This window comes from Pelodiscus sinensis, chromosome 6 (assembly GCF_049634645.1).
Source record: "Pelodiscus sinensis isolate JC-2024 chromosome 6, ASM4963464v1, whole genome shotgun sequence".
Taxonomy (NCBI): Eukaryota; Metazoa; Chordata; order Testudines; family Trionychidae; genus Pelodiscus; species Pelodiscus sinensis.
The window spans coordinates 109,074,170-109,359,962 of record NC_134716.1 but is presented as its reverse complement, the minus strand read 5'-3'; the positions used below and the strand labels follow the sequence as shown (position 1 = coordinate 109,359,962).

At 42.3% G+C, this 285,793-nt stretch overlaps 2 protein-coding genes across 4 annotated transcripts; both read right to left on the bottom strand.

The window, feature by feature from the left end:
* Window positions 1–12,708: 12,708 nt before the first annotated feature.
* LMAN1 (lectin, mannose binding 1) lies at window positions 12,709–42,457 on the bottom strand. The gene is made up of 13 exons (XM_014570235.2): window positions 42,156–42,457; window positions 35,040–35,194; window positions 34,854–34,961; window positions 31,157–31,218; window positions 30,175–30,274; window positions 27,405–27,528; window positions 25,894–25,952; window positions 25,041–25,173; window positions 23,121–23,314; window positions 22,924–22,994; window positions 17,547–17,700; window positions 16,100–16,221; window positions 12,709–15,568 (listed from the first exon to the last, which is right to left on the bottom strand). The coding sequence occupies exons 1-13, from the start codon at window positions 42,385–42,387 to the stop codon at window positions 15,532–15,534; spliced, it is 1,551 nt and encodes a 516-aa protein (XP_014425721.2). The 5' UTR covers window positions 42,388–42,457; the 3' UTR covers window positions 12,709–15,531.
* A 53,830-nt stretch (window positions 42,458–96,287) lies between these two features.
* Window positions 96,288–285,570, bottom strand: CCBE1 (collagen and calcium binding EGF domains 1). 3 transcript variants are annotated; one of them, XM_075932600.1, is made up of 11 exons: window positions 273,491–282,704; window positions 273,323–273,403; window positions 127,400–127,452; window positions 121,496–121,630; window positions 120,708–120,845; window positions 114,441–114,547; window positions 106,226–106,346; window positions 104,103–104,242; window positions 103,960–103,995; window positions 102,665–102,700; window positions 96,288–101,172 (listed from the first exon to the last, which is right to left on the bottom strand). In XM_075932600.1, exons 1-11 carry the CDS (start codon window positions 273,610–273,612, stop codon window positions 100,939–100,941), a joined length of 1,203 nt encoding a protein of 400 aa, XP_075788715.1. In that variant the 5' UTR covers window positions 273,613–282,704; the 3' UTR covers window positions 96,288–100,938. The 3 variants fall into 3 exon arrangements, with proteins under 3 accessions (XP_075788715.1, XP_075788716.1, XP_014425689.1); XM_075932601.1 differs by lacking the exons at window positions 273,323–273,403; window positions 273,491–282,704 and adding an exon at window positions 284,821–285,570; XM_014570203.3 differs by lacking the exons at window positions 273,323–273,403; window positions 273,491–282,704 and adding an exon at window positions 224,283–224,377.
* Window positions 285,571–285,793: the final 223 nt, after the last annotated feature.

The window sequence follows — 285,793 nt, the reverse complement described above, 5'->3', positions numbered from 1 at the left end:
TTCTTCTTCGAGTGATTGCTTATGTCCATTCCATGTAGGTGACTCCAAAGCAGAAACCCCAGGAGGCAGGGTTGGAGTTCTAACCTTCAGCTGAGCAGAGGACAGCCCTACCTAAGGCTGTGTCCTCACTAGCCTGATGGCCCAGTGTGTAATGATTAGCAAAGACCCCCATGGCAGCCCTGCAGATGTTCAGGATTGGGTCCTAAGCCATGAAGGCTGTGGAGGAGGTCTGGGCCCTAGTAGAGTGGGCCGTAAGGGGAGGAGCTGATACTCTCAACAGCACATGACACTCCTTGATACAGGACATAACCCACAAGGAGATCCTCTGCGCAGAGACCAGCTGCCCCTTCAGACATTCTGCAGTTGCTACAAAGAGCTTTGGAGACCTACGGAAGGACTTTGTTCTTTCTAAATAAAAGGCTAAGGCTGTCCTAACAGCCAACGTGTATAGCGCCTGTTCCTTGCCCAAACCAAGGTAAAAAAACAGGAGAAAAATGTCCCAACACACATGCAAATGAGGCACCACCTTTGGAAGTAAAGTGGAGTGGGGGCGTAACTGGACCCTGTCCTTGAAGAATACAGTATACAGGGAGGGTCAGATGTGAGAGCCTTCAGTTCGGACACGCGTCTGGCTGACGTAATATCCACCAGAAAGGACACCTTCTAGGAGAGGTGCAGCAGCGAACACATCACCAGGGGTTCAAAAGGGGGCACCATGAGGCTGGACAGAACTAAGCTTAGATCCCACAGGGGGATGGGGCTGAGTCACACGTGGGTAAAGTCTGTCCAAACCCCATAAAAATCTGTAGACCATGGGACACGCAAAGAGTGTTGTGTCCCTAGAGCCTAGGTGAAAGGTGGATATAGCTGCCAGGTGAACCCTGATCAATGAAGAGGACAGCCCCTGGACCCTGAGGTTGAGGAGGTAGTCCAGAACCAGCGGGATTAGGGTGTCCATCTGGGGGATACCCTTCTGAGCAGCTCAAATGGAGAAGCGCTTCCATTTAATCAGATAGGTGGCCATAGTGGAAGGTTTCCTACTACCCAACAGGACTTCCTGCACCCGCTCCGAGCACTGGAGCTCCGCGGCTCTCAGCCATGGAGCTTCCAGGCCATTAGGTGAAGGGACTGCAGGTTTGGGTGGTGAAGCCTGCCGAAGTCCTGAGTTACGAGGTCTGGGTGCAGGAGAGACTGATCGGCTTCTCGCACAACATGTTTAACAGGGACGTGAGCCAATGCTTTCTGGGCCAGCCTGTGCTATGAGAATGAAGGAGTCCCTGAAGTCACTTTCAGAAGCACCTTGTACACAGCGGAAATGGGGAGAACACGTAAAGCAGGCCCTCAGGCCAGGGGATAAGGAGAGCGTCTCCCAGGGACCCTCGATCCATCCCCATGAGGGAGCAGAACCTGGAGCACTTCCTGTTCTGCCATGTTGCAAAAAGGTCTGGGGAGGGGGAAACACTACCACCTGCGGAAGATGTGGAGAGCCACATCTCCCTGGAGGGACTATTCAGAGTTTTCTGGGTTCCACGCAGATAGGATGTGACCAAGTGAACCAGGTGAACATCACCCCAATGCAGAGTTTGCAGAGCCGGAGGGCTTCCTGGCACAGGAGAGGGGAATGCACCCCACTCTGCCTGTGGATATAGGCAACTGCCATTGTGTTGTTGGACAGGATGAGGATTCTACAAGCCAAATACACAGAGAGGCATTGCAATTACAATTCATCCACAAATTCAATTCCTCCACCAATAACCTCCTCAATTAAGAAAACGGATGGCTGGGACATTATCAACCTAACATTCAATGAAGGTGCCAACAGCTCTTTGTCTGTGTAGATTCTTGCGTTAGTACCATTCCTATCTAATTGCTATCCTTTGATTCTTATCTGCTTCTATTTAACTATCCAATCTTCAGGTGCTTATAGATTACCAGTTCTGCCTACTTGTTTTTCCCTTTGATATTTTCATACCTTCTACTCCTTGTTTCTCGCCCCCCTTCTTTTTTTCCCCTTTCCCCCCTCTCTCTTCTCCCCTATTTATTTTGGGTCTGCACATCCTAAACTCAAAACTCTAACATCTGAAGACGTGGGCTGTGCCCACGAAAGCTCATGATACCATCTACATGTTTTGTTAGTCTATAAAGTGCTACTGGACCATTTATTGTTTTTAAGTCAACACTTAACAGCTACTTAAACTATTTACAATTTACAACTGAGATAAGAACTAACACTAACAAACAAAACTGCAGATGGGTGAGAAGTGCTGGGAGCCCTTGCTAAGCAAGAGCAGAGCAGGTTCCAACAGACTGTCAAGAGCAAAAAGAAGGAACTTTCTGGTGGAGGGCTAGCAGTGGATATATACATATTTGCCAATATAGCAGCACCATTCCAGGGGGCTCCCCTGCTGGCCCCGCAGGTGCTGCTAAGGGAAAAAACTTCCGACAATGCACGCATGAAGCGCGCGCACACTTACATGGACACGAGCAATCAGTCGAAGAATAGTAAATAGTGGCTTACGTTTATGTAGCACCTTTACAGACAGGCATCACCATACCCATTACAGATGGGAAGTTGCTTCCGAAGAGGATCATAGCTGCATTTAAAGCAGGGGTGTCCAAACTTTTTTCAAAGAGGGCCAGATTTGAAGAAGTGAACATGCGTGAGGGCCGTCCCTGCACTCTCAGCCCCAAGGCGGAGGGCCCGCAGGGTCGGAGGCGGGCGGAGAGCGCAGGGCACGCCGGCCTCACGGCGGCCCGGAGGCAGGGCGAACCCGCAGCCGAGCGGGGCTGCGGACGTGCCCTACAGGGCAGGCTCTAGGACCGCGGAGGCCATGGGCGGCGGCGGCGGTGGCGCGGCTGGAAGCGGCGCGCTGGGCGCGCCAGTTCATAAGAGCGCCAGAGAGCCAGGAGAGGGGGAGGAAGCGGGGGCCGTATTAAATCGGAACACGGGCCGCAATTGGCCCGCGGGCCGGACTTTGGACATGCCTGATTTAAAGGGTAAACATCTTGATAGAATGCACTGTCCAGACAAATGCACATAGAGCTGAGGAATGGTCTTCATCCCCCCCTCTACAGCATGCTTCAGCTAGGTGGATGTTACTGCAGGGCATAGCAGAGGCAACAGTTTTACAGAATCTGGCATCAGTGGGCTCATAGCTGTAAATTTATCCCACTCCCGCAAAGTGTCCAGAGAGCTGCAGTGGAGTTTGCATTCAGAGTCCCCCTGCACAAGCTTTCTCTGGTCTGGCAGTTGGGCAGGGAATCAGGTACTCAAATACCAAGCTAACTGATACAGATTCCCCTGAATGGGGCATTTTATTTTTCAGGTGGGCAGGTGAAGAACTCTGAAGCAAAGAACCTGGGGTCTTCTAGTTTTGCTTTGAGTAGCTTACCAATACTTATCTGCATTGTGCTCTGTTATGGTCAACAACAAAAATCTTGCTATGCTGCTTCTGGAACAGCAGCCCTAGGAAATATTCCCTTTCACTTTGTTGTGAGGAACGAATAAGGCCTGTCCTTTGTTTATTAATATAAGTGTAACCCTTCTGCCAGGTAGCACCAGCAGCAACCAGGGCCGAGTTCAATACCTAGGGTTTCCTCTCCATCCATCCAACACAGAACTGGCTCGAGCCCCCACCCAGTAACCCCGGAAATTCACACAACATCCCTAGGCGCCTCTGGGAGGCAATGCTTTCCCACTTACAAGCACAGAGTCTGAGTATAGAAAAGACACCTTTAATAAAAGGGGGAGGGGAGTAATATGGTATTAATTTGGGAAAACACCACAAACACCATAACCAAAACCACGACTAAACATCCCAGCTCAGGTAGGTTGGGCAATGTCCTTTTCCTCTCAGGTTTTTATGTCCAGCAATGTAAATGTTCACATACCCAACCCTTCTTTGCACCCCACTCACAGTCGCTGCCCTTGGTCAGGGAAGACCGAGGGTTCAGAATTCTGTAGAGTTCATCCTCCATCCTGAGCGGGGGGAGGTATTCGACATCTTACTCACTCCGCTGGTCACTTGGCATCCACCTATTCACCGCTCTCTGGCAGCACTTTGCTGGCCGTTCAGCTCACCTCACTGCCGTTGCTCTGCTAGCTGCTCATTCCACCTCTTCATCACCATTCTGCTGCTGCTCATTGTGCTGCAGCTGCTTGTCGCATCTTCTGCTGGCTTGTAGTGAATTTGACTCTGGACCATACCTACTGATTTCAGCTCTTAGCCCAAAGCACAGTCCAGCCACAAGAGATTCCAGCATTCACTGGAGTAAGTTTAAAATAACAAGAGTCCTTATGGAGTCAGTTCTAATTTTATAATTGGAGCAGGGGGGAGAAACAGTTTGAACCAGTCTCACAGCTCACGCCTGGAGGGCATGCAGCCTGCTGATTCAGAGTCCTGCCCTCCCCTACTTAACTTCACAGAGGTTTGGCAGTGGAGCCCTTGTCCATCTGAGGTTCTTTACTCTGAAATGTCTCTCCTTTTGATCTGAGCTAAACACTGTCTGACTTTTCTGCATTCTCACAATAACTGCAAGCATTCCTGATCATATCTCACAATTCTTGCATTTAGTGTTAACACAATTTGTGACCCCCACAAGAGCCAGGTTGATTACAATGAGCAAAACACCATTGTATCAGCCAAATATCTAACACCTAAACAAAGCAGAGGCAAACTGTATTTACATAAACACACCCAGGATTTTTTTCCCATTCCAGCTGGCTGTAATGGAAGCATTGATTCATACCCTGCTTACATATATAAGATCATATTATGAAGGTCAAGACAAGAGACAGCCTCTCAGAAGCAGGTGTAGTAAGTTGAGGTCAGTAATGAGTCAGCAGGCCTAAATAGAGACCTGTAACATGAAAACAGCAACAGGCCTGCAATCTAGTGAGCAAGACTTTGGTTCAGTAACAGGAGCCAAGAAAGAGGCCCTATTGATAAATTGTGTGATTGTCTAAGTTAGGTCGAGCATGGAAGGACACAGGGAGGTACTGGGTACAGACTGTGAGCCAAAGGGGAATATTGGAACATCTTAAGAAGAAATATCTTGGTACAAAAACTCCCTAAAAACTAATGCACATATTGACCTAGGTTCGGGACCAGGTCGAGATTGACAGCATGAAGGATAGTAAGTAAGCTCCCCTTCCATAAGGTGAGGGGTGGTAACTAGGCAACAGAGGGTGGTAACCTGGTACGTAAAGAAATGATGTAAGTTGTTTGTACCTGTCTATAAAAGGACACGGCAGAGGGTGCTCTCCGGCCGACCTTGGGGGGGGGGGGGCGCGCACTAGGCGCCTGAACGGCAGGTGTCATTGCCTAAACTTACAGAGTGCACAGTAGCTTAACTTTGACTAACTGCTGTTAATATCTGTTATATGGCAATAGGCCTGCCCGATGTTGGTACCTTGTCAACACGGGCCATAGTGCCCAGTGGCGTAACATTGTACTGATCTCTGTTACCAACTGGTAGAGCTTCGTATTTGACAATAAACCTGCTCGATTGATTTCAAATCTTGCCTGCATCTGTCGTTTCTGGGGCCTCTCAGAGAGCTCTTGTGTTGACCCAAGTGCACGGGGTCTAACACTCTAGATAAAGGGAGTACCGATTGTTACGCACGTAGCCGAAAGTTTAACAACGGAGTAGAGGTCCTGTCAGGAGCGCGCCAGGACAACCCTGACCAGACGACGCTGACACTAACAGTCCAGACCACCGAAGGTACCGAGATACGAGAACACCGAGGTATGACAGCAGGCTAACACTCCTGCAAGTTATCTTCCTCTTAGGGGAAAAAGCATTTCTGAGCTGTGATACACAGTGATAGCAACTGAATTATGTACCGAGACATCTTGAGCCTAGAAGCTATGCAGTTAATGTTTCCTTCCCACCTGTGGCTTCTCTGCCACATCCATATTTAAAACCCAAAAGACACAGATTTCCTCCCATTTTTTCTCCTTCATACCTCTTTCTCGTTACTGTCCTTCTGCTCTCTATGGGTATGTCTAAACTACTGAGTTTTTTTTTTTAAAGTGTCTTTTTTTCAAAAAAAACTTCCCCTGCATCTAGACTGCCATCGTGTTCTTTTGAAATTTAATCGAAAACACAGCTTTTTTCGATATTGGTAAACCTACTTTTACCAGGAAGAATGCCTTATTTCAAAAGACCCTTTTCAAAAAAAGGCATTCTTGAATGCAAACAGCTTTTTCGAAAGAGAACGTCCAGATTGCCGTTCTTCAGTAGTTTTGTATCTTCAGTAGTTGCGTATTTTCAGTAGTTTGGTATTTTCTCCAAACTTTGCCATATCACCGTCTTCCCCCTTTTCCAGATCATTTAGGAATATTTTGACCAACACTGGCACTAGTAGTAGATTCTTGGGGAACACTCTCCTTTCTGAAAACTGACCATTCCTACCATTTCTTTCCTATTTTTTTTAACCAAATTACCGATCTATGAGAAGACCTTTCTTCTTATCCCTTGGCAGGTTACTTTGATTAAGAGACTTTGCTGAGAGATCTTGTCAAAGCTTTCTGAGAGTCCAAGTACACTACATCCATTGACTCATCCTTGTCCATGCAGTTGTTGACTGCCTCTAGATCAGGGTTTCCCAACTTATGGGTTGGGACCCAAATATGGGTCACCATTACATTTCAAAAGGGTCCCCAAGTGTGTCTGCCTCCTCTCCTCCTCTCATTTTTGAATTGCCCTGGGTCACCATGTCTTCCTGAATTGTCAAAATGGGTCCCCATCTGAAAAAAGGTTGCTCTAGATGGTGCTTCATCCTGCCAGTAGGGCAGGGGACTGGACTTGATCTCTCGAGGTCCCTTCCAGTTCTAGTATTCTGAGTCTATTAGTAAGGCATTATTTCCCTTTATAAAAGCAGTATTGACTCTTTTCCAATAAATTGTGTTAATCCAGCATACGATAATTCTATTCTGTAATTGCCAGGATTGCCTCTAGAGCAGGGGTCTCCAAACTTTTCAGCCCGAGGACCGCATTAACTATCAAACAGCAGTTCGGGGGCCGACTACACACTTGAGGTCCAAATAAAAAACAATCAAAACATGGATGTTGTTTTTAATTATTTATTTAATATTATTTTATTCAGTTATTATTTAATAACACATTGATACACTACACATGAACACCTGTATTAGTGTGAATGGTGAAATTGTTTCCTGGATGCCAAAATAGCAGACATTTCTGGCTTTAGATTTGTTGTCCCTAACATCAACAGTGACCTGAGATTATCATCGGACAAGTTTGTTCTCAAATTGTTCTTCACGTATTTCATTCTTGAAAATGTTTGTTCACACAGGTATGTTGTTCCAAAGATTGAAAGGTACCTTGATGCAAAAGTTTTGACATTAGGAAAGTCTTCCTTGGGCAAAAACTGGTAAAAACCCACCAGTCCTATTTTGAACTTGTCCCTAAGGAGGTCATTTGCTTGCAACTCAATGACTTCCAGCTGCAGTTCATCTGAGCAACTGGCCACATCTGCTTCAAATGGGTTTTGAAACAATCTCACTACTGCGTGCCTCTATTTTAATTCGGTAAAAACATAACGTCCACGTAAGCGGCGGCTGATCTTGGCAGGATACACGTAAATTTCCGTAATTTTTTTTCCGTAGACAAAAAGGTCTCCACGGGCCGGATGAGAGGGCCTCGCGGGCCGCATCCGGCCCGCGGGCCGTAGTTTGGAGACCCCTGCTCTAGAGCCTTTACAAGAAATTGGTCTCACATTAGCTATCTGTTAGTCATCTAGTCCTGGAATTGATTTAAGTAATAGGTTACAGACCATAGTAATTCTGTAATTTTAGTACTTGAGTTCTATTAAAATTCTTGGGTGAACAGCATCTGTTGTTGGTGCCTTATTACCATTTATTTTATCAATTTGCTCTCAAAGCTGATCTTTTGACACCTCAATCTGGGCAGTTTCACAGATTTGTCACCTAAAAGGAATGGCTCAGGTGTGGGAATTTCCCTTACATCAACGGAAGTGAAGATAAAAGCAAAGAATTCATTTAGCTTCTCAACAATGGCATTGTCTTTTGTGAGTGGTCCTTTAGCACCTAAATTGTCAGGGGGTACCACTGATTGTTTGGCAGGATTTCTGCTCCCGCTCTACTTACACGTTTTGCTGTTAGTTTGTGTCTTTTGCTATTTACTCTTCAAGTTCTTTTTTAGCCGGCCTAATTATACTTTTACACTTGACTCACCAGAGTTTATACTCCATTTTCCTCAGTAAGATTTGGCTTCCATTTTTTTAAAGAATGTCTTTTTTTGTCTGTAAGGGGACAGTTACACTTCAGAGCTATTGGGATACTGGAAAGATGCAGAAATAGCTATTGTGTGCCTGTTGAAGCAGCCCATTATTTCAAAATCTATTTTGAAATAACAGGTGGCTTATTCCGACATCTCAGTAACCCTTGTTCTACGAGGGTTAAGGGATATTTCGGAATTGCAAGTTATTTTGAAATTTGGCTATATGTAGACAACACCAAATTATGAAATAAACTATGCAATTTGCATAGCACAAATTGTGTAGCTTATTTCAAGCTAAGGGTGCTGTGTAGCTACACTTTGCCTGTTTTTACTGTTTAACCAGAGTTTAAAGCTAGAAAAAACCATTGGAATCATCTAGTCCAGTGGTTCTCAAACTTTTGTTCTCATGACCCAGCTGAAGAAAATTGTTGATGTCCATGAACCAACATAATTTATCTTTTGAGTAGCTTGTAGGGCGTGGGGTGGGGCTGAGGGATTTGGAGTGTGGAAAAGTGCTGTCCATTGAGGCAGGTGGCTGGGCTGTAAGTGCTGGTGTGAAAAGCTCAGGATGTGGGAAGGATTTCTGGGCTGAGGGTGCAAGACCTAGCATAGGGCCAGGGACGAGGGCTTCAAGGTTGGGTGTGGGAGCTCAGGACTGCAGCAGGGTATTAAGACACCTGTTTACCTCCAGCCATTCCCAGTCAATGCCACAGCAAAGTTGCCAAAGAATGGCTTAGTATCTGTCCTGACACTGTGCCCCAGAAGTGGCCAGCTCCCTAGGTAGAGGTGCATGCCTTTGTGGCTGTTGCCCGCAAGCACTGCCAGGAACCACATTTATATGGTGCCACACTTTTGGCATGATAGCATAAATTATATTTCTGGATGTGCAGGAATATCTGTTCTTGATCTTATAACTCACTTGGTTAGGTACATTGATGGTATCAGCAGAGTGACTATGTGGACAAAGATGGCAACAGGGTTTGTTACAAGGGAAGGTACCAGGGTTGGTATTAGTGTGGTATGTCCTGTGGTTGTTGGGAAGAATCATCTTGAGGTTAGGTGGTTGTCTATAGGAGACTATGGGTCTGTCTCCCAGAGCCTCTTGGAGTTTAGTATCCTGTTCCAGTATAGGCTGTAGTTTATTGATAATGTGCTGGCCAGGTTTAAGTTGGGGGCTGTAGGTGAGGACAAGTGGTGTTCTATTGTTGGTTTTCTTGGGTCTGTCTTGAAGTGTATGGTTTCTAGGTATTCATTTGGCTCTTTCAATTTGCTTTTTTATTTCTCCGGGTGGGTAGTTAAGGTTTATAAATGTTTGGTAGAGATCCTGAAGTTTCTGGTCTCTGTCAGTTGGATTAGAGCAGATGCGGTTGTATCGAAGGGCTTGGCTAGAGATGATGGATCGTATGGCGTGTTCTGGATGGGAGCTGGAGGCATGTAGGTAACTGTATGAGTCAGTGGGTTTGCTGTAGAGAGTGGTGTTTAATTTTCCATTGCTGATTTTCATGTGTGTTCATTTTTTAAAAACTGTATCGTTGTTAAGTCTTTAAAGTGCTACATAGTCTGGTGTAGCTGAAACAAAAAACAGGACTAACACGGCTACATTTCTATCACTATTTAACAAAATATCTAGTAAGCAAGAAGGCTGACTGGTTTAAGAAAGATCTGGATAAGAATTAGGCCCATTGTCATAGGGAAGCATTTTTCTGAAAATAAATGGTAATATGATTCAACTGAGGAAGTAATCTGACCATCTACTATCTAAAGTGGTTTACAGTCTTGTACTTTGCCTATATAATCTACTGTTTCCTGATCCATCCTTAAAAAGCCTTGATGCACTGGAAGATTTAGAGGTATTAGCTCACTAGCATTATTGCTTTTAACAAAAGTGTACCCAGACACTAAACTGGTAAATGCCACATAATGCTTGAAATAAAAGCATAGCAATAGGACATCCAACCCAGTAAAAGGCAAAAAGTAAGACCATTTCTGTCTGAAAGGAGCTTAGAGTCTAGACATAACACAACAGGAAAATCACTATTTGTGTGTATAAAATAGAGCTGGCTTGTCTATCTTTGTTCATGAAAATGGAGAAAATAAGCAAAATCATAATTAGTGCAAAATAAATTAGGTATAATGTTTAATAATCAGTAACAGATTTTCTTAAAATCTTTAAAACGACTTTGCTTTGAAAGTCTGGAGAGTCAAAGTGCTTATGAAAGTGTACTCAGTATTGTTTTAAAGTTCTATACTAACACATTTACCTGGCATTGCTCTGGTCCTTAATTATGTGTATGCACTTTCCCCTAGCTCTACTGACAGTGACAAAGTGAAACAGCTAGCAACGTCCTAGTATGAATGGGAGTCTAGGGAGCTTTAGCCCCTTCCACTCTTCCTAAAGGGAAGCTGGGGGGGGATGACAGGGTCAGGGCTAGGGCAGTCCTGAACAGAGGGGAATGCGCTCCCGGCCAACCCCTTTCACCTGCCTGGCGATTGTCTCTTTTCTGAATGGTTTTATCAGAAGAAATCCCATTCCAGGCACATACCACTACCCTGGCACAATCAAACCCTTACCTTGCTTTAAGCCAGGGATGAGAAATGTTTTTGGGGGTCAGCGGCCACTGACCCACAGAAAAAAAAAGTCACCCAAGAAAAAAACAAAAAACCCCAAACGCTTATTGATGTGGCCCCCCGACAGAAGCTAAAAGACTCTCCATATTCCCTGCACACACCAGAGCCTAGGGGTCCCCCCTGCAGTGGGACTGGAGCGCCAATGCAGGCTTCCCAATGCCGGGGGATGGATCCAGGGAAGCTGGTAGCCACATCCAGCCACCAGGCCCTAGGTTAACCACCCCTGCTTTAAGTTATGAGAAAAGGAATCTGAATTTGGTGGTCCTAGCTCTTACTGTTTAGGAGGAGTTCTTGAACAGACAAACTCTCTCAAATATATAATAGATAAAATTCTAAATCTGCAGCCCAGCGCTTTTGATAAGATTCAGTGGCTAAGGAGTGCAAGCTTTCATTTACATCTTCCCCTTCCCCTAGCCTTAAGGTTGTAAAGAATCTTCTCCTTAGGCCATGTCCACACAAGGAGCACTTTGCTAATATACTATGCTGGCAAAGGACTCCTAGTATGGACACAGTTATTCCAGCAAAGCTATTTGGATCAGAAAAACAAAACCATCCCCCACTAAGTGAAACACACTATGCTGGTAAAAGCACAGCTTTTATACTGGAGATTTTATGGTGGTAAAACTGCATTTATACTGGAGACTTCTGCCAGCACACTATACTGAACAAGGAACCACAGCTCTTCACATCCAAAAGTAGCTACTCACAGAAGCCTGTAATATAGACATAGCTTAAAATATTTGCTAGCCAGGGTGAACTTTGGAGCCATTTATACTTGGAAATGGTACCACTATAACTATGTTAGGATGGAATTTTTCATACCAGTGCAAGACACCACTACACCTGTATAAAACCATCTAACGGGGGTTCAGTGAGTCCCTCTTATACACAGGAATAGTTACAATGGTATAAAACTCATTTATACCAGCATAGCTACACTTGCAATAGGGAGGTTTGTACCATTTTATCCACAGCCACATAACTATACAGCTAGAGAGGAAGTAGGATTCTTTAGGGTAGAAGAGATCTTTGATTTTGGCAGAATGAAGCAGCTGAGAGATGTGAACTGTTTGAACATCTTTTAAAGAGATGTTTGTTGTGAAGCTTAATGAAAAAAACACTTCTAGGGCCAAAAACTGTCAACTTAAGATGCACAACTGTGTGTGATGTAAACATAGGCACAATAAACATAGGCACCCTGCACACCACTCCACATCATTCTCCTTACGTCATATCTTAAATGTGACAGACAAGCAACAAGAAACTCCAATCTCACTGATACTAATGTTATGGCAGTGAAGTTACACTGATTTAAGTGAATACAGAAATGCTTAGCTAATGCAGAAAAGCCATATTCAATCCTAAATTGTTGTTTAACTCTACTATTGTAATCAGTGGCAGATCGTAGTAGATTGCGAGTAGTCAGTTAAGATGTGTAGCTATAGCTAACAAAATAAAAAGGATATTAGTTCCTTTCCATAAAATGAATTTATACTGGAGTTAGTGTCGTTAATTTCCATTGCAAGCATTTTCCATTATTACACCAAGAGACAGAAAGCAGTGGAATTGCAGTCCCCAGGGCAACAAGCACTAAGTGTTTGATACAGTGAAATGCTGATCATGAGTGAGTTAAAGACACCGAGCCCCTAATTCCAGAAAGCATCCAATCTCTGTGAAGCAGCAACTGCAGTTGGAGAATTTTTAGTTTGCCTACCTATGAAATTCTGACATTATGCAACCTGGTACCATGATGAATAGATTACATTTTGAAGTGACTTCATCGACTGCTAAACCAAATTAAAAGAGGGGAAAAACGTTTACTAAAATATGTATCTTTATTCAAATAAGGTTTATGTACTTCACTTCCAAAACAGATGGTCAACCTTTTCAGTGTTACAGTAATTGATACACCAATACAAGTCAGTATCTCAAACAGGAAACAGTCAATTTAAAGAACAATGATTTTGCGTTTTGCTTGAAGGGCTTGGATAACTATTTAGTTACTGTACTCTTCACCATGGTGTTTAAATTCTCCTTCCATTTCCAAATTTAATTTGATAAGCCACCTATCATGCAATGCTCAAGTCTAAGACTCTGACCAGGCTGATTTGCCCCTCAAACTGTTAAAATTAGATTCCAAGTTCTCTCATCTCTGTACACCTCAATTGCTATTTGAGAAAAGCACGTGTATTTGCACACAACATTGCAACACTTAGTGGCACTTATGAAACAGTATTTTGGCTAACAAAGGTCTTACAAAAAACCTATAATTTAAAAGTCATGATAGGAATAAGAGTAAGGTCAGGTAATTACCAAGATGTTTTATAGTTTCCACCCCTTAACAAGTAGCAAGGATAGCTTATGAATTACTGTTTTCACCACTAGAATTAGTAGCTTAGAAAGATCATTCCCTTTTGAAAATTACATGTTTTGGTCCTTCTGTTTCCACAGAAGTTAATGGCAAAATGCCACTATATCCTATGGGATCAGGTTCATCAGCAGTATAAACACACTTTCATTTAACATGGCGTAGATGTAATTTTAGACAGTGAGCTAGTTCAAAAATTGCACACAGTGACCCCAGTGTTTTCCTCTTCCCAACAGAAGATACAATTCCCACTGGTTGCTTCAACATTTTAATTTTCAAATTGAAAAAAATAATCATTGAAAGTCACAAAATGGAGAAACAAGAATGTATTACTTAGAAGATGTTTAAGAGCTGTACATCATTTTACCAAATGTATTCTGGAAAGTTAGGGCCATGAGATCTATTCTTTCATCATAAGTAGTATCATGACAGATAAATAGTTTGAGAGAGAGGAGATTTTGTTTGACCAAGTACCAGCACCAGAGCAGAAAAAAATAATACTGTACATTGTTGGAAAGATAATGAACTACAAGAGTCTGATAAAACACTGTCATTTTCTTCATTAATTTAGTTTAACGCAAGGCATCTGTAAATACTTGTTGGTGTGAGAGAAGAGGGCAGTTTAATTGCTGCCGTGTGTTATTCTACTTTTTTAAAGACAAATTAATGTCAGAACCCTTTTATCTATCTAGTTTGGGACAGTAGTTTCTCCTATCGGTACAGCAAAAAAGCTTTCCCATAATTTAAGTAAATTTATAAACTATACCATTTACAGTGTATCACATTCTTCACTTATCCAAATAGATGTGGGAGGGATCTAATTACACTTCACTGGTATAGAATAGACATCCATATGTATAGGATAGTTTAATTTTTAAGTAACAAAAATATATTGCATAGATTTCTTCTCTCCAAAATCTCAGGCACAATACTAACAAATGCTTCTTCGTGACATTGAACTCGACAGCATGTGTTGCTTTCTCCAAAGGAGTCAAAATTGCATACATTAAGTTCTGGACAATTTCTGCAGGTATCAAGACAAACAAATTCTGTAATTAAAAATAAACCGTTCCAATGTCCATTTTTCAACATGTGCCTTGCAGAAATTTGGAAATAGTTTTAGCTCTGTAGGAGAGTTATTTGAGAACAGGTTACTATGGATATGTAAACAAAGTAGAGTGAATCCTTTTCTTATTACTAATTTGAGCATCTGTTCCATTCCCCCCTGTCCCCGAATGCAATGTTCACATAATAGACAATATTAAGCAATCTTCAAATCCAACAGACTGAACATTTAGTTAATTTACACAATACTGGTTCAATAATTGTTGCAGGACTTAACAGCAAAACATGGGTTGTGAGGAAGTAGTTAAGGTGCACACAAAAACTCCTGGTTTTCAATGTTTACTATGTAAAATATTAACTTGGTGCCCACTGTGGTATTTGTATTAGGTTCATGACATAACTTATAAAATAAAGGCATAGGGCAATCTAAATATGCCCTTATCTCAACTGAAGTTTAAAGAAATAGCCTCATTATTATTTTTGTTGGAAAGGTTCCATTAAATACTTCACAAAACTATGGTAAGTCATGAAACTACTATAATCCTAACACTCCTCACACAACTGCTTAAAAGACCTCTACATTATTAGAAGATATTTCTTTCTCCATTGTCTCAAAAGAGACAAGCCATTGTTTGCTTGTTCTTAATAGAAAGCCTTTGTTCTACACTTCAGCTGCTACTAGTCAGATTGTTATTAAGGCCTTTGTCTTTCAGGGTCCATACATGACACAGTTATTTCTACAAACTCCTGTGAAATTTAGATCTACAAGTCTCTAATTGCCAAACTGAAATCCAAATGGCAAACAGAATACTTATAACATTTTTTCTTCACTCCAAATTAGAGGAATGTAGTTTTTTTATTTAAAAGAAGTCTCGTGTGTCAGAATGCTTAAATGTATATTTCTGCCCCAATTCTTGATGATGGAAATTTATTGATAGCTCATGGTCAGTCCCAGTATTTACCAGAAACCATTAAAAAAACCCGAGGCCCACAGTTTTCAATTGTACTTGCGCCATTGCTCTAAGGTCTGTTTTTAACCACAATATTAACATTTTAAACAAGAACTTATTTTGTTTAGCAAAAATTCAATAATTTACAATATTGAAGCATTTTAAAGACTAGAATTTCCCTCATTTACAGACTTATGTAATATTCTGTGCATACATACTGCAAAAGCACATACACACAACAGGAATAGGTCATCAAAAGAACTTTTTGGCTGCTGCTTCTTGCTGACTCCTTAAGAAAAAAAAAAAAGGAATGCTCATAAAACTGATTTCATTAAGTAATAAAGCTACTGTTATGTAAGCACTATTTTCTTCCAATAAAGCTCAATAATATTGCAAGCATGACATTATCCAACTGGTTAAAAGAACATTCAACCAAAATGTAGGTTTTATAAAAAACAAAACCCATCCCCTTTTCTAAAATCCCACATTTTAGAAAAGCCCCAATTTATAGAAGTGTTTGAAGTGATGCATTGTGAGAAAGTTTAATAGTTAAAAAGAGCCTCATGCCATATTTGAGATTACCCATGTAGAACTGTGTTAAGGGTTATTACACTGAAGAGGAAGCTGACTATGATTTTCATGTGTCAGCCTGGAATAGAAAATAGATAGTGTGTGCTAATATATAAAAAAATATTTTAACAATCTAACATAATACAAGTTTGTTTTCAAAACAATGATTACTATGATCATGTCACTTAAACTTGTACTTAATATTACAAATTCCTAAAGACATCTATCAATCTTTTTAAGAGTAACTTACCTATACATGATATAACCAATGAATAACACTGTCTGAACGGCTACAAACATGAAGAAGTGAGTTGTAGATAGGCATGATGGAAATGGTGGCAATTCTGGACACTTTGGTTTCTCATTTGATGGCTAGAAAGCAAAAATTTGTTAAGATAATTGAGTCGGCATCTTTCTGCATTTTTAAAACTGCTATTTTAAAAAGAACAACGTTTTCAAAAGAAAGCTGTATATCCATGTTTACAGAAAGAACAGGAGAAAAGGAGGACTGTGTGGCAGGAGATTCAAGAGGTAACTTCATATTAATTTTTGTGTCTGAGACCTGAATGGACTGAAGGCTGGGAGTGCAAGGATGTATTTTTAGTTATATGACATGACAATTTTAAAAAATTGTTTCTTGCAGGACTCATAAGCCATTTGAGCTCAAGGATGAGAAGGGGCAAAATCTAATGTGGACTGTAGTTGGGGAAGTGTTGAATGCCTGAGCCGTATAAACACTCTCCATGTGAAAGCACATGGACATGCTTGGACGGGGGCAGCTGGGAAGTCCGCAGATGTTATTACTGAAACACATGCAGAAGTCAGTTATTTATCAACTCAGAAACTGGTGAGAATAAAAATCATGTGCCATTGTTAGAGGAACACAGCAGGTTGTGGGACAAAAAGTTGCTGACTTTTTCTTTCACTTTTCCAGAAGTTCCAGGCACTTTTGCTTTGTAAATACAAAAGTTAAATATAGTATGACCAAAAAATAACTGAGATGCATTCACACTCAGTTACATTAGATGGACAAATTGGAAGTTACTTGAATCAATGTTCCCAGCTTACAAGGAAAACACTCCATCATTAAAAAAAATAAACACACCAAGATTGAGTGATCCCACAGGTTATAAGTTTCAGGTTAATTAAAAGAATAATACTAATGCAACTAATAAGCAGTATTTGACAGCAACTGCCAAGAAACTTCTTACAGCTGGGGTTTTTAAAATTACTGCCACTCTTGCTTTGTAAGTATGATAAAAATGGTGTATGTGCCCTTATGCACATAATAAATCTTTATAATAAAAGGTTTTTGCTAATTATTATTAGTTATGACAATTACTGTCGGTGCTCTTCATACAATTTGAAAAAAATCTAGTGTTTAATTTGAGTGTGTAATTACAACAAACACAGAGAACTGTGCACACTCAGTTATATACACAACTGACTACTTACATGAATGAAAGAATTGTATGCACATTATAAATGTGATTCCTAATTAAGGAAGTGGTTAAATTTATGCCCTTTCATGCTTACCTTCTCAAAATACTGATCATATAGTTAAGGCAAAACAGTTTTAGTAGAGAAGCTTAATGAAAGATTGTTCAGTAAATTACATGCGGACTTTTCGCCAACATTTGACTAATAGCCATATGCTGAATTTTTGCAGTCATTCTTTATACAAGAATACGAATTACCATATTTCGCTGTACTAAATGCTCAATGTCCCTCTTTACTACATGAAGATGTTCTTTGATATCATTGAAGTGCTGAGTTGTTTCATAGACTCCTCCTGCAGACCCAGGGTGTTGAATTCCACTGACCAACCTCAGACTGTCAACCATGGAATTTCTGAAAACAAAAATACCGCTTGTTTCAGCATAAGACAATTTCATAAAGGTTCCTTCTTGAATACATGCTATATTTATAACCTATTAAGATTAGTTTCAATTTAACATTTTACAAACAAAAGTCGGACACTTTTTTTTTTTTTTTTTTACTGCTTCCATGAATCTGTGAAGAAGCACTTACTTTTCAAAGTAACCCTTTTAAAAATGTACTCAGAGAAAAATCTCAATTTTGATAGTTATAGTAAAAGGAACATCAGCTCTGTGATGAATATTCTTTTACTAAGCACCTGCTTTGGCTTATTTTTTGATGAAGTCCCAAACAAATGTTTTGAATCTCTGGATCTGACCAAGGCTTTAGGATAAACATGGTATAATGCCATCTTTTAAAGAAACTAAAAGCTGTTCCTCCCAAAAAATAATGCAGTCATGTAAGAAATAAAGAAGAGGCTTTAGGGATAAGAAAAGATTTAGGGTCATCCATGTTCCATGATTACCTTTCATATGAGAAACTCATTTCCATATATACTGCTGTAATACTTAATACTGTTTTCATATGAATTCATTTTGTTATTACAACAAATCAAATTAAATCCACAAAAAAGTTGAAACTCCATAACTGGTACTGTTGGAGATCTAAACTAATCAATGAATAGAACATGCATGTTCTTCTATCAATATGTTTGTATAATTATTCCCTATTGCTATGCTTCTTTTCAGATGCAAAGAGGATTATAGTCTACAGCTAAAACATTTATCATGTGAATGCTAATCCCTTCATTGTTAACGGAATAATCAAAATTTGTGTCTTGGATTTAATTTACTTTAAACTTTCCATTGTTTCAGACAAGACAGCTAGACAACTTTCTGTATGTTTTGAAGAGTTAGGGCTTTACAGTTTGGCTCAACTTCCGCCAATGTGTACAATTCCACACACCAGAAAGAACTGTTAAGCCATTTTCATACAAAATTCAGAACCTTATTACAATTTATTATTTCTGAAATTCTGTAAAAAAAAAAAAAATGTCAAAGTATAAGCATCCAAAATTTGAACAGAAATTGTCATCAGATTGCGTGTGGTAAAATAGTCATTTACAGACATTTACTTATAAAAAAATCTAATCCTTCCAAGCCTAAATAAGACTTTGAATGTGACACAAACTTTATATGTAAGTAAGATTAGTGAACTTTTTATCCAATGTCCCTGCTCCCCAGTTTTCTTTTATCATCACAATTAGAAGTAAATTTGTGGCCTTTGTTTGAATTACTTCTGTAAATCTTTGCTCTAAAACAGACTGCATATATTTAGGAAATAATGTTGCTTATTAATCTAAGCTATGGTGACCATTACCTAAGAATTGTTTTTTATAATTATATCTGTACAAATACACTTCAATGATTTTTACAATCATTTCAGTCTATTATATATAAAATGACTTTACAAGAGTGGATGTTCGACATCTAAAATCAACAACTGACTTCTAGCATGAAAAATACATGCTGGGATAAGATTAGAAAAGAAATTAACTATGATCCATTTTTGTTATTAAAACATGATATTAAGTTCTGTAAATAAATGTGGGCCATGTCAAATTTAAATTATGTTGTTCCTTCAAAAGACAACATGTTGATTGTTGCTATTGTCTATGCTGGCAAAGATTCTTCTGTAATCAGATGATTAAGAAATCTACAAATCTTGACAAGAAAATTACTTTGACAATAAGTCCTTTTCCTCCAGGGATGACCAGTAAAGCAGCAGTGGGCTGTTCATTTTTGTTATTTCCTTATCTATAGCATAAGACACTTCTTTAATCTAAGCAGAAAATATTAAGATGTTACGCAAATGCATACCTAGTAAGTAGTCACTGAAAGAACAGACTACCCAATGTTAACAAGAAAATTTAATTTGCCGGCTTGGCATAAAGATTGGTCAAGAATATTAAAATAAAAGCTTCCCTTGAAGAACAAGAGTGAAAATGTAAGTATTCTAATCTTCATTCTAGAAAAAACCTGACCTACTTAAATGAATTACAAGACTTCTCTGTTGAACTATTAATACTGGCAAAATATAATTGTGTATAATTCTAGCATAAAGTTGCTTGCAAAATTTTTACAAAAGATAAAGGTTTTAACTTCTGTGAATACAAAGTTAAAGTAATTACATTATACAATTGTGAAGCACTTGGAATACAACGTATAAACATGCCTTTCAGAAAATTCCCAATATTAAAATCAATTAATCTTATTAATACTTAAGCTAAAAGCTACTACCAAAGAACAACTTACAGCCGCCCCTGAGTTGCGAACGGTCGACTTATGACCATTCGCAGTTACGACCGAAGCTGTCGTAAATGGTGGACTCTGATTTATGAACACGATCCGCGCTTACGAACATTAACTCTATGGGGTCCGACTTACGAACGAACTGAGTTATGACCAATTGCTTGGTCCGTAACCAGTTCGTAAGTCGGGAAGAGGCTGTATGTGATAATTTCTGTTTGCAAAAGGTTGAAGTAAGAATAGATATGTGCCAATATGCAACTGAGAAGAGATTTTTAAATATACATTATTTTGGTCTCTCTCAATCTCACCTGTTGAAGTGGTCCCCTTTTTATAAATAGTTCTTGGAGTAGGGATTTGAACCAGGGTCCCTTATATCCCAGGTATGCTAACAGGCTACAGAGTAAGTCTCACTCTTTTCCCAGCCCAGAGACAATAGTAATTCATGACATTGAACAGACCCTAGACCAGTGAAAGACAGAACGACTGTAACACGGGTGTTAGATCACTCACTCAAGATGTAGGAGACCTAAGTTCAAGCCCCTACCTCACTTATTTAAAAAAAAAAATAAAAAGCAGAACTTCAACAGGGCAGACTGAGAAAGGTACATACCAAAATATGACATAAATCCAGTGGTTATGGCGCTGCCCCGGTTTGGGAGATCCAGTTTTAAAACCCTTCTCCACATCAGGCAAAGAGGGAGAAATAGAACCTGGGTCTCCCAAATCCCAAGTGAGCACCTTACTTGCTGGGATAAAAATTACGAAAAAGGTGGTTATTCTCCTGTCATTTTCTGAATCTAGTTCTCCATTTTTGACATCTTATTTTGAAATTTTTATGGCTTGATTTTTTTGGTTCACTGAAAACTATTAAGTCAAACTCACCATACAGTCACAAGTAGTTTTGGGTTGAACTCAACAGCATTTTTCAAAAAAATACCAATTTTCCAAGATCTTTTTGCCCTGCTCTCCCTCTAACATCATTTATTTTGCTATATAACACTCTTTGGTGTGCTAATTGATAAATTCATTTTATACAACAATTTGCCACATAAGTTTATCATTTTAGAAATGTATGTAAACAAGTTAAATGAATCCTCTGCATGTGTCTTTGGAACTGCTATACATGCTGAGTTGCACAATACATCTATTTTGAAGTGCAGTTACTGAAATACAAATATTTTTTCTAGCTGCAAGATTGTTAAACAGATCTTCCACCAAAATCCAGGAGATAAGAAACATGTTACTACAATGACATGACACATAAAGAACTCGATACATTTGAAGTTATAGTTAACAATTCTGTATTTAATGTGCAGCATGGCACCAGATACGGTATGGTAGAACACTATAGTTAGAGCAAATTACCATGGATAATATTTTCCTAACTTTTTGCATTGAAAGCATTAGATTTTTTCCTTATATAGGGTTTCTTTGTAATTTAGGCTAGAATTTTCAAAAGGGCCCCATACACAAAACTGGAGCCAGGTTTATATTACTTTATATTACTGATAGAAATTGGGACTGGATGAGAGGCTGTATAAATTGCTCTGTTCTATTCAATCCCTCTGAAGCATCTGGCCACTGCTGGAAGACATGATACTAGCCTATATAGACCACTGTTCTAACCCAGTATGACCATTCTTATGTTCTTAAATAGCAGCAATAAAAAATGATACAATATTAATAGTGTGAACAAAAAGTCTATTTGCAGAGGACACATCTACACAGCAGTGTTATTTCAGAACAACATCTGGTATTCTGAAATAACAATGCAAGCATCTATACAATTAGCCCATTATTTCAAAATAATTTTGAAACAACTGGTGGCTTATTTTGGTGTTTGTAAGTCTCATTGCATGAGAAATAACGCCTCTTCTGAATTAGCTATATTGGAATAGCAGTAGTGTAGACACTCCACTGCTACTATCTGAAAATAGCTCCTCTCTTTGGCCATTGAAAGTAATTACTCCTCTGTGCTTCCTGGGCTCTAAATCAAGTGTGTCCACATTAGGGAAGTCTGCCTCAGACTAATTTTCAGGCTTCCCTGTAGTGTAGACGTGCCATTTTGAAATAAGCTATTTCAGAATATTTCTTCTGGAATAGCTTATTCCAAAATAATCGTGCAGTGTAGACGTAGCCATAATGTTCAGAGCCAAAATGAAGAGGCTTATAGGATTGGAGCAATATCAACCAAATAAAAAGTTACCTGCATTTCAATAAACTTCTAATATAGAACTACCAATTAAACAAAATCTGTCTGAATTTCAACCTACTGTGATACAAACACAGTAATTTTAGGTGGCGACTAAAACATCAAAGAAAGTATATTGTCTTTCAGTTTATTTATAATGTGCATTTTATATCCATGGAAGAATACTGTATAATCACAGAAAGGATATGATTCCATAAGTTCACAAAGGCTCAATTATGGCAAAAGTTATTTGCCTGGGAAGCACAAATGCTATGAAAATACTTTTATAGCACTCCTCAAAAGTGATTTTCAATGTTTCCCTCCACAGTTTCTCAGTTATTGTGGCTCCTTTTCCTTAATGAGCCATGGAAGATGTTAACTCTTAAGAACAGAAGAGCCACAGGAAAAACAAGATTGTAAAACCAGAAAAAAATGATACTGGGATTCAGAGTACAGGAACCTGAAACCTTTTAAAAAAATTGACTAGACTATGCCATCTTACGATTTCCCTTTAACTTCATATTGTCAGAGTAACATCTGAAATCTTAATACTTTATTTACATGCAAAAAATATGTAAAGAGGTTTACCTAACTATTGTCTAAAAGTCCCTGAACATTCATGTACAATTTATTTCAGGTTTTGAGTTTGACCTGACCTACACAGGTTTAAAACAGAAAGAATTACAATCAAGTAAGATCTTTATAAAACCAGTGTAAGAGACCTGAATCAGACAATAAAGAACACACTCTTACTTCATTTCATTCACTTGTCTGAGTACCTCCTCTTGAGTTTTCACAATAGCATCAAGTTCTTGTTGGGAGACCTGAAAAACAAACCACAAAAAATGATCAATACCACAATATAGAGCAACATATGCAGAAAAAAGTAAAGTAATTATATGTTTGAATTCATGTCTACATATTAAATAGTGATGCACATTTGAATTCACCTGTCCTTGTTGGCCTGGAATACCAGCTCCTCTTTTGGTAATCTCTTCTGTTACTGCTGTGACATACCTCCTCTGCTCATCAAGAATCATGTCCAGTTGCCTATTAAGCTGTTTGATTTCAAGGTGAATTCGATTCTGCCCTTCAAAGACTTGTCTCAGTTCACGATCACTTACAGTTTCAAATAGATCATCCGCTAACCAAAGAAAAATAAGTTAATTATAGTTCCTCCGATAGTCAAACGTGTGCATGTACCTTCATATATCATAAACTTTCTCTTTTCACCTAACCCCCCAAAATACCTCAAGGTTATGAAAATTCTCTTTAATGCTTCAAGCACCTAGAGAACACAGCCTAGGATTAGAAACCCTTTGGTATTTAGTCACCATAAACAAAAACAAAAGAAAAACCCCATCAAAAACAGTCCCTGCTCCAGAAAGATCAAGCTGAGATTAGACAATATGCAAGGAGGGCAGGTAGTAATATGGATAGTCAAGTTCGCACAAACTAGTAGTCAGTGTTCTCAGTAGTCACCAGCCTAACCATTGTCAATGAAGGGCGATTTGAATGAATAATCATAAAAGTACATTTTAAAAAGGAAAAATGTAAGATAAAAAAAGATTGCTTTCTAAATTTTGACAGTTATTCTCAAGCACTGCAGGAATGGGAGAAAAGCAATCAAAGCCAGCATTCATGAGCAAAGGCTGAAGTAAACTGTGCAATAAAAAAAGTCTGTTTGAAAGGCAAGATGAGGCTAAAATGTTAAAGAGTATTAAAAGTGAAGACAAGAAGCTTGAGCTTGATACAGTGGACTGGGGCATTGGTGGAGGAATGCAAAGTGTGGGGCACGGTAGTCAGATAACTATATGAGGTCTGCTGCTGGGGTTAACATTTTAAAAACCCAGTGTTAAATAAGATTTGTGAATGAGCTAGTCTTAATTCAGGTAATTTATACTGAGATGCCTAAATACGGATTTAAGTCCCTTAGAGCTACAGGCATAGGATCCTTTAAGTATGAGTTTAGAACCCTACTGTTAGGTACTTATATTTAAATACCATGACACTAATAATTTGGTAATCCTATTTGTTAGAGCAGGGGTTCTCAAACTTCATTGCACCGCAACCCCCTTTGACAACAAAAAATTACTATACAACCTTGGGCTCAATCTTCGGTCCCCTGATCCTATCTGAGTTCTGCTGCCCCAGGCCAAAGCACTAGTGACCCCTTTATAATGGAGTTGTCACCCAATTTGGGGTTTTGACTCTCAGATTGATTACTATTGCACTAAAAGTATGGTATACAATATACTTAGACCATATATTTCAAATCTAATCCTTGGTTAACATGAGTTACTTTTATTTTTTAATATTTCAGTGATTGTTATTTCTGCAGAGTAAAAGTTAATAGGACTCAAATATCTGCTTGAAGTTAAACATATACAAAGGCTTTACCAAATAGGGATGGACTGTTGAATTACTGCATTAACCACCATGTCATCATAGATACAAAGGGGATCCACAGAAAACATTTGCCTGGCTCCTTACCTTCAGATCAGAAGAGATTAGTTCTCAATATATTTTCAAGAAACTGTCAAAAAAAATTTCCAGCCCTTTCAAAGGGCCACCTAACCACCCATCCCCACACAGGCACATAGACTTCAATTTGCTTGTTTCAGTTACCAGTGTATATCATACACGTCTGTTAATACTTCAGCAATCCCCTGGTAGAGAGAGGTTTCAAGAAATTCTGGATGAAGAAATTGACATACAGGGCACTAGGGGAGCTCAGGATTTATAAGGGACTAAGCTCCAGTCCTAAATATATTGGCACAGCTAATGTAATCACAAAACATGCATACCATCATCTTTGAGTTTAATTATGTGTTCTCCCTGACAACTAATAATTTGTTAATTGAACTTGCCTGGCTGCCCTTGCATATCAGGATGATCCTTCTGAAATTCTTCCTTCTTTTTATCCAGTTCTTGTTGAAAATGCTCAAACTCCTCTTGATATTTTTCTTTATCCTTCTCAGGAATTTCTGCATCTGGGGTAGGCTTTAAAACAAAACAATTTTATAAAAAAATGTATATATAAGTAGAAATGCTCACAATTTTCTGACCTCTTTCCAAGAAATCTCATCTCCCAGCAGCTTTTGTCAAGATTTGCTCACATTCTGAGGCAAAAACAAACAAGCTTCATGCTATAAGATCTACACTTATGGAAACACAGAATTCAGTGTCAAAGTTGATATTACAAGAGACAATACATCCCTATTGTGATTCCTACCACTTCAGTTTTTCCTACTGTGTTTGTGGGTTTTTGGTTTTTTTTTTAAATTAGAAACATCAGACTGTCTACTATGAGCAATCAACATTATGAAGAAATACTACAGCAATAAAGAGCCACATGAAGTAGAAAGTGAAACTGGTGAAGCATTTTCCAGGAAAGAGAAATAGTGCAAAATACATTTTTTAAATTTTCACTTTTAATATGATGACAAAAGGCGGTATATTTTGTTTTTAAAACTATGAAGTTTAATCCAGTGCCCTTTCAAAAAGTCTAATATAAGATTTCCATATTTTACTGCTCAAATATTACATTGTATAGTTTCATTTCTCCAAGATATTAGACTGTATACCCACATCAACATTTTGAAAGAAAAAAAAAATCAAAATGAGATGGGTCAGTGCCGACATTTTAATTGACTCCCAGCCACAAGATGAGCACATGGACATCTCTAAAATTAATGTTTTCTTGTGAATAAATATGCTTACTGCTTCTTTCCCAGGTTCAGTCAACTGGAAAGTCAGGAATGACAATACATCATGGTCATCTGAATAAAAAGGAAATATATCAAATTAGTCTGTATATACTAGTATTTAAATTATTACTACTAGTTACGAAATATTTTCCCTAACATTTTGGAATTTATTGTGGAAGTTTCTGATTTACTACAATACAATTCTAGCCTTTTATTTTTGACTGGGGGGGTTTCAACAGTGTACTCTCAGCTCTCATTAGTTGGTCACTTGGATTTGTAGCCTAGATGAATGACACATCAAAGACAGAGCAAGTAAGAAATGTCTTCTATACAGTATTTGAAAAAGTTATAAGGACAAATTAATGTGTTAGATAACTTTCCTTCCACTCTTCTGTGTCCTGCTGAGCCCCCATCTTGCCAACCCCCAAACCAAACATCCATATATTATGGGAAATACAGTCTGGATTAAAAATATTCTAATACTCCTTTGTTTTGTTTAGGATGAAACTGCCAAGTTGAAAATGGCAAGCCTAAAAGAAGAAACAGTGTTTGTTTTTAGGAAGATTTTTTTCTATGTGAAGTTAGTACATGTGAATGGTGTTCAATTAATACTCTGATACTGTAAAATTTATCCAAATGCAGTGTGGGCAGTGGGACTGCACAGTAGAGATGCTGAAATGCATGTTTTTGTGTAAATGAGTAACCACTGAATTTTTCAGTGTTTAAATATGGGGAGAGGGGGTGAAAGCAGGAGCTAGTGCTCACAAAGAGCTAGCTTTTAAGACAGCTCCCTGTGAGCACCTGCTTCTGTTCTCCCCTTCCCCTCCTCGCTGCTGCCTCTGTGTCAGCAGTTAACTGTGTACTCAGGTACATGTTAACATCCCTACTGCACAGGGAACAAGGAATGGAGGTGGCACAGGCAGAGCAGGTGCACAAGGTGGTGTCCTTGTCCATACAGTTAAAGGAGTCTCTGCTCTAGCCAGAAATAGGCCAAAGCATAAATGGTGGGTTGGGGGAAAGTCATGACTTCTGCATCTATATTATGTGGTCAGAAATTACAGTCAAGGCAGCTATAATAGTCCATTGGTTGGCAACATTCATTCCACTTCTCATGATTTCACATACATAAAACAAGCAGCAGAAACAGCAGTCATGAAAGGTTTTTCAGACTGTCCTGATAATCTGCAGTCTTTATCTGTAGGGACAGTAGGTCACCAACAAGCATTCCATGTAATGCTAATGATGGTGATGACTTTGCAGCTTGGCTAGTTGATCAATAGGCACTAGGGAGCAATCAGCAACTTATTTCATACAATCGAAACAGCTATGACGGCCAGCACAGTTTAGACTCTTACTTTCAAGCTGGCCACCATCATTCCATACCAACCCTGTTTCAACATTTAGTCACTTACAACTAGCCCAATTTTAACATAAGTGTCAGTTTCCAAGTAATAATTTATTGAAGCCTTATACATCACAGCTCATCAAATGGACCTCAAACTTAAACACAGTGAAAAATATTACCTGCAAGCCCCCCCGTTGCTGCAGATATTCCAAAGTACCCTTCTGATGGTAGTATCATATTTTCCACTGTAGCACAAAATTCATAGTCTTCTTTATCTGGGGTAAAGCCATTATTAATCATTACCTAGAAAGACACCAGTTTAATTAGCATAGAACTTACATAAAATAAAGAAAAATTCATTAGGTAAGTTAGAAGTAGGCTTTTAAAATCAGGTGTTAGCTAAAACTATGAGGTGTTTTGCTCTTAAAGTTCTATTAATGGATAACATCAAATGCATTATTTCTTTATTTTTTAAAATCTATAAGATTAGATGTTAAACATACAGTCTATGAAATAAAAGATCTTTTATACCAAAGGACACTAACAGTGAAAATAAGCAGTTAGAACTTAATTTTACAAAGGCTAGCAGTGGGGAAAAAAAAAAAAAAAAAAAAAAAAACGATATGAAGCTAGTTCCCCAATTCAGTGATATTCAGTTGTTCGGGAACCAAATTAGCAATCAACATTACCCAAAACAGTGACAGTATGGATAACTCATAGTTTTATTTACTATCTTTCTCTATGTATAAAAACATTTTTCCTGCCACACGACAGAATGATGTCATCAGGCTCTCTGGCTGCAAAAGGGGCCAGAGGAGGGGAATGGGGGTTGGTGAGCACAGCAAGCACAGGTCACAACCCCCTAGTAGTACTATAAATTCATATTTAAAGAGCGTAACAGTTGAAATATTTAGAGTCTGTGTGTGTAATCATTGTCACAGCAAAATGACTCAAGTATTATTTTATCAACTAAAATGGGTTAACATAGTAAAAGCATCTTCATTATTTTCCGTGTTGCAACGGGCTGCATGAGACAAATTAAAGAACTGCTTATGGCTCCCGAGTCTCAGTGTGAGTATCATTGGGGAAATACAAGTAATATCTACAGAATTCAGACAGCAATTCTATTCTACAAAATGTCAGTGGATTGCATTACACAAAATTTTCCACAAATGTAACAACTCTCTTTATGCTTTCAGGTGCCACTCGAGGGGTTGGCTTCCAAATTCTTGGTTATCTTAGCTTAGAGCTGCCTCCTTCCCCCAAAATGCACTGACTTGCTTGGGCTAGCCAGTGAGAGTGATAGGACATACTCAATTATGTGCTCCAGGAAAGATGCATCTTTTGAGGCTTCCTGGTGTTTACTTTTGGAGGACATCTTCAATTATTTTTTTATACCAAAGCAAAAAAAAGAAAAACGAGTTGAACATTTTCATTAGCTCATTTAACTACTCTGAAACTTAGCAACTGGGCACTATGACAGGGTATATCTGCCCCACACTGAAGAGCAGGGGGTTGCCTGGCCCAGCTGGCTGAAAAGGCCCCTCACTCCCACGGCACCACTAGGCATGCTCGAGAGAGAGGCGGGGTATAAAAGCCCAGGGAGCCACTCAGTCAGGGTGGACCACTAGAGGGGAAGGAGCTCAGGCCAAAGCTCCTGATCAGCCCCTGCAGCACCAGCTGCCACAGGAACAGCAACCCTGGCAGCAGCAGACACAGCAACAACCTCAGTCTGCCCTTCTGAGCAACAACCAAGAGCTGAACAACGCACCAGAAACAGTAGGAAGTGGTTCAGGGCGGAGGATTGTCTTCCGGGAGCTAGTGCGCTTCAGCAGGAATGTCCACTGAACAAGCAGTGAAATACCCCACTGCCAACGGGGCCCTGGGCTAGGACTCAGTGGAGTGAAAGGGCCCGGGTCCCCCTACCTGCTGATCCCATAATAATCCCGCTCTCCATCATTCTGGAGGCTTACCCTTGGACTAGGCCTCTGGGCCAGTGTTTCTCAACTTTTTATAAATAAAATACCGTTTAAAAAAAAATTATAAGCATTACCTACAGTTTTCAGACAATTTTTTTTCTACTACTGCAACACATTTGTTTAAACAACTTAATCATAGCCAGACAGATGATGACATTTTTGGGTGTAAAAAGTACAAAACAAAAACAAAAATTAAGTTTTCTCCAAATTTCAGTTGTGATGATGTACCTCCTCCCCCAGAATTCTCCCAAGTACCCCTAAGGGTACTCGTACCCCTGGTTGAGAAACTCTGCTCTGGGCCATAGTGACCCTGATAGAGGGAACTGTACTTTGGAACTAGGCCTGGAGGGCCGTATTTACTCGGATACAGGGAACTGTACTTTGGAACTGGGCCTATGGGGCCATAATTACTCAGAGAGGGAACTGTACTGTGGACTAGGCCGGCAGGGCCATATTTACTCTGGGTAGAAGGACATGAGAGGAACTGGGCCTACAAGCCATAATTGCCTGGAAAAAGGGGCACCGACCACGACTTCGGGTCATCTAGACCATCCAGGTTGTCCTGCCTCTCGACAGGCACATTTTATAGAATCTAGAATTAAGATTAAAATGTTTGTTCCAGTTTATTTCATAGATGCCTCATCCTAGTATCATTTCTGTATTCTCCATATGGAATGGATTCACTCCATCACAAAAAACTTAAAATGTCTTGGACATTTCTTTAGATCATAAAACATGAAAGCTGGAGCCCTGGAATGCAGAAGCAAGAATGTGTCAGGGCTATTAGAAGAGTTAGAGAAGCTTGCAGAGTGGCAGTCTGCATTACACTTCTCTGATTTGTCTGTGTCTCATTTTTATGAGTCCTACAGTTTGTTCCCTTTTCATTTTAAATAAGAGTTCAAGAAAATATACTTAATAGATCCAGAAGCTGAATAAAGTATTGTATTCTCAAGACTACCAGAGTACTTACTGTTAGTAGTTTCTGGTAATATGTAATCTTTACTCGGACAGGGTAGGGCTTGTTACGAAAATCTCTCTGACATGATGCCAATGCTTGTGTAGAACCATCACTTAAAAAAAAGAGAATCTGCTTACAGAGTTACATCTTTACTATGTACTAGCTAGGAAAAAAGGCATGAAAATTGCTTTATTTTAGTGGATTACAAATGTCAAGCAAATCTTTCCAAGAACAAAGGTCCTCTGAATATTTAAATTAATTTTAGCATTTCCAAAAGGTTTAGGATTAACAGCACTAGAAGTGAAATCCTTTGGCACACACCACAGGCAAGGTCAAAAGCAGTACAAGCTTCCCAATGAGCTTCAATATTGACCAAGAGTGTCCACCTACAGGAGCCTCTCCGCTCAGGAAGCTAACAAGGGCATCATCTGCGATGTGGATACTTGTCCATCAGGAATATGAATGAGACCACCAAATCATTTCACAGAGGTATCGCAGTTGTGAACTGGTAAGCAACTTGTTGTCACTGAAAATCTGTGAATTATAAGTGAAAGTTCTGCACCTCAATTTTTGGAGCCACTTTTTTCCAGAACACTTTGTGTTATATTGCAACATTCACCATGTTATTTAGAGGGAAGGGCACGCCTATGAATTTAGCAGAAGCAGCACAATAGCAGTTAAATAAGTCAAAGCTATTAAATGATACTGAAGAACAACAATAAAGTGTTCGATAGTTCTACTAAAATTCAAATCATTCTCCCTGATGGAAGAAAACAAATCTGCAGGAAAAGTGTATGAAGTCACCTAGTAGCAATCAATGCCTTTATATTATTCAAGCACACACCGAATGGCATGTGCATCCATTTAAGCCACAAGAAAAAAATATTTTTACCAGTTAAAATTAGGTGCCTTCAACCGTGTTTAAAAAGTCTGCAAACTTTTCAGCAAACACTACCATAGGTAATTCACATTAAAATAAAATTAATAGACTTACTTCTGATGGTCATATAGGAGTTTTCCATTATTGCCTACAACAATTACTGCTGGGTTGTTTTTCTGAAAGACAAACCATATGAACAGAGTTTCACAATTTAAAATGAAGTATTTTACAAATTAGAAACTCAATGTACAATATAATTAACAGCTTTCCCAAGAGCATGGTAGTAGGCCAAAAGGTCAGTATGCTAGCCAGATAGCCAAAATCTTAACGCTGATGCAGCTGTGGTGGGAGAGGAGTAGGAAAACTAAACAGTTTGATGAAATAGTAGGAGTCAGTCAACACAAAGAACAGCACCCTTCTTTTGTTCTGTAAGCAATGTTAGTGAAAAAAACCTATGGGAGGTCAGTTATGGGCATGAGATTTTCATATTTACTATTTATTCTTGCAATTTGCTAATTTAAAAATAACTAGGGTAGGGAGCAGTGCCCCCACTTGCATTCTTAACAACCCCCCTCTTTCCCTTCAAAGTACATATTATTCCACTTGTAGAGAATGCAAAGAATTATACAGAATTCAACATTTTTTGAGGAAGAGTAAGGAAATGCCCTTAAGTAAGAGGGAAAGAATTCTAAAATAGAAATATAAAATTGGAATTCACATTTTTCATTGTTCTTATATTGTATTTGGGAATTCTTTCATGTTAAATTCTCCAGCAGTTTTGGTTTATAAGCAATCTTTCAAAACAAGATCTAACTATAGATTCTAAATTATCTGATTTTATCCCTTCAGCGTGACAAAAAAAACAAAAACGTATCACGTATGTGAACACAATGAGCAATTATAGTTATTTTAAACATTTATTACTGTTTTTTAATGCTAGACATTCAATTATTTCAGTGTTTATCTGGACTTAGGCCATGTCTGCACTTTCATTCATAAAATTTTATTGCTCAGGGGATGAGAAAAAAAAAAAACACATCTGAATGACAATAGTTTTAATGATAAAAAACTCTGGTATGGACAGTGCTTTGTCATTAGGAGCCACTCTCCCATCAACTAAACTATTGCCCCTTGTTCGGGGTGGTTTAATTTTGTCATTGGGAGAGCTCTCTCCCAGTGATAAAGAGTAGCTACAGCGCTTACCTTGCAATTGTGCAGCTGCAGCAGGGCTGTTGTAAGGAGCATGGGGTAGACATAACCTAAATGTTTTAGTGACTTGAACAAGTTAAATGGTACTAATAAAGTATTTTAAAAGTAGCAATATTCAATGGGAACTGAATGGGTTTTAAATATTTACTCTTACTCTGAATTAAATTTACAAATTATTTGCATTTCAAAGGACAATGGTCAGTTCAGATTTTAAGTATCTTAGGAGAGCTGCTCACAATCTATCTTGAAGCATTCTGAGTTAATTAACTAGCAAGCTGATTTCTGTGCAAGGTGACGTCTAGAAGAAATAAGACGTGGACAAAGAGTGAAAAGATATAATACCTTGAAAAGAACTAAAGAAAGAGACAGTTTTGCTCCTTAAAAAAATCTTAACAGATTATGGGCAGAGCAGGGTTGCAATATTATCCCACAATAGTAATAAGGCTTATGATATTTGATGTTTTTTCCAAAGCTCTTGCTTTTAAAAATCATGAGAATCTCAGCTGTCATTTTTTTAAAAAGCAAAAGCTTCTTGGCACCATGTTTAGAGAAAATATGAAAAACAGAAGAATAACTGAAGAATCAAAAAACAGAAGGCAGTGAACTTTTATTAAAAAAAACCCTCTGTGACTTAAATCAATTTCATGATTCTGAGGGCATGACTCATAAGACTTTGGGGTTGGTGAAACTCTTACCTCCATTCCACTACCCATATGCAGAGTTGAGAGGCCAAAGCTATGTAAAGACAATCAGAAATATTTGGATCCAGTCAGAGAGAGAACTCCTCTGGCATAGGAACTGAGGACCCTCTCAGTGTAGAAGACATTTCAAGACATACTGCTGTGCAGATTTTGAGGAGCACTGCTTCCTATAGGCAGTGGCAGGATACCACAATTCAATCCTCCAAGGCCATCAAATTAGATGCCAGGGTCCACTCTGGCTCCTGAACCTTCCCAAAACTAGGGGAACAAAGGCACCCTTTCCCGTTGTACCTGCACTGAGAGTTCTGTGCTATATCTTTTACAGATACTACATTAAATCTCACCTATGAACTTTAAACTTCTGTGATGTGTATTAATAGCTGTTAATATATGTAAAGATATTTGACAGTATTTCAGAAGTGAAGAATTTATTCTAGTCTGTCTACTATGTAAAGTTCGGCTATCAGATCCATAAGAGTGATCTGCTTATTGGACTTACAAAAAACTGAATTAAATCCACAGTTTGACACTATTACAAAACGCCTTCAACAATGATACAAAGGTTTAGATTCCTAAAGCAACTCAGGTTACACCTCAGATTATGTATATTATAGGAGGTTAAAATGCCTTAATATTTAGATGTATCCCATTACTCAGGTCAGCTATGGAATCTTGATGCCCCAATACCTTTTTGTAATGCATTTAGTTCCCTATTTTTTTAAACCTGAAAAATAAGTGAGATATAAAGCTCATTATTCCTAGAGGCAAAGGTATGCTTGTCGGCTTATAAAAGCAGTAAGCACTTAGGAGTAAGCACTTAGGAGTTAAGAACTCACTTTCCAGATAGAATAAAGGCACCTAGAAGTAGACAGGGACAAGAAAGCTGGATAACATCCCTCTACCCATTCCACCAGCCAGGGAAGACAGAATTAAAACTGCCTGAATAGCAAGGGAGTTCCTGAGATGTTGAAGGTCCGTGCCATTCTGTGACAAAAAACACCACCCACCCACAAACACAACACCAAAACCAAAACCAAATCACCAAAGTTAATAGGAAATTTGGACTGAGACTGAACGGTCTCAGATTAAGAACAAAAAAATGACATCCTGTATTATTTAGTTCAAGTGCAGGGTAGCTGGAAGCTGAAGGATCTAAAATACAGAAGCAGTAGTCTCATGCAAAGCTTCAAAAACCATGTACAGGCCATCCTTGCTATAAGCCCAAGTTTTTTGGAACGTATAGGGAAACTACTTAAAGTGGGGATTTTTTTTTCCTGCAGCTGACTTCCATTTGTGTAAATTGGCTGGGTTTTTTTGCATGACTTAACAGCAGGGAATGGGAGGACTTATAACCCATCAGTTCCTACAAATATCAACGACTTTAGTGCAGAACGGATGCATACCAGGGTGACTTATACCAGAGACACTCTACTTCCTGATCTCCATAAATATACCAGTATTTCTCTCCTAATGCACAAACACATAGACCTAATAAGATTTTATATTAGTTAAACATGATAAAACTCCTTGTACCAATTCATGACTATCAAAGACATATTTCCTTCAAATCTAGCAAAGGAACTGGTCTCACTGAAGATCAATTACAGCAAGGTGGTTCATCTTTCAAAAAGGCTAAAGCCTGAAGCGTGGTTTTTTTTTTTTTTTTTAAATAAATCAATATAGCCTGGTCAAAAAGGAATCTTAGGAAACTGCATGAAAGAAAAGTTGTGAGCTTCACATTTTCTCTTCTTAAAAACCTGCATCTTGACAAAAAAACAAACAAAACTACTCCAATATAAAACCGCTAATTTTTCACAAAAAATATGCGCATGCATAAATACAAGATGGTAAAAGTGAAACTATTTTGGAACCATTATAATAAGAATTTGCTTTCAACTAACCTTTCCATCATTGTCAAAAGAGTCAAAGAAAATGCCAACACCATTCCAAGTATCAGCTGCTCCAAAAACAGGACCCTCTAAGCCTTGGCTTTCAGTAAACCAGATTGCCTTAAATTAAAAGTAATACATTAAGATCCACATTTATAAAACAAAATTGTGTTCAAAATTAAATAAAAATTCATTTACTAAGCCATCAGCTCCAATTCGGCCTCTTCCAGTCACTCGAAATGTCACCTCAACTTCCCAATACTGAAATATAGACTTATTTTTTGTCCATACTGATCCTCTCTGGCTTTTTAAAGATGGAGTTATTCGAATCTGATCTGCACTAGGTATGGCATCTGAAAGAGAAAAAAAATTAACAGAACATAAGGAAAGATGAACAGCATATTCTGAAATTATAAGGCAAATACTGGATTCAAAATTTTGTAATGAAAGGCAACTCCATACTTTATAGAGTAACTTACTCAAAGTTCATCTGAGAGAGTAATGTACAACTTGCGGGGAAAGTTGATCTAATGGATAAGGAACTAGACTAATTCTTCAGGAGAACAACTTCCAGTGTTCTGCTCTACTACAGACTTCCTATGAGACCATGGGCGAGTCAAATTTTTCCATGTCTATCTGTAAAATGGAGATAAAACTTTTGGGGAAAGGGAAAAGATGTTTTCGCTGTCTTGCCTATTCAGAATGCAACCTCTTTGGAGCAGAGACTCTCTCTTGCTAACTCCTTACTAGGAATGTTAAATGTAGTTTAATCAACTAATTGACTAGTAAATGGAATTTCCATCAACTAGTCGATTAGTCAACAATCGGGAGAGCCACAGCAGGGTTAACTCTTGGGACCAGGAGCTAACCCTGCTGTGGCTCTGCTTTTTAAATGTATTAAGAGTCAGATGGCTCTTAATACATGTAAAAAGCTAGTGTGCAGCAAGGGGCACCTGGCAAAAGCCAGAATAGCCGATTCCCAGCTCGCGCTAGTCCCCCTGCACGGAGACTATTTTAAAAAGCAGCACAATAGAGTCTCAAACTAAAGGTATACAGTAGAAGTCCATCTATATGACATTCCATTATCTGGCTCTCCATATTAACCCAACAGCCAGCACATTCAGGTCCAGAAGCAAGTGATCACTTGGGTGGCAGATGGTGGTGTGGGTGCAGCCTCACACCCTCCAATTCTCCAAATTATATGGTCTGGCCTTGGTCCCAATTAGATTGAATAAACATGATCCTACTATGCAACAAACCAAACAAACCATAATAGGACAAGACCAAAAAAAAAAAGTGCCAGATGTATAAAAGAAGCAGTTAGAGACCAAAAGACATCTTTTAAAAACTGGAGTGAAAAGCTACTGAGAAAAATACAAAGCCTTAAACTCTGGCAACCCAAGCATTATAAGGCAAGCTAAGAAAGAATTTGAACAGCAAATAGCTAAGAACACAAAAACTAACAGCAAAGAAACATTTAAGTACAACAAAGGCAGGAAACCCAACAGTCAGTGGGGTTACTAGGCAATTGAGGTACTAAAGGAGCATTCTTTGAAGATGAAGCTGTTATGGCAAAGGTATATTAATTGTTTGCATCAACGTGCACTGCATGGGATATAGATAAGATCCCTATATTCATATCTTTCTTTTTAGGTGACAATTCTGAACAACTTTCAATATTGAGGTGTCCATAGAGGAGGTTTTCAAATAAATTGATTAAATTATACAATACTAAGTCACCAAAATGAGATGGTATTTACTGAAGAGTTCTGAACCAACTCGAAATGAAATTGCTGAAGTACTGTGATATGTAACCCAATGCCTAAATCAGCCACTGTACCAGATGACTAGAAAGCAGCTAATGAAAAGTTATTTTAAAAAAGGCTCCTGAAGCAATCCTAGCAAATACAGACAAGTAAACCTAACCTCTGTACCAAATAGTTGAAATGAAATGAAAACCACAGAATTGTCAGACACATAGATGAATGCAATTTGAAGAGTCAACATGATTTTTGGAAAGGAAATTTATGCTTATTAGAATTCTTTGAGGGCATCATTAAGCATGTAGGATTGTATATCCAGTGGATATAGTGTACAAAGACTTTCAGAATGTCTTTGACAAGATCCTGCATCAAAGTTAACAGTCATGAGATATGAGGGAAGATCCTTTCATTGATCAATAACTGGTTAAAAGACAGGAAACAAAGGGTAGGAATAAATGGTCAGTTTTCAGACTCCCCATGCAGGCAGGGGCTGCTTCGGACACCAAAGCAATCCCTACCTTCAGGGCACCCAGGCCTGCCATGGCTAGAGGCTACAAGGAGAGATTAAAAGACTGGGAACATTCAGAGAGACTATTCAGAGGACACAATATAACGTATATTAAATCATGAATGACATGAAGAACATGAACAGGGAATTGTTATTTACTCCTTCACATAACACAAGAACCAGGGGTCACCAGATGAAATAAACAATGGGTTTAAAACAATATCGGGTTTAAAACAAAAAAAGTAGGTCATCACAAAAGCACAGAAAACCTATGAACTTGTTACCATAGAACAGAGTTTCTCAACCTATGGGTCAGGACCCAAATATGGGTCACCATTACATTTCAAAAGGGTCGCCAGGAGTCTCCCCAGGTGGCTCTTAAGGAGCTATTCACACTTTTTTTAAATTGCCCTGGGTCACCGAGTCTTCCTGCATTGTCAAAATGGGTCCCCATCTGGAAAAGATTGGGAACCACTGCCATAGAATGTTATGAAGGCCAAAAGTCACGCTGAGTTCAAAAAAAGAATTTGATAAGCTCAAGGACAGATGAATGAATGGCTATTAGCCAAGATGATCAGGGACACAACCCCATGTTCTGGGTGCCCCTTAACTTCAAGCTACCAAAAGCTGGAACTGAATTTCAGAAAATGGACTGCTTGAAAATGCCCTGTTCCATTCATTCCTTCTGCAGTTTCTAGCACTGGCTATTGTCAGAGACAAGACACCGGGGTAGATGGATCATTGGTCTGATCCACTATAGTCACTCTTCTGTAAAGTATCTGCCTTTAATTTCGTGTTTATGTATCAATGACGTAATAGTACAAAGAACACTTTTCTGATAACATTAAGCTGGAAAGGGCTTCATATCATATAGTAAATAAACTTGTTTGACAATGAAGTAATTTTACTTATAAAGCAATACTTTTATATTTAACCCATAATAAAGATATGGTTTTCATATTTTAACATGCACCTATATATTCATATAATACTTCCTAGTAAAAATATCTCTGAGCACTCTGAATATTAACAAGGCTTCTAAACATCCCCCTCAGACTCATGTTGTCCTAATTTTACAACTAACCTAAAGAGCATGTAAGGGACTTGTTCAAAGAAGAGGCCAAAGACTTGTTCCATAGAAGAGACAAAAAAACCCAAAACTCCAAATCCTGCTCTATAGTCAAAGAACTAAACATATACATGTGTTTGATATAGAAGACAAAATAGGAAATGGGAACATTATCAAGTGGTTATTGACACTTGGCTTTATTAACGGGCTTGGTACTGACCTTGAACAAGTCATGTCAAAATAATTAGCTGAGGAACCTGAACTAGTAGCTTGATTTTCAGCATACCTTTTAAGAGCCAAGCCACTTATTTAGATGACTAATTATAGATCAGTAGTTTTAGCCTTACCTCTGCCACAATTGTGAAGCAAGATTCTACTTGCCTAAAAGGTGCACTGTGAGGCTTAATTAAATAATAATACGTGGAAAGATAATCCATTAGCACCAAATTTCTGTTAGGCAATACATATGAGGAAAGCATATGTAAAGAGTAAGACAGCTGAAGTCACCAGCTACCCTTGTGAAATGGCATATGGAAATCCCAATTTGTTTATAGCCGTACTGACCAGACACCTAGTTAATAAGAAGAACATAAGAATGGCCATACTGGGTCAGACCAAAGGTCCATCTAGCCCAGTAGCCTGTCTGCCAACAGAGGCCAGCACCAAGTGCCCCGGAGGGGGTGGACTGAAGACAATGATCAAACGATTTGTCTCCTGCCATCCATCTCCAGCCTCTGACAAACAGAACCAAGGGACACCATTCCTACCCCCTGGCTAATAGCCTTTTATGGACCTAACCTCCATGAATTTATCTAGCTTCTCTTTAAACTCTGTTATAGTTCTAGACTTCACAGCCCCCTCTGGCAAGGAGTTCCACAGGTTGACTATGCGCTGTGTGAAGAAGTTTCGTTTATTAGTTTTAAACCTGCTACCCATTAATTTCATTTGGTGTCCTCTAGTCCTTAAATTATGGGAAATAATGAATAACTTTTCTTTATTCATCCTCTCCACACCACTCATGATTTTATATACCTCTGTCATATCCCCCCCTCAGTCTCCTCTTTTCCAAACTGAAAAGTCCCAGTCGCTTTAACCTCTCCTCATATGGGACCAGTTCCAAACCCCTAATCATTTTAGTTGCCCTTTTCTGAACCCTTTCCAAGGCCAAAATATCTTTTTTGAGGTGAGGAAACCACATCTGCACACAGTGCTCAAGATGTGGGCATACCAAAGTGTTATACAGGGGCAGTAAGATATTCTGGGTCTTATTTTCTATCCCTTTCTTAATCATTCCTAACATTCTATTTGCCTTTTTGACCGCCGCAGCACACTGTGTGGACGTTTTCAGAGAACTATCCATGATAACTCCAAGATCTCTTTCCTGATTTGTCGTAGCCAAATTAGCTCCCATCATACTATATGTATAGTTGGGGTTATTTTTTCCAATGTGCATTACTTTACACTTATCCACATTAAACTTAATTTGCTATTTTGTTGCCCAATCATTTAGTTTTGTGAGATCTTTTTGAAGTTCTTCACAGTCTGCTTCTGTCTTGACTATCTTGAACAGTTTAGTATCTTGAAAAGTTTCGTTCCAAGGATTTGACTATACTGCATCAGTCCCTCTCCTATTAAATTGTTTTACAAGACTTGATGTTCCACCCTGCCACAAATGGCACCATATTTACCAGAGCAACAGGGGAGGTGAGGTAATATCTTTTACTGAACCAACTTCTTCTGGTGAAAGACAGGCTTCTGAGCCTCCAAAGCTCTTCAGATCTGGGAAAGATATTTCAAGCACCATAATACAGTTATGAATTTAAGATCCTTCTAAATATGTTACATATGCAATTATCCTTTCCGCCGTACATTTAGCACCAATGCTGTGAGTACCTTTCCCAGATCCAAAGTAGGGATATCAATGTGTAGATGACTACACCATTAACTGGTAATCCTGGGTTTATCGGTTAATCCCGTCGACTACACGCATTCTCCCCCCCCACACACACTTGCTGCCTCAAGGGGGGGGGGGAGCTAGTGCCCACAGGGGAGCTGTCTCTCCACATGTGCTGGCTCCATGGACCTGTCTGACCCGCCTGTCCTGCCCCATCCCCCCTTGTTGCCTCCTTCAGAGGCAGCAGGGGGAGGGGGATAGGCAGGTGCCGCCGCCACTCCCCCCCCCCGCTTCCAGGGCTGCTGCCTATTTGAGAGTCAGCAGCCAGAGGGGGAAAGGGCAGGGCAGACTGCTGTGGAGCAGCCTCTGCCTGCGATGGGCCCGGGGCCCTCTATGGACAGAGGCTGCTCCCCAGCAGCAGCCTCTGTCCTTGGGGAGCTTGGACCCCCCTCCACAGCCAGGGCTTGCTACTGCAAAGCTGCCTTTGTTCACAGGGAGCTCAGGTGCCCCACGGGCAGGGGCTGCTGCTATCCCGCACTGCTGCCTCTGTATCAGAGGCGGCAGCAGCATGGGGAAGTAGGCCGGAGTCAGTGTGCATGGGGAGCTGATAGAGAGGTAACAGCACAGAGGTGGCAGGGAGCTCTCTGGGAGTGGGACCAGAGTGCACTGGCTGCAGACCCCATCCCTGGGGGATATCAAATGGTTGTGTCACCGCTAAAAATTGATGTGGTTACATGACTATTCAATTACATGCTATCGGACATCCCTAATCCAAAGAAGATCTCTGTATAGCTTGAAAGCGTCTCTCTCTCTCTCTCTCTACACAAGCTGGGCCAATAAGAAACACACCTTATCTTACCTGCCTTGTTTCACTAATAATCTGGGCCCAGTTGGGATACAGCATAAGAACGGCCATACTGAGTCAGACCAAAGGTCCATCTAGCCCAGTATCCTGTCTGCCAACAGTGGCCAATACCAGAGGCCCCACAGGGAGGGATCACAACAGGTAATCCACACATGATCCCTCCCCTGTCACCCACCTACAGAGAAACAGAGGCTAGGGACACGATTCCTACCCATCTGGTTAAATAGCCATTGATGGACCTAACCTTCATGAATCTATCTAGCTCTTTTTAGACCTGTGTTAAAGTTCTAACCTTTACCACATCCTCTGGCAAGGAGTTCCACAGGTTGATTCTGCACTGAGTGAAGAAAAACTTCCTTTTTGTTTTAAACCTGCTGCCTATTAATTTAATTTGGTGATCCCTAGTTCTTATATTGGGGGAAAAAGTACATAACTTTTCATCTGTTAGTCTATAAGGTGCCACAGGACTTCTAGTTGTTTATAACTTTTCCTTATTCACTTTTTCCATGCCAGTCATGCTTGCATAGACCTCTATCATATCCCCCTTTAGTCTCCTCTTTTCTAAGCTGAAAAGTCCAAGTCTTTTTAATCTCTCTTCGTATGGGACCCATTCCAAACCCCCTAATCATTTTTGTTGCCCTTTTCTGAACCTTTTCCAATGCCAACTACAATTACACAAGATACACATTGTAATGACATAGAGCTGAAGCTTCAGTGCAGTGATGAGAAAATATTTTTTAAACAGTCACGCCGCATTCTTCACCCGCTTTTACTGAGACTTCAAAACCCAGCTGTTCTACCAAACACAGCAAAGGGCAGCAGGGAGGGAGGGAGTGAGTGTATGGAAACATACCTCTTCCAGGGTCTGCACCGGTTGGCGGGAGCAGGGAGCCTTAGGCAGGGTGAATAAGCTCCATGTGTTTCCGTGGGGTATCCCCACACCCAGGGCCAGTAAGAATCATGTCCCCATAGAGCCTGGTGCCCCTGCACCTGGGCCGTGCCAAGGGGGACAGGTGTCTCCGAGGGCCACAGGGGACCAGTCACAGGGGGCTAGCCCAGGGAACTAGACCCCCCCGCAGCCGGAGGAGGTCGGCAGTGCGGAGGGCAGGGCCAAACGAGGCAGGCGCCCCCCCACCCGGCAGGAGCCGGCCCGGGGGCGGGCATGACACAGGTCACACCTGGCCCGGCGCGGGCGGCGGAGCGGCGCGTACTTACTGCCCGTGTGGACCCAGAAGGGCACGGAGCCGTCCCCCTGCACCAGGTGCGGCCCCTTGAAGCTGTACTTGTACTCGAAGCGGCGGTGCGGCTGCGCGCCGGCCGTGACCGCTCCCGCGGCCCCCAGGCTGCTGGCCTCGGCGGGGGAGAGCAAGCGGCAGCCCAGGCAAAACAGCGCAGCCCACAGCACGTTCCCCGCGGCCAGGCAGCCCCGCTCCATGGAGACCGCCATCTTGGGCTTTGCCACGGGGAGCCAAGCACGGCCAACAGGGCGCTGCCTGATTGGCTGCGAGGAGAAGGGGGCGGAGACCGCCGCCCGGCCAAAGGGCGCGCAGCGCGTGGCTACATGTCAGCGCGGCTCGGGGGCGGGGCCTCTCTGTCCTTGTCCCCGCCCCCTAGTTGCCCGCCCTCGGCTCCTGTCTCACTCACTCACTCATTCACGTTGCCTCCCCCCCCCCGCCCTCTGGGATGTCTCGTGCCCTCCGTGTTCCCCTGCGACCGCTCCTGCGGGGGCGGACCTGGACATGGGGAGCAGGCTGAACGGGGAGGTGGGCAGCAGGAGGAGCAGGAGGGGGCGGGGCAATTGCACCATGATGGGGTGCGCATCCAGGAGGCCCTCAAAGACATAGAATCATAGAATCATAGGACTGGAAGGGACCTCGAGAGGTCATCGAGTCCAGCCCCCCGCCCTCAAGGCAGGACCAAGCTCCGTCTACACCATCCCTGACAGATGTCTATCTAACCTGTTCTTAAATATCTCCAGAGAGGGAGATTCCACCACCCCCCTTGGCAATTTATTCCAATATTTGACCACCCTGACAGTTAGGAATTTTTTCCTAATGTCCAATCTAAACCTCCCCTGCTGCACTTTAAGCCCATTACTCCTTGTCCTGTCCTCAGAAACCAAGAGGAACAAATTTTCGCCTTCCTCCTTGTGACACCCTTTTAGATATTTGAAAACCGCTATCATGTCCCCCCTTAATCTTCTTTTTTCCAAACTAAACAAGCCCAGTTCATGAAGCCTGGCTTCATAGGTCATGTTCTCTAGACCTTTAATCATTCTTGTCGCTCTTCTCTGTACATGTTCTCACAGGCCCCGTTGTAGGGTCGCCTCGGTTTCCCTGGACAACTCCCTCTCTTCCCCTTCTCCCTCCCCTCCCCTTACCTCCCAATACACAATGTTTGGATTCACCCAAAAAACTTGTCGGTTTTTATTTACAAAGGGGGGAGAGAGAGTGGGGACCTTGAACTGGGAGGGGGAAAGGAGCTACTCCTGGGAGGGGTGGCCCCTGCGACCGCTCCTGCGGGGGAGGACCTGGACATGGGGGCAAGCCGCATTGGGGCAGGCTGAACGGGGAGGTGGGCAGGACGGGCAGGGTTAGGAGCAGGAGTGTCCATTGGAGGAGGGGCAGGGACAGGAGGAGGAGGGGCCATTGCAGGAGGAGCAGGAGGGGTCGGGGGCAGTGCTAGGGGAGGGATGGCGGGGGCATGAGGCAAGGCCATGCCATAATGAATGGCATGCGCTATGTGTGTGGAGAGGCTGGCAACAGAGTTTGCCATCAGCGCACAGTGTTCCTGGAAGGTGGCCCAGGCCTCCTGGCGCCACTGCAGGTCCGCCTCTGTGCGCCTGTGGATGGCAGCCTCTATGCGCTCGACGGCCTGCACATGGCACCGCAGGAGCTGGTCCCGGTGTTGGACGCGCTGCCTCCGTGGTTGGGCGGCTGAGGGTGCTGCTGCTGCCAGACTGGAGGGTCCCCCGCTCCTGGTTGGTCCCGCTGCAGGGAAGAGAAGAAAGGACGGGTCAGTCAGGCAGCCCAGCCACTGTCCCCACACCCCATGCCTTCCACCCCACCCCTGAGCCCAGGTGACACCACAGGGTAGTGTGGCTTGGGCCCCATCGGTTCCTCCCCTGCCTCCACCGTATTGTATGTTTGCATAGAGGACTGCCCCTGGAGTAGAGTCCTCCTCCATGTATTGGAACCCCCAGTCTGTGTCATAGGGGGTTGTGATGCTGCGGTTTTTCCAGGAGCAGCTGCCGGAGGGGGCCTGCTGAGTGGCACTGCTGGCTTCGTCCTCCGGCGCACTGCTGCTGCTGTCTCCCTCCCCCGTCGTGGTGGTCCTGGTGATCGGGGGGCGCACACAGGTGTCGGCTGTGACATCCGGGGCTTGTGGAGCTGGCTGTCCCAGGATGGTGTGGATGGTCATAGTGGGGGCAGGTGTCTGGTCCTGCTCCCCGGCCCTCGCTGGCCTGCACATAGCCCAGGCGAAGTTCTTTGACTTTAGCCTGGACCTGTTCCAGGTTCCAGGCTGGATGGCCCTGCTGGGCTAGCGCCTGGACTATGCGGCCAAAGATGTCGGCGTTGCGGCGCCGGGACCGGGTGTCGTGGAGGCTCTCTTCCTCCTCCCACAGGTCCAGGAGGGTCTCCAGCTCCTCCAAGGACCACGATGGGGCTCTTCTTTTGCAGCCCCTGGGGGCCTCCTTCTCTGGGGGTGCGGGTGGCTGAGTGCCCGGAGCTGCCATGCTGGGCTGTGAGGTGGCTGCTGGGCACGGCAGGGGCAATGCTGGCAAGCCTCAGGCCAGAGGTCTGAGGCAAGCAGCCTGCGGCTACTTTAAGAGCTCAGGTTACCAGGAAGTCCTGGGCGTCTACGGGGTCTCGCAGCGTCCAAACAGCTTTTTTCCGTTTAGCCTGCTTTTGCGCAAACGTCTTAGCTAGCTGTCTACACTTGCCCTTTTGCACAACAGTTTTTCGCAAAAAGGACATTTGCCCGAACGGGGAGCGTCAAAGCTTTTCCGGAAGAAGCACTGATTTCGGACAGTAGATTGTCAGTGCTTTTGCAGAAAATCAAGCGACCAGTGTAGAGAGCTGGCAAGTTTTTCCGGAAAAGCGGCTGATTTTCCGGAAAAAGTGGCCAGTCTAGACACAGCCGGAGAGGAGCAGGGCTCCGCAAAGGAAGGTGGAGGGATCCTGGAAAAGGGCGGACTCAAATGGGGGGCTATGAGGAGAGGGAAACGATGGAGGGGAGGGCCTGTTGGGGTAGATGAGCTGTCCAGCCTCACACAGTGTTCAGCAAAGTGGAGGGGCAGGGGTGTTGCCTGCTCAGTTGCATCACAAACACCCCCTGAAAAAGTCTCTCAAGGTTTCATTAAAGATCCAGAAAAGAAGGAAACAATATCACAGGCTTTGGAAAGCATCCAAACAGTAAATACGGCTTTTGTTTTAATGGCTCCCCGTGGGCCCTTTTCCTTTAGCTATAGAGGCAGGAACCCACCCACCCCTGCCTTTCACAGTCTTTTAGGCTGCATTTTAAAGATGGTAATATGTCCTTTTTGGGGGGAAAGGGAAAGAGTTAGTTGAGATGGGGGAGGGTGTTAGAGACAACCTGAAAGCCATAAGAAACACATACAAATGGAAAGAACAGCAAAGATAAAAAATGCACCTTCCATCTCCAGTGTTAACTCCATTGGCGGATGCCCTGACTCAAAGTGGTTTCTATTATATCCAGTGTTTACAGTTTGGTTCAATGGCTCTCAGCAACCCTACTTATAGACATTGTACCAGCATCCCTGGTTGCCAGCATAGAGTTGCCAGCTTTCTAACTGCAGACAGCCAAGCATCCGTAGGTCCTGCCCCCTCCCTCCATCCTTCCTCCAGCTGTCCTTCACTCTCTCCCATCCTCACTCATTTTGACCAGGCTCGATTCCGGGTGAGGTTCTGATGATGGGGAGGTAGACTCAGGGTGAGTTCTGGAGTAGGGCCAAGGATGAAGAGTTTGGAGGAGGGGGCTCCAGGCTGAGGAGTGGGGCCAATGGGTTTAGAATGTGGGAGGAGGCTCCAGACTGGGGCAGTGGGTTGAGCTGTGGAAGAGGATGAAAGTTGCAATTGGGGTTGCAGACTGTGCGGTGGGGCAGGGGGTAAGCGGTTTGGAGTGCAGGGCGGAGGGGGGTGAGCTCTGGGCAAAAAAGTAATTTAGTTAAAAATATATTTGAGAGAGTGAATTTGTCTGTTCATTCATTTGTCAAGAACTCCTCTTAAACGGTAAGAGGTAGGACCGCCAAATTTGGTATGCAGCTTCCACATTGCTGGCTGTTCCCTTTCGTCTGAAAGTGCACAGTTTGCTCCATTCCTTAATCTGGCTGGGGAGCACAGGGGGCAGATGAATGTGGACCTGCCCCAGCTGAGGGACAAGCATCTCTCCCCTGGATGTTCCTGCTGGAACTGCAGAGGCCATTGAGAGGTGGTTATCACCTGGCCCCAGCCTGCTGCAGTGAGAGAAGGCTGAGGTAGTCCTCTCTCCCAAGAAAAGCCTGCATTCAGAACCCCTCATCCCCAGCTCCATCCCAGAGCAATTATTTAAATGAAGAAAAACAAAAATTAGTTGAGTTAAGGACCCAAGCAACCCCAAGTAAATCTAGTAAAATCCTTTGTTATTGTAAAATCTTTGTAAACATTTTTAAAGTTGGTGAAAGTACATATACATATCTACTGTAATGGAGTTCACACAATGTAAATTAGTGTTCCCTTTTTTCTAAAATAAGTGAACAATGTTATGAACACACTAAACCTCTGTGACTGATTGTGAGGGTCTCGGGGTGCGATCACCCCCTCCCAGTCCGAGAGGGGGGGTCTGCGGACCCCTTCTGGTCCTCCTTTTGTCCTGTGTCGTCCCTGGGCCGCCGGTGTGGAGTCCGGGCCCCTGGGGTGCGATCACCCCCTCCCAGCCAGAAGGGGGGGTCAGCGAACCCCAGGCCGTGAGTACCCGCCGAGCGGGATGGGGGGGCCGGAGCCCCTAGCCTTAGGTCCTCCTCCCCCAGTCCGGGGTTCTAGTTTGGTCCCAGTCGGTTAGTGTGGCTGTCGGGTGCTGGACGCTCCCCGTGTGGAGGGAGGGGGACCCGGTCCCGCCCTCTCTCCGGGTCCCAGCCCGGGGCCCTGAGCGCCGGGGCCGCTAGCGCCCCGGCACGGTGGACGAGGGGGGTGGGGATTCTCCCCCCTGTGGCCCGTCCACCCACGGCCGCCACAAGCGCCCTGCCCCGGGCTCCTTCCTCCCTCCTGTTGGGTCTGCCGTCCGATCCCCGTCGCCCTGGCGCCTACCTTGACTCGGCGGTCTGTGGTGTCTCGTGTTCCGATGGCGTCCCAGGGGTGAGCTCTCCAGCCCTGGCACGCTCCTGGCCGTCCCGGTCTCTCCTGACTCGGCGCGGTGGGGTCCTCCTGCCGTCTGGCGAGGGGCTGAGTGCTCGCCAGGGGCAGTGGCTGTCCCGGAGGCCCCGGGACCAGCGCCGGGCCGGCAGCCGGGCTGTGTGGCGCTCACGCTCCGTCCTGCGGTGGGGGCTGCTCCTCCGCCGCCGCGAGGAGCCTGCGCCCCGCTTCTCCGGCGGCGGGCACTTTTAAACTGGCCCGCCGCGCCGGCCGCCGCCCGGGGCCCCGCCCCTTCCGGGCCCGCCCCCGCTGGCGGCCCTCGCCAGTTGCCGTGCGCCCCGGCCCCGCCTTCCCTGCGTGGGCCGGCGGGGGGGGGGGCCGCCCATCGGCTGCCGGCGCAAGCGCGGGGGAAGCGCCCCCGCCTGCCGCCCCCGGCGGCTAGAGTTGTGGGGTTGCTGGGGGGTCTGCGGCCGGCCGGCAGAGCCCCGCCGGTGAGGACTCCGCTCGCCCCGCCCCCGGGAGAGTGACGGCCGGCGGGGGCTCCGCTCCCCTCGCCCCTGGTCCGGGGCCGGCCCGTCACACACCCCCCCCCTTACCGAGGGGTCTCCCTCATCCCCCACGGGCTCGAACGCCCGCGAAAAGAAGTCAGCGTTTTGGTGTTTTTTTCCCGCTCGGTATTCTACGTCGAAGCGGTAGGGTTGTAATGCCATATACCAGCGCGTTAGGCGCGGGTTCGAGTTTTTCATGGAATTTAACCACACAAGCGGGGCATGATCCGTGATTAGTTTGAATTTATTGCCCCATAGATAATACCTTAGGGTCTCAATGGCCCATTTCACCGCCAACGCCTCTTTCTCGATTGTGGCGTAGTTCCTCTCCCGCGGTAGGAGTTTCCGGCTCAGGTAAAGGATCGGGTGTTCCTCTCCGTCATGGTCCTGGGCCAGTACTGCTCCTAAACCGCATTCGGATGCATCTGTGTATAAAGAGAATGGTCTTTCAAAGTCAGGCTGCCTCAACACTGGGGCTTGGACTAACCTGCGCTTTAGTTCGCGGAAGGCCTGGTCGGCTTGTGCCGTCCACTGGATCTTGTTGGGGTGCGCGTCCTTGGTTAGTTCAGTCAGAGGGGCTGCGATCGTGGCAAAGTCCGGCACAAATCGGCGATAATATCCCGCCAATCCCAGAAACCCTCGTACCTGCCTCTTCGTTGATGGTGGCGGGTAGTTCCGAAGGGCTTCCACCTTTCCCAACAGTGGTTTCAGTTGCCCTCCTCCCACGGTGTAACCGAGGTAGGACACCTCCCGTTGGGCGAAGTGGCACTTTCGGGGATTCGCTGTGAGGCCTGCCTCCTGCAGCGCTTGCATCACGGTTTCCAGATGCTGGAGGTGCTCTGGCCACGTCACGCTGTATACGGCGATGTCATCGATGTAAGCTGCTGCGTACCCCTTCATGGGCTCCAGTACCTGGTCCATGACCTGCTGGAAGGTCGCTGCTGCTCCGTGGAGTCCGAACGGCATCCGGCGAAACTGAAACAGCCCGAAGGGGGTGGCGAACGCGGTCTTCTTCCTATCCTGGGGTTCCAAGGGAATCTGCCAGTAGCCTTTCGATAGGTCTAGGGTGGTGATGTACTTAGCCCTCCCCAGGCCCTCCAGCAGCTCCTCCACCCGTGGCATGGGGTAAGCATCGAATTGCGAAATCCCATTAACCTTTCGAAAGTCAATGCAGAACCGCACGCTCCCGTCTCGCTTGGGGACCAAGACTATGGGGCTGCGCCACTCGCTCTGCGATTCTTCTACCACCCCCCATTGTTTCATGGTCTGCACCTCCTGCCGGACGGTGTCCCATACCTTTCGGGGGAGGGGTCTATGAGCCTCACGCACTACCTGTCCTGGTTCGGTATTGATACGGTGCACCCCTACCTTCGCTGTCCCCGGGGTCGCCGTCAGAACGTGGCGGAACCGGCGCAGGAGTTCTTCCATTTGCGTCCGTTGGTCCACCGTCAGCTCTGGCCCTATGGACGGGGTCTCTTCCTCCGCGTGGTCGGCTGGGGAGGGGCCGAGGTCTTTGTCGCGGTCCGCGGGCGCCACTAGGAGTCCTTCCCGGGCCACCCACTTTTTGAGCAGATTCACGTGGTAGATCTGCGTGGCCCTTCGTCTCCCGGTCAGCCGCACCTCATAATTCACGTCTCCTACCTTCCGGACGACCTCGTAGGGGCCCTGCCACGCCGCGAGGAGTTTGGACTCCTGGGTGGGCAGGAGCAACAACACTCGGTCGCCGGGCTCGAACTGGCGGTTCGCGGCCGTGCGGTTGTAGTAGTGGGCCTGTCGTGTCTGGGCCCTCAAGAGATTCCACTTTGCATAGGCGCCGAGACGCCGTAACTTCTCTCGGAGCTGCAAAATATACTGTACCGTGCCCTGGCACCGGGCCGACTGAGCCTCCCAGTCCTCCCTTAGGATGTCCAGGATCCCCCGGGGCTGCCGCCCATATAGTAGCTCGAATGGGGAAAATTCCGTGGAGGCTTGGGGTACCTCGCGGATGGCGAACATGAGGGCGGGCAACATCTGGTCCCAGTCCCTCGGGCTGTCCTGCACCACCCGCCGGAGCATGTCCTTTAAGGTGCGGTTGAATCGCTCTACTAGTCCGTCAGTCTGGGGGTGGTATACTGACGTCCGCAGGGTTTTAATGCGGAGGAGTGTGCACAGCTCCTTTATCAGCTGGGAAGTCACGTTTGTCCCCTGGTCCGTGAGAATAGCCTGCGGGAACCCCACCCTCGCAAAAATTTTAAGCAGTTCTGTCGCCAACGTGGGGGCCTTGACGTTGCGGAGCGGGACGGCCTCCGGGTACCGGGTGGCGTAGTCGACCACCACGAGGATGAACCGATGCCCCGCCCGGGAGGGCTCCAGTGGCCCTACTAGGTCCAGGGCCACCCGCTCGAAGGGGGTGCCCACTACCGGGAGGGGTACCAGGGGGGCCACCGGGACGGCGCCCGTTGCGACCTTCTGGCAGCTGGGGCACGAGGCGCAGAAGTCCCGTACCGCCCGGTAAACCCCTGGCCAATAGAATCGGCGGAGGACCCGCGCCAGCGTTTTTTCCCGGCCCAGGTGCCCCGCCCAGGGGTTTGTGTGCGCGAGGTCCAGGACCTCCCTCCGCCGGGTCTGGGGGACTACCAGCTGTCTCTGTTCCCCCTCCCCCGCCCCGCCTGTTACCAGACGGTATAGGCGGTCCTGGATTACCTGGAAGCGGGGGCCCTGCTGGCGTTCGTCCGTCTCGTCCGGATCACCGGCCCGTTCCCAGGCGTACCGTAGAGTCTCATCGGTCCGCTGCTCCTCCAAGAAGTCGGAGTCGTCGCTTCCGCCGCCCCGCGAGGGCGCCACTGGGCTAGGGGCGCGAGGGTGTACGTAGGCTTCCTTCGCGGGGGCCCGTCCGTCCGGCCGGTCCATCCCCTTCCGCAGGAGTCCCGGGAACCCCGGCCAATCTCTCCCTATCACCACGGGGAGTGGTAGGTTCGGGGCCTTCCCCACTCGCCAGACCCTGGCCATCTGCCCATCCGCCAAGTGGACCCACACTGTGGAATAGGTTCGCACGTCCCCGTGCACGCATTTCATCTGGGCGGTCTCGCCGGTGGGTGGGGCCTCCCGTACCAGCTCCTCCCGTACCAGGGTGAGCGCGGAGCCGGAGTCCACTAAGGCCTGCAGGGGTTTCAGCCCCAGCCAGACGGTCACTGTTGGTCGTGCCGGTCCCGTCTGTGGGTCCCCTGGGGTTGGTGTGGACAGGGTACAATCCATCATCGGGCAGTCGCGTTTCAAGTGCCCCTCTTGCCCGCATTGATAGCAGGCGGTCCGGCTCGGTGCCCTCCGGTCGCCGCCCCCTTGCTCTTCGTGGCCTTTTCTGCCCTCCCCGGGGGCCTCCCCCGGCCTCGCGGGCCAGATGGGAGCCAAGCGCCGCCCCCCGCCGGCGGGTGGCTTTGGGGCGCCTCTGGCCGGTGTCGGCCCTGTCCCGCGGGCCCGCGGTGCATCCCTCGTCGCGGGGCCGGGCATGGACTCCCGGCGCGCTCCGACCTCCCCGCCCTCCGCATCGAGGTGCGCCTCCGTCAGTGTGATGGCTGCCGCTAGAGTTCCCGGCTGGTGCCGGCGGACCCACTTCTGGGCACCCGGGGGAAGGAGGTGGACGTATTGCTCCAGGGCCACCATTTCGGCAACCTCGGTGCCCGTCCGTTGCTCCGGCTCCAGCCACCGCCAAGCCCACTCATGCAGGCGCTGTGCGAAGACTCGAGGTCGCTCCCCTGGTTTGAATCGCTCGTTACGGAATCTTTGGCGGTACGTGTCACTGTTAATCCCTAATTGGTCCAGGATGGCCTCTTTCACCCGGTTGTACTGCAGTGCCTCCCGGGCTGCTAGGCTCCGGTAGGCCATCTGGGCGGGCCCGGACAAGTACGGGGCCAACAGCGTCGCCCAATGGGCCTCCGGCCACCTCGCAGCCGTAGCCACCCTCTCAAAAGTTGTCAAATATGCCTCTGGGTCGTCCCCGGGCCCCATCTTGGTCAGGCGGAGGGGTAACGATCCCAGATCGCGGTTGCCGTCGTCGCTCGGCCACGCCGGCCCTCCCGCCGAGCTGGGCGGGGGAGCCCCGTGCATCCACTTCTCATGTTGGGCCGACAGCTCCTGCACCAGCAACCGTTGCTGATCCTGGAACTGGCTCGCCAGCTGCTGCATCATTTGGGACTGCTGTTGTTGCTGCTGCTGCTGGGTTTCCCTCACCCAGTCGAGTAGCTGCTGAGCATCCATGGTGGTATGCCTTTCCGTCTGCTCCCTAGGCGCAGAGGACACCCTACCGTAACCGCCTGTCACTTAGTGGGGGTCACACCCACATTCTCCACCACGTGTGAGGGTCTCGGGGTGCGATCACCCCCTCCCAGTCCGAGAGGGGGGGTCTGCGGACCCCTTCTGGTCCTCCTTTTGTCCTGTGTCGTCCCTGGGCCGCCGGTGTGGAGTCCAGGCCCCTGGGGTGCGATCACCCCCTCCCAGCCAGAAGGGGGGGTCAGCGAACCCCAGGCCGTGAGTACCCGCCGAGCGGGATGGGGGGGCCGGAGCCCCTAGCCTTAGGTCCTCCTCCCCCAGTCCGGGGTTCTAGTTTGGTCCCAGTCGGTTAGTGTGGCTGTCGGGTGCTGGACGCTCCCCGTGTGGAGGGAGGGGGACCCGGTCCCGCCCTCTCTCCGGGTCCCAGCCCGGGGCCCTGAGCGCCGGGGCCGCTAGCGCCCCGGCACGGTGGACGAGGGGGGTGGGGATTCTCCCCCCTGTGGCCCGTCCACCCACGGCCGCCACAAGCGCCCTGCCCCGGGCTCCTTCCTCCCTCCTGTTGGGTCTGCCGTCCGATCCCCGTCGCCCTGGCGCCTACCTTGACTCGGCGGTCTGTGGTGTCTCGTGTTCCGATGGCGTCCCAGGGGTGAGCTCTCCAGCCCTGGCACGCTCCTGGCCGTCCCGGTCTCTCCTGACTCGGCGCGGTGGGGTCCTCCTGCCGTCTGGCGAGGGGCTGAGTGCTCGCCAGGGGCAGTGGCTGTCCCGGAGGCCCCGGGACCAGCGCCGGGCCGGCAGCCGGGCTGTGTGGCGCTCACGCTCCGTCCTGCGGTGGGGGCTGCTCCTCCGCCGCCGCGAGGAGCCTGCGCCCCGCTTCTCCGGCGGCGGGCACTTTTAAACTGGCCCGCCGCGCCGGCCGCCGCCCGGGGCCCCGCCCCTTCCGGGCCCGCCCCCGCTGGCGGCCCTCGCCAGTTGCCGTGCGCCCCGGCCCCGCCTTCCCTGCGTGGGCCGGCGGGGGGGGGGGCCGCCCATCGGCTGCCGGCGCAAGCGCGGGGGAAGCGCCCCCGCCTGCCGCCCCCGGCGGCTAGAGTTGTGGGGTTGCTGGGGGGTCTGCGGCCGGCCGGCAGAGTCCCGCCGGTGAGGACTCCGCTCGCCCCGCCCCCGGGAGAGTGACGGCCGGCGGGGGCTCCGCTCCCCTCGCCCCTGGTCCGGGGCCGGCCCGTCACACTGATTAATTCAGAATAATGTTTTTTTTCAGTGAGTTAAATATACAGTAATCTGGAATGATTACTTTATGAAGGCTTAAGAGTACATTTAAAATATAAAGTCAGCTTAGAAATACTGATTACATAGATAAAACAAAGAAGAGCTGCATCATTTATTTCATAATATTTAATATTATATTCAGCAGGACAGTTGACTTGCCCTTACTATAAAGTTTTTGCAGATAAATTGCTGACAAACTTAAGAGTATATCAAAAAACCTGTGACTGACATTTTATTTCCAAATGTAGTGCTTTTAATTAGGTACCTTCTGCATAGCTAATCTTCACAAACATCGTTTGCCATGAAATGGAAAACATGCTAGATTTTTTTTTCTTTTAGAAAGGAGTTTCAGAAGAGTAGGGTTTTTTTGCTTTATTTGGGTTCAGGGATTTGGCTGAAAGGCAGGGGAGCCCACAGCCCCCACAGGCCTCTAGGCAAAGTAGTCAGCTCTCTGCGCCTCCTAGAGTGTGGCACTCCGAGCCCTCACAGCCACCCGGAGTGTGTGGCACAGGGCTCTGGCAGCAATGTAAAGGGCATGGGGCTCCAGGTGCTGCTGCTACCATGGCGCCTAGGAGCCCTGGGCCCCTTTGTTATCCAGGTCATGGGGCAACCGTTCCTTCCCCCTACTCTGTCAGTGGGTCAGACAGGAAGGAGGGATGGGGCCTGGGCAGGTCTTGGGGCTGAGCAGAGGTGAAGTATGTGGTGGGCTGGGGAGCTAACCTTCCCCAAGCTGTAGCTTCACCTACCACCAGTGTGGCCCAGTAGCAGTGGAAGCCCATCAATACTGGCGAACTAGGCGGTCGCCTAGGGCGCCAAGTTAAACGGCCGTTGAGGGCTTTGGAGACAGGGGATCTGATCGCACGTTTTGCCTAGGGCACCAGTTGCCGGCAGTTCATCTAGGGCTGCTCCTGCCACTCAGCACTGCAAAAACTGAATGCCTGGCAACCCTAGACAAACAGAGGCGCAGCACACAGTCTTATCAAGCAGTCTGAGACCTGGCAAACTTGTATCAGCTGTGAGCTGTTTAGTGCATTTGTTTTAGTTGCCTCTTTCAGGTCACTCCAAAAAGAGTGCTGGTTACAACAGCCTATTCTTTCCTTACTTTAGCCACAATTAGGCCTAGTTTCTGACTCATCAATTTTAGTTCATTGATTTCTAGGTCCCCCCTTTTCGTATTTACTAAGCATGAACCTACATCGTCCTTGAGTCCTGTCAGGAGGTCTTTTGGTTTGGACTAAATCCGGCTTTCTGATTCCCTTTTGTATCTTTCCTCATCAAGATGTGTTATTCTATGTTATTGTGACCTTTCATGAACTTTCACACACTTTTTACAGTTGAGCTCACAATTAAGGGAAATTTGTAGGCCCAGTTAACATAACAGTCCCATAGAGGGGAGCTAGAAGGGACCACATCTATAGGTGGGGTGGAGAATTTCCATGAAGGGGAAAGAGCTTTCTAGGGAGAGAGGAATGGCTTAGAGGGGAGGGGAGTGCCCCATGGGTAGAAGCACGAGACATAGATTTTAGTCAGTTTCACTTCTTTCCTTCTGTCTAAATGAACATGGGTAGAGCCCTGCACAGATACAAAATTTGTATCCACATTCACATCTGTATACACTAAAATGAGCTGTGGACATCTGCATCCACATCTGCAGAGGCAAATACCCGTGGATATAGAGCAGATATCTGCAGATTTGCAGGGCTCTACACACGGTTCTGCAGGCTGCTATGTCCCACAATAGGGATTCACCCTCTTGCTGAAAGCACCCTTGCTTTAATGTAGAAAGGCAGCACAGGGACACTGGTGACCATACCATGCACTGTTCCATTTTGAAATGACAGCAGTATTTCTAGCCCAGCTGGAAGAGGAAGATTCCTGTTTTCAGAAAGTGTCTTTATTTGTGTTAACTCTGTGAACTATGTGTTTGGATAAACAAGCCCAACCCTTTAGAAAAGAAAGTATATCACCCCATTTTACATTAAAGAATAAGTTATTTGCCCAGCTCACCCAGGCAGTCTGTGGTTGAACTAAGTCTAAGGTGAGACCTAAGCCAGGATGTTATCCACAAGGCCATCCTTTCTCCCTGTTACTAGCTTAGTTCTAGCAAAGATTGTACAGGGATTTTTTTTTTCATGAGAAACATGTAGTCCAACTCATACCTTAAACTCTCTTCTTAAGTATTCTATAACACAGTTTGATTACACAGTTCTCATACAAACCGCCCTATTCATATCAGTGAATGAAACCATGCTAGAACACTATAGTAACAAGCATGCTTCTTCTACACAACTATAGATGCTTCTCAGTCATGCGTGAACTGAGCTTTTCTGATTAACCTCATTTAGCAAGTGGGCATGGATGCTCAAACTCACGATGCTGTTTGTGATGTTACATCCTCTGGCTTGAAGTGGTTTCTATTTCCATCATATACTGTGTTTACAGTTTGGTTCAATGGCTTTCATCATCCCCACTATACAAATTGTTCCAGAACTCCTGCATATGGGTCGAAATAAGGAGTGTGTCAGATTTTTCAGAAGTCCTAAGCAACACTCTCTCACAACACACTCCACATCCCAATAGATAATGTCCAGTAATAAATTAATTCCCCCTTTAAATGTGGTCCAAGATGACTGCAAAATCCACTAACATTTTAGACAGAAAAAGAGCATTTATCATTTCTAAACAGTCTTTCCCTAATTTCCAGCTAGCAATCCTAGCTGGTCCCACTCCCTTGTCCTGTCTAGCCCCAAAATGAAGTATATTGTTTAATTTCAATTACAATGTTAATTATAGAAGACAAATGGATACCGGATCTCACACTGTAATTAATCTACCCGATATTTACTTAGCAAATTGCTCAGGCCAGATTAAGCTGTAGCTAGGGAAGCAGGACAAGGAAAGTGAGTGACAGAAGTATTATCATGGCACACTGCCTCCCATTGGGAGAGTTCTTCTTTCTTCTGAAAGAGATGCCTTCAGGGATCATGTAATTTGAATTCCCTGTGAATTTAGTGTCATCTTAGCTTGACCAGCTCTGGAAGAACATATTAACCTCCTCTTGTGATTTTCAAAAAACCATTCTAATTTAGCAAGTAATTAAGAGTCACATGTAGGATAAAGAGCTAGATAATCTTGGATTACGCACAGGAAGCTTTGTTTCCAAGGCAACCCCAGCGGAGGGGGTGTTAATGCCGAGGTCAGTCAGTTAATGAACTGGGAATGGTTACTGGCTACAAAACATGCGAGGGCCAGGGAAATGGAAATAACAATTATACTACCATTTAATGATTCAGTAATACAAAACAAATGCTTACAAAGCGGGTTACCTCAGAAAATATTGGAGACAAAGGTTGCAGTCAGAGCGAACATTCTGCTGGGTAAAGTCAAGAGAAATAGAAAACAGTGACGCTTGACAAGCCTCATATTTTTGAGATCCAATCACTTCAGTTGTCATTCACGGATTTCACTGCAGTCTGAGTGTGAAACTGTCAGTGTTTGCGTAAGCTGCTGTTTTCATACGCACTAAATGTTGGACCTTAATTTCTTCCTAACATTAGTCATGACGGAAGTTACTTTAACTCTATTGGACCAATATCAGCTTGATGGATTTAAGACACTGGGAGCAGGACACACAACCTCTACATGTTAAAGAGGCAGCATAATCTGACAGGCCTTGAGGTCTAATCTTACAAAAAGTCTCATGAGACAAGAATACAGTTAAACACTAAGAACAAGGAAGCTCAAAAGGCACATGGTAAATGTTAACTAAAAATAAATCAATACATGAAAACAATAATATTTAAAAATGGAATCTAATTCAGGAGAGACTGTTCATTACCATGTGGATACTTCTGATTATTCCATATGCTTGCTACCAATCTAGTGATTCTTTTATAAGTAGGCTGCCTTGGTGAACAGAAATATATGTTCACATGGTTCAGTGGGAACATCTTCACAGCATCCCACAGTTCTGCTTCTGTTTGAAACCTCTTGTACCAACCTCTTTCACAAAGTGGACAGTTCTACATCAAGAACCAAATTCAGTGCTAAGAAAGGCATTACTCCCATTGACTCATGTCTGCTTACTCCAGGAACCAGATATAACCCTGAGAAGCTAAAGAGCTGGTGAATTTTGCAGAACAGATGGTAAGAATTCCTTCATTATTCCATGTTTGGGGCCAACTTGGTAAAACCTGGGCACAAAATTCTGTGTTTTTATGCACAAACTGGATAACAGCAGAGGAAATATTGTATGCAGTGTATGGTGAGTGAGGCCAGCTTGCAAGAGTAAATATGGTTTATTGTTTGTATTGGGGTTTTCGGATTAAGTGTATGCATGATGTTCCACTATGGGATTGGCTCCACAGATCCCTACTAAGAGAATCATGTGCCACACCTCATCAATGCTTATGAATGTTCCAAGCATACCTACAATGCTCCATGTTTGAAGGGTGACTTATAACATTGTCCTTTACATGTAAATAGACTACTGAGACCTGGTGCATTCCTGTCTAGTGTTCCAATCATACTTCATCTTGGTTCTAATTATACAGACACTATCAGATCATATTTCTCCTCCAAACTATAGAATTTGTAAAAACAAGCTTTTATAAAACCTCGGTGCAATGAACCATGGCCATGCATACAAATACCAGTTATCAGCATGTTTAAATGCAGGCCCGTCAGCACTCTGACCCTGATCAGCAAAGCATTTAAGCACATATTTAATTTTACATCCATCCATGTTCAACAGAGCTCTTAAGCACTTGTTTGACTTCAATGGGACTTGAGGCCTATACTCAAAATTAAGCACATGTTTATTTATACTTATGAATAGAGATTGCCTTTGCTGATTCAAGCCTGTCTACAAGACCGTTAAGACAGAAGTACTTTACCTTTAAGTCAGATTCTCAGACTTCTCTAGCTCAGGAACTAAATTAGTGGTCAATATTACCCAAAAGAGCCACAGTAGTGTGAATTCATTGTTTCATTTCCCACATGTATAATTCAGTAAAATGTCTGATCAGGTATTATTTTATCAACTACAGTTAGTTAATACCAGAGTAAAAGCATCCTGATTGGTTAATACTTAAATCACATCGTGGTTTAGTATCATGCACTGCAAAGAGCCACAGGAGACACATTAAAGAGCCACTTGCAGCTCACGCACCTCACTGTGAGGGTCACTGCTGTAAGTAGCACATTGTTGCAGTGGAGGTAGGCTTGCCAATTTAATTGGATATATTTGTGGAGGTTTCATCACATGACATATTATTTAATTTCTGGAGACTCCAGCACAATCCTGGAGGACTGGAAACCAGGGTCAGCAAGTAGAATAGGCCAGGGGTGGCTCTGCCTCCACTGGCCCTCCTATGGCTGCTGGATCCTCATTTGTGGGAGTTTGGCAGCAAAGTTTTTACTTTATTATGCCCTAAGCAGGTTCTGGGGTGTCTGAGGAGATGGTATGTGCTATTCAGCTTCCTGGGTTTATCAGTAATCTCCCTGGATATTAGAGGGATTTCTGAGGAACCCAGGAAGTTGACTAGCAAGTACTATCTCCTCAGCTGCCCCTTCAAAAGGATCTTTGAAGAGCAGCTGAATTTGGGGAGGGGAAGGAGGTGCAGCTGCAGCTGGACCAGGGGTACTGCAAGCAAGCTGAGGGATAGTGGGGGCAGCACTCCTCTGGGGAGGGAACAGGTCTATGGCTGACCCAAATTTCTGTTGCTGGCTGGGATGGGGAGGCGATTGGGACTTTGGCCAGCCTGGGGAGGGTGCTCAGAGCTTCTCTGGGCACGGGTTGCTTGTGGCTCTGGCTGTGGAAGGTAGGGAGGGACAGTCTAGTGGTTCTAGCCATGGATGTGGGGAAAAGGGAGCACTGTCAGAAGGTGTAGAGATGAGGGCTAGAGTCCCCAAAAGGCTAGCCTCCACCTGTTACCCATGTTGACAACCCTAAGTCAGGATTCTGAGACCTATTGAATCAAACTGTAAATTCTATGTATGATGGAAACCACTTCAAGCCAGGGGGTCCAGCAGCATCCCAGAACCCCTAGTTCCAGCATCTGTGCCCATCCGCTAAATAAAGGGTACATCTATAAAAGGTTTCCATTATAGCTTGATGAAATTTTTTTCAATTGAACAGTTTTTTGTTAAAAAATGTGGTTTTGTCTGAGCCAAAATGTTTTATGAAGATGTTTCCATTTAGACTAAACTTTCAATGGGAAAATGTGAATTGTTTGTTTCAACGTTATAATGTAAATTCCTTTTGTTTGGACATTATCAATAATCATTTTAACACTATTATACTATATTTAATCTTTTAATAATATAAAAGTCTAAACAAAATTGACATTATTAAAACAAAACACTAATGAAAATGAAACATTGTAACATTGCTCAAATGAAAATATCCAATCGCTCCAAACTGATTTTTTTTTTCAAATTTTTGCGGTAAAGGAAAGTTCAGCTTTTTGTTCTGATTGAGAACAATTCTTTTCCCTGCAGAATTGCCTTCTGAACAAAAAATCTTATTTCTGATAAGCTCTAGCTTGCATGGAATATTTTTTTAAAAACTTCTAATGAAGCAGGCTTTTTAAAAAAAAGTAAATAACTATCCACTTGGAGTGTTCATAGTCATCTGACCATTTCTGACCATTATTTTCTGACTATTTCTGATGATTGCAATCTGATAGCAATTATAGAAGATATATTTCTCTGTTTATCTCAACAAGAGAACACGATTATTACAATTTGCTCTTTTAGCTTATCCATTTGCAAATGAAATTGCTGTCTCATAAAACAGCACAACGGTAATGTTATGAATTATGGAGCATTGAGAGTATAAATAATCTATTCTATTAGGTTTAAAATGTTTTCATAGTTCATCTGTATCACAAGTTATTTTCAGTAATCTGTTGAGAGGAAAGACTCTGCACGTGTTTTTTACCTTTTTTTTAAATTAAATCCCTACCATTTGCAATATTCAAATGAAGTCAGTGTCATCCTAGAATGTGTTTTAGCAGTTGTTAAACCAGGAAACATTTATCTTAAAGTCTGGGCCAAATTGTTGGAAAGTGTGCGCTCAGTTGGGGTGCATCATATAGGGCAATTGATTTCTGGATGCCATCTGACTCCACAGTGTAGCCCCCTGCACAAGTTTTGGAGGATGCAGCATATTTGCATTAGTTTGGGAGACTGTAGCCTACTAAGGCAGGTTGTGTTGCTTTCTGCACATACTGCACTGGGTAAATAAATATTCTTTTCTGTCAATATTTTTATTTTAATATATAAAAGAGAGAACATGCAAAAAACAAAAGTGCAGCTGGCAGTACGTGCTGCTCTGTGCCTGTAACAGTCTTCATTTATTCTTCACATTTCACAATGAACAGGATAACAATGTAACTGTAAGTAAATAGATTTCACAATAAGCTACAGAATGCACAAGATGTTAGAAGCAACTGATGAATTCAGATGCTCCCCAATGCTGCACAGATTTATAGGCAAACAGAAATCTTCACTCTAACCAGTCTGATTGAAAAAGAATCAAAAGTACATTTAAAAAACACAAGTGAATCAGCACAGAAGCTTGGGAAACCAGGAGTGATTGCATAATGGATCCAAGTAACTCATCAAAATTGGACTAATGCCAAGTTTCTGAAAATAATGTATTCTGTTTCCAATACTACAATGACATTATTTTGTTGATAAAAAATGGTGCCATGCCACATCCATTTAATGTGAATTGGATTGAATATTAGTCTGCCAGGCAGATACTATGCAAATCTAGAAATTGTTCCAAATTGTTTTGAGGTTCTATAAGATTAATTTATCTAGAGGTTGAACAAATATAATCAAACTGTTGACTGCTTAATTGTTAGATTCGAGGCTGCAAAGTAATTACTCACTAGGTTTATTTGTCTATTTATACAGTTTCAAAACCCCTATGCAGGCTGAACAGTCAATGGAGGCATTTAACTTACTCTGATTCTTGGTATTTCTTAATTCAACATTTGATTTGGGAGGTGTATCTGCCAAAAGTTTACAGAGGATAACAACTTAACAATGGAATTAATCAGAGTACTTCAAGTACTAAGCAGTGGCAAACCAGCAAACATCATTATGAATAAGCTTTGTAGCTTTCATACAAGTACAGTGAGGAGTATTCAATAAGCAAACACTTGACTTCTCAATTGACTTCAGTCTTTTCCTTCTCACCATTTTCCTTAAGGAAGCCCTACTACCAATGCCTGATGTTTCCATAGAAAAGGAAACAAAAGCCCTTCACTGTGCAGAAGTCTTTATGGGGAGGAAGATAAACTTCCTTTTTTAGGCTATATCTACACTGCACCGTAGCTCGGAATAAAATACACAATTTGAGCTACGCAACAGCTTATTTATTTTGAAATAAATCGCTATTCCAAAACATCTCTTACTCCTCGTGGAATGCTGTTTACAGTGATGTCAGAATAGCGAGTCCGAAATAACAGGCTTGCTGTGAAGACCTGAAATAGCTATTTCGGGATACTCTGGTATCCCAAAATAGTGTTGCAGTGTAGACATAGCCTTACATTCCTTCCTGTTCCTGTAAACAGCTGGCTTCAATTAACAAACCAGCCTGACTATGAGATGAAGGCCAGATGTAGCCTTTTTAGCTAGCAATGTAGGAGTGGTACAACACCTAATTTTTTGGGGAAACACAACCTACTCACAAAACAGGGTAAAGTCTTAGAGGTTGCCTAGCCATTAATAATTATTATTTAGAAAGAACCCAAGATCATTTATATTCTTCCTAAAATAATAGGTCAGCAAATCTAGTCATTTTGTTCCATATCTAAAATACTCTCTTTAAAATGTGGGCAAATAAACACAACATCTTATTAGGATCTATATGTCACAGAGATACTCTCTTTCAACTCTAGTTCCTTATTTCTTTCTCTCCTTTTTTTCTGGTTACAATACAGTTAGAGCTAAACTGCTATTTTATAAGACACCTCACTATCTTTTGCAGCTTTGGACAACCGTGTTCAGGTCAATTTTTATTAAAATGAACAACAGACCTCTTCGTGTTTACTTCAAGTAGGGTAAGCCAAAGTGATTTGAAAACATCTGAAATCCTTTGAACGTTTTAGGTTGGAAAGTGTAAACTCTTTTTAAGTAAATTACCTCGAAGTGTACCATGAAAAACATGGATGCATCCCAGGCTTTGAACTTTGACTTCTAGAATGCATCCATGAGAAGCATCAATTGCTCCCTTGGAGGAACTCATGTGATCCACTGTCTCACTAGAACCAACAGATTTTCTTCTTTCTTTTTGCTACAATCCCTTTCCTTTTCAATTACCAAGGATTCCTTATCCTCTCAGTTGCCAGATCTTTAGCCCCCTTATCTACCTAATATCTTGCCTCCCACAGCAACTAAACCTCTTTTGTCTTGCTTGCAATCAATCCCTAACTCCCACCTATCCCAAGATCTCTTTCATTTTCTTTCCTTTCTCTCAGGGATACTCATTATTTTTCCTTTTGCCAAGCCCTGTCTCAGATGCCACACACTCTCCTGCAGATGCTTCATCTCTTCTGTGCCTCAGCACAGCTGCCAGCGTCACAATACTGGATAATGGAAGGAGGAGTGCAGAAATCCACAGTATGGGTTTCCTATAATTCACTGTAGGAATTTCCCTCTCTTATGAGATTTGCTATATGGGATCAGACCATTGGTCTGTTCTGTCCCAGGAAATGGCCAATGATTGATGCTCAGAGGAAGATGAAAATACTAACCGTGCAATGCCATTGCTTTCCAGTGGTCTCCATCATACACAACCAATTACTGTACTTTGAACAGCGGAGAGATGTTCTTTAACATGGATTGTGATTAAAGTGACCCTGGAAGTACTAATTAATGAAACCCAGAAGTAAGAGTCCCAAGACGATAAGAAATCCTTCTACTGTGGGGAAAATTAGAGACCCATAATGCCACTGCATACTAGGCATTTGAGATATTTCTCGAGCCTTCATATATCTTTCCTTCAAACTCCCATGACTCTGGGCCATAGATGTGGCAGCCACAGGCACTGCAACCATCAAGGTGACACTCGATAGATGACAGGAGGAAAAGGGAAGGGGCCACATCCGATCAGGCTGCAAAGAACACAGTTTTTAAGCTCTGTCATTCTTGAAATTCACTTCCAGTTATTATTTTGCTCCTTTTTTCCCAGAAGGCAGAGAGAAACATGTGGGAGGTAAGGGTGAGAAAGAGCATGATCAGCTAAGAGGGAAATCTCAGACTTTCCAGTTACCTGTTGTTGGTCTACAAACAGAACAAGACATGTCCTGGACAACAGAGCATTTGTTAGTGGGTTAGTCATACTTCTGTGTGATGTGAAGGGGTTACTTCCTTCCAGGCTCATGGCTGTCCAGACAATTAGCTTGTATCCACTCCAGGTGTTCATCTGTTGACAAGAGAACGCCTGTTTGGATGCCAGCTGGAATTTGACCCTTCCACTATTCCTGGGCTCTATCTTGTTGCTGGTTAAAAGTCACTGAATCTGCACTCTCCACCTCCTGCTGCAGTGACTTCTCTTTAGCCACAGTGAGAATGGCTAGTTGGGGACTTGCTAGCCAAGGAGGAGAAGGTGAAGAGAACGAACAAATGGGTCCAAGAGAGAAAGAGGGGGCAAGAGTGAGGAAAGAAGAAGAAGGATGGACTTGGTGGAGACAGAAGGAATGGTCAAGCAAAGGTGAGGAAGTAGAAGCAAAGAAAATGGGGATGAATATAACAGAAGAATCTTGTCAATGAGCTTTATAGAAACCCTAGAATGTGTGTTGTATTGTACTACATATTCCAAAACAGCAAGCCACACGGAATGCTAACCTAAACCACCTCTCATGACAGGACACATATAGCAAGTCGTTTTCTCAGCATTGAACTCATGTTAACAACCAGTCCAAAGCTTTATGTGTCCTCAAGCTCTTAAAGTCCAATAAACACACCTGGTTGGAAACTGGGGAATTATAAGGAATGCACATAAGGAACTAAGTACTAGTTAGGATCCAGGGTGAGAGAGAAACAAGGAGAAAATGTCCATTGTGGTCTAGATTCTGCTCTCAGTAAATCCAGTCACACACACATGCCCACACAATTTACATTGGTGTAACTGATCCTGGAATCTGGATGCCAGAGTGCAAGGAGGAAACACATAGGAGCACGATGGAGAGAAGAAAAGGTTTTAAACTGAAGGTGTTTAAATTAATAGTTATTTTTTAAGTTCTTGTTTTTTAAAAAGGCTTCTCTAGTACTTGTGTGCATGGTCTTACCCATGTCTGCAGCAATCCTAATGTCAGCTGGGAGGACATGATTTGCTAGCTGGGAGGAGAAAAGGGTGTATTTCCTGATGCAGTCAGAGAAGTGATGAGACACTCTCAGACACACCAACTTTGCTGACTTTTCACCCTGTGGCTGAAACACCAGCTTTTCTGGTCTGTCATGCCAGACCGTGACCTGGGAACAGGGCTTCCTCCAGAATGTTGAGGATTAGAATGAAAGAAAATGGAGAGATTGTGTCCCAGGCAGAGGTGATAGTAAGCAAGTGCACTGAGCTGCGGCAAAGAGCTGGCTGAGCTGTGGCAAAGCCGGCAGGGAGCTATTTAAAGAGCTGTCAGATCCAGGTTGCAATAGGACAGTGTCAGTAAGAAATTTTAAGTTACTTTCACTGATGGTCCCAGGCCATCTTAGGACATTACATTAGTCTTGTTCCTATCTTAGCGAATATACCCAAGGTGAAATATTCGCTTGTGTGGATGGGCCAACCCCTGGAAACGTCTGGCCAGGCTGCATGCTGGGGTGTCCTCGCAGGCACATAAAAGGGAAGGAATACTGCCTCTAAAGCTGCCGAGAAACAGAAGATCTACAATAAGTCTGTTGATGCCATGTCAGGATTGCAATAGATAGGTCCCCACTGTCACTGTGGTCCCAGCCGTGAGGTGAAAAGCTGTTGTATTGCCTAGTTATGGTGCTGCCACCCCAGCTCAGTCCCCTCACTGCAGCTTGGTGTCATCAGCTCACCATCCAACCCACTCTGCAGGCTGGGGCACAGGGATATCCTGCAGGACAGAAGTCTTCATGGGCCTCATATCCCACCCTCAGCAGAAATGAGGCAGTTCTGTTGGGCTGGGCCCTTCATGGCTACAGGAAAAGGCTGCAGAATTTGGCTCTGAACTGTCTGTATGATAGAGAAACATCAAGGAATAACAGTGGATGGCTATTGTCCCTTGGGGTTCTTACAGAAGGGATGGCCCAGTGTTGGCTTGCTAACTTGGGATTTAATCAACCTGTGTTAAATTTTCTGCTTCATCAAAGTCTCCACTTTAAGAGTTTGTCTCTGTGCCTCAGTCCCTCATGTGTAAAATGATGAAACTAGAACTTCCCTACTTTACAAGAATGCTGTGAAGGTAAATGCATCAAAGATTCCTAGGCACTCATATACCACAGTCACGGGGGCCACAAAAGCATTTACAATAGATACATGTGACGTGAGGTCTCTCTTAGCCAACAAAGTGTTTAATAAAATAAAAGTGAAGAGTCATTAAAAAACAAACAAGCAAGCAGGCACCTACATTGCACCTGTAAAATGCGTGGACTTACAGACAAGTTGTGTGGTCCCATTTGAACATGCAAGCTGGAGTCTTGCACAAAATGGATGTGTGAGCGTGCAGTAGGTGGGTGCAGATACCTGAGTGCAACTCAGCCCCCCTTTTTTTCCTTCAAATATTTGATTCAAAAATATCATCCTCTAGCTTAGCTGCATGCCCACATTGTATTGGCAGCTGCCAAGCAGGTGGACAGCTCAGAGTAACTGAAGTCATTGAAGCATAAATTGATTTCAGTTTAGCTTTTTGTGAGTTTCATCAGTCTTACTCAACCTTGCGGTAACATTACTTTAATTTATGGGTGGGAGATATATGAAGTGGGTGTAGCAAGATTATTGTACCAGATTACAAAGCAATAGCTTTGAACAGATTAATTTTTCCAGCTGTGAGAATTTATTGCTCCATGACCCGCCTACCAATGTAGCAGGGAAAACAGTGTTTGAAGAAGAATTGAAGAATGGCGATCCTTCTTTTCACTTTAGAGCAGAATCAGTGGTTGTGTGTCCTGCTGATATTATTTAACCCACATTTAGTGAAAAGATGCAGCTGTTGCTTTATGCAAAGACTAATTATACTTCAGTTATTTTGAAAACTGACCCTGGAGTCAATATTTTTTTGATACAAATAAAACAGGTTCATTGGTGATTAATGAAAAGAACAGAGAGATTTGGATTTTATAGCCAAGATAGGAAGAATATCCTTTTCATAGTAATTGTCATCTCCTTTGCAGTACAGATAACCTGTGAGGAGTATGCTTTTTAACTGGCCACACCATTAAGAGGAGAAACCATTTTGATTTGAACAGAAAACTTCCTATAGCTGAAATTATAACCATTTTAAATGAACAGCTATAATAGAGGAATAGCCAGTGAAGTCTGACTGACACTCTATAATGATTTATCCTGGACTATTATAAACAGCGCTGAATTTTGCCTATCATGAAAAGTGCCTGGCTACGTCTAGATTGCATCCCTTTTTTATAAAAGGGATGCAAATTAGACGTATCGCAATTGCTAATGAAGCGGGGATTTAAATCTTCCCCGCTTCATTAGCATAAAAATGGCTGCCGCTTTTTTTCAGCATGGAGCTTTCCGTAAAAAAGCGCCAGTCTAGACGCGGATCTTTCAGAAAATAAAGCCTTTTCCGAAAGATCCCTTATCCCCCTTAAAAGAAGGCTTTATTTTCCGAAAGATCCGCATCTAGACTGGCGCTTTTTTCTGGCAAAGCTCCGTGCCAAAAAAAAGTGGCAGCCATTTTTATGCTAATGAAGCGGGGGAGATTTATATCCCTGCTTCATTAGCAATTGCGATACGTCTAATTTGCATCCCTTTTACGAAAAAGGGATGCAATCTAGATGTAGCCTCTTTGTTTACATGGGAGTTTGAGGAAAAAATAAACATTTAAAATTAAGTTCCATGATTCTTTTTTATTTCATTTTAAAATCACATTACAAATAATAACCTTCAAAATAATTCAGTAAAAAATAATAATTCAGATTTGGAGCCAAATCCTGAGCTGGAGTGACTAGTCAATTGTAGCTACATTGACTTCAGTTGTGCAACAATAATTTACACAAATTGTGGAGCTGGTCCTCACATTTTACAAGGCCAAATAGTAAGTTAGTTTCACCCAAGCCCCATTCCATGAGATCAGACACAGAATGTGGCCTACTGAAAAGTATTTGCTATAACATACCATTTTGAACTTTGACATGGTTATTAGCTACTCTACCATCAAGAGAAAGAGTGAAAAGTACTTGTCCTTGAGGAAGATGGGAGATGTTATTCTCCATCTGTCAATAACATGTTCTACAGCTCTTTTTAGCCTTTCCTATCTATTTGTTTATGCACAGAAAGGTAAAATGAATGATCAGCTATTTCAGTGTAGGCTTATTTATTTCATAAGATACAAAATGTATAATTAATTAGATGATATAGATTAGGTACCAATTAAACCTAAAAGAGACATGTTAAAATCCCACAACTACATTATAATCTTTCAACCTTTAATAGCCAATGTCCTTTTCATGTCAATATCAGACACTGGGTCATTTGACCCTTTCTAGGCCTGGTCTACACTAGACCAGGAAGGTTGGCCTAAGGTATGCAACTCCAACTATGCCAACGGGAGCAAACTCTCTCATTGGCTTCCCTTACACATCACAAAAGGAGATGTACCAGATGCTGGCAGGAGCTGCTCTCAGTGTTTGATTTAGCAGGTCTACACTAGATTCGCTAAATCAAATGCCAGAAGTTTGACCTCCGGAGTGTCAGTCTTCCAGTAAGCATACATGTGCCCTGAGAGCCTATTCAATTCAGCGAGAGGCTATGTTTCTTTTTCAAGATGCTCAATTCTAAATTGCTTGTGCACAGTATTTTGCAAGACAACACTTAGTATCTCACAGCATCATATTTGGGAGTTTCATTGTCAGAGCTAGAACAGTTTGTTTCCAACCACAAAAAAATACCCCAAACTATGGAGTAGCATATACTGTGTATATACTGAGTAGCATATACTGTGTATTTGAGATGACACATACATTCCGTACATTCAACTTCTTCTATTCTGTAACTTTAAAAAGAAAAAGAAAAGAAAAGGGTGGCTGATTTGGAGAAAGGCCCCATATCTGCCATAATTTAACCTTTACATTTAATAAAATTCCTGGATCCCAGGACATGGTCTATACCCTGATTATAACCCACCACCTCTTTATATTTAAAGTTGATTCCTCTTAGCTCTAACACTGACCTCATTTTTGTACAACTGCACATAAGGGGGAGCCAGAAAGAAGGTATGAGGAACCTGCCAGAGTTTCATTAGGAAATAATCTTTTTTGCACTCACTATGTTTTCTAAGCCTTCTCCAATATCTTTGATTTATTTTCTTCTGCACCAAAGATTTTCTCTTTCAATAATTGCCTTACTTTCGTTGCAATACTCCTTTGTCACTTTCTCTTTACATCATTCCTTGTACCTTTCCCTTGTACTTGCGCTTTGTAAATAGGCTTTACTGCCCTTCGAAAGGGCTTAATTATTTAACATTAGCCCAAGTGAATTTGTGCTGAACAAACATTTCCACAGTGATCAACATGAGGAAGTGCCAGAGTCATACTAGGGGGAAAGAAAGAAGGCAGAAGAGGAAAGGAACAGAGGTGTTGGTACACCTGCTTGTATCCAAGGTTGCTCTTTCCCCGCGGACCCTTAGTGATGGTTAATAAATCATTTTTATGCACAAGTTTTCACTAATATGCTTCGGTCACATGGGGACCAAAAATTTAGAAAGGGCCCGATTCAAAAACTCCCATTGATTTCAATGGCTTTGGGTCATTCCCATAGAGACAGAGGATACCTGAAACCTCGCTGTGGTTATAAGAACTGAAAAATGCTCTTGTCGTGGCAAGTGCAGTGCTAATAAATAGCATTTTGCCTTTATATGGTGACTTTCATTCCAGGATATCCAGTCTCTGTACAAACACTGAGCCCTAATGATAGGGCCAGAGAAATTAAACACGTGGGCCAAGGTTACCCAGAAAATTCATGGCAGAACCCAGATCTCCTGCTTTCCTCCCCATTTCTAAGCTTTAACCACAAAATAATCATTCCCCTTCAGAAAATGACAATCATTCCAGGTTAAAGTAGTATGTAATCCACCCTGCTCATTAGCCCTGGGGGAATACAAAGCACATGTACTAGCAGAAGCTGGGCATGAGTAAAGCTGGAGAGAATAGCATACATCTAAAGCATAAAGTTCAGATATGAGAAATGGACAGTGGCAGACCAGCACTGCACAGTTTGTGATTTGACACTTGTGGTAACCAGAACAGCTATTATTGCCATGGGAAACAAAGGAAACCAGAAGGATCTTTAGACAACACACACACACACACACACACACACACACACACACACACACACACACACACACACACACACACACACACACGTTAGCTGAAAACAATGTGGAGAACAGAAATCACTGCAATTGTGATTGAACAGAGCAAACACATCTGGAAATCACTGCAAAATTGGTAGTTGCATAACACATAAAAGTGCAATAAGCTTAGACTTGGACAGGTATTAGAGTAAGAGACAGACTGCAGATTTCTGGGTGCTACATGTTTTTTGGCTGAATACATTAATGTGTTTTGGACAGTGTTTGCTAGTTATCCTGTAAATGCAGCAGCCACACAACCCACATTTAGAGGAGTTAATTGTAACATGTTCATAAGGAAGTTCCTTTTTCTGAGTTAGTAGGAAATCCTTAATTTTCATGACAATGGAAAGAAAAGCAAGTGCTCCTGTACAAGACTCAAAGGCATCTGTAGGAAACTAACTTCCAATTTAGAATCTGAATAGGGGTTACAAATTACCTGGGATAAACATTTAGCCAGTATTTGATTGCTTGCAAACTAATTGATTTTACCAAGTGCACTTACATGAAAGAAAAAAAAAAGAATCTTTAATGTAGTTTCGCTTCAGCATAAATAAATTTCTGAATTATTTTAAAAATGCATGCTAAGTCTGCTCAATAGGTTCATTACATGTATTTTATATCTATAGTTTTAAATGTTGAGTCATCATTTTTGTCTAACATAGGGCTAGTTAAAAGAGAAACTTTAAAGGAATTAGAGCATTACCTGGAGGTTCTACCACAAAGTGGAGATACTCCCTCAACCATTTATTTCCATGCACTTTGCAAAATGTTGCTTGATTGTGATATGCAACACACACGGCAACTAGCAGAAATTTCTTTCATAGTATGTACGCTCAGTGTAAAAACAACGCTAAACACCGCTGCTGCTTTCATTTATCTCAAGTTTTTGTAATTACACTTTTGTGAACTTTGTTTGAAAAATTTTCATAAATATTGTTCTATTGCTAAACTATAAGCATGGTATGCTCTGATGTGCTCTGAGGAGCTCAGAGAACTTTAGAAACATTAAATTTCAAGCACATCTATGAAATGCAGTAAATATTGCTTATATTCATTTTACAGATTGGCTTAATAAAGCATGAGAGAAAGATCAAAAGCTTTTTTAACCAATGTTAATTGGAATCCATGGAAAGACTCCTCATTTTGGATCAGGTCCTAAATGAATTTCTCAAGAGCACAATAATTCCAGAATCCAGCAAACCCTAATCTTTTGCACTAATGCCACATATATTTATTTTTGCAGATACCTTGTATTTGTGTAAAATATTAATAATAATATGTAAGCCTATAGGTAGATAAAAATGAAATATCCACCAATTTTTTAAAACTGATTGTTTTAACAAAGATAAAGTTTTGTTGGGAGGGAGGGAGGTTGATTCTTAAATCCAAATTTGTATTGAAAATTTTAGCAACATGCTTAGTGAATCTATTAATCTATAATTGGATTCAAGTCAATCCAAATCATTCAAAGAATGGCTTTGTGAAGAGGAAAAATATTAATATGATAAAATATTAACAAAATATCAGATTTTTAAAAAAGACAACTGAACAATTATTTTAAAAAAGAAATGCACAGAAACCACTTTTTGATGAACATTTTTTCATTCAAACCATTTCAACAGCTGTGGTTGTTGGTTTTGCTGTGATCATAGGACTATTTCATAGAAAGCAAAGAACACGAATTCACTGATTAAAAAATACTTAGCAGGCATGTTAGACTCAGAATAACTAAGAGCATCCTCTTCTCTAAAGGGAAAAAGTTATGTGTATGCAAACATGTTTTCCAAATATTTATGTTTATCTCTCACTGACATGCTTCCAGCCTTCCCAATATCTCACAAGCAAAACCTGAACAAACAGTTATTGACTATACACATATTTTGGGCCCGATCTTGCAGCAAATAGCTCATGCAAATAGCTCCAATGATTCTTACTCACCACCTGACTGAACATTAGTCATGTTGACTGAAGGTTTTCTTCCTCTTTATCACCAGGTAAAAAGACCTTCTTAAAACTCACATCTTCCACAACATTTTCCAGCAATGATTTCTCCAATATTTTGAGTCAGACTTGTCACTGTGTTAGATTGTGTTTGAACTGTCTTGCCTGTGACTGATTTAGCACCCAGCTTCCCCAGACAAGCTGTCCCAGAGAATTAGTAGAAATGCATAAGAGTAAATGCTGTGGCATTGGTCTTTAAGATTATATGCTTCTTGGGAAAGACACTGGCTGTGTCTAGACTGGCAAGTTTTTCCGCAAAAGCAGCTGCTTTTACGGAAAAACTTGCCAGCTGTCTACACTGGCCGCTTGAATTTCCACAAGAACACTGACTTCCTACCGTAATAAATCAGTGCTTCTTGCAGAAATATTATGCTGTTCCCGTTCGGGCAAAAGTTCCTTTTGCGCAAAGCTTTTGCACAGAAGGGCCAGTGTAGACAGCTGAGATTTGTTTTGCGCAAAAAAGCCCCGATCGCGAAAATGGCGATTGGGGCTTTTTTTTGCGGAAAAGCGCATCTGGATTGGCACAGACGCTTTTCCGCAAAAAGTGCTTTTGCGGAAAAGCATCCGTGTCAATCTAGACACGCTTTCCCGCAAATGCTTTTAACAGAAAACTTTTCTGTTAAAAGCATTTGTGGAAAATCATGCCAGTCTAGACATAGCCACAGTGTCTTAGGGTACGTCTAGACTACAGGCTTTTGTCGACAGAAGTTTTGTCGACAGATATTGTCGACAAAGCTTCTGTTGACAAAGAGCGTCTAGACTACATTCAGTTCTGTCGACAAAGCAAGCTGCTTTGTCGACAAAACCCTGTAGTCTAGACACAACCCTAGATGCAATAACACCTTCTGTCAACAGAACTCTGTCGACAAAAGGCCTTATGCCTCGTAAAATGAGGTTTACCAGCATCGACAAAACTGTATAGTTTTAGTTTTGTCGACAAAAGTCCACTTTTGTCCACAAAACTCTGTAGTCTAGACACACCCTTATACATTGATATAGCTCCGAATACACTGACCATTCTTTATTATAATTTGTTTTGTGATAGTTCCCAGAGACCCCCATCAGGACAGGGAGCTATCCTGAGCAAGGCTCTGCACAAAATACATAGAAAATCACCCCAACACTTGGAATTTTAAGTTTAAATAAATAAGTACAGACCACATGTGAGTTCAAGAACATAAAGGCAACTAAGGTTTACAACATATGTGTGACCCAACAGCAGCATCTACCAAAGCCATGTTGGCATACAGGAAAGTGAAGGAGGCATAACTGAATGGAAGAGGCAACAGCCCTAATTCAGGTAGATGAGTGGGTTGTAGCGGCTTGGAGTGGTTTGCTGTTGAGGGTGCTTTTATGTAAGCCTATCAAGATAATAATGAGCTTACTGCACGTTTGGGAAGTTTAAAGGGTAGCTGGCTATTTGTTCACATTTATTGCAGGTTGCATCCTATCCTTTACAAAATTCAACTGCCCAAAGCTTTTTATGTAAAACTTACCCCAAGCCTAAAAAAACCCATACTTCTTGATGATTTTTTTTTTGCTAAACCCTCATTAACTCCACTCACGCTGTATTACTCTGTCTGCCACTGCTTAAGTAGTGCTTTTTTAAAAAAGCAACCAATTAGCACCTCATCAGCTCCAATTAGAGGAGACAAAAGCAGTGTAAAGATAACTCAATGAGAGGGGGTGGTACAACATCATGTAATCACTTAAGACAGCCTTGAGCATTCACTGTGCTAACTGTGCTGGGCCTATTCACCTTTTTTTCTTCCCTTTGGATGCATTTAAGACTGTTTTGCTGGGAAGACTGGCCTCCCAGGAGTCTCATAGTTCCCCATTCAGGGGCTACCTGTTTACAGCTCACAGAGCAGAAGGACCTAAACAATCCTATATTGTACGCTTAGTGCTTCCTTAAACTTAGGCCACAATAATGGCATGTTTTCAGTGGCTGGGCAGAGTAAGTTAAAGGCTGGCTTTATACTCATTAAGTGTTCTGGTTGTACTGTCTTCTAATTACATGGGAGGGCAACAATATATTTTTTTCAATGGGAGTTCTTTGGAGCAGTTAATTTGGTGCCTGTACTAAATGCCCCAAACATTAATTAGTGTGGAAGGAACCCTAATTTCCTCAGCAGCTTTCCTCTCCATTTACTCCCCTTGTTTTCACATAGGCTTGGATGAGCCTCTATAATGAAATTACCTCATTAATGCCTTTATTCTTGCACAGTAACTCATTCAAGATCTACCATTTAGCTTTAATTTAATGCTGTCAAAAGCAAAAGGTGCATTCATGGCTTTGATGAGTGAATTTTTTTCCTCTCTAAAGGGTGGACAGATTTAAATTATTAAGATGGCAAGTAGTGAGTTATAATTGGATACAAGCAGCACTTCAGTGAATATTAAATGCTTTCAAACCCTGGCCTATGTAGTCTGCTGACTATTAACTGTGTCCAGCAGGTTTTTCTGTGGTTTCTGAATTAACGGCATCTTAACGACTGTGAAGCAAATTAAGTTTAATTTTTGTTTATAAAGCTGGTGGAGATGCCTTTTATCCGCATGCCATTCAGGCCAGTTTTCTCCATTGTCCTAGCCTGACCTCATCCCTTGCTACTACTGGGAATCTGGGACTTCATCCCGTACTCCTTATACACACAATGCTCCCACAGTGCCCACTGGGAGACTTGCCTGAGTAAGGAGCATAGAATAGGACTGCTGAATTGCAATGATCACAGCTCTTGATGTTCCTGATAGGATAACCAAGCTGAATGACCTTTCAGATGGAATCCACCAGCCTGACAAACAAACCAGCCTGCATTTCCCCTTTAAAAGTTATGATCGTTAGCACTTATATAGTGTTTTCATTGATAAATCTCAAAGGATTTTACAGAGATGGATTAAGCAAAAAGTTAATACACTTAAAACTGCTGTACCCAAACAAGGCAACTCCACCAGAGAAGTAGATCACATCAAAAGCCATTTTATTACCCTGAGAGAACCTGCTTCAATATAGAGAAAAAAAGAGTCAACACCCCCCTTATGCACACTAACTGCACACTCTTTGTTTTCACTTATCACCCCACGCTGGAACTCATACAGGGTCTTATTGAACAATTATACCCCATACTTGATGGGGACCATATCCTTAAAGACATCTTTCCCAAATCTCCACTTCTGGCCTCCAGTTACCGCCCACCACAATCATCATTGGACTTCCCACAATTAAGGACACACCACCTCAAAGCAGCATCAGACCCTGCTAGAACCACACAACAAAACCTGCAGACATAGCCACACAGTTACAATGACCAGTGCCCCTCACTATGCACCTTTCAACATCCATGCATCCTACACATGCCTATCATAACATGCTGTGTACCTCACTCAGTGCTCTAAGTGCCCCAATAACAACAGTGTTGGTGAAGCCAGACAATGACTATGCTCTTGAATGAACGCACACAGAAAAATGATGAAAGACAAAAATATTGTATTATCGTGGATGAACACTTCACAAAACAATCACTTCATATCTGACCTCTCAGTTTTCCTCCTCAAAGGAAATCTTCAGAGAACCTAAACATCATGGACACAGTAAAAACATTGTTGTAATGAGCCATAAATACAATCTGTAACCCACTAACCCCTTTATTGTGTCCAGTGGCTTCAGAGGTATTAGCTGATCACTTCGCCTTGACCGGTCACTTGCAACAGCCTTTGCTTAACAGTCTATTTTGTGTCTAGCTGCAACACTCTGAGGCCTAGTCTACATTGCAAAGTGAGGCTGATATAAGCTGCTGTGCATTGACCTAGTTGTGCATATGTCTATACGTGTGTTTATTTCCCACCAATGTGTTTATTTCCTACCGTGTGTTTATTTCCCACCCGTTACCCCAACATAGTAACTCCACCTCCCCAAGCATTCTTGAGTCAGGGTAAATTTACGGAGATCAGTGCAGTGCAAATCATGATACTGTGTTGCCTCTAACAATCCTCTGAACACTGTCCCACTCTGCCTCACGCTGATTATAGTGGTCACAACTGTGAACTCGACAGTCCAGGGTTCATGTAGACTGTCAGCCAGCCCAACCCATGTCCAACCTTAAAACCTCTGCTTACTCAGCTCAATGAATGCACCTCTAGCTTTTCTTCATTGGTGTGTGCATCTGCCCAACTGACCATGCTGGCTGGATGCTTCAGACACATGCCGGCCTGCAGTAAAGAGGAAGATATTGAATCACCTGGTCTGTTGGGAACAGAGGCTGTGCAAATACAGCTATGGGCCAGTGATAGGAATGTCAGCATCGGAGAGCAGATTGCTCACGGAATGCAGGAGAAGGGGTATGACAAGGCTGAGCAGCAGTGCTACGTGTATTTTGTGCTACGTGTATTCCTACAAGCCTAGGAACTGCAGCAGGAAGACCAATGGTTAATTGGGAACCAAGCCGCAGACCGTCTGATTTTACAATGAGCTGCATGCTGAACATGGTGGAGACCCTGTCTCCACCCCACCCGCACAAACCACGATGCCCTGAGGAGTTCAAGTCACAGGCCCCTGTCATGGATATTGGGGGAGCGATGGACAAGAAAGAGGAGGCGACAGAATACAGAGGACATCAGAAAAATGTGGATTGTCCAAGGAGTCTGATGAAGGTATCTGCCAGGGGAGTATTCAACTTTGCAGTGGAATTAAGGAACTTGTTTAGTAAAACAGCAAATAGCTTAACATAGGTCCAGGAGCAACAGTGATTAGCGAAGTACATTGGGCTTGTGAGAATGATTTGCTGGAAGACTTACTCTCTTATGATCGATGATCTTGAGCTTCAACATACCAAATCATGCAACACACGTAAATGTAAAGGCTTACAATGTATATATTTTGAGAAGTGATCACACCTAGATTAGGACAGAGGGCTGAGGTTGCTAGATGATGCGAAAGCAGTAAATCTAAGCTACTTCTACTGATCATTACCGGTATGTGATATTTCCATGACTGAAAGTTTACAATCATGGAAGCCCATTCTGTATGGTCTTCTGTTAATTCCTTTGTGGATACATAGTCTTTTTTTTAAACACACAGAGGGCATATAGCCCAGCCAAGATATTTTTCCTTCCTGTGTTCTTCTGTCATCAATTTCCTTAGAAGTGCCTGTAAGGTCACTGAGCCTCTTTAGAATATGTCCTCTAAACAGAATGTTTCCCCCCCATAAGATCTGGAACTAGCATTTGCTAGTTCTAATAATCTCCAATACTTTTTTGTTGGCTATTCAGAATTCTTCTGTAATACCATAAATGAAAGGATAATTTCTTTATTATTGGTTGTTCATTTATTATCAGTTATGTCCATGTGTCACAGCCATAATTAGCAACAAAGCAAATGTTAAATTTTTGTGAGTTGGAATTTTGTCTTCAGATTTATGTCCCTTCTCTTCAGATGCTTATTCTTCCAGAATGTCTCTTTCACTCTTGTTGTTTTGGTGCTGACTTTCAGTATCCAATTTTCCATCTTCTATAATGATGCTTTCCAAGCCCGAAATTATTGTGAGCCAAAAAGAAACAGGAAGAGTGGAACAACCAAATAAATAAACACACATACAAATGACATTTTTGAGGAAATTTTCAATCATGTAAGATAATGAGGATGAAAAATTGGACAGATTCCCTTAAAATGAGGAAGAAAATACCTAGTAACAGGCTGAAGAAAAAATTCAGGATCAAGGTATAGGCCAGATGTCCATAAGGGAACAAGCAGAAGGGGTAAGGAAAAATGTGACTAGCCATGAGGCACTGTAGTGCTAACAGAAATAACAGTTTGCAAACTTGACTCTGGGTCTCATGATGGCCTCACGACTGATACTGTAGAATTGAAAATGTCATGCACAGATGAAAATCAAGCAGGAGCTGGAGCGGATCCAGTAATGTTGAACTGCAGGGCTATGTCTAGACTGGCCAGTTTTTCCGGAAAATCAGCCGCTTTTCTGGAAAAACTTGCCAGCTGTCTACACTGGCCTTTTGAATTTCCGCAAGAACACTGACTTCCTACTGTAAGAAATCAGTGCTTTTTGCGGAAATACTGTGCTGCTCCCATTCGGGAAAAAGTCCCCTTTGCGCAAAACTTTTGCACGAAAGGGCCAGTGTAGACAGCTGAGATTTGTTTTGCGCAAAAAAGTGCCAATCGTGAAAATGGCGATTGGGGCTTTTTTGTGCAAAAGCTCGTCTAGATTGGCCACAGATGCTTTTCCGCAAAAAGCGCCAATCTAGACACTCTTTTCCGAAAATGCTTTTAACGGAAAACTTTTCCATTAAAAGCATTTCCGGAAAATCATGCCCAGCAGAACAAACATATTTGGAAATAACCAGTTTTGAGTAAATCTCTGGAGCAGGGGCTATCTTTTTCTTCTGATTTTCCACATTGCCTAACACAATGGGGTTCTGGTCTGTAACTGGGGCTCCTAGGTACTACAGTAAGACAACTACAGAACTAAATTAAATACAAATAAAAAATAAAAAAAAATAAAACTAGGGTATACTCTGAAGAGCAGGACTTTGCAAACAATTTTTCCCAAAACAGTACCCTGCCCAGCCTTTTGGAGATAATGTAGCCCACTGTTTCTCAACCTTTCTTTATAAAGTCTCCTTAAAAAAATTATAAGTACCCCCAAGTACCTACTGTTCTCAGACACACAAAAATTTTTTCTACCATTGCAACACATTTGTTTGAACAACTTAATCATAGCAGGGCAGGCGATTAAATTTTCAGGTGTAAAAAGTACAAAAATAATAAAGTGCTGTAAAACTTAAAACAAAAATTCAGTGGTGTTGACATACCTACCAGACTTCTCTGGAGTACCCCTAAGGGTACTCGTACCACTGGTTGAGAAACACTGATGTAGCACATATAGGGGAGACAGGCAGTGTATTAGTTCCTCCCTCTGTTCATGGGTAGCCTCAAAAGAAGGCTATATCTAGACTGCAGGCTTCTTTCAGAAGAAGCTTTTCCAGAAGAGATCTTCCAAAAATACTTCTTCCGAAAGAGAGCATCCACACTGCCAAAGTGCATCGAAAAAGAGATCTGCTTTTTCAAAAGATAGTGTCCACACTGAATAGACGCTATCTTGCATTTAAGCTGTGATTACTATGGACGGAGTGTCCACCAGGGCACCTGGGCTTTTTCCTCTTTCCTCTTCTTTCAAAATAACTCCCTCTTCACCATCCACACATGCCTTTTTCTGAAAGAGCTCTTTCGGAAAAAGGCTTCTTCCTTGTCGAAAGAGATTTACCAGTGTGGGAAAAAAACCCTCTGTTCTTTTGATTTTTTTTCCAAAAGAACTCAATTGCAGTTGTGGACATAAGTGAAGTTTTTTCAGAAAAACAACCGTTTTTCTGAAAAAACTCTGTAGTGTAAACATAGCCAAAGAGACAGAGCTATAAGAAGATCATAGGCCAGGGATCAGCAACCTTTCGGAAGAGGCGTGCCAAGATTTAACTTATTCACTTCTATTTACAGGTCAGCATGCCCGTGATACTTTTTAAAGTCAATAATAGTCCTATTAACAGCAGCTTCATTAATAAATAAATGAAGATGCAGATCTTACCTTTTAGTGTGATCCTTGGCCTTGCTTTGCCTGGCTGAGATCTCCAATCTCAGGCTCATAGTTTGATACTTTAAGCAGCTCACAAGCCTCTGATCCTGGGTTCAGCAACCTACAGCATGCCAGAGTGGCCACCTGAGCAGCCATCCCCCAATGTGGCCATTGGCCTGTCCCCATCTTTAACCCACCTGCCAGCAGCTTCAGCCTTCCTCCCCATACACAGCAACCTATGTTGCTGTGGTTTCAACCCCTGACCCTGGCAGCAACCCACCCAGCTGCGGCTTCAACACCCTGCAGCAGCAACCCACCAGCCCAGAATGTGTTCTAGGCCTGAAATGCTGGCAGCAGCTGCCCCACACTGCAACCTCAGCCCCAATGTTAGCCAGCCTCCAACATTGCCCCAGAGGCCTGAGCAGCAACCCGCTCCCCCCAAGTGGCCCCGGTCCTGTCTCAGTTCCTAACCTACCCAGCCGTAGCTTCAACCACCTCACCCCCAGCAGCAACCCATCCAGCCACGGCTTCAGCACCCCCTGCCACCACATATGCTAGGCCCAAAACGCCAGTGCAGCCACCCCACAATGCGGCCTCAGCCCCAGTGGCAGCTGGTCTCCAACATGGCCCTGGCCGCCAGAGCAGCCACCTGAACAGCCACCCCCCAATGAGACCCCTGGCCGTTGCCATCCCCATCCCCACCAGTGGGAGCAGCCATGACACTCACCTTCCAGGCGCTGGAGGAAGTGAGTGCTGCTGCGGAGGTGGACGGGTTTAGATTAGAATTTTTTGTGCCTCACCACATAGGCGCACACATTAAGGCAGTGGTTCCCAACGCGGTGCCCGCGGGCGCCATGGCGCCTGCCAGGGCATTTGTGTGTGCTCGCCAAAACAACTGGGCTGACCCCTCCGCCCCCTGGCGCATGGCACATGCATGGTGCTGGCACCGGGCACAGGGTGCATGGGTGGCCCCTGCTCCATGCGCACAGCACGTGTGCGGTGCTGGCCCAGGGTGCGTGGGCGGCACCTATCCCCGGCACACGGCACATGCGTGGTGCCAGCCCTGGGCTTAGGGCGCGTGGGCGGCCCCCACCGCCAGGCGCACGGTGCATGTGTGGCCCCACCCCCGGAAGCACGGCGCATGAGCGGCCCTGCCTCTGGATGCCCGGCAGCCACAAAAGGTTGGGGACCACTGCATTAAGGGAACACTGGTGCAGGCTCCCAGCTGCATAGGGGAGAAGGGGCGGGCCTGAGCTCCCACCTTGCGTGCCAATGAAAATTGGCTCACGTGCCACTTGTAGCACACGTGACGTAGGTTGCTGACCCCTGTTGTCAGCTGTGGAGTGGGGAAATGATGCAAAGGAGGGTAACTTTATAGATGCAATCAGAGGAGAAAGTGACATGTATAAGAATGAATGATAAGAAACAAAGAGGACATTTTATGAACAGTGACACTGATCATTTAAAGGCCTCAAGGAATTAGAAAGAACATACATAGGAAAATCAGGTTAAATGCACAAAATGTTAGATGCAGTTCATTTGAGCAGAAAATGCAAAGGTCAGATGCAAAATGAATGGAAAAGAAAAAAATAGAAAAGAAAACGAAAGAAAAAGTCTGTGCAGAGATAATTTTGGTATCTTGGACTTATCTTGCTTTCCTGATGTTTTCCTGGTAAGCAAGATATCAATAGAATGCATATATTGAAGCTATGCATTATTACTTGAAAGAAGTGAAGAAAAATTGTCCTATAGAGCAGCTGCCTGGCAGGACCAATTCTCCTTGTTTCTGGAAGCTCCTGGTTTTTGGGGAGTGGTGGGGAATCACTCCTTTTCAGTTATAATTTTCAGTGTTTGGTTTCAGCCCAGAGGTGAATTTTTAGACCAAATTCCTTCACTATTTTTTGGAGTTATGGAAAAGTGGACAATAAAATAGAATGAATTTGATTTAAAAGGGGGAAACTAGTACCACTCCTTTTAGCTCAAATGTAACTCAACACCAGCTGACCTTTATAATTTGGAATTCTCCCAGAGGCTGGAGTCTCATTGAGGTCTAGGCAATCTCAGGTTATGTCTACACTGGCAGGTTCTTGCGCAAGAATATCTTGCACAAGGGTTCTTGTGCAAGAAGTCTTGCGAAAGAGCACGTCCACATTGCCATGTCTGAGATGTGCTTTTGCACAAGAGTGCCCATGGCAGTGTGGACGCTCTCTTGCACAAGAAAGCTCTGAAGGTCATTTTAGTCATAGGGCTTTCTTGCGCAAGAAACCCCTGCAGTGCATCCACACTGCCCTCTTACGCAAGAGCTGTTGCGCAAGAGAGCTTACACTTGTAAGAAAAGAGTGTAGCTCTTGCGCAAGAAGCCCTCTCTTACCACGCGGTACTGTAAATCTTCTTGCGCAAGTGAGGGTGGGCAGTGTGGACATTCTGTGGGTTCTTGCGCAGGAACGGCCGTACTCGCGCAAGAACCCACTAGTGTAGTCATAGCCTCATAGTTTCTTCTTTTCCCTTCCAAGAAAGTGTAAAAATAACAGTCAAAGTATTTACAAATTCAGAGCCTCCTCAACTGGGTGGTAGAAACTTTTGCAAATGCTAAGAGTGGCGATGCTATCTATGGCTATAAATTAGATGCTACATCTGTTTCATTCAGGTGCAGTAGATGGATAATTGAAACCAGTCTTCAGAAGAGACAGAACTCCATTCAGTATAATCACTAAGCACACTTGAGTACACTTCTGGTCTACCTCTGGGGAATGCTAGAGTAAAAGGTGTGTCTTTCAGCGTGAGAATAAAATGCCACATTTATCCCAATATCCTTCTCATTGGCTACGTCTACACTGGCCCCTTTTCCGGAAGGGGCATGTAAATTTCATGAGTCGTCGTAGGGAAATCCGCGGGGGATTTAAATATCCCCCGCGGCATTTAAATAAAAATGTCCGCCGCTTTTTTCCGGCTTTTAAAAAAGCCGGAAAAGAGCGTCTACACTGGCCCCGATCCTCCGGAAAAAGCGCCCTTTTCCGGAGGCTCTTATTCCTACTTTGAAGCGCCCTTTTCCGGAGGCTCTTATTCCTACTTCAAAGTAGGAATAAGAGCCTCCGGAAAAGGGCGCTTTTTCCGGAGGATCGGGGCCAGTGTAGACGCTCTTTTCCGGCTTTTTTAAAAGCCGGAAAAAAGCGGCGGACATTTTTATTTAAATGCCGCGGGGGATATTTAAATCCCCCGCGGATTTCCCTACGACGACTCATGAAATTTACATGCCCCTTCCGGAAAAGGGGCCAGTGTAGACGAGCCCACTGGGTGGTAAAATCAGAAGCTCAGAATATATTATAACAACAGGGATAGGCTCCACTTCACAATCTCAGAATGTTCCTGCTTGGATTTACTTAGCTTTTTCTTGTTTTCCTCTATGGAGGAGCCTCCTCTGAACCCATAATGCTAGAGAAAGTGCTAACTTGCAACTATCTGTTCCTATTTCTGTCTGTAATGTGACATGTCAGATATCCGAGATGCTTCACAGGGGACTATGCAGATGCCTTACTTATTGCATGTGGTTCATGCATTGATGAATTCCTACATATGACCAGTGTATATGTAGAATACTTGGTCAAGTGTTCAATTCATTTGGATCAAAAGAGCCAAGGCATAATCAAGCATTTAGATGAATGAGCAATTCACTTTGAATAGCACAAATATTTGGATTCAAGTGTATGTCAGCAATGATCAATTGAAATCTTAATAATGAAAGCCTGTGGGAACAAAATGGGTATAAAAGAGGGGAAAAGATTCTTTGTGGGGGTAAGTCATTACAGAATGACTCACTGGAGAGGTTTCCCCATTACAAACAAACAGGTTAGTTAGATTTTGAGCTTGAATGGAAAGGAATGGGATGGGATGCAGCTATCGCAATGATTCAATCTGGCCAAAGTACACAACCCACCTTAATATCCTGTCCTCTGCTTTGTTTTGTTTTACAAGTTTAGGATGAGATAAAAATGATAACCTCTTCATGTCAAAAGAATGTAAGGAAGTTGCAGGAACTGCTGGTACAACTGGGTAATTTTAACTAACCAAGAATTCACTGGTTGAACGGCACCCGGAACCTAGTTAGGAGAAGCAATTATTCTCACATACTAACTCACAACTCAGCTTTGTGAAATACATCTGCGTTAATGACAGCAGATGTAGGTGCTCCTGTGATTAAAAGTGCTCTCTGCACAGTTAGGGTTGATATTGTAATGACTCTCTGAAATGGATGACCCAGTGATTATGACCTTTACATTTTTAAAATGAGGAGGAAAATAGTTAATAGGCTGAAGGGTTAACATAAAAAATAAAAACTCAAACCATAGAGTTTTGGAATCTCATGAAAAACTTTGTTTTTGAGGCACAGAAAGTCTGAGTACCTCTGTTGTATTGTCCTTCTCTTCTCTGCCCAACATTCAACTATTTTTTTCAATTTAACTACAGTAGTTAGGCTCTATCTATCTAAGTACTCATATCATATTATCAAGCACTTACTTTATCTGCAAGTGTCATATTAGACATTTGATTGGCTGCTTCTGTTTTAATATTTACTTTTTGTGTCTTCTCTTGGTTGAAGACAAGGTTTAGCTCTCTTTTCCTGTGCATGCAAGATGGATTATTGAGATCACAGGAAAGCAAATCCCTAAGTACTAACTTTGATGCTGCTGCTTCAACAGTCAGGAGCAGCAACTGTACGGTTCACCCAATCAATCACTGGGCTGGAGCATATTCAGTGTAGATGGAATCTTTGGAGCATTAAGCTGCCATACTTCTAGTAAGTGTCAGTGATCACGTACAAACCAAGATTTTTTGGCAGCTTTTAAATTGGCCTAATTCAAGTGTCCATACCCTCCCCCGCCACTTCTGAACTACTACACTAGCCACCTAACTCCAGATATGTCAGGATCACTCTGAAGTCCCTGCTGGAAAGCATGGAAGCATTAAAGAGTTTCAACAAAATGGTTATAAGAATTTTAACGTGTGCCAAAAACAGTGTATCCAACAAATGACCCATTTTTTGCTGAAACTTTCCAAAACAATTCAGCCTGAGGCAGACACTAAGCATGGAAAATTTGAGATGAAATAATTGAAGTTTGGCAAAGTAATAAACAACTGATGACAAGGTCTTACAATGGCAAGTGTCAGGAAATCTTAATTAAAGACAGCGCTCCCTGCTTCCCTATAATGTGTAGCCCCTGATACATTACTGTGACCCTAGCTCCCTCCTATCTTCTCTTTGTGTGTTATTACTTGTAAGATGACTACCTTTAGAGTGTCATCTCTTTAGAGTAGGGACCACAATGCAGCTGGTACACTATTGCATAATAATAAATAATAATAATAATATAATTCCTTTTATGCCTTTGTTTTTGTACAGTCTGGAACTACTTGCACTGTAGCACTGTGTGTGGAATTGGAAACAGAGACTGAATAAATTATGGACAAATGTTGAAAGTTTCCTAATGATTCAACTGTGCCATCTGCTGGGGAGCCATGAAAATACAAGCGCTGTAAAATTGATTTTGAATACAGAAAGTAATCAGGAACTCTATGATGTTTTTTACAGTTATTTAGTTGATTCAACATGGTATGATTATTTTCACCCACTAATTTCTTCTTGTCATTTCATGTTCAGACAGATCTAGAGCTTTGGTCACCATATGCTTTCCCCATTATGCTCCCTGCTTGTGGAATCTCTTTGCTCTGGTGACTTCTGCAACGTCCCGGGGTTTTAAATTAGCTGACATTTTATTTAGTTAATTCCACATTAGTTCATCAAAAGCTTGATCCCATAATACCTCAAGTCAAATTTGCCAGGCTGCTCTGTTTTGCGCTGTTGGGAGGTGTTCAGCTCAGAGATACCTGCCCAAAGAGCACTCTATAAAAAGAAGTGACTGATTAATCATAGAAACTAGAGGCAGAGAAGTCTGCTAGGTCCATTTCTCTGTGTACAAATTTAGAAAGGCAACTGTCAATGAGAGTGCAAATATAATGATGCCTTCTGAGCTTCCTGCTCCCAAAGCTCCTGGATACATAGCCACACCCCAATAAGACTAACCCCAATCATTCTCTTTTACATAGCTGAGGTGAAGGGGTTATACAATTGCAGGACAGAATCAAACAGCAGTGTCTGGAAGCCAAGGACTTGAGAGATTCCTGCCAAATGGAAGGTCCTTCCAGGTAAAGGATAAGGTAACTGTTCAGGCTGAGGACACTTGCACAGCGGTTGTGAGTGTTGACTCCCTCCTGTGGATGGAGGATTGTGGCTAGAGCCTGTCAAACCATAGCCTGACAATGTATACAGAGAAAGAAAACAGACATAGGGTGAAGAGAGAGAGAGAGAGAGAGGGAGAGAGAGCGAGAGAGAGCAATGGATTCATGTCACACAATGTGCAGTTTTGATGCTCTTGATGTGAGTTCTTCTGAGTGACTGAAATAGACAGTGGAACATCCTTTGTGCATAGCCAGAAATTTTCCAATTAGCATCCCCCGTGATGCCAGGCACAGATGTTGATTGTGCTGTAGTTTATTATTCACAGTTCTTGCTTAGACATGTTTCTTTTAAAAATGTCCCCATTATCGACTCTGACACATGAACAGCAAAAAGTATCTTGCTGGAGTGAAATATCATTTCCTTCCCTCTCCACCGATCCATCCACCTAATCCAATCTCTGCACTGATTTACACTCACAGCTAGCCCAATCTAAAACCAGAGAAAGGGAAGTTTTCTTTCTTGTTACCTTCTTTCTGACTGGGGAACCCAATTCCAAACCAGTTTTTTCCACTGAAATTGATTTATGGGGCTCTGTCTGTGCCAAAGCGCAAGTTGTACCTTTCCTTGTTTTTTTAAAATGACATTCATTACATAAAACCAAATGGAACACTTCATTTGTCACATGTCTTTAATTTCCTGCCTGTCCCCAACATTTAAATCAGTTCTTGTGATACCATCTGGACTTCCTAAAATGTGCTCTCTGAGGTAACTTTAGTTGTGAAATATTGGGCAGTACATGACAGAGTTTTTCATTTTCTCTGGGAATGCATTTTACTCTTTTAAAAAATGTTCAAACAGTGTATCCCAAGGTTAAATAACTGCTTTTGATTTTATTACTTCTTGTCTGACAAGTCCCTGCTCATATGCAGTCTGTATTCCTTACTAGATGACCCCTAGCTCACAAAATCAGCCACCAAAACAGTAATTTATAGGATATTGCCCATAATCATAGTCTATAAGCAAGCCAACATGAAGAAGATTAATTTGATGAATGGGTGAAACACGCTATAAAGTGCATAGTGTTATGTTACAGGACAGATGGCAGAACTGTATATTAAAGCAAGACACATCAGAAATCAAAAGTATTGTCTATATTAGATTGTTTTTCCTAAAAATTCTCACAGTTGTTACCACCAGTCCAGTCCCACCAGTGGTACCTACAATAGGAATGGTAGTGTAAATTTGGCTGCCTGTTTTTAACTGCTCATGTTTTGATGCAACAAAAGGAATTTGGTGTTGTATGACACTGCACTTTACACAGCATCTGACTTAGGCACCTAGAAAATCATTGTAGTTCACAAAACCCCTGAGTTAGGCATCTAGGTTTCTCTCTCAAGATCGGGGAGAGAGAGGTGCTTTAAACTGACTAACAAAAGCCAACACACTAGGCAGTGAGCTGCCTAAGCTAATCAATAGGAGATGCTAACCAGAGGGGTATACTGTATAACAGTGGTTCCCAAACTTTTCAGCATCATGCTGCCTTTTTGATTTTTGAGAAACCCTCCCCTCTGCCCCCCCCACCCCCACTAGCAGCAAAACTTGTTGAGCAAAAAAAAATTGCCCCCCTGGAATTTCTTCATGCCCCCCAGTTTGGGAACCCATGCTGTATAGGGAGTCTTGGGCTCTAAGCCCAATACCCAAGTCTCCTCACTGCTTTCCCAAGATGTGGACCGCACACCCTTTTCCTGCCCCAGATTCCAGTCTTCTTCAGCCTCTTCTACAGTGTGAGAGAACCTGCAGTCAAATCCAAGGGAACTGACAAAGTCCCTGGAACACAACACAGAGTAACTCCTGGGATTGTGCCATTACTGAATCTGTGGTCTAGCTCCCATTTCTCCTGTTGAGTTCCTCTTGGGTCCACTCTCCTAGAGAATCGCTGGGTGTCTCCTGCCTGAATGTTTGCTCACGGTGGAAATCCCCCAATTAGCTTCAAAGAGCGAATGAGCTGCCTAATGCCTGGCACTTGCAATTTCTGGATGATTTTGGCCTGTCCAATGGAATCATCCCATCCAGCTTCAGTTTGTGCGCAGGCACACAAAATACTACAAACAGGGCCACTGATGGGAGGGGGAATGGTCAGTTGCCCCAGGCCCCAGTGATTTAAAAGGACCCAAGTCTCTGGGCTGCAGCCAGAGTCCCAAGCCCTTTAAGTCAAGGTAGTACTGAAGGTCTGGGTGGGGGAGGCATGGCGCAGTCTGGGCAGCTTTGAAGACTGGTTGCCCCTCTCCCCCCCCCTTATGGAGGGCCCAGAGCTGAACCCCTTCCATTGCCCAGAGCCCAGCAACATCTGTCACCAGCCCTGACCACAAACAAAATCATGAACCGTGTAATACATGAATGCAGGCCTGTACACAGGAATTTCTGTGGGGGGTATGTGCTTTTTTGGGGTAAATGTTGACTGCAAGGATGTGAACACCCTTCCCATGGTCCCCCAAGTAAGCATGCCCTGGCCGGCTGGGGGAAGGCGGGAGTGGTGCACTGCTCAAGAAAGCTGACAAGCTGTAGGTCAAACCAAATGAATTTGGGCCTTCAATTTTATTGGGAGCAGGATCTTCATTTACATTCCTAACACACCCTATGTCCTATACTGTAGAAGGGCAGAGAGAGAGGTTCTACGTCAGGGGTGTCCAAACTTTTTTCAAAGAGGGCCAGATTTTATGACGTGAACATGCGTGAGGGCCGACCATTTTGCCTGACATTCTTTGAACCATTAAAATTAAACGCAAATTAACTATTTTATGCACAGTTTATTGCAAACGGCATACTTTTCATTTCGTCACATGGATGACAAATCTAAACAGGTGTTAAATCACTCTGCCTTTCATATCTGAAGGCCAGATGAAAAAAAAATCCAGGAAGCTGAAATATATGTCAGGAACATTGTAAAGTACATTACGTATTATTGGTAATAAAGGTTGTCTGTCAACTTTTAAGTTCAAAAAATATGAACAGGAACATAACACCAAGTATACATGTTGTGTCCAAATATATTTATAACTGATTTAGACCAACTGACATTAACTGAGATTTTACAATGTATTCATCTCAATACATATGGATTCGTTGGGGGCCATAAAAGATAGATATTGCCAAATTACCTGTGGGGCCGTATTAAACCGGAACACGGGCTGCAATTGGCCCGTGGACCGGACTTTGGACATGCCTGTTCTACGTGGATTAGGAGTGAGACCCAAGGCATCAGGGCAGCTGTAACTTTAAAAGCACAGTCAGGAAGCTGACCTCTGCTACTGTGCTGCTACGTTTCTCCCAGAGGCTATGTCTAGACTACGGGGTGAGGTATCCCAGAAAACCGCCGCCACATCCAGGGAACACATCTGCTCTTCCGCTTTTTTTTGTGGAAGAGCAGACATGCTCATTCGGAAGCCCTGTCTTCCTCCTCCCACAAGGAAGAAGGGCTCTTCCAAAAGAGGGTTTTTTTCAGAAATTTAACCCAGTGTAGATGGGCTAAATTTCGGAAAAGCTTCTTCCGAAAAAACTATCAGAAAAAGGTACGCAAATTGTGGAGCACACCTTTTCCCCATAAAGCCCAGTAGTGTAGCCGTAGCATGAGAGGGGAAACAAAAACCACTTTCTGCCTCCCTCTGTGCCTTCCCACCCCTCCCTTTGCACACATGGCCAGTAGCCCACCCCCCTGAGTAACTGTTATCCCCTTGCTCTTCCTTGTGTGGGGGCAAAACCTCCACACAGGGGCTGGCAGCATCCCCCCTCCAGTCAAACCCCCATCTCCAATCATCCCCACCTGATTTTTCCCTTCCAGCCCCTCTTCTACCTCCCCCTAAATATACTTGACCCTCCCAGGCCAGTTCATTTTTTCCCCCTGCTCACACCCTGCCAATGCTCCTGCTGCAATTTGCCCGATTCTCTTTTTAATGCTTTTAAAGAGCCAGAAACAGCGTCTGGATCCATGTGCGTGCAGGAGCAACAGTAGTTTTCTGCGCATGCTCAATATACCCTGACTAGTGAATTCTGACACACAGTTGCTTGTGCCACTGCACTGGTGTAGGGGATGGGCTAACCCCTCCCCCCCACACGTTACTTGGAGGGTGCATTCACATCCTTTGCACCCCCTGAGTATGGGCCTGTGAAAGTCATCTCACCAGTGCAAAGACTGGGAGTAGTATTGTTTTTATTCTTTATAGCTGCTGAAGGATCCAGCCTGGCCCAGCTAGGCTAGATACTGTTTGCACACATAAGGAGACACTCTCTTCATTCTGTCTTCCATCTAGTTTATCACGTCAGCCTGTGTGAGAACCGCATGTTTTAATCTTCACAATTATTGTTGGCCCACCCAGATAAACAAAGTCCTGTGGTGGATGATGGATTGTTGGAACTTCATTAGCTCAGCAGGGACAGCACACAAATCCTTCGGCGCTCACAATTTGTGTCCCAGTCAGGGGGCTATACAAAACTCTCTGTGAGCTGCTGGCACTATGACTATCTGTATTTCTTTCTATGCCATGCAAACAACCTGTCCTGGGACTTTGGCATGATCATGTAACTCAGCCTGCATCGGTGCAGCTCCTTGAAACACAATGCAGAGGTGCAGAGGTGTGCCTGCAGCGTCGGCCCCAGGGTCAAGGCCTTCGTCATTGTGCTGGGTTGCTGGTGTGGTAATTTCCTCCAGACTCAGGATAGAAAGTGGATACAACCAGGATCACGTGACTAATATCACAAAAATTGTCTGCAAGCCCCTGGCCCATCTGTTACCACTTTTCAATCACATGAATGGACTCACTGGACACCTCCAAACGCATGCTGGGATTACACAAACAATGTTCCTGCCTCTAAGAGAGTACTGTTCAGCTGTGAGAAACAAAGGGTTAATAGAACAGAAGGGAGGCCTTATGAGGGAAGGCATGATTTACAGCAATAGGGTTGCACTGCTACCCAGCAAAGGCTAGTGCACAGTACAGTGTGAACATGTTTTATTATAGCAGCTCTGCTAAGTCCCTTGGTCTATACATCATAGTATTAGCTGTGCTGGGGAAGGTAATTGCTAAATGTCATGCTGACAGACAGCATCCCTTTCAGCATTAAGTAAGCGTGAACTAACGAAACAGTTCAAACCATAGCCTCTCTCTTCCCAAAGGGAAAAATGTTCTTTCTTGGTCATGGAAAACAAACAGCAATTGAAAGACAAAAATGCCCTTCCCCACAGCTTGAGGTTTCTTACTCAGGCCCCAGTGAACAAACAAACAAACAGCCTCACCCATTCTCTTCCTGGAGCAGCTGCTCTGATGGGCTCTCCCTGAAATACCTGTATGAGCCTAAGTGGCTGGTATTTCTGTGCGCCAGGGACAGCATAAAGTCTCTGCATCCTGCCATCTCACTGAGAAACTGAAGGGTGTGGGTAGACAAAAGACTTTCCCAAGGTCACCAGGGTTGAATTAACTCTTCTGGGGGGCCTGGGGCTACTCAGTTTTGTGGGAAAATCCACAAGGCTCCAGGGTGGGGCCAAAATGAGGGTTTAGTGTGCAGGAGGGAGCGAGCAGGTGTAGGGTCTGGGTTGGGAGTGGAGCCAAAATGAGGGTTTAGTGCACAGGAGGGGGCTGCCAGGGAGCTAGGTGCAGGAGCTGGGTGGGAGGGAGGGTCCAGGTGTGGGGTCTGGGTGGGAAGTAGGGTATGGGAGGGGACAGGGGATTGAGGTGCTTACCTGGCACAGCTCCTGGGAAAGAACAGGTGTCTCCATGTTGCCCTGCACTTGCAGGCACTGCCCCTGCTGCTCCCATTGGCTGCAGAACAGTGGGGGTGGAGCCTGTAGGCAAGTGCCACTAACAGCAATGCATGCAGCGCCAGCGGGGATGGGCAGAAGTGGAAAGGTAGTGCTCAGAGCTGCCAGCGAGAGCCACACAGGAGCTTTAGTGGCTACATCCCAGGGCTGCAGTTCTTTACACTCCTTTCATAATCCGCCCCTGAAGGTCAACCCAGGATTCTGACAGAGCATTCCTGACTGCCAGCCCTCCACTCTAACAACTGGATAATAAATATTCCCTCTGACATTTTTTTCCTGGTATTTTAAACTATGAGCTTCTCCTAACATAGCTCAATTTCTGCTACACCACAACAAAAGGCAAACTGCATTGGATAGGCCAAGTGTAAACAAAGAGACCATATGACTAATTATGTTTATTTTGCCATAAAGCAAATTAATTTACATTAAATGCTTTCATGAACCACGTGAGCTTTGTATAATGAGCATGACAAATCTTAGGATTTCAAGATGTTGATAGTTTAGTTAGCAGACCATAGAAGAAATCTGAAAATTGCTTTCATGTGGTTTTTGAATGGTGTTTAGAAGCCACTTCAGTGTAAAATGATTTCCAGCTGTTATTTCCTCTTTAAAAAATGTAAAACAAATTCAACTTGTGCAACTTCCACATTTCTAGATTTTTCAAAAGGGAAAGTACCAGCATCTGGTTTTCTCCATTTCTTTTATTATGTTGGTCAGTTCTGAAATATATTATTATGGTAAATGAACAGCAAATAAGGGGAAAACAGACTGTAACTGTGCCATCTACAACACTGGCAAGAATGCATTTAAGTGGCATGGCCAAGTTCTGCTATCATTTACACTCATGTATGTATATAGCTGAGAGCAGAAATAGACCCAACATGTAAATTGTCTTTGTTACTAAATAAAAATGTGATGCTTTCAGTCATTAAGGTGAGTCAGACCGAGTCCAGCGAACCAGATTAAATACTGTATTCCAGTGAAAAGAAATGGAAAAGGAAAAATAACCAAAAAAGTACTCCAGAATGTTGCTGACTGTACATTCAGTCAAGTTGTCTTTGCTGGTGTGTACTCTAGGAATAGTAACAAGTAGTTTAGATCCCTTGTTTTCATTTTCTGTACTTTGTGCATTATTTAAGCTATGTCTTTATCTATCAGGGTCAGTAGTAGCCATGTGGCTAAGTCTCAGAGCCACAGACATATGTTTTTGCAACCATATTTACAGTCACAATGCTATCAAACTATAGAAGCTCTTTCAGAAGCCCTGTCTTCCTCCTTCGATGAGGAAGAAGGACTCTTCTGAAAGAGGAGGTTTTTCCAAAATTTGGTCCAGTGTAGACAGGCCAAATTTTGGAAAAGCCTCTTCCAACAAAACTATCGGGAAAAGGTACACAAATTGCGGAGTGCAATTTGCATACCTTTTTCCAATAAAAGTCCATAGTCTAGACATAGCCTCTGCTGCTTAGATACTACAGAGCAAGGTTTTGTAGACATAAGCAAGAGACACCCTCCCCCACAATACTTTGCTTTGGGATAGTTTCAAAACTTAAGATTGGAATTCATGTACAAGAGTTAAGCTGGCAAAGATATAAAGCAGACTTCTGATAATCCGGCACCTTTGAGACCCAGGGGGTGCCGGATTATCAGATATGCCGGAGTATCAGGAGGTACTCCGGCGGGGGGCTGTGACGGGTCTGCTGGGACTCGCACTGCGACCGGTGGGGGGAAGCGTGAGGTGTTAGCGGGGAACAGCACAGCGAGGGGCGAACCCTCTGCTGTTTTGCAGGGAGGTGGGGGAAGCCCCGCGCAGCCGCTGGCGAAAGGGTGGGTGCAACTGGGGTGCTGCTGGGTTGGTCCCACAGTGCCGCCCCTCGCCTCGCCCCCTCTCGTCCACCGCCACTTGCAGCTCCAGATGGCCTGTAGCAGACAGATATGCTGGGCTCCCCCCGCCTCCCTGCAAAATGGTGGAGGGTTTGCCCCTCGCCGCGCTGTTCCCGCCAGCCACAGTGCGGGTCTTGGCAGACCCGTCACAGGGGTATAATCCCCTTCCCCTTTCCTCCCCTTCCCTTTCCCGGCCCGTGAGCATGCATGGGGCTCACAGGAGTTCCAATTGTCCGGCTGGCTGGAGCACTTCTAGGTTCCAGCTGGTGCTGGACTGTCAGGAGTGCCGGACCACTGGATGCCGGACAATTGGAGTTTTACTGTATATGCATAAAGAGCTCTCTTATTCTCCTTTCCAAGTTAATAAATCTGTATATAATTTATTATAGGATTGGGTGCAAGTGTTGTCTTTGGTGTGATCTGTAAGGTACAATTAACCTTGGGTAGGCAACTCGTTCTTTGGGACTGGGAGTAACCTGAATACTGCTGTGGTAGTTGGGGGTAAGGAATCTTCTACCACAAAGGCAAGCTTGTCTAGGTCTATATCTAGACTACAGGCTTCTTTCAGAAGAAGCTTTTTTCGGAAGAGATTTGCTGAAAAAACTTCCAAAAAAGAGAATCCACACTGCAAAAGTGTATCGAAAAAGCAATCTGCTTTTTCGAAAGACGGTCCAGATTGAATGGATGCTCTCTCGCATGTAAGCTGTGATTGCTATGGCCAGAACGGCCACCAGGGCACCTGTGCTTTTTCCTCTTCTTCCAAAAGAACTTCCTCTTCCCCGTCCACACATGCCTTTTTGTGAAAGAGCTCTTTCACAAAAAGGCTTCTTCCTCATAGAATGAGGATTACCAGTGCTGGAAAAACCCCTCTAATCTTTTGATTTTCTTTCAGAAGAATGCAATTACAGTGTGGACGTTTCTCAAGTTTTTTCGGAAAAATGGCTGTTTTTCCGACAAAACTCTGTAATGTAGACATATCCTAGGTACCTGAGGAGTTTATACTTAATAAATGATTGGTGAAATGTAAGTATAGAACTCATGGCCAATTTGGGTTTTGGGCCCTGTCTCTTTACAACTTGCCCTGAGATAGGTACTTATGCTCTTGAGCTACTACAGGGCAGCCTGATAGTGGGAAAAGTTTGGAAACTACTGTAAGACCCTTAATCACATATCTCCCCCTTTTGAAAATCAGCAGTATGGGATAGAGCTGTATCATACACCTGTTTCTTTGAAACTCCTGGTAGGTGGTTCTACTCTGACAATTCATTCAGTAAAAATGACTTCCTGAAGTTTCATGTTAATTGTCCTCTAGAATCTGACCAATTTACAAATAATAAGATGGTGGTGTGTTTTCCAGCCCCTCCTCGGTCAGTTAATGGAGAGTTAAGCTAAGTTTTCTTTCACTTACACTGGTGCATCCTCATTTTCTTCCTTTCTTGCATGATCACCTGTGTATTCCCTGTGGTTTCTCTGTGTTTGGACAGGTGAAACTGACTGGAATTCAGTAAATAGTTTGCCTGGTAGTACACTAAAAGCAGCACGGGTCATCTCACTCCATTATAAGTGTAGGCCCTGCAGGTATAGCCAAAATGAAAAGCAGTTGAATTTGTATTCGTTTTACTAACATCAAGTGCATATGCCTCTGACTATGTAAAAGAGACCAAGAAACTGAATAAGACAGTGTCAGAGTTACAGTCCCAATTTTTAGAAGTTAACCATACTCCATTGAGTTGAAATCAAGAGCTGAAAACACTATATGAGAGGAAGGTATTAATGATTTAGTACAATTAATGAACTCAAAGGAACAATATGTTGCCTTGGAGAATGTATGCAGGCGTGTGCGCACACGTGCACACACGTGCACACGCACACACACGCACACACACGCACACGTGCACATACGCACACACACACACTCATGTTGTCAACTAGCCACATATATGGAATAGCAACAAGAATTAAATTAAGTTTCCAAAGGATAGATTTCTGTATAGGGACAGCAGGCCCATTCAATCTGCTGGTAGAGAGAATTGTTATAAATGAATAGGTATTACATATTGTTGGGAAAAGCAGCTTTATATTGGGAATAATATTCATCAGGAGTCTAAACACTACTCAGGCATGAGCAGTAGGGCCGGGTAAAACTTTTCCATGAAAACTATTTTTAGATGAAAAAATAGTTTGTGTTTTGACCAAGTGAACATTTTCATGGAAGGTGTTTGCCTTCCATGTAAATGTTGACACTTTGTCAAAAAAGTGACTGCCTGAAAACCAAAAGGTTCTTCCTTTTTGGGACAAAACCACAAAATTTAGATTATGAAATACTGCCATAATGTCTCAGAAGAGCTGGGATGGCCATGATACATCTCCTCTGGTACATCATGGGAGATGTGGTTTGCCCATGTAGTCCAGTCCATGGTGGCAGCAGTGGGGAGACAAGGCGATGAGGCGGGAAGGCATGAGGCACCTGAACTACAACTCCCATAAGGCACTCTGGAGACATTTCTGATTTGAAATCTTCATCTTTGATCTTGAAAAATTTTGGCTCAAAAATTTAAGTTTTTGATTTTTCTTTTATGTCTAAGAGTAGAAATTTTTCACGGACTCCTCCCAAGTAGTTTCTGACAAGCTCTAATGAATAACATTGTGCACAATCTGAAAAGAGTTAGTAAAACTCTCTTTTGAGACAGAGGGGACCATGTAACTTACTCTGCTGCATGTGAAATATTAAACAGGAGACCAACTCATATTTCAGGAGGCTGATACTCCTTTGCAACTCTCAAGTCCCAGTCATTTGTTTTTACATCAAAACAAAATCTGGATAGTTTCAGGGAAAAGATTTGTAACAAAAACAACTACCAACAGCATAAGAAAAATATCTTTGTTATTAAGAATACATCATGTAATCATAATCATTTTTATACAAATTTTAGTATCCCATATACTTATTATAAATAACATGAGCAGTGTACAAAATGCATAACTAAAACAAAATTGTGTCTTGCCAAATTAAAAACAAATTCATGGACCTGATTCTCATCTTCCATTGACTCAATGGGGTTCTAATTTATTCACCATGAAATATGATCAGGAAGTGACAGGGTTAGAGGCTCTTTTACACTGCAGTATCAACAAGCTATTACTTGAATGCCACTTCAACTTCTTTTTTAGCTCCCCCCATTTTTCTGAGTTATCACAACTGTACTGGAAATTTTCAGGCAGATACTTTTTATTACTTTACTTTTCTAGCTTTCCAAGAATGGCTAAACTCATCTCAACTTTCTACACTGTGGGAAGGGTAAAAAATTTCATCCAATTTTGATTTTGTTAAACTAATGCCAACATATTACAGATAAGAATTCTCCCCATTCCTGTGCATGTCTGCAAATGTTTCAATTAAATATTTATTTTTAATATTAATAAAATAATGAACTCTTTACCTTAGTATTCTTCTCTTTTAAACTTATCACATTTTAAACTCATCAAAATAATATTTCTTTCTAATAAAGTTATACATGGTACTTAGCTAGATGAAACAAAGTTGTCATGTGCATGAGACTTAGTCAGGAAACTAGCCCGACTGTTGCTATGTCCATATGTTGGAATCTTGGGGGGGAGGGTAGGAGAGACAGGAGGGCTACGTCTACACTGGCATGAATTTCCGGAACTGGTTAAAACTGCTTAAACTATTCCGTTTTCAGTTTTTCCGGAAAAGGAGCGTCTACATTGGCAGGCTGCTTTTCCGGAAAAGCCCTTTTTCCGGAAAAGCGTCTGTGGCCAATGTAGACACACTTTTCCGGAAAAGAGCCCCGATCGCCATTTTCACGATCGGGGCTTTTTTCCGGAAAAGACTACTGGGCTGTCTACACTGGCCCTTTTCCGGAACAGTGTTCCGGAATAAGGACTTATGCCCGAGCGGGAGCAGAATAGTTTTTCCGGAATAGCGGCTGATTTTTGTACAGTAGAGCATTGTTGCTTTTCCGGAAATTCAAGGGCCAGTGTAGACAGCTCGCAGCTTATTCTAGAAAAGCAGCTGATTTTCCGGAATAAGTGGCCCAGTGTAGACACAGCCGAGTTGGTATTTTAAGAATTATAAAGGAGTAAGGAATTTACAATTAACCCCCCCCCCCCCAACTTGAATCTGGAATCTAATTATCTTACCTGGATTTGCAGTGCTTCTGATAGGTTGCAGAAAATACCTCTTACTTTACTTTTTTAACTGTGGATTTGCACACATATATATGATTATTTCTCTCGGAATCCTAAACTGACCAATTTCTGCTATAAGTCCTTTATTGTGAAAAATATCCTATGGTTAACTGAAAATATAAGAAGAAAGGTCCATCCAAAAGATTTCTGCTATGTAAGCACAGTTAAGGTTAAGATCATCCCAGAAAAGGTCACCTTGCCAGAGGAGCTCCTGCAATATGAAAATAGCAAATCTTGCAAAATAGCATCATCCATCATTCCTGGAGACCCAACCAAGGCACTCTTTGGAGTTGAGAATCCATGGATGTGGGGGGAAGGATACTAAGGCCCAGATTCAGGAAGGTACTTAAACATGTACCTGTATTTTGTAATCCCCATAGACATCAGTGGGACTACTTGGACACACGCTTAAAGTTAGGCATGTGCTTAAGCAACTTCCTGATTCAGGGACAGAATTCTCCCCTTGCACTCATCAGGGCAATCTGTCCCTTTGGGTGTCCCAACGTTTTATTTTGTTGTTTTCTCATAACTGAAAAAGTGCTGCCCAGAATTGAAACCAACACCTTGATTTAGATCACATTTTTGTTGGTGGCAAAGGGGAATCTTGATTGATTTCCAGAACTAATTTAACATCCTGCTCTTAAGTCTATGTTCTAAAAAAAACCTGTTGGTTATTAATGTATGTAGGATATCAACCTGATCCAGCAGATTAAGTGCATTACATAGTTGTATGGATGGGTTATATACATAATTTAAGAATGTGACATACATATAGTTGCCTGCATGAAATTAACTAAGTAGGCAATATAGAGCCCACTGAATACTGGTTTAGATCTTTTCCATTTAGCTGGCTCAAAGATTATTCCACTTTTGGACGCATCTTCCTTCCTAAAACTCAATCCCTGCTGATTGGTTCTCCATACCTGAAGCTCACAGAACTCTGTAGAGCACTGAAGCTCTGTAGGTTACTGTAAGTAACTCAATCTTTATCGATTATGTAGTCAGTTCCTTTTAATTTGGGTTACACACGTAAAATCAAGAAAACAGGAATGAAGAAAAAACATACTCACTATGACCTGCAGAAATATACCCACATGAAGGAACTGCAAAGGTATATGAGGAACTGACAAGACCCTCAAAGAAACATATAGAAAACGGGCAAATTTCATAAATGTCAGAAAGATTTCTGCAATGTCATGCAGCAGGGCTAATATTAGAATTTGAACAACACGATTGACATAGTATGGGTATATCTACACTGCAATTAGACAAATGCAACTGGCCTGTGAAGGCTGACTTGGGCTAACTGTGTGGTAGATTTTTGGGCTCAGGCTGCAGTCTGACTTCTGGGACTCTCCCACTGCATGATGTCCTAGATCTTGGGCACCAGCCTGAGCCTGATTATTGATATTGCAATTATATCCCCTTAACTTGAGCCTCATGAGTGTGAGTCAGCAGCTGGCATGGACCAGCTGTGGATTTTTAATTGCAGTCCAGGCAACATGGACAGTACTTCTGGTATAGAAATTATAGCAGTTGCCCTCCGGAAGAGAGACATGAAACAGGATAAAACAAAAACAAAACAACCAACCCTGGGATCTGGGAAAGATGCTGCCTGTATTGGTGTTCATATTTGATCTAGGTAGATCATAGAAGACCTGAAGATGAAGTAGCACAATGAGGGATTTTCTTTTGTATTTGTCACAGGGAAGAGGTCTTCTTAACACTGCTAGCACTGTAGTAAGAGGAACCATGCTAGATACACAAAAAAACTGTGTAGACTATAATGGTGGAAAGTGAATTTCAGGTTTAGTTATTTGAAAGGAGTGGTAATATACATTGTAGATGACTAGGGGTAAGCTAATTTGTTGATCCAACTTTTCGGTATAGAAAATTGTGAGGAATCACATCCCTATTCATTCTTCAATCCTGCTTTCAAACAATATTTTTTCCTCTGGCCTCTGGGTAGTGATATGACTTTCTCCAGAGTTCAACCATGCCATCCCAAGCACTATCTACAGCATTTGGTCACATGTGACCCTTTAGCCACTCCTATTCATTATATACTGAGTCAAAGAGTCATGTGACATATTACACTAAGAAGATTGCCCATTACCTTCGACTCATGCAGCTGACCCTTGTACTACAATCTGCAGAAACAAACTGGATGAAATTCTTTCACAAACAGTAGGCCTCATTCTGATCTCATGTATGTCAATGTATCATCATGGAATTTAGGCTCATTTTCATGAGTGCAAATGAGATCAAAATCAGACCCTTGTCTCATTCACATCAGTTCTTCCTCTTAGTAAGTTTCCTGCTCCTTTACCCATCCCCATATCACGTATAGAACATATTCTCTCATTGCTGAATGAGCCCACTGTTCATCCAATGTAAGCAGTCACATCTTTTCAGCAAGGGTGTGTCTAGACTACATGGCTCCGTCAATGGAGCCATGTAGATTTGTTTGTTTGGCAAAGGGAAATCAAGCCACGATTTAAATAACCGCGGCTTCATTTAAATTTAAATGGCTATCCCGCTCTGCCGATCAGCTGTTTGTCGGCAGATCGGGGCAGTCTGGACGTTCCCCTGTCGACATGAAAGCCCTTTATCGACCTCCCCAGTAAACCTCATCCTATGAGGCATAATGGGGAGGTCGATAAAGGGCTTACAGGTTGGCGCGGGAGCGTCCAGACTAGCGCGCTGAGACGACAAACAGCTGATAAGCTCAGCGCAGCAGCCATTTAAATTTAAATGAAGCCGTGATTATTTAAATCGCGGCTTCATTTCCCTCTGCTGATCAGCCTAATCTACATGGCTCCATCGAAGGAGCCATGTAGTTTAGACACACCCTTGCTGAAAAGATGTGACTGCTTACATTGGATGAACAGTGGGCTATTTCTAAGGGACAAGCAGGAGTCATTTTAGAACATACACGTCTCCCTGCTTTATCTTGGACCTCATTGTATGACACTTCAGACTGACACTTCAGACTGACACTTAGCCAATTAATTTCTAGTACAAGAATATCTATTTCCTCAAAGCACAAAAACAGACAAAGGCTGGAATGTATGTAACCACCACTAGTAGATGTCTCAGTAAATAGAGAAAGCTACAGTCAGAGCTGTCCCTAAGGTACAGTTAATTTTATCCTGGGCCCCGCACGCCTCTATGAAGGTCCCTGATTACAGCACATAAGGACAAGAAAAGAGAAAACTGGAAAATTATATATATATTACATCATCAGTGCATTTTTATACTATACAACTCTGAACATCTCTTCTTGCTGTATATAACCAGACCTAACTAATGATTGGCTGTTTTGTGCATCCTCGAGTCTTTGGGTGTAATCCTTTGCTTGTAGTCCTCTCCAGAGCCAAAGTCCACTGTGTCATGATAGTTTGTAAATTCCTGAGGTAACGGAAACTCCTCTGCTGATGAGTGAGTCCTGTGTCCAAACACTCGCTCCTGCAGCTCAGCAATGTCATTTCTGATGTCTGCCATCATCAGCAACAGAAAATCAAATGAGCCTGGTGGGCCCTGCAAATATGGCGTGTAATCATTATTAACACTCATTATTTACTGCTTTTATATTTTCCAGGCACTGCCCAAATATTAGCCTACTTATGCTCACTGGAGAACTTTGACAAAACACTGCTTGGGGTTGGCTGCCTGAAATAAACCAGCTCTCCTTCAATCAACCTGGAATAACTTAGAAAAGCAGCTACAAATAGAAAATACTTTGAGCAGACAGGGCTCCATCTTGCAAAGATGAATAGTTCTGTGACTAGAGAAATGCCTCTGACCCCCATTGGCGTCAGCTCTCATTATTTTAGAAGAGTAATCTGCACAAAGCAGAAATGAAGCATTGTTCAATGGAAATTCCTTTCCTCATGTTCCTTCTATTTTTTTAAAAAATAATTACTTAATCTTTATGAATGGAAAATTGATAATAAAAACAATCAATAGGAAAAACTAAATTTTAAAATGAATCCGAGTCGTAGGTCTGCAAGCAACCTCAAGAGGTCATCTAGTTCAGTCCCCTGCACTCACAGCAGGACCAAGCACCATCCAAATAATACCTTACAGGTGCTCTTCAAAATCTCCAAACATGGAGATTCCATTTCTCTACTGTAACCCATATGCTGTTTATCAATTAGTAAATACTTTTCCCAGCTGTAAAAATGTTTCCATCTGTTACTATCTATTTTACAAAACCCAGAATGTTTTTTTTACGTTCTCTTCACATGGATAAATGCATGGAAGCATCAGATCATCCATTTAAGAATCTGTTCTGTAGGAACAAGAGTCTGAAATGATTCAACATCCTCCAAATATTCATCCTTGTCCAGATAACCTGCCCCCATGCTACACCTCACTCAAATCCTCATTAAGCCCTATTTTGAGGATGTAAGGGATGACTATGAGACAGATTTGTAAAGATATTTAGGTAGCTAAAAATGCAGATAGGTGCCCAGCAAAATTTTTCAAAAAACACACCAGTGCCTAACTGCATTACTTGCTGCTGCAGAAGGCTGAATTTCACTGACCGAATAAGTATATGGAAACAAATACTCTGCATTGTGGCTCCATCTCTTCGTTTTTTAATCTTTGTTTGTTAATTGCACCAAATCCCAATCAATTCCTTCCTACAGACTGGTGTTCCCTTTAAGCAAAATATTTGCTGTCCCAATCAAGCAGCTGTTATTGCCATTTACTATTATTAAGATAACTAGTTCCATGGGTGATGTCTCAGGACAGTGCCTTCTAAAGACGTATAGTATACTCTGATGACATGATGGAGAAGCCCCATATCCACTGAAAATTACATCTTTAGTAGGTGCTATCCCAAGACATCTCCCCCGGAGGGTATGCAGTCAAATATTAAGGCTCAGTTAAACCTTTTGGTATAAACTACTGATACAGTAACAGAGACATAAATTGCTTTCTCTATAGATAGCTGGTGACACTGTTATCAGATCATGCCCTTTCTTTACTGTAGGAATCCTAGTTAGCCAGCAGTGATACTTACAGGTGGCCCTTTTGGTCCTGGTGCTCCTCTCTCCCCCTGTAACAAATAACATTTTAGTTAGCTGTGATTAAAGTAAAGAGAAAAATGACATGGATTTGCCTCAGGTGAGGCATTCACTCATCCCTTGGCAACTATAGACTTCACCTTAAATAAGGTGATGTAAGCTAAGAGGAACAGGAAGGACAGCTTTCACCTCAGCTACACACTGGGGCTTGAGTAAAGGAGGGCAGAACAAGGCTGCCATAAGAAAGTCCCTGGGTTGGGGCCCTCCTTTCCCCCTTACATTGCACCTTGCCACACTGGACCAGGGCCAGTATACACTGCAGCTTGCCCCTGAAGTGAGGGGCTAGACTTTGAGGCTGCAGTTGGTCACTGAGGCTCATGGACTGAGGACTCTCAACACCCCCAAAAGGGGAAAATGCAGTGGTGAGCATTGCCGGAGGGCCGTGTCCTAAAGTGGACCTCGTGCACCAAGAGAGTGATGTGTATTCAAAGCCAGAAAGTGGAGACAGGAGAGCAGAGTGATGATGAGTGAGACACCAACCACAAGATGGCACACTTCACGAACTGAGCATGATCAGAAGGAGGCGTTGTGGTGATGAGTTCATCCCTTTGCAGTCATACAGTCATAGAACTGTAGGGCTTATTGGGACCTCAAGAGTTCATCTAGTTCATCCTTTTGCCCTGAGGTAGGACCAAAGGTGTTTGGCTAACCTGTTCTTAAAAACCTCCAATGACCTGCCATGGTAACCTAATCATGAGCTTAATTATTTTTAGTTAGAAAGTTTTTCCTAATATCTAACCTCAATCTCCCTTGCTGCTAATTAAGCCCATTACTTCTTGTCCTACCCTCAGTGAACACAGAAGATAACTGGTCATTATCCTCTCTCAGGGGAATATGGAGAAGAAAAGGGCAGATGCTCAGCATAGAAGAGGGGAAAGCATTGTTTAAGAATCAGGGAACATACATGAAAGAACAAAACAGAGTGGGAGAAGGACACAAAGGGATCCATAGGTGGGGAGGATTCAGCAGTGCATAGGGAATGACAGAGACAGAGTAGGGGTGCAAACGTGTGGGTGGTCTTGAAAGTGAGGCTACAGAGTATGAACTTGATGTGGAAACAGAGAAAGAAGTAGAAGGGCTTTGAAGGGTGGGAAATGTGGTCAAAAATGTAGAGGGTGAGAACTCTCCGCATTTGAAATAAGCTGATCTGCATAGCAATCAGTGAGGCTGGTGATATATGCATACAGGGTGATATATGCATACAGGAAAAGACTAATACTTCCAACCTCACCTTGGTACCATGTCTCCCTGGTGCCCCTGGCGGACCCTGAAAGACAAAGGAACTGGTCTTTACAAGAATGAAAAGGCATGTGTGCACACACGGAGGGTGTGGGAACACACTGCACATTCTTGATAGGAAGATAAACTACTGACCATTGGGCCCCGTCGGCCCTGCTTAATATGTGATATGTCAGGCGATGGTCCAATGGGTCCCATTGATCCTCTAGGACCTGGATGGCCTGGAGATCCAGGTGAGCCAGGCAATCCTGGACTTCCTTTTGGTCCCGGGGCCCCTATAAATTAAAAAGTGACCCAGTGAAGGTTACTACCCAGTTAGAAACTTTCCATTAGTATATCAATGTAAGCGGCAAAGTATACAATTATCCTAATGGATTCCCCTTTTCCTTTCTCACTTTTCTGTAGGATAATACTTGACTGAATAGCTGCAGTAATTCCACAAAACCAAAACTCAGCACTAAGGCAGTCAGTAACAACATTAGTCACAGCAACAGCACCTTTCTTCACTTTCATCCCAGGAGCTCCCCATGCTTCACAAACATTAATTAAGGAAACCTCATGAAAAGAGCTAAACTGCAACTGCTATCAGACGGAAAGTCAGGGATATCAAGAATGGAAAATTAAGAGAAATGCAGAAATTTCTCAATACTAACACAATATAGAGTAGAAAGGCAATTTAAATTAAAGAAAACCCTCTTGTAAAAAAAAAGCATCAGGCAACTTGCAGCAATGGTATTTTTAAGGCTCATCACGGGAAACATAGAAATAATGACTTTTATGTTCAGTCCACTTTTACTGGTGATGTGTTGCATCTTTCTTCTACCTGATACATGAGCAGAAACATGTCTATTTCTATTCTGCTTCTTTTACTCATTGGCCAGGAGGTAGCTGTTGACTCAGTACAAAATATACTTGTAAAAGGTGAAGACAGACAAATAATATATATATAGGTCAAGAGAAACATTGCCTTTCTTTGCCTCTCACAAGTAGACATCATGTCTGAAACAAACAATGTTCAAATAATAAGTAACACTAAAGTGGTAACTGGCTGAATTGCTTTATCTCAGCTGATGATGCATTCTTCTTCGCAATGCTTGGACATGAAAGTAACAAGAAATGCAAGTCCAACTGTGAGTTGTAAAAAAGAACTAAAAATGTTAAGACTAGGATTTGCAACTGCCACTGATTTGTTGAAAATCCCAGTCTATTTGTTTACTAATCACACAGAGGATAGATTAGCAAAGATGGTTTTCAACTAGCAAAAGATAATTCTACAGTACCTTGGACAGCGCAGGTCATTGAGAAACTAGATGGAAGAAGTGTAGAGATTAGAGTTTAAGCATTGTTCAGAACGATTTCAAGAAGATAATAAACAGTGCATTGCAGTCAGAGTCGTAGCCAGAAGAAGGGAATAAAACGATACTGTCTTTGCACTGGTGAAATACTGTAGACTGAAAACACTCTCCACCAAGAAAATAGAGCACAGATCTCTTTTACTTAGAGAATAAAAGAGAGAGTAATGACAGGAATCAATTAAGTAGATATGAAATCAAACTAAGGATCAAAGCTAGAGCTCTGCAAAACTTCTTAATGAAACCCAGAACCAGATAAAATTATCTTGGGTTTGTTACTAATCCAAAATTTGACTGAAATTAATCAAAGTTAATGAACCTTTTAGCATATTTGACCTTAGCTTGAAGATGTCAGGGCTGAACTACAGTTTTATAAACTCTGTGGTTTCTCATGGTTTCAACCCCAAATGAGATAAAATGCAGTTTTAGTTGGTGTCAATGGAGTTTTGTTTTTGTTTTACAATTAATTTGAATCCAAAAATCAGCTCTAAATCAATTAATGAATACATGCATAAATATCATTAACAGGTTTGTTTGATCCCTTGCAAATTGAAAGCACATTTCCTATTGTTCTAATGAGAATGGGCTAAAGTAACAGGCATTTTTGAAATGAGGTGAGGACTGGTTCAGGCTGGGTTACAAAAATAAGAAATGGCGACTAAAATATGGGAGACCCCAAGAAGAAATGGAAAAAACATCTATAGGACTAGTATGCTTTTTGTTGTGAGGAAATGTTTGAGGAAGAGAATTTGGGAAAGATCGAGAAGGCACTGTCAGATTGTGATGTGATCGGCAGAGAAACCCAAATCTAAAAGAAAAACGTTGCACTCTTAGAATTATATTAAATTAAAAGCTTTTTGTTCATAATACTATTTTATATTTGATTTCTTCTGGTTTGCATCTTACCTGCAGGGCCTGGATGTCCTGGTTGCCCAGGGGGGCCTGGTATATATGCATTAGATGCAAGCACTTTTTCACCAGTGATTTGCTTGCTAAGGTCCGCAGCAATGTTTGGTAATAAAGCAACCTGAGTAGGGGGGAAAGAGAAAGGGTTGTAGATCCACAATAGTTCCACAGGTTCAATTACAATTCTTGTTAAGTTTTTCTGGAAACAAATATCAGAGGGGTAGCTGTGTTAGTCTGTATCTGCAAAAACAAAACAAAACAAAACTCAAGGAGTCCCATGGCACCTTAAAGACTGAGGGTATGTCTACACTACAAAGTTAATTCGAACTAACAGACGTTAGTTCGAATTAACTTTGATAGGCGCTACACATACAAACTGCTAGTTCAAACTTAATTCGAACTAGCGGAGCACTTAATTCGAACTAGGTAAACCTCATTCTACGAGGACTAACGCCTAGTTCAAATTAACTAGTTCAAATTAAGGGCTGTGTAGCCACTTAATTCGAACTAGTGGGAGGCTAGCCCTCCCCAGCTTTCCCTGGTGGCCACTCTGGGCACCACCAGGGAAACTCATCTGCCCCCCTTCCGGCCCCGGAGCCCTTAAAGGGGCATGGGCTGGCTATGGTGCCCGTGCCAGGTGCAAGCCTGCCAGCACCCAGCCAGCAGACCCTGCACCTGGCACGGCTTGAGCCAGCCACCCGCTGCCACCCAGCCCTCCACCGCTTCCCGGGACCAGGCTGGCGGCTCCCGGGAGCCTGCCCAGGTCCACAAGAGGCGGGTGCCCACCTGGTCTAGTGCAGACATCGTGGACCTCATCCATGACCTCCGCACTAGGCACAGGAAAGCGGGCGTCTAGGGCAGGAGAGCTGCCAGCCTGGCCACCCAGGAGCAGGTTGGCATGAAAATCAAGGGGGTCCACTGAGACCCCCGACCCTGAGCCCTGAGCTTAGAATGGCTGTCCTGGGTCAGACCAAAGGTCCATCTAGCCCAGTAGCCTGTCTGCCGACAGCGGCCAACCCTAGGAATCCTGGAGGGGATGGACCGAAGACAGTGACCAAGCCATTTGTCTCGTGCCATCCATCTCCAGCCTTCCACAAACAGAGGCCAGGGACACCATTCCTACCCCCTGGCTAATACCACTCCATGGACCCAACCTCCATGACTTTGTCTCACTTCTCTTTAAACTCTGTTCTAGTTCTAGCCTTCACAGCCTCCTGCAGCAAGGAGTTCCACAGGTTGACTATTTGCTTTGTGAAGAAGAACTTTCTGTTATTAGTTTGAAGCCTGCTACCCATTCATTTCATTTGGTGTCCTTTAGTCCTTCTATTATGGGAACTAATGAAGAACTTTTCTTTATGCACCCTCTCCACACCACTCATACTTTTATAGACCTCTATCATATCCCCCCTCCGTCTCCTCTTTTCTAAGCGGAGAAGTCCCAGTCTCTTTAGCCTCTCTTCATATGGGACCTGTTCCAAACCCCTGACCATTTTAATTGCCCTCCCCTCTCCCACCCTCTCTTTTCCCCTCTCCCACCTTCTTTTCCCAGTCTCCCCGAGTTTTGTTCAATAAAGAGAGTTTCTATTTTTGAACACGTGTCCTTTATTTTGTACATCAGGAAGGGGGGCTAGGAAGGGTAAGTGGAAGGAGGTGAGGGAGGAATGGGGTACGAGCCCCCGATGGGGAGGACTGGGCTGGCTCTGCGGGCTCTTTGGGGTGGAAACTCTCCTGAAGCCCCTTGATTGACCCCCCCCCCCTCCGGATGGCAGCCTGCGGCAAGTGCAGCCGGGCTGATGGCCAAGTGCTGTGATGTGCCGAGTGTGGGCACTCAGGGCACTCCAAACCAGGACTGCTTTGCAAGCGGGGAACCCCTGAGAACTGTGTGTCTGGGATGGGGGTTGGGTTCCTTTAAGCACAGCCCTCGGCTAGCCTGAGACAGCAGCTCTACACTCTAAATCCTAATCTGATGCCCTGCCGGCACTGCTTCCGGCCACCCTTAACCTCAGTTCAGGGTCCACTCAGTGTGGACATGCTAGTTTGAATAGCAAAACGCTAATTCGAACTAGTTTTTAAGTCTAGATGCACTAATTCGAATGATCTTAGTTCGAATTAACTAATTCGAACTAAGTTAGTTTGAATTAGTGCTGTAGTGTAGACATACCCTAACTGATTTATCTGGGCATAAGCTTTTGTGGGTAAAAACCTGATGCACTGGCATCTGACAAAGTGGATTGTACCCATGAACACATAAATCAGTTGGTCTTTAAGGTGCCACAGGATTCCTTGTTGTATCTGGCAACAATCTGAATGGAACTTTAAAGGTGCCAGTGAAGATGGAGTATTTATTACTGAGATTCTCACTATTATATTGTGGCAGTTCCCAAAGGCTCTATCAGGTTTGGGGTTCCCTTGTGCTAACAGCTATAAGGACACAACCCAAGACATAGTTCTCTGCTTCAAGGTACTTACAGTACAAGGCCTTAGTCCTGCAATGGACACCGAAAGGCAGTCGGGTATGGTAAGGTGCAAACTCACTGATAACTATAGGGCTCTGTATGGGCACTGTCATTTGCTCATGCGGTGGCCAGTGCAAGGTCAGGGTTTATTTTAGGACAACACCCAACAAGTGGGTGCAGCAATGATCCGGAAGGGCTGACAGAAGGGAGAGGGCTACTGCAATAAGTTCTGATGGCTACTCAGCCCGGCAATGGGCATTGCTTGATGGTCCCAAATCACTTGCAACATTAAAAAAAGTGAATAATTTAAAATATTCTCTATCAAACCATAACCCTGTTGAAGTGACTCCTCAGCTGGAGGGGGGTAGCACAGGTGGTGGCTCAGAGTACAAACCTGTCCAAAGGTCCGGGGCATGTACTTAGGCAGCTACTCTAAGCTGCCATGCCATCCCCTGCCTATATTGCTACTTTCAGCACTAGCTTGAACAGAACTAGCATGTGTTCTTCTCAGGAAGGGCCCTCCCAGACACACCCCATGAGTCAGCCTTCCAGTCCCCCAAACAGCTCATAGGGCTCAGAATGGCTGACCCCATCAGGCTTCAGAGCCTGTACAAGGGCCGTTTCCTAGTATTGCTGGAAGGAGGCTGTTGAGACTATTTGGGCCCTAAGGACTGATCAATTGAGCAGCCAGGGCATAGGTAGGCTTCCTCACTGCTGGTAGCCGCCACTGCTGCTGTTGAGTTTTTCCTTCCTGAAGGTGGATGGGGCCTTCTGAAAGGACCACTTCCTCCACCCCACCCATGAAATTCTGTGGAGGAGTCCAAATGATGTGGGGCTGCTGGAAGGGACAAGAAACTAGGGGGCAGAGGAGGCAGAGGAACTGAGTGGGAGAAGGAGGGCAACTGGGTAGCAGGTTTAAAACTAATAAAAGAAAGTTCTTCTTCACACAGCGTGTAGTCAACCTGTGGAACTCCTTGCCAGAGGAGGCTGTGAAGGCTACGACGATAATAGAGTTTAAAGAGAAGCTAGATAATTTCATGGAGGTTAGGTCCATAAAAGGCTATTAGCCAGGGGATAAAATGGTGTCCTTGGCCTCTGTTTGTCAGAGGCTGGAGAGGGATGGCAGGAGACAAATCACTTGATCATTGTCTTCGGTCCACCCTCTCTGGGGCACCTGGTGCTGGCCACTGTCGGCAGACAGGATACTGGGCTAGATGGACCTTTGGTCTGACCCAGTACAGCCGTTCTGATGTTCTTATGTAACTCAGTTAGACCCTTCTTCCTGCTCCTTGGATGGTTTTGTAGAGGTAGCACGCTCCTCTAACTTTCACCCACAGGTGTGGGAGATCCCAGAAGCAGGAAAGAGGAATTCTAGGTAATGATTCTGGCCCAAATGATCATTTATCCAATAGGGAGAGACCAATGGTATTTACTTTGAAAGGTGGGGAACAACGCAAATGGGGAGCATGTAAAAAAGTAATGACAAAATTTTTTAAACTGCATGAAGTCTCATGAGGAAATATCTCTCCTTCACTGCCTGCATTACATCTCTTCCTTTCCATCTTCCTCCATTGTTCTTTTAACCAAACGACTGTGGGATTTAACTCAGAAAAGTGCTTTGGATATGCTCAGCAGGAAAGTTGCTAAGCAAAACAAAGTTGGACTGTATGAGGAGATGTGCACTGCTTATCTCAAGTGCTGTCATCCTTGCCTAGATAATAACATTTAACAATGAAATGTTTTTAAAGATATTATGAAAACCTGCTGTCTCCCAAAAATTGTCCTATAGGAGACAACAATCATCTCTACTGATTTGCAGATAAGAAAGTTACTAGCTGAGAGTGACCATAAGTGGAGTTAGGAATTTTGCTCGGCCAAACAGAATTTAAGGATTATTTTATAGGTATGTGGGGCAAATTCATTTCTGGGGCAACTCTGCTGACCTCCTGGATGAATTTCACCCTTTGGTTATTTTCAGTGTTCCACAGCAGCTAGTTGCCAAATATGGCAGCTGGGCTGGCTGGTTGCCAAAGGCTTTTCTTTCACTGCAGAGCTAACGCAGGTTCCTTTATGGGTGTTGTCCCTAATCTAGCTCCTGTCTACACGCAAAACCTCTCAGTTGTGTGTGGTGGTGCTTTATACCTCAGCTACCTGGTCTGTTCTGGGGCACAGGCTAAAAATCAAGTGCTGCTTACACTCTGGGAATGGGGTGGTGTTCAGTGGTCAGGCGGGAAAGCTATTCCCAAGGAGTCCCAGAACAAGCGCAGATGCTGATAGGGCTCTGAAGCTCAGATGTCCAGCAGAGGTTCTGAGGGACCCTCACCAAAGACACTCTTTATGCTTTATTGGGCCCTTCGTACTTTTATTCTTTGCTTTAAATTAAAGTATTGGCACTTCCCTAATCAATTCATGTGTAGCTTGCAGGTGTGCCAGCTGTTTACCCAAGGGATCTCCAGAGCCAAAAGGATGAGTTGCCCCAGCTTGAGCTAAATAATAAGGCTCTGTGAGAGGAGGTCTGTAACTGAGCCCCAGCTTTAATGGACTAAGCATAAGAGTGACTCATAACACACACTGATTAGTGGGTTTTACAAGCTCCATTTCTTGACCCTGTGATCTCTCTTGGGCTATGTCTACACTCGCGGCTTCTTGCACGAGTAATATGCAAATGAGGCAAAGTGTGGAATATCGGTGAGCCTCACTTGCATACCTAATGAGCCACCATTTTTTTCAGAAGAGGCTCTTGCACAAGAAGGAGTGTCTACACTGCCCCTTCTTACAGAAGAAAAACCCTCTTGCGCAATGCCATTCTTCCTGAAAAGTAATAGGTGTAATGGCATTGTGCAAGAGGGTTTTTCTTGCGCAAGAAGGGGCAGTGTAGGTGCTCCTTCTTGCGCAAGAGCCTCTTTTGAAAAAAATGATGGCTCATTAGGTATGCAAATGAGGCTCAGCGATATTCCACGCTTAGCCTCATTTGCATATTAGTCACGCAAGAAGCCGTGCGTGTAGACATAGCCATAGTGTGTAAGCCGGGTCATGCTACCATTTGGCTAGGATGCATAAAAGAACCATCTAAATGCTCATGAAGCAACAGCAGTAACACTGTAAAATGAAATTCTTCTCTTTATGTGGGTATAAAACCAATGCCCCAGCACATTTTTGGGGCTACATGCTGCCAAAGATGCCATTTTTAGACTCAGAGATAGAACAAAGTCTTGTCTGCTTGCGATCATTAACATTTTCCAAGCACTTTTGGCAGGAGGGTTCTAGGTGTCTTAGAACTAATGTCTCTATATATTAAACTAGAAAGTAAAATTCTGTCAATCTCAAGTTTCACCTGGACTAAGCAGCTGTGTAGCATTTATAAGCACTGTTGAAAAGCATGGAATGCTTTACCCCATTGACGGCCACATCTGAGTGATGGATTAATTAATTTCCCCTTGATAGTTTTATTTCAGTTTGTGGCCTGGAGGTTACTTTGGCTCTTTCAGGATCCCAACTGCTATATAAATGCCACTCATTATAGTCATTACAATGACCAATTCTTCAGTTTATGTTCTGAACAGACAGGAATCAATATGTGTAACTGCAAAGGATTGACATGAATAGAATATAAAAACGTCTTCTGTTGCTCGGGTAAAATGAAATGACCTGTACTGTCAACAAGCCTGTTTATTAAGTAATTTATTAAGTAAAAAAATTCACATATCTGCAAAGCCAGCATACACACATGCCTCCCCAATGAGTCAGCTGGAACTGAGACACATGCACTAAACATGTCAAGTAATTGAGTCCCGGGTCTAGCTCATTATCTTTTATATCTCCGAGCCAGAAACTGCCTATCGTACACATTGTTGCCAAACCATGTGTTTTTAATGTTGACTGTTGTACTCTTAGGGATTAACTACACTTATTGACCTAATTCATATTTCACTTTCTGGATGGACTGGGATACTTGTCTAAAATGACCGTGGCTTTCTCCATCCATAATTCAAAATCCAAGCTTTTTTCACAACCTGCCATTTTCTTTGGGGGATGGTGTGTGCGTAAAGATTTGTGTGGATAGATTTTTAGGGAATGGCGGTGCTAGAAACAGGGTCCTCCCACCATCAGTGTTTCATGTTACATATTGTAGCTCTGAGGAGTTCCTATGAAAACTGTAGGAGTTGACTTTGACCGGGCTATGTGTAACACTGATTTCTAATAAAGATGTTTATATATGTCTGGGTGAGCAGACGTGCATGAGGTACAATCTTGCACTGATTCCAAGCACTGGATTTCTGACTGGATATATTTTAATACATTTGCATGCTAGACATCCTTAGTCTAGTTCATCAGCTTGCTTGCCCCAGTTTCACTGGAACTATCTTGAATGCTGATAGTTCAGGGTTAGCACAACTTTGCAGTCAGGAAGAATGTTGCACTAGTACATCATGATAACATCAAACCCCACTGGAGAAACCATTCAAGATGGCATCTCTATCTTGATCCCAATTTTTTGGCTCTGCCATCTGTGATACATTCAACTAGAGGCGGAGGCATTAACAGCAACCTAGATAGTCAGGGCTTCTGCTAGAAATCTTTGTTTCCTGTTTGCTTACCTTTCCTTCCATGCATGGCTGCCTTATTTTTGTGTAATTCTAAGTCCAGAAAGTCACTACTGATCAGCCAGCATGGTTTGCCATAGACAAGACTTAATCACTAATGGAAATAAGCACACAAGCTTAAGTGTTTGCATACCCCCCAAATCTGAAATCAGGATACTTCGTAAGGATTTGATGTGAGGTTTTGCCACTGGAAACATATACCTGGGTAATCAGCCTATTCAGAGAGACCTATTTCCTGTAAATAATTGCACAAAGTAGCACTTAGTCAAAGGACTTGTCATTTTCTTTCTTCTTTTTTCCCAACAAGAATTGCTATCTGTTGTCACTAAATTAATATTACCTTAGATGAGAGTTGGTTGGAAAATGGAATTTCTATGGGAAACTGAAACAATTTAAAACTTGCTGTTCTGCATCGGAAAGAAAAGCTAAAATTTCCAACTTTCCCACAACAGAACTGCCTAAAATTTTCCTTCTAAACCATCAACATATTTTGTTCCAATAATGTCAAATTACACAATAGCAATAATACATTAAAATTATAATATTCTAATATGAAAGTTTACAGAAAATAAAATTAAATAGAAAAGCCCAAATGAATTTTTTTACCTTACCAAAATGTAAGGAGAAAGTAAAAATGAATCACTAAGACCTCCTTCCACCAACATGTAGTTGAAATGGACATGTTTCTGCAAATATTTCACTTTTCACAAAACCACATTTGTACTGGTTATCCATGTTCAAAGTTCTGTGCAGGCTTGAGCCCTAAATGTTGTGTATTTAGAAGGAATTATGGGGGAAGAGGAGAAATGATGCAGTTCATCAATAGAGCTGGGTTCAAACCCTTATAAGGGTTTCAACTGGATTTCATGATCTTATCCTAGTCCCTGTTGGCCATCTGTCCATATCCCAAAGCTACCACTGATTCTGATATGATGAGCAATCTGTTCAGACCAGGTTGGTGGAATAGCTGCCACTGCCATTCATACATGATTTAAAACCCTTTAACAATACATTTCATGAACACAAGCCTGACCTGTATGATGATTCATCAACACTAGTATGTTTAAAGTTAAGAAGAACTGTGGATATATTTAGTGTCCAATTTATGCTTTTAAAATGTATCACGTAAAGAGGTGAGTGACAAAACATTTGTACCTTTTGCTTTAGCTGTAAAACCGTCTGCTTTATCTGGTGAAATTCCTTACAAGAAGCACAACATGTTCCTGCTTTCACGATGTTGTCAGACTTCTCAGAAAGCCCGGCTAAAATTAAAACAATTTCCAATATATTTTAAAAAGGCAGAAAATCCAAGAAAAGAAATCAATTCAGTAATTATAAAAGCTACTGTGCCACAGAACAGCCTTTGAGGTTTTTATAGTACCCTATAGTGTGAAAGGAAAAGAGGCTCATGCCATTGCCATAACTTTGCAATTATGAATCACGATGTAAGGCAAAGCAATTTCACAGGGGTGGTGTAGGCCACATTTTAAAGGCAGCTGTTTCCAGTTAACAGTCCTTAATGTCTTTTTTCCTCTTTTATATTTGAAAATGTTTACACTTGTACGTTTATCTATGCATTGACACTAGACCAGCCCCACAGATCTGAAATGATTTACAATTCCCTCCAAAGCCACTTTTCATACACTGTAAATTACAATCAAATCCCATGCAACATGACACTCTTATTCAATTTGCACAAAACTGTTCTTCATCAACACTGACTATTCTGCTGTGCAATGGAATTGCAAGAGTGAACAAGGCTGGGATTGGGACTTTTACTAAAGGTTACAGCCAAGTTAGAGGAAAAGTCACTATAATTGTTAGGTATGTTGGACTGAATCTGTTGTGGAATTTGAAGAATAACCTGAAAATAAACATTGCAACCTTATTTTTGTTGGCTTCACACAGAGCTAATCACTTTAGCTTCACAAACAAACAAATATCCTTGTAATAGTTGTCCCACACGTGTAATGATCATTCACAAGAGCCAAAAGTAGGGCTCAAACTCTGGACCTTCAGAATCATGGAACAGACTTCCACTACTTGAAATAATGGAGGAACTCTAATAGTAATATCTGGCTGTTTGTCTCTAAACACACGCACAATAGAAGATTTACCTGGCATTGGTCAGGTCCTTAACTCAAATAATTTTTGTTTTACTATCTCAAGTATATAGTAGATATGCGGCAAGTTTTTGCCAGCAGATGGCTCCCTAATTCACAAAATAAGATCCCCGTTGCTCAGGTCCTTAACTGAATTATTTTTTGTTTTTCTTCATTTAAATCATTGCTCTGGGGATGAGAGGTTCAGTATGCATGCTTCCCCAGGGAGAGAGGACTACTCCAGCCCTCTCTCACTGCAACAGCTTGCAGCCAGGTAAGAAGCATCTGTCCAGGGCTGCTGCAGCTCCAGCAGGCACAGCTGGGGGAAGGGTGCATGTCCCCTGGCTAGGGCAGGTGCAGGTTCATCTGCCCCCTGTGCTCTCCAGCCAGAGTGAGGAATGCAGCAAACTATGTACTTCCCCCTGGGTCCCTGATGAAGGGGAACAGCCAGCAATATCCCCATATGAATAGGGAGGAGAGGGAGGAACTTCAGCCCTCTCTTCTGCCCTCCCTAAAAGGTACCTGGTGAGTGGGAGGACACCTCCAGCCAGCCCCTTTCATCTACCTGCTGATTCTATCTCTTTTCTGTGTGGTTTTCTGAGAAGCAATGCCATTCCAGGCACATCCCATTTTCCTGACCCAACCCTGACCTTTCAGTTATGATGAGAGAAAGCTGCATACCAAATTTGGTCATCGCAGCTCTTACCATTTAGGAGTTCTTGAACAGACAGAGAAACAGACTCATGCACAGACACACTTTCTCAAATACATAGCATATCTACTGGGTCCAATGTAGAAAAATTCACATTATTCCCCTTTGTTCAAATTTCATTCCGTTCTTCTGCAATTCTTAAGGACACAATCCTGTCACAAAAGATTCTGTGACTTTCTGGGACCTCCACGACTTCCTCTGGGCCAAGGCTGGAGCAGCAGCCCTGAAAGCAGCTGACTCATGGCCTGGCTTGGGCTACTGAACAACTGACCAGTGGACACTCACATACTTATCAAGTGGCTCATCTAACAATCACTATAGTCAATAGGAATGTTTACACTGATTGCAGTGAGCATTGGAACTTACCTCAAATTCTCGTTTGAATTTTAGTCAGTCTTTTTGGGCCTGAAATACCAGACTCTGTTGTGAGCTTTTCATTGTACAGTGCTAAGAGTTTACAAACTGATAATTTGATCCTGTATAACACAGGCCATAAAATTCACACAGTATCTCCTACACTGAGTCCAATAATATGTGCTTAGCTAAAGCCTATCTTTGAGAAACACACCTAGTTTTGGTCTGCAGACATCAAGAGAAGGTGACTTCATCATCTCCCTTGGTATTTTTTCCATTTTACTGTCAGAAATTTGTTCCTGAGTTCCAATTTTAATGTGTCTAATTTTAATGCCCAGCCATTGGTTCTTGTTATGCTTTTCTCTGCTAGATTAAAGAGCCCTTCAATACCCAACGTTTTGCCCCTGTGAAGGTACTTATACACAGAAATCAAGTCACTTCTTGATTTTCTTTTTTTGATCAGCTAAACAGTTTGCATTCTTAAAACTTTCCCAGTAAGGCATTTTTCTCCAGACCTCAAATTCTGTATCCTCTCCCAATTTTTGAACATCTTTTAAAAAATGTGAATATTTTGGCGCTTGCATTTCTAAACAAAAGCAGGCATTACAGAGGCATGCATCTTTGTTAAAATAAAATGCATAATTAGGCTTGTTTGCTTTCAAATGTCAGCAAAAATGTTGATTTGGAACCAGTATTAAACCAAAGTCCCTTTCAATTTTTATTTTATCCCAATGAGTTCACCCCATCACCCCAGATGATTGGAATGTGTTGAGAAATATTGCTGAAAGCAACAGTCATAGAGGGAAAAAATGCCAGATTTCTTGGCTGTCTTTAAACCCTATTCAATCCCATTGGAATCAGTGGGATTGAGTGGCATGTAAGAAACACTGAATTTACTCCTAGTTCTAATATATAATTCAGTTCATCTGATGTGGAGCAAAGGCCAGTGCATCAACAAAACATGGTTATAATAGTTGACTGCAACCATCAGTGGTCAAATAGTTGGACGGGACCATGCTGCAGAGAATTGTGTGAATCCAATTAGATCCATTATTTTCTGTGGACATCAGAATACAGCCTAATGCCCTGTTGAGAACAAGGATAAGATATCCCCCTACATCTGCTTCCCAGCTTGTGCAAGGCAGGATTCCCCTAACTTTCACTGAGGGAGGTGAGCTTCTGACCATGAAAATGATCATCTATCACTGCCTTCTTTATACACCATCTAACCCCTGATGTCAGATCCAGAATGGTTCCATTTCTGAACAGAACCAGAATCCATTTGGGTCACTGGTCAGGGATGCAATGAGACAGTTATCATTGGTCTAGATGCTGCATTCAGGCGGAGGAAGTCTTGGTGAGCCCCTGAGCTCACCAACACTTCAGCTGGATGTTTAAACAAATTGTTTTCATTGTATAAAACCTGAATGTGGGGGCTAAATTACTTGACAGAGTCCCTTTGAACCTGTCCCATCTTACAGGGCCTCCGACAGTACAAACAATTAAATCCAGCTCACATGATGTTTTGTTGGCCTTATTTGGAGCCTTTTACCTAGTTACTGGTGAGCCCTGCAGCTGCTATTGATAAGAAAACTGCTTGGAGAGGCAGTATGTTTCCTTAGCATATGCTTGAAGTCATGAGCTTGCTTATGCTGGAAGAGAGAGAGAGAGATACTGCCAGGAGGAGATCTCTACAGGGAGCTGTTCTGAATGCATTCTTTGCACAGAGATTGTTTAGCTTATCATCTGTGTTGTATTATCTGAGCTCAGGCTGCCGAGAAGGTTTCATTTGTGCTCTTCTGAGCGTGTAACTGTGTTTACTCTGCAATAGGAAAAATGATTATTGAAGCATCAAGGATGCTGCTCATTTTAGTGCCCAATGCACAAATCCACAACATGTTTAATCCAAGCCACTTACAGTAGGATAGGGCCAAAGAGTGTAATTCTTCTGGCATTACAGAGTAAACACATTATTATTAACTCTCCGGGTCAGGTATGTTATATCTGGAATTAGAGTGAAAGGTCAGATAGTTGAATGTTTTTATGTTGTCTCAGATAAAATATTATCAGAAAATCTACCTCAGTGTTCCAGCGACCAGTATAATAATGTGATCCTACAGTTGCTCTCTATCATATTATTACAACTTAGATGTGTTGCTGTTTTATAATAGTGCAGGAACTTACATTTACCACAAGGTGGCACATAATTTATAGATCTCAAAGTCTAGGTCTGCTGCTGAAAATCCTGTTCTGCATACTGACCAGTAATTGGCTGGCTAGTGTACGTAATAAACAATAGTTTGGGTCCAGTTCTGCTCTCATTTACATCTGAAATCTGTGAAATTATTCTCTGTGTAAAAAAGCAGAAAGTAGCTCTCAGATTCTGTATGCTGACTTTCCAACTGCTGCTGGTAATTGTTCGAGTGATGGAGTCCTATGCCACACAGAAACATGGATTATAATGAAAAGAAAATTGTGTTACAAACTGCTGTTTCCAGACAGTTAACAAATGCCTAGACTATTTTGAACAGTCAGAAATCCTGAATGCTAGCAGCATTCCTCTGTCAGAAAGTTTGAACTACAGAGAAAATGTTAATTATGAAAATATTTGCAAGGGGATTAGTTACAACACACATGTTTTGTTAACGACATCTTTAGAAATAAAAATTTAAAATATCTGAAAGCTACAAAGACCAAGCACTGGTTACTGGGGTACGCTAACTTCATATTTTCAAAGGGACAAATATAAGTAACAAAATGTTTGTGCCTATTATCCAGCTGCAGTTTGGAAGAGTCAGCGGTATAAAATGTACTTTCAGTCATAAATAGGTGAACCAAACATAACCTATTATTCATCAAAAGATGTTTGCACTTTCTTTCCTCTGTTACTAATGGTATATATGTGTGTTTAATTTAAACTACCCCAAACTTTATTATTTTAAAAGCACTGGAGATGACCAACATTTAATATTCGTCTTATATTTGGCACACATTTATACTTAATACAGTTATTCAAATTAAACAAAACAAAAAAGTTCAACATTTTATATTTATTGGATCAAATGCCAATCTCTGTTACAACAGTGCCATTAAATTAACTTCAGTTCCATGGAATTAAAAAACTCAAGAGTTGCAGATGGAATGTGGCTTGCTGATTTAGATTTTTTTTAAATATAAATTGAATCTCCAGGTTTGATGTAGGTGTGTGCCTGAAAGTTAAAAAGTTCTAATATTGGGCCATATGCTAATCTCATTGGCATCATTGTAAATACAGACTAAATATACTTAAGCAATTTTGGATTTAAATAAATCAGAATCTGGCTCATTTTCCTCTAAGTGAGATCCCACACTGGACCAACTTTTATTCTACGTTTCTATATTTAAATTGGATTTGGCTTATTATTAGTGTGTTAGTTGCAAGTATTTTATGTGCATCAGAAAAAGTGGTATAACTTAAGTAATAAGAGCAAGTTCCATTATTCAATCACTCTAACCCTCGAGGGAAAATATTTTCCACATCCTTTAAAATATTAGCTTTTCACTTGCATTCCTCTCACATGCAGACATGACAGTTCATTTAGTGCTAATTACAGGGAGAAGGTGCTTCCAGAATAAGTCCTGGGAACTCAAGAATACAGTATGTCAGGGGCAGTAAAAGGTTAGGTTCACATGATTTTTTTACATTGTTATACAATGGCCTAGCTGATGAGAAACTTGATTTGCTGTGAATGTAAAATATTTGTATGAACATTATATCAAGACCACCTGAATGAGGAATGCATATCTAACTGTTTGGATCGCATCTTGAGACAATACCTGATTAACTCCTCACATGGTTAAAGGAGAGGAAATCACCAAGAGAGTCTCCTACTGGGGTTTTCTTTCCAAATATCCCATTAGTCAGAGGGTGGTGTGTTTTGCTCTCCTGCAGAACAGACAATGAGATGCTGGTCCCAAAACACTGCTGAGCCCCTGAGTTGATCAATGGGAGGCCAGAGCCATGCATGTGAGATTTCTAGAAAATGACTGTCCCCAAGAGCACCATGGACAGAGGACTATAGAATGATGGTACAGTCTTTAGATACCTCACTTGCTTTTTAGTAATCGAAGTCAATTGACTGAATTCAGTTCTGTTACACCAGTGCACCTGAATTTGGCATTGGATGCAGTACATTTCCATAGCTCCTTCTCTATGGTGGGTCAGTTGTAGTAGGCTGTCTTTGCCCCACGATACTAGTGCATGCCAGTACATACCTTTGTCTCCTTTGGTGCAAGTCCTCCCATCATCTTCCCGGATATAACCTTCATGACATTCACATCTGTAACTGCCCATGGTGTTGACACAGATTTGGGAGCAGAGAGTCTCATTGCTTGTGGCACACTCATCGATGTCTGAAGTCAAACATATGTTGAGAATCCCCCCAAAATCACAGAGGTTCAGAGATCAAATAAGATAGTTTCCTTAAGGGTTCCATTATCATAAGAGCTTCTGAATGGATGGTCAAATAGCTACAGAACTTCAGGGAGCCTACAGCTTCACACCAATTGCATTATAATTGTTAACATGCATGGCCCTTTACCCATGACAACCACTTGACAGGCTTTTGAATCAAAACTTGACCCTGCAAACCTTGTCTCACATAAGTACTCACCCATGCAAGATGGTGCTACTGAGTCAGAGGGGGGTGGTATAAGTTCCTGAATATAAGAACCTCAGAGGCTTCCTTTCATAGGTAAACATAATTTATGTGGTTTTCAGTTTAAGGCAAGATTCATGCCCCTATTCTATTGCCAAAGACCTTGAATGCTGCTTGGAGACTGCAAGGGGAGGTATTAACAAGGTGGGGTGGGGGGGGGGGGGAGGGAACTTGTACAGCTCTTTAATAGCATAGTCATTCAAAAAAGAATGAAGGAAAATAAGAGGAAAGGATCTAGCACTATTCAACTTCCTTGAAACCAACTTCTAAAGTAACTTGAAATTCTTCAAGAAGTAGGACACATCCTTAACCAAAGATAAATGTGACATGTTCTTCATAACCCACCTAGGCAGTAGGGTTTCTCTCTGTTTCTATGTCTCTCCCGGTCATAGCGGTAGCCAGGATAACATGTACAAAGGACTCGTCCAAAGTTGTCTGTGCATTGCTGTTCACATGGAGCCTCTGCACACACATCATAGTCTAAAGAGAGAAAAGTGTGCTTAAGGGAAACATTGGTAGCAGGCCCATGAGTGTATACAACAACCATATGATTTCATATTGTATCTCATCTTATTATAGTGTTCATTAACAAAGTCCTGCTACATTATCACAGCAAATGGAAGAAACAAGTGACATTATCACATAATGTAACTAATGTTCTATTGTTGAGTTATTATTCTAAGTCACACCTCTTCTATAGGACTAATAATTTAAGAAAGGGGCACTTTTTTCTTTGTGTCTGTATACCACTTTGTACAATGACAGTACCTGCACAAATGAGGCTCCTAGATGCTTCAGAAAATAATTTAAAATGCTGCTTTGTTTACCCAGAATTAGTAATTATTCTCAGGGAAATATTTGTTTCATAAAAGTAATTTCCTTCTCCCCCCTCTTCTACCCAAATTCATATGTGACAGAAACAACAACTGCTGTGTAATATAATATACAATCGTTTCCAGATAATTCTGTGACTAACATATTGAGAAAACATTTCAGAAAGCAGTTAGTTAAAATGAACACAAAACCCAACCCTAATTCACGAAGCAAAGAGCACATGGTAAATAAGGTGTCACTCTTTCTAATAATATAAATGTACAGATTGGAATCCGATGCTAACCATCTTGCCAGAGTACAGTGGAGTTTTCAGCTTGGACTAGCTGGCCGATTTAGGGAAGGTATAGGCTAAAGACCAAGTGAAGCTTTCATTCAGGCTGGTAACCATTCTCTTTGCTAAATCACACTAGTGATGCTAGTCAGCCAGTTTCTTCCCACAATGCCCCCCAGAAGCCCAGAACCACATACACGTTCCCCCCACAATTCCCTGGGAAAGTATCACAAAGCAGCCCATCTTAGCATAGCACTGTGATCTATGGGATATCCTCCCAGAAGTCCCAGTGACATATTCAGGTTAGTGCAGTACCAGAGTAATTCAAGTAGGTCTTTAGAGTCTGGATGCTAACACCTAGTGAGGCTAACCCGGGTGCCCAAGTTAAGTCTGCAGTAAAGACATTTTCTCACAGTGAAGGTTCATTAACTGGAGAAGAAGGGGAAACCGAGGCAGTGGCAGGGCCCGAAGCAAGTCTGGATAAACACTTCTTGCTATTAGAGTTTATATAAAAATTCATGACAGTGTTGCCTTATATAATTAAAAAAAACTTCTGAACATTTAATTCAGAGTTTATAAAAGGGGCAGTCCACCACTCTTAACCTTTTAAAACACTATTTTAAATTGTTGTATTATTTTGGCACCTAGGAGCTGTAATCTTGATCCAGGAACCCAATGTGTCAGGCACTGTACAAACACAGAACAAATAAAGACAGTCCCTGGACCCAAAACCAAAGAAAATCTGAAACTAAGTTAAATCTAAATGTTTTTGTCAACCTTCTGACAATCTTTGCTTATACACCATGCTTTCGAAATTGTTATTGATTGATTATTGAAGAAATATTTTGATTCACATTAGTAGCTAGCAGCCATCTTGTGCAATGCTGAATTTTCCAAAAGATCAAATGTAATAAAAAATTACTGATTGGGGGTCATAAAGGTTAAGCCTTACCATACTTTTGGGCTTAACTGCAATTTTCCCCTACTCCTGGTCTTCCTTGAGGGCAACCTCTTAAGGTCTTAGGCTTTGTGTGTCTACACAGCAAATTAACTATGTGAGGTTCTACACAGAGATTCCATTATTTCGAAATAATTTTGAAATAACGGACGGCTTATTCCAACTTCCACAAACCTCATCTATGAAGAATAGCTATTTTGGCATAGGAGTTATGTCAAAATAAGGCGTGTATAGATGTTCCACTTCTGCTATTTCGAAATAGCCCCTCGCCAGGGCCATTCTAAATTATTCCTCCTGGGGCTCTAAATCGAGGTAGCATGTCTACATTAGGGAAGCCTGCCTTGGACTAATTTTGAGGCTTCCTTGCAGTGTAGATGTGCTATTTCAAAATAAGCTATTTTGGAATAACTATTCTGGAATAGCTTATTCTGAAATAAATCTGCAGTGTAGACGTAGCCTTTCAGTCATCACTTGTGTCAGACAGAGCTGCACCTCACTGTGATTTACCCAGCTGGTACGACCAAAGTCCAGCCCCTGTGGTTAACCTCGGTTCAGAGGCTACTGCATTGTACACCAGTTGCCAGCCAGCCTTCATAAACCAAAATATTTTTATTCTTAAGGTAAAATCATTATGGAAAAAAAAACACATTCAAATCAATGAAAGTTCCTATATACATGGTAAAAGCTTACGAGAAGCCATCCATCAATCTGATGGGGTCCCGGTAAGCCAAATTCCTTCCAATGCTACAAAAAAAGGTGGGGAGACCTCCGCTCCCCAGAGGATCCTGTCTGCTTGCTGAATCGAAGGAAGGCCTTGTGCCGTCCAAGCTCATCTTTTGTTTCATAGTCTCTGGAAAAATCCAGCTAGAACCTGCATGCCAGGAGGTCGGGGGAGGGGGAAGAAGCTCCCCTATACAGGGGATAATCCCAAAATGTTTGATACAGGATACCAGTACATGTGCTTTGCTCTAGACTGAACCCAGAGAAGGAAGAGAGAATGGAATTGTTAGCCAGGAGTAGTAAGACAGAGAGGCAATTTGGAAAAAAGATGAGATAGTGGTTTGAGAAAGCAGGGTGGAAGGAGAGGTCAGAGGGGCAACTGTTGTAATAAGAACAGCATTTAGCGCTCAGTCCAAAACAATTTTCTAAATATCAATATCTCCAATTCTACAGATGGGGAAATCGAGGCACAAAGCCATTGGGAAAGTTATTACATACAGAACCCACTGTTGTACCACTGGACTGCACTGCCTTTTACCTGTATGTGTGTGAATTAGCAGATAAAACAGGGAAGGGAGAATGAAATGGAAGAAAGGAGGCTAGGAGATCTATGACAATGCCATTCCCTTATAGAGGAGAGACGGTTTAAAATGCACTTGCCATAGGAAAAGAACCAGGTCTTTGTGATGCAGACAGAATAGAGTAGATAGGGCAGGTCCCAAGTTCTTCCTTGTACTTACTGCTAATTGCACAGGAAGATGGTACTACAATTGCTTTCTTGGGGTTGTGATTTGTCAGTAATGGCTAAAAGGCAAAAATGTACTTTGGTGAAGAAACTAACAGCCTGAGACATTATGTGCCTGGGATAAGATATGCATTTCAAACACACTCCTACTGCCAAGCTTATGATGAAATGTGTGCGGGAAGTGGTTACATTTTAATAGAGTAAGTTAAAAGAGTGTTTCTCTGAATCACAGAGTTTTTAGTTTATATGCCACGAGCTCAAACACTTTCAGCTGTTTCGGCTGTTCTTCTGGTCTGTGAAATTAAAGGTGAAACTCCGGTCAGGGTGACAGTGGGCTAACAGAGGATACAAAGAGAGCCGAACAGAAACCACAGACAGCAAAAAAAAAAAAAAAAATTCATTTGAAAAAAGAAAGTTTGTTAAGGTCCGGAGCCCAGAGAGAACTTCCCAAAAGCCAATGGAGTCATAATTAAGAGCTACTTTCATATTCACCTCAATCTGAATAGGTCAAAACTAGAAGTACCAATTCTCTTTTGTTGTGGCATTTTTGTTATCCATACCCCTGTCTCTTCTCCTAAGGTCTCTGTGCTGTTTGTGAATAATCACTATAGATATTTTACTGTATTTGAAAAGAGCCCTAGTTCTTTTCATTCTACATGGTCTCAGTGTCTCTACATTCGACAAAACAAAAAATTTCCTCACTCCAACACCATGTTACTACTCAGTCTCAGTCTCTCACACTGTAGCTCACCAGTCCTCCATAAGCTCCCTACAGCCTCACAAAACCAAAGCCCAAAATGTAAACTATGAGCATAAGCCAACTAAGATGAACTGATCTCATTCAAATGGTCCCACTGTTGTAACAACTCTGCTCCATCTTCTGCTGGAAGCACTTTGAATTTCTCACCACACTGGCAGCACGAGGAACAATAAGAGGTGTCTGTAGTTTGTCACAAAAGGTTGCTATCTGACAACAAGGAGCTCACTCACCAGGGGGCAGTAAGATCTGCAGTTGGCAGGAACTTGTTGGCAAAAATTTACAACCCAAAGAACAAGCAGTTCCCGGGTTCTGAAGAATGACATTACTCTGCCTCTTTTCACTTCAAAATGTTTACATCTCATACTATGAAAACTCACTGACCAACTCCACGGTCCCTGCTTGGCATGGTCCTTGTACAGCACCGTCCTTGTCCTTGGCACTGTCCTTGTTGCCCACTACAGGCTTTTTATTTTCAGCTTAAAGAGCTTGCCTACAGCAAGAGGATTTTGCAGCTCTGCAATCAATCTTAGCTCTGCAAATATGGCATGATCCTGCACCAGGGAAGCCTATGAGAGGAAAATACATCTTATGTGAAGCTCTCTGGGGAATAACTGGTTTAGAAACTGATCCAAAGCCTTACTGAACCCACTGGTGGCTCCCATTGATGTCAACAGCCTTTAGATATCTCCCTTAAATTTCATGCCTCTCAGCCAGTAGCACTATGTGTTGTGTCCATGAGCTACAGCATCACTTGCACACGTCTCATTTTTTTTTTCTTATAGATGATCCAGCTGTTCCAAGATCTTTCAACTCAGGAGACCCAAACACTGTATTTTCAAAATACGATTTAGCATCACAGGCTATTGCCTGTAAGAGAACACTGCAGGCTGAGCTATACACAATAACCCACACTGCCTTTAAGGACAGGGTAATGTCTAAAGTTGCAGCAAACTCGTGAAGTCATTCTGCCGCTCTACTCTGCACTAGTTAGGCCTCAGCTGGAGTACTGTGTCCAGTTCTGGGCGCCACATTTCAAGAAAGATGTGGAGAAATTGGAAAGGGTACAGAGAAGAGCGACAAGAATGATTAAAGGTCTAGAGAACATGACCTATGAAGCCAGGCTTCATGAACTGGGCTTGTTTAGTTTGGAAAAAAGAAGATTAAGGGGGGACATGATAGCGGTTTTCAAATATCTAAAAGGGTGTCACAAGGAGGAAGGCGAAAATTTGTTCCTCTTGGTTTCTGAGGACAGGACAAGGAGTAATGGGCTTAAAGTGCAGCAGGGGAGGTTTAGATTGGACATTAGGAAAAAATTCCTAACTGTCAGGGTGGTCAAATATTGGAATAAATTGCCAAGGGAGGTGGTGGAATCTCCCTCTCTGGAGATATTTAAGAACAGGTTAGATAGACATCTGTCAGGGATGGTGTAGACGGAGCTTGATCCTGCCTTGAAGGCGGGGGGCTGGACTCGATGACCTCTCGAGGTCCCTTCCAGTCCTATTATTCTATGATTCTAACCCAGGGTTGCACCAACCTTGGGAAGACACCTCCCTCAGGAAACAGCCTCTCCCAACTTCCCCACTGCTATTGTTGGGAAGAGCAGGAATAATTAGCTGCTGGCCTATCTGAACAGGCTAATTCTCCTGGGTGTAATGGCTCTCCACACACATTCAAGGGAAGAATATGGCCCTGTGTATCCACTAATTCATATCACAAGATCTATGCAACCAGATGTATGGAGGGAGAGCCAAGACCTGGCACCCTAGCTAAAATATTTTGCAGAAACAGAATTTTATTGTATTGCTATTTCTGGTAACAAATTCCACACAGAGACACAAGGGATAACCAAGCATATGGTTAACTAAATATCTTCTCCCAACTTAACAGCACAAAAGTCAGAACAAATGAGAAATTGCTAATGGCACTGGGATGTGAATAGTAAGAACAATGAAATCACATACCTTCGGGGATGCATTGTCCAAGAACAAATTTATAACCCTTACAGCATTTTTTCCTGAAAGACAAAAATAGAATAAAATAAAAATGCTGTTTAAAAGAGATGCTAACTTTAGAAATAAGTTTTAAAGGGCTTGAAAGTTATATTTGAGAAACAATCTCAAAAATACATTTAAAAAGTTATTAATCCAAAAGAATGATTAATACTGGAGATTTCTATTCCTGGGTAAAGAAGGAGATTTGAAATGATCCATACTAGCACAAATGGTACATGGTAACCTTTAGAAAGAAAGGCCTTTTTCCTTCCTTGGTGCATCAAGATCTCTCAATGGAAAAGCCCCCAAAAGTGCTGAGTATCCTATCCCACTGCCTCAGGGCTTGTCAGGGCTTTCTGTGGCTCCTATTTGAGCTGAATGACTGCACTTTTTAAAGGGGAGAGTTTGGAGACAGGTGGGGGAGTTTCACAATTAAAATGGGCAGTGGATACAGAAGTTTGGATGAAATGATGTTTGTTGAAAAAGACTTGACACTATTTACTAAAGGAAGAGTATTCTGGATCTTTATTCTATCAACTCTATGGCAGGGTCCTTAGCCAAGACTCTCAAAAGTGACTAGAGATTATTGGTGCCTACTGGAGACACTTTAAAAAGGCCTGAGTTTTCGAAAGCAATGAGCACCCCGCATCTGAAAATCAGCGCTCTAACATTGGGCACCCAAACACTAAACAATTCAAAATTATTATCCCCTTTTGAAAATCATGCACAGCTTATGCCTGTTAGAATGTGCATGACACACTTTTGGAGCTATATGTATAAACAGCCATGATCATAACTTTCATGATATGCCACAGAGCGTTTCCATGCATCTGTCACTCTAAGATAAACCAAATGACGGGCTTATAACTCAGCTAGTCATGCACACACGATTAAACGCTATAATTCATTTCCCACATTTCAAAGGACTCTGAAAAGCTGAGCAATTAAATAAATGAGATATTTTAACTACAGTGAGATTAATAGGGCACTTAGAATGGTCTAGAGATGGGAACAATTAAATATTAACACTTCTATGTGGTCTGAAATTTCTTAAGCCGTTCAGAACATGAGAAAGTTCTGTTGTAGGGAAAACATGTGTTTCTTATAAGCTAGTGTGAAATCATATTTAAACATATGGCGTTATTTCACTGTTTCTATTTTGCATGGCACAACTATAACAAAGCCTCCGAGTTTCTTGATAACATTTCTAAATACACACTAATGCATACAGTCTTTTTCGAGTGATATTAAGTACAGAGGCTAGATGACCTTACAAAAGGTTTTATTGCTTGTGTATTGCCAACATTGCTTGCCTAGAAGTAACCTGTCATTTAACCTCCTGTGAAATTAAATTTAAATTAAGTGACTTAATCTGGTTTTTGAAAGCTTGTGGATGTTAGAGATATGGACTCTAGAGTGTTCTGCAGATGTGCTGAAGTAAAGTGTCTGGTAAGCTAAGTAGTAATCACTCTTCTGTTTTGCCCCTTACTTGTATAATTGACCCAGGAGAATGCTAAGGCAACGGAAGTCAATGACACAAATGTATCCCCTACGTGACCCAGAGTTCATCACAACGTATCATTATGTTGCATTTAAAACAACTATCAGTTGCAATTTACCATTTAAAACAAACAGAATATTAATCCAAACTATGTAAAAACAAACTTTGGCGGCACATTTTATACTTTCAAAGATTAGCCAAAATATAAATTAAATTTAATGACGGTTGGACGGCTGCAGAGGAAGCTTTGCCTTGTTATGCAAACACTGGTCCTCATTAGACTGCACTACAAACGCTGCTGTGAAGTTTTATCTTCAAGATAAACAAATGAAGGAGGAAAGAGTTCAAAGGTACAACAGGGAGGCTCTTCAGATGCTTCGAGCTATGTAGACAGCCTTCCAACTGTACAATCATTTCCTTTCCCTTTCAGGATAGGGCAAGACTGATCGCACAGTTTTCTTGAAGGCAGTATAGGCATATACCAGTGAAGAAACCAGGTGGTAGGGTAGAGAATTTAATAAACTACTCGCATGCTGACAGCTATGCACATGCTTTGTTGGATCAGAACCAGAATGCTCAGAATCTTTCAGAAATGGGTCATCCTATATCAAAAGTTATGGGTTTTCTTTCAACCTAAACTATGTGAGTCTGAAGTTAACATTTCTTTCCTTCTGGATTGTTGTATTAGCATTTCCCTGCTCCGTTCAAACTCCTTTCCACCCCAACATGGAGCTGATGCTCAAAACTCTCATTGACTGTGAAGTCCATAAAAAATTTCACAATAGTTAGGCTGCTGGTGTACTGAGACCCTCATCAATCATGCTGACCAATATTGTCTTGCTGTTTCCTTGTACTTTCCCATCTTTCTATCTCTCTTGTGTGATACTTGTATTGGAAGCACCTTGGAGCAGGGACTATCTTTGTTCTGTGTTTGTACAGCACCTACCACAGGGTCCCAGTCCTTGACTAGGGCTCCAGGTGTTTTGGGAATACAAATACATAATAATGAGGGGACAGTGACTCTTCATGTCACTGGAGGTAACAGAGGTTCCCCTACATAAGAAACATTGTGACAATGGACTAGACCTAAAATCTATCTAATCCATATCCCCAGCAGTGTCCGGTTCCAGAACTTCTAAGGAAAATGCAAAAACTCCATGACAAGCAGATGTGGAACAATTTGCCCTCTTTATAGGTCACATCCTGATCACCAGTAATTAGAGACTGGTTTATGCCATGAAGCATGAGATTTAGTATTTTTTTCAGGAGGTCTGTTGTCATTAATTATAATTAGTCTGGGAATTCTTGGCATTCAGATAAATAGCCAATCCCTTTTTGAATCTTGTTAGATTCTTGGCCTTAATGACACAGTGAGGCAATGAGTTCCACAGCTTATAAAAAAGTATCTTTTTATTTCGCTTCTGAATTTCTCACCATTTAATTGTACTAACTGTCCCTGTAATCTTGTTTACGGGATGAGGAGAACAGGTGTTCCTGATCCCCCTCTTCAAGATTATCCCTGCTCCTCTTCACGGTAGCTTTAAGTACCATATGGGGAAATGACACAAAAGAGACCCAACCAGGCCCCAGAAACTGCATTATCTCCCCATACAATCCACTAGCAGTAAATTCCAATTCAGAATATAGACTTATGTTCTTGATGCCAACTCCTTTTTTTGATACATGACTTTTCTAAATAGTAAACATGAATTTGACATGATTTTGCAAGGGGTTCTGACAGGTTAGGGTAAATACACAGAAAATACAACACCGTGGTACTTGCTTCCCAGAACATCATATTATATCTATAAGTCTAAGTAACACAGCCTGGGATATATTCTTGGTGACCTTTACATTCTTTAGGCCAACTACATTCCTGAAAATCAATTTATCAAAATGACTGACAACTACGTTTATTATTAACAGAGGTACTTTAATGGGAAAACTTACTTTTAGAACCCAGCTAGCATTTCTAATCAAGATTACATAATTATGATCTAATTATAGATAATGAGAGGCAAACAGGCTGCTACTAATCTTTTTAAGCATGGAACAATTTTCTTCATTACTATTGCTAGGCAGCTGAATATTTAAGTATGAATCAAATACACCGGATAATATTTAGCTGCCCCAAAATGTGAAACCCTACTGGATCTTCTGTGAAATTAGCTTGGTTCATTATAAGTTTGATTTCTAAATGGGTAACATTTTAGCACAATTGACTTTCACATTATGTAACAGGGTTGTTTACTGATGACAAAGTCTTATAGCAATGGTTTCCCACAGTTCCCAGGTTTCCATGAGCTCAATCGTGTAGTTCATTCAGGAAAAGTTCTGTTTTAAATAGGAGTTTATCCTGAGTGAAAACTGCAGAATATGTCCTCATTTCCCAAAAGTCAGGCCCCTGAAGTGTTATAAGAGTCCCAGTATCAGGTAAGTGTCATAGTTCTACAGCTGTTAGCATTCTATAACATTCTGACTGAAAGTATGTACATAGCCTTAGATGGACACTATATTCATTCATTTCTAGGTATCCATCATTAATGTAGCTAGAGACCATATCTCATAGAGAATGTTAGAAATTAGTATTTTTCTTGACAAAACATTCTGATGAAAACAAAAAGCATTTTCATCAAAATGCAGTGGCAAGCTTTGCCTTTTTTTGAAAAGACTGGAAAAATTTTCAACCAAAAACTGCCAAAAATCAAAACACTTTTGGTTTTCAGGGGAAAATGTTATCATTTGGGGTTTTACAGTGAAAAATCTAAATTTTCAAGGATATATTCCATGAACATTTTCTTTAATCAAAAACGCAATTTTTCATTGAAAATCATCAGCAGAAAATAGACTTAGTCAAAGAATATCATAATATGAACTCATGAAACCTGTGCAATGTCTCATAGATCAGAGGTTCAGCAAGGTTTCCTAAGTGAATCTATTGTGCTTAGTAGCACAAAGGAGCCTTTGTAATATGGGCATAGAAGGGATATTTACTGCGACTGTCCTAAGTGCTTCTTTGATCTTCCTGAATTCCAGAAATATGCAAGACTCTAAACATAACATAAAATATTAACTTCCAAATAATTTATCAATTATAAAGACAAACTGGAGTAGAATAGAGAATAAAAGGTGCTACAAAAACCCTTGTTTTTTTTTTAAAAAATCGACTATATATTTGAGAGTTTGTTTGTGTGTCCTGTCTGTGTGTGTCTGTTTGTTGAAGAGCTCCTCAATTATAAGAGCTAGGACCACCGTATTTGGTATGCAGCTTCCTTTTATCATAACATAAAAAGCATGGTAAGTGTTTGGTTGTACTAGGAAAATGGGAGGTACCCAAAATGGGGCTGCTTCTCATAAAACCACACAGAAAAGAGACAGACACCAGGCAGGTAAAAGGAGCTGTCTGGGGGCACCCCTCCACCCAGGACTGTCCCAGTCCTAAGCCTCCCACTCCCCAGGTGTCCTTTAGGCAGGATAAAGGGACCAAAGTCCCCCCTCCCCACAATGCAAACGGGGCCATTGCTGTTCCCTTTCGTCAGGGAGCAAGGGGAAGTGCACAGTTTACTACATTCCTCACTCTGACTGGGAAGCACGAAGGGCAGATGAACCTGCAACTACCCCAGCCAGGGACATGCATCTCTCCCCCAGCTGTGTCCACTGTAGCTGCAATGACTGTACAGAGGCACTTTTCAGCTGGCCCCAAGCTGCTGCAGTGAGAAAGGCCTGGGGGTAGTTAAGTATAAAATCCAAATGAGCTCCTGCACTGTCTGCCATGGACTGTCTGCCATCTGTAGTGCAGGGGTGGCTCAGTAACCCCGTGGCTGTGGATATCTAGATGTCACATACATGGAAGAGTCATGCCGTTTTGGACAACATTATCTGAAACTGAAAGAAGATACTTTGTTTTTATTTGGGGTATATACCAAACTCATGAGTAACAGTGAATGGTGTCCCTGTAGAGCAGGGCTACTCAACTTTGGAAGCCCCGTGGGCCACAAAGATAGTCACAGCACATACCGAGGGACGCAACTGAAGTGTGGTTGCATATACATGCAAATATATATGCAAATAGCTTATTTCACACTGACCGGCATGAATACAAAGATTAAGGCAAGACTACACAACACACAGGCCCCATGTAAGTCAGTTCGGCTGATATTAATAAAATGCAATATTTACCCAATTTCTACCCATATGACAGCACTTTTAATGAGCAATGATAGTCCAGGAATTTAACTACTAAAACACATATCAACAGAAGACCATTATATTGACTACTTTTTTGTTTTGGCTCCCACTTACAGGCCATGTGTTGAGCCCTGCGTAAACCCAAACCGCACCGTGGGCCACAAACAAATGGGCCACTGGCTGCATGTGGCTCATGGGCCGCATGTTGAGTAGCCCTGCTGTAGAAAGTAGTTCAGTATCATAAGGTTTACTATGGTTGCGAGGCTAAGTCCTCTTTTTCAGCTATCTGAAGAAATAAATGCAGCCAAAGCAGCATTTACTCTCATGGACATCTCATGGGACTCCTCTCTCTCTTCCTCTGCATATTCCTTTCACTGGCCAAGTCTCAACTGACATTGGCAGTGAATGGAAAGATTCCCCGTGAATTCAGTGGGTATTGAATTGAGCCTATAATCATTAGAATGACATGAGCTGGGACCACATCACATTAAGGCAGTTTCCCTCTGCTGAAGAAGTCTTTCCATTAATTTCAATAAGATTGAATAACATAAGGAGCAGCAGGTGCCTGATATTATCTAAAGCAGGGGTAGTCAATTAATTTTGTTAAGGTCCAAATTTCATGGTTGAGGAATAGTCAAGGTCCAGACTCCAGAGAATATAATAAAATCTAATAAATAAATAAATAAATTTGGGATCTGTTCAAAAACATCTGGTGGTCCATATTTGGCTTGCGGTCCACTTATTGACTATCCTGGATCTAAAGAATCTGCCTGGTGCCAGGGACCTCAAAATATATACTGTGTTCACACTAACTCATTGACTAGTTTATTGCAAAGCAAAATTAGAATGATGACTAAGTAAAATGAGGAAGATCCCAAGGAAATTCAAGAAGTTAGAAATCTAAGGGTCAGCTGATGTAGCAAAGGACTTGATTTTTTGAAAGTAAGATTTCCACTAAAGAGTATGAATGAAGGTTCTGGCTCTGACCAGCAATTGCATTTAATAATACAATCAAGTTATGTCTTACTGTTTTCTCTTTAAAACAAAATGCTGCTTGGCTCTAGTTTTTAACATTTTTATCAGGAAAGAAATCCTTATTTGGTCACTGTTAAGTTGAAGCCCTTGAAAAGACTGAAAATGCATGCCATTTATTGCTCATTCTCCACAAACATGCCACAGGTCGTATCTTTAGCTATTGAAAATCAACATAGCTTCATTGATTTTGAAAGCTTTCTCACATGCTACTTAGCTGTCTGTTACTGCAATGTATTATCAGATTCTCTCGCTCCCAGCTATTTGCAGTGTTGTTCTCTCCTGGTGTTTTTATGGACAAAGTTTTATGATGAATTAGTAGAAATTGTGTTTCTTGGCCTCTTAACTTACAGAAGACATTGCAAAAATGACAAAATGATGAATTACTTTGCAGAGCTACTGCAGGTCTCAGTGTTTTCACATGAAGGAAATTGGCTGCAGAGCCATCCATAAAGAGAGACTATCATCTTGAATCTAATCAACTTCAAAAAACGTGTAAAAAGAAATTAACTAAAAAACTCCATCACTAAGATAAAATCTCACTAAAATCAAACAGATCCAACAGCTGAGGCATATGGTGATAGAATCAAAGAATCATAGAAACACAGGAGGTCACTGAGTCCAAACCCCTGCCAAAAGCAGGACCAATCCCAACTAAATTATCCCAGCCAGGGCTTTGTCAAGCCGGGACTTAAAAAGTTCTAGGTAACCCATTCTAGTTCACCTGGAAACAATGACTCTTTTGAAAAAAAAACTTTGAAATAAACAATTTTAAAGATTTGGAATTTACCAGAATCTCCTATCCTGCACCCTTATTGCAGGTGAGTTCCCAAACCACTGGACTATTGGCTATAATTTGCTGAAGACTCAATCTCTCTCTCTTTTCATAAGAAAGAACTGAAATGATGGTTCTTGTGATTAGGTGAATTGAGACTGGAATGTATGGATGTGTGTGTCCCAAACCCTGAACCCATCCTAGAGACAGCCATGGCTATTATGTATCTTTTAAAAAAAGGCTCCAGCAGTGATTTTGACCACTACAGATTGGTAAGCCTAAATTCAGTATTGGACAAACCGGTTAAAATAGTTTCAGACATACAGATGAACACAGTTTGTTAGAGAGAGACAACATGGCCTTTATAAAAGGGAAACAATGCCTCCCAGCTTATTTTAATCTCTCCTCATACAGGCTGTTTCATACCTCTTATCATTTTTGTTGCCCTTCTCTATACCTTTTCCAATTCTAATATATCTTTTTTGAGATGTGACCAGATCTGCATGCAGTATTCAAGATATGGGCATGTCATAGATTTATATAGAAGCGTTATGATATTTTCTGTATTATTATTTATCTCTTTCTTAATGGTTGCTAACATTTTGTTAGCTATTTTAACTGCCTCTGCACACTGAGTGGATGTTTTTGGAGAATGATCCACAATGCATCCAAGATCTCTTTCTTAATTAGTAACAGTTCATTTAGAGCCCATCATTTTGCATGTATAGTTGGGATTATGTTTGTCAATGTGCATTACTTTGCAACAAAAATGCGACAAATGCAACACTGAATTATTCCATGACCGCTTACTTTGGTAAGTAAGTAGATCTTTAGATCCTTTGTTGAGGGATCATGCCACAGGCTTTCTAAAAGTCTCAGTACTTTATATCCACCGGTTCACCCTGGTGTTTAAAATGAGCTCTTTTCAGCTTGGAAAAGAGACGACTAAGAGGAGATATGATAGAAGTCTGAAAAATCTTGATTGGTGTGGAGAACAAGAATAAGGAAATGTTATTTATTTTTTCACATAACACAAGAAGTAGTGAGTCACTAAATAAAATTAATAGGCAGCAGATTTCAGACAAACAAAAGGAAGAACTTCTTCACTCAACTCAAGATCAACATGTGAAACTCACTGACATGGGAAGCTGTGAAAGCCAATAGCAGAACTAGATCAGTTCATGGGGGATAAGTCCATCAGTGTCTATTAGGCAGGAGAGTCAGGTATGCAACCCCATGGTCTGAGTGTCCTTACCCTCAGCTTGCCAGAAGCTGGGACTGGATAACAGGAATGATGGATCACTCGATGATTGCTGTTCTGTTCATTCTTTCTGAAGCACCTTGTATTGGCATGTATCAGAAGACAGGATACTGAGCTAGATAGCCCATTGGTTTTACCCAGTGTGGCCATTCTTATGGGTTCTCAGACTTTTGGGGAGGCCTTAATATTGTTCAGTGGGGAAATACATAATATTGGTCTTCACCACCTCCAAACATAACCAGGTCTCAAGAAGGATATTTTTCATGTAAGAAAAGATTTCTTGGTACTGAACTATAAATATTATTTCAATGGAGATATCAGGTAAAATAGTCCTACTTTTATTCATGATACAGTTCAGTTTACATTACCAATCCGTAGGATGGCTTACCATAGACAGTTTGATTAAGTTTAGCTTAACAATACCTGAAAATGTCAGGCAAAACTAGTACAGGTTGAAACTCTCTAGTCCAGCACTCTTGGGACCTGACTGGTACCAAACCAAAGAATTAGCTGAACCTTAGGAGGTCAATATTGTCTAGCAGCATTATCAACACTTCCTCTGCTCACTGGGTTCTGAGAAGACATTTAGGGGCAACTTAGAACAAAACAACAGTATAGAACATTGAGAGTCAGGATTAATGACTGTAAATAAACTTTATGGGACCACAGGAAACTTGGCCACACCCACGGTAAGTGGACATCTGGCTAATTAAAATCATGCCGGAATATTGATGTTACTCTAGAGCTGGACTAGAGAGGTTCAACCTTTATGTGAACTTGATCAAAGCAAGTTTAGAGTACAGTACAAGTATGTGACTCCAATAATGCTGGACAGAATGTACTCTGCCTACTTTAAAGAGCCATTGATTAGATTCACAAGGTACCTCCAAAGTGGATGAAAGTCATCTTCTTGAAGACAATATGTATAATAATAAGAATTTATTTTCTTTTTTCCTTTCTATTTATGGCCTTGGATTGATTTTTCTGTGTTTAACTGAGGTTTAATACAAGCATCTGTTTGTACAATTTTTTATTAGCGGGAATGTCAGAAAAGAATGATATGATTAAAAAAGAGAGAGTGACTAATATTGTGTGCCTAGACCTAGTTTTGACAGTCTTAGGTGCTGTCAGATTTATATACACTCTCCCTTCCCTCCTCTTTTTACATCTCAGTTGAACCTGATGACTTACACCAAGAAAGTGATTTTTGTTTGAATGCATATATAAAACTGATTTGGAATTCAATAAATGAAATTTATGGTAACAGGTATGACATTTTGGGAAAGAGTAAATAACTTATATATACACACACCTGCATACAATACCAACCAGCATGGCTTTGTTCTTATTCACTACATATTCATTCTTACAGGGTGATAAGGTAGGATTTATTTTATGCATTTTCTTCTGCAAAAAATATTAGTGTTCTAAACCTTATTTGAAAACATCTAAAATTGAGCCCACATCACATTTAACATTAAAAAAAGAGAATAAAGCTGTTTTTTCACTATCTCTGACTTCCAGTTAGAGGACTCAGAGCCAAATTTCTTTCCAAGCCTGTAAATAGCCTTTATTGCTGATGGCACAGGTTCAGTTATTTATCTAAACAAAGGTGAGCCAGAGTACAATGCTAATCATTGCACATCTGTCCAGTGTCTTTGAATTCTTAAACTTCCATGACTCTTCATTTTATGGCTCCAATTTCCTACCAAAAAATGCATTCTAGATAGAAAGCCATAAATTCCATTTCTGTAAGGGATGTAGTGCCAAAGCATGCTGCAAGGAACTCTGTGCTCATGAGCTGGCTGATGTTCTGTTGCTAGGCGACAGAAGTCAAACAGAAATAAGTTGTTGGCAAGTTGTTAGATTTACTGAACGCAATCCAGTCCAGCTTCTATAGTATCTTTCATCAACAAGCGCACAAAATCCTGTATAAACAATGTCTAATAAAACCTCTCTTAATAAACAATAAAGGCAACCACACAGTTTGCATACACACGTACACCCAAACACATCATACAAATGATACAAGGAATTCAGATTTTAAAAGTCTGATTTCACTTGATATTTGGTAACCTATGACATTGTCCAAACAGGGGAGGCTGTGGCATAAGAGCTTGATGTTGCTCTCCAGAAAGTCAATGGCAGTTTTGCCACTGACGATCACAGGATTAAAATTATACCCACAGACAGAGATTCAGGACAGATCTTAAGCATGTGGTTACCGTTACGTATGTGCCATCTACTTGTACTGCATGGAAATGCATGCTTAATGCTGTCCTACAAAAAGATGTTTTCTTAAAAATGGGTCATAGTTTACAGCATAAATGGAAGAGATCTTGGATGAAATCCTGGCCCCACCGAAGTCAATGCCAAAATGCTGGTTGACATCAATGGAGCCAGGAGTTCACAACACCCCTCTGACCCACCCAACTTTAAAGCATAAATGGAAGAGATCTCGGATGAAATCCTGGCCCCACCGAAGTCAATGCCAAAATGCTGGTTGACATCAATGGAACCAGGAGTTCACAACACCCCTCTGACCCACCCAACTTTAAAAGGCCTTGCTTCAGAAACAGCTATTTGATTTTGACTTCTCAAATGGAAACGTGACATTTATCTGGGGTATTCGGTGTTGTGAAGCACCACACCACCACTTGTTCATAGTGCGAGGAAATCTTGTCTATGCTTGCTGTGGATCAGCTCCCTGAAACCACCTCCTCTGGCAACACAAACATGGCCTTCTAGGCCTCAGCAGCCTTTGCTTGCTCTTCACAGGATAGCGATAGGCAAACTCCCACTGAAAAGTCCTCTCAACATCCCTCTGGACTGCTTAGCTCCTGTTCTACTGACCATACCTAGAACTTTTAGGGTATGCTTATACTGTAATAAAACACTCCTGGCTGGCCAGAGTCAGGAGATTTGGGCTTGTGGGACTGTAAAACCACAGTGTAGATTTTTGGGCTCTGGCTAGAGCTGGGCTCCCAGATTTTGTTTGGTGGAGGGGTGGGGGATATGACCATCTCTCCAGGCCCCTGGGCAAGGCAGCCATCCCTCAGCACCACCTGGAGTATGGTGCCTCCCCAGCCCTTAATGACAGCAATAATTTAAAAGGCTCTGTCCTTTGAATCGCTGGGCCCCAGGGCAACTACTCGCTTGGCCCGTCCCTGTCAGTGGGCCTGGGCTCCAGCCTGACTTGAATATCTATTATGTACTTTTATGGCCCCAGAGCCGAAGTCCCAAGAGCCCGAGTCAGCTGACATTGGTCAGCTATGGGGGTCTTACTGCAGCGTATGACATACCCTTAGGCTATGTCTACACTGGAAAGGTTTGGGGACAAAAGTGCAGCCAACATGCAAAAATCACCAAAAGTGAAAGCTGGTCAAACCAGTTTTTCTGCCCCCCCTTGTCAACATTTCCTGGACACATTGTTAGCTCCTCTGTCCACAGATAGAGCAAAGCAGTTTGGGTAAGCATCCCACAGTGCAGTGTTGTGGGAAGGCAGAGATGATCCCTGTGTTTCTTGGGATTCTCTCCAAGTTCTTCCACAGCATTCTCAGCTCCTGGGAGCAGCATCACGAGAGGCTCTGTGAGCTCTCCGTGCTAGGGAATGTTGAAGCAGCACAGTGTCTCTCCAGTCCCCCCCTGCAGTCTGCCTGCTGCTGTGTTTCTAGGAAGGCAGAACAGGAACATCCCAATGATTTGCTCTTTTTGTATGTTACCCAAATGGAGCAGCTCACTCAGCTGTCAGATACTTCCTGGAGCTTTGAAAGGGTAGGGGCACGTGCCTGGAGGGCAGCAGAAATCACAAAACACTGAGCACAGCCATCGGGGCAGGCATTGTGGGATACTGGCAGAAACCAGTTCTCTCAACAAAACAGAGTCCACACTGACTCTTTGATAACAAAGGGAGAGGAAAAGACAAAATTTCTCATAGAGAAACCAATACTGGTTGTTTTTCCCCAAAAAAGTTGCATTGTTGTGTGCATGCTCTCACTGTTTTGTCAACAAAAGGCAGTATTTTATGACAAAACATGCCAGTGTAAAGAAAGCCTTAATGCTTTTGGGTATATCTACACTACAGAGAAGATCAAAGCTCCTGCTGTCTATCTTCCAAGGTTCGAATTAGCGGTCTAATGAAGACACGCTAATTCGAACTGAGAGGGGCACTGTGATTGATGCTGGTAGTCCTGCTTCTTTGAGGAATAAGGGAATTTGAAGGGACAGTGTGCTCCCTTCGACTTCCTGAAGTGTGGACAGTGCCAAAAGTTGAGTTAAGGAACGTCGACTTCAGCTACGCAATTAACATAGCTGAAGTTGTGTATCTTAATTCAACTTTATCCCATAATGTAGACATATCCACAGGGAATAGTAAATCTGAGTTGCTGTGGGCTACCCAGGGAGCTGTCCCTGAGCTCTGACAAGTAAGCAAGTGGTTAATAGAGAGAGGTTCTACAGAAGAATCTCTAAATCAATGATCCTTCCGCCCTCCATATGGAAAAGAGCTAGCTACCTAGCAAGCAGGCATGTGTATAGGCCATTTTCTTGTTTTTAAGATATATGTTTTCTCTGAAATGCTATCATTCTAAATAAATGATAAGTTTCCCAAAGAAAAGTGTTTGCCAAGGATTCCTACTGGCATTGCTCCAGAGGGAACAGAACTGCAGAGTCTGAGCTTAAGTCAGACCTGCTGCGTTAAGTGCAGTTCATACCAGAGGATTGCATAATGAGCACTGGTGATGGCCAGAGACCCGAGAATGTGGGGTCAGAGGTACAGTTCACCCAGTTACTATGACAGATAGCACAAAAGAAAGAGTTCAAATTGTTGAGAATTCCTTTACTCCTTCAGAACAAACACTTTCATTCAAATGTCACTTGAACAAAATTTTATCAGCCTGATATTTAAAATGTATTAGCCTCTGCTTCTTCTTCGGTCATGTCTATTCCTGAGAATGAAAGGACAATATTTTTCCAGTACTCCCCATTTAACAAAACCAAAAAAGCCCACATGAATCTGTATGGCTATGAATCAAAAACCTGTCAACTTTCTTGAACAGTATGCTGCTTTGTAAAGAAAATCACTCTGGTAAGCTGCTACCTTGCTGTTTCTGCTTCAGAAAAATCACTAATTGTCTCCTGGGCACTGGTTATATATTGTCTGATGAGAGATGATTCAAATTTGATCTTTTATACAAGGACTAAAAAGGGACACACCCATTGTAAAAGTGTAAAAAGTGTAGTGATCCAGTTTTATTCATCATGATTGCAAAATATTGTTCAGCATAAGGTATCTGAATTTAATATACACATTTTAACACAAAATGCTTTGATACTAGTGGTAATGGCCAGAGATATAGGGTGAAGGTCTGTCCCACAGAAGACAATGGGAGTGTTAGAGCTATCTATCCTGTATATAGCTAAAGTAAGTCCTTTGAAAAACCAGACAACTTATATTTCTAATAATGCTAAATGCTTGGAAGACGAATGCATGCTAAATGCATGGAAGACATGATCACTAGTAGACTTGCTTGAAAAATGGTGAAAAGTGGAAAATAAAACGTACTGAATAAATTTTAGTTTCTCAATTAAAAACAAAAACTGTTTTTTACAAATATATGATGTTTCAGTTCACTTCCACTTTTATCTCCAAACTAAAGTTTATACTAGTCATATATATACACACATGGGCTGTGTCTATATAGGTGCGATCTTGCACAAAAGCAGCTGCTTTTAAGCCAAAACTTGCTGCCTGTCTACACTGGCCACGAGTTCTTGCGCAAGTACACTGACGTTCTAATGTATGAAATCAGGGCTTCTTGCGCAAGAAATCTGATGCTCCCGCTCAGGAATAAGCCCTCTTGTGCAACTGTTCTTGCGCAAGAGGCCAGTGTAGACAGGCAACGTGAATTTCTTGCGCAAGAAAGCCCTATGGTTAAAATGGCCATCAGAGCTTTCTTGCGCAAGAGAGTGTCTACACTGCCATGGATGCTCTTGTGCAAAAGCACATCTCTTGCACAAACGCACATGCCAGCTTAGACGCTCTCTTCTGGAAGAGTTTTTGCACAAGAACTCTTCCGCAAAAGAGTTCTTGCATAAGATCATGCCAGTGTAGACGTAGCTACCGTATTTTAACATCGCCAGTTTCACAAAGCTAAAAACAATTTTGAGCCATATCAGCCTGGAAGAAGAAATCAATTGAAAAAATGTGTATGATAATTGGGAATCTAAATGATCAAAAAGCCATAATCAAGAAAGATTTTACTGTTTTTTACTGCTTAAAAATCTGACTTGCTTTAGTGAGAAAGCAAAGAAAGCTGTAATAAAATTATATATATATTATTACAGCTTCCTTCACTTAGCACTTAGTAGTTAATATAAATTAGAAATTAGGAATTGTAGAAAATTGATGAGGGAAGTAAAGGGACAGAAGGAGACCTCTATTGTACATATATAAACCAAAAGAGTCCATAACTAGATAGAATTGTTAAAAATATCAATAACAGAAAAGAGGCAGAAGTATTCAATAAATATTTCTGTCTGTATTTGGAAAAAAATCCGATGATATAATTTCATCATATAGTAATGATAACACTTTTTCCATTCCACTAGTATCTCTGGAGGATGTTAAACAGAACCTCCAAAGAACATTTTTAAATCAGCATGTGTAGATAACTTACATTCAAGAGCTTTAAAGGGCTGGCTGAGGATCTCACTGGACCATGATTGCAATAAGTCTTAGAACGCTGGGGAAGTTCCACAAGAAAGTTAATATTGTGCCAATTTTAAAAAAGGGGGAGGGGAATGGGATGACCTGGGTAATTATAGCCCTGACATCAATCCTAGATAAGATAATAGAGCAGCTGATCTGGAACTTGATAAAGAGTTAAAGGAGGGTAATGTAATTAATGAAAATCAACACAGCGTTATGGAAAATATATCCTGTCAAAATAACAATATCTTTTTTTGATGAGAGTATAACTGAAGTCTGGTTGATAAAAGTAATAACATTGATATACAGTACACTTCCGATAATCCGGCACTTTTAGGACCCATGGGGTGCCGGATTATCAGATATGCCGGACTATCAGAAGGGGGGGTTATGAGGGGTCTGAGGTGGGGTGGGGGTGATGCCACCCCAGACCCGTCATAGCCCTCCCTTCCAATAGTCTGGCTCTGCCCCAGGCGTCCCTGATTCAGCCTCTGCTTATCAGTTTCAGCAGCGGCTGAATCGGGGAAGCCGGGTGCAGAGCAGCTCCAATTGTCCAGCTGCCTCGAGCACTTCCGGGTTCCTGATGGTGCCGAACCATCAGGAGTGCCGGAGCATTGGATGCCGGACTAATGGAGTTTTACTGTACTTAGATTTCTCTTGGTGTTTGATTTGGTACCACATGAAATTCTAATTAAAAACTAGAACAATATAAGATTAACATGGTACACATCAAATGGATTAAAATGGGCTAAGGGATATGTCTAAAAATATGACTGTAATCAGGGAGGTGAGATTTCCATGGGGGAGTTCCTGGCCCTATGCTAGTTAACATTTTCATCTATGAGCTGGAAGAAAACAAAATAATCGAAGATAAAATTTGCAGCTGACATACAAATGGAGGTGGTGATAAATGATGGAGACAAGAGGTAACTGACTCAGAGAAACCTGGGTCAGTTGTAAGCTGTATGCAGGAAAACAACATGCAGCTAGTACATGTTTTAATACAGCTAAATATAAATGTATAGATCTAGGAACAAAGGAAGTAGGGCATACTTACAGGAAGAGGGACTTTAAATTTGGTGGTAGTGATGGACAGTCAACTGAATACAATCTCCCAGTGTGACACTGGCCTCAAGATCCAATGTGATCCTGAGATGCATAAAAAGAGGCATATTGGGTAGAAGTAGAGATATTATTATTTGGTACTGGTGTGTGACCACTGCTCGATTACTGTGTTCAGTTCTGGTGTCTACAGTTCAAAAAGGATGTTTGAAAAAATTCAGAAAAGAGCCACCAGAATAATTAGAAAGTCTAGCTTATCACAGTAGATTCAAGGAGTTCAATTCATTAGTTTCACAAAGAGAAGTTTAAACCGTGACTTGATTGCACTCTATAAATATCTCCATGAGGAACAAATATTTAATAACCAACTGTTCGATATAGCAGAGAAGGATACAACACAAGCCGGTGGCTGAAAGTTGAAGCTACACGACTTCTGAATGGAAACAAAGTGTACACTTTTAAGGTGAGAATAACTAACCATAGTAATGGTTGTGGTAGATTCTCTATTACTGACCATTTTTAAACAAAGTTTGGCTATTTCTCTGAAAGATATGCTTTAAGACAGGGATGGGCAGGCTCTGGCCTGCCAAGCCATTTGATCCAGCCCGCAGCCTACCCTGCCACACTCTTACCCTCAGGCCAATCGAGACCGGGGTGGAGGAGTGCGCAAAGTCTCCTACACCCTGCCCCAGAGGCATGCAGCACCAGAGGGAACTACCAGCTGTTCAAAATGCCAGTTGCTCCACTTGGCCTGAGGGTGGGGAGCATGTGAAGTCTCCTCCCCCGACCAGGGCACATTGTGCCAGAGGGAACCACCAGCTGTCTAAAATGGTTGGAGGTTCCCTCTAGATGTCATGTGCCCCAGATGGGCAGGGGCAGGAGAATTCATGCAATCCCCCGTTCCCAGGCCAGTTGGGACCTGGAGTCGGGGAGAGCACAAACTTTCCTCCCCCAGCAGGGACACATGGCACCAGAGGGAATTGCCAGCTGTTCAAAATGGCTGGCAGTTCCCTCTGGGTGCTGCATGCCCCTGGCAGGGTGGGGTGGAGATGAGAGACCTCGTGTGCTCCCCTGCCCTACAGAGGTAAGACTAGGGGTAAGCCTAGACTGCAAGCATTTTTCGAAAGAGATCTTCCAAAAAAACATCTTCCAAAAAAGAGCGTCCACACTGCCAAAGCGCATCGAAAAAATGATCTGCTTTTTTCAAAAATAGCATCCACACTGAATGGACTCTATCTCACATTTAAGCTGTGATTACTATGGATGGAGTGGCCACTGGGGCCCCTGTACTTCTTCCTCTTTCCTCTTCTTTCGAGAGAACTCCTTCTTCCTTGTCCACACATGCCTATTTCCAAAAGAGCTCTTTCGAAAAAGGTGTTCTTCCACGTAGAATGAGGTTTACCAATGTCAGAAAACCCCTGCGTTCTCTCAATTTTCTTTTGAAAGAATGCAATGGCAGTGTGGATGTAGGTGAAGTTCTTTTGGAAAAAACCTGTAGTCGAGATGAACCCTAGATGATCACCATGGTGCCTTTTGGTCATGGAATCTATTAATCTTTCTTTCTCCCATCCTTTTCTCTTGGTAAAATGGGAAAAAGAAGAAAAAGGTGAGGATAAAATATCACAGAAAATATGGAAAATTTTGACTGAAACGAAGTTTTATTTTTCCCTAAAAGTTTTAGCTAAAAATCCCCTTTTTTATCAGATTTGTTTTCAAACAAAAAATGTTGAACAGCTCTGATTAATATTTACATATGAAAGCAACGAGACTACAGAAAAATTGTTTCTTTAAATCATTTTCTAACATCAAAAGCAATATATAAAGAACATGGAATTAGCTTCTCACCGCGAGTTAAAATCTCAACAGAGACAGCAAAAAAATGTATTTCACTTATCCAGATGTTTCTCTCTTTTCTGTTTCTTTTTTCTCAGAGAAGACTTTTTAAAGATGAAACTGATTATTAAGTATACGACTTAATGAACTGGATGATAAAATAAATAATTGTTCAAGTGATCATGCCAGATGAATGTTTTTTACCCAAAGAAATGATAAAGACATATGCAACCGATAGAAAAGTCATTATTTGGCTGGAATACATTTCTAGTCTATGAACCACTTCCAGCACAAATAAGTGGTTTGCCTGTAAAAAACACTGTATGAAAGTTTGGTGAATTATATAGTGATATTATACTGTGGTCTCAATGCCATTGATTATTTTTAGATATGCTCAGCTGTAGGTTATTTTCTGAGGGATGAATTATGCAGGTTACGTCTAGACTGCAGGCTACTTTTGGAAGAAGCTTTTCCGGAAGAGATCGTCTGAAAAAACTTCTTCCGAAAGAGAGCTCCCACACTGCCAAAGTGCATTGAAAAAGTGATCTGCTTTTTCAAAAGAAAGCGTCCAGACTGATTGGACTTTTGGAAGGCCACATAAAAGGCCACAAAGGCCACCCGGAGCCACTTCAGGGAGAAGCAGTGGATGTGGTATACCTAGACTTCAGTAAGGCGTCTGACACGGTCTCGCATGATATTCTTATCAATAAACTAGGCAAATACAACGTAGATGGGACTACTATAAGGTGGGTGCATAGCTGGCTGGATAACCGTACTCAGAGAGTAGTTATTAATGGTTCACAATCCTGCTGGAAAGGTATAACAAGTGGAGTTCCGCAGGGGTCTGTTTTGGGACCGGCTCAACGATTTAGTTATTGGCATAGAAAGTACGCTTATTAAGTTTGCAGATGATACCAAGCTGGGAGGGGTTGCAACTGCTCTGGAGGATAGGGTCATAATTCAAAATGATCTGGACAAATTGGAGAAATTGTTTGAGGTAAACAGGATGAATTTCAATAAGGACAAATGCAAAGTGCTCCACTTAGGAAGGAACAATCAGTTTTACACATACAGAATGGGAAGCAACTGTCTAGGAAGGAGTATGGCAGAAAGGGATCTAGGGGTTATAGTGGACCTTAAGCTGAATAGGAGTCAGCAGTGTGATGCTGTTGCAAAAAAAGCAAACATGATTCTGGGATGCATTAACAGATGTATTGTGAGCAAGACATGAGAAGTCATTCTTCCGCTCTACTCTGCGCTAGTTAGGCCTCAGTTGGAGTATTGTGTCCAGTTCTGGGCAACACATTTCAAGAAAGATGTGGAAAAATTGGAGAGGGTCCAGAGAAGAATAATAATGATTAAAGGTCTAAAGAACATGACCTATGAAGGAAGGCTGAAAGAATTGGGGTAGTTTAGTTTAGAAAAGAGAAGATTGAGGGGGGACATGATAGCCATTTTCAGGTATCTAAAAGGGTGTCATGGAGAGGAGGGAGAAAACTTGTTCATCTTGGCCTCTGAGGATAGAACAAGAAGCAATGGGCTTAAACTGCAGCTAGGGAGGTTTAGGTTGGACATTAGGAAAAAGTTACTAACTGTCAGGGTGGTCAAATATTGGAATAAATTGCCCAGGGAGGTTGTGAAATCTCCATCTCTGGAGATATTTAAGAGGATGTTAGATAAATGTCTATCAGGGATGGTCTAGACAGTATTTGGTCCTGCCATGAGAGCAGGGGACTGGACTCGATGACCTCTCGAGGTCCCTTCCAGTCCTAGTATTCTATGATTCTATAACTCTGCAGTGTAAACACAACCTTACTGAGACTAGTGGTCCTGACTATGTTTTTCTTTTTAACTGAGGCTTGACCTATACTAGGAATATACTTATATCACTCAGGGATATGAAAAATCCACACCCCCGAGTGATGTAGTATTTGGACCTAATGCCCGGTGTAGATAGTGCTATGTCAACAGGAGAAATGCTTCTTCTGTCACCATGGCTACTGCCCCTCCAGGAGATACAACACCTATACCAATGGGAAAAACTCACTCCTCAGAGAAGGAAGCATCTTCACTAATTACTACAACATGAAATGTAGACAAGCGCCGAGTTAATTAGTTTTCTGTCCCTTCCTCCAATTTCCCTGCCTCACAAATTCCACATAAAACAGCCTGTGAGCCTGCCCACTCTTCAATTTGGTGCTGACCTGACTGCCTATTAGTCAGACATTAGTCAGATACATTGTGTGGTAACCAATGCAGTGACCCAAGTCACTAATGTCTAAGCAGAACCCCAGCACAAAGTCAGAAGAGAGACCACTTCCTGGCTATTCAACAAACAGCTGATGCAGAAAGATACTGCCCCTGTTCATCCCCACTCATGGATCTTGCTGCTGAAAGGTGAACTTGGCCCTAAATAGCCCCCACTGGGACCCAGTAACCCCCCTCAGAGTCCAACCCAAGCCTTTCATCTAATCTTATTGCTAGCTGTTCCTAACTTCCTCCCAGAGTCCTGTGCCACAGGAGAAAATCCCTTCCTTAATTTCTGGCCCATTTTCCTATAGCTATCTAACATGGTGGGCCAAGCACTCAAAAGCCTGCTCTTCACCACATCTGGCTCCCAGAGGAAGAGAGGATTATAGAAATGGCCTCTCAGAAAAGCTTGGGGGTCAATTCAATATATTTGGGTGATACCTACCCTCTCCCTCCCCTTATCTGAGATGCTGGCCTTCCATTCACTCTGTGACAATTACGGTATCCCTCTGGGATTCTCCCCTTATTCCAGAATAGTAATAGAGATGTAGCCACGTTAGTCTGGTCTTGCTGAAACAAAAGACAGGACTATGCAGCACTTTAAAGACTAACAAGATGGTTTATTAGGTGATGAGCTTTTGTGGGCCAGACCCACTTCCTCAGATCAAATTGTGGAAGAAAATTGGCATGACCATATATACCACTTGAAAGGCCTACAGTATGGGTAGCCCCAAGCTGCCAGAATGGAGAAGTGCAGACAAAAATTATTCCCAGCTCTCTGGGACTCACAAGGGAATGAAGGACAAAGGTTAAACGCTGTCCCATCCTGTACAAATTGAAGCTTTTGGCAAATCTATGCTGGCTTCATGGCTCTAAGCTGTTGGGGGCTACGTGTCACTGAAGGACTAGAAGTCTGAAGAGTCAAATTTGCACAACTTCTCTGCCTGCCCTTTGGCACAGCAGAGCCAAAACATTTTGAGAAAAATTAATTTCTTTATTCATTTAAAAAAGAGCATTCCCATCTTTCCTCTGTAAGGAAAACCATACATCTAGGGGCTGTGACTTCCTGGGCTTGTGCTACTTGGGAAGCAGCATATATTTTCAGCTGCATCAGCCCGTTAATCAGAGAAACTAAAGCATACAGATTTGGCACACAGTATGTTTTCTGAGCAAGTATGTGTTTTACTTGGAGAAGGTACTTACTGGGGTTTTTTTAGTCTTAGATAAAGTATGAATAAAATTCATCTATGAAAAGAACATCTCCAAGGAAAAGCAATGGAGCACTTAATTTTTAGGCACTGAGCCTCCTGAGTAGTATTTCTACCAATAATAATTTAAAAGCCTCAAATTTTTATCCATGTTTTTTTTTTTTTTTTTTGGAATTTAAAATGGATCCAGAATTCATCTCCACATTCTGGCCTTAACTGCACTGTAACGTTGCTGTGCATTTCGGCCATTCTGCATACTTCAGAAGTGATGCATTTCATTAGTGAGTAAAGTGATCCCTATGGAGAGAATGTGTCATTTTTGTTTGTAAAGTTCTTTGTGTTGAAATGTATTCTATATCTGAAATGATTTCATTTTAGATTTTATGGAGAGTCAAATAATACGTGCAGAAGTGCATTCACATTTTTTATTGCTCAAGTTTTATATTTTAATTGTGCAGGGTTGGTTTTTGGTTTGGCTGTTGTTTTATAAAGTTGTGTTATCAAGTGTGTGAATTACTCTAATTAAATGTGGAAAAAACAGCAGGATTGTGTTGTTCCTTTTTTTTTTTTTTTTTTTTGGCCACTGTTTTTTTTTGGCCACTGTTTTTGTTTTGGCCACTGCAGCTTCCTTTGTATAGTAGAACTATGTGGCTGTCTGGCACATTTCAGTGCTATCACAATACTGGTAACAGATTTTTTTTCTTGCTAATTGAATGGATTATTAGATATCTCTTCATATATTAACTATTTAAACATTATAAAAAGAGCAGTGTCTTTATATCATAGCTGGAAGACCTTAACTAAAATAAGTTTTGTTTTTCTTCATTTAAATCATTGCTCTGGAGTCAGGCTGGGGATGAGAGGTTCAGTATGCAAAGTTTTCCAGGGAGATAGGACTACCCCAGCCCTCCCTCTTCACAGCAGTTTGGGACCAGATGAGAAGTGCCTGTACATAGCCACTGCAGCTCTAGCAGGCACAGCCAGGGAAGGTGCATGTCTGTCAGCTGAGCAACAAAGATAGATACAGAGACACACACAAACTCTCAGGCTGTGTCTACATTGGCATGAATTTCCGGAAATGCTTAAAACGGAATACTATTCAGTTTTCAGTTTTTCCGGAAAAGGAGCGCCTACATTGGCAGGCTGCTTTTCCGGAAAAGCCCCTTTTCCGGAAAAGCGTCTGTGGCCAGTGTAGACGCGCTTTTCCGGAAAAGAGCCCCGATCGCCATTTTCACGATCGGGGCTTTTTTCCGGAAAAAACTACTGGGCTGTCTATACTGGCCCTTTTCCAGAACAGTGTTCCGGAATAAGGACTTATGCCCGAGTGGGAGCAGAATAGTTTTTCCGGAATAGCAGCTGATTTTGTACAGTAGAGCATCGTTGCTTTTCCGGAAATTCAAGGGCCAGTGTAGACAGCTCGCAGCTTATTCTGGAAAAGTGGCTGATTTTCCGGAATAAGTGGCCCAGTGTAGACAGAGCCCCACAGCAGATAGGACTTACTGTGCACACACCATAGCTGTCTGTATGTGTATATTTTAAATCAAAACAGACATTCTCCTTTCCTTTACACTGGGGCGGGGAAACTTTTTTGGGTCAGCGGCCACACACCCACAAAAAAATCAGTCGGGGGCTGCGCACAAGTGAGAATTAAAATTGAAAAACCCCACCTCCCACTGATGTGGTCTCTGACTGAGAAGGAGAAAAGACACTCTCCACATTTCTCTCCCACACCAGAGCCTAGCAGAGCCCAGCCTAGTGGATTTTGTGTGCTCCACTCCCATGGTGGGCAGCAGGGGGGCTGGTGCACCAGCGCAGGCTCCCCAATGCTGGGGGGGGGGGGCCCTGAGCCTCGGGGGCCAGACTGAGGCAAGCCGGGGGCTGGATCTGGCCCCTGGGCCTGAGTTTCCCCATCTCTGCTTTATACCAGTATTTCTCAGAAGCAACTCTGCTGAGGAGGTTTGACTAAATCAGTTGTCTCCAACCTTTTAAACCACAAGATCATTTTTCAATTTAAGGGCAATTAAGATCTACCTCAACCCAGATACGCTGGCCCCACTTTCTTCCCCCACCCTTCTTTGAGGCCCTGCCCCTGCTCCACCCCTTTCTGAGGCCTCACCCTGCTCACCCCATCCCTATGCCTCCCCCATCATCACTCACTTTCACTAGGCTGAGTAGCGTGTTGAGGTGCAGGCTCTGGTCTTGGGCCAAGGGGTTTGCAGTGTGGGAGGGACTCTGGGCTAAGCCCAGAGTGGGAGATTGGGGTCCAGGAGGGGTTTCAGGGTGCAAGCTCTCGGAAGGAGTTTAAGTGCAGGAGAACTCACATCTGGGGCAGGAGGTTGGGTGTTCAGGGCTGGGACAGGGGTTCAGGAAGCAGGCTCTGGCTGGGCACCGTTTAACTGAGACGGCTTCTGGGCAGTGGCGTTAAGGCAGGCTTACTCCTGAAAGCAGCTGGCACGTACAGCAATGGCTCCATGGCGCCATGTGCTGCCTCTCATCTATAGGCACTGAGCCCACAGCTTCTACTGGCCACAGTTCCCAGTTATTGATCACCGGGAGCTGCTGGAGTGGTGTATGCAGATAAGGACAGCATGTGGAGACCTCCTGCTCTGCCTTTCTCAGGGGCTGCAGGGCCATGCCAGCTACTTCCATGAGCAGCAGTTACCATAGGGATAATTACTCCAGACAGCACAGGTTAGGCATTTTAGAACTCACTACTCAAAGAATTAAATTTAAGCATGAGAGAGAAATGAAAATTATGAAGTGCCCAGACCAGTCAAAAACCGCTTTGCAAGCAGTAAAAGAAGCAACAACAACCCGTGTGTGTTGGGTTGGGAGAGGAGTGTGAAGGACAGTGTGTGTTTGTGAGAATGACAGGGACACACACAGTGTGTGAGAGTGACAGAGATTTGCATTGCCACACTCCCTCCAACCCCTTCTCTATGGGTGTGTCTAAACTACATGGCTCTGTTGACAGAGCCATGTAGATGAGGCAGGACGACAAAGGGAAATGAAGAGGCGATTTAAATAATCACCGCTTGATTTAAATAAAAATGGCCGCCACGCTGTGCCGATCAGCTGTTTGTCGGCTCAGTGCGGCAGTCTAGATGGGGATCTGCCGACCCCAGAACCCTTTGTCAGCAGATCCTGTAAGCCTCGTTTCATTATTTAAATCGCCTCTTCATTTCCCTTTGTCGAGTAACTAATCTACATGGCTCCATCGACAAAGCCATGTAGTCCAGACGTATCCGAAGTGTAGAGATAGGGTACAGAAGTAGGGTGACGAGGGACACCCTGACATCAGTGCCCCCCTTCTTCTCCCTCTCACACCCTGCACAGCAAGCAGGAGGCTCCAAGTCCAGGGGAGGCAGTTCCAAGGCAGAGGGCAGGAGCAGCATGACAGTGGATGGAGAGGCAACTGAAGTGCCATCATTTGATAGCTTCCTGGCCAAACCAGTCAGGATCCCCTGTCAGAGGCCCCAAGATCTACCCATAGATCCCGATCTGCTGGTTGGTGACCATTGGGCTAAATTCTGGTCACAGGTGAAAATTCAAAGCAAATGTATGAACATCAATGGATTTGCTCTGCATTTACACTGATGCAAATAAGATTAGAATATGTCCCAAAAGAGTTTCAATGGATATTAAACCAATGTGAGCTCAGAACCATGGCTACAGATCAATTTTATATGAGAAAGTATTAGAAAATAGCCATAAAATAGGGTTTGATATATGTTGATGTTTGTTGTTATAAAGTCTTAACACTATTGTAGAAGAGGTGAGAAGAGGCACTAAGATAAGATCAGTGGCTTCTGACCTCTCGGTATGCATTTTATGAGGCTTAGGAAGGGCTTACTTAGCTTTGCAGGGTTTGATCTTTTTCATTTTGTCTGGGAATGTGTTTTTCTTAAGAATTTCTCCCCTTCCTACCCTGATTGTCTTATTTAGTCAGATTTTCCTCTCATTATAGACCTTCCGGCATCTTTCATAACATAAAACTTTGCTGGTAGAAAAATATATAGTTCGCTTGGCATGATGGGATTCGTCTTCTCATGCAGAGTTTCTTTTAACTCACTTTCACATGTTTGTTTTCTTCTGGTGATTGGTTTTTGTTCTGTCTGCCATTCTTCTATGAGCCACAACTAAGGTATGCCTCCTGCTGGCAGCCTAGTTAGAGTTGTACTTGATGCATGCCACATGTTTTTTTATTCATGTGAATACTTCTCTTTCTATATCATTACTGAGGATTTACAATCCCCATGTACTGGTTTGCAGACCAAATTTTGTCCATCTAGATTAAACCGTCTTTTGAACGGTCGAGGATGTCGATTTTCTTTTACATCCACCACTATGTCAGGTATTTCCTTTTCTGTCTGCATGTTTATGTCACAACATTATAAATGGTCACAACTGCTTTGCATGTTTTTAACTGCAGTTTTCATGTAAATACTGTCTCCGGCAAATGGGCTCTTTCAGGATCTCTTTCACTGAATATAAAACACTCCAAATAATGATCCCAATAGACAACTGTTAAGAGATACTGAGTACCCTCATCTCCCATTTAACTCAATAGTGCTCAGCACCTTGTGGATTTCAGCCTAAGCCTTATAAACTTTGAGCTGGTCCACACTGAAAACATATATTAGTATAGCTAATCTCTCAGGGTGTGCAAAATCCACACCTTTGAGACACAGCCATGCCAGCTAATCCCCACTGTAAACAGCGCTAGGTCAACAGAAGAATTCTTCCCTCAACTTAGCTACAAGTTCCCAGAGAGGTGGATTAACTACACCCATGGGAGAACACCTCCCATCACTGTAGTGAGTGTCTACACTGAAGTGCTACAGAGGAGCCACTGTAGCATTTTAAGTATAAACATTTCTGTTGTGTTACTGCTTCACCCAAGCTACAGTTAAGAGACTGAGTTCTTCTAAGGATGGAGATGGAGGGGCTGATCTAGCTTTACTCTTTAAATAGTACTATGGGTTACTTCATGATGAGTGGGTCCTAAAAGAGGAAGTTTAGGTCCAGGATTTGTGAGAGTCATTTACATGCCATGGGTGCAGTATGAAATCATCAGTGTTGAAAAGGAATTGGTTGGGCTTATATTTGTTCATTCTTTGTTTATGTCTCATATTTAGATATGTGTTTCTCTAGCTAGAGGATGATTTTAGCTCACTTCCTCAAATCTTCTTTATTACTTACAATGGCTATGGCTACCCATGGAGCTGGGGGTGTGATGCCCATCTCAAGGAGGCAAGCTTGCACTACATCTCATTGAGCTTGTGGATTAAACAGAGTGTTGCAGTGGCCATGCGAGTAGCAGTGGGCTACCAGCCCTCAGTGGGTGCAGTCAGAATCTCTAGACTCATACTTGGGGCGGTTAGCCCATCCCATACCACACACTGCCGCATTTACATTCTATTTCTAGTATCCTAACGCCCACTGAGCTAGCGTCAGCCTGTTTCCTTGAGCCACGTGCAGATATACCCTACATTTCAACCTAATTGGTTCCTTTTGTAGCATTCATTCTAGAGGGATTCTAACTGCTGATTTGGCTGCTCTAACTTTATCCTGGTATTACCTGAAGCATTAAATTTGGTTTGCCTTTAATCTAGTGAAGGGTAACAAGAGTGTTTATAAATCTCAGAGGGGTAACTGTGATAGTCTGTAACTTTAAAAACGAGCGGTCCTTGGAGACTAACAAAAATATACACAGCATCATGAGCTTTCATGGGAGGAAGTAGGTTGTGCCCATGAAAGCTCATGATACTATGTATATTTTTTGTTAGGCTATGTCTGTCTATACAGCAGTGTTATTTCAGAATAACTGACGTTATTCCAAAATAACATAGTCCACGTCTACACACAAGCAGTTGTTTCAACAAAATATCAAAATGGTGTCAAGCTGGAGGACTGCTTACTCTGACTCCTGTAACCCACATTGTATGAGGAGTAAGGGACGTCGGGGGAAGAGTGTTCTATCTCGAAATAACTGCTGGGTAGACAGCGCCAAAAGTCAACTTAAGCTACACAATTAGCGTAGCTCAAGTTTCAAGGTCAGCCCTGCTGTGTAGACATGCTCTAAGGAGCTACAGGACTAATCATAGTTTTTAAGAGTGTTTATAGATTTTTAAAACCAGAAGGGACTATCAGATCATATCATCTGATCTCCTGCATATCACAGGCTATAGAATTCCATAGAGATACCTTCAACTCCTCTCCCCTTCTCCCATATGCAGCCCAAAGTCTTGTGCTTGAGTTATTCAGATCTCTATAATTAATCCATCAACAGTCAAAACTCTAATGCAAAAACTATCTCTGCCACCAAGGAGGATACAATACCTATTGCAATGTAGTGCATACAGCTCTGATGCTTGTTCTGCCATCATCACTCACATTGACTCACCTAGTGGACAGACCCTGGGAGGGAACTCAACAGATCTGGGTTCTGCTCCCAGCTCTGACATTGACCTAATGGGTAACCTTATGTAAATCACTTAATCACCCCTTGCCTCAGTCTCCCCATTTGCACTCTGTGGACAATGATCCTGTCCTCCTTGTAAAGTGATTTGAAATCTACTGATAAAAAGCACGCTATAGAGGTAGGTAGAAGTAATAGTACCTTACTCATTCGGTAGGCTGAGCGAAGCGAATAGGACTATTTTTGGAGTAAAGTCCAACTGCCTATGAATAAGTAACTGAGCATCTGGCTCAGTATGTTCACTTAATGTGTTCATGATAGTCTTGGTTTGATGTCTGTAGAGGGTTTGAATCTTGTTGCAAGCAGTACATTCTTATCTACAAGTGCATACTCATTTGTGATGTACAGCAATGTGCTTTCCTTTTTAGAAAGTCATTTTAAAATATGTTTGAAACTGTTAAATAATCTTTGCACTGATTAAAATACTTGCAAGTATACCACACATGCTGTTTTAAACTGAAGTATTTATTAACAGCAGTGCTTGAAACCATACAAACACATGCACAGATGTCGAACTCAATCTGCCTTTTCAAAGACTACATGAATGTTAACAAAATGTAGGAAAACTTATGTGTAAAAAACATCAGTGCACACAATCACCTGTCATTCTGCACCTGCTGAACTGGTAATTGAATGAATCTTTCTTTGGTACTACTGTGGTGGCTGGCTTATAGCTTCATGAGCCAAGGGAATAATGGATAAGCTGTGTCCTGCAGGATAACTATTGGCATTTCGACAACACCAGTGGAATCTGGTTGGGAAAGGAAGTCCCTGCTTGTAGCTTTCTGAATAGTCGTGTATTCTTAAAGATCTGAACATCTTGAAGCCTGCACTGATGTTGGTGAGCCACCGCCTGTGATATGCCAGTATTTACATAACCAGTACTGTGATATGCCAGTACTTTCTGTTGATGTACTCAATGACTAGATGATCAGATGCCAAAATAGGGATGTGTGTGCTGTTACTTCACTGCTGTAAATCCATTCATTATGTCCTCCACACTGCCAAGAATCACGGTCCCATAGGAGCAGGAAAGGATAAATGGCCCTGCACACTTGTATGACAACAGCCTCCAAAGTGGATTTTCTAACTCCAAAATGACTTCCCACTGAGCAATGCAATCTAGTGTTGCACGCTTATACTGTTCTACCGCCGCTCACTTCTCCACTGTCAGTGTAGCTGTCATTTTGGTGCCCCTGAGCTGAAGGGACGCTCTTGTTCATCCAAAAAGCCCTGTAGACACTGCTTCTCATCCCAAGCCTGCACCCTGATGGTATCTCACCCATCAGTGCTTTATCTCTCAGGCCCAGAAGCAGCTGTGCACTGTTTGCAGTTCCCCCAGGAACACCACCATCAACCTTGAATTAGTTCTCTTTGTTCCTCAGCAATCTGCCCTCTAGGGACCAGTCAGGTGCCCTGTAGCTTTTCTTGTGGCTCTGCAAATACTGGAGGATAGCACGTTCTGTGCTTGTGACACTCATGACAATAATGCAGAGCTATGCAGGCACCATACTCCTGTCAGAGAGGGCAGTCAGCAACAAGTCCAGTGGAGGTTCATGGGATTTTCAAAATAGGGTTGAAATGATAGGACAGATATGGCTTTATGGAACGGGGAAAGTTGTATCAGGGGAACTTGACCCTTCAGTCACCAGTCATCCTTGCAGAACTCATTCCTGCCCCACTGTGCATTGTCAAACAGTGCACTGGACAATGGCTGGCTGCACACCAGGATACCTCTTCTGGTGCACCACACTGTGAATTGAAACAATCGCTTCTGGTGAGTATGTGCATTGCTGACAAAAGGCGCCAAGCGTGCACATTCACAAATGGTATGCTACCTGCTGCAGATTTATCCCAACATCATTTATGTCTTCAAAAGTTCATAGCACAGAAACATCCCAACATATTTGAGTTTCATAGGCTGTTGTTACAACTAACACTAGCAATTTGTATTTTATAGAGGATTAATCTCACCACAAAGACCAATCTCTCCCAAATATTAAAGAAACCCTCCTACAGCAAGGAATAAAAGTAGGAAGTACTCTACTGTAACATAACTCAAGTGCTATTTTAAACAGTGGGGGTCCTTCTGAAACTGTAATACATAAGAGTGTAATAGAAAAATATACCATATTAATATAATTTTGTTGACATTCTGTTTCTGGGTATTTCAGATCATTTGCACCTGGGAATTCCAGATCATTTGCATAATTGGTATGACAAATATTTCTGAAACTCTTAATAAAGTTCTGTTTATATACAACAGGGGACTTGCACAATCCACATGCATGTATTCCAATGATACGCAAAACAACTTTTCACACTCCAGAATGATGAAAATCTGAAAACTAAGCCATCTGACAACAAGACATATAACAGTTTAAATAAACAGTTCACACAAGTATAAATTGTGGCAACTAAATTGCCAAAATTGGCTTAGATTATCATTTTGAATGGTAGAAACATTTTTTTGGTTGCTGGAGATTTTCCTTCAGCCTTTTCTACCATTCAACAAGATTAGTAAACAGCTTTTCCTTATTAAAGTGGGGAACATAAACTTATTTTACATAATGAATAGGGAAATATGAAGAAATGCCCTGCATAAAGAACTAGAGCTAGATAATTTAATAGTTCGCTACAAGGGAGCATCAAGAAGCTGCTCACATAGTTTGAGCTAGCAGTCCTCCAATAAGGTAGCTTTTTTTCTAGAGCACCATTTCAAATCATTTTTACAAGTCAGGCATTTTAAGAAATGATATATGTACAGAAAACCTCCAACACTGCCCCTCTTAAGAGAACATCAGCCATCAACTCTTTGGAGTTCGTGCTTTTAGACCCCTTGTTATGCAGTTCCACAGCTAACAGTTGCAAATGTTTACAACTTGTGGACAATTCTGATTTCATGGACTGTGTCCTAGATTTTCAAACATGAACAGAAAAATCTGAAGCCAAAGATCTGGTTTATCAAGAGGGTAGCAACTTCATTTGAACAGTCCTGCATATGTTACTTTTACTGATCATAAGAACACTTATATACTAGTAATATTAACTATACAGAATTCCAAATCTCTATTAAAGGCGTAGATTTAATGGAATTATTCCAGTGACTAATTTAGCCCATTGTTTTAAATCTCTACTATGAAATTTAATTGAAGAAAACACTACTTTCTTATATAGCACCTATTTAATGATGTACTTGCTTTAAAAAGTGATTTCTTACCATTGTTTTTAAATAAAAATAAGTGTTGCTTTGTGTGTGCTATCCTATTCATTTTCCAACAAGGGAGATATTGATCATGATTCCTATTCTTCAAACAGTTAAACATATGACTAGCTTATAATTATATATATGTGAGTTAGACCAGTTTAACCCAGTAAGCCTACTCATGTGCATAAAATGCTCACACGCATTTCAGGACAGGAGCCAAAGGGATTGACTCTACAGGGCAAATCACTAAATTGAGAATACTCAAAGGGCTGTCAAATACAAAAAGTAAACTGACCAGAAAGATCAGAGATTTTTTCCTGGGAACTTCTTGCAGTTATAATGCTTTTATGTATTACTTGTAACTACAGAAGTCTAAACTTTCAGACAATAACGTGACTCTGAAGTTGACAGTGTCCTTTAATGAGTGTAATATAGACTGTGAAGGAAGTCTGGAAGATAAGGGAGTCCTGCATTTTTCCCACTATCTGGCCTGTCACTGAATTGTTGTGTGACCCTGGGTTTCTTGGGTAAGTAATTTAATCTTCTTGTTCCTTCCATAAAAGTGAGTTAACATAGGCCCTCACTGAAACAAATATATGCTGCAGTTGAGTGGGGCTAGTTACATTAACAAGACATCAGAACTATGTTAACTTCAAAAGACAGTAAGTCAAATTCAGCCCAACTGTAAGTCAATATCAAGATGGTCGGATTTACACCTTTCTGCCCTCTCCACATGCCCATTACACTCATTTAGGTCCCTCTAAACTCATTCATTTACCCACATGTAACATATAAACCTAAACCCACATGTTGTTCTGAGTTAGGCCCACTGTTCACAGTCACACACTAGTATGCCACTCTGGTGCTATGTTTTACCTAGAATGCACAGACACTATCCCTCTTGTTTCTTCTTTTGTTTACAATTTAACTTTTTAAATTGTAATTAATCTAACTTGGTAAATTCATGGTCCATCAATTACTGTTAGCCAAGAAGTTCAGGGACACAATCCCATGCTCCTGGTGTCACTAAACCTCTCATTGCCAGAACGTGGGTCTTCATGAGCAGGGATAGATTACTCAGTAATTGCTAACTTCTGTTCATTCCTTCGGACATGTCTGGCACTGGTCACTGTTGGAAGACAGGAAACTAGCTAGATGGACCATTACTCTAACCCAGTATGGCCATTCTTATGCTCTAACAACCTAAATCTGATTCGGATCAGTTATTTTAAACTGCAAAATTGTTTTTGGCACAAGCAAATAAATCTCAATATAATTTGAAATGTGGAGTACAGAGCAGAATCTACAGAGAGTGACATAATAGCTTATTGAAAGAAATATTGTGCAGATTCCCCCCAAAGACATGCATCATTTACACGTATCACAACTGCACAGTGAAATGACTGACAGAGGATAAATGTCTCCGTAGATCCATATAATAGTAGTCAGCTTTGACACTGGTTTCCTTGCTTGAGCACCCCATCAGTTACGAATTAATCTCTCTCAATTTTGTATAAGTTCCAAATATATAGGGAAAATAAAAAAATATAAAGTATTGTAAACACAAGAAAATGTTGTCCTTAGTAAACAAGCAATCTAGAGACAGCAAAACTAAATAAAGCCCTATTAACACAAAATAAAGCCCCATCAAGCACTCCTTTGAGCCAGGCCTACATCTATTCCCTTTTCTGCACAATTACCTTCACGATGCCACCAATCAACAAATGATAAATGTCATTGTTTTCAACAGGACCTACAAACTGAGCATAGGGAACCATTTAGCAATTTAAACACAGAATTAGGAGACATGAACTTTTTAAAAAAACCAAACCCCGGAAAGTCTGCTACTGACCTGCTGTATGGCATTGTCCAAGTCACTTAATCTTCCCGTGTTTCAGTTCCACATCAGGCTAATAATACTTCTCTGCCTCATAGGGATGTTGTGAAGGTTAATTCTAAAAGGCTTATTATTATCAAAACGTCTACTAACAAGGCCATGCTAAAAATGAAAAGGTGCCAAAAACTGATAAACGACTAGTTATTTTGTATGTTATTGTGTATATACCATCTGATCAAAATATTAGAGCACCAATATTATCCAATAAGTAGATGTCATTACCCAGTAATGACTAAGACTTTCAAATACTGTTCTCCTCTACAATAGAACAGTATGTATTGCTGTACTAAAAGCAGAATTGAAAGCATTTAAAACTTCTGTAGCTGTTCTGACCTGTCAGCAAATTCTAAATACCTGAATTTAATTCTCCCATGTGAGGCCAGCTGTAATAGAGTAATTAATGTAACATTGTTACAATTGGCAGCCCCCAGGTTTCGCCTTTGCTGTTTCTTATGCATCACCCACTTGTCAATTTAATGTAATTCTTAGATACTTTTCTAACACATCTTTATATGCAGTGGTTTCTTTAAAATTAAAATCTGCAATAATCACAGCCAACTTTACAATAATGACATAGCATCTGTGCATCATGGAGAGAAACGGAACAGAAGAGGAAGCATACAACAGAGCTATGTACGCTAGGGTTGCCACCTCTGAGATGGGGAAAAAAGGGAACTGGCAATGAGTTCTGAGACTGCTTACAGATTTCTCAGGACATCTACCTCAAAAGAGAAATGATCTTTGGAAAACGTGGACAGGAGGCATCCTTACTGTGAACTCCGCAAATTTTTACTTGTGCTACTGAACTGGACCCAGCATTTTGACTCATGAGGCTTTGCCATAAACCAAACACTGTCCTGTTTGCTTGCAGGTGTGAGGAGAACAGCTCAATTTCCTCTCTCACACTAAGGACTTACCATTGACCACCAGCAAACTCCACAGCCCTTGCCCCACTTACTACTAGCATAAAGGGAGGGATCGGAGGCCTACTTTCCCCCCTTCCTACTGCCTCCTGGCCTAGTGGCCCCCTCATTGGGTCTTCAGGGGATGCTCAGCCTCAAGCTCTCCCACCGGGCTCCAAAGAGAGAGTACCAACATCAGGGCAGACTGAGAAGCAGAACAAACCCCATATTGGTGGTGATTACACCAAGCAAGGGTCATGCATGAACTCCTTAGGCACTATAATAGCCTAATCATAGAGTCACAGACAGTTCTCTTAGGCACTTTGATCTATCCTGTTACATAGGTAAACCTATCTGTGTGATAGATGGTCCCTTACTGCATATATCACAATAATATTCAGGTTACTCCCAGTCCTACTCCCATTGTTTAGCTCTCACATCAAAAACAATGCTTTTGGCCAATCCTATAATAAACTATCAAGATTTATTCTATAGGAAGAGGAAGCAACATATATACATACAAATGAGCTCTAATCTTAAGTTTCAAAAGTTAATAGAAGCTTCCATAATAAGCAAGCTCTCTATGTCCCTTAAGGTTAACCCAGGCTAAGCAGTGGTGTTTTTTGGTTTATGTCTAAAAATCTTTGCCCAACAGAGTCCAATTTAGAGATAGAGCTCTTCCTAGTTTTAGTGAATGTTATTCCATTACTGCTTCTGGGTTGTAGGGAAAATCAGTTGCACATATACAAAATGGGCAATGACAACTTATGAAGGAGTACGGCAGAAAGAGATCAAGAGGTCATAGTGGACCGCAAGCTAAATATGAATCAACAGTGTGACAGTTTTACAAAACCAGCAAACATCATTTTGGGATGTATTAAGAGTATTGTGAGAAAGAAACAAGATGTAATTCTTCTGCTCTATTCCATGCTGATTGGAGTATTGAGTGATTTTTAAGAGCAGGTTAGACAATCACCTGTCTAGAAGGTGCTTGGTCCTGCCATGAGTTCAGGGGACTGGACTTGATGACTTCTCTTGATGTCCCTTCCAGTCCTGTGATTCTATTATTCTGCTTTGAGCTGCACACTCAAGGCTATAGCTATCCTACAGAGCTGACAGTAGACACTCTAATTGATGGGAGAGAACTCTCCAGGCAACTAAATTACTCCAGCCCTTGAAAGTGGTGGGAGCTAGGTCACATAGCTATGTCCACACTGGCACCTGGTCAGTGTAATTTACATGGCTCGGTGGATAACTTATTCACACCCCTGAGTGACAGAACTTACTGACATAAGTGGTAGCATGTTCACAATATTAGCTGATGGAAGGAATTCATTTGCATGACTCATTTTCATGGGTGCAGGGGAGGGGAAATAAACAACAAAATCTATTGTCCTCCTTAAAATGTTCCACGCTACTTTATCTGGTGTTGATGGGCCTGTCTTCTTGGGCAGGCATATTACTTTTTGTAAGAGACAAGGATTTCACACTAGTTAATGTCTCTCCTGTCTGGTGTTTTACACAGTTACAGCAGCTTATGACACATATGCTTAAATCAGACCTTACAGAATGGGATTCAGATGTTATAAGTGAGATTAATGCAGGGAGTAACATTCAATAAAGTTTAAACCATAAATATAGTCTTATTAGTCTAACACTTATTTGAACAATTTTAATACACAAGACTGGTTCCATCTACGACCTTGCCTTTAGCTGAGACTTGGGGACCTTGGCATGAACTGGCACCTGGTCAGCCACCATCACAACTGGTGTGGTCACATCCCACATCTTGTGCCAGTAGAAGAAATGTCAGGCACAAACTTGCCATTTGCAAAGGCCTCCTAGAAGTGTCCATCTCCCCCCATCCATCCATTAGGAAAGTAAGAGAAGGGAAGTCTCTCATCTCACTGGAGATCATTCTAAGCCGTAAGTCCAAGTCGTTGCCTGCTCTGTAGTACAAAATGCTGCAGTGAGAGGAAAAGGGCATGTTCCAAGAGAATAAAGGTGAGGCCAATTCTTAGCCACATCAGAAAGTCTTTCTGGAGGAGCCAGCCAGCTCTCTTGCCTCGCAGACACCCACCACTCCCCAGAAAGGCAGAAGAAGAGCACCACTTGAAACAGTAGGACATTGAACTTGCCTTGAACAAGGCACCAGTAAGTAGTGGGATTCTGGAAAGTGTTGGGAGGGAGGAAAGGAAAGGGTGGGCACAGAGAGTCCAGCAACCAATGGGTAGATGTCATAGAGGAGAATGCAAATTCCTCTTTCCAACATCTCAGTTTGCAAAAATCTATTGAGCCATGAAGCCAGATGTAGCTCAGAGCTCTTTCTGGATTTGATATGACTGTTTTGGACAGCTCTAGAAAACACTTGGCAGCTTCGGCTTCTAGAAGAATTATTGTAAAGAAAAATGAGCACAATAACCACCGATAGTTTGGCAGTTTTCTACAACTCTAGCTTGGTATTTTCTTTGCCTGTATGATATAAGGGCAAATGGCGGGCAAGGTTATACAGCGAAATTCTGTATTCAAGGTTAATCCATTTTAGATATCGCCCCCATTGTAGAGTTGAGAAGCCGGGTGTTCTAAGGCATGAGTTGGTTTTCAAATTTGGTAACCTTGATTAAATTAGTCCTCACAGCCAGCCATACGGCAACTGATCTAAGTCTCATTTTAGTCAATAGAAAGATTCTCTTGACTTCAGTGGAAGCTAACTGGGCCTACATGCACTTTCCACATAGCACTGATGTAGTTAAGAAAACATTTGTGATCGTATAAAACCACAACCCTGCATTCACCAGCTAAAGCTCAACAAGTTTTACCTACAACTTACACAAATGTCCACCATGAAATTTCTGAACAGATTTTTGTTGTTGCTTTTTGACAGCTACAGCAAAGCATAGTAAAATGGTTGAAATCTCTCTCATAAAAATTGGGCAGTAAATTTCATGCTCAAGAAATGTTTATTATCTGTTGCCAAAAACCACAGGCACTCTAACGTTTTCCCCATCTTAATTTCCATTCCTACATGCCACTGATGAGTCTGCTACCCCTCAGGACATCTCATTTAGAATAAACAGTTTTATAAACTGTTCATTATATCTGCTCTCATAATTCTTAGAGAAAAGCCAACACTAGTTAATAAGGAATTGAAAATGACGCCACCAGAAAGGGAGCCCCAGTTTGTTTGTTAACCAGCCCATGCGTAATTGCATTATATGGATGGAAGACCTGCAGTGCATTTGTCAGCTTTCACTTCTGGGCCTTGGTCTTGTGTTATCCATGGAGATTCCATAGCCAGATAGACCTATGGGAGGGAATCCTCTAACAGCAGACATGCTAGGAGTGAGTCACAGATTCCGCTCCACATGGCCACTATGTTTGCTGCCTCTGTAATTCCAAAGGAGACGTGTATTCCTGTATCATAGCTGCAGAGACTACACTGGCCATGTGACTCAAACCTAGAGTGCCCCAGCTAACAGCTCTGCAGCAAGAACCTAAGGACCCTTTAGCTGCACTTAGGTACAGCAGAGTATATGGGGTCTGACCATATCCAAGAGCTGGTAATGTCAGGGTTGGAAGCTGCAGTCTATGTGGTCAGGGAGTGAAGACTCTGGGAAACGATTTCCTTTTGGATAGCTGTGGCACAACCAGGATCCGGGAGGTCAGAGACAGTGAACAGAGGAGGAGTCGGGAGTCCGGTACCAGGAGGTCCATAGTCTGAGATAGGCCAGAGGGCAGACCAATGCATCAGCAGTAGGCTGGATCAGATTTCCAGGAGGCCAGAGGGCAAACTGGGAGTTAGGAGTCAAGAGGTATATAGGGTCCATCTACCAGGAGATCAGGGTACCAGAATACAGACAGCAATCAAAGAGCAAGCCAGGGTTGGAATGCAGTGGCATCAGCAACACAGAACCTCTCCAGTTCCAGGTTCCAGCCCTGCAGGTTCTTTGAGTGCTTTCTAGACACACCTGCAAATCTGGGGATGGAGATCCATTAATTCTACAGAACATTAACTAGGGTGCCTAACTCAGCTCCTTCCCATTATATCCAGCAGGCAAAGGGTGAATGTGAGACTCCTCAATGCAGATGTTCTATACACACACAGCCAGCAAGTAAGAGCAGTTCTGAGGATTGACTATTATACCAGGTAGGAAATTACCCCATCTAGCTTTCAAAATGACCAAAATTTGTAGCTCAAATTATATTTTAGCCCCATGTTTGCTTTAGGCTTTGTCTACACTGCAGAGGTTTTGCGCAATAACGGCTGGTTTTGAAGCATCATGGAGTGTCCACATCTCAAGAAAATGCACAAGAAAATGTACAGTGAATCAACAGAACAGAGGGTTTTTTGCGGTATAGGTATTCTTTCTATGATGAATAACTCCTTTTTGCGTAAGAGCGCTTGTGCAAAAAGGTGTATGGGGACAGGAAACAAGGGTTTTTTTTGAATAAAAATAGCCTATCAAAAGAAGCACAGGTGCCCTGGCGGCCATTCTGTTAATGGCAATCAGAGCTTTCTTGCAAGAGAGTTTCCAAGCAGTCTGGACGCTCTCTTGCGCAAAAGCGCATCGCTTCTCCGATGCGCTTTTGCAGTGTGGACACGCTCTTGAGCAAGAAGCCTGCAGTGTAGACATTGCCTCAGTGCCTAAAAGAGAGGTTAATATTCTCTTACTATCACATTTTGGGGTATACAGGAGGTTAAACTCAATTAAAAATCTGTCCACCCTGCTGAAAATATATTAATGAAACCAAAGCGAGAGCAGATGTCAGTGACTGCTTTTCATGCCCATTCACCCTCCCACCCCACATCTTTATCAGTAATTGTATCATAGTTGGCTTTCTGCAACACTAATTGGATCACTATCTGATGTGATTTGTAACAGCCACTGAGATTAGAATTTGAACTATCAACAGTAAGGATGGAAAATCCCGTTTAGAAAGTTAACCAGTTAAATTCTGTGTTTAACCAGTTAACTGGCATTCCACAAGCACTTAAAGATTCCTGGCACTTAAAATTAAAAGATTGTAGAGCAGTTTTTAAACTAAGGGATGGAGGAAAGCCAAGTGGTGTGGAGGAGCATGTGGAATAGACAAAGACATCCCTTAGGGGATGATCTATTAATGGAGATTCTTTATATCCTAGTAAGGAGGAGAGAATGGAAGAGGATAAAATACAGGTCAGATCTGATGAGAAACAGTCAAATGTCACATTCAATCTTATCTTGTAATGGCAGACAGCCAAAAAGTGTCAGATTTTTTAAGTACTTACATACAAACACTAGAAATCAAAATAGGATGGGTGAACCAAAGAGTTTTGTATTTAATGAAGATATTGATATAATAGGCAATGGCATCACAGAAGCTTGGTGAAATGAGGATAATCAATAGGACACAGTAACAGTAGGATGCAAAATATACTAGGAGGACAGAACAGGTCATGCTGGCAAGGGGAGTGACACTATATGTGCAAGAAAGCATCAAATGAAGTAAAAATCATAAATGAACCAAACAGACCCATAGAATCATTATGGCTGGTAATGCCATGTCCTGTCATCCTACTCCTAGGGGCATATGTGACTCGATGCCCCCCTCTCCTCCGTTCCTAGGCACTGTCCCCTGCTCCTATGGCAGTGGCATGGGAAAAGCCTCTGGAGAAGTGCTTTGTTTCCCTGCCGTTCCCTCAGCTGGGGGGGATAAGGAGCAGTAGTGCACAGAGCTGCTTCCTCCCCCCTGCTAGGGTCCGAACCATGGGTGTTCCCAGATAAAGGACACCCGAATTAGAGAATCATAGAATCATAGGACTGGAAGGGACCTCGAGAGGTCATCGAGTCCAGCCCCCCGCCCTCAAGGCAGGACCAAGCTCTGTCTACACCATCCCTGACAGATGTCTATCTAACCTGTTCTTAAATATCTCCAGAGAGGGAGATTCCACCACCTCCCTTGGCAATTTATTCCAATATTTCACCACCCTGACAGTTAGGAATTTTTTCCTAATGTCCAATCTAAACCTCCCTTGCTGCACTTTAAGCCCATTACTCCTTGTCCTGTCCTCAGTAACCAAGAGGAACAAATTTTCTCCTTCCTCCTTGTGACACCCTTTTAGATATTTGAAAACCGCTATCATGTCCCCCCTTAATCTTCTTTTTTCCAAACTAAACAAGCCCAGTGCATGAAGCCTGGCTTCATAGGTCATGTTCTCTAAACCTTTAATCATTCTTGTCGCTCTTCTCTGTACCCTTTCCAATTTCTCCACATCTTTCTTGAAATGTGGCGCCCAGAACTGGACACAGTACTCCAGCTGAGGCCTAACTAGTGCAGAGTAGAGCGGCAGAATGACTTCACGAGTTTTGCTTACAACACACCTGTTGATACAACCTAGAATCATATTTGCTTTTTTTGCAACAGCATCACACTGTTGACTCATATTCAACTTGTGGTCCACTATGACCCCTAGATCCCTTTCCGCCATGCTCCTTCCTAGACAGTCGCTTCCCATCTTGTATGTATGGAACTGATTGTTCCTTCCTAAGTGGAGCACTTTGCATTTCTCTTTATTAAACCACATCCTGTTTACCTCTGAGCATTTCTCTAACTTGATAAGGTCATTTTGAATTATGTCTCTATCCTCCAAAGAAGTTGCAACCCCACCCAGTATGGTATCATCAGCAAACTTAATAAGCGTACTCTCTATCCCAATATCTACATCATTGATGAAGATATTGAACAGTACGGATCCCAAAACAGACCCTTGCGGAACTCCACTTGTTATCCCTTTCCAGCAGGAAAGGATCAGGTGTATAACAGAAGTTCAGGTGTATAACAGATCACCTGCTCAGAATGGTGTACCCACTATGAAATGGTCAAGGAGAGTAGAGAAATTTGTCAGGGAAGATTCAATATGTTTTTTATAAAGGAAAATCATTTCTCATCAATCTACTAGAATTCTTTGAGGGGGTCAACTAGAATGTCAGTGAGAGAGATCCAGTTAATATAGTCTTCTTAGATTTCCAGAAAGCCTTTGATAATGTCTTTCACCCAAAGCTCTTAGCAAGCTGTCATGGGATAAGAGGGAAGCTTTTCTCATGGATTGGTAACTGGTTAAAAGATAGAAAACAATAGGTAGGAATACATGGTCAGTTTTGAGAATGGAGAGAGGTAATTAGTGGTGTTACCAAAGGGTCTGTACTGGGACCAATCCTAACTAATATATTCATAAGTGTTCTGGAGAAATGGGTAATCAGGGAGGTGGCAAAATTTGTAGATGATATTAAACTGCTCAAGATAGTTAAGTCCACAACAGACTCTGAAGAGCTTCAAAAGATTCTTACACAACTGGGTGATTGGCCAACAAAATGACAGAAGTAATTCAAAGTTGATAAATGCAAAATGATGCATATTGGAAAACATAATCCCAACTATGCATATAAAATGATGGAGTCTAAATTGGCAATTACCACTTGCGAAAGATCTTGGAATCATTGTCAATAATTCTCTGAAAACAACTACTCAGTGTGCGGCAGCAGGAAAAAAAGCTAACAAAATGTTGGGACACATTAAGAAAGAGGAACATGGTAAGATGAAAAATATCTCATTACCTTTATAAATTCATGATATGACCACATCTTGAATACTGTGTGCAGATGTGGTTGCACCATGTCAAAAAACTCATTGGAATTGGAAAAGATTTAGAAAAGGGCAATAAATATGATTGGGGGTATGAAATGTATGCCGTATGAGGAGAGATTAATAAGACTAGGGCTTTTCAGCTTGGAAAAGAGATGACTAAAGGGAGACAGAACAGAGATCTACAAAATCATGACAGGCGTGAGAAAGTAAATAACGCTGTTCTATTTACTCCTTCCCATAACACAAGAACTAGGTGTCACCAAATTAAATTAATAGACAGCAGGTTTAAAATGAACAAAAAGAAGTATTTCTTCACACAATGCAGAGTCAACCTGCCAGAAGATGTTGTGAAGGCAAAGAATTTTACAACGTTTTAAAAAAGGACTAGATATATTCAGGGAGCTTAGGTCCATCAATGGCTATTAACCAGGATGGGCAGGAATGGTGTCCCTATCCTCTTTTGCTCAGGACTGGGAATGGGTGACAGGGAATGGATCACTTGATGATTGCCTGTTCTGTTCATTCCTTCTTGGGCATCTGGCATTGGATACTGGGTTAGATGGATCTTTGGTCTGAACTAAGGATGTTAAGGACTAGTCGACTATATGATAAGCAAATGCTTATGGGATAGTCACTCTCCCCTTGCTGCCTCTATCAGATAGAGGCAGCAAATGAGGGGGGGATAAGGGGTACTTCAAAGCGGCAGTGTCACACAGAGCCTAGAATCTGAAATGCACAAAAGCCTTTTGGAGCTCTTTCAAAGACAAAGCGCCCTCATGGAGCCCAGAGTCAGCGGGACATCCCACTGGCCCAGGCTGCATACAGAGTTTCAACTTTGAAATAGACATTTCAAAGGAGGAATGCGGAAGTGCCTACTGACTAGTCAAGTAGTCGATGGAAATTCCATCAACTACTCGATTAGTAAATTAATCGATAATTAACATCCTTAGTCTGAACCAGCATGACTGTTCTTTCTTTTGTTCTGCATGAACTTATATGAAATTTGCAGCAGCTGCAGCCAAGTATTAAGCAACCCTACAAGTGTTATGACAAGAAACTTTTAGTAAAGGTGAAGCAGACAACCTCCGTTTACAAGAACCCTGCGTGAATGGAAACTGTAATTGAATTTGAAGGGAAAACTGCATGGACAGAATCTCTCTCTCATGAAAGCAGCAATAATTTTGATGACACACTGTAAGGTAAATTATCTTTCTCCAGTAAACTAGGATTATGGTTGCATTCTCGTAGCATACCTGACCTTGAGAGTGCTCTGAAATGCAGGGAGTGAATAATATCTTCTCCTCGTTCTGTGCTAGGTTTCCCTAAGTGAGTTTACAGAATAAGCCAAACCATTTTTCTATACTGAAAGCTTGACATAGGTTTTTTTCCCAATAAGGATGGATACCAGCCTGCTTCTGCTATTTTATTGTCAGCAAAAAGCATGTGAAGTAGATGATGGGTTCTGCTCTTAATATCATGCTTCATTACTCAACTTAAAGGTTTAGAGTACATGAGTATTTAGAATGCTTGCTCTGTTATTTATTTTGCCACTCAACATTCCATGCAAAGACCAACTTTTGGCTAGTATCTTAATCCAGGTAAGTTAAGTTTGGAACTACTCAAAATGACTTCAAATGAGAAAGACAACACTGTGCTACTGGGGAGAAGGAGAATTGTATGTAAGTGTTTTGCAAAAGAATTTTGTCCGTTTATCATAAGATTTGTCGAGTGGCCATAAGAAACAAGCCCTACGGCTTTATAGACTCATATTGACTATGATAGGGAATACCAAGTGTTCTCAAACTCCTGCACTCTCACACACACAGGTTCACAGCAGCCATGGAAATGTATGATTGGTGGAAAATCTAGAAATCAAACAGCAGCAGCAACACTAACTAGAAAAATGCAGCCTTGACCTGATTGGCCTATAAATGCTACCACACTGTAAACATGAAATAAGAACAACCAGACAAACACCAAGGCTACGTCTACACTGGCCCCTTCTTCGGAAGAGGCATGCTAATTTCGAACTTTGGAATAGGGAAATCCGCGGGGGATTTAAATATCCCCCACGGGATTTAAATAAACATGACCGCCGCTTTTTTTCTGGCTTGGGGAAAAGCCGGAAAAGAGCGTCCAGACTGGCGCGATCCTCCAGAATAAAGCCCTATTCCGGAGGATCTCTTATTCCTACTTTCAAGTGTGGAATAAGAGATCCTCTGGAATAGGGCTTTATTCCGGAGGATTGCGCCAGTCTGGACGCTCTTTTCCGGCTTTTCCCCAAGCCGGAAAAAAAGCAGCAGACATGTTTATTTAAATCCCGCGGGGGATATTTAAATCCCGCGGGGGATATTTAAATCCCCCGCGGATTTCCCTATTCCAAAGTTCGAAATTAGCATTCCTCTTCTGAAGAAGGGGCCAGTGTAGATGTAGCCCAAGAGAGAAACAGAATCTCAGTCAGAGGTCTTTCCCTAGCAAACTCTCAGATCAGACCCTGTCAGAGAGAGAAAGAGACAGAGACAGAGAGGCAACATGCACAGAGCCAGGATTCCAGTCATATTTAATTTCAGGTGTACATAGAAATCCAGGTGAGTGTCAGAATCCTAAAAAGAACAGCTGGGATAAAGCGTCAAAGAAAATTGAAATCTGAGGCTGGGAGCACTGGAGGAGTTTGTAATAAGGTTCCATGAGTATTTAGAAGGCTGCTCGGATATTATTTTGTCACTCAACATTCCATGCAAAGATCAACTTTTGGCTAGTACCTTAATCCACCTTAAAGGTAAGTTAGGTTTGGAACTACTCAAAATGACTTCAGATGAGAAAGACAACAGTGTGCTACTGGGGAGAAGGATTATTGTATGCAAGTGTTCTGCAAAAAAATCTTGTCCGTTTATCATAAGATTTGTTGAGTGGCCATAAGAAACAAGCCCTAAAACCAAAGTCAGAGTCAAAAGACAGAGTGAAAACCAAAAACCAGAGTCTGATTTGGGTTTCAGGGTCTGAGTCAGGAGGAGTTGAAGTCCAAATCAAGCTGAGTTTAAGGTCAAGCATTGAGGAGCAGGAATGGTTGTGGCAACTACAGAAAATCCACCTTAGTCCCTAGACACTTCCTGAAATGTCCCTTGCATTTATATAGTGCAATGAGCAGCCATGAGGCTGTTACTTGTCAAATCCTTTGTGGTGGAACATCCCCTATCTATGTCCAGAAGGGGTTGTGCACAGCTTTGATATGTTCATAGCTCTAACACAAAGTGTACGGTGGCTATAGCTTAAAAAGTCCATCAAATACGACATTGCTCTGAGCTACAGCACCCAAAATCAGGACCAGTACTGGCCCTGGACCAAAGATATTTTCACAAAGTCCCCTGACCCCTTGTCATCAAACATGGACCACACTAGCCAATAATCATTGTGAGGAAAACTTTGGGGTAGGCTACAGTTGATATTACCACCTGTCTCTTGGTGTGTCTAGACTACATCCCTTTTCTCAAAAAAGGGATGTAAATTAGACACTTCGAAATTGCAAATGAAGCCAGGATTTAAATTTCCTCGCACTTCATTTGCATAATGGCAGCTGCAGTTTTTTTTCAAAATAGGGCTTTTCAGTAGAAAAACGGCAGTTTAGATGGGGATCTTTCGAAAATGAATCCCTTTTTTCGACAGATCCTGGTCTCCTCAAAAAATGAAGTGTCTAATTTACTTCCCTTTTTTGAGAAAGGGATGTAGTTTAGACACAGTCTTAGTGCTTCCCCACAATCCTACAAAAAACCATACGGAGACTGAAAATTCAGTTGTTGAGGGTTTTCAGCAACAGCCACACAGAGTTGATCTCTCTACAATAAAATACAAATAGAATAAACGGAATGAACTTAATTCTTAAGTACCAGCTTCATAAAGATAAAACTTGTATAAATTTCCACTAAATGAAAAGACTACTTAATAAGTCACACACACCATCTTTATAGTTATATCTGAATATACACATGATAACCAAATAAAATCTTAACAGATAATTCCCCCCGGAAACACAGTGAGAAGTAACTCAGAGTCCCAAAAGACTTAGCTTGAGTTCACCTAAGTCTTAGTTACAATCTTCGCTTATCAGTGTCATTCATACATCACTGCAATAATATCATCCTTTCTCTTGCTTGCAAAAATCTCCCATTGGAACCCAGGCAGATGCTTTCTCCTCTTCTGCTGGACTGTAATCACTTAGTCTGCTAGTTAGTTAATTAAGCAATTAGTGGGAAATAAGTTAACTGGAGCAAAACATAGACGACTCGTTCCCCATCGTCACACTGAAATGAGAAAAGACTTGGTGCATCAGACTGAGTAAGACAATTAACTACAACCACTTGGGACATTAGTTTGCCCTCTCCATTTTCCCTTTCTATAGCTAACACTGCTAGACTTTCTCTGTTATAAAATTAACAATATCACTAGTCAGTGGGAAAATGCTTCAGAATTAGGGGGAAAAGAGCCTGCTTTCTGCTCTTGTGGCTCAGCTTCTCTTGGCCCAATCCCATCATATGTCCTGTTGGGAAGAAGCTGCCTTGATTACTTGCCCCCAGTGGAGTCTGTTGCTCAGTTGGCTCTTTTGTGGCTTGCGCACGCCCAACACTACCACACCAACTTCCAGAAACATCTGGGCCTGGAATGCTACTTCTGCATTGGCCTAGCCACAGTGACCCAAACCCAACTCATTCCTCCCCCACTTCTCTCTAGATCTCTTAAAGTGATGTCTGCTAATCAGGCATGTGTGGATTACATATGCACCAGAGAGGAAGCAATATGCATAGCTTACATTGCTGCGTACAATGTAATGATGCCCCAGGCAGTTGTAGCTGGGACCAGAAAATACAGCCTAATCTCTTACCAGCACTCCCACAAGTTAAACATTTATTTGAAGGTACTGAAAGCTCATTGCACTCAGCAGCTCCCAGGATCCAACCATCAGTTAGCAATCACCAAGCATCCAGTGTTTTTTTACCCCATTTCCAATCTCTGCTTGCTCTTGAGACCTTTGATTGCAATATATTGAAAACGCCACATACACTATCCATATTTTAATGAGTGTCTCCTTCAGGAATGCCAGTTTTGTAACAATTTGTTTTAATACCATCCAAAAATAAAAGGGAAATGTATTAATATTTGGAAGCATTCATTAATTGTTAAAATCTTTGTTTATCTGAATACTGCAGATACCCCTGAAACATTTCAGATAAAGAAGGTGGTGCTGTATGTAAAATGAAGTCACCTGGAAAGATTTTCCTACATAGTAAATACTAATAGGCAGCCACTATTCAAGAGTTGAAATTTTACCAAGAATTTCCCTGGCAGTTCCTTTCAAAGGGATCACTGCTTGCTGCAAAAGGGAGTTTGTTTAATTAATCAGTTATTCCATTACTTCCAAAAATGTGCTGTATACAATGGAATAAATCATTTCATGCCTTTCCTGAGTAAATTCTCCCACATACAAATATCCACAGTACAGAATCTATTAGATCTATAAGGCCAGCAGGGTTGAATAATTGTGGGAGAACACTGTCATGAAGCATAACCGCATGACAGTATAGGAGCCAAAGAAATCAGACCTACTCAAAGTCTTTCCTTTGCATAAACCCCCCCCAAAAAACATCAAAATCAAATCTCACAGGTAGAAGGAGGCTTTCACTACAAACGTGTTTCTAATTTCCAGTGGTGTTGATTACTTCTATTATTTCAATAATTTATAGCAGCTTTAGATACTTTAGGGCACATAAACATCTGGGCTAGGTCTAGACTGGCAAGATTTTTTGGGCGCAAAAACTTGCCAGCTGTCTACACTGGCCGCTTGATTTTGTGCAAAAGCACTGACGTTCTACTGTTCGAAATCAGTGCTTCTTGTGCAAATGCTTTGACGTTCCCGTTCGGGCAAAAGCCCTTTTCCGGAAATGTTTTTGTGTGAGAGGGCCAGTGTAGACAGCTAAACACTTTTGTGCAAAAAAGCCCCGATGGCGAAAATGGCGATTGGGGCTTTCTTGCGCAAAACCATGTCTAGATTGGCACGGATGTGCTTTTGCGGAAAAGCGTCCGTGCCAATCTAGACGCTCTTTTCCGCAAATGCTTTTAACGGAAAAACTTTTCCATTAAAAGCATTTGCGGAAAATCATGCCAGTCTAGACGTAGCCCTGGCATATTCTCTGTGCTGTTTCATACAATGACACACTCTGTATTGAAAGAGTTGGGTTTGTAAATGAGAATCATCTTTTAAGTTAGTTATTACAATGATATATGTTTCTCAACATTTAAAATGTGCTGTGAGACGGTACCATCTCTTCAGCAATAAGGAAGTGGAAGCTGAAGCTAAGTCTAGACTGCAAGCTTCTTTCAGAAGAAGCTTTTCTGGAACAGTGTCTACACAGCAAAAGAGCAATAAAAAAGCGATCTGCTTTTTTGAAAGATAGCATCCATACTGATTGGATGCTATCTCGCATTTCAAATGTGGTTACTGTGGACGGAGTGGCCACGAGGGCACCTGTGCTTTTTCCTAGAGGCCTCTTCTTTCGAAAAAACACTCTCTTCCATGTCCACACACGCTTTTTTGGAAAAAGGCTTCTTCCCCGTAGAAAGAGGTTTATCGCTGTCAGAAAAATCCCTCCATTCTTTCGACTTTCTGTCAAAAGAACGCAATAGCAGTGTGGATGTAAGTGTAGTTTTTCCAGAAAACTGGCTGTTTTTCCGGAAAAACTCTGTAGTGTAGACATACCCTGGAAGTGAATAGATCAGAACTTAAACATTAGAAGAGAAAGAGAGAAGCAAACAACTGCCGCCAGTGACAGAATGGCCATTTTACTAGGAATTTACAAAGGACACCTGTCATGGCTCTTTCCCCACTCTGGCACAATAAATGCAGAAGTGGGGGCCAGCAAGTGTACCCCAAAACCTTATCTACCAGGCTTTGGTATAAAACTTCCCCCCCAAACTCTTAAAAACCTAGATTTTGGGAATAAAACTTCCCCTGCCACCTCCCAAATTAATAAAGAAACCAGGAGAAAGACCATTTGGGAAAATCTCACACCTAAAGTAAAAAGCAGGACACCACCATTGACCAATACCAGGGTACTAAAAGGAAAAGAGAAAACTTTTATTATCACCACAATATTCCTGTTGCAAGCATAATGCCTAGATGGAAAAGTAACAAAATATACTCATGGAGAAACTCCATGGGCCTAGAACTTAATTACAAAGAAAAGCCAAAACATCTTTTAAAAAGTGCACAGACAGCAGATCCCATACCCAAACCATAAAACAATGAAATCTAATGGATTTATCTAAACTTTACCCTACTTACAGAAAGTGAAGAAAGAGTCTTTTCTTGGAGGGAGACATAGTGTTTGTCCCTCTCAATAGCTGGAGAGAACTGCCCAGGGCAAAGGAGGGAAAAACCAAAAATTCCTTTCTCCCAGTTTGAAATTCCTACCTGCATTCCTATTGGCCACTCTACCTCGCTAGGTAAGAGACATAGTTAAACTCTTAGTCCGCGAGCTGCTGGCTAACCATCATAATCATGACAACATCCTAGAAAGGCATGATGGGAAACAGAACCCATGGAAAGACAGCCATATACCATGGCAGGGACTAGAAAGTGACCAACAGCTTCCTGGGGGAAAAGCTGTTTTGTTGCCACTGCTTTGTCAATCTCCACTGTTTCACAAACATATTAAATACATATCGGTCTGAGTCTCAATGGTCTCGCCAGTGGTGCAACTAAACAAAAGGTCTTATCAGTATGGGAGTAGGGAGGGGCATATCAGATGGGGGGGGGCATGTGGCTCTTTCCACATGACCCAGCCCTGCCCCTGGCCCAGGAACCCCACAGACTTCCCCTTCCCTCTGCTCCCCTCCCCATCCCATAGGGGAGGGGCAGCTGGGAGTGGTATGGCAGTCAGAGGAGCTGCTGGCAGTTCTGCTCCTCTCGCTAATGTCCCTCCCAGCAGGGAAAGGAGCAGAACTCCCAGCCCCACTTCTACCCCTCCTCAAAGCTCTGTCTCTGTGTACATGGCTGCGGAAGGGCTGACAGTACTGCTCTTTTCCCCTCTGGGAGGGTATGTCTACACTAGCGGGGTAATGTAGGCATACCGCAATTGCAAATGAAGCCTGGGATTTGAATTTCCCGGGCTTCATTTGCATAAGCCGGGGCGTCGCCATTTTTAAATCCCCGCTCGTTCGAACCCCGTGCAGCGCGGCTACAAGGGGCACGAACTAAGTAGTTCGAACTAGGCTTCCTAGTTCGAACTACCGTTACTCCTCATTCCACGGGTATGCCTACATTACCCTCCTAATTCGAATTAGGAGGGTAGTGTAGACATACCCGGAGAGACAGCAAGGAAAGGTAAAGATTGCTGGCTGCTTCTCCAGCTGCTGTAGTGCTCCCAGCCCACTTGTACCGCTTGATATTGAGATCATTTATTTGTATGCTCATCCACATTCCTTCTTTGCATGTGTCCTGTTCGATGCCTCGTCAAAAATGTACACTTTGGAATGTCTGAAAGCACCAGATAGTCAAATATACCATTAGTGGAGGTACAATTCTAAAAAAGTTACTACACTGCTAAACAAAACCAATAGCTGTAATGAGCTCACTGCAGATTTAAATGAAGAACATATAACTGAGATGGTTAAAAATCAATAGCACTGCTACAGGTTATTGCTAACATGACAAGTGTGAATTCTCTGCCATTTCCTACGGATGAAGGTCAAGAGGGAGCTGAACAGGGCACTCTGAAGCTAGAGCAGCCCCATCTGTTGCAAATAAAACTCTGAATTGGCAGAGAAAACACAACAAAAAATAAGTCTGTTGTCTGCTTTTACTAACTGTAAAGACTGATCCTACAAGGGGAAAACATTCTCAACATCCGTCATGTAAAATGGAAGAGCTGACAGCAGAATCTGTCTGTGGTGATGAATGCACAGAATCTAAGTATGTTTCCTGCAAACTGCTTGTATCACTAAGGCTGAGACAGAGTATGCCCCGGAATGCACCTCTTCCTCTTCCACATCAGCTTCCACTTGGGCTTCTGCCACAAAACTTCACACTAGCTGCGATACCTGAGGGAACCATGATTTCGTGGGTGAAAATGTGTGACAACGCTGACAGAAGAAAATCAAAGGGGGGTAGCCGTGTTAGTCTGTAATTTTAAAAAACGAGTAGTCCTGTAGCACCTTAGAGACTAACAAATATATATACAGTCTTATGAGCTTTCATGGACAAAACTCACTTCCTCAGATGAACAGAGTGTAGAGAAAAGTGGAAAGAAAAATTGTGAGAGTCTCCCCTTTTGTCTCCACTCTGCTCATCTGAGGATGAGGTTTTGCCCATGAAGGCTCATACTATATTTATATCAATTCATATTTGTTAGTCTCTAAGGTGTTGCAGGATTACTCGTTTTTTAGAAGAAAATCAGTGGAGGAAAAGTTCAAGCTATTTATATGTACGCACCATGTGTGCTGCTGGCCACAGCTGTAACTTGTCTTCAGACAATCACAAAGTAGGAGTAAGGTTTTTAATACCAGAATGTGAGAAGTCCTCATATCAGCAAGGACAAGAGAAACTGAACTGCAAAAACATTTCTCCCACAACATTCCTTCTGAGCGATGATTAATGACAAAATATAATCAGCTATAGTGCAATTATTGGATATGACATGCTAGCAAAATACATATGTTTGCATAACAAAGGAAGCAAATAAAGGCAGTTTCCCCGAAGGCTATCAAACCCAGGACTTGGACTGGTAGAAAGAAAGAATAGCAATCATCTATCTTGTGTGTAATTTGATCCTTACCATCCATCTGCTTCATCTTGTTTTAGAGTCCTACCATTGAAATTCTCTCTCACATAAAACATATATGTTTCTCCCAGACATTTATATTTAGGTCCCTCCAACAGATGCAAAGTATCAAAAAAAATCAAGGAATCAAATGATTTTCAAGTCTCAGGAGAATTCTGTATAGTGCAAGTAGCAGACATGAGGCAAAAGCTGGAAATAAAACTCATAATTAATTAGCAAGAGTATAACACCACCACTAATACTTTGGTGAAATCCTAAATCTGTTAAATTCCTTATAGCAGAATTGCAATAATGACCGGGAGAGCCACTCTGAATTATCAAGGAAGCAACAATAATCACCCAGCAAAAGCAGAAGTTTTACTGTATGTTAGTATTAGAGATGGGCAAAATGAGAACCTTTTGTCTGAACCACAAACCCAAAATCTTTGGGAATTCTAATAATGGAACTTAGATATGAACCTCAGCGAAAAATTCATACAGAAGTGGAGAATAACAAGCATTTCACACAAAAATAAAAGCGTTTCGCCAGCTGGGATTCTTCTGAAACCTGCACAGCTCTACCCTAAGCCCCAGAGACTTTCTTATCCCTATGAAAAATAATTACTCTAAAGAATATTTCCACATGAAGCCCTAGGGAACAAATTATCATATTTCCCTGGAAAACACTCTATTATTTTCCTATAAATTTTTTTGCTTGCTTCCAAGAGGTAGGCAAGCACACACTACAGCCAATAGAAATAGTATTTGGTATTTCATTTAATATCATATGCTGAGTTTCTGTTTTCTGGCACCCTTCACAACATGTCTATTTTAATTTTGGAAAAGTCCACCTATGTTAATCATCAGATCCATATGGCACTCTTCTAGTGTGAATTCCAAACAAAAACACTTTAATTAGGAGTATATTAACTCAATAGGCATGTATGTACATGTTAACATTCATCTGCATTCATTAGTACAAATGCTTGTATAAGCATTATAAAATACTGGCAAACATTAAGTTTTAAGTGTCCAGAAATTATGGCCTGCATGCAATAAAACAAATGTTTTAAACAGGATGCATTAAGTTTTTCATGTTGGATATTAATATTGCTGGGATATTTTTAGAAATAACATAGTAAAAACAGTAACTCGGAAAGTCTTAAAATTTCTAATAAATACACATATATTTTCCACTGTTCTGCATAGTGCCAAAGATGCTTTCTGACAGTGCTAATATCATCCATTATACATACACCTATTCACCGCCTTTAAATACTAGAAATCACAAAATACCCGATGCAGTGGGGTGCAGCATGTTTGCTTTAATAACAATAAGATGTATTTCTTTATTGTCTATCTCAGTCGCATCTTAAGTATTGTTGACATGGACTTTATGAAAATATTGCCTTCCAAGAATGTGACACATCGAATAATGAACTGAGGTCCAACAAGACCTTCTCAATCAACGAGGATGCTCAAGAATAGATTTAAGGCTTAGTTCCTATGCAATTGTTAAGATAAAAAGTGTAGTTCAACATTTATATCTGGTGGGAAGTTTAACTTCAGTATCATCAATGGAAATACACCAGAAAATGGTTTACGGCAAATGCCCTTGTATTATGAATATCTGATATTTGACAATACACCACTGATGGTGAAACTGACAGAAGTTAAAAAGGCAATTAAAACAAGCCAAACACTAACTCATAGAATAATAGGGCTGGAAGAGACCTCAGGAGGTCATCGAGTCCAGCTCCCTGCCCAACGCAGGACCAATCCCAGCTAGGACTTTGTCAAGCCAGGACTTAAAAACCTCTAGGGATGAAGATTCCACCACCTCCCTAGGTAACCTATTCCAGTGCTTCACCACCCTCCTAGTTAAATAGTTTTTCCTAATATCCAACCTAGAACCCGCCACCCCACTGTAACTTGAGACCATTGTTCCTTGTTCTGCCATCCATCACTACTGAGAACAGCCTCTCCCCATCCTCTTTGGAACCTCCCTTCAGGAAGTTGAAGGCTGCTATCAAATCCTCCCTCACTCTTCTCTTCTGCAGACTAAATAAGCCCAAATCCCTCAGCCTCTCCTCGTAGGTCATGTGCTCTAGCCTCCTAATCATTTTGTTGGCCCTCCGCTGGACCCCCTCCAATGCGTCCACATCCTTTCTGTAGTGGGGGACCCAGAACTGGACACAATACTCCAGATGTGGCCTCACCAGTGCCGAATAAAGGGGAATAATAACTTCACTAGATCTGCTGGAAATGCTCCTCTTAATGCACCCTAATATGCCATTAGCCTTCAAGGGAACACTGTTGAATCATATCCAGCTTCTCACCCACTGTAATCCCCAGGTCCTTTTCTGCTGAACTGCTACTTAGCCGGTCAGTCCCCAGCCTGTAACAATGCTTGGGATTCTTTTGTCCCATGTGCAGAACTCTACACTTGTCCTTGTTGAACCTCATCAACTTTCTTGTGGCCCAATCTTCTAATTTGTTTAGGTCACTCTAGACCCTATCCCTGCCCTCCAGCATATCTACCCCTCTGCCTAGCTTAATGTCATCTGCAAACTTGCTGAGGGTGCAATCCATCTCCTCATCCAGGTCATTAATAAAGATGTTGAACAAAACTGGCCCTAGAATTGATCTTTGGGGCACTCCACTTGAAACCAACCACCAACCAGACATCGAGCCATTTATCACTACCCATTGCGCCCAACAATCTAGCCAGCTTTCTATCCACCTTACAGTCCATTTATCCAACCCATACTTCCTTAACTTGCTGGCAAGAATATTGTGGGAGACCATATCAAAAGCTTTGCTAAAGTCAAGGTATATCACATCCACTGACTTCCTCATGTCCACAGAGCCAGTTACCTCATCATAGAAGCTAATCTGATTGGTCAGGCATGACTTGCCCTTGGTGAATCCATGTCGACTATTCCTGATCACTTTCTCCTCTTCCAAGTGTTTCAAAATAGATTCCTTGAGGATCCCCTCCATGATTTTTCTGGGGACTGAGGTAAGGATGACTGGTCTGTAGTTCCCTGGGTTGTCCTTCTTCCCTTTTTTTAAAGATGGACACTACATTTGCCTTTTTCCAGTCATCTGGGGCCTCTCCGATCTCCACAAGTTTTCAAAGATAATGGCCAAAGGCTCTGCAATGACATTTGCCATGTCCCTCAGTACCTCAGATGCATTTAATCCAGACCCATGGATTTGTGTATGTTGAGCTTTTCTAAATAGTTCTTAGAAAAGGAACTAAATAAAATCATGGAGGATGGGTTCATCAATGCTTATTAGCCAGGATGGGTAGGAATGGTGTCCCTAGCCTCTGTTTGTGGAGAATGGGGGAAGGGAGGAATCACCTGTTCTGTTCATTCCCTCTGAAGTACAATTCAACCTACAGTTATATTTTTAAATTACATTTTTGGAACAACCAGCAAACAAAAGAATATTTGACCTTCCTCTTCTTTGGAGTCATGCAGGATTTATGTGGATAAAGAGAATCATACAAGAGAGACTGGAGCTAGTGTACTAAAATAGCAGAGTAGACTTTTCAGCTCCAGATTTCAAGCAAAGATAGTCAGGTGGGTTTACGAGGCTCCAGCCTGAGCTGCAATGTCCACACTGCTGTTTCTAGCATGAGCCTTGCTATCAAGAGTCTGTGTATCCCTGGCTGGAGACTTAGTTTCAGCTACAGCATAGACAAAAGGAAGAAAGGAGAACAGCAAATTACACACCCTGGACTTCAGAAAAGCAGACTTTGACTCCCTCAGAGAACTGATGGACACGATCCCCTAGGATGCTAACATGAAGGGCAAAGGAGTCCAGGAAATCTGGCAGTATGCTTAAGAAGCCTTATTGAAGGCACAAGAACAAACCATCCCAATGCTCAGTAAGAAAAGCAAATAGAGTAGGCAACCAGATTGGCTTACCAGGGAAATCCTTGGCAAGCTTAAACACAAAAAGGAAGCTTATAAGAAGTGAAATTTAGATATATGACTAGGGAGAAGTATAAATATACTGCTCGAGAATGCAGGGGAGTAATCAGAAAGGTGAAAGCACAATTGGAATTGCAGCAAGCATGGGATGTGAAGGGTAACAAGAAAGGTTTCTACACCAAGGTCTGTCCACCTCCTTCCCATACTGCGTTGCCTAGTGCGGTAGTCTGGGAGCTGACTTTGTATGTAAAGACAGAGGCAAAAAAAATACATTGAGTACTTAAGCTTTTCCCACATCATCTATCACTAGGTTACCTCCCTCATCCAGTAAGGGTCCCACACCCTCCCCGATCACCCTCTTATTGCTATCATGCCTGTAGAAACCTTTCTTGTTACCCTTCACATCCCTCGCTAGCTGCAATTCCAATTGTGCTTTCGAGGAGCAAGATCTGTGCTTATGATTAAAATTATGATGTCAAGTCTAGACAATTTTGCTATAAATAGCTAGGATTGCATTGCACATCACAATATATTACTTCCTGGGAAACCCATTTAACTACGTTTGTCCCAAAAGTTCTTGCTTGTCTGGCACATTGTTTAAAATAGTTCTTTGAAGCGCAATATAGTCAGATTTATTACACAAAAGTTTAATTAAAAGTGGGTTCCACTGAACTTAAGATGTTGATTGTATTAAATATCACCAACCCCAGCATAGAATAGTGAGATTTTATACTAAAACTCCAAATGTATTCAGAGAAAAATATTAACTTTAGTATAAATATATTAATTCTGTCTTACCATATTTGCGATATAAGCGGATCCAAAGTATATGCATGAGGAAATGACTGGATAAGTCATTTATAGTGAATACCTTGTCAAAGAAATCTGCACAGGAATTATACATAAACTATAGATTTTTGAAAATCTAGCTCTTCATATATGCTTTGTGAACTTATTTCAACCAGTGGATATGTTTATAAATGAAGCTGATAGAAAACTATTCCTCTGAAAATGTTTCTATCAGAAAATGCTGTTTTGTCAAACTAGAAATGCTTTGTGGGAATATATCTTCTTCAACTAAAGTGCTAACAAAAAATTCAGAATGATTCAAAATCATTTTTGGAATATTTCATTTTGTTTTTCTCATTTCATTTTTACTTGTAATAGCAAAATCAATATTATACATTTAATATTTACATAACATTCTCAGTAAAGGCACAGTGATGTTTATGAATGTTTTTGAATTTCCATTCTGTAAAATATTTCAAGATTCTGACTTTCTGCCCTGATTCAAGAGGAAAATAATTTTCTAACGGTCAGAATTTCCCATGCATCAGAAATTCCATTTTGTCATCTATTGTTTCTGTGAACTACTTTTTATTTATAGTGTGTGTCTGATCATCTAAGTCACATGGTTCCAATTTAGCTCCCTAACTGAATAATTGAGGGACTGTTTTTCAGAAGCAGTGAGCACCTTCAGCTCTCGTTGACTTCAGCTGGCTTCATGGACAGAGCTGAGTGAATAGCTGATTTTTTAGTTCAAGGGCTAAACAGAAAAATTGGGTAAGGAAGGAGTTAGTTTATTCTGAAACCAACTTGAATTTCAACTTTAAAAAAATAATTCCTTGTTTTTTCACCAAGTTCAACTCAAATTCATAAATTATTTTGATGCCCTTCCAGAAATGCATTTTTGGCCAATTTTCTATTCACCAAAAAAAAGCCCCCTGCGTTATTTGTTATTGTTTAGTGCTTCTGAAAATCAGAGCCTGAAATTTTATAAACAATAATGAGTATTTTAGTGTAAATAGTGAATACCTCTAATTGTACATGAATATCCTTATTCCCATGGAAATCTGGATGTTTGAATGAAAAACATCAATTCTCCAAAATCTGTGTGACTAAAAACATAATGAAGAGCATCTGTTTTCTGCAGACAATCCATTCAGTTCCATTTATCCAGGAAATATAACGTGCAATTTTGCTCTGAGCTCCAGCATATGCATCAACCAAGCAGTCATTCTTGTTTATTAAGTATTTGCAGGAACTTTTTTTGGACAGATCATGTTTACTGATTTTTTTACATATTTTAGTACAAAAAGATCTATTTCCATAATTTAACTTTTTGTCTATAGATGCTTCACAAGTACACTGGAATGTTTTGTAGCCATGTTCTTTACTCCTAGCTGTCTTTTAAACCAGGGAGAACAGCAATAGAGAATGAACAAAAAAGTTATTCAATATAGTCCCAGGTTAGAAGAGGGAGCAGCACCTGCACACATATCTCAGGTCTTTGCAATCGTACATATAAAAGGGAAGTATAATTTTAATAAACACTTGCAGAAAAGCAAACTACTTCAGGTCAAAGTCAAGGTTGTGGACTTTTTTTTGGCAATGCATTCAGGTTAAGACCTGGAATTAAGTAATTTACTGAACATATTTTCATTAAAAAGGCATTAAGTAGTTCAAATGCTTCCAGGTGTTCATGAAGTTGTACCTTCAACCACTGCAGTGTCCCTTTGCATTTAACCAATGTTGGGCACACAACCAAGGAGTCAAAACCACACTTTTCTTAAAATATAAGAACGGCCATACTGGGTCAGACCAACGGTCCATCTAACCCAGTATCCTGTCTGTCAACAGTGGCCAATACCAGATACGCCAGAGGGAAGGAATAAAACAGGTAATCCTCACGTGATTCCCTCCCCTGTCACTCATTTCCAAACAGAGGCCAGGGACACCATTCCTACCCATCCTGGCTAATAGCCATTGATGGACCTAACCTCCATGAATCTATCTAGCTCTTTTTTGAATCCTGTTACAGTCCTAGCCTTCCCCACAGCTTCTGGCAAGGAGTTCCAGAGATTGACTGTGTGCTGATTGAAGAAAAACTTCCTTTTATTTGTTTTATACCTGCTGCCTATTAATTTAATTTTGTAACCCCTAGTTCTTATTATTGTGGGAATAAATAACTTTTCCTTATTCACTTTTCCCACACCAGTCATGATTTTATAGACCTCTATCATATCCCCTCTTAGTCTCCTCTTTTTTAAGACAAAAAGTCCAAGTCTTTTTAATCTCTCTTCATATGTAGCCCTTTTTTAACCTTTTCCAATGCCAGTATATCTTTTTTAAGATGAGGCAACCTCATCTGTACGCAGTATTCAAGATGTGGGTATATCATGGTTTTATATAGAGGCAATAAGATATTTTCTGTCTTATTACCTATCCCTTTTTTTAAATGATTCCTACCATTCTATTTGCTTTTTTGACTGCCACTGCACAGAGTAGATATTTTCAGAGAACGATCCACAATGACTTCAAGATCTCTCTCTTGAATAGTTATAGCCAAATTAGTCCCCATCATATTGTATATATAGGTGGGATTATTTTTTCCACTGTGCATTACTTTACATTTCTCATCATTAAATTTCATTTGGTATTTTGTTGCCCAATCACTTAGATTGGTGAGATCTTTTTGAAGCTATTCACAGTCTGCTGTGGTCTTAACTATCCTGAACAGCTTGGTATTTTGTGATCCTCCATGTCATTCAAGGTATGAAATTAATAACCAATGAGGGAGCTGCATATCTTTGCATAATAAATTGCATGGTTCTTGTTAAGAACTTGTAACAAGTGGTATAAGGGAAGAACAACACTGACCAACTGTCCAGATTTCATCCTTACCCTCTAAAGAATCAAGTAGTAATTATTTGATGGACCAATCAATGGTCTGATCTGCTGCAGGAAGTCTTCTTTTCCTAATGAGATCTCCAAAACTCCCAACTCTAGGCATTAGAAACTAATGTGTCTATAGGAAGATGTTTTCCCTTCTAACTGTCCTGATTGAATAACTTTTTTCTGATGTGAGACGCAAAGCCTCTTTCTCGTCAGTGTTTGCAGAATGAATTTTTGATTCAATCATTTTCCCGCAATGCAGTACTTGCCAGCAATGGAGCAAGTTATTCTGCATGCCTGACAGGGAAACTGGACTTAATAGTACTGCTCAGTTTAACAAAGAATCTGATTATAATAATTAACAACAAATCTGGCCTCTAGCCAAACAGACAGAAATTTTATCCCTCTCTTTACAACAGGAGAATTTAGTTCTTTCCTCAAATCTCTGTTTCTCAGTCTTCTTTCCTGATAAACAGTTTCCTGACAGCAGAAGAGGTGGTGAATTACCTTGAACATGACTCTTTGCATACACATGGGCTCCAGCTCCATAGATTTAAGGATGCAGTTTGGCCTGGGAATTTCCTACGGTTCAGTCAGTATATCATGCAACAGTGGATTTCTGTTTGGAGAGTTTGAGATCCCTGCTCATTCCTGTTTGATAAGCACCTTGCCCCACAATAAGTCCCAATAATTTGTGTGTGACACTTCGAGGAGTAAATGATTACTTATCAGACTCGAGAGCATTAGAATCTAGCCTCTAACAATTGGAACAACCACAGCAGACCAGGCCAAATTTGAGTGGTGATGCAAGCCCGTATATCAGGTTACAATGCCACGCAAGATCATCTGAAGATGTATGGGTTTTGCCCACAAATGTTCATGATGCTGTATTTATTTTTGGTAGTCTAAGGGTATGTCTGCACATTTATGTTGAAATAAGCTATTCCAGAAGAAATACTTCGAAATAGCACATCTACACTACAGGGAAGCCTCAAAATTAGTCCAAGGCAGGTTTCGCTAATGTGGAGGTGCTATTTTGATTTAGAGCCCCACGAGGCACTGTGGAGTAATTAGTTTAAATGTCCTGGGGAAGAACTATTTCAAAATAGCAGCAGTGGGAGTGTCCACACTACTGCCATTTCAAAATAGCTCTTTCAGAAGAGGCATTATTTCCCTTGGAATGAGGTTTACAGAAGTTGGAATAAGCTGTCCATTATTTCAAATGTATTTTGAATTTGTTCTGAAATAACAGAATAACACTGTTATTTTGGAATAAGGATCTTTCCATGTGCCACAGAGCTGAGTCTAAATATAAAAGAATAAAAGTGACTCTCTCACACACTTGTACTTCAGAGGAAGCCTAGTATTTCCATAAATAAATAAGTTACAATTCTCTTGTGCTCCCTCATTTACACACAGATTCAGCAAACGACTTAAATTCATGCTTAACTTCATGCATGCATTTAATTCCAGATGTGTCATTTGGTGAGGAGTGTGGGGAGAGGGGCAGTTTCCCATTCCTTGCCTCCCCACCCCAACATCCTCACCCCAGACCTTTCATAGCTCCTGGCCCACCAGCATTGCTGTGCCTGCTTGGAGCCAGCAGCGGCTGCCGTGCAGCAGACCAGGCCAAATTTGAGTGGTGATGCAAGCCAGTATATCAGGTTACAATGCCACGTACTCAAATTTGACCTGGACACCATCTGTCAGGGAAGCTTCACCAAATAGGCCTAGAAGGAGTGGGAGGTGGCAGCAGGTTATCATGAGCAGTTTCTGTCATTGCTGGATCCCCCCCCACGCCCCTTTTTGCCTACATCCTGCAACCTGGATAGAGCCAAAGGCAGGGCAAGCTGGCCTGATCCTGCCCTTGCCAACAGTTGATGAGATACCATATGCACACCCTAATTCTACAGGTTGGCACAGTAAGTAACCCCTTGAAGGATGGTACTGACATGCTAACCTCTGCCCACCATTAGCAGCCGAAGCGGAAGCAAGATGCTGACACAACCTCATCTCACCATGTTTTTCTGTCATGACAGCTTTCCTTAAGCCCCATTGAAATCAATGAAGGAAGTCAATGCACTACGAAACAGGGAAAGATTTTAGCACTTGCTTAAGTGTATTGCTGAATGTGGGCTGAATAGGTTTTCATGCAATACCCTGTAGTGACTCGTATCCGCCAGCAATGCTCAATCAGCTCTGGTCTAACCATTATTAAGGACAATATTCTTCCGGCCTTACTCAGCTTGGTATCTGACTCTTGCTGAAGCAAGTAGTCTTGCTGAAATCAATGGAAATACATGTCTAGCAAGTTATTATACAACATGCGTAAGGACTGCAGACTCAACCTATTTGTTCTGTGCTAACAATGGGCACAGCAATGTCTAAGACACAAAGACAGTCCCTCCTCCAAGACACTTAGGAGGTGAGGGAAAAATAGGGATTTGGAGGATTGTTTAAAAACTAAAGATACCTTGATTCTTGTGGGCAATGCAGGATCAGGGTAGTGTCCAATTCTTACATTGGCGTTAGTCATCTCAACTTCTGCACACCTAGCTGGTATGGTCACCACACAGTGACCAGAGGTTCATTGTGAATCTCAGGGACACTCATGTGAGGCATGTTACTGGTGGGGTGAGGGAGGTATGCATGGAGTGGATAGGACACTGTGCAGAGACTGCTGGCTCAGGGACTCAGGCAGTGCACATGTTTACTGGGCAGCGTGAGGGTGCGAGGCCAGGCTACCAGCAAATGACTTGCCTGGGGGCTACAGCTGTCCAGATCCATTTCACCACAGCTTTTGAGGTTTCCACAGCTGTTTTGTTTCCACATTGGAATGAAAAAAAAAAAGCTCTTGGAAAGAAAATTGTGTCTAAAAATGTCCTTTTTCAGCTCAAAACTCAAAAGTTGGGCTTTTCAATTCAGGATGGGGTTTTTCGTTTTGTTTTTTGCTTGTTTAGGTTCAAGGTTCTGTGATCACAATTTATAGTCAGCTAGCTATGGCACTGCCTTGGGATATAGGAGGCTCAGTTTCAAGTTTATGCTCTGATTCAGAGCAGTGGTTGATCCATAGTGATCTGGGATGAAAATATTGCTCTGAATCAGGCAGAGCTGGGAATTGGAGCCTAATCTCCCACAGACCGGTGTCCGAATCCCCAGGCTACAATATGTCAGTCTCTGTCGTACCCAAGGTTATGTTTGGAACAAGTCTCCCCACAGCTATGCTAATGGTCAGATTGCACAAGCCACTTCTCATATAGGGGAGCTCTTAGTCCCATGTTCTGTTATGCTGACATCAGTAGAACTACTTGTGTCTAAGGGCTCGCCAATGGGAGTAGTTTGCACAACTGAATCCCATGTGCCCTATTTGCACCCTCCCCCATTCCCTTCCCCTGCATAAACATTTACAGTTAAAGTACAGTTGGAGGAGAGAGTCCAGCTTCTTAGTGGTATATTTAGGCATTTTGATATTTTTTTTTACTAATCTCTTTGCTCAGCTCCAAAAAGTAATAAAACATCATCAATAAGTCATTTCCTTTGTTTTTTTATGATCTATAACATGAAATCAGGCTTATGATCAGAACACTGCTGAGTATAATCTAGCTGAGGCAGTATTATTGTAGCTGTCAAGAATTAGACTCTTTTAGAAGCTGGAATCAATTGCTAGTTACAAAGAAAGAGAAACCTCTATAGAAATGGCTCAGGATTTCCTGTTACTGCAGACTGATTTTTCTGATGCAGGACTAGTATTACCCCCCCCCCCCCCCCACACACACACACACACAATAATTAAACACATGTGAAGTAGCATTCTTTCCAGTCCACAACAATGACTTTCCTGGGGATTGTTTTGACAATGCTTTCAAGTGAAATATTTTTCATAAGAAAAATTCATATAAATCAGTTGTTTCTTAAAGTCCTGGTTCCACAGTGATATCATCTTGCACCAATTTATTTTTGAAGAAGAGATGCATTATTTGAGAAATGTCAAAATGTGCAACTCCCCCAAAAGTTATTTATCTTGATCTGTTTCATTTGGTTGAGATCACTAGGACTTGCTTCCAAATGTATTGTTGGTGCAAAATACTTAAATATAAAATACTGTACATCATTTTATAACTTGAGCCTGAACTGTATTTACTGCATTAGAGAACAATGTAAGCATAACTGTGATTCATTACAAGGATTTTTAATAGTACATTGTAAAGGTAGATCTTTGCTTAACCAGTGATACAGTTACAAAATTGTTGTGTTTGATAAGAAAAAAGATGTGTATTTCTTAGTGTCTAGAAATTCACCTTGTCTCCATTCTTCCGCTTACTTCAATAAGTCCTGCGGAAGTGAAAAGGGTGGTTTGTACCTTAAAGCAGCACTTTGGAGCCCCCATATTTACCACAGTTATATAATTATGACATGGCTTGTGAGTATTATTTTATACATCTTAATCCACTGAACACTAATATTCTGTTGGATTGTATGTACTATCATTGTTTGTGATGTTATGAAGTTTTGTGATGTTATAGAAATATGTTGGGAGGTTCGATACACCCATAGCCAGCTTTTCAGGTACAATAATGGAGCAGCCAGACAGATTGAAGGGAATCCACACTCCCAAAGATCATCTCAGAGACAACATGTATACGATGGAGACTGCTTGATCTGCCTAGCAAAGGACCTTTGCAACAAGCAGGAAGAAACTATAAGGAGAAGAAATTACATCATCACTTGGCCGCACTTCCCCCACCTAGAAGAAAAATATGGAAGATTCAGATTTTGAATTGGAGAGGGTGGTGCAAGGTTGAAAAAGAGTCTCCAGCTTGTGTACTGAGGAATGATACCATCTGTCAAGGTGAGACACTGCTTGATTCAAACCATGTTTAGTTAATAGAACTCCGGGCAGTGGGGGGCGGAGGGAGAGCTGGCATTGCATACTCACTACCTGGCCCCTCTACATAAGGCCTTGCCCCTTCCAGGAGCACAGAACCACCCCTAGAGGCTTGGCATGGCCGTCATCTCTCTTGCTGGTCAGGCTTTTGATGAGGGCAGGATTGTAGAGTTCTGGGGTGCAAGACTGGGAATCTGAGGGAACTAGCTGGAGCCCCTCTATTGTTGGTTCAGGAGTTATTAGGAGAAGCATTCATGTTACTCGTCTGGTGATGTTCTTACCTGTGTAAGAACCTGCCAGAGGTTTGCGGTTTGTTGGCTGCATCACAGAGTGAGAGGGATACCTCAGGTTGGTGGGATAGTAGGCTTAGTGGCAGAGCCATCCCATCAATAAGACAATCTGTGGTTTGGGGGAAGAGAGGGAGTGGGGGCAGGAGCAGAGCAGGAAAGAGAAGAAGTGGATGGTGGGGGGTTCCTGTGGCAAAGAGGTGCATTACCTGGGCCCCTAATCCCATAAAGACGGATCTGTTCAATGATCCCACAGTCCAGGTTGCACCTGGGAGCCCCATCAGAAATGGATGGTCAAGAACATGTCTTGAATAAAAGACATTAACTGGATAACACGCTACAAAAGCCAATTTCCTCTGCCTTTGACATCCGTATTTTCACATCAAAAGCTATGAAAGGGACACATTCAGACCTCTTAATTAGCTTCATTGACATGGGTTCTACAATTGATAGGTACTTCTTTTGCTGTTATATATACCCTGGATTCTGGTATTTTCACTCCAACTCATTTGGTAAAGTGGGTGTTACCCACGAAAGCTCATGATACTATATATATTTTTATTAGTCTCTAAGGGTATGTCTACACTACCCCACTAGTTCGAACTAGCGGGGGTAATGTAGTTATCCGCACTTGCAAATGAAGCCCGGGATTTGAATTTCCTGGGCTTCATTTGCATGAAGCCGGCCGCCGCCATTTTTAAATGCTGGCTAGTTCGGACTCCGTGCCGCGCGGCTACACGTGGCATGGACTAGCTAGTTCAGATTAGGCTAGTTTGGATTAGGCATACAGCTAGTTCGGATTAGAAGCCTAATCCGAACTAGCTAGTCCGTGCCACGTGTAGCCGCACGGCACAGAGTCCGAACTAGCCGGCATTTAAAAATGGCGGCGGCCGGCTTCATGCAAATGAAGCCCGGGAAATTCAAATCCCGGGCTTCATTTGCAAGTGCGGATGACTACACGTATCCGGTAGTGTTTTTATTGTCAAGAACAATATTTTTTAAAACACAGCGCTGTGACCGCTACAGTAACAAACTAGCTTCAACTGCAAGAGAAAACTTAAGGCCAGAGTCTATGGATTTTTAGTCACATAAGGGAACCAAACCATTCAGCAGTGGCTCACCAAGTGCTATTCAATGTGAACAAGGCCTATAGTAATTCAGATCCAATTTTACAAGGTGCAGAGCATCCTTGTTTCAGTGAAAGCTGGGTGTGCTCAGCATCTTATGGACTCAAACCCATAATGTCTTTTGGGTCTCCACCTTTATGTTACAGACCAAAATTAAATACATCCCAGTTTGCTCTTGTGTACATTTGCTGGGCTTAACTAGAAGCCCATCCTCCTTGGCCACAGGAAAAATGGGAGTGTGAAAGTGAGTATATTAAGCAGATTTAGCAGTTCCATAACAACACTAATGAGAAATTGACCACACACCTCACACTTCAAAGGAGGCTCTACTTTTTTGGCCTTCTTCCCACCAGAAAATGTCAGAATGCAATAAAGTAGCAGCATCAGGTTTCTGAAGCCCGAACTGAGCTTTTTGTATTTTCATTGATGCTTTTTATTAAATGTGGAATAACTTATCTTTTGTTACTACCACTGAAGCAATTCATTTGTATCACAGAGGCTTCATGTAAAGACGGGACTTAGTTTCTCATCCTGGCTAAGCCTTTCCACCCATCCCCCATGCTGCACTTAGTTTCTTTTGGTGCCAAATGATGAATGTTCACTCAGGCGTCAACGTACACCTCCAAATTTAAAGGACCTGTTTATTAAATCTCCAGTGTCTTCTAAAGCAGATCTCCCAATGGGATTACACAGTACCTTAGATGACTGCTTGCCTGCATTTCTGCCCTTTATCTGAAAAGGTATTTTAGCCCTGTGAAATGACAGTGCTCTGTGAGCTGGTCAGTGTTGCTGAACAGTTGATGGATCAATTTGTCCATCAAATTTTCACCCAGAAATTTCACAGCATTTTGCAAAGCTAGCATCGTTATCCCTATCTTATGCATGGGGAAACTGAGGCAGAAAACAGTGAACTGAAGTGATGACAACCTGGTTGGTGCTGAGCCTTGGAAAGAAATCAGGTGTCCTGAGTCCAAGGGTACATCTGCACAGCAGCAAGGAGGTAGATATCCCAGCTCAGATACCTGTACATCAATGGACTCCAACCTTTTTAAATGCAATCCAAGATCTACCTCAAACCCAAATGCCCTTGCCCCACCTCTTTCCTGCCTCTTCTCCAAGGCCCTGACCCTGCTCACTCCATCCTCCCTCACTCATCCATCCTCCCTCAATTTCACCAAGCAGGGGCAGCGGGTAGGGGCACAGTCTCTGGTCTTGGATTAAGGGATTTGGCGAGCAAGAGGGGCTCTGAGCTGCTCTTCGGGCAGGCAGTTGGGATGCTGGAGGGGGTTCTAGGAGAGTGTTTGGATGCAGGGTTGCTTGGGTCTAGGGCAGGGGTCTGGGTTGCAGGAGGGGGTTCATGACTGGGTTAGTGTTTCAGGATGTGGGCTCCAACTGGGCACTGCTTATCTCAGGTAGCTCCTGGGTGGTGGTGCAGAGGCAGGCTCACCCCTGCCCTGGCCCTGCACCACTCCCACAAGCAGCCAGCAAACTCCATTCCAAATCCTGTTGTGCCCCACTCCCTGCTCTGTGGAGATCAGCGCTCCTCTTCTCCCACCCCTGTCCTGCACAGCAAGCAGGAGGCTCCCAGGGGTGGGGGAAGCAGCTCCAATGCAAAGGGCAGGAGGTGCACAGCAGGGGGAGGGGCAGCAGAAGTACTGCGCTTGATAGCCTCTTGGCCACACCAGTCAGGACCACCTGTCAGAGGCAAAACCAATAGATCCTGAGCTACTGATTGGTGACTACTGTTGTACATGAACTAGCTCTCTCAGAACTAGCATGCTCCAAATAGCTGTGCAGCACCAAAGAGCCCAGTGGGAAGCCCAAGTCACCCACTGTGTCACTATGGCAACCCAGCTCTTTTCAGTGTGCTAACTTGATCCAAGTTTACATCTCCCACCTGCAGCGCAGACATACTTCTACCTCACTGTCCCATTCATCGAGCCAAACTGCAGAGGTTTGCATGGCATTTCACGCAGGGTATGGCTACACAGCAGGGCAAAACTCAAAATAAGCTATGCAACTTCAGCTATATCAATTGCGTAGCTTAAGTCAAAATAGTTTAATTCGGCTTTTGGCACTGTCTACACAGGAGGAAGTCGAAGGAAGAACACTCTTCCTTCGATTTCCCTTACTCCTCATCAAATGAGGGTTACCAAGAGTCGGAGTAAGAAATCCTCCAGCTCTATATTATTTCAAAATAAAGGCGTGTAGTGTAAACGCGCACTAAGTTATTCCGGAATAATGTGAGTTATTCTGAAATGATGCTGCTGTGTAGACATACCCCAATGAATAAAAACAGAGCTAGGCTGATTGCTCAAAAGTGCTGAGTGCTTGTATCTCCTAGCAACATCAACAGGAAGTGCGAGTAATCAGCACTTCTGAAAATTCAGGCCCCGATTTCCTGTCCCAAAGATTTGACTGTCTAATACAGAGGACCCCCCAATAGTGGGGTGCATCCTCTAGAGAGGCACAGAGGAGCATTCTGTGGAGTGACTTGGACCCAGGCTAGCCTCTAGGGGGGAGGAAAGGAATACTACAGAGCCTCGCTCCTTGTCACATCCCCCTGCCTCAGCTGCCAGTACTGTGCCTCAGCTGTTGGTCCCATGCCTTGACTTCCTTACCCCGAATGATCTCCTTTCCAAGATCCACAAATATACCCCTGGCCATGGCTTGGGAGGGAGGGGGAGGGAACGGATGAGGGTAAGGGGTGGAAAGTACAAAGTTTGGGGCCCACTGATCTGACATGATCAGAACAAGAAAGTGTCAGGTGGAGAGTCCCAGGGTTTGGGAAGCAGGGTGGTACCAGGTCCAAGCCATGTGTCTCCTTATAAATGCCAACCCTCTCTCCTTACTCAGTACCACACCAGAATCATATGGAAGACAGACAGGGGCAGATGACTGTTTTGCGGGGCCCCGGGCAGCATAATTCCGCGGGCTCCCTCTTTGTCACGGCGCATGTGCAGTGACGCCATGCGCATGCGCGGTGGCGCCACGGCGCATGCGCGGGGCTTTCTGAAGCACGGGGCTTTCTGAAGCGCGGGGCCCGGGGCGGCCGCCCCGTTCGCCCTGCCATATATCCGCCCCTGAAGACAGAGACATACACTGTTATGTGCTTCAGTGAATGCTCTCTGTGATGCAAGGTGCTGAGTCAGTGCAAGTGGCTGTGACTTGCAGGTTGCCATTTATTATTTTTGCTGAATCTGACAAACGTTGCATTTAAGTTGATACTTCTTCCTGTCTCTTTTTATATGCATTTTTTTGGAGTGCAGTGTGTATGTACTCATTTTTGGGGAGACAATTACATATTTCAGCTGCAAAGACGTGTGCTCCACTCTCACTTTTAAGCCCACAGCCACAATAATTATTTTTAGGCTTGTATAACAGACTAATATTTAAACGGGTTTCAATATAGGGTAGTGAGGAAATAAAATCACTGCACCCCAGAGCGACTTGCACACCAACATTTACCAGTCATACAGACGAAAACCACCTCTAGCTGGCTTAACTCCTGTTTTAGAAATTTACCCCCCACAACACTAAAAAGCAAAAGAATCCAAATTTGTCTGTTGCCAAACTGGAGAGATACAAAATAGTTCTGACATGAAGCGATCTCATAGAAAAGGCAATTTCCTCCCATTTGTAGAACTGTTATCCAAATTGCAGCACCAAGCTGAAATTTCAGTTAAATTATTTTAAGTTTGTTCAACTGGAAAGGCGTATTAGAAAGAGCATGCAATCTAATATGGTTGTTATTACTCCTACAACACTGAAGGCAGACATGTGCCTTAATAATATAGATACAATATAGAATCTCTGCCCCAAAGAACCTGCAATTTAAGTAATGGAAAAAACACAGAAAAAAATGTATTTATGCACTCAAATATTCACTGGGCTAGGAACTGTACTACTAACCTATTGCATAGTAGGACTTCTTCAGCCTCTTGGAAGTTGTTAAGGGAATTAGCAAAACAGTGGATAAAACAGAAATGATGGTTACAGTTTAATATTTTAAAAGACTTTAATAAAGTTCCCTCTTTATAAGAAGCTGTTACAGAAACTTTAGGAATATGGTGAGAGGTCATGTTCCAGCATGGAATAAAAAGGGGATAAGAGAAACACAAAGGGAAGGGAAAAACGGCCCGTTTTCAACACGCAAAGACTCTATGGTTACATCTGCACTGTAACCTTCTTATGGAAAAGCTTATGCAAATGAAATGTGGAGTGGAATATCACCGCGCTTCATCTGTATAATTAATTAGCAGCCATTTTTGCACAAGAGGCTTTTGTGCAAAAAAGGAGCTGTGTAGACGGCGCCTTTTTGTGCAAAAAACCCCTCTTGCGCAAGAGCCATTCTTCCTGAAAAAATGATTGTTTTTGTAGTCTAACTTTTTATTTCCACAGACCAGCTGAAAATTGCTGATGGTCTCGGTGGACCACTTAATAATCTTTCCAAATATTGTTTGTACTATTAACTTACTATTGTAACCTTTCCTCAGTCCACCTGAATGGAGTTCTCGGAGCACAATTTGAGTACTTCTGGTCTAGATGAAAGCTTGTATTTGCATTAAGGTAACGTGAAAAATGTGTAAAAATAAAATATATAGATGACACATGAATAGAAAAATAAAAGTTAACTTCCTCTGAATAAACTTATTCAATTTGAAAAAAAATATTTATTCAGATAGCTTTCTCTCTCCACGTTTTTCTTTACAAAATCATCAATTAAGTCATTTTACATAATATTTTGTAAAGAGGCACTTTCAATTGTCAATACTTTTAAATTGATTTTATTGTCTCTATAGTTTCATTGAAAAATAACTTCCTGGTTTTTTATGCTGCTCATCAGATATATCAGAGGAATCTATATTTGCTGTTAATGTTAGTGCCTCTGCTTCCATGGACCTATAGTCAATTCAAACGTCCACATCAAAACTTGCAACTGAGGGTAGCAGCATTCAATACATTTCTATAAAGTTTTTGCAATGATTTGCTGATGGCATTAATTCTTTGAAGTAAATGGTTCCACAAAACAGTAAAACCAACAACATCATACTCTTCCAACTTTTCTGTTAAGGATTTTGCTTCAGTTTTCACACGTGGTTTTTCAGAACTTGATGTGATTATGTCTAATAAGCAGGGCTTGCTGAACCGCGGCGAGCCCTGCTCACCAGCCGTGCTGTCCAGCGATCTGTGCATGCGCAGATCATTCTGTGCACGTGCAGATTGCCCGAACCTGGCTTTTCCAGGTATTATTTGTCGAGCCCTGCTAATAAGGTTGTCTTTATAACATCATAGCTCATTTTCAAAAGCCAAAATAGCATTGCATGAGCAGATAACCTGGTGTCACAAATTCTTTTGACTGTCAAACGTTTTCCTTTCCCTGCTCCAAGCATGATTGGAAACCGAAAAAAAAACACATATGTTTTTTGTATGAAGTTAAAAAAAGGGGGGGGGATCTCCCTCACAAGATGTGGCTGCAGCATTGCAGATTAAATTTAAGAAATGGCTGGAACATGGCATGAATAAAGCAGAGAGATTTGCATTGTAGACTTGAATATTTCCCTGCTATATTTGTGGCACTATCAAAGTTCTGTCTATGACAATTTTTGATGCCCAAACCTAAATTTGAAATTATTTCCAAAACTTTTGTCTCTATACATTCAGAAGTATGGGATTTTAGTGGGACAAAACAAAGAAATTGTTGGGATATGTAAAATGAATAGGGGTGTGGGATAGTGGCAAGGAGTTTAGCCACAGTAGGCATTACCCATGAACATGCTCTTTCCCTTTGTTTTTGCAGCCTAGAAAGACAGATAAGCATGCAGCTGCTCTTCTTTGTTGTGTCTTTTATCTACCCTCACTGGCTCTGTATAAATATTTCAGGGTTACTTCTCTTGTAAACTCTGTAACCTGCTGATTTGGAAATTTTGTAGCATAGGAAAGTGTTGATTTAATTAGAAATTCTGTAAATAGTAATTAGGGGCAGGTATAATATTCATCACCTGCTTATTAATATTTATTTTATGGGAGTTAACATTACTAAATAAGGTTTTAGGAAAAGTAGTGATAGATGTGTGACTTAACATACTAAAATAGATAAAAGGGTGTAATTGGTGCCAATTTGTTGCCACTCGGAGGTTGTTTTGAATGTCCGAAGTAAACGTGCATGGACAATAAAGCAGTTCTGTTTGCCCCATCCGCTCCTGGGTCGCCTGTTTCTTCTCTAACAGAAATCACTCCACAGTTTCACCATTGTTGGTCACATATCTTAAAATTAATGTTAATTAGTCTACATGACTCACATCTGGTGTTGAAATGACTATTATGGAATAGTACCTGGCATCTTTTACTTCATCAGTGAATTGTTTTCTGAACTGCTCTGCCATTATAGTAATGAATTCATTGTAGATTTGGTAAGTTAAAAAGTTAGTCTTCCCTGAGCCACAATATTGATAATTTTTCAAATGTTCATTGAGAAAATTGTCACATTCACTGAGATATTCAAGGCAGGTTAAAGATTACCTTTTCAATTTGACACCGATGACTCATATCCTCTTAGAAGTAGTCCCAAAGAAGACAGCAGTTTCACTGTGGCAAAAACATGTCTTAGCACTTTCCTCCAATAAGAACACTCCTTCTCAAACTGAGCTGATAATGCAGAATCAAGACAGAATTTTTATGACAGAGCTGGGTGGATTAGCCACCTTTAGAAATTGACTGCACCACTAGAGCTGGGCAAAGCAGCCAGAACAGGGTTGAGAATCTGGTCCTTTGCCATTGCATAGCCATCCAACCCCCAGACATCCCCAAAGCAACATGAAAGAAGTTTCAGAGGGTTATGGCAGATGACAGACTGATTAAACCAGTTGCTCTCTCAGTGGAAATGGTCTCTACTGCTTGCAGAACTGGAATTCGTTTGCAAATTCAACACTATCAACTTAGAACTGAATAAGGATCTCAACTGGTTAATGCACTACAAAAGCAATTTCCGCTCTCTGGATATTCACATCCCCACACCGAATACTGTGAATGGCCCACTTTCACCTTGACTTGATTAGCTTCATTAACACAAGCAACTTCTTCCTTATATCTTCCCCTGCTTCTGTGTTTTCCACTCCAATTCATCTGCTGCAGTGGGTTTTTCTCTTGAAAGCTTATGCCCTAATAAATCTGTTAGTCTCCAAGGACGCCACAGGACTCCTCATTGTTTTTGCAGAATCAGGTCTTGATGTGAGAAAACAATTATTTGTGAGCATAAATCCCTCTCTGCAGTTGTAATTTGTTGTTTTTTTCTGGACAGAAATGGGTACACCCATAATAGTTTCAGGGGCATTTTCTTAGGCTCTTAAAACTTTATTCATTTATGTGAAAATAAAAACCCTTCTATTTAATAGGATGCATATTTTAACAACAGCTCTTTGGCCCAGAAACCAGACTTGAGACTCATAAGGGATTAAAGACAAAGATTTTATAGTAGAGATTTTGGGATTTTAATTACTTTTACCAAATACATTTTAAGAATATAAAAGGAGATAATTACCAAACATTCCTTTTGTACCCAAGAAACACGGAAGGAGTCTCTACATAGACATATTCAGGCCATTTTTGGAAAGTGCATTATGTACAGCAATCAAAAGCTGTTCCAAATTATCAAATCAAAACATGTATGCAATATTATGGCTCCCACAGCTAACAGAAGTTTAGTTCCTCTGGGCATATGTTGCCCTTTTTGTTACTGTATATGGTGTTAATTTTACTGCCTCCATCTATGTGCAATGTGGCTATGTTTCAATTGCCATAATATGACATTTTCCAACTTTATTGTGGTTAAAGTCTCCAAATTACCATAACATTTGACAAAGGCTTCCCTTGTGAATTTATTTGGTTTTGTGTTGTTTCAGCTCCTGTTTAGTAAAGAGAAAAGCATTCTGTAACTTGTATTGTGGCTCGGGACAGAAAATGAATACAAAACCACATTGTCTTTATTGTGAAATGGGGTCACCAGAATGGCACACAGTATTCAAGGTGAGGGCAAATCATGGATTTATATTGCAGTCATATATTTTCCAATGTGCACTACTTTACATTCGTCAACACTTAATTTCATCTGCCATTTTGTTGCCAGTCACCTAGATTTACAAGAACCCTTTGTAACTTTTTTAAAAATTTGCTTTGGATTTAGCTATCTTGAGCAATTTTGTATCATCTGTAAACTTTGTAACCACATTGTTTGTCCCTTTTCCAGATCAAATTCTTAGGGGACCCCACTATCTACCTCTTTCCATTGTGAAAACTGACTGTTTATTCTTATGCTTGGTGTATTGTATTTTAATCTCTACTGTTTGTGAGAGGACCTTCCCTCACTTGCCATGACTGCCTACTTTATTTAAGAGCCTTCAGGACACATCTGCACTACAGGCCAGATTGACAGAGCAGTGATTGACCCAGCAGGGGTTGATTTATCACATCCAATATAGCCTCAATAAACTGATCACTGTCCCATCAACTTTGGTACTCCACCATAATAAGACGCGTAAGAGGAGTCAACAGGAGAGTTTTTTCTGTCAATCCAGCATGATGTGGAACACACGGTAAATCGATCAAAGCTATGTCAATTTGAATTGTACTACTAACGTAACTCAAATTGTGAGGCTTAGCTCGACTTGCTTCTGTAGTGTAGACCAACCCTTAGTGTGAGACCCTGTCTATAGCTTTCTGAAAATCCAAGTCCACTAACGCTTGTCCAGATGATTGTTGACACTCTTGAAAGAATTCTGGTGAATTTCCCACTACACAACTTATGTTAACTCTTACCTAACATATCATATTGATCGGTGTCTGGTAATTCTGTGTTATATAATACTTTCAACCAATTTGCTTGGTAATGAAGTTAGGCTCATTGTAATGGCCAAGATCACCTCTAGAGTCTTTAAGCATTAGCTTAGTTGTCCTCTACTCATCTGTAACAAAGGCTGATTTAAGCAATAGATTATAAACCACAATTAGGTGTTCTGCAATTTCATGTTCGAGTTCCTTCAGAACTCTTGGATGAACACCATCTGGCCCTGGTGACTTATGATGATTTTATATCAAAATCTTCTCTATTGAAAAGTTTTCCGTTAAAAGCATTTGCAGAAAAGAGTGTCTAGATTGGCATGGACACTTTTCCGCAAAAGCACTTTTGCAGAAAAGCGTCCGTGCCAATCTAGACACGCTTTTTGGTGCAAAACAAATCTGAGCTGTCTACACTGGCGCTTTTGCGTAAAAGCTTTGCGCAAAAGGACTTTTGCCCGAACAGGAGCAGCATAGTATTTCCGCAAAAAGCACTGATTTCTTACAGTAGGAAGTCACTGTTCTTGCGGAAATTCAAGCGGCCAGTGTAGACAGCTGGCAAGTTTTTCCGGAAAAGCAGCTGATTTTCCAGAAAAACTGGCCAGTCTAGACACAGCCCCATAGTTCATCAGCCTTGTCACCTGAAGTGGAATAGCTCTGGTGTGGGAATCTCCCTCACACCCTTGACAGTAAAGACTGATGCAAGGAGCTCGTTTGGCTTCCCCAACACAACCTCATCTTGCCTGAGTGTTGCTTTTGCACATCAGTGGCCCTACTGACTGTTTGGTAGCTTTCTGCCTCTGATGTACTAAAAAAAAGAAGTACCTTTTGCTACCTACTTTTTAAACTACTGTAGCCTGACTTTTATATTTGACTTGTCAAAGATTATAATCCTTTCCATTTTCGTCAGCAAGATTTTACTCCCAATTTTTAAAGGACGTTCTTTGCTTCTATTGTTTAGACATGGTGGCATTTCTGGACCTTTTGGGGGGCATACATTAAGTCTGAGACTCTATTACAATGATTTTAAATAGTTTCCATGCAGCTTGCAGGCATTTCAGTCTTCTGACTGTTCCTCTTAATTTCTGTTTGACTGGCTTCCTTATTTCTGTGTTGTTCCCCTTTCTGAAGTTAAATGTCTCTGTGGGGGTTTCTGTGGTATTTTCCCCCTCTACAAGGGTATTAAATGTAATTATGTTATGGTTGTTATTAGTGAGTGGTTTAGCTCTTGGACCAGATCCTGCATTCCCTTAGGACTAAATCAAGTATTACTTCTCCCCTTGTGGATTCCAGGGCTAGCTGCTCTAAGAATCCATCATTAATGGTGTCTAGAAATTGTATCTCTGCATCCTATCCTGAGAATTCATGTTCCCAATAAATATGAAGAAAGTTAAAATCCCCTGTTATTGAAATTTATGATTTTGTAGCCTCTCTAATCTCCCAGAACTTTTCTCAAACACCTTCACCATCCAAGACCAGGTGGTTGATAGTATTTTCCTGCTGCAATAGTCTTGTTATTCAAACATGGAATTTCTTTGCATGGAGATTCTATGACCCAGTTTGATTAATTTAAGACTTCTATTATATTTGAATCTATGCTTTTTATTTTTCCACGGATAGAGCCATTACAACATTAGCACAACTTCCTTTGTTATTCCTATATATTTTGTATCCTGGTATTAATGTGTCACACTAATTGTCATCATTCCACCAAATTTCTGTGATACCTAGTACATCAATATCCTCATTTAACACAAGGCACTCAAGATCACCCAGCTTAGTATTTAGATCTCTAGTATTTTTGTACTAGCACTTCTAAAATCTGTCAATATTTAGTTGTCTGCCTTCAAAGGACGTAGCTGAATGGGTCGGTTTTTCATTTGACTCTTTCTCTTTAGTTCCTATATGTACTTTATCAACTTTTATCCTCTCTCCTTTACTAGGATATAGAGAATTCTGTTCATAGAGTCTCCCCTATAGGATGTCTCCATCCAAACTCTGTGCTCCTACCTGTCAAATTTCCTCCAGCCTTAAGTTTAAAAAGTTCCCTATGACCTTTTTAATCATATAAGTCAGCCACCTGGTTGCATTTTGTTTTAGGTGGAACCCCACCTTCCTGTATGAGCTCTTCCTTCCTCAAAAGATTCCTTAGTTCCTAATAAATCAAAATCCCGCTTCTTAATACCGTTATCTCATCGAAGCATTGAGACCTGGCCATTCTGCCCATGTAACTGGCCTGGCACATGGAACTGGAAGCATTTCCAAGAATGCTACCATGGAAGTCCTGGACAATAACCTTTTACCCAGAAGCCTAAATTTGGCCTGAGACCTCTCTAAAATTCCTTCTGTTAAAAATGTCCTCAGATATGATATTGATGGGTACAGAATATAAGGAATAGCATAGAACTACTGTATGACCAGCACAAAGGAGGCTGAGTTGGGGAGAGCCTTAGGGAAGAGCTGAGGAACTTTCAAGAATCCATAATCAGATAAAGTGATCTCTTTGCCTGCCAACAATGTCTCTGGAGAGATTCTGACATTTCAGCTTGGGGTGGTTGGTGTAGCACATTGCCTCATTATTTCCATGCCTATTTGTCCAGAATTTCAAACAACTAGCTGCACATGATATGTGGTATAAACATGATGTTCACATTTTTTTCCAGATTTCGCAACACTAAAAATGGCAAAAAAAAAAAAAAAAAAAAAAAAAAGAATTATTGGTATAAAGTTACCAAATGGTTAAATACAGCTTTTAGTTGTGAATACATTGTTTGGACCTGCTCAGCATTGTTGTTTTTTAAGGGCATCTGCAGTTTTAAAATTTCTATCACCAAGCAGAGAAATCAAATGCCTTATGGACTTTGTGATACACAGAGGATTTAAACAACACAAACCACCTCCAGCTAATCCAAAGCTAAAGTAGCTTGTACTTTTTTCTAAGCTGGACATGTTGGCTGTTGAACATGCTGTGCTCCTTTTAGTGGTGGAGATATATAAATGGACCTTTACATAGCTAAATGAGAAAATGAAAGGACTTGTATACACATACAATGTTTTCCAAATATTGCCACACTGTCCCAAAATTTAAAAAAAATATTAATTAAGACTGTAAAAAGTAGGATAAAATCCTAGCAAAAAAGCAGAAGGCTACAATCCTCACGCAGTCTAATCATATACACACACACACACACACACACAACCCTGAGGCTTATCTTTTCATGATTGCGCAGGGTAATATGGGAGAGCAAAACTTGGCAGGAGAGTAAGCCTCAGGATTACAGCTAGGTGAAAGTTTTCAGATTAAACTTTTTTCCTTTCAAGCTCATCTGATGAAGAGGGTTTTGCCCACAAAAACTCATGATTCTATATATTTTTGTTAGTCTATAAGGTGCCCCAGGAGTACTCATTGTTCCCCAAGAAAGGCATTTTCAGTTTGACCAAAATATGTAGTGAATTAATATTAAATTCACAGACTGATTTAGCTGAAGAAAAAAATCCAAAAAAGTTAAAATGTTTTGACATTTTCAAAATAAAAAGTTTCAATGTCTCAAGATTTGCTTTTGTGTTATTTAAAAAAAAGTAAAAATATCTTCAAAAAACCACAAAACATTTCGTTCTGGGTTAAATTAAATGTTTTCAGTCAACTCAAATTTTTCATTTTTTTATTCAACCACTGAACAAAACAGTTTTGCACAATGCTACTCCAGACTTTTGCGATACACTAAGAAGAGCAGAATTCCTGTTCTTTCTCGAAGAGTACAAAACACTCCATCACTCTTACAGTGCTTCCCTCTGCTGGCCCATCAGTGGAATGGTATAGTTTGCCAATAGCGCCACAGAGACCCTCTCAACCTCCTGACTGGAAAAGAAGATGCGGTGGGGAAATGTATTCCCTCAGAGAGAAGAGGAACTAAATGAAGATAATCGCAGGGAACAAAATAAATATGTTTCCTTTGAAGCTCTTAATAAACACACACTCAGGGATGTTCCAAAACAACAGAAAAATGCATAGGGCAAATTAAAAGCCTATCCACATTAAACATGCTGCTTCTTGTCTCCATCTTTGGCCTGTAGGATGAAGCTATAAAACAAAAAACTTCTTTTGTAAAAATAAAACCAAAGACACTTAGAATTTTATGAGGGATTTGATAGCATGTGTAATGGATGGGTTCAGCATTGAATTCATGCCAAGGGCACAGACTACAAAAAAGCTTCATCTCCAAACCTTGCTGAACATATGCTAGTTTTCTTTATTTGATTATCAAAAATAAAACCTGGGCTAATATTATACATATGGTTGAAAGGTTTTTGAAAGTGTTTCAACTTTTGGAGGATAGTCAAAAGTTTGAAATTAAAAAGAGGCTAGCACTTCAGAAATCTGCAACACTGTGGCTGGGGAGAGCTGTTCTTGGCTTTCATATGAAATGACAGGGGGAAAAAAAGAGCAGAAAGCTTCTCCAATTCATTATATGATCTGGCTTCAGAACCTTAAAATCTTCTAGAAAGCACACACACATTCTAATGTATAATTAACATCTGCAGCTCCAACCCTGTGAGATATTTTTTTAATCTTACCTAGCTGAAAAAATGGTCTTATGTATGTCAAGGCCCTTGCTCATATAAGGAATGGAGTATGGTCAACTGGCAATCCACCCTTTAAGGCAAATTCACAAAAGTTAGTGGGTGACTGTTATACCAGTCACAGTTCTCTGCATACCGAGTACACATAGCTCTCCCGTTTGTTCACTGATACTGTGTGCAAAATAAGTTGGTACATATAAATTTACCCTACGAATACTCTGTTCTGAAGGCACAAATATGCAGTTTTATGTGAAGGGAGTAAGTGCAAATTTTGTGGGCACAGCTTAGGTGCCGGTCTGAAAATTGGTGCTCCAGCCAGCCTCCAACTGCAGTAATTAACATAGCTGGAGTTGACATACCTTAATTCACGTTTGTCTGCCATCCCCAAGGTAGGAGGTTGATGGGAACAAACATTCCCACTGGCTTCCCTTACAACATTGCAATGGTGGGTTTTTTATCATGATGTGAATAGATTCTGGAAGAACAGCAGTGAGCCCACAAATTGTTTCACAGACTGTAGCCCAATGAACAGCTAGAGAGACTAGTAATTGTCTTCTACACCTGACCAGAGCTAGATTTGACCTAAAGCACCAAAAGCCCATTTAAAAATCTCATGAGATTTGCTGCACATTAGCTTTATAGGGCTTACAAGATTACTAATATGCACTACTATTTAAGCAGGCTGAATTCAAGAAGTTTAATGGGGCTCAAAATCACAGCAGGATGGCATGACTGTCAATCAGCACTTTTATGTGCGTTTAATTCTGGTCATTTCTTGATGCATGCACAGGACCCCGGGCAGCATCCTGTTTTAACTTCTCAATAAGCATGAGGGGTTGGCACATGCAGATGCCCTCTAGATGCCAAAGCAACCTGACCATGAGTCTGGAGTGGGGCCAAGCTCCCAATGCTATCCCTCCAGGCATCTGCTAGTTTCCAGCAACAGGCAATGGAGGAACACATCAGCAGGTTGGGATGCTGGACGACATCTCCCTCCAGTCCTCCTGAAGCCATGCTGCCTGCCCCCTTTTCACAGACTGCTGCTACAGCCCTATAGCTTCTCAGGGCACAGCAGGACCTTGCCCTAATGGACTGAATGTTCCCACCACTTCTGTAAGGCATGTATGATCCTCTCCATTTTAGAGATGGCAAAACTGAGGCAGAAAGGTTGCCCAAGACCACCCAAGGCAGCCCATGTACAAGCTGGAATCGGAACTGAGAAATGCATCTCTCTCACATTTTCCTACTATTCACTGGCTCCTGATGCAGTGAATCTGAAGCCAATGGTAAGTTTCCTATCCATTTCAATAGGTGCTAGATCAGTCCCACAACACTAGAGTCTAGCACAAAAACTCAAAAAACATGAGTCAGTCCCACTGAGAAACATGAGGAAGTTTGCCTTAAAAATAACATGTTTTAAAATGAATACATCTGAAGTTCTTTTTATTCATCATGTGGTATTTGGGCCTTTCATGTTCACATTTTCAACCCCCTCTCTGCAACAATCAGGGTTAGAAACTTTTAAAAAAAATTAAAGCTGAGATTTCCCATAACAACATGACTCCAGGAACTGGGACTTTAAGAAAAGCACCAGATAGCAAAAGACTGATGATAAAATTGTGAGGGACAGCAACACAGTCATAATCAAGGCAGAGATTTTCCTAATTATTTTTCAACAGCACAAGTTCCACATCCCATGCTAGCCTCTTGGCATTCAGCAAGCTGCCAGCTGGTATCACAATCATTTATCAATGAAAAGGTTTCAATTATGCACAGACAATTCTGACATTGCCTTTGGCACACAACCAACTCAAATTATTTTTTAATCACCTCCCTGATTTATGTTATACTCTGGCCAATTAAATTGACTTAATTATGCCGATTAAAATAAACCCTAACCATAGAATAACATTGGAGGATTAGAAAAAATGAACAGCAGAAAATGAGAAGATGTATCTGTTTTGTCTTAATTGCGCAATCCACTTCTAGTATGAATTTGTAAAAGATAAAACTGGATGAAGATCTTTTAAAACAGCCAAGGATAATAAAAAGGAGTAAATGAATGACAGCCTGCAATATTTGATCCAATATTTTTAAGCATATTTCAGAATCTTCTCCCATTGTGAAGTTCTGCTTCTTCTTTTGAAAACCTTTATGATTTTTTTTAAAGTATTTTATTTGCAAGCATATGAAAACAATTAGGAAACTAAAACAGATTGTCAACTTGTAATTATGCACGTGCTTCAAATGCCATAAAGATCAAACATTTAAAAACAGAACTACAGTGGATCGGGGAAAATAATCTGTATATAAAGAGAAGAGAACTAAATAATTGATGAACATTTAATTTGAACAGTATCTGAAGAGTCAGGCTGTCCAAGTGACTCTCTTAGTTCTTATTAAAATCAATTTCCGGTTATCAGAAGATTCTCTTTTCAATATTAGTGCTGTGTTGACCTCATCATGTAGTTGCTAGAACTTGACTTAAAAAGGGGCACATAGCATGCATTGGGATAGATCATGCAACCTGCCCAGGTAGAGTCAGCATGAGGCATCGGCACACAAAAAGACATTCCATTAAAGCAAGGATCAGTTCACTGTATATCATTAGAATGAAGGCTCTCATACACTGCCATGCTGGCCACTGTATAGGAACTAAACAGATAAACACATTCCTTGGGAGATTAGAAGTGTTCCCTAATTAAGCATGACTCTAGAATTTGACTTTATTCATAAACAACGTGAAATATGTTATTTTCCTTTCAACCCCAAACAATTGTTTTCTCATTTTTGCAATTGCCAGCGAATCCCTTATTTGGCAGTTTTAGCTATCTGGGATGTTTGAATATCTGGCTTCCCATGTTTTTAAGCTGGGCTCTCAGCAGTAAAACCTTTTGAGCAGAAAGCAGATTTTTCTTTTTGTTTCCTTTTTCTTAATATTGAGACAGAATTTCCCCCTCCTTTCTCTTCTTCCCCAAATTGTCAGGAATTTAAATTTCTCCTCTTCTTTGGGTTCTACTCTGATTAGTAGAGTCTGCCCACTGATATTAATTTTCCAATTAAGTTCAATAGATCCAAGTGCAGAATTTCATGGCCCTTCATGTAGGGAATCTGACTCTTTATGGACATGACATACTAGAATTTGGTCCTTTATGTCTTTCCACTAAGATGGGTGAACTTGGGTGTCCAATATTCTACACCTTAAAGTGGCTGGACTTCAGTAAGGGCTCACTACCTAACCTCCAAAAATCAGGCTCATTTCAATGATTCAAAGTAAGTGCTCAAAAATCAAGGCAGCCAATATTACTAGTCACCTTTGAAAATCCTGGCCACACTGAAATGAGACAAGACACTTCCTACAACTCACTTGAAGTTCATTGCAGCCGTTCCTGGGACACACTCAATTTACTAAATCTTTGTGAGCAGACACCATGTGGAAATGAATATCTGTTTATGAGGTTTTACTGCTATAGTAAGCCAGCTTCCTTTTGTACACTGACTGGTTAAGCAATTTGATTGTTTAAATGTGATAAAAATTGCACTTTTGGGATTACGTCAAAAGGTCTCAGCTATGGCACTTATGTTAGCTAGCATCGACGATTTATGGTAACACCCAGAGGGTGCATTGCTCCCCATGCTACTGCCAAAATTTTGATTGCTAAATGAGGTGCTCCTTCAGACTATTCAGCCTGCAGCACAGATCCAGCATAGATCTCAGCAGGTGCTGAGAAAGTCATCACCTGCCAAAAGTGTAAGCAATTTCAGGCAAATCCTGCCCACCTGGTGCAAACCGCAACACAGGCGCATACAAGGAGCTTTCCTTCCCCACCCTGTCCAGACACAATCTGGCTTTTGACCTACTCCTAATTTTAATCTTGAAGATTTTTGCAGCTACTTTGGTTGGGTAATTTATCTTTGACTGGTAGCAGCTGCTGGGTATTACCATACCCACCCGATTCAATCCTGAACTCCTTAATCAGTGGGAGCTTTGCTTCTCTGAAGGCTATTCAGGAAGTTCAGGCTGCACCCAGACACTGCAAAACACTTATGTGATGATGAGAAAAAAGCTATTAGGCACAAGAACTGTTATTTAATAATAACAACAAAGCACTATTTCTTGTACAGGGACTAGCAGGGCGGGGGGGCATATCCCAAAATAATTCAGGCTTCTTGGTGCTCCTACAATAAAAACATTTAATACTATCCAGTAGCAGCCAGGAGCCAGATTCCCCATTGCCCAGCACCTCCCTACAGTCAGACACACTCACGCAAAGTAAAGCACAACTGAATCAGCATAGTACAGATGTAGTCTTTGCATTGGTATAACTGACCCCACAAAGTGAGGGACAGCATAGAATCCGGTCCAAGGAGTAATTCAGACTGGGTCTAGACTACATTCCTCTTTCGATATATTCCTCTTTTGAAAGAGGAATGCAAATAAGGGAAATAAATTGCAAATGAAGCACTGATTAGCATGTTCACACACTCATTTGCATATCCTCTTCCAATCCTTTTTTCAGAAGAGGTTTTTTCTATTTAAAAAAAAAAAAAAAGCAGTCTAGATGCAGTTCTTTTGGAAAAAAAAAAAACCCTTTTTGAAAGAACCCCCCATGTAAACCTCATTTTTTTGAGGAAGAAGGGTTCTTTGAAAAAGGATTTGATTTTTTTTTTTTTAGAAAGAACCGCATCTAGACAGCTTTTTTTTTTTTTTTGAAAAATCTCTTCCAAAAAAAGAATTGGAAGAGGATATGCAAATGAAGCACATGAACAGGCTAATCAGCACTTCATTTGCATTTTCGATTTCCCTCATTTTAATTCCTCTTTCGAAAGAGGAATGTAGTCTAGACGCAGCCTCATACGGAAGCAACATTAACATCCACATTGCTGTCAAAAGAGATTGAGTGTCAAATTCTGTACTCTGTTCCATGGAAGCTCGTGATATCATCTATATTTTTTGTTAGTTTCTAAAGTGCTGCAGGACTATTTCATTGTTTTTTAAGTTTTTTCTGTTTCACTGGTGTAACCTGGAGTAACTTTAGTGAGGTCACTAGATTTACACCAAAGAAATTTAGCAGGTGTCAAAAAATACCCTCTGCAATGTGAAATACTTCCTTGTTCAAAAAAAATATATTCTGTGTGCTTTTTTCAACCTTTATGCATCAAATTTTGTTTTACTTTACCGCATGCTTAAAGAGGCTGTTGAGACATCTTATAACAAATTGTCTTCAAATAAAGTTGTACTTTCTTCACTCCTAAACGATATGTACCACATGTTGGCCTAGCCATGCATTCTTTGTGGCCAGCTAGTATTTGTAAAATTCTCAACCTCATATGATAGGATAACAAACAAGCCTTTGTGGAAGTAATTTCTATCCATGTGTAACTAAGTGTTTTGAAAACTAAACTAGTCAAAGTCTTGTAATTTTAAATATGGCTCACTTTTGTTGGACTTTCCCTGCTTTTTTATTTACTGCTAATAACATAACAAAGCTTTACAAAGACATATTTTGCATCCAAAATAGTAGCAAAATAACTAAATTGTTTTAGGAATTCTGGTTAAATTTACACCCGATTCATTCCTCCTGTCAGGAGGAGGGAGAACAGACAATGACCCTTGCTGTGACAATTTGTTTAAAACCGTGGTGTCCAACCAGTTCTGAAGCTCTACAGCGAACTAGCCACACCTAACCGGCCAATAGCCACATGTGGATAGTGGCTAGCATGTTGGACACGGGTTTAAAACTTATTAATTCTGGTTAATTGTACAAAATTGCTTTATTGCTGAATATTTCAATGTATATTGAATAACAGGGTTTGCGCCATGTATCTCCTGACTTGGGCTAGGCAGGGGATACAGAAACCATGAAGAGCCCTGAAGCACCTTAGATCTATGGGATGTCTGCAGAGCGTAGGACTGAAGCAACAGAAAAACCTGCAGCAAAACAAAAGGGGGTAGGAGAGGGAGTTAAGAGCTGCTCTTTAAAAGGCCCCTGCTCACCTTTTGACTACCAGATCTGCATAAGCCAAGGGGAGCTAGCAGCATGAGGCACAAGAAAGATAATCAGAGGTCCACAGACACAACAAGGAAAAGAAATCTGAGCTGGAGGAGTGGCATCCAAAAGAGGGGATTCAGGACCTCCAAAGGGAACTGACCAAATCCCAAAGAATGCACCAGAGTGCTGAGGCCTTTGGGAGAGAACTGTGGAAAAGTGTTTATTATTTTGCCTAGGTCTAGGTATCCCTTGTGTATTTGTGATTTGTCTATGAGGGAAGTGTGACAGATTTAGAAATTCCTCTGCAAAGTCTGTGCACTATTTTCTTCAACTATCACAAGCCACTAAGGCTATGTCTAGACTGCAGGCTTCTTTCGAAAGGGTTTTCGAAAGAACGCGGCTTGAGTCTGGACGCAGGGGAAGTTTTTTCGGGAAAAGGCTACTTTTCCCGAAAAAACCCCTGAGTCTGGACACGGCCTAAAAGGCTAATGCATAAACAAGAGTATTCACAGGGGTGAAGGTATAGAGACAGTGAAGTTGAGAAGTCAGTACTGGTCCTACGGGCCAAGGGCAGACCTTCCCTTGGCAGTGGTATCAGAGACACAATTCTGTGCCCAGGAACTGGGTCAAAGATGCCAGAGTCTGTGCCTGGACCTTGTGAAGATCCTGGAGCATTTACAATCACATGGCTCCAGCACATGGCTCCACACTAATGCTGAGAGACATTCTTCAGATGAATCGTTTATTCACCCAAAAAAGCAGGTTTTGCCCTCCTGAAAGTATTCTTGAATTTGACCCAATTAGTTTTAAATTAGCTTCAGAAAAGTAAAAGAGTGTGGCCATCAGATAGGCAAGTGTCCTGACCATAGGGCAAAAGGTAGGAGACTCATATTTGAATTCCCACACTCAGGCAGGTTGTTAAACCCATATTTCCCATCTGTCAGGTGAGTGCCTAAACACCAAGCTTTTGGCTAGTCTGCTCTCAATTTCTCCTACAGAAACTATTCCATCATTATTCATATTTAATTATTCACTGAGCAGCCACCTGGTGACTAAGGCACTCACCAGGGAGGTAGGAGACGGAGTCAAGTCTACCTCCTGAGTTGATCAGACAGAAAACATGAATCCACTGTTCCTTCTGACCAGATACATGCCTTAATCATCAGGCTAGAGAGTCATCCTCACTCCTTCTAGTTGGCCTAAACAAACCAAACCATCCTGTGGTTCAAACAATATATTAAAACAGTAGCTGGAGTAAAATTCATGCATATGCACAAAGACAGCTGGCCCAGTGCTGCACAAATTCTATATTCCTCTCTGATTTCCTATTTAACCACAAAAGGGTTCATTTAGGGATAGGCTTTGGGCCATGGAACACAGAGAGAGTATTTTAGTACATACTCTCTGTGCCACTCCAAATGTCATACAGCTTACTCTTGTTCCTGGGAGGAATAAAGTGCTTGGGGGCTTTCCATGGGCCTGTGCTCAAGTCAGAGTCCTGGTCTATATCAACACTAATTTTGCAGTAGTAACAAATCCCAGGGCTGGTTATTAGCAATGGAAACTCAACCCAGGACCTCTGGGTTTTAAAGTATGAGCCAGGAAGACTGTTTGACCCTTTTTGTGAGCCAAAACTAGCAAGTTTTCCAATCTCTATCAGCAGCCCAACAACCACTAGGTGGGGATGGAAGTCCAGGTCCAGAAAGGGACTAATGCACATAAAACCGATAGATAGGTTCTTAAGTGCTAGATTTTGGTATCATTGCAATCCACAAATCCCCTGCTCAGCTGCCACCTATCCCCTGTAAATACCTAAAGTCACTTGGTGCCTACATTTTCACTGCAGAAGTCCTACAGCTAGCCTATAGGCATCCTGAGTTTCTGCCTCTGGGACTGCACATTGCTGCTTAAGGCAGCCATCCATTAGCCATCTATTTCACACCTAAGCTCCTGCAGAATCCTCAGGCTAGCAGGAAATAGGCAAGGCAACACCAATCTTGTCTGTGGGGACCAATTCGGTGAGCATGCTCTAGAACACTCCGAGTTCCACCTAAAATGCTTAAGTTCTGGTGTGGATCCAGGTGAGAGTGCCACATGGTATGAGTGTGAGTTACACAAAATTGTGTAGGCGCAGTGTGACACATTCAACATGGCTCTTAGTTTGGCCTGTACAAAACAATTTTCTGACATAAGCCCACCAGTGATGTATATGAGATGTTCTCTGGTCAGTACTGACCCATTGTGACCGCTTTCTTTTTTCCCCTCGTGCTCTTCCCCAAAATTTTCTCTTAGACTCATATATTTTTTTTGTTCTGTTTTTTACATGTGGCCACGACAAATAAATAAAATATTCTGAAATCCCTAAGAGAGTCAAAGATTAAGGCACTGCTCAGTATGAGTAAATGTGGCAGAATAAGACCTTATCTTTGCAAAGAGGTCGCCCTGGTAACACATCCCATTATCATTCATGCAAACCACATTCCCTCCCACTTACGGTCACTGTGGCAGCTACAGCAAATGATTGCCTGGAAATACAGGATTGTGGATATGTGACTGTTTAATGCAATTTGACAGCTGGAAACAAGGAGTCAGCATCAAGTGACCAGGCATGTCCAGAGAGCACAGTTAGAGAGCCTCTACTTCAGGAGGTTGTTCATTTGAATTATAGAAGTGCGTTATGGCAAGGGAATTTTATTTGCAATAGTTAAAGATTTATATTAAAATGGGCAAAATGGGCTTTCTTCCTTTGATTATTATTTGGTGCCCAGAATACGCGTTGGGAATCGTAAAACTTGTTTTTACAGGAACTAAAGGAATTGCATTCATCTTAGGCTATTGCTCCTTATGCCTCGAAATTTTGCTTGGGAAAATGAAATATAGGAAAGGTGACTTTATTTTGAACAGAAAAAACTACAGGATGCCAGGAAGATAAGAGCTGTCTCTGGTTCATTGGAAGTGGGTCATAGGGCAACAGGTGGAATGAAAAGCCTCAAGCAGAAAAACCTTTAAGTCATGCTTCTTTAGAGGTTTCTTCAGGCAGGTTTAAATCACTGACTGTGTCACACAGCATTGGCCTTTGACTCACGCTGACTTCTGTCCTGGGGCACTTTACCACACAGGCTTTTGAGATTTTAGGCCTATAAAGCATCTACAAGATGTGCTCAGTTGAAAGTATTACTGCAAAACAACTTCCTTGAAGGACAGGGTTACAAAGGTTGAATCTAAAGCTTGATTACCCGGAGTCCCAACACTTCACAAGCTTTCTCTTAATGACTCAAGATCTACAATTTTACAGATTGGCATATAGTAGGCTACTTCAGAACAGTCTTGGCACAAAAATATTTAACTGAAATGAGACACTTGGACTAATTAGGCTTTTTAATAAACTAATTACGGATCATATGACTTACTAGGAACAAAATGTAGCTAGGATTTATTTAATCTTTTATGATTAAACCTCTTATAAATTCTAAACTTTCAAATTAAGCGCTCAGCTTTAGAGTTCAAATTAAACCATTTAAGTGGAGTCAAGTTACTCTTTGATGGGTCTCCATGCATGCTCTTAAATCTGATAATATCCGAGTAAATTGTGTCTCCAAATTACAACCGAGGAACAAGCAACATTTGCACTAGGGCTATATCTAGACTGCAGGCTTCTTTCGAAAGAGCCTCTTTCGAAAGAGAGCGTCTAGACTGCACGGAGAAATTTCGAAAAAGCGGCTTGCTTTTTCGAAAGAAAGCATCCAGTGAGTCTGGATGCTCTCTTTCGAAGAAGCCCTATTTACATTGAAGAACGCCTTCTTTCGAAAGAGGAACTTTCGAAAGAAGGCGTTCTTCCTCGTAAATTGAGGTTTACCGCCATCGAAAGAAAAGCCGCGTTCTTTCGAATTAATTTCGAAAGAACGCGGCTTGAGTCTGGACGCAGGGGAAGTTTTTTCGAAAAAAGGCTACTTTTTTCGAAAAAACCCCTGAGTCTGGACACAGCCTAGGTGTTCTGCACAATAAATACTGTCTTACTATCATTGTGATTACCTCTCTTTACAGAGCTGTAAGACGTTTCAGTGCATCAACAGTTGATTATTTATAGTACCCAAGGAAATGCTCACTTTTCAGATGTACTCAGACGGTTAATTTAACTCTCAGTTTTAACTAATTTTTTTCCACTGTTGGTCTGTGAGGAGGAGAGAAAGGAAGACTGTGTGCCCCAGGGGTTAAAGAAAGCCTCTGTTCCTAGCCCCTACCCCGCTTTACCTGCAACCAGGAGAAAAGGAAGGAGCTTGGCTCAGTTTGGGGCTGATTAGCAAGAAGGCAGGACCGGTCTAAGACAGTATTCCCCAACCTTTTGCAAGACTGGTAACATTATTTGCATATTTGCGTATTCATTAGGTGAAATGAATATGCAAATAAAATGTTTCCTATCAACTTAGCCCCAATCCAGCCCATTGCTCCCCAATGCCTAACACATTTTGACCCCCCAGCCCTACGCCCCATGCAACCTTTGACCCTTAACCTTTGACCCCTACAGCCCATGCCAACACCCTCTTGCCTCATGACCACACCATGCCCTCACCCAACACCCCTTTGTCCCCACCCCAGCCTTGCACTCCCCAGAGAAAGAGGCTTCGCCATCTAGGGAGCGTGGCCATTACTGCTGCTTGGGCAGGGGGAGCGACCATTGACAGGGCGGATGCACTCCCTCCTCCTTCACATCTCATCCCTCCCCAAGCATGTCTTGCACCCCCATGGGTGTGTGTGGGGGGGGACGGAGCCCTGGCTGGGCCACCATTACCAGAGAGGAAGGCGCCTCCTGCTCCACCTCCTCCTGCCACTGCCTCTGCCCTAGCACCGCGTGGGCAATCAAGGAGTACGGAGCCCAGGCCAGGCTGCTATTGCCAAGGGGAGGGAGGGAGGTGCCTCCTGCTTTGCCTCTTCCTGTCGTCACCTCAGCCCCAGCGCTGCTGGCAGCAAAATTGGCTGTGCAGGTGGGAGTGTGGGGGGGGGGGGGGGGAGGAGGGGAGCAAGGAGCCCTGTCTGGGCTGCTATTGCTGAGGGTGAAGGAGGGTGCCTCCTTCTTCATCTCCTCCTGCCACCACCTCAGTTCCAGCACAAAAATCAGCCACCACAGCTGCTGGAGCTGAGCCACTGCAAATAGCCAGTTTCAGCTCTGGCAGCCACTGTGGCCCAGCAGCCAGTGGTTCGCAGACCGGCACTAGTCCACAGACTGGCCGTTGGGAGCTACTGGTCTAAGAACATGAATCCGACCCTGTCCACTCAGCAGCCATGGGAGCAAGTAAGCTCTCACCCTACCCGTCTGTGAAAAGAGGGGAATGTACTGAGAAGTCCCAAGTAAGGAAAATATGGATTCTTGGGGCTGTGCCTCAAGTTTAAGAACTTGAACAGGGAGCGATTTGGAGTTCCTAGGCGAAGAGCACAGAGGACCGGGGGCCCTTTGCTTATTCAGCAGCCTAGCCACTAAGCTACTCATCTGCCAGGGACCAGGCCATATGATCCTTACTGTTTTCTGACCTAGCAAGAATTAGCAGGACAGCTAGCAGTTGCTCTGTTCCTCTCCCACATAGGAGTGTTATGTGACATCCATCACTTTTAGGAGGTGCCAGGAGGGGGATGCATAGTAAACAGCAAAGACTACTGCTGGGGAAGAGTTCCACTGTGGAAAAGGAGAATAGGCCATGAGATAAAATAAGTGCAACTTCATTCCAATTCAGTGTCACACTTCAACTTTAAATTTAAGAGGGTGGATACGGGGGGGAGGGAAGGGAACATTACTTCCAACTCTATTGGACACATTACAGTAGAGAATTCCAGAGCAGTGTTATGACTTTACTGAGCAACAACAGAGCACAGAGGTGCATTTTCATAAAGCTCACAAGTAAACGAGCTTATGAGCAAAGCTGAGACAATAACCAATTTTTAGGTTCCATGGTCACACTGAAAAATCTGAACAAAATTCAACCTGAATCAGACTGGTTTTTCTCACCAAAACTGGGGGGGAGGGAAGTGTTCAAGTCAATTTGAATTGACATTTTTAATATGAACCATTTTGCCTTTTTCAAAACAAAAAGTCCTCTTTGTCAGCTTTAATTTTTTGAAAATAATTCATTCTTAGCTACATGGTTTTGTGGAAAGCGTGAAATGTCAGCTAAATGCACCCAAAAACCTAAATACCAAAAAGCACATGAAAAGTACTCTCTTTTTATTTTTAAATCTCATTATTTACTAGGGCCCAACTAATTTTTAATGTTTGGGCTAGGCCTGCAATACAGAACAATGATGTTGAATGTGACACATAGCTAAGCACTGAGAACTTACAATATTTTCTGAATTAAGTGAATATGAAGAACAAATGAATAAAGCTTCTTTGGAATTACATCATGATCAATAAACATCCACTGTCTCCAGTCCTGTGCAACCTAACATTTGTGGAGTAAGTCATGTGACTGCACAGACCTCCTCTTCTGCAATGTTCTCCCATCCTATAATTCTGCCATATATAATACCATTTCTCCACTCTCATTGCTTTTTGCCCTTTATGTGAGTCCCTCTTAAAATTCTCCCCTAGTGCTAACCTGGCTCCTATTTCCACACATTTCCCTGAGTTTTTCTGAGAAAATAATAATACCACAGCTCCCATCTTCTTTCCTGTTCTTCATCAACACTCCATTTCAATGTAGTTTTCTCCTTCTCTCCTGATGCATAGGTTACCCTAACCAGCCCATCTTTTTCCAGGTATTAATTTCTCTCCCCTTCATTCTCATCCCTTCCTTCTTTCTCTTCTGTCCAGTTCTCCTCAAAATACAAACATATATCTTCTTCCCAGCCTCAGAAACTCTACCCTTGATTCTACCTCCCTTCTCAACCACCACGTCATCTTCCCTTCAAAACACAAACACTTTTTACAACCATTCTTCTTCTCCAACTTCACACTGAAAACCCTCCCTTCCACCCATTCATTTACCAGAATTTCTCTCATTAAGATCATGAATAACTTCTTTCTACCTAAATCGCAAGGTTTATATTCCATCTTCATCCATAGTTGCATCATTTGAGGCTGCTCCACTGTCCCCAATCAAAAGGCCAAATTCTATTCTGAACTATGGGTTCTCACTCAATTGAGTGACATATATGAAACATGTTGATGGTCTCAGTGATTCTTCATGAGAGAGATGGTGGTCATAGCAACTGCATAAGTACATCCAAAGGAACCTCCTTTTTTTTTTTTTTAAGAGTTGTGGATGATGTTTATTTAGGTGCCTGTGACAGATTGTCTCCTCCAGAGTGCAAACTGGGACTGTGCCTCTTCTAACCACCCACCCACTGGCTTTGCTCACACTACTTTGTTGGAGATTCATATCCAGTCTCACCAGGCCCTCTCATCACCCAACAGGACAGCAGGTGATGTGACACTCAAACTAAGCTACCCACGTGCTTACCTATGCCACTAAAAGACAAGAGGAGAGGCCAGCCAATGTCCTAGATGCCCAGGCTGGCACCTTCTGCTAGAGTATAAACCCAGAATTATATCATCTTACTCTGAACACTTATCTGTATAATGTAAGCTAATAAATAGTTCACTCTCCCCCGATGTGGGAAAGATACATAACAAGCTGAGATTTTTCCCTAGACTTTTCACTCAAAGGCACATTCGGTTAGCTAAAGCACAAAACAATCTTATTAACTACAAAAGATAGAATTTAAGTGATTATAAGTTTTATGGGAAAATACAGGTACCCAAAATGGAGTTCAATACTATGTGATCTAGTCACATGCCCTTGCTGAGTCATGGTAGCCATTACTTACAGGCTGGCTGAAACATTTACAGCAAGGCTAAGATTTTGCACAACCCAATGTCTTAGCTGATGAGCCATTAGCATTGTCTAATTTCAATATGCTTGTACCTGAAAGGTTAGCTGTGGGTGTTTTTCAGAGTAAACTCATTTAAAATACATATCCATATTCAATATTCATAACTTCAGATACAATAATGATACATGCATACAAACAGGATAATCATATTAATCAAATCATAGCTTTTACAATGACACCTTACATCACCCATCTTGTACAAAGTGCATCATAATCTTGTCATAATTACATCATAATCACATAACTGTGAAGACTGTGGGGTGTAGTGTCACAGTGCCTCAATATGATTTTTGGCAAATAACTTAAAGCATCAGATTTGAATAACTTGGCTCTAGTTCCTGCTCACACAACAGCATTTCTCACACATGTTCTTTCAAAATGCCAGTGAAAATACTTTTATTCAACTTTCTCCTTTAAGAAACAGGAGTGTTGGAGATTATAAAGCTAGAATTTCTCCATAAGTGAAAATTAAATATATGCAATTTTTGCAGGGAAAAATGATCTGCATTAAACACAAAGCTACCGAGGAGATAGAATTATGCTACAGTTTTCATTTTGGTTTACATATGAATTTCTGCTACATGGACAATTGAAATTTAATACCGGGAGCAAATAGAGCACCAAGATAATTAACAATTGGGTTTAACACATAGGTCTTAATTCATCAAGATATTTAAACACATGCATAACTTCAAATTCATAGGTAGCCCTACTGATTCAGTTTACTTGGGGACTGTAGTCAGAACTCAAGAATTAAAATTAGCCACATGCTTAAGTATCTAGCAGAATAACTAGGCACTCTTAAATATCATTAAACAGAGAACAACTGAATTCAAGACAGACTTGGCTAGAGATAAGATAAAAAACTACGATGCCTATAGGCAACATAGAGGTTGCATTTCTCATTATATATGCCATTTTCCTCAGCATCAGTAACACTGAGGGTAAACATTTTTAAAAAACAATCTGAATTTGCATTAGAATTACTGCACAATTGGTCATTATTAACTTCCTAGGATTTGCCTGCAATAGAATTAGTAGATTGTCTAATGGATGTAATCTTATCCAAAAGTAATGGGGCAGCTAAACTGTCACAAAAATTATCAAAGTTAAAATAAGTGGTACATTTGACAGGAGGATTAAGAATCGATTTGTAGGCTTAGCTAACTGCCTGGGATTAACAAGTATTTTTGGCAATATCTCCGTGGAAAGTTGATCTTGCAACTCAAGACCATGTCAAATTTTTTTTCAAAATTGCATTGTGGATGTGAGACCAAGATTTACATCTTCACAATCAGCCAGTTTTCATTGCTTACTTTACAAATCTCTTACATTGGTATGATATTATACAGAGGTGTTATATAAAACACATACTAATAACTAATGGTTCTGAACTTGAAGTCATTACTCAGAAAAATGTCACTGAAAAAGTTAATAAGGACGTTGGAGAATTTTCCAATAATACATCAAAGATCTCAACATGAGCCAAATTCTATCGTTGACCGCACCTCAGATTTATATTCATATAATTAAGAAAAAATGCCCCTACTTATCTGGGATATGCGCATTCTGTCTGTCAGGCCAGCCATACTATCAGGCTGTCTGTGAAAAAAGGGGCCACAAAACATCCAGCATGGAAACATGGCCATAGACCAAAGCCAAATAACTAATTACACACTTTATAAGCCATATTAAAAATGCAACAAAGACTATATACATTCAGGGTTTACTTCATTAAACTAGAGATATGATGCCACTGAAATCTATTCTAGAAAGAATCATGGTTCTTTTTCCTGTAATAGAAGATTTTTGCATTATCGGTTATGGTAGAACATAGTCTCTGCCTGTCCTCGCTGAAAGTAATTTCAATGCAGCTCTGTATATTTAATCGTGCTAGTTTTACTCTTAGTGGTCTATTCTTCCCTCACCTGCATGGCATGTTTTTTTATGGAAAAATATAGGCATACTGATTTTTTTTTGGGGGGGGGGGGCTTGTTATAGGAACATAACAGTTAGGGGAACTACAGGAAATTATTTGAAATATCTCTGTCTATTAAAATATATTGAAAAAATGAAATATCCCTGAAACCATGATTTTAACAGTGATATCATTTGTTCTATAATCAAGAAAAAGCAAAAAATATATTTAAAATTGCTAAGTCCAAGATGGGTTCAGGGATACTAAATTTTTAAAACTGATTATTTTGCATCTTTTAGGAATTTACAATTTTGACCTTTAACCTAATCTACCAATTTCTTTAAATAGTTATTTTGAGTCATCAAGAGCTGAGAAGGTTCCTGTGTAAAATACACGATTTAATATCAAATGTTTTCATGTTCTCCTATCTCAAAGACCCAGTGCAGGCAAAGACCCAGGACTAGAAAGACCTATGTTGGAATGGACAAAGGGCAAACAACAGATTTCTGGAAAATGGGCTGTGGGTGCCAGTACAAACCTGTGGTGTGAGCTTTGCTGGACTGCAGCTGCTTCTTGGTGCCTGTTTTGACAATCAAGTATAAATGGTTTTGGGAGTAAGGCTGTAGGCAGATGGAGACGGCTTAAAGAAGAAGAGTTCTGAACTGCAAAAGCTAGATAATGAATAACTGGGGCTATAGAGCTGGTCTTGCTCTCTAGATACACACTTTGGCTGCGTCTACACTGGCATGATTTTGCGCAAATGCTTTTAACAGAAAAGTTTTTCCGTTAAAAGTATTTGCACAAGAGAGCATCTATTCTGGCATGTGCTTTTGCACAAAAGCATCCGTGCCAGTGTAGACGCTCTCTTGAGCAAGAAAGTTCCAATGGCCATTTTAGCCATCGGGCTTTCTTGCACAAGAAATTAATGTTGCCTGTCTACACTGGCCTCTTGCGCAAGAGGGCTTATCCCTGAGCAGGAGCATCAGAGTATTTGCGCAAGCAGCACTGATTTTGTACATTACAACATCAGTGTTCGTGCGCAAATACTCGCAGCCAGTGTAGACAGGCGGCAAGATTTTGCGCAAAATCTTGCCAATGTAGACACAGCCTTTGGGTTTTCCTAATTTAAAATCTATTATAGTTATGGCTATTATGTATTTTCTAGCTATGACATATTTATGGTTTCACATTCCCAAAGACTCTTGAGTGCTTGTGAGTGGGGAAGAGCCACACATAAAGATGCACATGGGGTTAATATTTTAAGTTCCCCAAACCAGGGAATGGATAAGGTTTGAGATAGGGGGTCCAAGACAATTTTATTTATCTTAGAAGGTATCTCTGTACAGCACTGAAGTGACAATGTACAATAAGACCTGGCTAATGAGACCTGGCATAAGGGTTAAAAATCACACCATTGTGTTATGAAAACTATCTTGTGATTGCTTCCATAGAAAAATAGCATTACAATATATAATGTACGTTTAGCTGTCTTTTAATGTAGCAGATGGAAACAAGGAGAGAAGGCACTCTGTGACCAGTCTGCTCTTTGTAGAACGCTATAGAGATTTCCATACAATCTCTAATTCACTGTCCGAACCCGGATAGCCACACTTACCAGATGCTTCAGAGAAGGTCCTGAAACCCAGTAATGAGTAATGTGGGAGTCAAGTGCCTATCTGCCTATCGGTTAAGCTTCTTCCTAACCTCCTCAGTTAGTGGGTGTCCATGACTTTAAATATCAGGTTTAAATCTTATGTAAAGTAACTGTGAATGTTGTCAGCCTCCATCTAGAAGTCCAGCCCTTTTTCTGAATTCTGCTTAGCTCTTTGCCTCAAGGATACTTTGTAGCAATGAGTTCCACCATTTAATTGTGTGTTGTATAAAGCAGTAATTCCTTTTTATCAGATTTTAAATTGTTGCCTTCAGGGTCACTGAATGTCCCCCTCGTTCTCGTTATTAAGTCCATAGTTTGGAAAACTTCTTACCTTGGATTGTGCCCAGCTCCTGAAATTCCCATTCAGGAAGCTATTGCTGTGATTTTTCTTCTCTTGGCTGATTGCAGGGAGAGGGATGTTAGAAGTTTGAGCTGCCTTAAAATGTAACTCAAAACTTCTCAGATGCAGCATATGACGCAAAACACATTCCATGCATGGCTTGTCTGAATTTTACTGTTTAGAACAAGTTCAAAATAAGGTACTGAAAGTTATGCTATTACAATAGGATTTACAAGGAGATGTATTCCTTTTAAATAGATTTGTAATAAAGTGGACTAAAAAAAAATCCTAAAATACTCTATCTGCTCTCTACAGTTTCCAACATTATGTATGCATAATATAATGTTTGTATAACTGTTTTATTTTTTTATCCATTACACATAGCTACTGTTTATCTTAACAGAAGTTCTCAGCAATAAAACACGACGGAAATAGAAAAATGACTCTGTATCACTCTGTGTACACATCTTGCTAGTTTCCCAGAGGATGAGGAAATGTCATTACACCACAGTTTTTTAAAAAAAGATAGCATACTAAGACATTTGTGGTTTCCTAAAAGGATAGAAATTTGTACAAAACTGCAAATGCAGAGTCAGAGTGTGGCTATAGAAAATCATTTCACTCCATGAAACAGTGGGATGTGATAATGTTGTAAATACATGTTGTTTAGTGATCATGAAACACCATTAAATATGAGCACTGCTGTGAAACCTACTTTCACTCAGCCTTCTCTCACTTTTACTTGTTTAGGAGGCAATTAGATTTTAAAAAGCTGCATCTGATTATACAAGTTGGTTTTGTGAGAACACACGGCATTTACAGAAAAAAATCTTGTTTTACCATTGTAAAGTGTAACACGCCAACAAAAAATAGCAAACAAGAGCCAGGAGTTTTAATAGGAAAAACGACTGGCCTTCTGCATCTGGGATTGGAGACCAAGACCGTAAAAGAGTGGGTTGGTTTTAACTCCATCCCTAGTGTACAAAAGTCCACATTGCAAAAGCACTACAAATACCATAATTTGACCCAAATGACAGGTCAGTGCCTGAACAAGCACAAAGGCTGAATCACCTCTCTCACTTGGAGAGAGGGTGGTCCATCCAGGTCAAGACTCAGGTCAGCAGATAGGCAATTTAAGGAGGTGTGCAGCTGCCTGCTCACAATGCATGGCCAAAGTGTTTCAAATACCCAGTTACTCCAGCTCTTTATGAAAAATCATCCAAAATGCAAGAGACATTAAGGGGCTGATCCAAAGACCACTGAAGTGAATGAAAAGTCTCCCACGGACTATAAGCAGCTTTGGATCAGGCTCAAATATAACACGGGGGCTTGCCAAAATACATTGTATAATACTTATTTCTTTAAAAAGTCTATAGTATTTTCTAGTTAGACTTTAATAAGTACTCATCCAAGATATTTTGCATGATGCACTATTAATGTGCCATTTATAAATGGACTAATTTTTTTAAATCTGAAAAAAAGCCTGTGCCCATTTTATTTAGCAAGTGTTTACTAAAACTACAGACATTCACTAAGTGTAATGTTCCAACCACAGCACACTCCAGGGGCCGAGCAAACCAAACTGAGCAGAGTCAGCCAAAAGTATGTGTTCCCAACTCCTCAACAACCTCTGTCTGCACGCAAAGAGAAGACTGGATAAATTAATCAAAAAGGACAGAGGGACAGGTCAGTAGTATCTTAATTTTCTGCATCTTACGCTGGAGCCTAACCTGTAGTTCTTGTATATGCAAAACTCCCACTGCAATCAATGGATGAGGAACTGTGGCTGTGGTGAACGAATTGAATCGAGAGTCAAGTGACTTCTGTTCCACTTGCAACTCTTCCGCAAAGTTCCCATATAACTTTGGGCAAATCACTAGGGGTCTTTATATTGTCTTCGGTAGTCTTTGGATAGGGTCTTTCATTTCTGGATGCCTTACTTTCTCCTCTATAAAATGGAGATACCCCAACCCAGGCACTATGAGAATGAATTTATTCATGTTCGTGATGTGTTCATGTACTATGGTGACAGGACACCATATTGATGGCACTGAAAAACTACCATTCTATTTCTGCCTTTTCAAACCAGAGCATCTTATACACAATGGCTATGTCTACACCGGCGGGTTCTTGTACCAGAAATATGCAAATGAGGCTAAGTGTGGAATATTGCCATCATTCCTGAAAATAATCAGCGTACCGGCATTGCGCAAGAGGGTTTTTCTTGCGCAAGAAGGGGCAGTGTAGACAGCTCCTTCCGGTGCAAGAGCCTCTTCCGCAAAAATGGAGGCTCATTAGGAATGCAAATGAGGCTCGGCGATATTCCACACAGCCTCATTTGCATATTTCTGGTGCAAGAACCCGCCAGTGTAAACATAGCCAATTAGTCAGAGAAAATGGTTTTTGTCTTTTTTTTTTAATTTAAAAAAATCCTATAGTTAATAATAAAAGCAGTAAAATACCTTGCAGAAACCAAGGGTTGCAAAGTTGAGAGGTACAGTAGGTGCAAAGTCAGTAGAATTGTGCTTTTTTTGATGTTTCAGTTTCTCAGTTAAGACATTCAGTTTCCTCCTTGTTTTCCCAAATACTGAACTTCAGAAAATGGACATGCTGAAATGAAGCAATCTTAGAAAAAATATCTCCATCTTTAATATTAAAAAAAAAATCACCAAGCCTCAAATAAATCTCTCTGCAGAAAAGCTGTAAAATCATTTTGTACCTTTTTCTTGAGCCAACAATGAGTCAAAGTCACTGACTGACTATGTTTCATCTACCACACAAAAAGGTCTTCCAGAGTTGCACTAATTCTGTGGTCTGACATTCTAAAACGTGCTGTTTTCAACTATGGTGAAATCTCATAAGAATTACCTTCACGATACTGCAATTTTCTAATTCTGTTCTAATCTCACTTACCTAAAAAGTTCCAAGGCCACACTCTCATGTATGCAGTAAATGCAGCACACAGTATCATTTGGGCCCCATTTTAGGAGACTACGCACATGCTAAAAGTGCCCTGTTGAATCAACACCACAGTGAGATAAAACTACCATACAGCTCCAATATCTGAACACATAATTAAGTTCATGGAGTAAAATACAGTGACCAATATTTTTGGTTTCCAAAGTCATATGTGGAACTTGGCCAAAGTATTAATGGTGTAAGCAAAACTAAATTATTGTTAAACCCCCATTAAAAATTCCTTTGATTTTTATTATATGGTCTTAAACCATATGCTTATAAACCACATGTAAAGCATATGAAATGTTTTTAATTTTTACTCTTGATAAAGTGTGTGACTTTAAAACATTAGCTGTTTAAGTTTATTCGACTTGCTTATATTTCACAAGTGTTTTTTTTTTAAAAGGGATTAACTTTAATCACATGATTGTTAAATGCTATTGTTTGGGAGTTTTCTATTTTCAATTAAACGACAATCAATAACTCTTACAATTATAAACATCAGATCATAACCTCAAAGTCTGCTTTAAGGAGGCAATATATCCTCTAAAACATTTCCGCTGTGTGGTCTGAATGCTAAAACTTCACTGGCAGAATGTCAGCAAAAGCTCAAGTAATTCTAGTTTTTATCCCACAATAAATATCACTCTTCAGCTTTCCTTCTCGGAACAAATCAATACTAAAGCTTTGTCAGCACTTACAAATCTGCATTGATAACAGTCCTTAACCATCCAACTGTTTTCAACACCAGTTGATGGGGCAGTGTTGATGGTAACAAGTTGTTGGCACCCATTGTCACAGAGAGCCAGTTTTTAAGTGACGACAAAATCTAAACATGTCTGCTCAGACAGAAACATAAATTATTCAGCCTCAGTTGTCCTTTGTTCAAGACCATCCTTTTAATTGGAGTGTCCTGTAAATCCTGGGGAACACCTTTGCCTTGATGTTTACACCTGTGGCACTTTGGTGGGTTATTCTGATATCCCCATCTTAGGACCTATTCCTCACAAGATAAATGTCTCCCATAACAGCCTGTTAGCACAACACTTCTAGGGCCAAAGTAAGCTAGAGCAGCAATGGCTACATACTACATTGTGCTCATTACCTCTGCCCAACTTGTGTGCAGTAGGATGTACCCCTGCCACATAGCTGGGGAGCAGAAAGTTCAGAAGATGGGACAAAGGACGTAAGGATAAAGAGCAGATGCTCTCTATGCAGTACAATTGAACTGGTCATTACTGCTAAGCGGCCATTTGGGAGCCTAGCAGTTACTCTTGACTTATGGTAAGCGTTAAGTGCTGCACAGCTATCTCTGATGGGTTTACATATAGCACACCCTTCAGACCAAGGAAATGCCCCGCACAGAACAAGGACATCAACCTGATGCATTTGTAACTGTTGGTCAATACTGCTTTTCAATGGTATCCACTGTGATGTCACATCTGAGGCCAGATTTAAGCAACCTTTGTCCACTCCATGTGCATTTTTCTGTTTTAATTAAAAAGAAGCCTATTACCGTATTTTCCGGCGTATAGGGCGACTGGGCGTATAAGACGACCCCCTATCTTTTTAATTAAAAGATAGGGTTTCATCTTATACCCCAGCGCCCCTCCGCCTCCTTTGCTCCCGGTGTCCCTGGTCTGCTGGAGATGGTCCCCAGCAGACCAGAGGCACCGGGAGCAAAGCCGCCAGGAGCGCCTGGGCTGCCCCGCCCCCCCCCCCCCCCCCCGCCGGAGCCCCTCCGCGGCTTTGAAAGCCTCGGGGGAAGCCGGCGGCGGGGCATCCCAGGCGCGCATGGGCTGCCCCCCCTCCGGAGCCCCTCCGCGCCGTCGCGGAGGGGCTCCGGAGGGGGGGCAGCCCATGCGCGCCTGGGATGCCCCGCCGCCGGCTTCCCCCGAGGCTTTCAAAGCCGCGGAGGGGCTCCGGCGGGGGGGCAGCCCATGCGCGCCTGGGATGCCCCGCCGCCGGCTTCCCCTGAGGCTTTCAAAGCCGCGGAGGGGCTCCGGTGGCGGGGCATCCGGCGTACAAGACGACCCCCGATTTTTGGGGGATGTTTTTTAACTTCAGAGGTCGTCTTGTACGCCGGAATATACGGTAGTAATTTTTGTATCTGGGAGCACTGCACTCAATTATTCTTCCAACTCCATATGGAATTCTCTCATACATATCTATTCATTCAAACAAAGCAGAGTCATTCCCAAGTCCCAATGCCCTGTTCTACAACTGATTAACCCAGGCAATTTTTTACTTAACATGTCAGTCAAATATCAAAAATATGAGTGAGCAGTATGGAGAAGTTTCCACTTGCACTATATTACAAATAGGAAGTTCTAAATTACGTATACCTGATGCAAAAGGACACTAGTGTAAATTCTGCCCATATAACCTTCATGCCCCTTCAGTGTTTACAGTATTACAAAAACATCTCTCTCGCTCTCACTCTCACGTACACACATTAGCAGTACAACTGACATTTATGCTGTACTCAATGCAGCATTTTGTGATATAGGTCCTACAAATCAGTGGAGAGGGAAGCTGGACCTTTTAGACACAAACATTGCTTTTCAAATTAAATATATTAGTGCTAAGATCTGAGTTATCACACTACAGAGAAATGTATGTCACTCCTCTGTTTTTCAGGTCTGTTAGGTCACCTGATTGTACCAGGACTGTACTACTAGCTTGTGTTTGTAACATGCCTCTTGGCTCATTGACATAAATATACACCATTTTTGTAAACTGAACTCACACTTTAAATTTATCTCCATTATGATGCATTACAAAGTTTACAAGAGTAGTTTAGGCAGTGGCTGTTGTATATTGACGGAAATTCATTGATGGACCTGTGCGTCTTTATTTGGATATCATACAAAGTCCTTGCTGGCACAGAAGAAAACTTCATCCCACTTGGCTAATCCCAGAGGTTTTTTTAAAAAAAAGTACTTTATTAATTTATATATATAGTGCTGAGTTTATTTTTACTGATTTGGATTTAAAATACACATTTGAATCATAATAAAACAAATATTTTTAAAAACATCACAGTGCTTGCCTGTGCTTCACTCTGTCTTCAAATAATAAGAAAAAAAAATCAGTGCAAGATTACATCTGTCACAGGTTAAAATACTGTTTCATGTCTCATTGTAATAGGTGCATTAGTTATGGATATTGGGAATTGCCACAAATCTCTATACTGTTTAACCCCAGTAATAGATTTTGACATTTGGATCTCTGATTTAGTTGACAGATGTGTTCAATCACATGTATTCTCAGACTAATCCATGCACTCAGGAGACTAAAGAACACAAATTATTCCAAAACTTTTCCCTCCAGAGTTCCCTTTTCCAGGTGGCTCCAAGCAAATAAATGTTTCTTATGGTCTTCCCTTATTTTTCCTCACGTTGTATTACTCAGGAGATGTTCACCAAGACAAGAGCACAAGACTTGGACATACTATTGAGACCTGAATTAAATACAGATGCTGTTACTAACCCATAATAAGTAAATAGACAAACATAGGCATCTAGACAGTTGTGTGTACCTCCCTTTTTAAGATGGCACATTGAATATGTATTTTTATTTTTTCTTAAATTAGAGATCATAATTCCATAACACAAAACTGATTTGAATCAATATACTTCACGCAGCAGCACCACCAAAAATCAGGCCACATTTTCCAAATTGCTGTTGTGTCCAGATAAAAACTGCCCGATTTTTAAAGGTGCTGTGAGCATGCACAGCTGCTGCTGAAGTAAATCAGAATGGCAGGTACTCAGTACCTCAAACAAATTAAATATTTATTTGTTTTATTTTAGAAATCCAACGTTTTGAAACATTGACTCCCAGTGTGCACTCTTCATAAAGTTCTAACTCTCTGTGAGCACACTCCAAGATGTGTTACCCACAACTATTTTGTCCTCACTTCTCTATTTGATTAATAGTTTTGGAAGCCAGAAGGAACTACTATGATCATTTAGTCTGAATGCCTACATACCACAGGCTGAAGAACATCACTGAGTAATTTCCATCAGTGGTTAGAAATACTCTTCCGTAATATTCACTCATTGATAGACACGAACTATTTACGTTACTGAGTAGCCATGTGATTACATTGCTGCAAAATCCTTCTTTGCCCTAACCACTCATCTCACAGTTAGTCATTACCTCCTATTGTGTTATGTCTCCAATTTAGTTCAAAAGCTCTGACTGTCTTCTGTGAAGTAAGTAGAATGCCTGTGTGCATTGTCAAGGACCAATGTGCTAACTTTACTAAAACTGAGGAGCATTACTCTGTGAGAAGTGTCATTAAATCAATAGAAGGGGGGCAGAAACAGGCCAAAATTATATTTTTACTCCAGTATTTGTAATGGAAGCCTTAACTTCTAACAGAAGAAAAAATCACTTTTGAATCATATGTTATATCTCAGTTTAAGTACACTGCTTCAGACTACATTTTCCCCAGGATTTGTTTACTTTGACTTTATTTCTCCATGAAATAGTAAGGCTCTCTTCTCATCAGAAAATATTCCACAATTATGCAATTTCTGTGCAGTAGCCTCTGCTCCTGGCTACTGATTCAGCTCAAAATTATCTATCCTTGCAGAACTTAAAAAAACAAAACAAACAAACAAAGGTGTCTTGTGGCACCTTAGAGACTTAACAGATTTATTAGGGCATAAAGTGTTATGGGTAAAGCTGATGCCCAAATAAAACTGTAAATCTCTAAGGTGCCACAGTACTCCTCCTTGTTTTGACAGATACAGACTAACGTGGTTACCCCTTGAGACTTTTATTTTAAAGTTAACTTTCCATAACTATGACTTGGGAACACAGACACATGGAGAGGTTCCAGGAAGCAGCAAGCTTATTTGAATGGATTAGCAATCCTAATTAGGATTCTTGGTATCCTGTAGAATAGACAGGATGTATTTTCCTTCTTTGTGCCCTTAAGCAAACTAAGAACCTGACCCATCAGCCCTCCGGACACACCATTTATGTGTGTGAGAGATAATGCTCCTTTCCCCAGAGTATCAGATTACCTCTGGCATCAGTCAAACTCTTCATATCGCTAGCAAGCTCTCCATTCTCACCCATCACTTCATTTTCAGCTTTAATTGACGTTAACTGCTGCTTCCTCTGTTACTCCAATTTTATGGATCACTGCAGAGTCAGGCTCCAGGTCATTCCAACTGCACCACAAAAGGTCCACGTTACTACTCAGTGAACTAGAATCTGTGACCATCCCTGAACAGGGAACAGACCAACTGAACATCTCATTTTTCTCAGGGGAGAAAAACTCAGAGCAAATACCCACAGGTTTTGAGCTGAGTTGAACTGGCAGCATATAGGTAAAATGCTCTCTTTTGTTTTGCTTGTGTCCTGAGCCATCCAGTCCCCAAATTGTTACATTTGGTAACTCAAATGAAGGACAAAGTTCTAATCTTTTTCACTCTTTCACTCACATCTATACAAGCAATTTCTCGTGATATAATTAACATTTGTTCTGTGCAATATAGATACAGATTTTTGTAAAGAGATCCCCAGCGGCAATGATTAGAAGAATATAGCCCAAATACTACATCCTTCCTTCCAATGGACATTGTCAAGTAACAGAGGGGTAGCCATGTTAGTCTGTAACTTTAAAAAAAAATGAGTAGTTCTGTAGCACCTTGGTGACAAAAATATAGTATCATGAACTTTCGTGGGCAAAACCCACTGAGGAAGTGGGTTTTGCCCACGAAAACTCATGATACTGTATTTATGCATTTGTTAGTCTCTAAGATGCCACAGGATTACTCATTTTTTTATTGTCAAGTAACATCATTTCCAAGAATTTATGCACATGAATGACGTTAAAGTGCTATCTCTTTTTAGCATTTAAACATTCCACAAAAATGTAACATGATTTAGGAACACAACAAAAAAATCTGACATTTTAAAAAGGGACATCATCCTTTTTGTATAGAGAAGAATCATTTCAGAGGAAAATGTAATACAGTACAGGCAGTCCCCGGGTTACATGGGTCCGACTTACATCGGATCCCTACTTACAAACGGGGTGAGGCAACCCCGCGCTAGCTGCTTCCCCCCAGCAGACGAGGGAGATGCAAAGCTAGGCCCCTCCCCCCCCCCCCCCCAGCAGACCAGGGAGATGCGGCTTTTCTCAGCAGACTCCTCAGCTTGAGAATAAAGGACTGAGGGAAGTGAGGTGTGGGAGAATAAAACTGAGCCCTGGAGAAATGTTTGGCTAGAGTTTCCCCTACAATATGTACCAGTTCTGACTTACATACAAATTCAACTTAAGAACAAACCTACAGTCCCTATCTTGTACGTAACCCGGGGACTGCCTGGATCTGGTTTAAGGCCATGTCTACACTCCAAACTTTGGTTGAAACTTGACAAATTTCTTCAGCATAAATCTGCTGCAGTTAGCTCTTGTACATGTCCATACTTGACTCTTTGCATCATACCCACCAGAAGAGCTCATGTTGCTGCAGAGAGTGAAGCAGCTTGGGTAGACATCTGTGATGGGGTGGCAAACCCCCTACCACTGAGGCTTGCCAGCCCCTGCACTCAACCCTGGGGAGAGAAAGCCATCACTGGCAAGAGAGCCGCCCTGGGACCGCGACAATGCAGAGCCTGCTCAGCCGTGGCACGCAGCACATGCGCGCGACCCACGCCAACGGCTACGTGCCCCAGCGTGAAGGTCAGGGCTTCAGGCAGAAGGGGGCAGGGCTCACTTAGTGCTGCTGGGAGAAACCACAAATCCCCCAGGAGAGTGTCATGCATCCCCAAGGCAGTGCTCCATGCTGCCCAAAGCGTGCCACACAGCACTCTGAAACCCCTGGCCCTTTACATCACTGCTGGACACTGCTACCTCTGGGCCCTTGTGTATTGCCAACCCCCACGGCCATTACTCCCTTTGCCTCCCCTGTCGGCAGGCCTGAGGGTGCTCCGACTTACTACTTTCAAGAACAAACTAAAGACCTGCCCAAAATCCTCAAGAAAAAGGATGGTTCACTAGTTAGGGCACTAGCCTTGGCCTCGTGATACCTACCTTCAATTCTCTATAGGGTTGCCACTCCTCCAGGATTGGCCTGGAGTGTCCAAGTATTAACAATTAATCTTTAATTAAAGATTAGGCCATGTGAGTAAATCTCCAGGAACGCGTCCAAACAAAATTGACAACCCTAATTCCCTACTCTGACAAAGATTTCCCGTGTGTTATGGGTTGTTTCATAAAGGGCCTGTTTTCCCTGCAAAGTTAGCTCAAGGAGCAATTTGAGTGTTGTCCCTACCCTGGCTTCTGTCCACACCCAGACATGTTCTAGATTGAGCTCATCAGTGCTTGAAATGCAAGAGAGCTAGCCTGTAAGGGGGTGTGGATTGGAGCTCTAGTGCTGCAGATGTGTGTGTGGGGGGGTGGGGGAGCTGCAGCTGCCTCAGTTAGCCCACTTCACCCGTTGCAACTCTAGTCACCCAGTGCTGCTAAGGAGACCACTGAGGAGACATTCTGCAGTGAGGCCTCTTGAAGGCCATATCTACACTACCACGTTTGGTCGATGGAACTTATGCACATATATTGCACAGGAGCTGAACACTTCGGTGCTTCCCTCAGCACTGCACGTGTGGTTGCATGGATGGAAGACATACACACATTCCAGGCCTGCAAGCATATTCTGGGGCACAGAACTGTGATGTTCAGCAATATGCGGGATTATAGGGGATAAATCAGAAGCACTGGGATTCCCAAACTACAGTGGGGCAAGACACAACGCACATATCCTCACTCTGACACCTCCCAACCTTGCTAGTGGATACAGGGAATAAGTACTCAGAGACAGCAATCAACAGGGAAACTGTTAGGAAAAGCACAGGCATCCCCATGATTATAAAATATGCCTACAGAAAATACTGGCATGCTATGTCTAAAGCGATGTTTGTAAAGAACACATAAAACAAACATTACTCTAGATCTATATACACACACACACCAGGTTTTCAAACCAAACTGGCAAACTCCCTACTGCAGTTACAAGCCAGACATATAATTGAATTTGTTTACACCAAGCCCATGTTAACAACGTGTGATGGATTCAGGCCCCCTTTGGTGCTGTCACCCGATGTGCTGAGACTCCGCTGAGACAGTTTTCCCTGCCAGTTCCCTGTCTTGTTGAGGCAGACACACTAGCCTGCTGCAGCACAGACAACGGATCTGGCCAATTCCCAAGGGTGCAGACACACTGAAAGCAGAGCAGTGCAAGACCTTTTCCCAGCACTGAAATACACAGCTCCTCTGGGAGCCGAACTCTAGATAAATCCGTCTCATGCTGTACAGAGATCTGTACAGGATTAGCTCATGACATTCATCCTCTTTCTCAACGTAGAGAGAAATATGCACAGACTCCTTGTTGCCACCTCCCCCGGTAACAAATATTTATACTAGGTTTATTAATGAATAGAAGTAACTTTATTAAGTATAAGAAGATAGGATTTAAGTGATCATAAAAGATAGCATACAGAACGTAGGTTATTAAGCAAAATGAAACTGAACATCAAGCTAATCTTAATACATTAAGGGAATGAGTTACATGTAATAGCTCACCCTCAAAGTTGTTCTAATAAATTTCTTTCACAGACTTGGCCCAATACTTCCTCTTGTTCAGTCTTAGATGTTGCCAGCAGTCACTTTGGGTGGGACAGCCGGGGAGAGCTGATGATGTAGATTATTGCCTCACTTCCCATCCTTACCTATGTTTTGCAAAAGATGGGAATCCTTTGTGTTCAGTCTAAACTTTCCCTCTCTGCCCCTTTGGAAAAATACAACATCCAAGAAGGATCCAAACCTCAGGAGACATGGCCACATGACTTGGTACAACCCTCCTCCCAGGATGACAGGAAAAACAAGTCTATTCACATTGTCCTGACTATTCGGCCATTAGGTTCCCTGAGTATTGCTTAGGGTTTATCCTTCCTATTTCTAACTTAAAATCAGACTTTCTGATGACGGTTGAGGGGGAGAGAGAGAGAGGGGAAGGAGGCAACTGCCCTGTGCACACCAATTCAAAAGATTCCGGGGTTCGCCGCTGCCGAAGTAATGGCTTGTGGCCAAAGCCCCAGGCCCTTTAAATTGCTGCTAGAGCCCTGGGTGGTACGCTCCAGGTGGCTATGAGGGCTGGTTTGAGGGGGAGCATGGTGGGATTTGAGTGTCACTGAGAGCTGGCTGCCTCTGGTTCCTCCCCTTCCACCTGAAGCCTTGCCCCTTCTGGATGCACAGAGCCAGTCCCCTCCTCTACCTTGCCCAGGGGCCTAGTGAGTCTGTCGGCTCCCCAGAGTCAAATACAGGAATGATACTCGCACACAAATAGGTCATACACATTCGGCAGATAATTTTTTGATGACATGTCACATGAAGTATTTTTCATAAATTATAGTTCAGTTATGGCAGTTCATATCATATGCATATTTTCATAGAATATATGAAATGCCCCATCGCACTTTGCATACACATAGAATTATTAACTGGCTGTGTTTCCACTTTGGTTAGAGGTGAGCTAATGCACAAAAAGTATGTTCATTCTTTTTTGTTCCTTTATTATGCAAAGTTTGTTTATTTGTTGTTTGTTTTTAGTTCCCACTGGAAACAATTTCCACAATTTGCTGAGGCTTTGGTGAACCACACTGTAGGTGCACAGAGAAGAAAGTACTTTTATTATAATCAATATTTGCTTTGTGCAATGGAGGATTAAAGAATGTGTGAGATTATGACACCATAAGAGGAAAGCCAGGAAGCTGAGCATGGGGATGGGAAACAAAATTTAGCCAGGTTATGAAAAACTCTAGGTTTGTATTTGTTTTGGTTAACACAATTTCAACCCATAGATTTGCCAAACACTTGATAGAAAAGCTGTCTTCATGGGGGAAAAAAAAATCAACATCTAGTCTTTTCCAGTGAGTGCTAGGAAAGGTCTTACTCAATTTTTCAGGTCTTCTATATTGTCCTTGTGATGGGGCATCCACGCCCCACACTACTGCTGGACTGACCCAGGGTTGTGGGGGGAGAGAGCGCTGTGGCCCTGCTGCGCATGCTCTGGGGCAGTCGATAGCGTAAATGGCCCGTCACTGGCACAGGTAGGGGTGGGAGGGGCCGGAAGGAGCAGCACAGCAGGGGGAGAGGGGCAGAGACGCTGCGGCCAGAAACGCAGCAGCCGGTGCCGGGGAGGAGGAGAACTCCCATGCCACACTCACCAGCAGGACCTTTCAGCTGCTCCGGGATGGTGGGGACTCAAGGCTTCCGGGTCACAGGCAGGCGCTGACCAGGCAGGGAAGCCTGAACTGAGGCCGGCCCTCTCATTGGGGCCCCAGGAAACAGGCTTGGCTCCCTCATCCTGGGAAACAGCAGAATCTGTTCTCCCATCTCCGGAGAACCCCCAGCTGGCCACAGATAGACACACAGTCGGGGAATGCGATGGACTCCTCGCTCTGGCTCATCGATATAGCTCAGCCTAGAGGATCCTCGTACCAGGGTAGGAAGTGGCTCAGAGCAGGGGGTGCTCTAAAAGCAACCCCTCGTTGTGGGTTGGTGTGTTTCAGGTGGCAACCCCACCAATTGGACAGAGGCTTGCTTACTCTCAGAGTGCCCTTTATCCCGCCGGGACGGGGGGGAGGGGGAGGGGGGAAATCCGAGACTTGAACCCGCCACCCTGCCCTCCCCAGGCAAATGCCCTATCCCCGAGGCCACTCCGGAAGATGCCTTGGTTTGAGACCTGCTGGCGAGGGAGGGCCTGGGTTCTCTCCCCTTACTTTGTCACTCTTTGTGAATGAGTTGCATTCTCATCTGGGACTGAGGGTTTGGAGTGAAGTATCCCTCCCCTTCTTAAAGGCCCAGAACCATGGACTTTGGCCAGACAGGCCGTATTCTGGGTTACAGAGGCCTAGAACTCTGGACTGGGGCCAAGGAGGTTTATTTTCTTAATAACATGACAGTCCTCATGACAACAGCAAAAAGATTTGCTGTTCATAATATGTCTTAATTTAGATAGTTAAAAAAAACCACACACACATATGTATACATGTGGCGGGTCCCTCCCGCCTACTCTCTTAAGTCCAAGGCCCTCCGGCCTGAGTCCCAACACAGTTTAGGGTTGTAGCAGGGACGCACCCCAGGTAGGGGGACCCAGGCCCACCCTGGCCCAGGGCCCTGTGAGCGACCGGGTAAGCAGGTCACTCCCTCGGCGGGGCAATCTGGCCAAAACGTGCCAAGGTTCTCGGGACAGGAGAGGTGGTTCCCGCTCCTGCCCTGGGCCACTTCCTACCTGGTTCCCTGGGATTCCTTCCCCTGTACTCGCCCAGCTTGCTGCAGCCTCCGGGCTAGCGTCTCCTCGGCAGGCAGTCCCTGGGTCGCACTAGCTTGCCTCCGCATCCCTTGCCTCTGCATCGCCTCCGCCCCCGGCCTCTCCTGGAGTCTCCCGTGACAGCTGTGCAGGAGCCCCCTTCACAGGTCCTTCTCCTCCAGCTGTCTCCCCAGACTGAGTCCTTCCCCAGGCTTTTATAGTGGCGCTACAGCCCGGGCATGCTCGGTAGGGCTGGGGGGGTGGAGGGGGGCCTCTGCAGCCAGCCAGGTAATCCTGGCTGGGCCCTGCAGGTTCAGTGCGGGGCTGCCTCGCCCCTTCATCATAAAGGAACCAACAAATAAATGTGACTTTTAAAGGGGAACTTCCAAGTAACTTAAGATAGAAGTTTTAAAGTCAATGGCTTTTTCTTCTACTTAAACTACACAATTTTGTTGGGAGAATTAAAAAATGTCGTTCAATGCATCTTTTGTGGGAAGAATTATTTTCTGGCAGCCAAAGATTTGGATTTTTCAAATTCAGCATGCATTCTACATGGTCTCCTTATAAATGAGTTTTGAAGAGTTGAATCTGAAAGTTTTATAAAATCTATATAAAAGAGGCACATTCATTAAGAATAGCTTTTCAGGAAAACTACAATAGTTGTAGATTGTTTTGTAGTATCCCTATTCATGTACAATCAGATCTGAACTGGACAAGATGGATTATAACTGTGCCAGAATATGTGTTTCTAAAATCGTATCACCAAATATGACTCTTACAGTAAGTGATAACATATACCCAGAGTTAAAGAAATACACACCTGACCAAAACCTCCCCAAAACAATGAGGAAACCTGTGGCACCTTAAAGACTAACAGATTTATTTGGGCATAAGCTTTTGTGGGCAAAGACCCATTTTGTCAGATGGTCTTTGCCCACAAAAGCTGATACTCAAATAAATCTGTTCGTCTTTAAGATGCCACAGGACTTCTCGTTGTTTTTGCGGATACAGAGTAATATGGCTACCCTTCGGAACCTTCCAAAGACAACCATCTCATTTCTTGGTTTAAAAAGCTGACAAGTGTGAAATTATACACACACCAAGAAAAAAGCTTAGGAGCAAAAAACTGAAAAATGGAACTGAGCTTTAGAAAGTTTAAATAGTTGTGTTCTAAATTCACTACTAATTATTAATTCCCTCTTTTCCATCTCCCAATAAAACATGAGAAGGAAGGAAAAAATCATGTGTATGTCACTTCACATGTAGCTTTAATAATAGAATCATTGAATCACAGGACTGGAAGCAGGCCCGTACACAGGAATTTCTGTAGGAGGGTGGGTTTTTTTGGTAAATGTGGACCACAAGGGTGTGAATGCTCCCTCCCGTGGTCCCCCAAGTAGGTCGAGAAATCAGCTCCAGCCTTCCCCCAGCAGAGATGAGCATGGGGGAGGAAAGCTCCGGCAGCACGCCACTCCTGCCTTCCCTTGGCTGGCCAGAGCATGCTTACTTGGGAGACCATGGGGTGTTTTCGAATCCTTTGTACTCCCCCCGCATACAGGCCTGGGAAGGGACCTCGAGAGGACATCTGCTCCAGTTCCCTGAACTTATGGCAGGACTAAGTGTTATTTCTAGACCATCCCTGACAGGTGTTTGTCTAATCTACTTTTTAAAGTCTCCAATGAGAGAGATTCCACAATCTCTCTGGGCAATTTATTCTCGTGCTTCACCACCATGATAATTACAAAATTTTCTTAGCATTCATGCTGCCATTTATACTCATTGCTTCTTTTCCTACTCTCAAAGGTTAAGGAGAATAATTTTTCTCCCTCCACCTTCTAATAATCTTTTATGTATATGAAAACGGTTACATCCCCACTTAGTCTTCTCTTCTCCAGAGTGAACAAGCATCATATTAAAATCTTCCCTCATAGGTCATATTTTCTAGTTCTTTAATCATTTTTGTTGTTCTTCTCCAATTTCTCCACATTGTTCCTGAAATGTGGCACTCGGGACTGAATACAAGACTCCAATTGAGGCCTAATCAGCACGGAGCAGAACAGAAGAATTACTTCTCATGTTCTTTTTACAAACTTCCTGCTAATTCATCCCAGAATAATGTTTGGGGTTTTTTTGCAATAGTGTTATATTCTTGACTCATATGTGGCTTGTGATTCATTGTGACCCTCACATCCCTTTCTGCAGTACTCCTTCCAAGACCATCATTTCCCATTTTGTAGGAGTTCCCTCCTAAGTGAAGTACTTTGCATTTGTCCTTACTAAATGTCATTCTATTTACTTCAGGCCATTTCTCCAAAGCACTTGCAACACTTCTCAACTTGATATCATCCACAAACATTATAAATGTACTCTCTGTGTTACCTAAATCCTTGACGAAGATAGTGAACAGAACTAGACCCAGAACTCATCCCTGCGGTACCCCACTCAATATGCCCTTCCAGGTTAAAGCGAGTGGTGAAATTAGTATTGTTCTTAAAAATTTGAGCCCACGTAAAATGAAGGAAAGATTGCTGGAAGCAGTTAAATATAGCATCTCAGTTTGCAGTTCATTATGGTTTGAATCAAAGACGTAAACTAGGAGCAATTGCACTTTTCATATGATCAACATTGAAAACACAGAGTACCAGAATGTCACCCCTTGTCATTTGTAACAAAGAGTGTTGCCCCTTCTAGTAACTTCTTCAGCTTTTCCTTTTATTGCAGCCAAGAAACAAAACTAAGGCTACACTGAAGAACTTAATACAGGTTGGACCTCTTTTGTCCAGCACCCTTGGGACCTGACTGGTCCTGGAATAGGGAATTTGCCAGGCAACAGGATGTCCCTTGTACCAGCCCCTCAGCCCACTGCCCTTCCTTGCTGCCAGCTCCTTCAGCCCAGCTGGGATGTCTGAAGGCCAGCCCCAGCCCTGGCTCTGCTGCAGGCCAGCCGGGCAGCTCCAGCCCCACTGCCGCAATGGCACATTGCCTGATTGGGCTGCCACAGCCCCAATCCCACTGCTGGACAGCATGTGTCTGCTGCCACGCTGATTCTGGCAGGCTGCCATGACTCGTTTCTCCTCCTGCACTGCTGTGGTCGCAGCCCCAGCCCCACAGCCAGGTGGCAAGCAGCCCCAATCACACTGCCTGCCACTAGGGTTACCAGGTAGACCCTCCCCCCCCCCAAAATACCAGACACACTTGATTGGGGGGGGGGGGAAATCAGCCAGGAGGAGGGCGGGGCAGGGCTGGCCACAAGGAAGGGGGGGGCCGCGGGGCGAGGGCGGGGGCCGAGGGGCTGGCCGGGAGGAGGGGGGCTGGGAAGCAGAGCTGGCAAGGGATCAGGGGGGCTGGCTGGGATGGGGGCGGGCCGGAGGGAGGGGGGTGGGAAGCAGAGCTGGCGAGGGAGGAGGGGTGCAGCCACTGGCCGCAGCTGGAGTCCAACAGGCCGTGTCCCTTGCAGGCACTCCCTCTAGTTGCTAGTAGAAGCTGGGTGGGGGTAAGGAGAGTGGCTGGGAGCCACTCCCCCCGCCCAGCTTCTGCACACAACCAGAGGCTCCCAGCTGGGAGGCGGGGCCGCGATCGGCGCTGGGAGCCTCTGGTTGTATGCAGAAGCCAGGTGGGGAGAGTGGCTGGGAGTCCCAGCCGCTGCCGCTGCCCCCGCCCCGCCCGGCTTTTGCACGCGACCACAGGGCTCCCAGTGCCAATCGTGGCCCCGCCTCCCAGTCGCTCCCCCACCCCTGCAAGGCTTCCGTCCGGCGCCCAGCTGGAAATTCAGAAAATACGGGACATTGCACATGTCTGGTATTTTCTGAATTTTTCTACCAGACAGAGGGCGCAAGTACCAGACTGTCCGGTAGAAAAACGGACACCTGCCAACCCTACCAGCCACTGACACCACCACCCAGGCTGCTATGGCACAGGTGGCCCAGCCAGGCTTCCACTCTTCGGCTGTTGTGATCCCAGCCCTGCTGCCAGGCAGCAGACAGTCCCAATCGTGCGCCACCCAGGCTGCTGCGGTCCCACTGCTAGCGGACTCGCAGGACTGCACCGGGCTCACATCTGCTGGCCCTCGTGCCCCTGGTCTCTCTTATCCAAGAACATCCATGGTCATGCCAGGCCCCGGATGTTGCCAGACGAGAGAATCCCGGATTTGAGAGGTGCAACCTGCAGTTAAAATTGTTTGAAAGCTCAGCATGATTTGGGTACAGCTCATTAAGATAAGATGTACAGACGTCAATTAATTCAGTTGAGAGATAGGTCCAATCTGCACATTTGGATGGGAATTTCCTAAAGAGATAAGGAGATCTAGATCTAGATCTGAAATTCCCCAAGGTTTAAGGACATTCAGAGCCAGCCACTTCTCTATACATAACTTTAAATAATGTAGTTTGTCTTACTACTGAGATGTATACAGTGCATTTGTATCACTGCACACGGCAAAGGGTAAATCTACACCTAAGGGTGCATCTACCCAGTACCCTAAACTCGAAATAAGATACGCAAATTGTATATCTTATTTTGATTCTATTTCAAAATAGCTTATTTTGAAATTTGGCATGTCTACACATCTCTCGTGGAGTGAGGTTTACAGGGATGACAAAATAATGGGCAGCTTGTTAAGTTGTGGAGTAGCCGTGAAATAGCCATGCGGTGTAGACGTACCCTAAGGTATAAGTATAACATGAGTAGGCACACTCCCCTTACTTTACAGGCACACTCCCCTTACTTTAAAAACTTCAGAGGGGTAGCCAAATTAGTCTGTAACAGGAAAAACAACAAATAGTCTGGTAGCACCTTAAAAACTAACAAAACACGGAGATGGTATCATAAGCTTTTGTGGGCGCAACCCACTTATTCAGATGATTAGAAGTCCAGATCCAAGAATAAATAAGGGGAAGGGGAGAGAAGAGAGAAAAAAGGAGGGGGTGGAAAAGATAAACAGTGAGTAGATGGTTCAAGTAGTTACAAGAGGCTGATAAGAACAATTAGCACCTCCATTGGTTGGTTGGTTAAGTCATTAGGATGTGGAAGGTAGTGTGTGAGCCAGCCGATGTCTCTGTTCATATTATTTGCATAAGACTTAAACTTGTAAATGAAGTTAAATTCCAATCCTTTTCTGTATTTGGCTTGTGGAATTGGTCTGAAACATGGTTACTTAGAGACCCATTAATGAGTGTCCAGGCAGATTAAAGTGTTCTCCAACAGGTTTTTGTGTATTGCCTTTTCAGATGTCTGATTTTTTACTTTAATCTAGCTAGCACAAATGACAGTAATAAATACTTTGAAGTGACATGATTTTCAGTGCAGGCTTCTTGACATTCACTTTCTGAAAAAGCTCAGCAGTTCTCTCACTGAGAGTACAGAAACAATTTAAATTTAAAAGGTATGTCAAAACCTGAACAGTCCTGTAAATTTTCCCACATGTGAAAGAAATCAGGAAAGTCTGCAACTGGCACGAGTGATGGATAGATGGAATGGGAACATCCGATTTGCTTCAGACAAGTCTCTTTTCATTAAGTAGATTCATTCTCTGAGTAGATGTTGTGAATCTTGCTGTATACTCAGGTCCATTTCTATAATTTTCTACCTGATTCTTCTCATCAGATCAGTGTAACATGGTATTTTAAAAGCTACAGAGGAGATTATGTGATTTTGTTAAGCTCTGCTGCTGGTGTCTCTCTCTCCTGAGAACATCTGATTCCTCCTTTGTCTAGCAGACCTAACTAATCTCTCTGAGCTGCTGCTTCCCCCCTCCCCCCACTCAATCTCATATTAATACAATTAATGTCTTTTGAAGCAACTAAAAGACAACATTTATTTCAATACAATCAAATGTAAAGTCAGACATACTGGATCTGCTGACTACATTGCTTTATGCACAAACACATTATGCAAAGGCAAAACAGTTTATAAAATTCCTACTCTGGCCACAACCAAAAAAAAAAAAAAAAAAAAATCACTCACATATCTTTGGCAAGGGAAAGAAACCCTGCTGAAATTACAATAATTGCTCAATTTACACACCACTCATTTTTAAATGAAAGCAGATTACCCTATCTTGAAAGGCCTGTACCTCAGTGTACTGATGACCACAAGAGTTTCAGGAACCTTTTCAAAAATTTTGAATTTCAGAGGCCAAATTCTGCCTCAGTTTACACTATTCACTCACTAAATCTAAGGAAATTCAACTGAAGCCACAGGAACTACTCCAGATTTACACTGGTGCAAGATCAGAATTTGACATTGGACCATTATTTCTTGCTTTCAGAAGCTGAAAAACAACAATAATTGTGATGTGGCAACATTTCCAGCATAGACATAGCTTACATATTCATATAGACGAGCCCTATGTGCAGCAAAAAACATGATCTGGTATAAATTATAAAACTGAAAGTCATTGTTTCTAATCTCAAGAACAGGTTTAGCTCTCTCTCTATTACATACTTTGCTAAATCACCTTGTGACATCTTAGCATGTGACACCCAATTAGACATCCTTACCATTAATAAAGTGGTTATACATTAGTCTGAGGGCTTGTCCAGATGGAGATCTAGTGAATGGCAAACTATAGTGTGAAGGTACAACACAATAGCCTGTCATATATTAAATCACCATGTAGACCCTACTGCCATGCATTAACAACTCTGTAGTGCACTTTGACCTAATGCTGTTTCAGGATTCTTCCACTGACCTAATGCTATCTACAGTGGGAATTATGTCATCTTAACTATGCCATTCAGGACTTTTAGACCTAGCCTCAGTCTCTTAATCTGACTAAATAGGCATTCATGAGGCATTTTTCATTAGGCTGTCTAGATGCGAAGTGTCATAGCAAACAATTCTCTACCAAGAAATGACTCTCTCTTCCAGAGTGACGATCCCAGCAACTTTATGGATCTTTTCCAAATCTAACAGTTATGATCCTAATTTGCCCATAGAAATTCTCCTTTTATACATACTGATTTTGACATAGTGCTATATGTTACAAGCAGGAAAATTAAGTACAAATGTCATTGGAAACAACAGAGAGGGGTAGCTAAGTTAGTCTGCAATTTTACAGACAATGAGTGGTCCTGTAGCACCTTAGAAATTAAGCAAAATATATAGAATCATGAGCTTTCATGGGTAAACCCCACTTCATAAGTTGAATTGAAAACAACAGTTAAATATTACATTGTCAAAACAAATGGCCTTACAAGAAGGCTTACTACTATCAAATTATATCCCATTAATTGTCTAGGAGCATTTAATAGAATGGAAGGCCTGTCCTACACTTATAAGTTGGCTGACATAGTTAAATAAGTCAAGTGTGTGAAAAAAAGAAAAGTATACCAGGGATCAGCCAGGCTATCCCAATCTAACCGACAGTGTAGACACAGCTATGCTGATGGAAGAATATTTCCATCAATTTTACTATCATCATTCGAAGAGGTGATATTGCTATACTAGCTATGGTGCAGATATTAACCCATAGTTAGACACATTCTTACATTGACACAGCTGCATTTACACCGGGGATCAGGTCGACATAGCTACCTGAATCAGGAGTTTGACTTATGTAGCTTACTTATGTAGCTATGTCACCTCAGCTTTTTAAATGGAAACCAAGCCTAAAAGTAAAAAAACTTCTTTTGGCAATGCAAGCTATGTCTCTACTGCCAATGCAGGCTATGTCTATGCTCTGGAGTTATGCTGGCATGGCTACATTATTGGTAGTATGTCAGCATAGTCTGCATAGTGTAGACATACCATAAGGAAGTTTTACTTTCCGAAAGGGAAATTCAGAATAGCTTTTGTGAGCAAAAGTACTAAATCAGTAATGTGAGACAGATGAATAAACAGCTGCTGTTGATAGCTAGTAATGCCTGTGATCTGAATCTTACAAGCATCCTTTTCATAAAGTCTTCTGAAGATAGACCATTTAGTGAAGCAGGAAAATAAGCCACCCTGTTTTGGTGTTCTAGAGGGTGTTGGCTGTTTTGCTTTTATCAATATTGAAAGAATTTTGTTGCAATCCCATGCATGTGATAGGCTTCAATAATTTGGATGCCAACTGAGATATGCATACACAATTGTGAAGCATTGTACAATGATACAATTTAAAACATTTATAGTATGAAAGAAATGGGAAAATATAACAAATGAAAAATGCCGAAGGAAGCATTCATTTTTTATTTTGCTTCCAGGAAGAAGGAAAAATACTGACCTTAAAATGCCTATAATTGAGCGATTTTTCTCAAAAACATGTTTATCTCTAACATTTAACGTATATCCAGATTTATTCATCACTAGCCCAATACTTTTCCTCATGTTAGCATTCCTTAGTCATTCAAATGTAAGGATCACATCAGTGAAGCTCAACTTAAGTATGAATATGTTAAGAAATAAAGATTACTCTGGGAAGAGAGAGAGCAGACTGGCCACAAGAAAACAGAGGGCCACTCAGAAGGGCAAGAGGGCATATGGGGCACCCCATTTAGAAATTAAAACGTTGGCAGGGGAATAGGAGGGCAGGGCATCTCCTGAGTGAAGACACCTATGGCCTTAGCTTACCTCCCCAACAGTCATACACAACAATTGCAGCAAACAAGCTCTAAGAAAAGACATAATGATAGATTCTAGTTCAGGGGTTGGCAAATGGGTTTCCACGGGCCGGATCTGGCCTGCCAAGCAGGTTGATCCAACCCATGGAAGCCCTGCCGCTCCCCCAGCCCCCAGGCCAATTAGGGCCTGGGGGGAGGGGAGCGCATGAAACTTCCTCCCACCCTGGCAGGACCACACAACACTTGGAAGCGCCATGTGTTCCTCACAGGGCGGGAGGAGGCATCATGCGCTTCCCCACCTCCAGTGGGACTGGAGTGCTATAGGAGTGAAGTGTCTCAGTTAGGGGCCACATTAGTGAGGGGTGGGGGCTTGTGGAGTTTTTTGGCTTCTCGCTTGTGTGGTCCCCAACTGATTTTTCGGTGAAACAGTGGCCCCCTACCCAAAAAAGGTCCCCTACCCCTGCCATAAATAAAGAAAACTCAAGAACCTTTTGAGTTGGACGTAAATTAATATTTTACTTTATTTAAAATAAATTCTGATGAACTAATATGAGAAAGTTAAAGTGGTTGGGCTTTTTAATAATTTAAATTAAACCATTCTCCCTTGCTGAAGCACTAGCAAAATAGCTCGGGCATAATTATATAATTAATGGCAAGTTTCCATTAGCAACTGGTGTCCACAGAAAGGTTTGCATTGAGCCAGACGGTCCACAGGCCAAAAAGTTTGAGAACCACTGTGTGAGGGGGATGGGAGAGCTCTGTGTCATGGGGGCATAGTCAGGAGAGGCTGGTGGCAGCATGGCAGGACCACCAGAAGTGCACCCCCTACTCACAAGGAGCAGCCTGGGCTCAGCACTCATATGGCGCTAGCCTCGCCATTCAGGTACAGCAGCAGCAGGCAGAGGTAGCTGAGGAGCAGGGGACTATGGCAGCCATGCTGCCCAACATGATCCCAGAAGGTAATTTCTATAAAACCTTTCTTAATGTATAACTTTTTAGTTTGTTATAACAAAATCATTTTACTAATCACTGTTTCCACACTAATTTTTCATTAACCTCTCTTATGCACACTCATTGCATGGCTATTTTGTACTCCTTTATATTTAAATAAATTGCAGATCACTTTTACAAAAAAAAGCACCTCCCCACACACAGAAATTCCTGCATACGGGCCTGTCATCCAAGGAAGTAGGGTTTGTCCACAAAAGCTTATGATACGATCTTTTAACTTTAATGGCCAGAAGGGCATCTGTATTTCTAGAAGTGTCGTTTATTCCTGAAACTATTCAAATATCCAGCAGACTATATTGCAAGGGAAAATGTGCAAATAAGTGTGTGTGCATGTGTGTGAGAGAGAGAAAGAGACAGAGAGAGCATGCACAATTCTTTCCCTGTGACTACTTGTTTTCTTCTTATTTTTTCAGTCAACACAGCTATTTTCACTGGATATATTCCAGTGATGTCTCGTTCACTTATTCCCACTGTGAAAATTGTCTAGATAGTTTTGTAACATAAGAAAACATCACAAAAATCTAATTTGTGTTTCTGTGGATATGAAAACTGTATTCCAAAAAAATGCAACAATTTTTTCCCATCTCACTCAGCAGCAGTTCAGGGATCTTGTGTGACCCGCAGATAAATTTAACAACCATTTGAGGGATTAATTAACAAAGAACTTTTTGGTGTATTACTACTATAATCTTAGCATCTACATGGGATTTTATACTTTCAAAGCTCTTCATAAATTTACCTATCAGTTTATCTTTGCCTCCTCTGAATAATATTAAATCCCCATCTCTCTATTTTACAGATAGGGACCAAATTCTGAAACAGACCTAAAGGGGATGAATGAAGATAAAATACCGCTCAGAAATGTTAAATGACTTGCCCAAGGACACACAGCGTATCAGCACAAAAATTAGTAGTAAAAATAAGTTCCTGGCAAGTAGACCTATGCTTAGACAATACTGTGTCCCAAGATCACACTGCCTCCCTGTGATAGAAGTCAGGAAGGGCAGAGTAATGCACCTCTTTTAAGCAAATTAAATAAAACTGGTAACCCAACTGTCTTTTTTGGTACTGCGATGGGGACAAGAAACAGCACACTTACAGAGATGATTCAGATACACAAACAAAAATCAGGGAAAGTTCTGAAATGCCAGTGGTGAGACATTTAATTTGCTTCAATAAATTTCAATGTATTTATTTTTTCTTAGAATGTCAGAAAGAATTAAGGGCTAAATCATTAACTGGCACAAACAGACATAGCTCCAATGAAGCAGTGGATACCAGTTTACATCTACTGAAAGTCTGTCCCTCTAGCACTTTAAGTGGCCAAACCATCAACATAAGAATGGTCACACTGGTTCAGACCTAGTCCATCTAGCACAATATCCTGTCTCCTAACCATGGCCAAGGCCAGATACCTTCAGGGGAATGAACAGAACAGAGCAATCAAAGAGTGATCCATCTCCTGTCATCCAATCCCAGCATTTGGAAGGTAGAGGCTTAGCTATCTTGGCTAACCACCATCGATGGGCTTATCTTCCATGAACCTGCCTATCTCTTTCTAGAATCCAGTTATACTTTTGGCCTTCACCACCTCACCTGGCAATGACTTCCGCAGGTGCACTATGCATCGGGTGAAGAAGTATTTCTGTTTGTTTGTTTAAACCTGCTGCCTTTTAATTTCATCTGGTGACCCTTGCTTCTTGTGTTATGTAAAGGAATAAATAACGCTTCCTGATTTACTATGCCCAATACCATTCAGGATTTTTAGACCTCTATCACATCCTTCTTAGTTGTCTTTTTCCATCTGAACAGTTCCAGTCTTTTTAATCTTTCCTCATACAGAAGTTGTGCTACGCTTTTATCGTTTTTGTGCCATGGGGCAACCAGAACTGCATTCAATATTCAAGGTGTAGGTGCAACATAGAGTTATAGAAACAAGGAGGAGTCCACTGACACCTTAAAAACTAACAGATTTATTTGGGCATAAGCTTTAGTGGATAAAAACCACTTTATCACAGTCTCATTATTATATTTACTGTGCTATTATCTATCCCTTTCCCAATCATTCCTAGCAGTCTGCTCACTTTTTTGACTGCTGCTGCACATTGAACAGATGTTTTCAGAGAACTATCCATAACAACTCCAAGATCTCTTTCTTGAGTGGTAATAGCTAATTTAGACCCCATTTTATATATATAATTGGGATTATGTTTTATATTGGGATTATGTTTTGCATTTATTAACACTGAGTTTCACCTGCCATTTTGTTGCCCACTCTCCCTGTTTTATGAGATCCCTTTGTAACTCTTCACAGGTTGCTTTGAACTTAATATCTTGAGTGAATTTGTATCATCTGCAAATTTTGCCATTTTATTATTTACTAATAAATTTATAATTATTTCTTAATTCCCTTTTCCAGATTAATTATTATATATTGAACAGCACTGTTATAGCACTGTTCCTTGGTGGACCCCAGCATTTGCCTCTCTCCATTCTGAAAACTGACCATTTATTGCTAACCTTTGTTTCCTGTCCTGTTACCAGTTCCTGACCTATGACAGGACCTTCCTTCTTATCCCACATCTGCTTACTTTAAACAAGAGACCTTGAGAAGGGACCTTGGCAAAGGCTTTCTGAAAAGTCCTAGTACACTGTATCCACTTGATCTCTCTTGTCGACATGCTTGTTGACCCCCCTCATCAAAGGATTCTGACAAGCTGGAAAGGCATGATTTCTCTTTCCCAAGATACTGTTATCATTTGTGTGTCTGGAGGCATCAGATCAATAACTAGTTACCAGGAATCAGGCCAAGTCAGGTTTCTAAAACTGGAAAAACATGCACCTCTCCAACTTATTGTAAAGTCTGCTGCCATAAAGGCTGCAGGACTACTTGAATGTGAACAGTGTGCTGCTCAGGGTTGTCTGAGAAGACCAGGATATCATCCAGCTAACTCACTACATACTGGGCCAGTATGTCACAGAACACACAGTTTATGAAGTGTCAAAAGGCAATCCAAATATTGTCACCAAGTATTTAAAATGCTCACCACACATTCAGAAAGTGGATTTCCATTAATCACTTCTCTAATTCACAGTGGGTCCAAGTTAGTAAATATTCAGATGCCCCCACTTCCAGCATCCAGTAGCAGAGGAGCCAAGGGAAACAGACATTAGTTTCTTACTGTTATTTGATTTCAGAGCATGGGAATTGACATGAAATATTCAGAAAATAGTCTTTTTTTAAAAACTTTCCCACAGGAGAATCTTTATTTTCCAATAGGAAAATTTCAAATTCCAACAGGAAAAAATTTCCATTTTCTGACTGAATATGAAAATAGATGGAGTGGCGCTAATGTGGGGTTTCACATACTTTTTTCAAGTTTATATGCCAAACATGAATTGAATAGTAGCTGTGCTGCCATAGAAAAATGTGTGCCTTCTTCTGAAGGAAGATAGATGACCTGTTTAGGTCACAACACATTATAAATACACCAAAACAACAATGTTTATACATCAAACTAAATTTATACACTGTTTTCCGGTTGACCGAAATGTTGCTTATTGTATATGTATACAGTCAGAGAGCTATCACATGCAGTAAGCATCTGTTGCACCATGCTATTTACAGTCAAGACTGTAGACTATGGAGTGTGGGAGCCAGTGTAAGGGACAAAAGGTCTCATCATGCTCCCATTCTCAGTAGGAACTGATTTCAATGGAGAAGGTTCACAGAGGACTCAGTTCTGGGTGTCACTGATTGCCTTCTACTCCAGAGGATGGCAATAGAAGTTGACAGCATCCAAGCATTTACAGGACCAGGCCCTTACCATTTTAAAAGATACTCCAAGTAATTTCTATACTTTGACTCCTTCCCTGGGACTCTTACTAATGCAAATAGCTCTAGCAATCCTGTGTCACTGAGCTCCAAGTCTCTGACTTGCTCTTCTCTTCACACACTTCCGCCTGACCTACTAAACCCCATCAAAGTCCTGTGACTCCACATCATCCCTTTTTTCCTCCCCCATGACCTTTTCCATCTGCTCTGGTTTCTTTCATCCTAAGAGAAAAATCATCTTTGACTGGTCCTCTCTCCAGTTGCCACCCAGTTGTTCTTCTCCCTCTTCCCCTCCAATTCTTTGGGCAAGTGACTGAAGTAGCTTCCTTACTTAAAGAGTCATTATGGGACATGCTTAACTCCATCTTCCAGACTACCTACTCCACAAACAAACATTCTCACAATAATCTGCAGTGACCTCTTTCTGGCTAAGTCATCTTCTCCTTTTTTAACTTTCTGCTGCTTTTGATACTGTCGACTGTGTCCTCTTCCTTGATATCTGGCTTTTGCAACTCTGCTCTCACCTCTCCAGATGCCAGATACCTTCAGGGGATGGGGGTGTATTTATGGCTCTTCCACCTTTCCATGTTCCTGTTCTTTGAGAGTTCCCCAGAGCTCTACTCTTACCCCTTTCCTCTTTTCCTTCTATACCTTATCTTTGGGAGACCTCATCCATTTATATGTGATTAATTGTCTCCTCTATACTAACAACTTTTGTATATGTTTCTCCATTCTAGATTTACTGCCTGTATTTACATCTCATTCTAGCTGACAACACATTTTGAATGGTTTCATAGCCATTACAAGCTAAACATGGCCCAAGATTAGCTTACCATTGACTTTATCTTCTATTTTTATGAGTAAGGGTTACTTAAGTAGTACATTGATGGATGCAATTCTCCAACTGACAAAGAGATAGAAGCCCTTTCTTCACTCAGTATGTCATATTCTTGTTGTTTGAGAAATATATCATGGAGATAAAGTAACTTCCTCTTCAGCTATGTTCTGTTTATAAGTCATTTTAACTTATGCTCTCTCCAGGGCAATGATCTTTAAAATAAATGTGTTGTTAAAGTTTCAGAGAGCAACTTTGAGGAAACAATGCTGCTTTCCTTTCTACAGCTATGACAATAAACTTTACAATGCGAGTAATTATGTTTTACTGAGTAGCTGAGATGTCATATTTACAATATGTCTCGTGTGACCATAAAGAAGTTAACGTTCAGCTGAGATGCTAGCTTCATGCTACACGTTGGAAAATTATTGAAAATGTACCTGTAAATGTCCTGTACTTAAAAAAAAACAATTATTAAATATACTGAGCACATGGAACAGCTTCTAGTTTACCAAGTATTCTGAAAACCCATCAGCATTCATCAACAGTTCTTGGTTAAAGAGTAAATATAAATATGGTTTAGCTTCAACATGCAAGCTGAGTTATTGACCGCTACCTAAAAGAATTACATCTTCAACCTTCACCTTCAATGAGAGGTTAATGAGACCACAGAGCCAATGTGAACACTGCTGCTTTACCCTGGAGGTTACATACCACTAATTTTTCTATAGAAAAGACTTTTGTCCTTTATACACTTCCTATCCTGAGATGAATATGCTCCTCCACTCCTTTAAGCTTCCTCTTTAGTGTAACTTGTATTTAACTTATAATAAGCCTATTCATTCTCCAACAACAATCCTTTTAAAAAAATCAAATTATTCCTTTGACTTTGCCTTTCTTGCCTATTTAAAATGTTTCATACACAGTGTTCCCAGCCTACTTGAAAGGATGTGGATTTTCTATTGAATTGCTGCTAATATTAATACAATGAGCATGCTCTTTATGTGTGCCACCTAATTTCAATTCCTGTACAAATTTATTAATTTAAATGTATGCATTTAACTTGCGTATGTAACAGGAAATATGTTACCTGATTGTAACTAAACTTATTATTGTACTAATGTTTCAGTTATTCATATGCTCAGCAATGAAATGTACTGGATAAGATAGTTATCCTTCTCCTTAAAACAAGGTTATCTAATGCAGAACTAAAATCTGAGACTACTTTCTGTGGCTAAAATTGATTTTTCTCACAACTTTAAATAGACCCAATTCAAGGAAATTCAAATTAAATGACTTTTTTATACCAATAAGAAACAATATTCTCCACAACTGTCCTGAATCGGCATCATGCATGTCCTGTTCTCTATCTGGTTTGATTATAATTAGAATAACTTAGAAAAGAAAGCAAAGAACAATAATTGAATCACAATTGTAACTATTGTTTTTATAACAAACACCAATAAATAGTTTGAAAACTAATCAGTTAAAACTCAGGTAAATGAAATGAACAGTAGAGAAAGAAAAATGATAACCAGAAATTTGAAAACTGGCAGGCAAGCAATCATTGTAGTAAATACTCATTCATTTGAGCAGTGGACCCAATCCTGCATTCCATAGAGGGAATACGTTTTATAGAGATTAATAATTCAACTGACTGCAATGAATTAATTCATGTAAATAAGCAGAATAAGTAATGTAAATACAGGTTCTAGATTCAGAGACTTTACTTGAATCTTGGACTGGGCATTAATATCAAATGAGTGCAATGCAATTACTGTGATTATAACAAATTCAGAATGAAATGATACTAATATTGAAATGTCATCAGTGAAACACAGATAAGGAGAAAAATCATATGAGAACTCTAGGGAAGAGACAGAAGAGACAAAAAATAAAGGATTAAACTCACAGAATTACAAATTTACACTTGTGCCTTGAGCCTCTGCTCCTACTGACTTTAACAATCCAGGATCAGGGCTATGTGAACCATGAAGAAGAGTATGTGTTTGCAAGGTGGAGACACATGGATTCTCAGCTGAAAAATTGTCACAGTCTTGGGCCTGTGTACAGGCTCATTTTCTCGTACTGATTCCATAAACTTTCTGCTAACAACAACAAAATCCTTTCCCCATTGGTATTGCCAGACTGGCAAATACTGCCGAAAATTTGGATGTATGTGTAAGGATCAAAATTTACAAGAAAGGGATGAATGTTTCTATGTAAAAATCAAACTAAAATAACTGGTTAAGATATAGCTAAGCAGGACTCAGACTTCACTATATAAACTGGGGCCCAAAAGGAAGTTCTTTGGGAACCAATTCCAGGACACAGCTCCAAGATGAGAGCTGCCAGACCTCGACCCTGTGCCAATGACACCATGCTGCAAGCAGAGTTCCCAGAAGGACTTGACCCTGACTGGCCATCAAGCCGAGTTCACGTGTGTCCTTGGGAGTGGTAAGCACGGTATGCCTACTGTGTGCATCTGTTTTTTATTATTGTTAATAAATAGACATTAAGTAGGATAAAACGGTGTAAGGCTCTTTCACTGGTAAAAGACCCCATAAACTGGCAAAGCGTAAGGTTATGCCTAAGCCTGCAGAAGGGTAAGGGTGGGTGTCTATATTGGAAAGGTTATACCTGACCCCTAGGAATGGATGAGGATGGGTGCCTATCATAGATCCTACTAAGGTGAACTCCCGCACGGCTGCACACAGAAAAATTCTTCCCCCATCCACCTCCTCTGGAGAGCTACATGGCAACACGCATAGGGCAGCTGGCTGCTCTGGTGGGCGGAGCCAGCTGAAATGGCATGGTGAGAAAACTGCTGTGGTGGGGGGACGGGACCTGCAACAGCCACGTGGGGGAGGGAAGGCCTGCTCCGGTGGCTGGGGTTGCCACATGGCAGGGAGGCCATGGCAGCTGGGGCCAGGAACGGGACCTGCCACATGGCAGGGTGAGAGGTGTCTGCTTCAGCAGCCAGGAACAGGACATGCTACATGGCTGGGGTGGGGGATCTGCTCCAGCGACTGGGAACGTGTGTGCGCGCCATGGTGGCACACATCCAAACCAGTGCACATGACCTCAATATTGGCGCACAAGCTAAAACTCACTCCGCTCACGGTTGGAAAATCTTAGAGAGAACACTGGTGCTTATATTGGAAAGTTTATGCCTAAGTCCTAGTAACAGGTAAGGGTGGGTGTCCCTAGAGAGAGTATTTTGTGCAGTTAACAGCTTCACTGACTTTCCCTTGGCTGTGTCTAGACTGGCAACACTGCCAGCTGTCTACACTGGCCGCTTGAATTTCCGCAAGAACACTGATGATCTTATGTAAGAAATCAGTGCTTCTTGAGGAAATACTATGCTGCTCCCGTCGGGCAAAAGTCCTTTTGTGCAAAGCTTTTGTGCAAAAGGGCCAGCGTAGACAGCTCAGTTTTGTTTTGCGCAAAAAAGCCCCAATCGCGAAAATGGCAATCGGGGCTTTTTTTGCGGAAAAGCGCATCTAGATTGGCACGGACACTTTTCCGCAAAAAGTTTTTTTGCGGAAAAGCATCCGTGCCAATCTAGACGCTCTTTTCCACAAATGCTTTTAACAGAAAACTTTGCCGTTAAAAGCATTTGTGGAAAATCATGCCAGTCTAGACGTAGCCCTTATGTCTATTGACGCTCTCTCCTCCACTATCACCCATAGTCCTGACAGATTAATAGAGCCATGATGATTCACATCAGCTGAGATTCTACCTCATGTTTTGTGGAGAAGCGTTACAAAAAACTAAGTGGAAAAAAAAAGATAGGAGACACACTGCTATAAGATAATTGTACCTTTTTAGTTCAATTTTAATATTTCTTTTCAAATGAGCTCTTCCTGATTTTGTGGAATTAGAATGAGAACTAACGTATTTTTCTTCAAAGCTAGCTAGTGGGTGGTCATCAAAGGATTGGAAAGAGCCAGGGAAGGCAAGTGACACTTAACCTTTTGTTCTCTAACATCATGGACCATCAAATCTTCAATTAAAGAACAGCAAAGTAAGCCAGACTGGGCAAAGGGTGAGTGGACCAATGTAAATGCCTGTCTGTGATACCTTATCACTCTCTCCTACTTCTGCCACCCACCCCCATCCTCCACCATGTACCTATGATATGCAATAGGGAAGGGACATTTTTGAAACTGGTAAAAGGCAGAGAGAAAGAAATGAAGGAAGAAATGTCAAGAGAAGATGCAGCATTAACTAGATTTTTTTTATTCCAAGTATAGTTGGGAGCACAGGGTTCTTCCCCAGAAAAGATTATTTTTATAAAACAGAAGCTATCTGGAAATATCTTAATTGGAGCCAGTTAGAAAGTGGTTTCCCCCACCACACACATACACACAAAAAATGAGATGAGAACAATGACAAATCTCTTTCCCATTTCCTGTCTCTATTCATCCCCCTTTCTGCCTGTTTTAGTTCCTATCTTCTGTTTTTCTTCCTGGTTGTTCCTCTGCCCTTTATCTGTTTTGTGTACTTAGACTATAGCAGCAAGTACATCTTCCCTAGAGTTCTCAGGGAAGCAATTGTCTATCCAGCATAATGGAGCCCAAATTTCAGTTACACCCTCTATATGCTACACTAATGCAAATAATCATTAATGATAACTAGATCACGCTGCCTCCCTATTTTATTTAGAACAAGGAATGTGATCAGATTTGTTAAAAAGACAAAATAGTCTGACCCCAGGGAACATATCGTCCCTAGCAGCGTTTCCCAAACTATGGGCCGTGGCCTGGTACCGGGCCACAGGAAAAAAATACCGGGCCTCAGCATGGCTGGTGGCTGCCGGCTGCCAGCAGGGCCGGCTTTAGGCTGATTCGGGCCCCGCACCCCTGAACTCCGAAGTGCCGACGAGTTACAGAGCTGGGAGCCCCGCTCCACCGATATGTGGAGCCGGGTCTCTCCCCCGGCTCTGTCTGGCACAGGCCAGGGCCCAGGCCCCGCGCATCCTCCCCCCCCGCCCGCAGAGCATCCCCGCCGTGCGCGGCTCCTCCTCACCGCCTGCTGCTGCCCATGTGCGACGTTGCACGTGGGCGGGGAGGACGCCCAGGCGTGACGTCACGGCCCGGGATTTAAAAAGTCTTCGAAGGCACGTGGCAGGGCCACACTGGCTCCAGGGGCCTCCGGCCCCGCAATGTGGAAGGCAGATAGTGGGGAACGGGCTTCGGCAGAGGCAAGGAGGCGGCAGCGGGCTTGCACGGTGGGGGAGGAGTGGAAGGAGAAGGGACTTGGGTGGGGGGAGGGGAAGGCACCAAGGGACAGGGTGCAGGAGAGACAAATGCCAGGGGGCCAAGTGCAGACAATGAGGGAAAGGTTAGGAGGGGAGGTGTCAGTGGGAGGGGGGACAGGGTGATGCTGGGAGAGGAGAGGAGAGGGGAAGGGCATTGGGGGCTGGAGGAGGAGGTGCTGGGAGAAGGCTTGAAAGAAGGGGTGGGCATGAGAGAGGTGGGGATGGAGCAAGTCACGTGTGAGGGCACAGAGGGGCAGGAGGGGATGGGGAAGAGAGTGGTGAGGGGGCGGGTATCAGGGAAAGAGAGGGCAAAGGGGGCAGGGGCAGTAAGGGATGGGGAAGGCACCAGGAGGGGGCAGAGCTAAGGGAAGGTGCAGGTGCCAGGGGATTCTGGGGTGAGGAGGAGGGGAGAGCTGGCCACTGGAAGCAGCACTGGATGGGGGAATCGGGGCAGGCTGGGGAGACTGGGGGCCGGTGGAAGCAGGGCTGCCGGGAGGTGCGAGGTTGGGGGCAGGGAGCTGGCCGGGGAAGATGTGGGGAGAGGGGGAGAAGTAGCGGCCGCCAGAAGGAGGGCTGGATGAGGGCAGCGGGGCTGTCCAAGGGAGATTGGGAGGAGAAGCGGGGGGGGGGGGGAGACCTGGCTGCCCGGGAGGGGGGGGGGGAAGTGGGGCTGGCCAGAGGCGCAGCGGGGGGAGCAGGGGGAAGGAATGAATCGGCAGGGAGTGGGACTGACCCGGCCATATGTAGATCTTGGGACGCTGCTCCGTTCCCCCCTTTCCCCCCGCAAAGCACAAAGCATGAGTTAGTCCGGCCCGGGGATTCTATTATCGTCCCGTCCCCCCCCACACCCTCGAGTAGTTGTGAACTGTCTGGCTGGTAGACACGCATGCAGCCTGAGCACATTTACCAGCCAGGCAGTTCAAAACTACGAACTGATACATCTAGTAATAATACAACTTACCTAATGAGAAAATACCAGACATGTTATATGTCTGGTATTTTCTCAGTTTGTTTTTTATGTGTTTATATTTTTGGGCTGCAAAAAGCAGTATTGGAAAAAAAAGGGTTCCAACTAAAGTAAAAGTTTGGGAAACCCTGGTCTAACCAGCTTTCTGTCTGTCTTACAGTCAGTCCATTTATCCAGTCCATATTCCTTAACTTGCTGGCAAGAATATTGTGGGAGACCATATCAAAAGCTTTGCTAAAGCTGACACTGGGGGTTTTGGGAGGACCAGAAACAACATATTTGAATATTCATCATTTGATTAATGAATATGCAAATATGCAAATGAACATCACCGCTCCTCCAAAAGTTCGTGAATGGATTTACTGGTCCCCGTGTCAAAAAGTTTGGGAACCCCTTGTTCCTAGTATATTATTAAAAGTATCATTCCCTCTGGTGGCCTGTATTTACTGCATATTTTGTATCAACCACAGTGGGCCCTTAGGCTACTTCTTTGTTGGTCTGGAGTCTTTGTGCTAGACAACATGTCCTGAAAGTCAATTCATATTTAACTCTATAGTCTATAGATCAAAACCATGATGCAATTCACCTGGATCTCATTATTGATCAAGCCACCAAGGAGGGCACTTATCAGATAGTTCTGACTTACCAATTTTATAATTCTGAGAACTCCTTTGATGTGACCCTCAAGAATTCTCCATCTACATGAACAGCTATTTGCCAGACCTCATCCTTTGTAGTAGCTCCTGCCCCAATACATTAATCACAATAATTACGCCAGCTCACAGGAAGATCATAATTATATTGGCTCATTTCACAGCGAACTGACCATACTAAGGGGGAAATATAAATAGGCTCTTTTTTTACAAGTAAACCCACAGGGACATTGATTTTTTTTGCTGTTGCTCTCTAGAGCTGTTAAAAATATGTATTTGTGGGACTTTGAGGCTTTTTTCCTCAGTTATCTTGGTAACACATCATTGCTTGGGGTAATTACAGTTTCAGATTGGGATTTTCAAAAGAGCATAAACCATTTCTGTGGGAATTAAGCGCCTCATTTCCAGAGGCTCTTTTGAAAAAACCCATCCTTGGTCTCCATGCTGGAAAACATTATGCTGCATTAACATTTGGGGTAGGGTGGGAGTTATTAATAAATGATAAACAAACATTACCAAATGCAAGGTTGGCAGTATAGGTCGGCATTCAGAAAGCTAGTGGAGTCCCTGGGGCTGAGGTGGGAGCCACACAGAACTGGTTGCACTCTTGTGCCTAAGAGGAGTGCTAATTCCCTCAAATACACAATAGCTGCTGACCATCTCACTGGCACACTGCAGAGCAGCACGTGTATATCCACTGCTCCAAAGAAAGGGGAGGGGCTTTTGCTTGGCTCCTCCTGTCTTGCCCACTTAGGAAAGTGACAGAACTTGCATTTTGCGCTGCATTATTTAGATGTCTGTGTAGGATTCTCACTGAGGTTAGCCTACAGGGCTGTTATCCAACATGGACTAAATTTCATAAAGAGTGTGTTATCCTCTGCAGCGAAATGCACATTTTTACACCATTTCTAGGCTTAATGGGTTTTCCAGGAAGGCAACCTCAGGTCCACAAGATGGTCTTTTACCAACAGTTTCTGAAAAAATAATTAAATTATTTTTCTGTGTAACAGTTTTGGAAAATATGTATAAATGTTACCACGTGTGAAAGTGCTTTTCTCTATGCCGTAGGTTTTTGTACATTGCCAACAGCCACAATACCTAAGTGCTTCAAAGAAAATTTTAGGAAGTTCTTTTTTATTGTGTGCAGAAAATAACTTTTGAAGCATTATCCAGGCTACCATCTGCACCCGTCTTTGACTAGATTTGAGAGGATCGATGGTCCAGTATATAAGGCATTGGCCTAAGACTTAGAAGCACCAGATCCAAGACCCTGCTTAATCACAGACTTCCTACATGACCTTTGGCAAGTCACTTGGCTTCTCTTTGTCTGTTTTCCAGCTCTAAAAGATATGGATAACTGTACTTCCTATCCTCTCAGGAGTGTTGTGAGGGTAAATACATAAAGAACTGTGTGTTTTTCAGACCCTGTGGGACATGAATATATTAGCTAAGGCACATAGGGTATGTCTACACTACAGCACTAATTCGAACTAACTTAATTTGAATTAGTTAATTCGAACTAAGCTAATTCGAACTAGTGCATCTAGACCTAAAAACTAGTTCAAATTAGCATTTTGCTAATTCGAACTAGCATGTCCACATTGAGTGGACCCTGAACCGAAGTTAAGGCTGGCTGGAAGCAGTGCCAGCAGGGCATCAGATTAGGACTTAGAGCGTGGAGCTGCTGTCTCAGGCTAGCCGAGGGCTGTGCTTAAAGGGACCCGACCCCCACCCCGGACAGACAGTTCTCCGGGGTTCCCCGCTTGCTTGTCTAACTCTATGAAGGACAGCAAAGCAGTCCTGGCTTGGAGTGCCTTGAGTGTCCACACTCAGCACATCACAGCACTTGGCCATCAGCCCAGCTGCACTTGCCATAGGCTGCCATCTGGGAGGGTCAATCGGGGGGCTGCAGGAGAGCTTCCACCCTGAGGAGCCCACAGAGCCACCCCATGATCCCCATCGGGGGCTCGTACCCCATTCCTCCCTCTCCTCCTTCCACTTACCTCTCCCTAGCCCCCCTTCCTGATGTACAAAATAAAGGATACGGGTGTTCAAAAATAGAAACTCTCTTTATTGAACAAAACTCAGGGAGACTGGGAAAAGGAGGTGGGAGAGGGGAAGAGAGAGGGTGGGAGAGGAGAGGAGGAAACCGGGGAGGAGGGAGCTGGAAGGGGGAAGCCAGGGGAAGAAGGAGGAGGGGAAGTATCAAACTGTGGTATGTCATATCTTCAGTACCGTGTACAGATGTGATCTCCTCACCCCAGAAAAGATATTTTGGCCTTGGAAAAGATTCAGAAAAGGGCAACTAAAATGATCAGGGGTTTGGAACTGGTCCCATATGAAGAGAGGCTAAAGAGACTGGGACTATTCAGCTTAGAAAAGAGGAGACTGAGGGGGGATATGATAGAGGTCTATAAAAGCATGAGTGGTGTGGAGAGGGTGCATAAAGAAAAGTTCTTCATTAGTTCCCATAATAGAAGGACTAGAGGACACCAAATGTAATGAATGGGTAGCTGGCTTCAAACTAATAACAGAAAGTTCTTCTTCACAAAGCAAATAGTCAACCTGTGGAACTCCTTGCCGCAGGAGGCTGTGAAGGCTAGAACTAGAACAGAGTTTAAAGAGAAGTTAGATAAAGTCATGGAGGTTGAGTCCATGGAGTGGTATTAGCCAGAGGGTAGAAATGGTGTCCCTGGCCTCTGTTTGTGGAAGGCTGGAGATGGATGGCACAAGACAAATGGCTTGGTCATTGTCTTCGGTCCATCCCCTCCAGGGTATCTAGTGTTGGCCGCTGTCGGCAGACAGGCTACTGAGCTAGATGGACCTTTGGTCTGACCCAGTACGGCCATTCTTATGTTCTAAGCTCAGGGCTCAGGGTCGGGGGTCTCACTGGACCACCCTGATTTTCTTGCAAACCTGCTCCTGGGTGGCCAGGCTGGCAGCTATCCAGCCCTAGACGGCCATTTTCCTGTGCCTAGTGCGGACGTTGTGGATGAGGTCCACAATGTCCGCACTAGACCTGACGGGCGCCCGCCTCTTGCGGCCCCAGGCAGGCTCCTGGGAGCCGCCAGCCTGGTCCCAGGAAGAGGCGGAGGGCTGGGTGGCAGCAGGTGGCTGGCTCGTGCCGTGCCAGGTGCAGGATCTGCTGGCTGGGTGCTGGCAGGCTTGCACCTGGCACGGGCACCGTAGCCAGACCGTGCCCCTTTAAGGGCTCCGGGGCCAGGAGGGGGGCAGAAGAGTTTCCCTGGTGGTTCCCAGAGAGGCCACCAAGGAAAGCTGGGGAGGGCTAGCCTCCCACTAGTTCGAATCAAGTGGCCACACAGCCCTTAATTCGAATTACTTAATTCGAACTAGGCATTAGTCCTTGTAGAGTGAGGTTTACCTAGTTCAAATTAAGCGCTCCGCCAGTTCGTCTGTTAGTTCGAATTAACCTTGTAGTATAGACATACCCATAGATATTACCTAAATCTAGGTAATGCATCTGATAAGCAGCAAGTATATCATCCAAAACTACATGAGCCGCAGTGAAGACTTGCAAGATGTCATAAATAAACGTCAAATGTGTTTAGAACATACACTGTTGTATTCTATGACTGCAAACACTGGTTTTCATAAACATTTCTCATTAAACTACATAGTTTAAACTACATCATTTAAAAATAAGCCTGTGCCCTTGATATGGGATGCATTTTTAATTAAAAAAAAAATGAAAAGCTGTACTGCTAGTTGTCAATGGTCATTTTAGGCCTGATCTACACAATATTTTTATACTAGCCTATAGAAGTTGCACAGGGTGTAATTCTTTTACTGACACAGTTATACCACTAATGTGGGCACACTTATACCAGTGTAAAGGTGTCTTATTCTAGCAGTGCTCATTCCCTTTCCCGAACAGCTAGAAACATCTTTATATAACTACACCCACACTAAGGCCACATCTTCACTTCCTGGAAGATTAATGCTACAACTGGAATTGCAATACCTTACGCTGACCTTCAGCTGCAGTGTGGACTTGGCATAAGGTTGGGTTGTATTGCTTTAACTATATCAGTTAAAGCAGTGCAATTTAAGTATTTAGACAAGACCTCAGTTAGTAGCTCAAATGCGTCTCCAGCCAGTAATGGTAGAAAGTCATCATGGAGAAGAACAGCAAGGAGACAAATCGCTTGATCATTGTCTTCAGTCCACCCCCTCTGGGGCACCTGGTGCTGGCCACTGTTGGCAGACAGGCTACTGGGCTAGATGGACCTTTGGTCTGACCCAGTACAGCCCTTCTTATGACTTGGGATGGAGTTTGCTTGCTGCTTTGGAAGTGATACAAGACCAGGACAGGGGTGAGCCTGCCTTAGCCCCACTGCATCACCACCCAAGATACACCTGAGGTAAACAGTGCCCTGCTGGATCCCACATCCCAAAACCCCACCCCAGTCACGAACCCCTTCTTACACCCCAAGTCCCTGCCCGAGCTCCAAGTACCCCTCCATCTAAACACCCTCCCAGAGCCTGGACCTAGAACCCCCTCCACCACCCCAACTGCCTGCCCCAAGCTAAGATCAGAGCCCCTCTCACACTTCAAATCCTTTAATCCAAGACCAGAGCCTGCACCCCAACCCTCTGCCCCAGCCTGGAGAAAGTGAGGGAGGATGGGGGAGGAAGCGAGGATGAAGTAAGTAGGGGCAGGGCCTTGGAGAAGGCTGTACGAAGGAGGCGGGGCAAGAGTATTTGCATCTGAGGTAGATTTTGGATTGCACTTAAATTCAAAAAGTGATCTCGTGCTTAAAAAGGTTAGAGACCACTGATTTAGCAGGTCTGGTGAAGACATGCTGAATTGATGGAAGAGCCCTCTCATAGAGTTGTATACTCACCTCCCCAAGAAGCATAAGGGAAATTGATGGAAGATGTTCTTCCACTGACACAGAGCAGTGAAGCCCACACGGTAAGAGGATTTAATAATGTCAAGTCCAGTTACCTTATTCACGTAACTGACATTTCAATTAGATCAATTTACCACAGTAATGCAGCACAGCACTAAGAATGCTACTCCAAAGTAGTAAAGATAAACGATCTTGTTGCATGGGGATGTTTACTGTGAAAAAATAACACGCTTCATTTTCCTATAAATTATCCATATTCACAAGCATTAAATTCTGCCCAAGGGTGTCAAGCCAGAATAAGACCAAAGATTAAAAAGCAAAGATAAAAAAAGAGATATAGCTATCAGAAGCACTTTTGCATTCACATGACCATGATTATACTTTTTAGAGCTGAAGAACACATACAGTGCTACTGATTTTAATCAGAATTACTAAAAGTCAAATTCTGAAATACAACAAATCTATGTATGGGCCAAATCCTAAAAGATGCCGAGCACCTGCAATTCTGATCCTGATCAGGGGGACTCAGTACATATCAAGATATGGTCGTATATTTTTGTTATGGTCCATAGAGTCCTAAGGCTTTCTACACATTGTGCATGACAGATGCACTGATGTATCTAGTTCTAAAATTCCCATTTTCAAAATGACTAAATAATATTAATTATTCATTTCTAGCTGCATCCACAACCTGCTAGCCACAGAAGTACCAGCAAAGAGCTATCAACCCATTGCACTTTAAAGTACAAGTGAAATGAGAACTATTAGTTTATAGAAACAAACAATCTTGGCCAAAGCGTCATTACAGATGTTGTGGCTGTTTACTTTTCTAAAACAAAAACATACGTAAAACGTAACTAAGAACATCTCATCCTCTTGTATTCTCAGCAAACTTCCAACAGGCAGCACATAACCCTCCCAAGATAACTACGACTTATGCTTTCTTTCACCCCAACTGGATAAATGTAATTTAAAAATCTTACTTTGCAATGAGATTCAGGGTTATGTTGATTCTATTGAAAGTGATGACAGCTGAGTTTTGGATTAGAAAGGCAATGGAAATGGTGTCTAGAAAGCAAACAAGAGTCTTCAGATAAAATATCACCTTTGCTTTCTCTGGCTGAAAACTTCAAAAATCTGTGTAGTCAAATTAACTGGGAAGCAAGGCAACATGCTCTTCAGGGACTCTGGGAACTAAGAACTGAACGTGGTCTCAAGAGGCATATCAGTGGAAGGGCTGCCCTTTATGGAGCAGTGCAATTCTAACTTACTTGCAATCACTTTTATCCTTTAAGAATGTGTAAAATGATACAGCCTATAAAAATTGGACTTTGCTAGAAAAAACAGCATTTAATAGAATAAAAGAAAGTCTTTTTTGGTATGCAATCTTCACTTAGCATCACAATTAGCTAACTTATAGGCATACGTGTATTTCTGTTTTATGTTTGAATTATCTCTTTGTTACAAAGCTTAGAGTATCCTTTTCATGGCATAGTTCAACACCTGCAATACTATACTGACTACCGGTAGATATGTTTAGGTGCCAAACAGTTATCAGAAAAGAAAAACTGACAATATTCCATAGCTGTACAATCATCATGTCCTGTTTAAAAAGCCTGCATGGATTTATTCTAAAGAAACACTAGCTAATCTCAGGGATATTGTAGTACTTAAGAGACTGATAACTTTTGAAATCATCACTCTCTTTATATATATTACTCATATGTTTCACCCAGCTGTGCCAAACTCTCAGGAGATAACGTATCCATGAAAATGTTTAGCATGTCTTGAGCACTTTCCTACCAAGGATGGCAAAGCATTTGATAAACTTAAATTAGTTAGGCCTCCTCGACACCCAGAGGTACCAACTTCCTAACTGCACAAAGCGGAACACCTCTCCCCAACCGCCCTATCACTGCAGGCTCTGGGATGGAACCGGGGGAGGGGGGAAATTGGAGCATAGGAAGGGGCAGCGTTGGGGTGAGGAGTGCAGGCTTCACTAGCAGGGGTGGCACGTCCATATAGGCGAACTAGGCAGTCACCTAGGGCACCAAGTTAAATGAGGCACCAAATGGTGGCGCAATATCATTGAGGGGCTTGGCGGTGGGGGCGCCAATTGCATGGCTCGCCTAGGGCGCCAGTTGCTGGCAGCTAGTCTAGGGCTGCCTCTGTTCACTAGGGAGTTGGAGTATGGGAGAGGACTGCAGGCTTAGGTAGGGAGCTGGGGTATGGGAGAGGGTGGAGGGACCCGGTGCCACTTACCACGGGTGACTCCTGGGAAGCTGCCAGCATGTCCCTGTGGCCCCTAGGCTGCCAAGGAGGCTCTGTGCACTGCCCTTGTGCCTGCAGGCACCATCCCCACAGCTCACAGTCAATGGGAGCAGCACAGCTAGCATTCAGGGTGGGAGCAGTGTGCAGAGCCTCCCTGGACACCCCTGTTTGCACCTAAGAGCCACAGGGATCTGGCAGCCATTTCCAGAAGCCTCGCGGAGCCTGCCTTAGCCCCAGAACCCCACTGCACCAATGACAGGATCTATTGGCCTGGTTGGCAGTCCCGAGCACAGCCACTAGAGTCCTTTTTTGACCAGGCATTCCAGCCAAAAATCACACACCTGTCAACTCTAATTACGCCCCGTGGGGCAGGTATATTGTACAGATTTTACACACAGTAAACTAACAGTTGTTTCAGGTGTGATTCCCATCCGAGTCAATGGCAAAATCGTCACTGATTGCAAGAGAAGGAGGATTGGTCACACAGGGTGCATCTACACTGCACCTGGAGCTCAAAATGAGCTACTCAATTTGAGCTACGCAAATTTCATATCTTATTTCAATATTATTTTGAAATTTGGCGCTGTCTATACAGCACTTATTTTAAAATAAATTACTATTCCAAAATGTCTCTTACTCCTCATGGAATGAGATTTAAGGAGCGTCGGAATAGCGAGCCCGTTATATTTCGAAATAACGGGTGCACACGAAAGACATGGAATAGCTATTTCAGGCTATGTAGTGAGCAGTTTAAAATTTGCTATAGCAATTTAAAAGGCCCAGTCGTCTGAGATACCTAGTACCTACCTCTCCCATTAAAGTACAGAAACTGGAGAGCACTCAGCACCCTAGAGCAGATTCTCATGCACAGAGGGTGGACCCAAAATATGTAGTCAGTGGTTTCCACAATTTTGGGACACAAACATTCTCTCATTTTCTCCCCTCTTGCTGAAGCGTATTTTGTATTGGACTGCTCTTTTGTTTATTGAGTGTAAAATACTGCTTAACTGTAATGTTTGCAAACTTTTATTTTAGCAAATATCTTTACTGAACCTCTACATTACCATTCTGGATTATCGTATCTGTTATAAACCAATCTTTATCATAGAATTTTAACATAATAGAATAATTTTCTCTCATTTGAAAATACAGCGCATGACTTACTTTCTTGTGGGGTTACATTTTGTTTGTTTTTAAAAAGGAGGACAACTCTAATAAGTATTCATACATTTCCTAGATTGCCCTCCGAAGTTCTCTGGTATGATTGCGTCGTTACATTAAATTACAGGCTAACCTCCTTAACATGAAAATAATCCTAACCTCTACCATATTCTCATGGGAACAGAGCTACTTTATCTTATGATAAAGTAGCTGCAGTCTGTTCCATTTAAAATTGTTCCTTATACCACAAGTTAAAGTGAGAATCTCCCTTCAATCATACCACACTGATAGGAAGCACAAGAATAATATAGGACACCACTGTATGACATGAAAATGAATGAAGAAAACCAACCACAAAAAATACCTATAAGGAATGAAAAAGTTTACCGGGTGTCAGAGCTATTGCTAAGGCTATTGCAAGATGTTCAGAATGAATGACTTACCAAACACTAGCCAAGTCACACACATGTACCCTGGAACAATGAAGGAACTTTGCTAATACCTGTCTAATTTGCCAATAACATTGTTAGAGTCTGTTTAAAAGAGATAACCAGATTAAGGATGCCATATGCAAGTATCTGAGAGTGGAGACATCATAATCAAGGGCTCAGACTTGCTTTCCTTATGCTGCTTAGATTCTCTCATTTCAGCTGGAGCTCTGAGTGTCTCAGAAATGCAAGATCAAGCCCTGTATTGTATTATGTACTTAGGAATGACCAGAACTCAGTGTATATGGGGTTTGAAATCTTATTGTTAGTACATACTACTTTATTTACTGCTAAAAAATAAAAGTAAGGCTTAAAAATACTGAAGCGCCAATTGCTATTCAAATCTTTCCCTCTGTTCTCTTATGAAAATAAAGACAAAATCTAAAAATAAATACAAACCAAACTAAAACACAGGGCCAAACTGTACTCATACTAGAAGAAAACAAAACACATCTAGGCATGTACAAGGTCGCTATGATCACAAGTGAATAATATCAAAATATTCTCTTTGGCTTGGCCCTACTTTTTGCTCATCTTTATTCATAAGCTCACCACCAAGCCACACCCTACCTCAAGTCTCCATGGACTTGCTGATTATTAGCACGTTTATCATGTCAGCACACTAGTAAAGAAATGCCTTAGCATCAACCTGAAAATATTCATGTATTTTAAATTCTTCTGGGCATAGCCTTACAGACTTGCTGGTAGCATAGCCTATTACAGTACAAGTTGTGTTATCAGGCATTTTAATATCTGGAAAATTCAGTTAACTGGTATCTATAATAAGGGAACTTATAATCAGATGTTTAGACACAACAACCCCTAAATCTTTTTTCAGAGTCATCACTTCCTAGCATAGAATCCTAGGGTTGGAAGAGACCTCAGGAGGTCATCAAGTCCAACCCCCTTCCCAAAGCAGGACCAATCCCAACTAAATCATTCCAGCCTGGGCTTTGTCAAGCCAGGACTTAAAAACCTCTAGGGATAGAGATTCCACCTCCTACCCCCAGGTAATCTATTTCAGTGCTTCACCACCCTCCCAGTAAAATAGATTTTCCTAATATCCAACCTAGACTTCCCCCACTGCAACCTGAGACCGTTGCTCCTTGTTCTGTCATCTGTCACCACTGAGAACAGCCTCACTCCATCCTCTTTGGAATCCCCCTTCAGATAGTTAAAGGCTGCTATCAAATCCCCCCCTCACTCTTCTCTTCTGTAGACTAAATAAGACCAAATCCCTCAGTCTCTCCTCTTAAGTCATATGCTCCAGCCCCCTAATCATGGGGGCCCCAGAATTGGACACATTACTCCAGATGTGGCTTCAGCAGTGCCAAATCCTCAATCCTATAAATATGACCCACACTCTTCGTTCCTAGATATACATATTGATCCATATTCAAACATAAAAGTCTCTCTCAATCAATAGTCTGTCTTCTTCATTATTTACCTATCTCCCAATTTTTGTGGCATCTGTGATGGTTACATTATCAGTGATGGTTTTATGTTTTCTTCCAGGTCATTGATAAAAAAGTTATGCCAGAATCATTCCCCGGAAACACATCTACTAGTGACAATTCCCCGTTTACAGTTAGAGGAGAGTCAGAATCAATGTGCACCACAAAGCTACATTTTCGAAACACTTATATTTACCTACTATATATTTTAGACAGTTTACCTGTCTGTTTGATCAAGAACTCCTCCTAAGAGTTAGTAAGGAGCACCAAATTAGGTATACAGATTCCTCTTAGCATAACTTAAAACAATTTAAGAGTTTGGTGGTGCCAGAAAAATGGGATGTGCCTGGAATGGGATTGTTTCTTATAAAACCAAACAGAAAAGAGACAGATCAAGTAGAGTCCTCAAAACTGACACAACTGAATGAATATTGAAAGAAACTGAATCAAGATGAGCCAGAAAAATAGGATGAACCTGGAATAGGATTGCTTCTCAATAAAACAGAGAAATTTGGAGCAGTGCTCTGTTTTGGCACAGCTAAATCAATGCTTAAGATCTGAACATTAGAAGGCAATGTTATTGAAAACCAAATTGATATAGCTCTTTTTTGCTAAAACATAACAAGTTTATAGGGATGAAGAAACAAAATACACTTGATGGAATTCGCGAATTACAGACCCAAACAACACAGGCTAAATAGGCTAAAACTGCTTAAAAGGCATTGTGAAAAAAGCAGCGTGTCACCAAAAGAGATTTTTGTTAAAAAATTCCCCTTTATTTTCTGTCATTTATTAATTGATTTCTTTAATGCCTTTAACTAGGATCAAGGTGATTTTACAGTATCACATGCCCCCTACATGTAAGAGCAGATCGCTTAGCCACTTCCTGAGGTGACTGCATTGTGTGTGTGCATGCTATGTTGAGGGAAATGCTCTCTCATGGACTAAACATCTTGTCTGGAAGAGACTAGATTACTCAGCGGACACTGGTAATTAGATATTGGTTTGTGTGCTGTTTGTGTCTTTGTCAAAGGCTCTGGGTATATTTATAACAGAAACAACTCTAGTTTTAACAATTTCTTGCAAACAACTGGACATAAAAAGGACATACCTCAAATGTACAAACATATGATAAAAAGTGGAAACTCAGAGACAATATTTCTGATTAATAACCATAGGAAAGCCATTCATAACATCCTTCCCATCAACTTATCTCAGGCAAAGGCCAAATAGATGGATTTTTGCACCACACCCCAAAAGGTTAAACTCTGACTTTTTCAGATCGGGGAAACGGAGTTCCACAGTCCAAGACCACTCCACTGTGAACATCCTGCCAACATGCCCCAGACATTCAAATCTAGGGGCTGCTAGCTAAGGCATATCCGCTGATTTTAAATGCAGTCCTAGTTAGTATATGGCAAGTGGAGGTCTCAGTTATGCAAAACATGCAGGAATTCATAGATCACTATCAGTCCCTTAATTTGTACTCCTGTGGAATATGAAACCATTCACTTCTAAGACATGTGCAATAGCCTGGCACAGATGAAAATCAGCAATGAGCAAAAGCCATAATTATATGACAGTGTTTTCAGAGGGTTCATAAAAGACAAGTGTGTACAATTTTAAAAAAATATGTCAAGTTGGTATCTTCGTTGGTAGTCACAGCAGAGAGGTCAAGTATGAAACGGGCCCAGGGATTGAATTATTCCCTTATTTTTCTAAGTTCCCTCAAGACTGAAGATAAATGCTATCAGGGCAATGTTGTTGAAAGTCTACAGTGCTACTCCCCATACTGTACATTTCTGAAGATGGAGAGCAGCTATCATTTAGCAAATGTTACCACAGGTTGAACCTCTTTCATGGGGGCAGGGGACTGGACTCGATGACCTCTCGAGGTCCCTTCCAGTCCTAGTGTTCTATGATTCTATGATTCCCTCTGTTCTGGAAACATCTATTGACTGGCATGATTTTAGTTAGCTGCATGTCCACTTACCATGGATGTGTCCAAGTTTCCTGGTCCCATAAAGTTCATTGACAGCCACCAGTCCTGATTCTCAGTGTTTTGTGCTGTTATTTAGCTCTAATTTACCCCTAACTGTTTTCTAAGAGCCCAGTAAGCGGTGAAAGTGTTGGTAATGCTGCTAGACAATATTGACCTCCTGTGGGTCAGCAAACTCTCTGGTTCAACCTGTAGTACAGAGGGGTTACCATTTACAGTCCCTAATTCAACAACACCAGAGCAAGTGCTGAACACAGGGCATCCCATTCACTTCATAGGCTGACTTCTCTCTCAGCGCTAAGCAGACACAGCTGCTTAAAGACTTTGCAAGGGAAAAATGACAGAGCTAGTCAAACATTAAACATTTCTTCCTGGCTGACTTTAGATACAACTTTTATAAACAACATGCAACTGTTAAACCAGCCATTCGTCTTCTCGATAGGACTGTCATGAATGTTTACATGTGTACCACACTCAGTGCCCCACAGCCTCCAAATAGACACTCTTCCACACACACAAAATGCACACTCTCACTGTCACCCCATCACTCACTGATCACAACAGTTACACAAGTGCCATAACACCCCATCCATCTTAACACCCACAAAGAGATCATCTGCATTCTCATATAGACAGGCAGGGACCTGCTCATAGGACTGAGCCAAGTCTGGGCACAACATTGCAGCATGCTTGATGCCACACACCCAACTGTGGCCACTCTGACTGCCACAAGGGTCCTCAGAGGCTGTGTGTGTGTGTGTGTGGTGATGACACTCACTACCACAATACCGCAGTCACAGAATACACCATCAATCCAAGCATACAAAGAAAAGCACGCACTATCATAATCCACCCCACTGCCACACAAAAGTCAGACACACCTGCCAAAGGAGGCTGCCATAACGTAGGGACCACACAGTATTATACACAAGCGTCAGTCACACCCTCCAGGAGACAGTCATATACGTTCTCTTACACAAGCACACACTGGCTACCACCACGGGGCACTGGGGCAGAAACAGGGGAGGAGAGATCCCATTCTGACACTAGATGCACTCTCACATTACACAGTAATTACACCATACAGGACACCGCTGTCACGTCACACGGGACGCGGGGGATGGGGGCGGCGGTTCCACGTGCTTGTAACACACACACACACACACACACACACACACACACACACACACGGAGGCGGCAGTCCTGAGCTCTGGTGATAACACACACACAGCGGGAGCAGCCCCAACAACACACACACACACACACAGATGACAGTCCCACGTCCAAGTAACACACACACACACGGCAGTGTCGTTCAGTAACACACACACACGCGCGCTGCAGCCCCAGCCTGTAACACACCCCCGTGGCCCGGCCCGCCCCGCGCACCTGAAGCAGGTGGCCAGCTCGCCGCTGGGTTTCAGACACGGGTACCGGGAGGTGGCGACCTTGTTCTCGGAGCAAACCTCCCTGCGGAGAAGGCGGAGAGAGGAGGCGGCGTTAGCCAGGTGCAGCCGGGGCGGGCGAGCGGCCGGGGCGCGGCGCAGCGAGACCCACCTGTCGCGCTCCTCGGGCTCCTCCCGGTAGGTCCAGGTGTGCCCCAAAGCCAGGAGCAGCAGCAGGGCGGGCAGGCTCCGGGGCAGCCGCCGCCACCCAGCCGGGCCGCCCTGCAGCACCATCAGGCGGCCTCTGCTTCTGCGCGACTCCCTCGGCCTCCTCGGAGCACAGCTCCGCAGCCCCTGCCTGCCCCGCCCGCCGAGCAGCAGAGCGGCCCCCTGCGGCGGCCCAGCGGCGGCCAGATGTTAGCGGGAGGGGCGGGGGAGCGGAGCGGCCGCCAGATGTTCCACAGGGGGCAGGCAGCGGTAGCCAGGGGCTGCAGAGAGGCGCGGGTAGTGGGGACAGTGGTGTAGCTAAGGGGGTTGGCGAGCGGCAGCCAGATGATCCGGAAGAGCGGACAGGGAACCTGGGGATGGGGGCTTGGAGACGAGGCAAAGGCTGCGGCAGCCAGATGTTGGGGGCGGGGGGACAGAGGGGAGCAGTCGAATGCTGCGGCAGCCAGATGTTGGAGAGGGAGCGAGAGAAGGGGATGAAGGCGAGAGAGTAGCTCCCTAGTGCCCGTGTCCTTGTCCGCAGGCGAGTGCCGAGGGGAGACGCGCTGGAGTTGTGTGTGGTTGTTGGGGGGGGGGGGGGAGAGGTGTGTATAGGGGTGGGGTGGGAAGAGGCAGTTTCCGAGAGCAGGGCTCTCCCGGTGCTGCTCCAGACGCCGTTCGTGCTCTCTTCGTGTTAAACGCGGGGAAAGCTCCCTTGGTGGTTGTTGTCAGTTTTTAATGACTCAGGCTCCCGCCGTATCCCCTGCTCTCTTTTTCTGCCTAGCGCTCCTATAGCAGAAGGAAGAGAACGAAACACGAGGGGGGAGGGACCAGAGAGATTATGGTGAAAAAACAAAAGGTCCCAAAGACGCTGAGACAGAAAAATCCAACCGCACACATAACTGGTGCTCTGTGCCGGAGGAAGGATGGGAGGCTGAGTGTCTGCACATGGCTGCTTTCCAGATTCTGCCTTATCTTCAAATTCTCCCTCACAAGGACAGAATAGCCACAGAATATCTGCTAGGAGAGTTGTTTATCCTTGTGTGCTGTTAGCCCTTCCCTACCATCCACAGAGAGATCAGCTGCGGCCCACTGCATCATGTCACCCTGTCTTTTCACCGTTAAAAATCCCTTCGGGAACAAATACCATACAGGAACAAACCTGCAAAATGACCCTACCTTTGCAAATTGGGAGGAGAGTTGAGAAATCTTAAATCACTAAATGCATTTTTGTAGCAAGGGTGTTGTCTGCAACAATGAGACAAATAAGACAGGCTGTAACTCTAAGCACTTTCACCTGTACAGCTCAAAACAATTTACAGAAGTAGTATTAGAACCCTATTTTACAGCCAGAGAAACTGAGGAACAGAGAGTTTAAATACCAGATTGTGACGACCTTACTCCCACAACTAATCTGCTAACTACATTATAGTAAAAAAAGACCAAGTTGTGAATAAATGTGTATAAATTGTCCAGTATCACCTGAGAAGTTAGTATTAGATCAGTTCTAAGGAGGCAGCAAACTGGAAGGATTTAAGTTAAGGGCCTTTCAGAAATCTCCCCTGAGCTGCCATACAAACTCTGCTTTCCTGTGATAAGGAGTGCACAGTTTTGTTCTGTTACATGAACTAGCAAAACTACTTCTCAACATGAGCTTTTATATTTTGAGGGTACTGGAAGATCCTCTCTCACAATTATAATAAACATGCTTCTGTATATAGTCCTTTCTGGCAGATTTTCTGTTTTTAGGATGGAAATGCTTTAAGTGTTTTTTTCCATTCTAGTTCTTTATGTCCAAAATAAGGAGTAGGCAGAGCCAGAGCCCAGTCCTACTTCACTGAAGTCAATAGTGTTGGGGGTGTTCCTGGCAGGAATAAGCCCTGAGCTTCTCACTCAGCCTGACTTAAATTCTAAGATAATAGAGAACAAAAGACAGGAACCTGGTGTTTGGATCTCCGGGCTTTGTAAGCACCTGTCTCCATATAATGTTCCTTCTCTCTCCCTCCCCTTCCCAAGGTGGATGGGTATCCAATAACAGTGTTTGAAAGGAAGAAAAGCTTGCACTGCTACAACCCGTACTCTTCCTACAAAAGGAGTAGCAAAAGAACTATTTTCTAGTAATGCTAATCCAGCATTTTTTCCACAAGCAGTAAAAGTTCCCCTCCCCCAGGTTTGTTTTTAATTTAAAGAGATAGACCCAAATGGGTCTATTTGGCTCATACCCCCTCCAACCATACCACCACACTTTAGATAGGTTCCAAAATTTCACATATTGGGAAAGTCCCTGGCTTTATTATTTTTTCTATTAAGATACACCAGATAGGCTAAGGGGGATGATTAGATTATTGTAAATCATTGCTGTAATTTTTGTAATATGTAACATTGTAATTCAGTACCTACGCTACCCTTATTTTTTTATGTTCTCATCACCCATTTATGTAAGAAAGTTTGTACTATCAACAATATTATTTATCTTTTACAAAAACTAGCAACAAAAGGCCCCATTATGGCAAAGCCTTACACTTGCTTCATTCGACATAGGTGACTTTAAGGAGACTACATACATACAAAGTTAAGCATTTACAATACATATTTGCAAGATCAAGGTCTAAAAAAGCATAGTATTAACGAATTTTAAATATGATCACAATATACCAAAACAAGTTTAAGTTTAGATAATATCCAAACACAGGGCTTTTTGTTTTTCCAATTAGTAATTTTACCACCAGCTAACACACAAAAGATGTGGGTTTGATCTTTTTGCTTTGTTTCATTTTTATGGACATGAGGCCGAGCCCATTAGGCGCACAAGGGTTATATTTTTTAAAGTGTTGAAGTGTGCCATTGGTTAAGAAAACACTGAAGTGCTTTGACTGCCTCAGGCAGGAATAATCTGGAAGTTTTTGTTTGTTTTATTTAATACAATAAATAGGCATAAAGTGCTTTTTGGTGTGAGAGATGCTTGTCCTTACATCGAACCAAATTGTTTTGTTTTGACTTGCATAACTCAAGTATGTATAAAGTTGATAAAAGCTGTGTATGAAATTTTGGAGCAGTCTCAAAAAGCAGATGAAGAATTCATCATACTAGTGATGCAGATTAACAATTTCCTTGATGTTGTTTATTACAGGAATACAGACATTAGTGGCCCTATGTGTTTTTATAAGAAATAATAAACATTATACAAATTCTTATTTTTTCTTGAGTAGTTTGAGTATTTCAGAAACAAGGTTAATCAACTGCTCAATAACACAGAAAGTTTCATATGCTCATTTCAGGAGCAGATGGGCACAATCATTGAGAACAATGTGAAAAGATACATGGTAAACCCTGACATTCAAAATACTATTACAATAGGACCTAAAAACTTCAGTCAGAACTCTTTTGTTCTGGGCACTTCCCCTAAAAAACTGTAATCTTAAAGGCTGATTATGATGTATAAAGAGGACATTAAAGTATTACTTCTTCTGCACAAAAAGACACCTTAAAAATAGCAAAACTTCCAACAAGACTTCTAGCAAATCTGGTCATCCCTAGTTTTGCTAGAAGTTTTGTTGAACGTTTCAGAGATGTGCATTTTTTTAGCCCTTTACTGAAAGAATGAGAGTGCTGATATTTAACTGACATCTTGCCAAACATTTCCCATCTGTGTGAATTAAAAAGATGTTAAATAAAGAAAAAAATAAACAGTCTGAATAAGAATCACTACTGCTCTCACTTGGGTTTCGTTTGCACCATGTATCTTTGCTGTCATAATCCTCTGTAATCCAGCTATCATTAAAGCCTGCAAGTGAAACCAAGGCAGAACCAACCTGATGTTTAAACAAACTGAATAAAAGATTTTGAAGATACTTTTCAGATCTTCTAAATCAAAGAATCCATTAAGAGTGTGCAACTGATTTTTTTTCCTTTTGCATATTACTTTTCTTATAAGAAAGATCTCTACACACCTGTGTTGGAAGTGATTTGTCTCAGAAAAGTGAAGGCATAAACTGAATTTGTTCAAATTTGAACATGTGGTTCCAAGGAGCATTCCAGACCTGAAGTTTATACATCTAAATTATCCCTCTCTTGGATTACTTGGGAATTGATATGCTATTTCAGACTAATAGTCCATCTACTGCAACATCTCATTTTTAAGAGCAGGTAGGATCAGAGACTAGAGAAGGCACAAGAAAGCCTCTTCTCTAGTGAATAATTTATACAGTAACTAGTCTACATGGGGGCAAGCAGTTCTTCCTAGTCAGTTAGGGTACGTCTACACAGAAGCGTTATTTTGGAATAATGTAAATTATTCTAAAATAACAAAGAGCACATCTAGACTACAAGCTTTTATTTTGAAATAATGTTGAGATGGGGGACTTTTTATTCTGACTCACAGTAACCATAATTTGATGAGGAGTAAGGGAAGTTGAGGGAAGAGTGTTTATCCTTTTACTTCCTGCTGTGTAGACAGCGCCAAATGCCCAATTAAGCTATTTCGACTTAAGCTACGCAATTGACGTAGCTGAAGTTGCATAGCTTAATTCAACTTTAGCCCTGCTGCGTAGATGTACCCTTAGTGGCTGATAGAGAGGAATAGTAGGCAGAGAGAGGACTAGTGGAATGGAGAGGAGAAAGGCAGAGCAAGGAAGACTGCAGAGAATGAAAACTGGCAGAAATGATGACGTGGGATAAGAAAAAGAGGCAGAGAGAGGACTAGTGGAATGGAGAGGAGAAAGGCAGAGCAAGGAAGACTGCAGAGAATGAAAACTGGCAGAAATGATGACGTGGGATAAGAAAAAGAGAAGTGTTGGGAGGATAATAGAGAAGAGCAGTGAGAAGAAGGATAGAGAAATGAAAAGCAGAAGTGAGGAGTACAATGGGGATAGAAGTAATGGGAGGAAATAGGAGAACATAAGTGCAGGAAAGAAAGCAAAGAGGCAAGCGAGAGGCTGATACAGGTACCCTCATTCAGCTCTGGTGGAAGCAGAGTGAAGTCACTGCATTTAGAGAAGTAGGGATAAAAACAAGACAGAAGGAAGAGAGGAACAATTGAGAAGGTATGACAGAGCAGAAGTGAGGTAGGAAAAGAAACTGAGAAGTTAATGGCGAAGAGCAGTGTTACCTCTAAGCTGGGTCCTTGTGTGTCCACTCAGGAGAGCCAAATGCTGCCCAGCTGATTAGCCGAGCACCCACAACTAAGTTTTTGTTTCTACTGGTGGTGCACATTCATACAAGCCTTGGTGCACATAAAAATTTATTCTTCACATGGAGAGAAAAGATTAGAGGGAACATTGGTGCAGAGAAAATGATGAAGAGATAGGGGTTCAAAAAGAGAACAAAGAGTCCTGTGGCACTTTCAAGACAAATATATTTGGGCATAAACTTGAGGGCTGTAACCCACTTTGTCAGATGCAAGAAGTGGAAACTTCACTTTGGCAAGAACATAGACATATAAAGATGGGGGTGCTACATTGCTATGTGGAGGTCCAGTGCTAACAAAGCCCATTCAGTCTGGGTGGATATGGCCCACTCCCAACAGTAGAAGAGAAAGTGTTAATACTAAATGAGAGAAAATTACTTTTTGTAGTGAGGAAGGCACTCGCCATCTCTATTCAGACCCCGTCTGATAGTGTCAAGTTTGCATAAGATTTATAGGTCTGCAGATTCATGCTCAGATATGGCAACTTTCAAGACTGTTACTGAGCATCCCTGGAGACTGAAATACTCTCCTATTGATTTTTGAATATTACCATTCTTGATGTATAATTTGTGTCCACTTGTTCTTTTGCATAGAGACAGTCCAGTTTGGGCAATGTACGTGACAGAGGGGCATTGCTGGCACATAGTAGCATATACAACATTAGTAAATAGTGTAGCTGATGTGGTTAGATCTTATGATGGTGTCATTTGGGCAAATATGCAGTCAGAGTTGGCAACAGGGTATGTGGCAGGGATTGGTTCCTGGCTTAGTATTTCTGTTGTGTGGTACATAGTTGCTGGTATTTGTTTAGGGCTGTAGGGGGCTGTCTGTAAGCAAAGATTCAGTGCCACAACCCTAACTGGGGGAGAGGGGATCTAAGTATTACTGTTCAATTTACTATTATATAAAAACAAGCAGGGTAAGGAAAGAGTGGTTATTATTATGATCAACTAGGGAAAAAGGAACTTTAACCTTTTAATCAGATATTTTCATTAGAAAACCTATAATACTGGTTGAAGGCAGATTAAATTCAATTTTTGTAGCTTTATTCCATCTGATGGATCAGTAACTTTGGGAAAAATGCTTCAGAAACATCTATAGAATGGACACTATAATGCTTTGCCTCAAAAGTCCATCACAGCTACTGAAAAGCAATGCATAAGAAGACTGTTTTCCCCCCATTCACAAATACTTACAGAGTTCAGCTCAGATTACTAACAAAAACATATGGCTTTTGAAAATGTCCATTAGAACAATAGTACTGCTGACTAAGCAGAAAATAAGTAAACAGTACTGATCCACCAAAAACATACACAGCTACATATATGGCACATGAGATAATACTAACCAGAGCTGACATTTCTCTCAGGTTCGTTTTAGGTTTCATTTTGTTATAAAGAGATTAGAGCTGAAGAATGTGAAATCTGGCTATCAGTCATCAATGGCCTAAGGTGTATATGTGCTTCTTGTCAGACCTGACCTCTCTGACAAGGCTTTGGTCATCATTCTACATTTAGAGACAGTAAAATAAACAGTCCCTTTCTGTGTAGTCCTTGCAGTTATTAGAATAAACTATGTGAAGTTCCGAAGCCATTCTGTCCAATTGTATCATTGCTAGAATAACCATCACTTTGGAGTGCTCACGGTGGCTGTAGTTTTAATTAAAATAAAATGCAACTCTGGCGTTGCTTGCTTGCATGCACAGGATAAAAGTAATAGGTTCATTTTATTCAGGAAGGAGTTTTTTTGACACCCATATAGTGACACAGATATTGGGAACCTTACTCTGTGTGGTGCCATGAGCAGAGCATAGGACTTGGAATCTAGAAGAGAGCTGATTGAACAGTCAGCATTAAACCAGGAATTTGACAGCTCTGTATTTTTATGGCTTGCAAATAATTCACAAACTGATCTTGATTTCTTGCATGAACTCCATGTCCACAGAGCAATATAGATGGATCTTCCTTAGCCACACATGTTTGAAAACTGCAGAAAAGATGGACTTGTGACTGAGACATAGGAGGTTGGGATTCAGTTAATTCTTTCAGACTTCCAGTGTCACTTTGGGCAACTCACTTAACGTCTGTAACATCCATGCCTTGTCCATCTCGCCTAAGCTATGCTTTTTAGAGACAGAGGTATTCCTTTTTGCATAGCATAATAGAGTTCTGCTCTCAGTTGTGGCCACTAGGTGGCTGGTAATACAAACTAATAACAGTCCCTTCAGTTATTCATTATTTGCAGTGTGTGGTCCTGTGGTGTATTTTCTGCTTCTTGCCTGGACTACGAACCTTGTAGCAGGATAGTGCCACGTTGATTATGGGGAATGGATACACATAGACGTTATGTCAGTTGTAAATAAGACATATGCATAGTTTACTAAAGAATTTCTGCACTAGAAATAGCAATAGCAAGTTAATGGACTATTGGGAATATGGAAAATTCTTAGAGATAAGTGATATAAGAAGTAGGCTCAAATGTTCACTCAATGCAAGACAGGCACTTTAACATTCAAGCGTACAACATCTGTGTCCACTTTTCAAGTTTGGCTTGAATGGTTTCATGAGTCACCTATCTTCTGTGCACGCTATATCAGTGTCTGCAATCCCTCAATATCAGTCTACTTTGTGGGTTTTCCTCCAACCGCATCTTAACTTTAAAAACATGCCATTTAAAAAAAAAGCCACCCGCTTGTTTTTACATTACATGATGGGAGGCAAATATATGACCTTATCCAAGTTTGTATTGTAAACACTGTAAAGAAGGGCACACTTCAAGACAGATCCAGGGAGTTAATTATTCACAACTGCAGGGGCGTCTGCTGGGAGACCAAATATATCTTCAGTATAGTCATCCTTAAAGAATTATTTTAATAAAAACCTGCTACCTCAGGCAAAATATTTTACACATATCCATTGTTTTTCATTTGTGCCTCTCCCAGCACACCAGTTATTATCATTATGCTTAAAATTTTTCAAAAGTAGCTAATGATTCTGGACATGGAACTTGAGACAACTTAAAAGACCCTGGTTTTCAGAGGGTAGGTCCTCAAAAAGATTGAACCCTTTTAAAGTGTTGAGTTACACACCCAGACACTAGGCACCCAAAACCTAAATACTTTTAAAAATCTGGCCCTTGGTTACTCTGAGAAGTGTGGGCTTAATACACGAACAACATCCCAAAGCTCAATGGTGGATGAGGACCCTCAGCAACTCACAGTACTGGAATATAAGATAACGACACTCATGTTCAATGTACAAATTTTAGTTTCTTACTTGTCCCTGTTTTACTGACAAAAAGGAGATTAACGTACTGCTGTGCTCATTTCACTGTGCGCTTCTGGAATTGCATAGTCAAACACTTGCATCACTCCATCATGAGGGGCAGCACTAAGCCATATCTACATAAGTAGTACCAATCTTGTAGCCAGACTGTGGCTTAAACCACTTGTCTGTTTTTTGGAGGGGAGTATGGGTGTGGAATGAAGCAGGGTAGATAACCCAAGGAGAAATTCTATCTGTGCACTGCAGCGTGGGAGGACCACATGTGACTAGAGAAAGGCCTAAATCCACCAAGGGACTTCAGCGTTGCACCACAGAGCAACTGCCTAACTTTCTAGGTACCTAGAAAAGCACTGGAATAATGGAATCCACAAACCCTGAGAAATACAGGGAGCGTAGGTGCCTAATTCATGAGGAGAGACAGGTGCTTAACTATGGGATCAACACAAGAACCAGCAATCTAGGCAGAGCCTGGACAGAGTTCAGGAGTCTAAGTCTCTTTGCAGATTTGGGTCAGAGCATAGGCTCCCCCAATAATCAGGTCTGACTGCACCTGCCTTCTATGGCAAGACAAGCTCCATAAGACATCTCTACATCTATTGATAGATTAAGGGTTTTTCTCTCCCCTTCCATTTGCATTTGGGCAAAAATTTAATCCAAATGTAACAAACCCATTCCTGGAGACTGAGAATAAACACTGGGCCATTTAAATAGAATTAGATTTGTTCAGGAAGTTCTAAGCATTTAAAACTTAAGGCTATAATGGCAGTCTGAATAAAACCTAAATAGTCAAACAATATATATATATATTCACTAGCAAGGGACTAATAGTAATGTGTATTGCTCTTCATCAAACAGTTTAATTACTTCAGACTGCAGGCTGCCTTTCCATCTTAATACATAAACTATTCCCTCCACCCTACCCCATTAGTATTCTGAATGAGACAGCTGTTTGTGAAGTTTACCCATTCTAATCTTCAGGGAACACATGTAACTCATCAGGGAGATGGACCAAATGCTCTTCATTGACTAATTTAATGAAGTATGGGTTCCATGGCAACAGCAGACTATGGTCCTAACTGGACAACATGACAGCTCAATTACTCCTTATTTATTTATTCTTCACTCCTTGCAAAAACACCCCCGGCACTCAATCACATGTTAAAGAAAGGGGTCAGAAGGCAAGTGACTGAAACTACCTCATTTAAACAGTTCCTACCCATTAAAGCCATGCCGGTTTTGTCAAAAGATAAAAGGCTTTTCTGTAAGGAATGACCACTGCAAATAAGAATGAGCTATAAATAATCTGAAAATTAGTTACTATCGAGTTATGATCATGTTCGTTGTAGAAAGCTAACTCTTTCTCTGCTACTCAGTAGATTCAGGAGTAAAAGTAGTTTGTGTACTTTTGAAAGCAAAGTTATGTGCTGTAGCCAATGATATCTACTTTAGGAAGAGCATTATTTTCATCCTACCCAGAATTCCCAGAAATGAAAAGTTGAGGTTAAGAAAACTTAAAATAGTGGGTTGGGGGACTTGTAGAAATGAAAAGCAGCAGGAGATTTAAAATTAAAGATTTTTTTAAAACCTGGAAAACATTGGATTTGCAACAATCAATGGTGCCTAGGAAAACTTCTAAGTATGAGTACAGGCAGCAAGCAAATAGCACATCCCGGGAAAGCTTTTTCTTATATCAAAATGAGAAAAAAAAATGAAAATGTATCAAAGTTAAGATAAATTATAACAAATTAATCTTACCATGAGAAGTATCTTTCCCCTCAGAGAATTCAATTTAATCTGCCACGAGTTCATGCTAAAGTGCCATAATTCTCAGTTTGTGATGGCACTTTCTGTTGCTGTGGACTCACAATCAGTCTCACAGTAAGGCTATGTCTACATTGGTGCTATCTTGCACAAAAGCAGCCGCTTTTGTGCAAAAACTTGCTGCCTGTCTACACTGGCCATGAGTTCTTGCGCAATAACACTGATGTTCTAATGTGTGAAATCAGTGCTTCTTGGACAAGAATATGATGCTCCCGCTCAGGAATAAGCCCTCTTGTGCAACTGTTCTTGCCCAAGAGGCCAGTGTAGACAGGCAACATTAATTTCTTGTGCAAGAAAGCCCTATGGTTAAAATGGTCATCAGAGCTTTCTTGCGCAAGAGAGCGTCTACACTGGCACGGATGCTCTTGCGCAAAAGCACATCTTTCGCGCAAAGGCACATGCCAGTGTGTGCAAATACTTTAACGCAAGAACTCTTGTGTTAAAGAGCATTTGTGCAAGATCATGCCAATGTAGAAGTAGCCTAAGAGATTACAGGTGCTTTGTGTGAATAAAGCAAAGATCAGTTCTTTTTAAAGGTTTACTTATTTTGCAGGAAGACCAATCACACATTATGATTATTAAAGCTGGGGCTGAATTCCCGTCACCTTCAACCCTTCCTAAAACAGTCACCATTGAATGTATTGTCTGTTTATGGACGAGTGTAAACGGGTCTATAGGGTGCCCCGTTGGCACAGCTGTCTCTCCCCCAGTCCTGTGCTCCCATCACCTTTTGAATTGCCCTCCGGCGTCCAAGTTTGTCCCACCACCAGCCAATAGGGCCTCTTCTCAGTCGAGAGTCTGCTAGCCTCCAAAGGTGCGGAGTGGGGGGTCCGGGCCCACCCCCTCTCACAGACCCCAGCCCACAGCCCTAGGGACTCAAACGTCTATGCCGTCCGGTCCAGCTGGCAGGGCGTCCACCGTAACGCACCAGCCCGCAGGTTCCCTTTGCCCACCCCGAGCTACTTCCTCTCCCCGCCGTCGCTACTGCATCCTAGCTGGCAGGCTTACCTCCTCGTCTTGGGTCCCATCCGTCGCTGCTCTCTGCTGCGGCTCCCAGGAAGCAGAAGGTTTTGTTACATTCAGGACAGATTCACTGCAAGGTTTACATGATATTACGCCAGGCTAAGCAGTACCACGCATCCTCCACTGCTCCTTTGCTGAGCAGTAGTAGCAAAAAAAGGATTGTTAGCCACAGTAGATGGATCAACTAGGATTGTTAGCCACAGTAGATGGATCAACTGCTAATGCGACACCCTGTCCCAATGGCTCCTGCCAGAGGAAGATTCTGTGGTGAGCCAATGGGAATTCAAGTCCTGCTATACTCAGAAATTCAAATGGAGGCCACCGGCAGTCTTGCCAGCTGGCCTCACTTGGTCAATTTCACACATGGCCCACCCACTGTGGAACTGTAATTTAAAGCACTGTGTGGCCTATCTCAGCTTTACTGTGTCTGGCCTACTGTGCATTACAAACAATGGGATCTTGCCAAAGATTTAATACCAGTTACAAACCCCTGGCCTTTTCCCTGCCTGCATTTGGGAGCCTTCCAGTACAGGCAGTCCCCGGGTTACGTACAAGATAGGGACTGTAGGTTTGTTCTTAAGTTGAATTTGTATGTAAGTCGGAACTGGTACATATTGTAGGGGAAACTCTAGCCAAACATTTCTCCAGGGCTCAGTTTTATTCTCCCACACCTCACTTCCCTCAGTCCTTTATTCTCAAGCTGAGGTGTCTGCTGAGAAAAGCCACTCCGCATCTCCCTGGTCTGCTGGGGGGGGGGGGTGGGCGCTAGCTTTGCGTCTCCCTGGTCTGCTGGGAGGGAAGCAGCTAGGGCGGGGTTGCCTCACCCCGTTTGTAAGTAGGGATCTGATGTAAGTCGGATCCATGTAACCCGGGGACTGCCTGTACATCTTTGTTTCCCTCCTCAAGCATTTTAGATGGGGCCAGTTGCAGGTGGAAGGAGAAAAGTGTGTGTGTGTGG

Bases quoted from the DNA above. Each gene is read 5' to 3' on its own strand.
- LMAN1 (XM_014570235.2), bottom strand. From the start codon at position 42,387: ATGGCGGTCTCCATGGAGCGGGGCTGCCTGGCCGCGGGGAACGTGCTG. The intron at 35,195-42,155 runs GTAAGTACGCGC...TTTCTCTTTCAG, and splicing joins CTTCTGGGTCCACACGGGCA to ATGCCATACCTAGTGCAGAT. The intron at 31,219-34,853 runs GTTAGTTGAAAG...TTTGTCTTTCAG, and splicing joins CTTTTGACAATGATGGAAAG to AAAAACAACCCAGCAGTAAT.
- CCBE1 (XM_075932600.1), bottom strand. From the start codon at position 273,612: ATGGTGCTGCAGGGCGGCCCGGCTGGGTGGCGGCGGCTGCCCCGGAGC. The intron at 114,548-120,707 runs GTATGTACTGGC...TTTTAATTTTAG, and splicing joins TTGCACCAAAGGAGACAAAG to CCGGGCTTTCTGAGAAGTCT. The intron at 102,701-103,959 runs GTGAGGTTGGAA...TATTTGTTACAG, and splicing joins CAGGGAGACATGGTACCAAG to GGGGAGAGAGGAGCACCAGG.